This window comes from Hyperoodon ampullatus, assembly GCF_949752795.1.
Source record: "Hyperoodon ampullatus genome assembly, chromosome: 13".
Classification (NCBI taxonomy): Eukaryota; Metazoa; Chordata; class Mammalia; order Artiodactyla; family Ziphiidae; genus Hyperoodon; species Hyperoodon ampullatus.
This window is the reverse complement of record NC_136926.1, coordinates 22,949,537-23,213,441: the sequence shown is the minus strand read 5'-3', so window position 1 is coordinate 23,213,441 and position 263,905 is coordinate 22,949,537. Positions and strand designations below refer to the sequence as shown.

At 46.8% G+C, this 263,905-nt stretch overlaps 3 protein-coding genes and 1 pseudogene across 5 annotated transcripts; 2 read left to right on the top strand and 2 right to left on the bottom strand.

Annotated features, from left to right (window-relative positions):
• Positions 1 to 41,509: 41,509 nt before the first annotated feature.
• Positions 41,510 to 102,946, bottom strand: KREMEN1 (kringle containing transmembrane protein 1; the record flags this gene model as incomplete). 2 transcript variants are annotated; one of them, XM_079718224.1, is made up of 9 exons in its annotated part: positions 41,510 to 41,678; positions 43,312 to 43,443; positions 44,459 to 44,645; positions 45,481 to 45,813; positions 55,301 to 55,454; positions 62,091 to 62,215; positions 79,493 to 79,584; positions 84,470 to 84,632; positions 102,850 to 102,946. In XM_079718224.1, the coding sequence occupies 9 exons, from the start codon at positions 102,944 to 102,946 to the stop codon at positions 41,510 to 41,512; spliced, it is 1,452 nt and encodes a 483-aa protein (XP_079574350.1). The 2 variants fall into 2 exon arrangements, with proteins under 2 accessions (XP_079574350.1, XP_079574351.1); XM_079718225.1 differs by having other exon boundaries at positions 43,312 to 43,396; positions 44,487 to 44,645.
• A 3,920-nt stretch (positions 102,947 to 106,866) lies between these two features.
• On the top strand, positions 106,867 to 113,819 carry LOC307062413 (uncharacterized protein C22orf31; the record flags this gene model as incomplete). The annotated part of the gene is given in 6 exon segments (XM_079718145.1): positions 106,867 to 106,894; positions 112,061 to 112,086; positions 112,090 to 112,484; positions 112,486 to 112,488; positions 113,381 to 113,654; positions 113,658 to 113,819. Coding segments are annotated over 6 exon segments (888 nt in total).
• Positions 113,820 to 117,344: 3,525 nt separating this feature from the next.
• On the bottom strand, positions 117,345 to 263,686 carry ZNRF3 (zinc and ring finger 3; the record flags this gene model as incomplete). The annotated part of the gene is made up of 9 exons (XM_079717417.1): positions 117,345 to 117,942; positions 119,360 to 121,123; positions 121,794 to 121,896; positions 123,709 to 123,876; positions 124,810 to 124,920; positions 126,267 to 126,398; positions 126,810 to 126,884; positions 172,708 to 172,833; positions 263,387 to 263,686. 9 exons carry the CDS (start codon positions 263,684 to 263,686, stop codon positions 117,899 to 117,901), a joined length of 2,823 nt encoding a protein of 940 aa, XP_079573543.1. The 3' UTR covers positions 117,345 to 117,898.
• On the top strand, positions 214,815 to 216,113 carry LOC307062262 (origin recognition complex subunit 4-like; annotated as a pseudogene). Its single transcript has 2 exons — positions 214,815 to 215,390; positions 215,565 to 216,113. The product of its transcript is annotated as an origin recognition complex subunit 4-like (transcript).
• Positions 263,687 to 263,905: the final 219 nt, after the last annotated feature.

Here is a 263,905-nt window from a genome sequence, read left to right as displayed (position 1 = left end):
TTGTCACTCTCAAAGGGCCATCTCATGAGATGGTCCCAGGCCCATCTGAGGCCTGGTCAGGTGGCCACGATCAAAACCCAACACCCTGGGCTTCCCTGGTGGCGCAGTGGTTGAGAGTCCGCCTGCCGATGCAGGGGACATGGGTTCGTGCCCCGGTCCGGGAAGGTCCCACATGCCGCGGAGCGGCTGGGCCCGTGAGCCATGGCCGCTGAGCCTGCACGTCCGGAGCCTGTGCTCGGCAACGGGGAGAGGCCACAGCAGTGAGAGACCCGTGTACCGCAAAAAACAAAACAAAACAAAAAAAAACCCCAACACCCCAAAGGGCACTTTGGAGGGTATGCAGCTCTTTAGGAAGGGGAAGTGCTGGGCAGTGGCTTCTGTCCTGGGAAGGCCCAGGAAGGCCACAGAATGAGGAGGCACTACCACATCTGTTTGCAACATGTCTGAGATGCTCCTGTGATGAATGGCATACATGTTCCTTTATCACCAAACTCATGGGTGCTCCAGGCCACTGTGAATTTCTCCAGCAATGGATGCTTCCAGGAAAAGCTGTTATCAACATTTTGACATCAGAAAGGGTCCTATCCTTACTGAGGCTGGGGTCCCTTGGTCCAGGATATTTATTTAAAACTACAGCTAGACCCCCATGCCAGTGCAGCCTGGTGGTTACCACATAGGCTCAGTACCCCATAGGCCTAGGTGTCAATTCCAGAGCAACCACTGGACACTGTGTGACCCAGGACAAGTCACCTCCCCTCTTGGAGCCTCATTTCCTTGCCTGAAAAAACAAGGCAGTTTTAAGACATGGAAGCAACCTAAGTGTCCATCAACAGATGAATGGATAAAGAAGATGTGGTACATATATACCATGGAATATTACTCAACCATAAAAAAGAGTGAAATATTGCCATTTACAGAAACATGGATGGACCTAGAGATTATCATACTAAGAGAAGTCAGAGAGAGAAAGGCAAATACCATATGATATCACTTACATGTAGATTCTTTAAAAATGGTACAAATGAACTTATTTACACAACAGAAACAGACTCACAGATATAGAAAACAAACCTATGGTTACCAAAGGGGAAAGCAGGGGAGGGATAAATTAGGAGTTTGGGATTAACAGATACACACTACTTTATATAAGATAGATAAACAACAAGGTCCTACTGTATAGCATAGGGAACTATATTCAGTATCTTGTAATAAGCTATAATGGAAAATAATCTGAAAAACTGAATATATATATATATATATATATATATAACTGAATCACTTGCCTGTACACCAGAAACTAACACAACATTGTAAATCAACTATACTTCAATTAAACAAACAAAAAACAAGGCAGTTTTTAAAGCTTTGGGTCTCTGTGCAGTGGTCCTGGGGCACAGTACGAGGCCCCCTTTTAAGGGCGCACTCTCCTGGTGGATATCAGCTTATTTTCTGGTCCTCTTTCCCCCCTGAGCAGGAAGGGCAGGAAATGCTGCAGGGACCTGGGTTTGGTCATTTGAGGTTTCAGTGTTTGCTGAGATGGGGAGGAGAGGGGCCTGCTGGCTCAAGGCCCCTGTGGGTGGGGCCTCTTCCCTGGGGGGCTGATCTTCTCAGCTGCCAAGACCGAACCACAACCGCCAGTAACAACAGCAGCTTCCGGTTCGGTCTGAGCGCTGACCGTGTGCCAGGCGCCATGCTAAGCATTTTGCTTGCATTGTCTCCTGCCCTCTTCTCCCACACCCGGGAGGCCTCCATATTATCCCCAGGTGCGGGGCCCACGGCTGGTGAGTGATGGGTGCCGGCCTCTGCACTTACCCATTAGGCCACACTGCTGCCCTCTGACCCTGCAAGGGGGTTTCTTTGGGCAAAAAGAGAACTCAGCTCAGATTTAGACTCCCGTCGGGTGGCTGAGGAGGTGAGAGGGAGCACATGCATAAACACACACACACACACACACACACACAAAAACACACACACACACACACCGGGAGCAGGCCATGGGGTCTGGGAAACACAGCCCTTCTGCTGTGTATTCACTGACACATCCAGCCGGCCTAATCCAAACAGGAAATGCTGTTCTTCTAACAGCAAACGAACCTGGGTCGCAGCCTCCCTTCCCTGTGAACTGCCCCTGGAGCCTGTGCTAAAAACCTCGTCCCTCTGTCTATGTCCCAAGGACAGTCTCCCAGGCTCGGGGTGGGGAGGGCCCATAAAATTAGCCCTGCTTGCACACCAGCTTGTGTGAGCCGAGGTGCCCCAGTTGATCTGTACCCATGTCGTGCCCATTCTATAGGGGAGGGAGCAGCCCAAGAGGCCTGGGGGTACCAGAGCCTGTGGCGGCAGCCCCCAGGGGCCCAGTCAGCGCCAGCACCATCGAAGCCTCTGCCCAGACAAAGGGCAGGGCCAGTGGGCCGGCCTTCCAGGTTAGGGAACAATGCCCGCTTTCTGTGCCTTTGATCTGGAGGCCTGGCCCTGCGGCCCCTCGCTGGGCCAGGGCGGGGATGCTGGGGGACCCAGAGAGCCTGCAGCTGCCCAGCCAAGTTATTTATGCTCCATGGAGCTGCCCTTCTCACCCAGTTCATTCCTTCCTCATGAAGCTGGGACTGGAGCTGGAAGGAGTGATGGGAGGAAGGAAGCTGCCGGAAAATCATAAATTAGGGCTCCGAGAGAGGGCTTTCCTGCCCTCCTCAGGAATCCTCAGGGGGAGAGACCGGCACCTTGGGTCAGGGGAGGAGGACAGGGTGGCAGCCAGGGCACCTGTATTTGGAGTTTGGACACCTGGATGTCTGCATGATCTACAGTGAGTCCCTTCTCTCTGGGCCTCAGTGCCCCCATCTGGAAACCGGGGGAGGGAGGGATGGATACAAGACTTGGGGACTTTCCTGTGACTGTGCTTTGTTGACTGTGAAGAAATGGACAGATAAGAGGCCTTCTCCTTAACAATGTTTGTCCCACTTCCCTTCTTCTGGTTCCTTGCCCACAAATCCCCTCCTTTCTGCCCCCCATCTTTGCCCTATTTCCCTTCTTTGGGTATCCCTGGCTCTGCTTCTTTTTCCACATCTCTCCTCCTGCAAAAACAGACTAATGAGGTCTCCTTAGGCAACATCCACCTAGCTGGCAGGGTAGAGGTTGGCTCATTTACACTAGAGTGTTAATGACTGGTATATTGAATGTTGTTAAATATTGGGGCCCAGTTAACAGGGATTCTTCCTCATTTAAACCCTAAATCACTAGTAGTGGGCTAGTAATCACTTCTAGGCTAGTAAGGGGGATGCTTGGTGACCAAGGATCTAGGAACAAGGTCTGCCAAGTGAAAGGGCCTTCTGTGTGGGAAAATATCCTTTTCCCGGCCACAGTGAGGTGAAACCCACCCCCTGCTGGACGCATCTGGAATGGTGGCCACAAGTCTCTGTGGTTTAGATGGACCTGGCAGGCACAAAGGACAGGCAAGAGGAGCCACTCAGAGCGGAGACCCTGGAGCTGCCTGCCAGCCCTGCCAGTCCCAGGAGGTGCCTGCTGGGCCAGGAGCATGTGGGCCTGCCCCACCTGACACCCCCAGGATGAATGGGTTCCACTCTGAGGAAGTGATTCTGAGGAGGAAGAGGAGAGGGAGAGAGAAAGAGCCAGAGAGAGATATAGAGATATAGAGAGATACTCAGAAAGAGAGAAAGAGAGCCAGCAAGCTGGAGACAGAGGGAGAGATGTCAGCCAGAGAGATGCAGAGAGAGGCAGATGGAAAGACAGAGAGACAGAAAAAGAGACAGACAGACACAGAGAGAAGAGCACTTGGGGAAGAGGACCCCAGGTTGTCGGTCTCAGCTCCTGTGGGGACCAGGCAGAGGGGGCAGGACCAGGGTGCCAACCCAGCACCATCCTCTGCATGGCAGGCTCTGCCTCCCTCAGACCCACACTCCCACACCCCTAAGAGGCAGGAGCTAGTCCTTCTGCCATCTGCTGCCCTTGCCTGGCACTGGCTGACCAATGGGCTCTGGGCTGCCTGCATTGGTATAAATTGTGCCTGGGAAGCCCTGTTAGGCAGATGGAGCTGCTGGACCCAGAAGAGATGGATTTCTAGCCTGTGGCTTGGCCCAGGGAGTCATAAGTGGATGGACAGCATATGGGGGATGTGCACCCCTGGAGCGCCTGGACTCCAGGCTCTCCCTGCCCTGCCCTCCTGTCCAGCCCTGCGGGGCCAAGCCTGGATCCTCTCCATCTGCCCACTCCTCGGCTCTGTCCCTTCCAGCTTCCCCACCCTCTATGGGATGTGGCCTCAGTTTCCTTGGTGGCTTCTCACCTCCTCTCTGACCCTTCCAGTCTTTTGGGATCTTCCCAAAGGTGACTGGAGGTAGTTCCCTGTGAGGGAAATCTTCAGTGTCCCTGCTGCCCTCAGGGTGGGAACTGAATGTGGCCTGGCCTGCTCATCCTCCCTGTGTCCCAGACCCTGGGACACCAAAGCGAGTCTCCATCCTCCCAGCCAACCCTGTGCTCTCCAGCTGGACCGCAGGACATTTTGTGTGTGTGTGTGTGTGGTACATGGGCCTCTCACTGCTGTGGCCTCTCCTGCCGCGGAGCACAGGCTCTGGACCCGCAGGCCCAACGGCCATGGCCCACGGGCCCAGCCGCTCCGCGGCATGTGGGATACTCCCGGACCGGGGCACGAACCCGTGTCCCCTGCATCGGCAGGCGGACTCTCAACCACTGTGCCACCAGGGAAGCCCTGGACCGCAGGGCTTTCCCATCCCATCCCATCCCCTGTGCCTACCAATGCCCACTCCCCCTTCTGTCACAGCTCAGACATCACCCCCTCCCTGCCTCTGGGAAGGTGTCCCATACCAAGACTGGATCCAAGACTGGATCCAAGACTGGATCACATGTCCACTGGGCTTCTCCACTCACAGCGTTCTATGCAGGAGCCATCTGTTGATTTGTCTGATTCCCCTGATGGATCATAAATAGATGCTGGGCCCTTTCCGTAATCTTTCTAAGAGTACTAGGAAAACTACATACCCCAGAATCCATAAAGGATACACTGGGTACATAAAATTTTCTGCATTGAAAAAGAATAATATGATTAACTGTGGAAAAAATTTTCAACATATCAATCAGAAAAAAAGACAAATTTCCTCCACATATAAAGAGCTCTTACAAATCAATAACATCAATCAATGACCCAATAGAGAAATAGGCAAAAGTTATGAACAGGCAACTCAGAATGAAAAGGCATTCAATTTCACTCAAAAGAAAAAATTGCAGATGAAAACCACAGTGAGATAGCACCTTCCAAAACTGATGGTAAGGACTTAAAATCTTTGATAAAATGAGTTGGCAAGGATGTGGAGAAATTGTCACTTCACATATGCCCTCTTTGGAGCACAGTTGGTAATATGTAATAGAAGGTAAAATGTGTCTTCCTTTGACCTAGTAATTCCACAGTGAGGAACTTTCTTACATGTATATTTGCAAAGAACAGAAGGAAATTAACTGCAGTACTATACGTAGTATCAAAAGACTGGAAACAACCTAAATGCCCCTTGCAGGAGACTAGTATATTAAGGTACACCCATCAGTGGAATGCTGTATTGCCAGTAAAAAGAACAGAGATAAGTGAAATGTGGCATACATATACAGTGGAATATTAGTCAGCCATTGAAAGGAACACAGTACTGATACATGCTCCAGCACGGATGAACCTTGAAAACATCATGCTGAGTGAAAGAAGCCAGAAACAAAAGGCTACGTATTGTATTTATATGAAATGTCTAGAATAGGCAAATCCCTAGAGACAAAAAATAGATTAGTGGTTGCCTGACATGGAAAGAGGTGGGGCTCAGAGTAGACACAGGCAGACGATGTGGAGAGAGCAGAGAGACAGCAGGAGGACAGGATGGTGGACAGGAGCAGGGGGAGGGGGGTGGGCAGCAATGACCTGTCTTCTACTGAGTCAGCCCCAAGCCTTTATCTATGTGCCTGCAGATGGCATGCATTATCACAGCTTCCCATGCAAAGGTGTTCTGCCCAGGAAAGGGAGGCCAGGGAGGCTGATAAACTGCACAGCTAGTGACCACAGAGTGAGACTCAACGTCTTGCTGCACAACCTTGGAGCAGGTGGTCGGGACAGTCCAGGTCCCAAATTGGCCCTGGGACCCTGCGCTGTGCCCAGCCCCCTCCTGACAGGGCCCATTGGCCCATCTGGGCTGCTTGTGCACTGCCCCAGTGGGATGTTCCCAGGAGCACAGCTGACCTGCTTAGACTCCTCCAGCAAGAAGGGCAGCCTGCTGTCAGGAAGGGGCTGACATTGTGGGGTCTGCAGCCCCCGCTTGGCCAGGAGGATGTTTCAATCCTGCCTGTATCTTCCTCACTGTGTGACCTTGGCCAAGTTGCTTCCCCTCTCTGAGCCTCAGTGTATTTGCCTGGAAAATGAGGATAGCAGCATTTGTCTCAGGGTAGGTTGCTAAGAGGAGAATTCAGATGAGCTCCTTATGCAGGGCCTGGCATATTCTGCTCAAGAAAAGTACCCACGTGACTCTGAGGCATGGTGTATGTAGTCTGCAGAATGAGAAATCTGGGCAGCTTGGGAACCTGACAGACAGAAGAGTCAGTCTTTGGCAAAGAGAATATTGGGGAAGAATTTGGTGTTTTCTAAAGGCCCTTTGTTGCTACTAGTTGTTGCCTGACATTCTTCTATTGGCCAATCTCTTGGACTAAAGCAAGGAAAACCCATGTTGAAGTACAAAACTTTTCTCTAGGAGGGCTACTGTATTTGCTCAAGACTAGACTGAATAGTTTATCTACTGTCATCGTGACTGTGACTAGCTTTGCTGGCCCAGGGATCCGGTTCTTTCTAAAACTGGGGATAGTTTTATTTGTACTCTGCCTGCAATTAGGAAGCTCTGCCACTAGGTGGCGCCTTGGGTTTGTACTTGCACATTAACGAGTGTTTTTTGTTTTTTGGTTTTTTGCCCCCTGAGTCACTCCTAGAAGTTACCTTTTGAGAAGAATAGATAGGGATACAGAGACAGTCTTTAGTCTGGTGGAAAAGAGTGTTGTGATCACTTAGCAATGTCTACCCTGGATGAAGGAGTGGAAAGCAGCAGCTTCTGTGCCAGGCATCCAGCCACCTCTAGACTGTGCTTCTGAGTAGATAAGAATGTGTTTCTGTTTAATGATACTTTTTAGAATAAGTGGAAATCTTTAAAACACTTGATCGTGAATATTAGAATTACTAATCTCTGTTTAAGAAGGGATGCTTCTAAGAATTATTTTTGTAATAATGAACATGTAGTTTGGGAAAAGGTTTGCAGCAAGATATTTAAGAAAGCAAACATGAAGTTTCAGCCTTTCTTACCGGTCATGAATGGTTAAGAATTTCCAATTTTTCCCCACAACCATTTTAAAGAGAGACACCTTTAATGCCTTTTCTTACCTGCTTTTTCCTATGTGCTCACAGGCAACTCTCATTCTTGGAGTTGAGATGTTCACAGCTTCCCTCAAGTCTGCGGCTGTCTGCTCACTCGGCCTCTGTCTCAGTGAGCCCGTTCTTGGAAGAAACTATAAAAGAACAAAAAAGGCGTTTTTGGCCGCACTCTCCTTAAGAATTGCTGGGTTTTACAAAATCACTCTTTTTCATCAGTAATCCCTCAAAGCCTTCTTAGAATCTTTTTAGTGGTAAAACATTATAATAATATAATATCATTAAATTTTTTCAAAAAGAAAATAAATCACTTGTAATCCATCTATCTTGATGTAATGATTCCCTAGATTTTTGTTAGGGGTTTGGGCTTCCCTTCTTTTTAGTGATTTCTTTTTGGCCAAAGAATGAGAAGTTCCAGCCCCATTGAAAATCTTTCCCCCACCTCCAGACAGCTGAAAATCCTCCTTCTTTCTTAGCTGTTTGTCCTTTGAAGTTAAAGCTGGTTTCATTTCTAATCTGCGCTGAATGGTTCTTTATTGATAGTCACATGAGAGATCAGAGGAAGCTTAATGCAAGGGCCAGGAGTTGTCACAGTTTCTACATACACGGCCCCCCGTTCACGATCCATATAAGTAAACAAGAGCAAAGGGATGTTTCCAGGGAAGGACACCAGATACCTTTGTTTATAGGGATTATGGGTGAGTCTGTATTTTCTTGTTTCTAATTTGTGGCTTTGGTGATCTCTCTTGTTTTGCGTTTGTAATTTAAAATATAAATTATTTTTAATTAAGAAAAACACATTCACCACACTTAGGTATAGACCCAAGAGAAATGAAAACATATATCCACATAGAAACTTGCACACAAAGGTTCACAGCATCACTATTCATCATAGCCCCAAAGTGGAAACAACCCAAATGTCCATCAGCTGATGAATGGATAAATAGTGGTCTATCCATATAACAGAATATTATTCAGGCAATAAAAAGGAATGCAGTGCTGACACATGCTACAACGTGGCTGAATCTGGAAAACAATATGCTAAGTGAAAGAAGCCAGACACAAAAGGCCACGTACTGTAAGATTCTGTTGGTATGAAATGTCCAGAATAGGGAACTCCATGGAGACAGAGAGATTAGTGGTTGCCTGAGGCTGGGGCTGGGGAAGGGGTGCAGTCGGAGGGAAATGGGTCGTGACTGCTCATATGTATAGGATTTCTTTTTGGGATAATGAAAATGTTCTAAAGTTGATTGTAGTGATACTTGCACAATTCTGAATACACTGAACACTATTGACTTGTACAGTTTGGGTGAATTGTACGGTATGTAAATTATATCTCAATAAAGCTATTATATAGAAAACACACATACATACATTCAAACAGAACGTAAGATTTTAAAGGTGGGAAAAAAGTGTTTCCCTAGACTCTGAGGAAGGAAGATGGGCAGGGGTGGGAGGTGGGAGGAAAGGTCCAGCCATGTCTGATCCCCACGCTACCCCAGACACACTGCAGGACGCCAGCTGTGCCCTGCAGCGGGTGGTGGCCATTCTGCAGTGAGCAGGATGGATGTGGGTGAGGTGGGCCCTGCTCCAGCTGAGCTCATGGTCCGGAGAGCAAAGACAGGTGAACCCACCTTATAACCCCCTGGGACGACTTGTGACGGGGACAGGCTGTGGGAACTCAGGCCCCTGATTCAGTTGTCAAGGGGAGTACAGGAGAATCTCTCTAAACAGACTTGGTAGATGAGCAAAAGTCATCCAGGTGAAGCCCACGGGAAGAGTCCCAGGCAGAGGGAGCGGCGGTAACCGCACAGAGGATGCCTGAAGGCAAGAGCACGGGTGGACCCTTGCAGGAACCAAGGGCAGGTCAGTGTGGTGGGAACAGGGTGCGGGGAGGGGAGCAGGGAGACCCGAGGCCTAAGAGGTCAGCAGGGCCCAGCCGAGTGAGCTTCCTGAGGCTCTGGGAGCCTTGGAGGCTTTAAGTTGGAAGGGACTGGGGTCTGGTCTCTGCTTCTGAAAGATTCCTCTGGCTGTGTGCCCTGGAGGCTGGGAGACGGGGTAGTTGCAGTGGCCCAGCTTGGATGATGGCAGCTGGGACTATAAGAAGGGGTTGAATGGTGACCCCCAAAACATATGTCTACGTCCTGGAAGCTGTGAATGTGTCCTTATTTGGAAAAGACTCTCTGCAGATGTAATTAATGATTTTGAGGTGACATCATCCTGGATTACCTGGGTGAGCCCTAAATCCAAGTACAAATGTCCTTATAAAGGACACTGGAGGAGAGACAGAGAAGAGGAGGCCATGTGGAGACAGAGGCAGAGATCGGAGAAGGATGCAGCCACAAGCCAAGCAATGCCTGGAGCCACCAGAAGCTGCATGTGGCAGGGAAGGATGCCCCTCTAGAGGCTTCAGAGGGAGCCCTGCTGACATCTTGACTTCCGGCTTCCAGAAGTGTGAAAGAATAAACTTCTGTTGTTTTAAGCCACCAAGTCTATGGTCATTTGCTACAGCAGCCCCAGGACACAGACACAGGCAGGCACGTGGGGATGGAGAGAAGTCACCAGATCCGAAGATTTTTAGGAGGTAGAAATAACCTCCCCTCACACCTCCTCTCCTGCCCGAATTCCCAAGCATTGTCTTTTACTCCAACTGCAATGATCAAAGCTTCATTCCTTCAACTGAGGGCTGTGTCACCCACTTGTGAAATGGGATGGTAACAGCTGCCCTGCAGCTAAGGATGGGGGAATGTGTATGCCCAGTGCCTGGCACACGCGAGCATTCAGTACATGCGATGATGGTTATAAATTCACAAAACCTTAGAGAGTATGTGAAATACCCTTTCACTTTGGAAACGTCCCCAACCCTCAGAACCTTCCCCACTGGCCTCCGGGGAGGCTGAGAGGAGTAAGAGCGTAGTGGAACAGAGTTATGGGTTGGATGGTGTCCCCCTAAAAGATGTTGAAGTCCCACCCCTTGAAATGTGACATTATTTAGAAATAGAGTCTTTGTAGATGATCAAGTTAAGAAGAGGTCATTGGGGTGGGTCCTCATCCACTACAGCCGTGTCCTTACGAAAGGGGAAGTTTGGACACAGAGACAGATGGAGGGAAGATGATGTGAAGACACAGGAAGAAGGCCACCTATGAGCCAAGGAACGCCTGAGGCCACCAGAAGGTGGAGAGAGCAATGGAACAGATTCTCTCTCCCCACCCACAAAGGCACCTGCTGAGCCCTCAGCTGCAGACTCCCAGACTCCCAGCCTCCTGAGCTGTGACACAGTAAGTGTGTTGTTTATACCCTCCAGTTGTGATACTTTGTTACTGCAGCCCCAGGGCACGAGCTCAGGTGAGGATAAGATGAGTCTCACGGTCCGAGGAAACTGGGCATTCCAGGGCCTGTAGGGGTACCTTGGGTTGGTGCCAACCCCTGTCATCCACAACAGTCACCGTCCAGGCCAGTGGCCAGGCTCGGCTGTCTCTCTGCCCCCCACCCTCCCAGCAAGAGGGCACCAGGCGCTTCCAGGACAGAAGTCCGGGATGCATTTGGAAACCCTGGAGGAGGGGTTTTCCAATTCAGCCCTATCCTGGTCAGCAGGGGAACCACCATCTGGATCCTGTCTGCAGCCCCTGGCAGGGGAATCAGAGCAGAGCTGTAGCAAGTAATCAGGGAGGGGCAGCTCCCTTTGTGGCCAGGGCTCCTGGTGGGAGACAGCAGGTCCTGCAGTCTGGCCCTGGGTCAAGCCCTGGCTCTACACTTACTTGCTGGGTGAACTCAGGCCACTCATGTCACCTCCTTCGTTTTTGCTTTCTTACCTATTAAATGAGAATAATAGTAGAAGTTACTTCCAAATGTTGCTGCCAGCATTCAGTGGGAGAATGGGAGTAGCAGGATGCTTGATGAAGGGAAATTTTAGATATTTTTTTAACTTAAAAAAATTGTAGGGCTTCCCTGGTGGCGCAGTGGTTGAGAATCCGCCTGCCAGTGCAGGGGACACAGGTTCAATCCCTGGTCCAGGAAGATCCCACATGCCGTGGAGCAACTAAGCCTGTGCGCTACAACTACTGAGCCTGCACTAGAGCCCACGAGCCACAACTACTGAGCCCACGTGCCACAACTACTGAAGCCTGTGCGCCTAGAGCCTGTGCTCCGCAACAAGAGAAGCTACCGCAATGAGAAGCCCGGGAACTGCAACAAAGAGTAGCCCTCACTCACCTCAACCAGAGAAAAGCCCACGTGCAGCAACGAAGACCCAACGCAGCCAGAAACAATAAATAAATAAAATAAAATAATAAAATACATAAATTTACTTTAAAAATTGTGGTAAAATATACATCATTTAAATTTACCTTTTTAACCATTTTTAAGTGTATGGTTCAGTGGCATTAAGTACATTCATATTTGTTGTGCAACCGTCAGCACCATCCATCTCCAGAGCTCTTTTCATCTTGCAAAACTGAAACCCCATCCTCATTAAACACTAACTCCCCATCTCTCCTCCCATCCTGCCCCTGGCAACCACCACTCTACTTTCTGTCTCTATGAATTTGGCTGCTCTAGGGACCTCATATAAGTGGAATCATACAGTATTTGTCTTTTTGTGACTGGCTAATTTCACTCAGCATTATGTCCTCAAGGTTCATCCATGTTGCAGCACGTATCAGAATTTCCTTTAGATTTTATTTTTCACAAGAAGAATGTTGTGAGCGGCTTTGTGCGGTGGTGAGCTCCAGCCACCTTGGCAGGAGGTGCTGAGCAGCTCCTCTGCTCTAGGTAGGTGCCGTAGGCCCAGAGGAAGGAGGCCCTGGGATGGGTCTGCTCTCGGGGCTGCCTGTCTCCCGACCTCTCGTCTGGGGAGCTGGAAGGGGACATTTTATTAAGGGGGCTGGAGCTCCTGACCCACTCCCTTGTGAGTTTCTAAAGTTTCTAGGAGGAGACCCCAGGGTTCCAGGGACCTGCACTGGACCGAGGGGAGGTGGGCACTGGTTCCCAGCCTGCCGGGGGCTGGGGTGGGATGAGGAGATGGCTGGGTGCACACACATTATGTATATGAACCCGTGTGAACTAAAAACGAGGATTGACTAAAATACTGAGGGGACCCAGGTTAATGTGGGGTGGCTCAGCCAGCATCTGACCCAGGTCCTGGAAACCTCCCCTCAAGGGCTGCATCTGAGTTCAGTTTCTGCCATAAGTGCAGCCAGGCTGGACCCTGCCTGAAAGAATCCCGACGTTCCCAGACATGGGATGGAGACCCTGGCCTCTGGGTCACCGTCTGCCTCATGCACGGCTGCATCTCCATGGCTCCCTCCCAGCATGTAAATGGCCCTGGGTACCACTCCACAATGGAATGGTTCTTAGGTGTATGGTGGACTCAAAAGGCCTTGAGGTCATTCTTCTGCACAGAGATCTTCACTGTCCAGGTAGTAGGAGATGCAGTAGAAAATGGGACCAAGCATGGAGCCTGGAGGTTAGACAGACTTGGGCCACCACAGGCCTGAGCAAGGGTCCTCACCTCCCTTCACCAGCCACAGTCTCCTCATTTGTAAACTGGAGATAATAACAACTGTGTTCACCTGACAGGGCGGGCGAGGATTCGTGGGGTGAAGTACAATGTCCAGCCTGGGCCTGGTGCCTTATGAGGAAATGGCCCTGTTACCGTTAGGAGAGAGGACAGCTGCCCGGGCTGAATGTGCATTGGGACGCCCCCTTGGATGCTTTTTTTTTCTTTTTGGATGTGTCAGCTCACTTTCTAGCCACTGGCCTCTTCTAGAAGTTGCACACAGATAAAAGGTCCCAGTTAATGAGGATTCTAGCTAAAGTTTAAAAATTCACAGCAAGCCCACTCCGCATAATAATGTATTAGAAACACAACAATCCTTTAATCTAGAAGGAATTAATTGCTGGGCTCAGAAATTCAGGGCACGCTGACAGAATCCTTAATTTCTTGAGTTGATGGTTTCAAAAAGCGACTGATTTTAAACTGGCTTCTCTCTACGTGTAAGTAAGACTCCCACAGTTCTGACAAAGGGCGAGATTGTCTCAATGCCTCACTCAGTAAGAATCATGTATGTGGGGTCTGAATTAATGTCAGCTCTGAATTTTTCCTGCTGGGTGGAACGTGGCTGACTTGAATCCCCAGGAGATTCAATGCTGGCTCTGTGGCTTGAGCATCCCGGGCCTGTATAGGGAATGGCTTCATTCGTCCCACACACACGTTTGCTGAGTGGCCACTCGGAGCCCGAGTTCAGGTTCGGTGTTGGATATGCAGGAGCATATAAATAAAAAATCTTTGCCTAACCTAAGGTTGCAAAGATTTTCTTTTCCTATCTTTTCTTCTAGAAGTTTTATAGTTTTAGGTTTTACATTTAGGTTTATGATCTATTTTTGAGTTAATTTTTATATACAGTGCAAAGTGTGGATCAAAATTCTTTTTTAAAAAAATTGCATATGGATGTCTACATTAGTTTCTTGAGGTTGCCATGACAAATTACCACATACTTGGTGGCTTAAAACAACTCTCTAACAGTTCTGGAGTTCAGAAGTCTGAAAGCAAGATGTTGGCAGGGCCGTGCTCCCTCGGGGCCTCTATGAGAAAATCTCTTCCTCATATCTTGTAGCTTCTGGTGGCTGCCTGGCATTCCTTGGTCACATCACTCCCATCTCTGCCTCTGACTTCATACTACCTTCTCCTTGTATGTCTCTCCTCTGTGTGTCTCTTATAAACAAACTTGTCATTGGATTTAGGGCCCACTCAGATAATCCAGGATGACCTTCTCATTTCATGATCCTTAATGTAATTACATCTGCGAAGACCATCTTCCCAAATAAGGTAACATCCAGAGGTTCTAGGAATTAGGATGTGGACGTATCTTGGGGGTGGAGGTTCAGCACACTATCATTGTTTTAGCACCATTTGTTGAAAATATCAATACTACCCTTTCTCTATGAAATTGCCTTTGCACCTTTGTTGAAAGTCAATTGACCATATACATACATGAGTCTATTTCTGGATTCTTTGTTCTGTTCCATTAAATCACTTGTCTATTTTTATACCAATGCCACATTGTCTTCATTGCTGTATCTTTATAATATCTTGAAGGCATTTATTTAAGTCCTCCAACTTTGTTCTTTTTAAAAGTTGTTAAAGGACTATTCTAAGTCCTTTGCATTTCCATATAAATTTTAGAATCAGCGTGGCAATGTCTACCAAAAGCCCTACTGGGATTTCGATTAGGATTATGTTGAATCTGTAGATTGATTTAGGGAGAATTGACATGTTTGACAATATTAAGTCTTTCGATCTACAAACATGGCATACTTTTCCACTTATTTAGACTTTTTAAATTTCTCGGAACAACGTTCTGTACAATGCTTCATACTTTCTGTTGTATTTATCCCTAAGTATTTCATATTTTTGTACTATTGTAAATAAATTTTTTAAAATTTCCAATTGTTTGTTGCTAGTAATACTATTGATTTTTGTATGTTGATCTTGTATCTTTCATCCTTATTATACTCACTTACTTGTTCTCATAGCTTTTCTGTAAATTCCATCAGATTTTCAATGTAGACATACGTGTTATTTGCAAATAAAGGCGGTTTTCCCCCCTTCTCTCAAATACAGATGCCTTTTATTTCTTTTTCTTGCCAGATTATATTGGCTAGAACCTCTCGTACAATGCTGAATAGAAGTGGTGAGAGTAGACAGGCCTGTCTTGTTCATGATCTTGGGGGAAAATATTCAGTCTTCTGTCATTAAAGATGATGTTAGCTGTAGGATTTTTGTTGTTGTTGTTTGGTGTTTTTTGTGTAGATGTGTAGGAATTTCCCTTCTGTTCCTGGTTTGCTTGAAGTTTTTTTTTAACAGGAATGCATGTTTTTCTGCATTTACTGAGATGCTCTTACAGTTTTTATTTTTCAGTCTATTATTACAGTGAATCAAACTGATTGATTTTCCAATATTAAAGCAACTTTGCATTCTTTAGAGAAATCTCACTTGGTTGTGATGTATTACTCTTTTTACATGTCATATATTCAGAGATGGCTTATGGAATAGTGGTGTGAGGAACTCTGTGGCTCCCTCTCCCCAGATAAACAACTATAATTGATAACAATTATTTGTAAAATAAACAAACAAAAAACACACTTAAAGTCTCTGGAAATTGCCTTAAGGGCATACAGCAAACAAAGAAAGATTTATTCAAGAAAATCTAGTAAATCTCAGAACAGCAAGAGTCTGTAGCATTCGAGACATGGCACATTCCCTCCCTACCCCACCCATTTCAGATCAGAAAGAATCAGCAAACGAGGATAGACTGACAGAGATTATACAATCTGAAGAATGGAGAGAGAAAAGAATGCAGAAAAATGAACAGAGTTAGAGAAATGTGATACAGCATTACATGCACCAACAAATGTATAATGGGAGCACCAGAAGAGAGGAGAGAGAAAAGGGGGAAGAAAAACTATTTGAAAAAATAATGGCTGAAAACTCTCAAATTTGATGAAAATGTTAATTTACATATCCAAGAAGCTTAATGAACTCCAAGTAGGAAAAATGCAAACAGAGCCACATCCAAACACATCATAATAAAAAAAATGTTCAAGGACAAAAAGAAATTCTTGAAAGCATCAAAAGAAAAGTATATCATCACATACAAGAGGACTTCAATAAGACTAGTAGCTGACTTCTCATCAGAAACAATGGAGGCAGGGCTTCCCTGGTGGCACAGTGGTTAAGAATCCACCTGCCAATTCAGGGGACATGGGTTCGAGCCCTGGTCTGGGAAGATCCCACATGCTGCTGAGCTACTAAGCCCGTGTGCCACAACTACTGAGCCTGCGCTCTAGAGCCTGCGAGCCACACCTACTGAAGCCCACGCGCCACGACTCCTGAGCCTGTGCGCCACAAATACTGAAGCCCATGCGCCTAGAACCTGTGCTCTGCAACAAGAGAAGCCCCTGCAATGAGAAGCCCGTGCACCATACCAAAGAGTAGCCCTCGCTCACCACAGCTAGAGATAGTCTGCGCGCAGCAACGAAGACCCAACGCAGCCAAAAATAAATAAATAAAGTAAATAAATTTATTAAAAAAATAAAAGAATCCACCTGCCAGTGGAGGGGACACTGATTGAGCCCTGGTCCGGGAAGATCCCACATGCTGCGTAGCAACTAAGCCTGTGTACCACGACTACTGAGCCTGCACTCTAGAGCCTGTGAGCCACAACTACTGAACCCGTGTGCCACAACTACTGAAGCCTGCATGCCTAGAGCCTGTGCTCCGCAACAAGAGAAGCCACCGCAATGAGAAGCGTGAGCACCACAACGAAGAGTAGCCCCCTTTTGCCACAACTGGAGAAAGCCCGCACGCAGCAACAAAGACCCAACACAGCCAAAAATAAATAGATAAATAAATAAATTTATTTTAAAAAAGAGAAAGAAACAATGGAGGCAAAGTGCTGAAAGGAAAAATATGTCGGCCAAGAATCTTATATCCAGCAAAACTATCTTTCAAAGCTGAAGGTGAAATAAAGACATCCCCAGATAGACAAAAAAACGAGCATTTGCTGTATACTATTGGATTCAATTTTCCAAATTTTGGTAAGAATTTTTGTTTCTATGTTCATGAGTGATATTGTAATTTTTCTATTCTTAAAATACTACTGTCTGGTTTTGGTATCAGTTGAATTAATGGCCTCATAGAATGAATTGGGAAATATTTCTTCCTGTTCAATTTTCTGAAAGTTTGTATGGAATTGGTATTATTTCTTCCTTAAATATTGGGGGGGCATTTGCAGGCCCAGTGAAGCCATTTAGGCCTCAAGTTTTGTTTGTAGGAAGGTTTTTAACTATAAATTCAAAGTCTTTAATAGATAAAGAGGTATTCAGGGTATTTCTTGGTTCTTGAATGATCTTTGGTAAATCATGTCTTTTCAAGGAATTTGTCTATTTCATCTAAATTGCCAAAATTTTTGGCACAAGGTTGTTCAAAATATTCCCTTTTTGTTTTTTAAATATCTATAAAATCTATATGTCACCTCTGTAGTGTGTCTTCTTTCTTTTTTATTGGCCAATCTGGCTGGAGGTTAATCAATTTTATTGCTCTCAGAGAACCAGTTTTTTTTCCCAGTGATTTTCTGTTTTCCATTTGTTTGATTTCCATGTTGATTTTTATGCCTTTCTTCTACTTACTTGGGGTCTCACTAATCTCCTCCTCCTCCTCCCCCACCCCCCCCTTCTTCATCTCCTCCTTCTGCTCTTCTCCTTTTTCTTCTTGCCTTTTAGTTTCTTAAGGCAAAAGCTCACTCCAATCCTTTAAAATTCATTGAGGTCTGTTTTATAGCCCAGAATATAGTCTATCTTGGTAAACATTCCATGTGCATTCTGCTATTTTGGGGTAGGAAGTTGTATAAATGTCAATTAAGTTGAAAAGAATGTGGAAAAACCCTGAATGAGTCCAGGCAGTGAAGAGGTCAAGGGTTGTTGCAGAAACTGCAGGAATATTTCTCAGTCATAGCGAAGGCTGAGGCTGTACAGAGATGGTCTGTCCAGGGTCTGTGGGTAAACACCTGGTTCTGGCAAGGAGAGGTCTAGGAGGGAGGTGCAGGTTCAATGTCATCTTGGCCCTGGGCCTGTCTGCATTGTGGCCCTCATGGCTGCCTCCCTGGCTATCTCCTTCACAGGTCCCCTCTGCTGGGCTGGGCTGATACCCAAGTTCCAATTTCCACCCTCATCAAGGCCCCAGGCCTTGACGTGGCCACTGGGTCTACCAATGAAACTCTGGCCACAGAGAGATCCCCCACTGGATTCTGTGTCCACTCAGGTGGGGTACAGGCACTATATGTTTGGGTCCTGGCTCCTCTATTTCCCCAAAAGTTATCTGTGGCAGGCAGCCTACCCTGAGCCTCACTCTTCCTCCTCAGATCACGGGTCCTGTTCCCACACCCAGTTCTTTTATACTCCTCCCCACTGCCAGCAGCCCCTTGGCTCAGACAAAACTAAGCTCTCAGCACCTGTCAGGTGAACCGTGCCCACCCCCAAACTCATATGTTGATGTCCTAACTCCCAGTATCTCAAAAAGTAACCACATTTGGACCTAAGGTCTTTAAAGAGGAAATTAAGTTAAAAGAAGGTCATTCGGGTAGACCCGAATCTGATATGACTGGAGTCCTTTTGGGAAGAGGAAATTTGGATACACAAAGAGATACCAGGGATGCACATGCACACAGGGACAACTATGTGAAGAGGCAGAAAGAGGGTGGCCATCTGCAAGCCAAGGATAGGGGTCTCAGGAGAAACCAAACCTGCCAGCACTCTGATCTTGGACTTTCAGCCTTCAGGACTATGAGAAAATACATTTCTGTTATTTAAACCACCTAGTTTGTGGTATTTTGTTATGGTAGCCCTAGCAAATTAATCATCACCCCTCATCACACACACAACAAGCTTTTCTACCCATTGAGGGAGGTGGCCCAGCCATACCCTCAGCCAGTCTGCAGAGCTGGGTGCAGATCTTTTTGGTTCCTGGCAGGGCCAAGAGGCCACAGCCCGAGGATCTGAGGGCTGAAGAATCCAACCACCAACAAAGGTTGGAGCAGAACCTGTTTCCTCCACACCTAGATCCTCCAAATTCTGAGGAACTCTTTATTAGTTATCTGTTGCTCTTGTGGGTCAAGAGTTCCGGAGCAGCTTAGTTGAGCTGTTTTGGCTCAGGTCACTCATGAGACTGAGGTCAAGATATTGGCTAAGGCTACCATCACCTGAAGACTTGACTGGAGCTGAAAGACCCACTTCCAAGATGGCTTGCTCACATGGCTCTTGGCTGGAGGTCTCAGTTCCTCATCACACAGGCCTCCCATGGGGCTGCTTCAGTGTCCTCACAATATGGCGGCTGGCTTTCCCCAGAGCAAGTGATCCAAGAGAGAGGAAGGCAGGCACTGCAACGCCTTTTATGGCCAACCCTTGGAAACCAAGGGTAGTCTGACCCATCTCCCTTCTGACCTCCCCTTTTTAGTTCAGTAGAGATCCACGGGGCTGCCCTGGCTTCCCTGTCCACCTCCCTGTGCCAGGGGCAGAACTGCCCCTTCGGGCAAAACCACCATGCCTCAGAGACCGCCTCCTGCAAATCTGCAGCTGAGGGTGGCATTCCACCACCAGGGAAGGTTAGGGTTCTGTTCCCCTTAAGATGCAAAGGCTGGATAGAAGAAACCAGCACTCTGCCGATTGTCCCCAAAGTCTGCAGAAAGGGCAGAGGAGGCCCCATCCCCATATCTGTCTCCATCCCTCCCCTCTCCCCCGCATGCTTGGGAGGTTTCAAGGAGACTTCCCGCTTCTCCTCTGACTCAGCCTCTGACTCAGATGGGGTGGGGAGGGGTCTGCTAAGGAGGGAGGTGTGACATATGTGCCACTGGCTGCACATTCCCTTCCTAACTAGAGGCTCCTCCAGTCCTTTGCAGGAGGTCTTGAGACTGGGAAGGGTGAGGGGCTCACCTGGACCACCCAGCAGGACCCAGGCCCCTTGAGAGGCTCCCCGAGGGCAGCTCAGAGACCCCAGATCTGAGAGCAGGTTATAAGAGCTTGTTCGCAGGAAGGCAGGCTTGGGCAGGGGGAGCTGGCCGGCCACTGGGACTCTGCTGCTGGTATGGACCTTTGGACTTGTGCAAAGTGAGCCACTGAGACCAGGTCCCCCAAGGGAGGACAAGGAGGACATCCAGCCATGTGTTCCCGCTTCCTTGGACGGGCTGCTGGGATGAGCTCTGGGCTGCTGGGATGAGCTGTGGGCTACTGGGATGAGCTCTGGGTGCCCTGGCCTGGAAGGGGGATCTGGACAGTCCCCCTCAGAGTGTCCACCACAAGCTTCAGGTTTGTGGGACAAGTGTGCTGCCTCCTTGACCTGCTCCCCTCCTCCCCCTGGCCTCCCAGATCCTATCCTTCTGGAAGCAACTGCAGTGGTTCTGGGCTCTGTGGGAAGAGGAAATGGCAAAGTTGCTTGTGTTTGAGACATTTCCTTGTATTCCTCTGATGAAAGAAATGTTCACGTATTGAGGTCTGGGGAAGTCATTCTGGCTTATACATGAGTTAACTTGAATTTTATGCTAACTAGTACAGCCCGTTTGTGGCCTATTAAACATACATTGTACATCTGCTTTGATTCAAGAAAAGGGCGCTTTGACCAGAAGTAAAGAATGCCCATGTTAAAAATAAGGATTAAATGCCTCCCTTCCTGGGATGGCACTCCTGTGATCTAAGACTCCCTTCCCAGGTGCCAAGGCCATACTGACCTGATGTGTACACGCTGATCTGTTTTTTGTTTTTGTTTTTTTTAAATTTGAAGGAATATATCCCTGACTTGTTTGATGTTCTTTGTTCTGAAAAGACATAAAACTGTGCTGAAAACCATGCTTCTATGGAGCAGTTTCTCAGAGTTATCTGAGAGGCTGTCTTCCTGGCTATAGTCCTTAGTTTGGCTCAAATAAAACTCTTTGCTATTCCTATTATAGATTGTTGATTATTTTCATCAACACCTCCATCCCCAGCCCTGAGGCTTCCAGGGAAACCCCAGGCTATGGAGCTGTGGAGAGAGTGGACAGTTCAGCCGACTTCACTAAGCCCTGGGCACTGGCTGAAAGATCTGGGCTGCAGAAGCCAGTTGGAGGCACCTGGAAGGTCACTTGCATTCCTGCAATAATAACAGCAAACTTGAACTTGCACTCACCAGGCGCTGGCTAAAATGCCTCACAAGCCTCATCTCAGGGTCCTCACAACCCTGGTGGACAGGTGTTAAGATGCCTGCTGTACAGAGGAGGACACCAAGGGCCACAGGCCTGGTGCATAGCAGGACCTGCACTCATACTCAGCTTGTCTTAACTCCCAGCAGGCTGGATACCCAAGGGCCAGAGCAATTAGCAGAGATGGGCTTTGACAGACTTAGCCAGAATCTGACTAGAAGATAGTAGAAGATTTAGAAGGAAGCTATTTTATTTTATTTTATTTTATTTTATTTATTTTTTTTTGTGTGTGTGGTACGCGGGCCTCTCACTGTTGTGGCCTCTCCCGCCGCGGAGCACAGGCTCCGGACGCGCAGGCTCAGCAGCCATGGCTCACGGGCCCAGCCGCTCCGCGGCATGTGGGATCCTCCCGGACCGGGGCACGAACCCGTGTCTCCTGCATCGGCAGGCGGACTCTCAACCACTGCGCCACCAAGGAAGCCCAGGAAGCTATTTTAATTCCAACATGCACGAAGGTTTGGAGCTTATGGTTAGTTTTGTTTGAGTTGTAACTGGCTATGGGGAGGGGACGGGGCAGTGTCAGCTTGTCATTGGCAGCCTCTAAAGGTCTCAGCTGGCTGTGTCCAATGCCACTGTCCTGAACTGCTCTGTCACTTCCACCCCATTGTCACCTCTGTCCTTTCCCTGGCCCAGCTCCTACTAGGGCTGAGTTACCTTCAGCATTTTCCTGGGCTCCCCAGCAAGGGGACTGTCAGCTCCTCTGTGTAGCAAAGGGGCATCAAGGCCAGAATCATTCAAAGGCCGTCATAACAAAGACCATTGATATGGTTTCAGATTCCACACTGCAACTAACCTTTGAAAAACTGCCAATTTTGTGTTTTAGTTTATATCAAAGAATAGCCATTGTTGTCTGAAAAAGCTATTGAAATGCTCCTCTTTTTTTTTTCCACCTTCCTATCTGTATGAGGTTGAATTTTCTTCATATTTTCAACCAAAACAATACATCACAACAGACAGAATGCAAGAGCAGACACGGGAATCCAGCTATCATCTGTGGAGCCAGACATGAAAAGATTTACAAAAATATTTTTTAAAAAGCCATCTTCTCACTAATGTTTTTTAAAATATAGTTACTTTAAAAATATTTTTATGCTAAAAATATACTTACTGTTATTTTTAAACAAATTAATAGGTTTTTTAAGTTCTCAATTTAAATTTCTAATAGGAGTATTAGTTTTCTATGACTGCTGTAACAAATTACCACAAACTTTGTGTGGCTTAAAATAACACTAATTCATTCTTTTACCATTCTAAAGGTCAGAAGTTGGAAATGGGTCTCATTGAGCCAAAACCAAGGTGTCACCAGGGCAGTTTGGGGCATTTAAACAGTGCCTGGAGCTCAGTAGGTGCTAAGTGTTGGCAATCATCATCACCTTCTTTTTCTTCTTCTTATTAATGAGGTTAGAGAGGTCAGTTGAAGCCAGATCATAAAAGCCCAGGAAGCCCCGTTATCCTGGGAGCACTGGGGTTCTTAGGGCTGGTGTTCGGTTATGGAAGGGTTTAGGCAAGAAGCAGCTGGTCAGCCCTGGGTTCAGGAGGGCACCTCTGTGGGAGGGTGGAGAATGGATAGGAGGGGGAAGACCACCAAGGACACTACTGCTGTCACCCAGCAAGGGGTGGTTATGGCTTGACCTCGGCAGTGGCAGAGGGATAAAGGGCAGTAGATGGGATTGAGAGAAAGGTTGGGACAAGGCCCACGTTTCTGGGCCAACAAGAGTCCAAGGGCCGGATAGGTAAGAGTCACACCTGTCAAGTGAAGGAGCAGCTGCCTGCAGAGGTACAAGCTTCCTGCCGCAGGAAGGTGAACGCAGGGGTAAAGGGCCACCTGCTGAGGATGCTACAGGGGGTGCCTGCACTTGGACAGAGCACAACCTCCAGCTCTGACAGACAGACATTCCTGATTGTGACTTAAATTACTTGGTCCTGGCATATAGGAAAGCATCTGTAACCAGAGGTAAATTAGGCAGGCCTGGGCCACAGATGGGGTGGTTAGCCTCCCTCAAAGTCTCAACGTGCTGTCTGAGGGCCTCCAGGCTCTGCATGCATGGGCCTGCCCACCAGGTGCACACTCCACCTGTTATCACCCACTACCCTTGTCTTCTGCTGGGTGCCCAGGCTGCCCACTGGTGCCAAAAGCCTGTGGCTGAAGTCATGGTGGGACTGTGGTCCTCAGGGCTGGTGTCCAGACGGGAGGTCCGGGGTGCCCAAATCCTGCTTCCCGTGAGGTTGCCCAGTGAAATATACACACCAAGACATTGACAAACAGAAAAATGATATTCAACTTGGTTCTGAAACAGTCTCAGAGGAGCCCGCACTGGTCTTGGGGGCCTTTGATGTCACCGAGTGACAAGTCCTGCTTTGCCATTAAATGATTATGGCCATTGATCCTGAGCAAGCCACACAAGGCTTTATGTGCTTGTCCAGATGATAAAACATATTGCGACCAGGGCTGGATTCCTTTGGGGCATCCCTCCTTCTGTCTGCTCTGGCGTTTGTGGCTTGCTGTGTGCTGTTTCACTGAGAGAACACAGTGGGACCTCCGGGGGTCCCAGATGAGGGAAGAAAGTTGTGACCTGCCTCAAGCAAGTCAGATGGTTGTGGGACATCTGTTACAGTCGATGAACCTACACTGACATGTCATTATCACCCAAAGTCCAAAGTTCACACTACAGTTCACTCTTGGTGTTGTACATTCTATGGGCTTTGGCAAATGTATAATGACATGTATCCACCATCAAAGTACCATAGAGTATTTTCACCATCTTCTGTGCTCTGCCTACTCACCCCTCCCTCCCCACTAACCCCTGATGTCTTTTTGCTGTCTCCATAGTTTTGCCTTTTCCAGAATGTCATATAGTTGGCATCAAACAGTATGTAGCCTTTTCAGATTGGCTTCTTTCACGTAGTAAAACACTTTTAAGTTTCCTCCACATCTTTTCATGGCTTGATGGATTATTCCTTTTCAGTGCTGAATAATATTCTATTGCCTGGATGTAGCACAGTTTATTTATACATTCACCTCCTGAAGGACATTTTGGTTTCTTCCAAGTTTTAGCAATTATGAATAAAGCTGCCATACTCATTTGAGTGTGGGTTTTTATGTGGACATGTTTTAATTCCTTTCGGTAAATACCAAGGAGCATGACTGCAGGATCATATAGTAATAGTATGTTTAGTTTTGTAAGAAACCACCAAACTGTCTTCCAAAGTGGCTACACCATTTTGCATTCCCACCAGCAATGAGAGTTCCTACTGCTCCTCACCAGCATTTGGTGTTGTCAGTATTCTAGATTTGGTTCATTCTAATAGGTGTGTAGCGGTATCTAATTGTTGTTTTAATTTGCATTTCCCTGATGACATACGACATGGAGCATATTTTCACATGCTATTTGTCATCTGTATATCTTTTTTGGTGAGATGTATGTTAAGGTCTTTGGCCCATTTTAAAAATCAGGTCATTTATTTTCTTATTGGGTTTTTTGTTGTTGTTGCGGTACGCGGGCCTCTCACTGTTGTGGCCTCTCCTGTTGCGGAGCACAGGCTCCAGACGTGCAGGCTCAGCGGCCATGGCTCACAGGCCCAGCCGCTCCGTGGCATGTGGGATCTTCACGGACTGGGGCACGAACCCGTGTCCCCTGCATCGGCAGGAGGGCTCTCAACCACTGTGCCACCAGGGAAGCCCCTTATTGTTGTTTTAAGAGTTCTTTGTAAATATATTTTGGGTAACAGTCTTTGTCAGATGTGTCTTTTGCAAATATTTTCCCCCAGTATGTGGCTTGTCTTCTCATTCTCCTGATATGTCTTTGCAGAGCAGAAGTTTTACATTTTAATGAAGTCCGGCTTATCAACGATTTCTTTCATGGATCATGCCTTTGGTGTTGTATCTAAAAAAGTCATCACCATACACAAGGTCATCTAGGTTTTCTCCTTTATTATCTTTCAGAAGTTTTATAGTTTCACATTTTACATTTATGTCTGTGATTCATTTCAAGTTAAGTTTTGTTAGAGGTGTAAGGTCTGTGGTTAGATTTTTTTTTTTTTTTACATGTGGATGTCCAGTTGTTCCAATACCATTTGCTGAAAAGACTATCTTTGCTCCATTATATTGCCTTTGTTTCTTTGTTAAAGGTAAGTTGACTATATTTATGGGGATCTTTTTCTGGGTTCTCTATTCTGTTCCACTGATTGATTTGTCTGTTCTTTCACTGATACCACACTGTCTTGATTACCGTAACTTTATAGTAAGTTTTGACATCAGGTAGTGTCATTCCTCCAACTTTGTTCTTCTCCTTCAATATCATGTTGGCTATTCTGGGTCTTTTGCTTTCCATATAAACTTTAGAGTCAGTTTTTCAATATCCAAAAATAACTTGCTGAGACTTCAATTGGAATTGCATTGGATCTATAGATCAAGCTGGGAAGAACTGACATCTTGACAATATTGAGTCCTTCTATTCATGAACATGAAATATCTCTCCATTTATTTAGTTATACTTTGATATCTTTCATCAGAGTTTTCTGGTTTTCTTCATATAGATTTTGTACATATTTTGTTAGATTTATACCTAAGTATTCCATTTTGGGGGTACTCATGTAAACAGTTCTATTTCTCTAATTTCAAATTCCACTTGGGCATTGCTAGTATATAGGAAACTAATTAACTTTTGTATATTAATCTTGTATCCTGCAACTTTGCTATAATCACTAATTAGTTCTGGGAGGTTTTTTTTTTACTGATTCTTTCAGATTTTCTACATGGATGATCATGTCATCTGTGAACAAAGACAGTTTTATTTCTTCCTTCCCACTCTGTATACCTTTAATTTCCTTCTCTTATCTTATTGCATTAGCTAGGAGAGACCGCACCTATTTTTAATGCCACTGTATCCTTTGTACCCAGCACCATGCCAGGCATAAGTAGGTGCTCAATAAATATTTATGGAAAAAATGAACCATGTGGTCACTTAGAGGCAGAAAGCCTAAGAGAAGAGTGTGTGGTGTGTGTGCATGTGTGTGTCACATGTGCACCTGCATGATAAGCACATCTGTATGACAGTGTGGGCATGCTTGTGCACGTGTGGTTGTGTGCATGCATGTGGTATGTGTATGGAGAGACAGTGTGTGTGTGCATGTGTGTAGTGTATGTGTATGTGAAGGATCTTCTAACAGTGACTAGTAAACTCTACTCAGTCACTGTTCTGGAATCAGACTCATTTGAAGTAGCAGCCCCCTCTCTTGGGGAGAAGTGAGGAGGGATTGGAGAGATGCAGCCCCTTTCTCTACCTCTTATTCACTGGTGCCCTCCCGGGGCCAAAGCTCCCAATGGCCTGTGGGAGAGTCGGGGAGAAGATGCCATTCCCACTTGGGACTCTCCAAAGGAGAGAAATGCAACATCTTCCTGCTTGGAGTCCAGGGTCTAACAGGGTTTGTGAGCATTTCTGTCAGTCCTCGCTTACATCATCTCTGCTCACCATAGAGCTCAGACATATCCAAGGGACAGCTGGGTTCAAATCCCAGCTCTGCTATTAGTTCTTTGATATTGAACAAACTTTCTTCCTCCGAGTAGGGGAAAATATTATTACCAACTCTGTTGTCATGATTAAATGAGATAATGCAAGCAACATGCTGTAGTAGGCAGCCCCCACAGTGGCCACCAATGATCCTCACTTCCTGGTATTCACACCCTTGTGTAGTTGCCTCCCACACCGAATAGGTCTGATCTCTGTACCAGCAGGACACTGCAGAAATGACCAAGTGTGATTTCTGAGGCTACATCATAAAAGACATTGAGGCTTCCATCCTCCTCTCTCTTGCATCACATGCTTCAGTAGCCAGCTACCATATCTTGAGGATGCTTAAGAAGTACCATGCAGAGGTTTAAGAGGCAAGGAACTGAGGGGGCCAGGACCAACTTGCCAGCTGCATGAGTGCACCATCCTGGACATGGATCCTCCAGCCCCAGACAAGCCTTCAGACGACGGCCTCCCTGGCTGACATCTTGATTATAACCTTGTGGAAGACCCTAAACCAAAACCACTCAGCTGAACTGCTCCTGAATCCTGACCCAGAGAAACTGACAATAATACATTTTCATTGTTTTAAGCTGCTAAACTGTGGGGTACGTTACACAGCAGAGTATAACTCATACATGTGTGCAGCACAGTGTCTGGCACTGCGTGTACTCAACAAATGATAGGAAGGCACGGTTATTAGTCACTCTTCTCCTTTGGAATCAAGCTTTGTATCTAGGTTGAGCTCACTGTACTAGGTTCCTTCTTCCCTTAGGCTGTGGGCTGTTCTAGGTAATGCAATGGAGGGCTGGTCCCATCAGTTTGCCAGCTGTGTCTGAATCCCTCTTTGACTTGAAGAGGATCCCCACCACCACCATCCACAGCCATTTCCATTTTGGACTAGTTAACCTATTTCCTGATTTTGTGATGTCTCCAACATCAGGACTGGTTTTAAAAAACATACAGGCAGGCCTCCTTGAATGTCTCTTTGTCTATGAAGGTAGAGGCTCCTAAAGTTAGGATGAACCTCAAGTCTCCTAGTCTAACGCCCCTCCCTCTCACTTTAATCCAATGTCCCCATTTCCCCATTTGGGAACCTGGACTTCATCTATCATCTGTCATTCTTAACATCACATCTCTTACAGAGCTCATCATTCTCAATTTTTAAAAAAAATCTCTCACCGGGCTTCCCTGGTGGCACAATGGTTAAGAATCTGCCTGCCAATGCAGGGCACGTGGGTTTGAGCTCTGGTCTGGGAAGATCCCACATGCTGCGGAGCAGCTGGGCCCGTGAGCCACAACTACTGAGCCTGCGAGTCTGGAGCCTGTGCTCCGCAACAAGAGAGGCCGCAATAGTGAGAGGCCCACGCACGGCGATGAAGAGTGGCCCCCGCTCGCTGCAACTAGAGAAAGCCCTTGCACAGAAACGAAGGCCCAACACAGCCAAAAAAAAAAAAAAAAAAAAAAAATCTCTCACCGGCAAGCACCTGTTTCCTCCCAATCTGGCTCCCTGAGCAAGTGGAATCTGAAACCAGTCCCTCCTAAATATCTATACCTGAGAACACTAAGGAACAAGACACACCTGAGCTGACCAGCCCCCCACTCCCCATCTTCCTCTAGATCCGTCTCCTGTTGCCTTGCTACCCCATCAGGCTGGAAAGCAGCCTCTTTCAGTAGCACCCCTGCCCTGGAGGCAGGGTCATCATGCCGATACCGCTAGACATAGGGCTGGCTGCATAATTTGTGGGGCCCAATGCACAATGAAAACGTGGGGCCCCTTCTTTGACAATTATTAAGAATTTCAAGATGGTGACAGCAGAGCCGAGCACAGGACCCTTCTGAACGTGTGGCCCTGTGTCACCGCAGAGGTAGCCTTTGTGTGACGTGGGCCCTGCTGGCACCAGTCCCTGTTGTCTTAGAACTCCCCAATGCCCTGTGTTTACTTTTCTCCTCTGTTCTTTATTTTCATTTTCCAGCTCCCCCTTGCATCCTCTTCTTTTCTGGAAAGCTGGCCAGGACTCTTGGCTGGTGTGGCCTCCTCTAGACATCTTCAGGGCTATTGGGTTTCCCTTAACATTCATCTGCCTCTTGCTCTGGCACCATCTTTTTTTTTTTTTTTTTTTTAACATCTTTATTGGAGTATAATTGCTTTACAATGGTGTGTTATAACAAAGTGAATCAGCTATACATATACATATATCCCCATATCCCCTCTCTCTTGCATCTCCCTCCCAACCTCCCTATCCCACCCCTCTAGGTGGTCACAAAGCATCAAGCTGATCTCCCTGTGCTATGCAGCTGCTTCCCACTAGCTATTTTACATTTGGTAGTGTATATAAGTCCATGCTACTCTCTCACTTCGTCCCAGCTTACCCTTCCCCCTCCCCGTGTCCTCAAGTCCATTCTCTACGTCTGTGTCTTTATTCCTGTCCTGCCCCTAGTTTCTTCAGAACCACTTTTTTTTTCTTAGATTCCATATATATGTGTTAGCATACGGTATTTATTTTTCTCTTTCTGACTTACTTCACTCTGTATGACAGTCTCTAGGTCCATCCACCTCACTACATATAACTCAGTTTTGTTCCTTTTTATGGCTGAGTAATACTCCATTGTATATATGTGTCTGGCACCATCATGTCCCTCTCCTGCCGTGGCTGAATTGATGTCAGGGACTTGAGCCACGTGGGGCTTGGTTGCGAATCAGTACCCTCTCTCTCTGCTACTTTTCCACTGGTGCTTCTCAAGCTGGGCCAGCCCACTTCTCCAGCCTCACCCACTTGCTCCTCCTATACATGCTATACTGAACAGCACTCACACTGGACCTCCCTCAGATCTTGAGGCATTTCAGGCCCTGACACGACTGTGAGATTTTGAATAGTCATGGCAGAGACAGTGCTGTGGATTCACCCATTTCATTTCCCACACCGCCTCCCCCTCAGGAGGACTATATTTCCCAGAAGCCCTTGTATCCAGCCCAGCCCATGTGACTGGTTACAGCCAATGGGATGTGGGAGGAAGTGAAGTACAGTGAAGGAGTATACTCCTGGGTCCTGCCCCTAAAATCCCCTGGAGACCCTCTGCCCACTCACTCCCCACCCTGCCTGTTTGTGACATTAAGGGTGCCTTGAATCCACAAGATACTGGAGCTAAAGATGGAAGCAGTCCACAGCTGCCTTTGCATAAAGGAAGAAACAACCTTAGCAACGGGGTGATGCCTTCCATCTAAACCGAGGGCCCAGGGAACACGCCAGATCAGCTTTCTCCCCATCTTCCCAGTCCAGTGCTTGCCACCACCTTCAGTTTTTTTTTCAGGAAGCTCCATGCAGCCGTGGAAAGGGCACAGACTGTGGAGGCAAAGTCATAGTAGCAACTTGGGCGTGAATTCTGCCTTCTGGACCTCAGTTTCCCCATTGGAAAGATGGAGGAGGAGGATCCTTTGAGATCTCCCAGCCTCTCATGATGGGGGCTGACAGCTGCCCCTCTCACTCCCTCTGGGTACACCCAAGGGGCGAGCTTGTCTGTGCACTCAGCTCCCACAGGTAACTCCTTTGAGTTCGGCATTGCTTCTGGAAGTCTGAAAGGTTGATAACTGTCGTTTGTGTTAGTGAACACAAATGGACAGGGATGGCCGGAGGTGACTTTGAAGTTGCAAAGCCCTGGGTTTCAGTCCCAGCTCTGCCACCACTCACCAGGTCGATGACCTCGGGCAAGGGACACTTATCATCTGAAGAGGAGGACCTAACCAGCCAGGATTAAATGAGACTAAAAAAAAAATAAAGCAGACTTTACTTCTCTGAGACTCAATTTCCTCATCTGTGAAATGTGAATATAACCATACCCACCCTATTGGGTGGTTGGGAGGATCAAATGAAATAATATGAAGTGTGTCGAGTTTAGCAGGGAGTCTGGTCCTCGGGCATTTAATCAATGTCCACCATTGATATGACAAAGTACCTGCTCTTCAGCAAATGTTAGCCCCGTGGTGGGTGGGCCTTGCTCCCCTCCGACTCTGTGTACACACCCATCATCAGGGGGTCTTGCCCCAAGTGGTTTGAATGCTGTAGCTGCTCACAACCCTTCACCTGGAGCAGGTGCTGTGTTGTCGGGCGCTTTCTCAGGGTGAGTCTCTAGTGCCTAATTCAGAGTTTTAAAGATGTAGCCGGCGTCATTTCCAGAGAGCATTCCAAGGCCTCAAAAGCCCATCAATAGCAAAGTTATAGCAGAAGCCCAGATCAGCCACCCCCCTCAAACTGCTGCAGACCCGTTGGCCGAAGATCAGACACCCCGATTGCTAAGGGTTAATTACAGACTTGGCGCCCATCTGTTCCAGACCTCTCAAGAGTCTTTCTTTTTTCTCTTTCCAAAGGCATAAACATTTGTACTGCAAGTAGCCCGGGGGGCTGGAGTTGTTTATTTTCTAGTTAACAAAGAGAAGAACCTTTTGGCTTGTGGCCCAAGTGTTCTGCTGGCCCCAGGGAGAACCTTTTGGGAGGCCCCCCCTACACAAGCAGGTGCCTCTGGGGGTGGCTCAGGTTGGGGTGGGGCAGGCTAGCAGCTTCAGCCCGGCCCTGGGAGCCCAGGTGACTTCCCCAAGCAGGGGAAGTGCTGCTTCTCAGGCTTAGTCTGTCTTGGAAACACACACCCCAGCATTTTGACTCTTCGACAGAAGAAAGAACTGCTTTCTTCTGAGTGGTGTGCCAGTGAGAGGCAAATGTTGCTCTTTGTTTTTTACACTTTCCATTAAAAAAAAAAAATCAATGTGTTCCCCCCCAAAAAAATTGCACATGTAATTCAATAATATAAAAGATTCAAGCTACGTATAAACATCAAATAAAATGTGTTGAAGAGTGACTTAGAATTTCATAGTATGGAAGTAGAATAATTCATCTGCTCACGTACCTGCTGATGGGATGTGTTCCTTTTATAAGCAGACAAAAAGGATGCTCTTAAATAAAGATCTTCCTGTTGTTGGGTCCCGTGGGGTCAGGGCACAGAGGACTCGCCTTCTGGGCAGACAGTTTGAGAATCCGAGAGCTCCTAGGTGTCGTGGTGAGAGAGAGTGTCCTGGGTTAGTCGACAGGGTTAGAGCCCAGAGCAACGGAGGTGGCGGTTCAGGGCTGACGTTCTGCCGCAGCACTCTGATATTACCACTGAGCAGCGCTGGTGAGCAAGGCTGCGCAGGGGCGGCTCCTGCCATGAAAGCAAGGGCGCGGGAGGCAGGGCCGGGGCCCAGCGGAGAGACAGCTGGGCCTGGGGTTTTAGCCTGCCTGTTTGCCCACCTGGGGCCAGGAGGGAAATAAAAGGACATCAAAATTCTGCATTTGTTCCTGACCTGAAGCAACAGATGAAGAAATCCACTGCAGGCAGGAGGCCAGCAGAGAAGGGTATTTTCACCCAATAGATAACGTTACTGAGAAGGTAATGGTCAGTAGATATTTTTATAAAATAGGGCCATATATTGAACATATTGGGGGAAATTAGCTACTTAAAGGAACCGAGTCAGGAATTATTTTTCTAAGGAGCGAACTTGCCCTTTGTGCATTGTGTGCTTGGAATTTGATAAACAGAGTTTCAATCCCAAAGGCAGGGCGCATCTGAGGTCCCATGCTCTTGGTGGTCCCCGGGAGGTCTGGCTGCAGAACCGTGTGATTCCGCTCCCATTTGGGACTATGGACCAGGCCCTTGACATGCTGACCCTCTCCAGACCTGTGTGGTTAGAGTGTCACCACCCTTAGTTTACTGACGAAAATCATTAAAATGCCAGTGCCAGAGCCGAACATTTTACCTTTATTATGTTATTTAATCTTCACAACAACTCTATGAGAAAACTACTGTTAGACCTATTTTATAGATGAGTCAACTGAGGATAGAAAGGTAAAATAACTTGCCTGAGGTCTGGGAGCTGGTGACAGCAGAGCCTGCATTAAACCCAGTCCCCACAAGTTCAGAGCTCACGGTATTAATGCTCCTCTGATGAGGAATCAAGGCTTCCTCAGTGAAGCCAGGTGGCTTGGCTAGGGTTACCTACACAGGTATGTTGGCAAGCCCACCTCCTTCCCCCACCCCTCAGCAGCGGCTGCCTTCCTCAGCCCCAGCTTCCGGTCCCTGTCACCCCAAACAAGACAGAGGCAGAGCCCGGAGTGTTTCTGGGGTAGAGGGCTCCCAAGACTTGGGCCCAAGTTGCAAATGACTCAGTGGGAATGGAGAAAAGGCGAACAGCACCAAAGAGAAAGGCCACCCGTGCAGTCAGTCTCCTGCCCCGAGAGTCAGCCGGGGAGAAAAGGGGTTGGAGAAAGTTAAGCAGATTCTTTGCTAAGCCCCTTTGCTGAGAGATTTGATGGCAAATCTCAGCCAAGCAAGGCCACATGCAAAAGGGCCGCCCTGCCCACCTTGCGGCACTGAGAAGGTCAGTTTCTAAGAGACTGGGGCTCCCTACGTGGGAAAGGGAAGTGATTTTTGCCCAACATTTGGCTGGGAGTCTGGCTCATGGTTCCAACTCATGGGTATTAGCAAAGGAGAACAAGGCATTGTTTAGGGTGGCAAATTAGTTATAATTAAGAGAACCTGGGAGATGCAAAACAATGTGAGGGCCACCAGCTGTCCTGGATCTGGGGCCTCTGGAGGAAACCAGCCGCCACCCCTGCAGTGCAGCCCATTCAAGCAAAGAGCCTCCCCCATCCCCTCCCCGCCCTCCCTTGTGCTCCCAGGGGGCAAGCGCTGCTGTGCATTAGGGTCTCCCTTTCTGCCCCACCAGCACCTTTTCCTTCCCTTTCTCCACAATTTAAACTCACCCAGCTTGTCTCTCAGGAAAGCAAACAGGCTTGGGGGCGGGTTCAAGTCCCGATTGCTGTGCTTCTTGAGTGAGTTATTTAACCTCTCTGAGCCTCAGTGTCCTCATCTGACACATGGGGATAATAACGAGGCCTAACCCATCCAGCTGTTGTGAGCATTCAAAAGGAAGAAAAGCGGTTGGCATGGTGGAGGGGCTGGCCTGTGGGCTTGCCTGTTTTCCTACAGCCCGCGAGCTGAGAATGGTATTTACATGTTTTAATTATTGGGGGAAAGTCAAAAGAGGAAGAATACTTTGGTGACATGTGAAAGTTATACAAAATCCAGGTTTCAGTGTCCATAAATGAAGTTTTATTGGCATACAAGCTGCCATGTGTTTATATATTGTCTGTGGCTGTTTAGGGGTGGGCCTTGGTGCCCCACCCCCTCACAGTCACCCGAAGGCTTGAGGACTTGAGGTGATGGGAGTGTCCTTGGGGGTCCCTGGGAATAGGCTGTGGTTCGAGTGGATGCTGCCCCCAACCAGTGCAGTCAGAGTTGAGAGGTTGTGACAGAGACTGGAGACCATAGGACCCACAAAAGGTAAAATAGTTACTATTTAGCCCTTTGCAGAAAAAGTCTGCTAACTCCTGCTGTGAGCACCTGACACTGGGTAAGTGATCAGTAAAGTGTATGCATGGTTACTATTATGATTATTACTCTTTTGGTCTAGTTTTAACTTTCAGGTACCCCTGTTTTGCCTTAATGGAGAGATTCTGAACCTGAAGTCCATGGAAGGGTTTCTGGGGCTGGGTGGGGAGCGTCTCTGAATCTCCAGAATTTCTATGTAGCTTTTGCAGGTGAGGTCTTTTGGGGACAGGCTTCGTGACATTCCTCTGATACCCAAAGGAGTCTGGGTTGCCAAATAGGTAAAGAAGTGTAGGTTTGATGCCTTCCTCACCCTAGGCAAATTGATCTGTATTTTCCCTGGGCTGTCTGGAGGCAACAGGGATGATATTTGGGGGAGATATTTGGGAGCCACAGGGTTTCCCCTCAGAGCCCAACCCCCTGCCCAAGTGGGAGGGGCTTGCAGAGCAACAGGAACCAGGAGCCTTGGCTTTGGAGCCAGCAGACTTGGGCTCAGTCCTGGCCTTGCCCTCCACTGGCCGGACTGCTTCTCTGAGCCTTGGTTCCCAGGCTGGGTTGACCCAGGGATGACTTTGAGGGTTGAGCACAGTGTCTGGCACACAAAGGTACCGCAGAAATGGTAGCTATTATTATTATCAGCAGCAGCAGCACCCTTGCACATTCAGATTTCCTCAGCTCTCCTGAGACCTATAAAAAGCTGCCCCACATTTGGCTGAGGTTTGAATTCCCACTGAGTGCTCTTGATCCGATTTTATCTTTGGTACCAGCAACTAAGGCGAGTTCATTACACGCATTCTCACGATCAGTGTGCAAAACAGCAGGTCCCCAGTTAAGTTTCTAGAAGTTCAGTGGCTTCACTTGAACAGGGACAATGGTAAACGTTCCTGAGAGCTAAATAAGAGACCTGAAGCTTCTCTGTTGCAAGAACCTTGGCTGTTTCAGATCCCGCCATCTTTTTTCCCAAGGAATTACTCTGGACCTCAAGCTTGGATCTGTTTTCCCCCTAAAATGCTTCCCTGTGGAGCCTGGTTCCCCAGCCCAGTCATCCACAGTGGGCAGGTTCATTCCAGAGCCTGGTAACCACCACTGAGAGGGCTGAGGGCATCCCTGCCACCGGGCTGTCCTGGAGACGGGCCTCCCGGACACAGGCTGGTCCACGGCCAGCACAGCCCGGTGCTGTCTGCGCCCAGTTGCCAGGTGTAGTCCCATTCAGCAGGGATCTGGTGGCTCCAGACAACAGCTGGAGACCAGGAAGGGAGACTTCCAGCTACAAGCAAATGTTGCTGCTTCTTGAGGTTGAAATATTCTATCCCCAAAGTGTTCCTTTCAGCCAAGCAAAAACAATCCCCCATGGGGACCCGACCCCGCCAGAGGAACAAAAGCTTCCCAGTTCTCTGCGTCCCAGAGACCGTCTGCAGCTTCAGGCACGCACAGCCCAGCGGGGAGAGGGGATGATCACATGACCCCCAAGCTTGGAGACAAGGTCACCCTTGTCCAGCCCTTTCATCTCCATAGGAAGAAGGGTCTTGGTTGCCTGACAGAGGATGGTGCTGATGCTGCCCTGGTGCTGGCTCCCAGATGGGTGGGTTTTAGTGTCCCATCTTGCAGGTTCGGAACAAGGAGATGAGGTCAATGTCAGCGATCTCCAGAGTCCACTCAGATGGGTTTTGGGGGCTCCTCCTGGCGCTGCTTTAGGCAGGACAGTGGTGTGCATCCTGGCTGCGTGTATTTATTTTTCTGTTGCAGGCGGATCCACCTCTAAGAAGTTCACCAGCTAGGCTGCCCCATTTGTCTTCCACCGGCCATTAAAAATATTTTCCTTCAGGGAAGGAAAGCGCGTATGGGAGAGGAGAGCTCAGAGAAGACAAACACTCAAGTGAAGCTGGCCTGTGAGGTGCCATCATGTGGCAAAGGCCACAGCAGGTTAGGGCTGACTGCCTGGGCGCAGGCCGAGGTCAGGAAGGGAGGGGACAGCGGGAGGGGGGCACAAACCTCACGTCAAGGCAGCGCTTTCTGGAGAAGTGTCTGGAATGACTGCTGTGCTGCGCAGTGCTCCTCCCCTGCCCCTCTCTGTTCCACAGTGAACCTCTGGAGTGATACGGCCTTCAAAGTCGAGTAACCAATACACTGTGGATGGTGGAAGAAGCAGCCAGTGGAACTTAAGGCCACTGCCTATGAGTGGATGATTCGTTTTAGAGGAAAAGGTGACTACCAACCAAACGTCTCAAACAAGAGGGCTGTCACAGTTCAGTGAGCGTCGGCATCACTCAGAAGCTTCCCAGGGATTCTGGCGGGTCTGGGGTGGGGCCCAGGAACCTGCATTTCGAACAAGCACACCAGGGATTCTGAGGCAAGTGGTCCAGGCACTGCTCTGAGGAACACGTCTGCATCTGAGGCGGTGGTAACGTGCCCCCTTTTCTCCTTGCCATAACCGGCTAGAGCAGGGAGACCTCCCCCAGCAAACTGTCTCCTGAGAATTTGGACCCGGGGCTCCCAGAACCAGCAGTGGCTGTGTGACTGAACCAGGCGGGTCCAAAGCTTGGCTTCCGGGGCTGCCCCCTCTCCTTCCCCACGAGCCAGCTCCCCCCACCCCACTCCTGCCCAGGCTCCCCCTCATCTGCCTGAGTGTGTCCGTGACACTGTCCTCAGCAGCCTCCTGGGTGGCCCCAGACACACCACGGAGATGTCATCTGTGTCCCCATTTCCATGGGCTGTGGAACCCAGGCCTGACCCTCCCTGGGTCTCAGGCTGCCTGTCCGGGCCTGACAGCTCTGCCTCCATGTCCCACAGGACCTCACTCGACTCAGCCCAAACAGAACTCAGCGTGTCTTCTCTCTCTTCCGGTGCCTTTTACGTCCTTTATCGAAAAGACTGGCCTCTCTCTCCCCCCAGCACCCAAGTCAGGATACTTGGGCATCACCCTAGACACTCCCTTCTTCTTCACCCCCCAGCTCCATTCTAAAATAACAAGGAACAGCCACCACTTACTGAAAACATACCACAGGTAATAACTCATCACAACTCGATGAAGTAAATAAGTACTGTAATTGCCCTCACCTGACAGGTGAGAAAACAGGCACCTGGGGGGGGCCACGTGCCCGAGGTCATGTGGTGGTGGGGTTGGGGGATGAGCCAGGCCCCTGGCCTGCGGAGATGGCCAGCTCTCTCTCAGGCCCTCCCCTCCCTCCACGGCGCTGGTGTGGGGGCCTCGGCATCTCCCGACTGGCCTCCTCGCCCTCGGTCTTACCCCACTCCAACCTGTTTTCCAAATGCAAGTAGGAAATCCTTCTCACTGGGAATCTGGCGTCGCTCCTCCACTGAAACCCCTCAAAGGCTCCCTGTTTTACACCCCCGGCCTCACAGCGAACCAATGGTGGGCGCTGAGTCCTGCAGGTTGACTCAGCCGTACTCTTAGTTTACTGCCCCGCACTCCTATCTGAGCCTCAGCTTCCTCATCATCAAAACGGGGACCACAGGACCCACTGAAAGGGCCACTGGGGTGCATGGCTCCTCACGGGAGAGGGCAACTCACACCCAAGCTTCTTCCGTGTTATAAAAAGGAAGGGGTGGGGGGAAAGGGGAGAGGAAGAGTCGGCTGCTCTGAAAGGCAAGGAAACCCATGTGGACGATAATCATGCAGCATGCTAGCCTTCTTGACCTTCTGAGACGTAGATGCTGTGCATCTTACAAGAGGGGAAGCTGGACCGACCTGAGGCCACTTCGGGCCCAGGTTTTCTGAGTGCAGAGCCCTGTGCCCTCGCCCGTGGCCACCCTATGTCCACCGTGCACCATGTGAGTTTGGAATCCCAACTCTTCAGACCTTACCAGCGGGAGATTGGCTGTGGGTCAGAGACGCGATGAGAGCTGAGCGACTGGAAGACGCTGACCCAGGGAGAGCCTGAGGTCCTCCCAGCGACACCTTCCTGGCCTCGGGCTTGGGAGCCTCCCGTAAACACGACAACCTAGGGCCCGTAGCGATTTCTACAACAATGAGAATATTTATTTTCTCCCGACAGTAAAAATAACATTTTTCTCTTTTGTAAAAGTACCATTACATTCCATTTTCTTAAATAACAATCCTAAAAATATATATTAAATTGTATACAGTGCGTCACACTTCATCTTATATTTTAAAATACATGATGTTTCTATTTTATTCTCAAAGTTGTGTATTAAGAGCATATTTACAAATAAAACCTTGTCATCCAAAGTCAGGATCCCTGCGGGAAGGTGAGTCTGGATGTGGGCAGGTCCTGGCGCTGTGTGGACCCCTCGGCGGCAGCCCCCCAACCATGTGCTCCTGACGACATGTCCTTTCTGAAGCAGTAGATTGACCTCAGACTTTCCTCCACACCCCACTCCTGCCTCGTTAAATACTGTTCAACTTGGCAAGACGGGAACCTGGGAGATGGGCCCCCTGGGGTCTGCAAACAGAGGGTGAGGCCCCATCCCCTGGGGCCAGCCAGCCTGAGGGGAGGCAGCTGGGCTGGAAGGTCTGAAAAACACCCTGGGCCAGGGTAGCTAAGCTGAGAGCCCTGGCCAGGAGGTAGAACAGTGAGGAGGGTAAACAAAGACACCAGAGGAAAACAATCAAAAGGTTAAACATTCCCAAGGTGGTAGCAAAAGCAGACATCAAACAGCAAGGAGAAGACTGGAAACCCAAGAGGGCAGCAGTTGACCGGGCTACAGAGTGGGCCCCCCGCCCCCCCGCCAGGCTCCGCAGGAGGCCTGGGGTGCTCATCAGACAAGGGGATGGGACCTCGGCAGCCGTCCCCCTGTAAGTGCTAGGGAAGATGAAGTGCCAGGAAGCATGGGGGCTTGGTGACAGGCTGCATGCCCTGCTGGTGTCAGGACGACCTGGCCGGACACTGAGCAGGTCAGGCCACTCCTGCCGGGGGCTGATGATGGGCCATGCGGGTGGGGCCGTGCCCACCCATGGGTTCGGCCTAAGGGCCAGGACAGCTGTGCTTGCGAGTGCTTTGATCCTTGCGTTGTGGGTTTCTGGCCGACTGGAGTCTTGAGCCAGAGCCCACACTTCAGAAGTTACAGCAACCTGGTTACCTCGCTCATGCCCAGAAAGGGGGGCGCCTCACCCTTTTCTCAGGGTCACCCCTTTCCAGTCCCCTCCAACCCCCACTTTGCCTCTAAAGTGGTTTCTTAGCAGATCAAGTGCTTCCTCCTTCAGTGCTCCTGGGTGTACATCTCCTCTCTTCTGGGACAATTGATGGCTCCAGTGTTTACTTAGCTGCGGGGGGCCCTCTGAGGGATCACGCTTACAGAGGTCAGCCTGGGACAATTTATGGCCCTCTTCCCCCATGCTGTCCTGAGGCCGGTTTGGGATTCCCGGGGCTGCTCCCGGGATGGTAAGTGGGTCCCAGGGTGCTGGGCTGTGCCTGGGGTGGCAAGAAGGACAACACCGGGATCACAGCCCTTCCGGGATCTCTGAAAAAGGGCTGCTCCAGGTGCTCAGACACACCGTGACCTGAAGTCACGAAGTGTGAAGAGGGCAGGCGGGCCCACAGGATGCACCAAGGCCAGTGATCAGAGGGAGCCCACGGCTGCGAGCAACTGCCCCTGGCCGGGTGGACCCCTCCCGGGTGGGATTCCACAGTCCCTCTGCTGCGCGGACCTATTCACAGCACAGGGCCCTCTGTGACTGCACACACCTGACACTTGTGTCTGAGAGGAGATTCCATAAAGGCCAGGAATAGCTTGGAGGGGAGACTGCACACGTCAGTATATTCCAGTGGTCCTTGCACTCGGCAGGCCTGTCTCCAGACCCTGGGGCCGGCAGGCAGCTGCTCAGGGTAACCGCCCTTTCCAGATCAAAGCCTCACCCGGTGCCTGGGGCAGTGCCCCCGCTCTCCCGCGGACATGTGGCACTTCCCCCTCCAAACGCACCTCGCCAACCCCGCTAGCCCCCAGTGCCTCTCCTGGTTGCCAGTGTCGCCTCCCAGCTGGCCCCACGCGGCCCTCTGTCTTTCTGGGAGCTGGGCGCAGACGCCTGCCGGTGTGGCAGACCCCTAGGGAAGGCCACAGCAGGCAGCAGCTCAGGGGCTCGGCGAGGGGGGCAAAGTGCCCCAAACAAGGAACCTGTGAGGCCAGAGGCACAACGAGGCCCAAGGCTCGAGTGCCTGCAGGAGAGCCACACTCCGACAGAGGCCAGGCCCGGCCTTCGGGGTCCCAGGTGCTCCTCCCGGGTGCTGTGGACGAGGCTGCTCTCGGACGGACGGCGGGGCTTCTGGACGGGATGGCACTGACTCCCGCGGCCGCTGCAGCTCTCAATCTTCGGAGGCCTTTCCTCAGTGGGGCTGCCGTTCCCACACCCTCCCTCTCCACTCCGCATGCCACTCTCTGCGGCTCCCCTCCCCTTCTGGGGGGCAGAGGGTGTGGGAGTAGGGACAAGAGGCCTCTCCTTCCCCACTGAGCCATTCCGAAGCCCACCCTGTCCCCATAAGAAGAATCATGGAGGCCGTAGAGAGCACAGGCCATGGGAAATTTTTCACCCTCTTTCAAAATAAGGGACAATTAAAGGAGGGACTGCTGGCACCTTGTGTCACACGTTGCTTCCTGGATGCTCAACCACGTTTACACTCCCTGTTCTGAACTGAGAGTCAGCTTAGGAATCCCGAAATGGGGCCTGGCTCAGGCTCCACAGGACGAGCTGCTTGGGGGAGAGGTCACCAAATCCAGCCCAACAAGGAGCTACTGAGCACCTAGAAAAGCTTTTGGTAAAGTCTACTGCATGAATAAATGAATGGATGTTTCCTATGACCACCCCTCAAACTTGTCTGCTGGTCACCGAGCTGCAGAAGAAGCCATAGAAAGAAGCCCATGGGTGAAGGTGTCAGGTTTGACATGACAGGCCCTCCCAGGCTGGAGGCGGCCCATTCTCGCCCAGAGCCCACAGAGCAAAGTCCCAGAGTCAGCACAGAGCGTGGGCTTCCGTCATGCTTTGGGGGGCCAACCCCCAGGACAGCCTCAGAACTCTGCCTAGCCTGTTCCAAACCATAAAGACCAGGAGAAAGCGATCTGTGGACAAAACTGAGAAGAAGCACTACCTACCCACTACCTGACAGTTGTCTAGAATGTACCTGAGCCCAGTGCTAGACACAACCATCTCTGTCATCTCAGCCACTGTCCCGACACCCTGTTCCTAGATCAGAGAGAGAGAGATGCAGGAGGCACGGACCGTGGGACCGTGAGTCTCTCTCCTAAGTGCAGTGATGAAGCAGGTCGAATCCAGGCTATGCTGCCCCTGTGGCCGGTGCCCCAGAAGAGACCGAGGGAGAGGCAGGAAGAGTCAGTCAAAGGAAACCACGGGAGAAGTGGTCCCCAGGGGCCTCGAGCTCAGAGGGATCTCATGTCCTGGGCACGGAGCGGGGAGGTTTTAGTCACTCACAAGAGGATTACGGTCATCTTGTTGACTCTGACCCTTGAGCTTCTTCTTAAAGATGGAAATCGAAGTAGAAGGCTTATAAAAAATGCTCCAGATTTCCCCCGACGTCCCTGGTTGACGACAGCCCCTAAGGTCCCCTAAGGCAGGAACACGATGGGATCTGTCAAACAAAAATAACTTAATTTTTCAAGTAGAATAGAACAAAGCGTCCGAAACAACCTACCATCTCATGAGATACCTGCACCTATAAAATGGGACATTCGGTGAGGGGAAACCTCATAGCTGCCTTTAGAGACCCGAGGGACCGCCTCGTGGATGACCTGCGCCCTGTGGGATGGCAGTGCAGTGGGGCAGGTTCCAGCTCAGTGTAATGAAGAACCTTCTAGCTGGCAGGATTATTCAAATCTGGAAAAGGCTGGTCTGAGAGATTATGAGTTTTCAAAATACTTCTTTCTTTTTAAGCAGAAGAACTCTTTTCAAATGACACTTATTCGGAAACCCACCTAGATAAACAGGATGAAAGCAAGCCTGCTCTTCTTGGACTGGGACCTGCCTTTCTGCCCACACCTGCCCTGCCCCTGTGCCAGCCCCCGGCACTGCCTGACAGGGAAGCTGCAGAGGGGCTCAGTGTCAGATGGGAGTCAGACACAGGCTCTGGGGCCTCAGCATGCGGTGAAGTGCTGGGCCCTAGAGAGAGTGTCCTGCGCTCTCCCTGCTGTGGGGGACATGCAGACGGGACTGTGCCTGAGAGGCTTCCCCAGAACGTGTGAACTGGGACTTAAAAAAAAAAAAGAAAGAGAAACACAGATATAGAAGCTCAGTAGACAATAACAAGGACATTGTTTCCACTGAAAAATGTAAAGTGCAGGGTGCAGAGGCCTATGGGTGGTGCCAAAGAGGCCAAGGGCAGCCTTTACAGGGCAATGGAGGAGACGGCATTTAATGTACAAAGAAGTCTGTGGCAGAGAGCAAGCCAGAAGGTCAGGGAAAAGGTAGCTTTTACAGGACACCAATGCTCAGGAAAGCCCTGAAATGGAGAGAGCCCTTATGTCAATTATATCTCAGTAAAACTGAGAAAAAAAGGTTTACTGAGGAAAAGAAAAGAAATGGAGAGGAAAAGAAAAGAAATGGAGAGAGCCTAGACTGGGAACCACAGGAAAGACAGAGCAGAAGGCTAAGAAAATTAGCACCTCCCCTCTGTAGGCACACAAACATCAGTGCATGAACAATCACCCCTTTCCTGGAAGGCAGAACAGTTAAACCTGAACAGCGGAAGTAAGGGGAGGAAATATTTTTTTCCAAATTGGTTGGAACTGAAGGATGAAGCTTTTAAAAGCTTCTTAAATAATTGTTTTTAAATAATTATTAAGCAATAGTTAATAAAATATTGCAATTCTCTTCCTAAGAATGTCTCACAGTTTCTAGAAGGCATCAGGAAATATGCCTGGTATTGTCCTAGGAATCTTTGCTCTTATGTAAAGATCTCTTCAGGGGGCCAGCACAAGCCAAAAAATAGAAATTGTCCTGTTTTATGCCCAGACTATTTCAATCCTCCTTGAAATCGTATCCTTTAGACCCAGGAACACACACACAATCCCTCAAACCTAGTGAGATTTGTCCAGTTGTACATTTCACTCTACAGAGAATAAGGAATGTCTATGGCCTCACGCTGCCCAGCACTGAGGGCTCTGGAATCATGTTCCGATATTACAAGTGTTCTCAGACAACTGAAGCGTAGTAGAAGAGGAGCCCTGAGCCTTCCCCTCCTGGAGTCGGGTGGCTCTCATACTCACTTGAAAGTGATGTGCAGAAGCATCTTTGCTATGACGGCTGTGACCGTGAGGATAAGGAGCGTTGCCAGGCCATACACTGTCCATCCTGCAAGTGCAAAAGACAGGGGTGATCGGACTGTGTGTGTGAGCTCACTTTTCAGAAGGAGGTCTGAGTGAGCCCTGGTGGCTCAGAGAAGCAGGCCTGGCTGAGGAGCTCCCTGCAGGTGGGGGTAGCCACGCGGCGCAGCTCAAGCTGGGTTGGCCCGGAGTCCCAGACCTTCTGAGCACCTCACCTTGCTCTAGACTCCCTCCTGGAGAGAGGCAGGCAGTGTGGTCCAAAGCACACTCAACTTGGAGTTGAAAGGGGTGGTGCACATTCTGTCTCTACCACTGGAATCACTGTGCGGCCACAGGCGAATTACATAAACTCTCTGGGCCTCATTTCCTCATCTGAGGAATGGGATGTGTGACTTGTGAAATCCTACAGATACACAAACAATAGGATACACAGGAAGGGGCTCTCCTCCCTGACTTCCTACTGTGAGTCCTGCAGGGGAAAACCTCTAGTCCAGGGAATCACGAATGGTATCTGCAGCTCTACCAGCTTGTAAAGGCTCCAACTTCTTGGCAGAAAAGAGAGTCACAGTACGTACCCGAGCAAGTTAGCCAGCTTGAACCATAAGATCACCACCCTCTCTCCACCCATCTCCTACAGGACCTGCCTTCACAGCTCTGGTGACTATCTGACTTCTTTTGCTTTTTGTCTTTCTTCTTTCATGTGTCAGCCACAGGAGGGCAGGGATTTTGTGTGGTTCTCTGTACAATCCAGTGCCTAAGACAGAGCCTGACACCATTAAAGCACTTACACATCTTCCGAATGACTGAATAAACACAGCTCTGGCAACTGCCGATGCACTCAGAGAGCTACAACTTGGGGCCGAAGGAAACACTGGGTTAGCTGATTAATCACCATGTACTAAAGGCAGCCGTGTTGGATCCTGGAGGTAAGGACTAAGGAATCAAGGTAAAGAGAAAATGTCCCTCCAAGGCCAGGACAAACAGAGTCATGGAGCCAGGACCCCCAGCCTGCCTCGGAAACAGAAACACCTGAGAGAGCTCTGTTTCTGTAACCGCCAAGGGCACTACCCCCAAGCTCTGTGGCTCCCACCCCTTTGATGGTGTCTGGGAACTGCTACCTGGCACGGTCTGGGGTGGGTGGCTAGGGCTGGTGGTGATGACGTAGAGGACTTTGGAGGACCGGGCAGCGCTGACACTGAGGTTGGTCTGCTCCGTGATCACCTCAGCCAGCGTCTGGTTGGCAGTGGGCCTCTCCTGTGGCGGGTCTTCCTTGACAGCTGCAAGATCAAAAGGAATTAGCTGGGGGAAAGCTGGTGGAGATAACGAAGAGGAGGCGGCACTGGTCATGAAGAGAAGGCAGTTTTCTATGGGTCAGTGCTCTGGGCAATTCTTGGCCCCGCTGGCCCCAAAGCAGAACCTGCCAGGCTCTGGCTCCGAAGGAGCCATTTGACGTGTCTCTGCATGGACACCTGAACGTGCTTTAGCGTTTTCCTGCTCTTGTGCCTCTGCAGCTATGGTCCCTCTGCCCTGAAGGTGCTCTTCCTTCCTATCTGTCCGCCCCAATCCTACCTGTTCTTTCAGCCTGTCCCACCCGTGAGGAGGCCTCCTCCTCCCTCCTGTAGCCGCACACTGACTGAACTCTTCTTGAGGCCCTTGACGTCCAGGACAGAGACTAGGTTGTGGACACCTGCTGTGTTCTCATGTGCGGGCAAGGAGTTGTGCCTAGCACACATGTGTCCACATTCCAGGGACAGGAGTGCAGCTCCACGTTAGGAGGGTCTGAAGATGGTAAACCAGGCTTTGGGGATTGGCTAGGATGTTCAGAGGCAGGAGGATGGACCAAATGACCTCTCTGGAACCTTCCGATTCTGCCAACCTCAGCTCTTTCTTTTAGTTAGTCTTTTAACTCTCCCATGAAAACTGTCATGAGAATGACTAAGACAGCAGAACGTTTCTGTTATCATGAAGTGGGTACAAGTTATAAAATAGGAAGCGGGAAAACCTGCACGTTGAGTGGGGAGATCCTGACGCACAGTCCTTCCGGCAAGAAGCACCCGAGGTCCACACGTCACAATGAGGTTCAAGGGAAGCCCAAGGAGGCCGGGGTCTTACCTTGGTACAAGACAGCAAATCCCTGGGCCTGATTGATGCGATCAGAGAAGAAATACAAGATGACAAAGTCCAGAGAGATGTTAAAGGACAAAGGTGGACGGTTCCTCCCGTTGAAACGGACCAGGACACGGTGGGTGTAGCCGTCCAGCAGCTCCACCATGTCTGCGGAATCCCGGATGTCAAACAAGGCAAAGTTGAAGTAGATGTGGGAGGCTCCCGGGACCCGGATGGTCCAGTAGCAGACCCTTCCTGTGGCATATGCGTCGGGAAAGTCCGGGGAATAGACCACGGAAGTCATGGCCGAGTAATTCCCACCACAGGCACCAACCAGAGCTGCAGGAGACAAAAGGACACCAGCCCTCAGGCTGGGGCTCGGCCACAGGGCTCACTTTTCAACCTGTTACAAACAAAACTTCCTAGCTGATGGGATCCAGTTCGGGATGTTGTTTTTTGTCTGCAAAACCAGACTGTCTTATGTTTCAGGATTGAATCACAGAATGAATCGCTTAAACCCTGAACAAATGACTGGAGGCTTTTTTTTTTTCCCCTAGGAGACCTTAAAGTTAGCACACAGCACAGCAGTGCGGCCCCGGCGGGGGCCAGGCTGGAGTCAGAGAGTCTGGGTTCGGAACCAGCTGGGCCATTGATCCTAGGGGCCATACTTCACATCCAGGCCTCTAGCTTCTCGCAGCTTTGAGGGTGGAGAGACCACCACCTATCTGCTCTCGTATCACATAAATGTGTGAGGAGAGGTGAGACAAAGCACATGAAAACACAGGACCTCTCTGCAGGGGGCACTGATGAGGTAAGGTTGTAAAAAGCTGAGGGCATCCCAAGTACCTTAGGGGTGCGAGGTTCGTTTGAGGGGCCACACTTGTTTTTCAAGTGGGAAACTGTGGCACAAGGAATGACTTTCTGCAGAGGGGAAGCTCACTGATCACTCTGCAGCAGCACATTTGATGTCTCTGGACTCCCAGTTCTGAGTGGCAGATACACTTCACTGTATCTTATGTGCTGAAGTGCAAATAAGATCCTGGAAATGAAAGTCCTCAAGAGGGAGGGTAGGGCCAGGATTTAAAAAGCAGGCTTTGGGGGAGTTCTGCTTCCCTTTAGGATGTAGAAAGCTGCTTTCATCCTAACAATGAGAAAAAGCTCAGAACTTTTCTTCAATGCATTAGAAAGCTGAGGTCTCAAGACAACCAAGGCAATTTAATTCTAAAAAGTAAGAAGCTCCTCTGAGGAGAGTTAGGCCACACAAAGTGTTTCATCGTTGACGGAGCACAAGAGGAAGAGGGGGTCGCCATGAAAGTAAGTAAGAAGAAAGCAGCTAAAATTTTAACAAATTTCTAAAGGCTGAATGTGGGCTAGCCTCTCAGTCCAGGATGCCCGGGGACCCGAGACACAACAGGAGTCTGCACTCACTTGCAAGCAATTCTGTGCAGGCCTCCACCCAGGGCCCACGAGAATGACCAGGGTAGGGCAGGAGACCAAAGGGTCCCCATTGGTGGTACCAGTGAGCAGGAGGTGACGGGTAGGAGGTGATGAGCCACTGCTGGGGGACAGGCCTGAAACCATGCCCTCTTCCAGGACCCTCCTCTCAAAGGAAACAAAAGCCTTAAGCTGCAAGGGGGAGGGGCAGCAAACCCTCCTGCTCCCAGGGCCAGTGTAGAAGCCCCTGGGGAGGGAGCAGGAGACCCTCTCGTTCCTGTCAAAGTAACCAGGCAAAGACTCATTGCTTCTGGGGGAAGAGCAGAGGCAAAAGCCATCAGCCCCTGGTTGCCTTGAGCCCCAGGATCCTGTACCAATACAAAGCAGAGGTCTGCTACCCAATGGAGGGGCAGGAGACCCTCTTCTTCCCGGAAGCCCCCACAGATACAAGGCAGTGCTCGGCTGCCGGGAGAGGGGTATTTGGGGATGCTGGAAAGACCCCAGCCCAGAGGCCCAGTGACACGATGTGTCTGAGATGGAGGATGGGGCAGGAGAACCAAGAACCCCCAACCACACCACGAGCACAGCGCCAAGTAACAAGCAGCAGAAGTCTACCATCGAGGGAGGGGAAAGGTCACGGCAAGGAGGAACTGCTCAAAGCTGAGGGCGGAATGGGAACAATGAAAAAAACCCCACTGGAATCCCAGGCTCCACATCGAGCACGAGGTAACAGCAGCCATCATGGGAGGAATCTGAAGGCTGACATGCACTGCAGGTGATGATAGGAACAGGGAAACCCAAACCCAGCTTGACCACTGATAGAAAGGCTCAATCAATCCCCACACTGAGCAGGCCTGCCCATTTCCAGGTGTAAATACACTTCCTCAGCCTCTACTATCCTTCTACGTATAGTGTACGGTATTCAATACAATATTACAACACACAAAACATAAAAGCAAGCAAGCAAGAAAGAAAGGAAATAAAAGACACTGTCAGGACTTCCCTGGTGGTGCAATAGTTAAGAATCCACCTGCCAATGCAGGGGACACAGGTTCAATCCCTGGTCGGGGAAGATCCCACGTGCCGTGAAGCAACTAAGCCCGTGCGCCACAGCTACTGAGCCTGCACTCTAGAGCTTGCAAGCCACAACTACTGAGCCTGTGTGCCACAATCACTGAAGCCCGTGCGCCTAGAGCCCGTGCTCCACAACAAGAGAAGCCAGCGCAATGAGAAGCCCACGTGCCACAAAGAAGACCCAAAGCAGCCAAAAATAAATAAATTACTTTATATTAAAAAAAAAAGACACTGTCAAGAGATAAAACATCTGGTAATCATTTCACAATATATATACATATTGAATGATTATGTTGTACACCTAAAACTAATACAGTGTTATAAGTCAATTATATCTCAATTTTTAAAAGAGGAGATAAAACAATCCACAGAACCAGACTCAATAATGACCCAGACATTAGAACTACCGGACAGAAAATATCTAGGGGAAAAGATGGACAACATGCTTGAACAGATTGGAAATTTCAGCAGAGATATGGAAACTACAAAAAAGAGTCATGTAAATGCTAGAAATAAAACAAACAATATTAGAGATGAAGAATTCCTTTGATGGGCTTAGAAACAGATTCAACAGAATTCAACAGAAAAAGAATCAACACGTTTGAAAATAGGTCAGTAGAAATTATCCAAAATGAAACACAGAGAAAAAAATAAATGAAAAAAGCAGAACAGAGCATCCAACAACTGGGGCACAATATCAAACGGTCTAACAATGTATAATTGGAGTCCCAGAAAGAGAAGAAAAAGAGAATAAGATAGGAGAAATAGTTGAAGAGATAATGGCTAAGAATGCTCCAAAGTTGATAAAAGGTTATTTAAGAATCTCAGCAATCTTCAGGCAAATAAAACAAAAATTTAAAAAGCAAAGGGTGGGCTTCCCTGGTGGTGCAGTGGTTGAGGGTCTGCCTGCCGATGCAGGGGACACGGGTTCGTGCCCCGGTCCGGGAGGATCCCACATGCCATGGAGCGGCTGGGCCCGTGGGCCATGGCCGCTGAGCCTGCACGTCCGGAGCCTGTGCTCTGCAACGGGAGAGGCCACAGCAGTGAGAGGCCCGTGTACCACAAAAAAAAAAACCAAAGGGAATTCCCAGGCGGTCCAGTGGTTAGGACTCGACGCTTTCACTGTCGAGGGCCCAGGTTCGATCCCTGGTAGGGGAACTAAGATCCCACATGCTGTGTGGCATGGCCAAAAAAAAAAAAAAAAAGAAGGTGAAATAAGGCTTTCTCAAACAAAAGCTGAGAGAAGCCATTGACAGCAGACCTGCATTAGAGAAAATGCTAAAGGAACTTCTTTAGGCCGAAAGAATATGATACCAGATGGCAAATAAGAACATGAAAAGATGTTCAATATCATTAGAAATTATGGAAATGCAAAGTAAAACCATGAGTTACCACGACACACGATAGAATGGTTAACATTAAAAAAGACAATACAAAAGTACAGGTGAGGATGAGGAGCAACTGGAAATCTTATATCTTGTCAGCCAGAGTGCAAAATGGTATAACCACTTCAAAAAACAGCTGGCAGTGTCTTATAAATGCTGAATATGCACTTAGTGTACAGCCGAGAAATACTGTAACTCCTAGGTACTCACCCAAGAGAAATACAAACACATGCTCACACAAACACCTGTACATGTGTGTGTACAGTAGCTGTACAGCATCTTTATCATAGACTGATGTTTATCGATTGCTAAATGATGAATGAGTTGTGATACATTTGTACAAAGGCATGTTTCTTAGCAATAAAAAGGAACTACTGAAACAACACAAGTGAATCTCAAAAGTATTTTTCTAAGTGAAAGAAGCCAGATGCAAATGTTTAAGTACTGTATAATTCCATTTATATGACTTTGTTCAGAACACAAACCCATACAGATGGAACACAGGATCAGTGGCTGCTGAGGGCTGGGGGTGGTGACCACAAAGGGGCACAAGAGAGCTTTCTGAGGTGACAAAAATGTCCTATATTTCGACTGTGTACATATTTGTCGAATCTTACTGGACTATGCAACTAAAAGGGTGACTTTACTGTATGTAATTTCACCTCAATAAACCTAAATTAAAAAAATAAAGATTCCTGGCTTCTAATCTTGACTTTGTCATGTACTAACTATGAATTTGAGCAAGATACTTATCTTCTGTATACCTCAGTTTCCTTATCTATAAAATGAAATTAGTAATAGTTTCTCCCTCATGAGGTTATAAGAATCAAAATGAGTTGATGCATGTAAAGTGTTTAGTATGAGATCTGGCACAGAGTACAAGCTCAGTTACATGTTAGCTATTTTATTATTATTATTATTATTAGAAAAGAAAAAAGTGTCCAGGTTAAACTGATATTTCAACAGCAAAGGCAGACAAACTCAGAAATTTCGATTCCTAGATGCGTGCCGTGCTGACAGTACATCCAATTCAGCAATTTTGAGAATAAGCACATGACATCTATGATGGATTATTAAAGTTCAGTGATAATTCAGGAAAAAAGGAAACTTACATTTCAGATAATAAGGAAACTTAAAACTTATGAATATATTCAAGATCTTATTTTCTGAAGGGGACATTGACCTGACACACAACCTAGGATGTGTCTTTCAGTCCTTGCATGTCATTGTTTAATTGGAAGCATTTTTTTCCCTTCAGTGGCATATAAAATAATGTTGCATCTCACAACTGATGGCATCTTGGAATCTATGAAATACAATTACTAATATAGTCCCAGCTGTCAGATCCTACATGTCCTTAGGCCCTCAATCTTTTTCACCATTAATCTCCTCCCTTCCCACCAAAATGTAAGTTCCATGAGGGCAGGATCTCTATCTGTGGGACTCTGGGCAAGTTACTAAACTTTTATGAGCCTCAGTTTTCTTGTGGGGCAAGTAAAGATAACAGTACCTGCTTCACAGTATTATGAGAATTAAGGGAGAGAATGCCTGGGAAATGGATAGCACAGTGCCCTGTAAATATGTGCTCCACTAATGTTACCAAGTAAGACCCAACCTATATGACTCACTTCTCCCTTCAGTGCCTAGAAGCTGAAGGAGGCCAAGAGGGCTGCTTGGGCAGTCCCTGTGACCTGTTGCTGACGCCAGCCTATCTGATCTTCTGTTTGGTTCTGTTAATTCAATACATTTAACTCTGGGGTCAGCAGAGGCTCTGAAGCCTTCATCAGTGCCACATTTACACACAGAACACAACCTACTTCAGCAACCTCCCTAAGCTCATGAGAGCCTGCTGGAAAATCAGCCACAGAGCCTGTGACAAATCACTGGATGTGGCAACAACCACTGAGCAGACAGCTTCCTCCTGCTGCCTGAGTAGTCTCTCTCCCGAGGTTGTTGTTCTGGGACACAGAGATTGCAACCTGGTCCCTTTCTCACATCTAACTCTCCTCCAATCTCTTTGGAGAGGCATCTCTGCCCTCCCAAATTATGGGATAGTCTGCAGTCACCATCTCTGAAATGCTCAGCCTCATCCAGTGGATCATAAGGATCTCCATGAGGCAGTACTTAAGCTCTTTAAACTATTTTACTCCTAACAGATGAAACTTTACAGATTATTTCTACAGTGCTGCATTTTGTACCTTTCTTACAAAGCTGTGGGGTGTGAATTATGAGTTGGCTGCTGTCAGGGGCCCCTGCCAGTCAACACACATCGGGGCCTCTGAAGACTGGAATAGGCAGCCTCTCAGTGCCATTGTTTTTAGTCCTCAAGGGCACGGAAGCCAGAGGGGGCAGCTTCTAGACACCTGTTGAAGGGGCCAGTTTGATCATAATCTGAACAACCGGGCAAACTTTGTTCACATACTTTTTTTTTTTTTGCGGTACGCGGGCCTCTCACTGTTGTGACCTCTCCCGTTGCGGAGCACAGGCTCCAGACGCGCAGGCTCAACGGCCATGGCTCACGGGCCCAGCCGCTCCGCGGCATGTGGGATCTTCCCGGACCGGGGCAGGAACCCATGTCCCCTGCACCGGCAGGCGGACTCTCAACCACTGCGCCACCAGGGAAGCCCTGTTCACATACTCTTAAAGCATTAAACTGGATCTGGTATTATGATCTATTTTGTTATTGTTAATAAAAGGAATTTTTAGCTGCTGAAAATAGAAAAATTAAAAACTGTGGCAAACCTGAGTTTAAATCCTGGCTCTGGCACTTATTAGCTTGGACAAATTATTTAATCTTTTGATCCACAGCTTCCTTATCAACTAGGCTGTTGCAAGGATTAAATAACAAAATAAACAAGTGCCCCAGCATCAAGTCTAGCATGAAGCAAGCACTCAATAGAGAGCAATTATTTTCATCGTAATTAATGTCTTAAGGCACTTTTGTGTGAGGCCCAGTGCTATCTCCTAGATATATTTCTAGTACCAAAGATGATACTTGGTACAAAGATGACTGACTTTAAACCGAATTATTTCCATTTAACACTCCAGTAGAGGCACTGTGCAAATAAAACATAATTTACCTGCCACACTGAAGATACCCAATAAAAATGTGCTAAATGAATGAAAGAGAGTATCATATAAAAACTACACTTTTTTTTTTTTTTGCGGTACGCAGGCGTCTCACTGCTGCGGCCTCTCCCATTGCGGAGCACAGGCTCCGGACGCGCAGGCCATGGCTCACGGGCCCAGCTGCTCCGCGGCATGTGGGATCTTCCCAGACCGGGGCACGAACCCGTGTCCCCTGCACCGGCAGTCAGACTCTCAACCACTGCGCCACCAGGGAAGCCCTACGCTTATTTTTATTGATATGAAATTCACCATTTTAACCATTTAAAAGAGTACAATTCAGTGGTATTTAGTACTGTCACAATGTTGTGCATCCACCACTACTATCTAATTCCAGGATATTTTCATCACCCCAAAAAGAAAACCCATACTTCCTAAGCAATCACTTCTCATTCCTCCCCTTTCCCCAGCCCTTGGCAACCATTAATCTGTTTTCTGTCTGTATGGATTTGCCTATTCTGGACATTTCTTATCAATGGAATCATTAAATATGCGCCCCGTGTGTCTGGTTTCTTTCACCGAGCATCATGTTTTCAAGGTTCCTCATGTTGTGGCAGGGGTCGGCAATTCATTTCTTTTTGGGGCTAAATAATATTCCCTTGTATGGACACACCACATTTTGTTCATCCATTCGTCAGTTGATGGACATCTGGGTTGTTGCTACTTTTTGGCTGTTACGAATAATGCTGCTATGAACATTCATGTACAAGCTTTTGTGTGAACATATGTTTTCAGCTACCTCGGTTATATACTTAGGAGTGGAATTACTGGGTCACAAGATGATTCTGTTTCACGTTTTGAGGAACTGCCAGACTGCTTCAAAGGAGCTGCACCATTAACATTTATACCAACAACGTACAGCGTTTCAATTTCTCCATATTCCCACCATCACTTATTTTCCATTAAAAAAATTAACACTATATTCTGTTTAAAGTAGAAAAAGAGGTAGTGAACCCACACACCCTGCTTCTGTTTACTGTCTATGCCCACGGCTTGTTGGTGGTGTGAGTCCTGGCAAGTTATTTATCCTCTCCACAACCTAGGACTCTCTTCCGTAAAATGAAAGGGATAATAATAATGCCTTCCTCAGATGGCTGCCAGGAGGGCCCAACGTGACAATTCTTATGAAGCCTTACATACTAGGGACTCAGTGTTTTTCTTATTTTTTTTACTTAAGAGTATACCAGGCACTCTGTAAGGTCAGCCAACATACTCTCCTGGGTTGGGGTGTTGAGGCAGAGGATTTTATAACAGTGAACTCTGGAGATGAAAGGCTAAATGGACGTGCAGCACATATTATTTGCTAACTATTCTCCCTTAAACATTAGCTAAGGTGCAGCCTTTAACAGAGGTACTAACACTGAGCAAAACAGGATGTATAGGAAGCCACTGGCAGTCTCCAATGGGCACACAACTAAAAAGACCAACAATTAACCACGTGAGTTCTGCTCGCCAATCCTCCCGCTGTCCTCCCCCCACAAAAAACACATTTTTGACAGTGTCTAAGCTGTAACCTGTGAAAGCATCAGTTATAAATTTGGGCTGGGTTTTACAGACACTATATGTAGTGGCTGAATCATGTCCTCCAAAAAGATATGCTTAAGTCCTAATGCCTGGTGTCTGTGATGGTGACCTTATTTGAAAACAGGGTCTTTACAGATGTTATCAAGTTAACTGAGGCTGTACTAGATTAGGGTAGGCCTAATCCAATGACTAGTGTCCTTGTAAGGAGGCACAGAGGGAAGTCAGTCACGTAAAGGAGACAGAGACTGGAGTGATGCAGCTATAAGTCAAGGAATGCCGAAGACTGCCAGCAATGACCGGAAAGTAGGAAGAGGCAAAGGAAGATTCTTCCCTGGAGCCTTCATAGGGAACATGGCCCTGACAACCCCTTGATTTTGGACTTCTAGGCTCCCAAACTATGAGAGAAGAAAGTTCTGTTGTTTGAAGCCACCCAGTTGGTGATAATTTGCTATGGCAGCAGCCCCAGGACACTGATGCACCACATGACATTCTGGCTTAAAACTGAGTCACTCAGCCTAGTCAAGATGTCAGCATCTACTCTAGCCTGGGGACTAACAACACTGTAGACTCTACAGTGTATCTCAGTAAGCTCAAGCCTTTCCCTTTGTCTGCCTCATCTGTGACTGTCTCCTTTCTGCCATCTTAAAATCTGGCGCTGCACTGGTACAAGGGCACTTGCAAAGTCTCATTACCACCGCGTAGATGTGGCTGGATTACGGGGGATCAAGTGGGCCAGCGGTTGAAGAGGTCAAGGCCCCAGGCCATATCCCGTTTAGATGCTCTGCCCTGGCCAGCATCTCACGGCATGGCGGGTCAGGGAGGAGACAGGCGGGTCAGGGCACACTCAGTACCAGGCCTGGAAAGACAACTTGAAGCTTTGCATCTCTTCTCTGTTCTATCACAGTAAGATATAAATCTCAGATGCCTCAGAAAACACTAAAAGGGCTTGCAAATTACATTAAACAAGAGGATCTTAAAGCTGATACTGAACCATTACATCAGTGTCCCTATTACCTTTTCTAGCTTGTCTGAGCATCTCACAATAGGCCAGGGCACAACTGTAAGTAATTACTTGTTAAAGGTCTGTGCTCCCTTCTAGAGTCTTCTGGTTCAGTGCTATATCCCCAGGGTCTGGTCAGTGCCTGCCTGGCCTGCAGTAGGTGCTTAATAAGTATTGCCAAGTGAATGAATGGATAACGGGGAGGGAGGAAGCAGGGGCAGGCCGGTTCCCCTGGCCCAGGGTTCTTGTGCCTTGGACAGTGCCGGGCACAGGGCATACTCACTGTCAAAGATGATGATCCTGCCATCGCCCCCACAGGGCTGGGTGTGATCCCCGAAGCAGACGCTGTTGCACTCAGTACTGGCTGCCTCCCCGTACTTCCAGTAATCAGGACTGTTTCCACAGAAGCAAGCATAACCTGACTCCATCCCAGCAAACTGCCACGACAGAGAAGCAGCACTTGGTAAGTGTCAGCCAGGGGTGTCGGTGGCCTGAAGGAGCCTGGCAGGTTCGGCCCCTAGCAAGCAAGCACTTTGTCTTCCCAGCCCACGTTCCCCAGGGACCTCTGCCTCATCCCACCCTCACCACACTTCATTACATGCGGACCGGTAACTACACACCACCACGGTGCTTCCCCTTCAGTAAGCATCCCTCATTAATGTTTGCATTTCTACTGTATTTAAGTAAGTTAAAGGCAGGGGGGAATCTCATTAACTTGAAACGTTAATAATAATAACAGCTAAACACTTTATTGAATGTTTACTATGTGCCAGGTGGTAAATGCTTTAAAGTTAGTCCTCACAGGAAACTTACTGTAGGCCCCATGTAACATTTTTATTTTTTATATTACCATACAGTACAACTATTTATATGGTACACAGTCCTATGAATTTTCACCCATGTATAGATTTGTACACCCACCACTACAATCAGGATACAGGACAAATGCATCACCCCAGGAACCTTCCTTGTGCTATTGCTTTATATAATAATTCTCCCTCTAGAACCCCTGGCAACCACTAATTAGTTTTCTACACTATGCTTTTATCTTTTCGAGTATGTCATATGCTATAGACTGAATGCCCATGTCCCCCCCCCAACCCCCGAAATTTGTATGTTGAAAGCTAATTCCCAATGTGATGGTACTTAGTGGTGAGACCTTTGGGAAGTGAGGGCTTGCTCTCGTGAATGGGATTAGAGCCTTTATAGAAGAGACCTGCTTGCCCCTTCTGCCATGTGAGGACACAGTGAGAAGATGGCCGTCTATGAACCAGGAAATGGGCTATCAACAGACACCAAATCTGCCAAAGCCTTGATCTTGCACTTCTCAGCCTTTTAGAACCATGAGAAATGAATGCTTGGTTTAAGCCAACCATTTTGTGACAGCAGCCAGAATGGACTAAGACACTGTGTACTGTACATGGAATCATATAGTATCTTATGTTTTGAGACTGGCTTCTTTCACTCAGCATAATGTCTCTGAGGTTCATCCAAATTGATGCACGTATTTTATAATTTGCTGAGCAGTAGTCTGTTGTATGAATGTACCACAGTTTGTTAATCCATTGGGTTGTTTTTAGTTTTTCATAATTATAAAATAGAGCTGCTATAAACATTTCTGTAGATTTTTGTGTGAACATAAGTTTTCCTTTCTCTAGGGTAAATACCTAGAAATGGGATTTCTGGGTTGTAATTTCTCTGCAACCTCACTAACACTTGCTTTTGTCGTTTAAAAAAAATTACAGCTGTCCTAGGTTATTTATTGTATGAAGTGGTATCTCATTGGTTTTGATTTGCATTTCCCTAAAGACTAGTAATATTCAGCATCTTTTCATGTGCTTATTGGCCATTTGTACATCTTCTATGGAGAAACGTCTATTCAAATCCTTTGCTCATCAGGGCTTCCCTGGTGGCACAGTGGTTAAGAATCCGCCTGCCAATGCAGGGGACAAGGGTTTGAGCCTTGGTCTGGGAAGATCCCACATGCCTGGAGCAACTAAGCCGTGAGCCACAACTACTGAGCCTGCGCTCTACAGCCTGCAAGCCACAACTACTGAAGCCTGCGTGCCTAGAGCCCATGCTCCGCAACACGAGAAGCCACCACAATGAGAAGCCTGTGCACTGCAATGAAGAGTAGCCCCTGCTAGCCACAACTATGCCGTGGAGCAACTAAGCCCATGCACCACAACTACTGAGCCTGCACTCTACAGCCTGAGAGCCACAGCTACTGAGCCCGCATGCCACTACTGAAGCCCATGTGCCTACAGCCCGTGCTCCACAAGGGAAGCCACTGCAATGAGAAGCCTGTGCACCAGCAACGAAGAGTAGCCCCCACTAGCCGCAACTAGAGAAAGCACATGCGCAGCAACAAAGACCCAATGCAGCCAAAAATAAATAAATAAATAAATAAAATTAGGAAAAAATCTACAAATCGTTTGCGTATTTTTTAGTTGGGTTGCTTGCCTTTTTATTCTCATATTGTAAGAGTTCTTTATATATTCTGGGCATTAGATTTTTATTCAGATATATGTTTTGCAAATATTTTCTCTATTCTGTGAGTTGCTTTTTCACTTTCTTAATAGTGTCCCTGATACATAGAGGTTTTAAATTTTGATGAAGTCCAATTTACCTATTTTTTCTTTGATTGTTTGTGCTTTTGGTATCATAACTAAAAAAACCACTGCCTAATCCAAGGTCATGTATATTTGTACCCATACTTCTTTCTAAACTTTTATAGTTTTAGCTATTATATGTAGGCCTGTGATCCATTTTTAATTAATTTTCATATGTAGTATGACGTAGGGGTCCAAATTCATTCTTTTCCATGTGGATATACAGTTGTCCCAGCACTGTTTGTTGAAAAGACTATTCTCTCCCCATTGAATGATATGGCACCCTTGTCAAATATCAATTGGCCTTGGGACTTCCCTGGCGGCCCAGTGGTTAAGGCTTTGCCTTCCGGGCTTCCCTGGTGGCACGGTGGTTCAGAGTCCGCCTGCCAATGCAGGGGACACGGGTTGGTGCCCCGGTCCGGGAGGATCCCACATGCCGCGGGGTGGCTGGGCCCGTGAGCCATGGCTGCTGAGCCTGCGCGTCCAGAGCCTGTGCTCCGCAATGGGAGAGGCCACAGCGGTGAGAGGCCAGCGTACCGGAAAAAAAAAACAAAAAACAAAAAACTACTTTGCCTTCCAATGCAGGGGGTGTGGGTTCGATCCCTGTTTGGGGAGCTAAGATCCCACATGCCTCAGGGCCAAAAAACCAAAACATAAAACAGAAGCAATATTGTAACAAATTTAATAAAGACTTTAAAAAAATGGTCCACATAAAAAAAAACTTTAAAAAAATATCAATTGGCCTTAAAAAATGTATGGGTTTATCTCTGGACTCTAAATTCTATTCCATTGGCTTATATGTCGATCTTTATGTCAGTACTATAGCTATTTTTTCAGTAGTATAATTTGAAGTTATGATGTGATGTAAGGACAGGGGTTCATTTTTTTCATAAAGAGCTCCAGTTCTCCAGAATCATTTGTTGAAAGACTATTCTCTCTCCCACTGAATTACCTTGGCATCTCTGTTGAAAATCAATTGTCCATCTAAGTGCAGGTCTATTTCTGGACTCTCTATCCAGTTCCATTGATCTATAACAAAGGTTGGAAAACTCCTTCTATAAAAGGTCATACAGTAAACGTTTTCAGCTTTGTGGGTCACATGGTCTCTTCTCAACGACTCAACAAGAAAGCAGGCCTGGACAATACATACAGGAATGGGTGTGGCTGTGTGTCAACAAAACTTTTTTTTTTTTTTTTTTACAGAAATATGTGGGTGGTAGGATTTGGCCCACACGCCAAATCTGACTCATGATCTATGTGACTATTCGTATGCCAATACTACTGTCTTGATTACTGTAGCTTTACAGAAAGTCTTGAGATCATGCAGGGCAAGTCCTCCTAGGATGATCTCTTTAAAAATTATTTTGGTTATTCTAACTTCTTTGCCTTTCCATATAAATTCTAAGATTAGCTTGTCAATTAAAAAAATCTGCTATGATTTTGATTAGGATTGTATTGAATCTATAGATCAATTTGGGGAAAACTGACATTATAACAATATTGAGTCTTCTGATCTATGAACAATGTCTATGTCTCCATTCATTTAGATCGTCTTTAATTTTCCCTTGCCATGTAGTATTCAGTGTATAGGTCTTCAATATCTTTTGTTAAATTTATTTCTGTTATTTATGCTACTGTAAATGGCATTTAAATTTTTGTTTAAATTTTTAAAATAAAACTTTAATTAAAATTTATTTTTAAAATTAATTTTTAATTTTTAAATTGAAAATTTATATTTAATTGTTCACTTTTAGTATATAGAAATGCAACTAATTTTTGTATATGACCTTATAAACTGCAACCCTGCTAAATCTACTTATTAGTTCTAATAGCTTTTTCATAGATTCCTTATGTCTACATACATGATCATCTTGTCCATAAATAAAGAAAATTTTACTTCTCCCTTTCCAACCTACATGCCTTTTATTTACTTTTCTTTCCTTATTTTATTGGAAACGACCTCCAGTACAATGCTGATCAGAAGAGATGGCAGTGGGCCTCACTGTTTGTTCCTGATCGTACATGTAAAGCACTGAACCTTTCACCACTGAATATAAATTCAGCTTCAGGGTTTTTGGTAGATGCTCGTAATCAAATTGAGAAAGTTCCCTTCTCTTCCTAGTTTGCTTATGACTTTTCTCATTAATGGGTGTTGTGTTTTCTCAAATACTTATGCTGTATTTTCATTTTGAAATAATTCCAAGCCTACAGAAAAATTGCAAGAATAATACAAAGAACTGCCCTTTCCCTCTCACCTAGAGACCCACATTCAAGTTGGCAACTGCCTGCACAGTATCCTTTGTAGAAAAGGATCCAATCCAGCATCACAGACATACTTAGCTGTCGGGTCTCCTCAGTCTCCTTCAATCTGGAATAGCTGCAGGCCTTCCTTGACCTTTGTGACCTTAACATTTTTGAAGAATAAAGGCTATTTTGTAGAATGTCCCTTGTTTCAGATTTACCTAGTGTTTCATGCTTAGATTCATATTATGCATTTTTGGCAGACAATCACCAAAGTGATGTTATGCTCTTGACAGGTCAGGCGAGACACAATGTCTAGTGGTCCCATCACTGGTGATACTAACTTTGATCACCTGCGTACGGTAGTGTACGCCAGTTTTCTTCACTGTAGAATTACTTGTTTTCCCTTTATGGTAGTATTTTGTGGGGAGATCTCTGAAGCTATATAAATATCCTGTTCCTCACGCAACTGTCACTCACTAGTAAAACTTTTACTCACCATCCATGAGGATGTGGAATATTTACATAACTTGATATTTGTTCTCTGAATCAGTTATTACTATGATGGTGGCCAAATGGTGAATTTTCTAATTCCATCATTTCTTCTACATTTATTAGTTGGCATTCTCCTGTAAGGAAATGCTTTTCTTCTCCTCATTTATTTATTCACTTTTTTTTTTTAACATCTTTATTGGAGTATAATTGCTTTACCATGGTGTGTTAGTTTCGGCTCTAATAACAAACTGAATCAGCTATACATATACATATATCCCCATATCTCCTCCCTCTTGCGTCTCCTTCCCACCCTCCCTATCCCACCCCTTTAGGTGGTCACAAAGCACCGAGCTGATCTCCCTGTGCTATGTGGCTGCTTTCCACTAGCTATCTATTTTACATTTGGTAGTATTCAGTTATTTTTTTATATCAGTGTGAATTTGCGGATTCTTATTTTATTTAATGGAGTATATTTATTATTCTTATTATTTGTTTTGAAGCTCAAATTATGTTAGATTTAGCCAGTAGGAGTCCCTCCAAGCAGGTTCCTGTGTCCTTTTGACAAGTCCCTCACATTCCTTACTTTCTTGTACAAGATGTTTCAGGATCATCTTGTGCTTTCTCAGAAAAAAGAAACCAACAACCTTATCTTGCGATTTCTCTAGAATCAGGAATTTTCTCCAAGGAGCCCTAGTTCTTTTTAATGGAGAACAGTATTTATAAACCAAGATATGAGTGCTAAATGTGACCTTTACTACCAGTGTGGCACTGTTCCCAGGCCTTCTCAGTGGACAGACCTAGGAAATATACATGTATATACATACATACACATACACACACACTTTTATACTTAAATTTATTTCTATCTCTCTCTGTATGTGTCAGAAACCATGTACTATACTAATAACTTCAATCCCTGTCCAACACTATAGACTTCATTCCAGTTTTCCCTGGCTTTCTTCTCTAATTGTGAGAAACCTGGCTCCCATTATCCTCAATATAGTTACTTATATGCTCAATCTTTTGTAAGCAACCAATCACTTGATCACGTTGGGCTAACTGCCTTGCTCAGCTACCTGCCCCACAGAGGCCCTGAACCCTGCCAGTCTATTCTCCTCGCTTGGGCCTGATTAATGATCTTTTGACTGAAGAAGGAAGGAAGGAAGGAAGGAAAAAAGGAAGGAAGGAAGGAAGGAAGGAAGGGAGGGAGGGAGGGAGGGAAGGAGGGAAAGACTTTTCTTTCTTTTTTTTGATATAATAAACAAGAGCATTATTGAACCTTAATGGCCGACGAATGAGTTTCAGATAGAAGAATGGATAGGAAGGAAAGAAAATATTTTGGACTGGTGTCCAGGCTAGGGCCCCCTAATGTATCAAAGAAGTAACCACTACCTTGGCTTATTCCCAGATCCCCCATGGAGCCAGAGATGTCTCTGCTCATAACATGCAGGGGCTCAAGGACACATGTAACTGTGTTGGAGGTCAAACTGGGATGCAGATATTGGTGCTTTTCCTCCCCTTTTCTCGCAGTCTTTGGACAGAGTGCTGCCTCACGCCCCTGAATCCCAAGCCTCACTCTTCCTCCAACTTCTCCTTGGCAGAAAAGTATACAGTCATATAGCTTCACAGGTTGTTTTTTAAAATTTATATGTTTTAAAGGTATCTTAGCAGAATGCACTTACACCTTTATCTTTTTCTATAGATACATAGCCACAGGACCATTACCTTGAACCTTTGACTCCGACAAAAACTGATGCAGGTTTGTATGGTAAGTCTGTTAGACGTTTTACTGGTGCCAGTTAGAGGAGGTGGGTTTCCATGATCCTTGTAGCAGCCAAGGTTTCCAGGCACTGAAGAAAAAAGAAAAACAAAAGAACTTTACAACATCTGGCTGCGAACACCAAGAGGGAAAAGCGTGCTGTGTCAGGTACTCTCATCTCAGCCAACATTTCCACTCCTAAGGTGCAAATGAATAACAAGCAACAAGCTTTAAAAATGGAAGCCTTAGTGTCCTCTGCTAGCTGTTATGTTTTTGTTTTATTTTGACGAGTGAGGCCCATATAACTAAGCCTAAGAAATTTTTCACCTGTTCAATATTGATAGAATTTAGTATTGACAAGAACTAGGAATAACTTCCTAAAAACAGAGAAGCTACAATATGTAAGTTACATTTCAGAGTCACTGGATGGCAAAAAAAGCCCTTGGAAGCCCACCATCCTACGCCTTGTGCCTCCCCTTGTTTCTTAAAAAGCCCCGTAAGTTGGTTTAACCAGGTCCTTTGGTGAATGTATTAGTTTCCTATTGCTACTGGAATAAATGACCACAAATCTAGTGGCTTAAAGTAGCATAAATTCATTATCTTAACAGTTCTGGAGGTCAGATGTACTAAATGGGTCTTTTGGGGCTAAAATCAAGGTGTCAGCAGAGCTGTGTTCCTTCGCAGGCTCGAGGGGACAACCTGTTCCTTGTCTTTTCCGTCTCCTAGAAGCTGCCCCTATTCCTTGGCTTGTGGCTGCCCCATCCCAGCCTCTGCTTGTCCCCCTCTGCTTCTATCATCACATCACCTTCTCTGACTCTAATCCTCCTGCCTCTCTGTTACAAGGACCTGTGTGGTTACACTTGCCCACTTGGGTAATTCAGGACAATTCTCCCCATCTCAAAATTCTTAACTTGATCACATGTGCCATGTAAGGTAACATATTTAAAGATTTCTGGGGTTCCAAAATAGACATTTTGGGGAAGGAGATTATTCTGTTTACCACAGTGAATATTAGTGTTTCACAACCACACAATTAGATGGTCTGGTCTAGTAGAAAAACCTGCAACTGAGAATAAGGAAACCTAAATATAGATACCAACTGTGATAGACAGCTTTCAAAGACGGCCCTCCATGACCCCTGCCTCCTGGTGTTCGTGCCCTTGTGTGATCCCCTCCCCTCGAGTGTGGGCTGGAAGGGTGACTTGCTTTCGTCCGACAGAACGTGGCAAAGTTGATGGGATGCCACTTCTGTGATTGGGTTACAAGAGACTGTGACTTCGGTCTTGCTAGTAGACTCTCTCTATCATCCTCTCAGCTTATACACTTTGCTAAAGCAACATATCATGCCCGAGATGTCATATGGCAAGGAACTGAGAATGGCCTTCAGCCAACAGCCAGCAAGGAACTGAGACTTTCAGTTTCTGCAAAGGCTGAATCCCACCAACAACTATGTATGCTTGAAGTAGATCCTTCCCCAGGGGAACCTTCAGAGGAGATCCCGGCCCTGGCAGACACATGAGAGACCTTGAAGCAGAGGACCCAGCTAAGCCATGCCCAGATTTCCTGACCCACAGAAAGTGTGAGATAATAAATGTGTGTTGGGGCTTTCCCGGTGGTGCAGTGGTTAAGAATCTGCCTGCCGATGCAGGGGACACGGGTTCGTGCCCCGGTCCGGGAAGATCCCATATGCTGCGGAGCAGCTGGGCCCATGAGCCATGGCCGCTTGAGTCTGCGCGTCCGGAGCCTGTGCTCTGCAACGGGAGAGGCCACAACAGTGAGAGGCCCGTGTACCGCAAAAAAAAAAGAACCTGCCTGCCAATGCAGGGGACGTGGGTTCGAGCCCTGGTCCGGGAAGATCCCACATGCCACGGAGCAACTATGCCCATGCGCCACAGCTACGGAGACTGTGCTCTACAGCCCGCGAGCCACAACCACTGAAGCCCGTGCGCCTAGAGCCAGTGCTCCACAACAAGAGAAGCCACCACAATGAGAAGCCCATGCGCCGCAACGAAGAGTAGGCCCCGCTCGCCGCAACTACAGAAAGCCCACGTGCAGCAAAGACCCAACGCAGCCAAATAAAAATAATTTTTTAAAAAGTCATTAAAAATTGTGTTGTTTTAATTCATTAAATTTTAGAGTATTTGTCATATAGCAATAGACAACTAACACACCTATATAACACATACTAAATATATGCTCATTGAATGAAGGAATGAATTTATTGTGAGCCATGGACAAATCAACCTCTCTGCCCCTCAGTTTTCCATCTGTGTTATTAATTTATGAATCACTTCACCATCAGATGAAGCTCTTTCCCTACTTTCTCTGTTTGGCTCCTCACAGTTTACATATCTACAGCTATAATAAGACATGAATGAGGCCTGGTCCTAGAAGCACTTCTAGAAGGTCAGTCAAGAGTTATACATTATCCAATTCCAAAGTGAGACATATAGATTCTTAGGAAGCACTTTTCCTTTATATTTAAGACTGGAGAACAGCATGGTCCAGTTTAGTAAGCTTTATATCCAAACTAGTTTTTGGCATATAAAAATATACATATATATACATATATATGTAGATAGGTATATGTGTGCATAATATATATATGTACACATACACACTTTTTAATTTCTGTCACCATCTACATCTAACCAGCTCATTTTAAACTGGCAGGAAGTTAACCCAAAGAGTCACCCTTCCCCGCTAAGCCAAGTGGTTACCCTTCTCCTTTGCATCACACATGGTTCAAATATAACAAATGTGGCTCACCACACAAATGTTAAAATGCGTCTTTCGGAAACAAACCAAATCTCTATAGAAGCAAATGTAAACAGAAAAGCTCTAGGCAGTAGGAGCTCACAGTGTTCAGTGGGGGCCTAGCTTGGGAATGGCTGGATTTTAGAGTTTAAACAAACGCAGTGAGTTAAGTAAGCATCTCTAGTCGGAGGCATATCATATAAGCCAAGTTTGTTAAAGGGGCTTTACATATGGAAACCTGAGCCATGCGTTTAATGGTTTTTAATAAGAGCTATTTGATCGTGATCGTCTTGGTCATTTACTCTGATTTCTCTCTCATTTATTCCATTATGCTCACAAATAAGCATGATATTATGTATTCATTTATAGACAGCCCAAGGCACATAATCATAAATGTTAAGATTAGACATAAACAGGGTCGTAGTTTGCATTGATGCAGCTGGAACCTATAAGCTTTATTCACAATAATTCGGTGAGCAAATCCAGGCAGCTCATGTTCTAGTGGGGCAGTGAGGTCCCAAAACACACCGGGAGGTAGATCACTGGAAATCAGACCACACCATGCTGCTGCTGCTCCACCCCTCGGAATACCCATGGCCTTAGGTATCATCCTTGACACCCAAGTCAACCGCTTGCCAGACACTGTCAATTCTACCTCCTAAAACATTGCAGACACCTGTCCACGTCTCTATCTAGCCTGCCATTTCCCCGGTTTAGGCCACCATTCTCCCACTCAGACTATTCCATCGGTCTCCTATTCCATTTCCCTGCTCCTAGGCTCACCTTATTCTAATCTAGTTAGTACACTGCAAGCAGAGTAATCTTTACAGTACATTCCAGGCAGAGGAAGGCCAAGGGCAAAGGCCTACGGCAAGAACAACCCTGGCCTTTGCAGGAACACAAAGAAGTGAGTATGACCAGTGAAAGAGAGGGAAAAGCGGCAGGAGCTGCAGAGGTATGCAAGAGCCCCGCCTAAAACCCTCAAAGCTCCCAGGCTGCCCTTCAGGATAAAGTCCAAACTCTCTCACATGGTACACAAGGCCCTGCCTGATCTGTGCTGTTCCCCTACCCCACCCCCATCAGCATGACCCCTCTCTCTATCCCTCGGCTCACATTCTATATGAAAGTCAAGATAAATCATAGTGCATCTGCAAGTTTCCCACCTGCACACTGCTCTATGGCCTCTGGACTTTCTTACAAAAGTCTGTTTCTTCTGCTTAGAATGCTCTTCCCTGCTTAAGATTGCAGCCTGAGCATCATTTCCCTTGGGAAGCCCCATGGGCCTCCCATCATCCTCCCATCCCACAAAACAGGTTATATGCCACTGCTGTGTAGTCCTACAGCAGCCTATGCCAAGCTTGATTCTAAACACTTGTTTAGGTGTCTCTCTCCCCAGTTAACCATGAACAACTTAAGGGTAGGACTGTACCTTCTGCCCACTTGTATTCCCAGGGCCTGGCATGGTCCTAGCCATACAGCAGGTGCTCTAAAACTGTGTGCTGAATGAACAAATGTGTCCCACATTGCCAGCTGAACTCATGGAGAGAGAGAGGTACCTCTTAGGCAGCAGGGAGTCGAGAGAGCAGAGCAGAGTGAAAGGCAGAGCTGATCCGCATCACGACGTCCACTTACAGCCATTACCCACTGGTTTTGACTCCTCTCTGTCCTCTTTGACTATCTGGAAACACCATTCCAGATAACCAAGTTCTCCATTAAAGGTTAACTTTAAAATTAAAAATTCTATCTTTATCATTTTGGATGAAACTTTTCTAAAATGCATTAGCTATTTTTTTAAAAACTTAGTTTAACTTACGTACTTTAAGTTTTTCTTGGTGGCTTGAGGTCACCAGATGTACGTCACCAAATGGTCCCAGACTGGTGTGCTTTTCTGTGTTCCTGTGTCTGACTTTAATAGTGAATCTGTCTCCGTGGTGACTGTTGGGGCAGCTGAACCCTCAGAACATTAGAACTGGAAGAAGTCTTAGCGTCTACTTGCTACTGCTCGTGCCTGTGGTCTTTGCTTATCCTCTTCTTAATTTTCTGGTTCTTAGGCTTAGAAGAAAACTATCGAGCTTATTAGAACTGTGTGGAAAATAATAGTTTCTGAAAGAGGGAAGGCCTTTACCACTACCCACTTTCGGCCGTCCATACTGTAGCTCAGGGGTTGTTTTTTGCTTGCTCATTTCCCAGTTCTTGGCAACGTTCTGAAGAGCACTGGTGCTACCATCACCTGTCCAGAAGCAGCCAGCATTTTGCAGCATTCACAAATGTGGGCTTTCGAGTCAGAAGGACCCCAGGCTTAACTCTGGCCCCTCCACCATGGCCTTTCTAAGCTGAGGTTCGTCCACAGTGGAACAAGGGAACAATATGGGCCTCAAAGGGTTCTTGTGAGAATTAAAATTAGATAATGTAAATAAAGTAAACACCACAAGGCCTGGCAATATAGTATGTGCTGAATAAACAGTGTTTGTTATCATTATATACAACAAGGCTTTCATCATTTACCACACCAACAAGAATAACCTGCTCGGTTAACAGAAGAGTAAAATAGGACTTCCCTGGTGGCGCAGTGGTTAAGAACCTGCCTGCCAATGCAAGGGACACGAGTTCAAGCCCTGATCTGGGAAGATCCACATGCCGTGGAGCAACTAAGCCCAGGTGCCACAACTACTGAGCCTGTACCCTGGAGCCCGCAAGCCACAACTACTGAGGTTGCATACCACAACTACGGAAGCCGATGCGCCTAGAGCCCATGCTTCGCAACAAGAGAAGCCACGACAATGAAAAGCCCACGCACCGCAACGAAGAGTAGCCCCTGCTCGCCGCAACTAGAGAAAGCCCGCATGCAGCAACGAAGACCCAACACAGCCAAAAATAAATAAATTAATTTAAAAAAAGAAAAGTAAAATAGCATTGAATTAAAAGATAAAGTTAAAGGCAGCCACCTTGGAAAACTGGGTTTGATTCTAGATATTAAAATATTAACCTCTTACATCTGGCTAGGTACAGTGCACTGCCATGTGAGCCTTTCACATGAAACTCAGGTCCCTTTCAAGAAGGTGGGACAGGTAATGTGCTTCCTAGGTGACTGAGAAGCTGCAGTTCAGCAAGGTTAAGGGCCTTGCATAGGGACACACAAGATGGAACTAACTGGAGAGTAGAGGTCAGCTCTAGAGTGGCAGATTCTCACTCCACGGTGTTTTTCTTGGTGTCCCTGCCCCGCCTTTCCTCGTGGGGACAGTCTGGGAGCTAAATGAAAGTGACTTCCTGAGAATAAAGACTGAATCTGCAAACACGCAGTCCCTCAGCACCCTGTGTCCCACAAGGCCGGCCTCTGAGGGCTGTCACTGACTCTGACTCGCACTGGAAAGTGTGGCTCGAAGTCTCGCCAGAGAAGACACGTCATTGTCGTCTTCAAAAGCATGACTGGTCAACTGAGTGGATTTCCAGACTGTGTCCCACCCTTAGCTCTTCCCAGAAGCAGGGAGGAAAAGTCAATTTGAAAAAGGATATTTGTCCTCAGATTCCTTTTTACTTTCAAGACCACTTTAAAGTCCTGTTGCTTGGTCATGCATTTTTTTCTTACCAAAGAGGCTCCAACACATTCAATTTTTAAAAATCATCTTAAAATATAAATGGACCCCTTGTTTATCATACTTGATGCTTTAAAACGTGACAATTAATTACCAACCTCTTCAGATGTTCAGAGTTCCTGACAGAGATAAAAGTTTTAGAGGTGCTTGAGGGAAGATGGTTCTCTCTTCGGATTAATCCAGGAACTACTGTTCTTTTACTACCACAAGGAACTGTTGGGAAGCAACCAGGCAGGCTTCCTAAATAGCCATTACATTTGGATATAACTGTGGCCTCACTGTGAACGTGCTAAACACACCTCGATGGGGGCCTCCACAGCCAACAGCCCTTTTCTGAGAACCACTGTCTCAGAGGACCTGCTTGCTACCTGCTACCGTAACTGCTGCTAGGTGGGGACAGGCCAAAGAACCCCACCCATCCTCTGGCCACAGCTGACTCCCACTGGGGCCACCAGATCCTCTCTCCCAGGAAGGTGGAACTAGGATTCCAGTAAGTGAATTACAGGCACTGGACTTGTAGGGTTCAGTCAAGTAGGGATTAAGGCAACCAGCCACGTCTGGAGCACGTGAGTGGATGAGCAAGCTGATTCTATTGGTCCACAAAGAGGAAGAAGAATGGACACCATACTGAGAGAGAGGCAGAGATGGGAGGCCATGTGGTCCCAAAGAGAAAGGGCGAGAGTGGGTACTTCCTTCCCAGGTTCTTGGGACACAGGTATTGGCTTCTGCGATATACTCCCAGTGTCCTTCCAATAAATAAATCTCTTTTGCTCAAGTTAGCTTGAGTGAGTTCTATTCCTCGCAATCTAACAATTCCTGACAAACACAGAAAACATGGCTTTTACTGTAAAAGCTCAATCTGAATAAAAATCTTCAGATGGTAATTTGCTTAAGAAGTCCTGACCCATTACTGTGTTTTCTATTCCAGTGCTCTGACCAAATCTGAGATATTTGTTTAAGAAACCAGAAGCAAAGTTCTACATTTTAGAAAACTCTTCCCTGGCTCTACAGAACTCCTCTTACTTTTTCTTACAAATAAAAATCTGGTTCTTCAGAAACCATGCAGTGACTGCTTATTTTATTTTTTTATACTACAAGATTTTTATTAAGCATTGTAAGCTGCATTCACTAGCCTTCAGATACACCACACCATAACCCATCTACAATCAGTCAAACCCAACAGCAGTTCATTCTTGCACAATCCATGAGTTAAGGCAAAACTCCCTTCAACTTACAGTAAGATCCTACTCAGGTCTTGCAGGCAGGGATTGGGGAATTGCATCTTATTTCTGATCACTAATGTGTGATGAAGAGCATCAGGAGAATTATATAAAAATGAATAAGAAGTGATCTGATTTCAAAGTACATTGTTTGGAAACATTGACAAAAACATCAAAATGATATAAGTATACCTGCTTCTATTAAATTCTTGATGGGAAAGTTCTCAAGAACAAGCAATTTGTTTCCTGCTACAGAAGGGGGGGGTGGTGACTGCTTATTTTAAATGTCATTTAACCTTGTGTGGCAGAGACTATCTTCTGCCTCAGGGACTCCACATTGATGCCTCAGTAGCTGAATTCTCCCTTCCGTGGGAATAAGGGCTAAGTACACATGAGATGATACCACTGGTGTCCTATCAGAGGACCAGTCAATTCAAATACCTCCTTCAGAGCATCAATAGGTTAAGCGTGGATTATTCCACACACTCAGTCCATGACTATGAGCACACTGTACCCCATCCTGTCCATCTATAACTTCCGTTCCAAACCTGACGGCCACCAGTTTGGTCCAAGTCCTATCATAATATGGCCCCTTTCTACCTCTATAACTTTTTTTTAAAGTTTTTCTTCTTTTTTTGGCCATGCTGTGCAGCATGCGGGATCTTAGTTCCCCCACCAGGGACTGAACCTGTGCGCCCTGCAGTGGAAGCATGCAGTCTTAACCACTGGACCACCAGGGAATCCCTCTACCTCTATAACTTTATTTCTAAACATCAATTCTCGTTTTCAGTCACTCTGATTCTTCAAAGCAGCCCTACTTATGTCTCTGAGTCTCGTTATCGACTCACCCAAATAAATAAGTAAACACCGTTTTTTCTTCCCCTTTGAAATTTTACCTTTAGGGGAAGGTAGTAAGAGTTCCTAAGGATCCTGACCCCCATATAACCCTGATGTATCACAGAGATAGTTCTCCTCTGGCAGGAGTTCCTTCTTTGAAACTTAATTTCTGGTGATATAATGCGGTAGACAGTCTCCAAAGGAGGGTCTAATCATTTCTCCCCTCCCGACTTATGTCATACATGTGTGTGACTCCCCACTTTAAACTTGGAATCAATTTCTTCTCCTCTTGAATCTGGACTGACCTTGTGACTTGCTTTGATTAACAGAATATGGTGGACTTCTGAGTTCACTTTTTTTTTTGCGGTACGCAGGCCTCTCACTGTTGTGGCCTCTCCCGTCGTGGCGCACAGGCTCCGGATGCGCAGGCTCAGCGGCCATGGCTCACGGGCCCAGCCGCTCCGCGGCATGTGGGATCTTCCCAGACCGGGGCACGAACCCGTGTCCCCTGCATCGGCAGGTGGACTCTCAACCACTGCGCCACCAGGGAAGCCCTGAGTTCACTTCTTAAGGGGACTGGAAGCTTCTCTTGGAAGCCAGCCACCCTATAAGAGGTCTAAGTATGCTGTTGGAAAGAGAGGTTGCCCAGGTAGAGGCCTGAAGCTGTCCTGGATGCCCCAGCCCCAGGAGAGCCCCCAGGTGGATGCAGCCACCCGACTGAGCCCAGATAAGAGCAGCAGAAGCACGGCCGAGCTGAAACTCAGCCAACCCACAGAGTCAGGAGAAATGACAAGTTGCTGTTGTTTTAAGCCACTGGGGTTTGGGGTGGTTTCTGATGCAGTAACAGACAACTGAAACACCTTACTCGACAAAAGTTCAGTCCAAGTTCAAGAGGAATGATACAGCTGTGTCTCTGGGAAGAAGAGCTCAGTTTGACTTGAACTTTTTTTCTGGGACACCACAAATATCCCAGGCAAAGAACCACAGAGGCATCTTTTACTCTTCCTGCTGTTTCATCCCTTATATATTCCACTTGTCAAGTTCTGACTTCTTCCTAAACGCATCTTGGATTAACCCTTCCTGCACGATCTCACTGCTGCCACCACTGCCCAGGCCCTCATCCCCTGCGTTTAGAAATCTACACCCATTCTCTCCTCCCCAAACGTCCCTCCCCAGATCTATCCTCTAAGGGACACTGGGCTCATCTTCCTGAAGGAGGGCTTTCAGCGTGTCAGCTGCCAACTAATCAGCCCTGGCTTTCAAGGTTCTGACCCGGTTCCTCTCTGTCCGCTCCTTTCCTCAGGCATCTTGGCTCCCACCAGCGTGCATGGCAATCCCGTGTCCTTCCTCCAAGTCTCTGTCCAGCTGTTCCCTGACCTGCTGTGCCCTGACCCGTCCAGCCCCACCAGCCTTACTCCATAATGATGCCTCCAGCTCCCCAACCCTCACGGAGACCTCTCATCTTCAAAAACTCACAGCTCTCTACCTCATAATTCAATCTTATTTATATAATTGGTGGGCTGGTCTCCAATTTTCTCCTGTGTTTATAACTCAGATTCCTAATTACATCATAAGATTGAGGGTAGGGACTATTACTTATGTTTATGTATACTCCTTACAGGCAAGTGCTGGTGTAAAGATTTTCAGTAAAATTGTCCTTATTGATCTGAATGATTTTCCCTTTTTAAGTTATTAGTAAGCTTTACACAACTTTGCTTTAGAACATTTTGGAAATGTGATATACATAACTGTCACTGAGGAAAATGTCCATTTGGTTCAGAAAGTCTGTATTTTTTTAGTGAAAAATTAAATAATATCCACTGCCAAAAACAATGAGTAATCGAGTATATGCCAGATCTGAAACCATAAAACTGCACTGTCAGAACGAATGCGGGGCCTCCTGTGCTCCCTGAGTGCAGTGTCACATCAGGCCCCCGGGGAACGGCCTCCAAGCAGCTGAGGCACAGCTCCGGGGCCCTGGGGCCAATCATATAAAACAGGAACAGACAGCAATAAAATGCAGGTTAGGAATAACCTGTTTAGGAATTATATGACAGGAGCATGCCAATGGTGGTTTATGCCTTGGAGAAAGCACAGGCCACCACAATCCACGCTGTTACTTTCATGCCTTCCCTCTGCTAGGTCCTGGACTCAGAGACATGTGTATTTTACTCATCTAATCTTCAAAATAACCCTGAAAGGTAGAGATGTGGAAACCAAGGCCCAGAGGAGAGTCATTTGGCCGTGAGCTATTAAGCGAGTAATGATTACAACCTAAGCCGGTATGACTCTGGAGGCCACATTCTTTCCACTAGATTGTGTTGTCTCTCTTGTTGGGAGAGATATGACATCACATCAGCAAGAATATTTGGTGAGCACCTGTTACAGCCTCCACAGTGCTAGATGTTGTGGAAGATTGTTAAAATATATGGCTCGAGGAGGGAAAGCCCCAATAAGTTCCATCAGTACCCCTCTGTAAATAAACATACAGTCCAAGTAAAATGAGGGGGCCGGCTGAGCAAACACAGCTTTCAGAGAAACCCTCGAGTACCCCTCCACCTTAAGCCTCTCCTTCACAGAGATTCCAGAGTTACCCCTGTGCCGATATTTGAACGCTTAGTCCAGTTGGGAAAACAAAACTGCTCACCTCACGCAAGAATAAACAATCAAAAACAGGATTCTAATTTCCCATGCTAATTTGGGTAGTCCAAAAGGGTTCAATTAGACAAAAACATTAAATAATTGTAGTGGAAAGAGAGAAGAGGTAAAAAATGAGTCGGCATAATTCATAATAGTAATGTTCATCTTTTCTTTGGCTACCAGCTCAAGTTTAAGGTTTCATTTTAGCTGTAAAGTGTTAGTGACGTGCTGAGATGTGTCTTTTTCAAGGTGAGGTTCAGCCAGTGCGATGGAAACACGGTGCTGGGAGAGACCCTGAGGCCTGGACAAGGCTGCTGATGCAGGGTTTCAAACAAAAGGTCCACTTCTGGGGAGCCCCTTCCCAGCTGAGAACAGCTGGGCCGGGAACACCCGCGGAGATGGGCCCAACAGTCTCCAGAGCTGGCTCTGCCTGCAACAAATGCTTCCTGGATACCATCGCAGCCTGCTTACTCCCAGGGCTTGGGATTTCCCAAACTCAAAGAAGAAAAGAAAATGACTTGGAGCTAACAGCTTGAACTGCAGACCCTCTGTCGCCACTGAGTTAATCCTTTGGTTTCTACAATGTCAAAAAGGCAATCCTAATAATTCAGCATACTATCAGAATTTCAAACTCTAATTCCCAAACAATCCACAAAGAAAAATTCTCAAGAATGACCTCAACAGTAGCCTGGATCCATCTCAAGGCTCCCGCTTTTAAGGAAATAAAGGAAATGGGGCTGTTCTCCAGTACTGGACAGAAAGGGCACTGGTCTTGCCATTAGGAGTCCTAGATTCAAATCCTATTTGGCTCAGAGGGTAATCCTCATCAAATCACTTAACCACTCCAGCTTCATTTTCTCATCTGACCAAGGGGAGCAGGCGGGAGAGGACATACCACCTGCTTCATAGAATTGTTGAAAAGGTTAATAAGATAACGTGAATATAAGTGCTGTACACGTACTAGGTACTCAATTATAACTGAAATAAAAGCTAAAATGTTTTTTTTTGTTTTTTTGTTTTTTTTTTTTTGCGTTACGCGGGCCTCTCACTGTTGTGGCCTCTCCCCTTGCGGAGCGCAGGCTCCGGACGCACAGGCTCAGCGGCCATGGCTCACGGGCCTAGCCGCTCCGCGGCATGTGGGATCCTCCCGGACCGGGGCACGAACCCGTGTCCCCTGCATATGCAGGCGGACTCTCAACCACTGCGCCACCAGGGAAGCCCAAAGCTAAAATGTTTAAAAATCAGTGCTGACATTAAAGTGCAGAAAGTGCTGACAAAACCAAAACATTTTCTATAATTGAGAGACTGCTTTGACCACCACTGCCAAAGTGCCCTTGGCTTTTTACTCAAAGTCTGAACTTGATTAGGGATCACAATCGGAAGGTTTTAAGTCCTGTTTTGGGGGTTGCACTTTTGTAAGGAACAACAAATCTGTTTTAACAAAGTCAGGGTATCATTTAAATAAAAGGAAATTGAGCCAGTGAGGTCACTGGCTGAGACTGACCGAAGTTCCCATATGGCAGAGGTGCTATTGCTGGCATCCTCTTAGGGCTGGTCTGGGAGAATATGATACAATCACTAGAGAACTTCTCACGGATTAGGAGGGAGAAACCTCACCCCATAACCCTAATACAGAGGCTGAAGAAGTTATAGAGAAATGTTTCCTTCTGACCCTCCACACTCCCCTCAGCCTCATCACTATCTTCTTGGGTCAAGTCTGTACCCAGAACATTATCTGGCACCATCTAATTCTTCTCAGACCTCATCTCCTGTCCTTCCTTCTTAAAACTGATACCTCAGCAACACTGATTTTGCTTGGGAATTCGTGTGTGTGTGTGTGTGTGTGTGTGTGTGTGTGTGTGTGTGTGTGTATACGCATGTAAACTGTTCCCTTTGCCCAACCCTAACATCTAGAACCTGGCTGCTTAAAGTGTGGTCCTGCAGTGCCAGCATCCCAGGGGTGTGTTAGAAATGCAGAGTTCCAGGTCTATCCCAGAACTACTGAATCAGAATCTGCACTTTAATAAGATCCTTGGTGATGGTATGTACCTTACAGTGGGAGAAGCCCTGAACTAAGACCCCACTTCTTCCAGAAGCCCTCTGACAAAGAGCAGCCCTGCCACCCACCGTGCCAGGGCAGATGCCCCCCTTCAATGCTCCCATCCTTTTGCTCATCTCACTTATTACAGAGTATCTCACATTTGCTGATCTGTTTATATGTTGGCCTTCAGTCCTAAACTAGGGGCTCCCCACAGGTTGCAGACCATGCTACCCTGTGTCCTCTACTTTGTACAAGGTCTAGTATATGGTTAGAGCTTAAATAATGTCATTTGTCACAGCTAATGACTTCTAAAGTCCTTGTGATTTTAAACTCTAATAACTAATTTTAAATAACTAACTCTAATAACTAATAGTTTTAATAACTTTAAATAACTAATAGTTTTAATAAGTTTAATAACTAAAACTTTAATAACTAACCTTAATAAATAACTCAAATACCTGTGAGCTATATTTAAAAAGTACTACAATTTAGCTTAGTCATGTTACACATTTGAATCCAGATACTTTGAATGTATTTACACATTCACTTTAAAATTTTTTAAATGTTATAAAATTTTTTAATATTACAAAAATTATTTTTATAATTGAAACTTTCAAGTATACACAAAAGTAGGAAAGAATATGAGGCCCTTACCCAGCATCAACAAATAGCCACTTTTAAAAAACCATTCTTGGGCTTCCCTGGTGGCACAGTGGTTGAGAGTCCGCCTGCCGATGCAGGGGACACAGGTTCATGCCCCGGTCCGGGAAGATCCCACATGCCGCGGAGCGGCTGGGCCCGTGAGCCATGGCCGCTGAGCCTGCGCGTCCGGAGCCTGTGCTCCGCAATGGGAGAGGCCACAACAGTGAGAGGCCCGTGTACCGCCAAAAAAAAAAAAAAAAAAAAAAAAAAAAAAAGGACTCTATATATGTAAATGACCATGCCATTATTGTACCTAATAAAATTAAGAGTGATTTCTTAATATAATCTAATACTCAGCCTGTATTCAAAGTTCCCTATTTCAAAGATGAATTTTTATAGTTGAGTTTGTAGAAATCAGGTGAATATTTAACAGCAAACGAAAAATAGCTCTCGGAGCCAACATGATAAATATCTCATGCCTGTGGCCTCAGGCCCTAATCAGGTATGTGAAAAAAATTATATTTGTCTTTAAGTGCCATTTGCATGTTCTGCTCCCCCTCAACTAGATTACTTACTTTAAAAAACTGTACAGGGCTTCCCTGGTGGCGCAGTGGTTGAGAGTCCGCCTGCCGATGCAGGGGACACAGGTTCGTGCCCCGGTCCGGGAAGATCCCACGTGCCGCGGAGCGGCTAGGCCCGTGAGCCATGGCGGCTGAGCCTGTGCGTCCGGAGCCTGTGCTCCGCAACGGGAGAGGCCACAACAGTGAGAGGCCCACATACTGCATAAAAAAAAAAACAAAAAAAAAACAAAAAAAAACTGTACAAAACTTTTAGAAGAATCTATAGGTAAAAGAGAACAAAACAAAAGCCATGCTGAGTATTACACAGCATGTCCCTCAAAAGCAATAAAATAAAGAGGAATTGGACTGGTAAGGATGATTATTTAACAACAGACAGATGCAGAAGGGGTGGACATTAAGCCAAATGATTTCTCCCTCAGTAGCCAAACCAATAGGACTGAGAGATTTAGAAGGCGGGACACAGAGGAGTGGTAAACTTGATGCTGTTGGAATTTCCTTTTAAAAATCTGTATTTCTTCTCTCTGCAATAAGAACGAGGTTTCTGAGAAACATACGGCAGAAGCAGTTTAAACAGCAAATCCAATTACCTCGGAGTTGTTCTCCTTTTAAGAGTAAGTTCTGATCCGTGTTCCGTGGGTCAAGAGCACAGTTCAAATCTCTCTTTGCCCCCTTCTGAATCACGCTTGTCTCTGCCTCCCTGCTCCTTTTAGCTCTCTACGTAACAGAGATTCCGGTCTCCACACAATGGCCCACCATTCAACCACACTCAGCTTTGTCCCTAAACATTCACTCCCCCTGGCTCCTGCTGGGTCTGTTATATTCAGATATGAACTTTCCAGGAATCTGATCATGTCACAGGCCTTTTCCTGTATGACAAGTTCAGTGCTAATCATGAATAGCAGGCTTCACACACAGGGTTAGCATTATTCATGAAAATGATGACTCCACATCCAGAAATAGGGCAAAACTGGCCTAAAATAGGGAGGCTGGGTCTCAGTTGAGTCCACCAGGCAATTACCAAGGTCTCTTGCTGCAAACAGCACAGGAGTTTTTCTCAACTTTGTTAATCTGACACATTAGAAGCACAATGTCCTTCCAGACTCAAGGTCTGAGGCTCAGCTTCATGGGAAGCGCTGGTGCCCACAGGGCGAACAGAAGGGCTTTCCAAAGAACCAAAGCCAGACACTGCTCATTCCTCCCACACCCCCAAACCAGGGGCTCCCCAGTTCTCATTCCCAACTTCTGTATGTCTCCCTACCCTGACCATTTCAAGGCTGGCTTTAGAAGCTTTGAGAGGGTTACCAAAGGGCCTTAAGAAAAATGATATTTAATTTTTCTTTTTTGGGACAGTGAGGCACATTTGACAAATATTACAAATTAGAGGGGGATTAGGTGGTTCACACTGTTTTGCTATAATTCTCTCCTCTGGAACTTAGTCTCAGTGACCACACGAGTCCACTCCCATTGGCCCAAATTATATTTTATAAATGTGAGGTGAGGATTATCTTTCCAAATAAAAGCGACCGGATTGAAATCCCCTCTTCGCCATTCCTGAGAGAATGACATAGGCTGGTACTAAAAGACTATCTTTGTGTAGAACAAATGGACCGAGGAAAATCTGCTTTCCTCTCCCCTTGCCCCTTCCTTTTTTACATAACTAGAGCCAAATGAGATGTTTTTCACTTTAAAAATTTGACTAAGCAGCCTGGGCAAAAGCCTAGTCTTCTGGTCTTTACTGTTTTCTCAATTTGGGGGACTGAATCAAGGTATATCAGGTTGGAAGGACAGCAAAGTGAGGGTCTGACTGCCAGACAGTGGTGACATGTGGAAGTTTAGTTCGTGAAAGGTGAGCACTGGTCCCCTTGAGGCAGAATTCAGACTGCTGTGGTGGGCAGGAGGGAGAGGGTCGCGGGTCCCACATGGACCTCCATACCCTCTCCACACATACCCTCCTGCCCTGAGGAGTGGGAGAGGAGGCAGGGCAAGGGGTAGGTTTAAATCATAAGGAAAAAGAAAAAAAAAAACAGGTAGAATTATTATGAATGAGCTGTCCTTTTCTTCAGCTCTAGGAACTGAAAAACCTTGTTCCTTTGGCATATTTAAGAAGATATTATGAACACTGCATTAGTAAACGCCTTACAGTACCATGTTTGATTTTGGTTCCTGTACTCTAAATCTTCCCACAACAGTTTCCACCTTGTTTTAAAGTATCTTTCTAAGATCCCCTGCCACATCACATATTCCCTGAGGGTCAGGGTATCTTTCTGCCTTTGTACCTTACAGATAATAAACACTGAATGCGGGAATGAATGAATGAACCAGTTAGAAAACAGGTCTTGTGCTAAAAGACAGAAGAAAGTGGGTTTTCCAGTAGTAGAGAGTGACAAGTTGTGAGTTACCATAAAATAACAATAGAACATATTTATGCTAATGTGAGGAAAGGGACTATCACATTGGCTTTGGAGGGTATCTAATTTACTGAACACCATTTTTCAGGAGACATATCACATCAAATCTAAACAGTAAGCAGTATCATAACTTAGTTTTACTGTCTATAAAGGGCTATTCATTCATTCTTAAAAAAAAAAATTTTGTTTTTGGCGGCACCATGTGGCCTGAGAGATCTTAGTTCCCCGACTAGGGACTGAACCTGGGCCCCAGCAGTGAGAGTGCTGAGCCCTAACCACTGGACCGCCAGGGAATTCCCTCATTCTAAAAAATTAATTCCCCAAAGTGCAAGGTACTTTTTTTTTTCTGGACTGCTACTGAGCTGGTGCCATCTCTATCCATGAAAGAATCAGCATGAGGAAATCAAGCAGAAGCAGAAATTGTGGTTGGGCTTATCCATCAAGGGAATGGGGTCCTGAGAGAACCTGAGAGTCCCGTTTCTGAAAAGCCTCCATAAGAGAAGTGAAAATCCTCAGCCCAGGTGGCTCCTCCTTTCACCTGCTTCAGGAAATCCACCTGCCTGCACTACCTGCCCCCGGTAGTGGCCTCCACCCTGCACGCCTAGTGCTCAGGGTCCCGAAACCTGCCATGGGTGCATTAGAGCCTTACTCTGGCAGGCGGGAATCTCACAGTACTTCCAGTAGACACCGTCCTCGTGCTCCGCCACGTAGCACCAGGGGCTCACATCGCCGTCTGGGTTTCTGTGGAGGGAAAAGGACACACCTGGTAACACTCTCATTGTTTTAAGTCAACTGACTCATTGCTTTTCAGTTTTACCAAACGCCCCTCACCAAAAACAAAACAAAACAACAACAACAAAAAAACACTTCAGCTTCTGTGTTGTTTCTAATAATTCATATATATTTTAATGTCATCTCTTATGAAGAAGAAAAAAGTGGTAATACTACAAGAACAAAGCTATCCACTCCAACAGAAACTTCAGAGTTTGAGGGTGGGGGTAGGGAGTGAGCAAAGGTGAAATATGTTTACACAAATTCACTGCAGTGTAACCGGGACAACTAACCACTGAACAGATGATGCCAAACAGCACTGGCACCTTAACCATGAACACGGTGGTCCCATGGCTGGGAGAACACAGGTGCTCGCAAAACTACAGATAAAAATGCGAATGGAGCAGGGACTTCCCTGGTGGCACAGTGGTTAAGAATCCACCTGCCGTGGAGAAAACGGAACCCTCCTGCAATGTTGGTGGGAATGTAAATTGATACAACCACTATGGAGAACAGTATGGAGGTTCCTTAAAAAAACTAAAAATAGAATTACCATATGACCCAGCAATCCCACTACTGGGCATATACCCAGAGAAAACAATAATTCAGAAAGACACAGGCACCCCAAGGTTCACTGCAGCACTATTTACAATAGCCAGGTCATGGAAACAACCTAAATGCCCACTGACAGATGAATAGATAAAGAAGGTGTGGTACATATATACAATGGAATATTACTCAGCCATTAAAAGGAATGAAACTGGGTCATTTGTAGAGAAGTGGATGGACCTAGAGACTGTCATACAGAGTGAAATTAATTCAGAAAGAGAAAAACAAATATCGTATATTAATGCATATATGTGGAATCTAGAAAAATGGTACAGATGAACTGGTTTGCAAGGCAGAAATTGAGACACAGATTTAGAGAACAAACGTATGGACACCAAGGGGGGCAAGTTGGGGGGGCCGTGGTGGTGGTGGGATGAATTGGGAGATTGGGGTTGATATATATACACTAATATGTATAAAATAGATAACTAATAAGAACCTGCTGTATAAAATAAATAAATTAAATTAAATTAAATTAAATTAAAAAAAAATTCACCTGCCAATGCAGGGGACACAGGTTTGAGCCCTGGTCTGGGAAGATTCCACGTGCCATGCAGCAAGTAAGCCTGTGCGCCACAACTACTGACCTTGTGCTCTAGACCCCGTGAGCCACAACTACTGAGTCACATGCCACAACTACTGAAGCCCGCGCACCTAGAACCCGTGCTCTGCAACAAGAGAAGCCACTGCAATGAGAAGCCCGTGCACCACAATGAAGAGCAGCCCCTGCTCCACCACAACTAGAGAAAGCCTGCGCCCAGCAACGAAGACCCAACGCAGCCAAAATAAATAAATAAATTTAAAAAATAATAATAATAATGTGAATGGAGCAAACGGTCAGGATGGAAACTTGGTGATTAGAGTCAAAGGCCCTGAAGATACGCAAACCCCCTTTACTTGGCAATTTCTCCTTTAGTGCTATATTCTAAGGAAATCTTTACTTACAAAGATGTTCACCACAGCATTTTCATAATGCAAAAAAGTTAGAAACAACAATTAAGGATTGGTTAAACAAATATGTCCATATAAGGGAATGCTAGGCAGCTGGTAAAAATGTGGTGTAGAGACACATTTATTAATATGGAAAGATATTCACAATGTCTTGTTAGGTATTTTTTTAAAAGGCAGCTCTAAAACATGATGGATGACAACAATCCCATTTTTGAAAAGATATATTTAGGGAAGGATACGCACCAGACTCTTGAAAGTATTTATCACTGGATGATGGGACTACTGGTAGTTTTAATTTTTTTCTTTTCCAATTCTCTTTATTTTCTCATTTCTTCTACAATGAACACTGTCTAATTTTTAAGCAATAAAGTAAAATTCACATCATGTAGACTGCACTGACAAGCTTTCACCAGGATCAGGCCAGTCAACTCATGTTTGATAGAAATGGGTCCTATTTCCACGTCAAAACACTAACTTCTCAGAGAATTCTGAAAAAAACTATGCCGAAGAGTTTCACTCAGAACATACAGTCCTATAATCCTGGTACCAACTTCTGATATGGCAATAATAATTGCAAAAGACTTATTCCACATTTCTAAATGAGTGGCTTGGAATAAATGCCTTTAAGGTCTTTTCAACTCAGAGATGCCACGACAATAATGGGCAGCGCTGCTGAAACAGAGCAAAAGATGGCAGGGGTTACTGGACACACAGAAAAGCCTCGCCTCTCTCCGCTGCTTTTCAAGCTCCTTTTATTTGGACTCAGAACACTGGAAACCTGACACTCCGGTTAGGCCGGAAATGGGCATAAAGACCCTGCAGCCGGAGCTCTGGAGCAGCCCCTATCAAGCCTGGGAGGGATCAGCCTATTGTGTGGCCCAGAAGATAAGCTGCCCTGAAGCACAAAGGGTCCTTTTATTTTTTGTGCCCAAAGGCAGGTACCAGTGCCAACCCTGCTGTCCCGGCCTCTCTGCCTCCCCCCAGTCCAGATACGTGGAGCCAGAGAAGTGCGTTCCCATCACTCTCCATCTCGCGGACATCTCAACTGGGATGGGTCTGGAAACATCGCATAAGACAAACATGGTGTCGGATGTCAGCTGAGAAATCAAAGTCGGAGAATTTGTACAAAGCCCTTCTTTAAACAGTTTCACTGTCATTTTCCTCCCTCTATTCAGTGTTCAGCTTTGATGTAGTATTTGGTAAAGGCTTTCGAAAACAACTGTTTGTTATCAACGTCAAAACCATTTTGAAAAGCATCGGAATAGGTTAAAAAAAGAACAAGCTAATTCATCTTTGACTCTGCTGCAGTGCTAAAACGAAAGGCCCCAGCTCTCTGATGTGATAATAATCGACAATTTCAGTATCCCTTTTTTTGAAGGATAAATTGTTAGTTCAGGTCTGGTACATTCCATCAAATCAAAGGAGAGGACCGCAGCCAGCCAAGGCTCAGGAGGAAGGTGGTCCCCTGGCTCTCAGTGTTTTCTTAATGGATATTTACTGGTGCATTTCTGAGAGCCTAGTGGTAGAACTGGGTACTAATCTATAAGAAAAGATTTTCTTGTCAGATAAATTAAACCTCATTGGAAATTTAAAATTTACCTTAAAGTCAGGAGCACGTCTGAGAAGCCTTGCTTGATAGAAGGCAACAGAATAATATAATAGAATAAACCAACAGCCTAATACCAGAGACACTTTAGACACTTCTAAAGAGACACTTTAGAACAATAAGATAAGTAACTATGTAAAAATAAAAAACAAACACTGGTTTCTCTTCCTAAATACTCTTCCCAACCCAAGCCAACTATTCCCATGAATAGGAAAACTAGGGGAAGGAAATAAGCCAGAAGTGGAGTGGGGTTAATTTTTTTAATTATGCAAGAAAAAAATTAATGAACATGTATAACTTTGAAAATAAAACATCAAAGAATTCTTTAATAAGCATGTGTAATGTTAACAATAAAATACAAATGATAGCGAAATGTGAAATAGCATATATACAAATTGTTACCTCTGGGAAGTAGGCCTTGTTGGAGAGGATTTGGGAGGAAAGAGGTAAAATGGGGACTTTTATTTAAACAATATATATATCTGTTGTGTTTGAGAATTTTTTTGGAAAAACTTTTAATACTTTTATAACAAACAAATAATACAATGTAACATATAAAATATAGCAATCAAATAACAGACTAAAAAATAGTGCAACAGCAATGATGGGGGAATGGCCAGTTGGTACACATTAGAACCAAGGTGAAGCAAAGAGCTGAAGGCACAGGGATAAAGATAACATGGACTACAGGCCTTGAGACTTCAAGATAAGCAGAAGGGTCCTAGGGTGTTAGCAAAGGTACCTGGAGAGGGCAGTAGGTAAACACTGTGGCCCATGCAATGCAGATATAAATATGTTGTCTCAGCTGGGTCAACAGTGCCATGGTTGAGATTCCAACATTCTGGTAGCACTGGGGGCACAGTGTGTAGCTCAAAGAGTAGCTCGGTGATCATTTTTCCCTGTCCCAATGGCTCAAGAGGCTGCCTTTGCACCTGTCCTATTAATAATTAAATTCAACACATGGCTGACCCATGAGTCATGTTACCAGGATCCTGGGTATAAATAGCTAAAACACAGCTATAACCAAGGGTGCTCTGGTCCCTACTGACCAGTGATTCTCAACTTGTTTTGGATCACTGACAACTTTGAGAATCTGATCAAAGCCATGGATCATCTCCCCAATCACAAGTACATGCTTGAAGCACCATGGGTCTCGGCCCCTGCGAGGGCCAGACAGGAGGTGAAAGAGCAAAGGAACACCTTAGTCTGTTGAAAAGAAGGAAACAGCACAAATCTGATGGCTACGGCTGCTCCCAGAGCAAGGTGGTCCTGGGCTGGCAGGAGGTGGTACAACGCAGGGCAGCTTCCTTTGCTCAGAAGCAGAGAGAGGTTTGGGTCACAGATGGTGCTCTGCTTGCCCATGACATTCACAGCAGCTTAAGAAGCTGCGCTGTTTGTGTACTGTCTTCTGGGACAACTAAGAAAACCCTCCCAAAGAGACATGGAAGCTATCAGACAGGAAAGCAGAGCTCTGAAAACCAGTATCAAAGCAACCCAAGTTGAAAAGAGCGGGTAGATTGTGTGTGTGCACGTGCAGTTTTGGGAGAAAGATTTTTAAAACAGTAACAAGAAAGGCCTTGTGAGTTGGGCAAAAGAAGACAAAGAAGCTTTCCCTGTTGTGAGCAAGGCCAGAAGAAATGGGAAGAGGAGACCAGAGATTTTTTTAAGTACTGTGCAACCCCATCTTACCTGCAGTAGTTATGCTCGCCCAGGCCCCCCTCCCCGTTGGGGTATTTCAGAGTGTTGTATGGATGCTGGAAAGTCTCGTTCCAGAACAGACATGGCTTCCCGCCTTGCAGTGCTGTCCAGTTCTGCGTTCCCCTATAATCTGCACCGTTGGCTGTGAAACATTCTAGGAGAAAGAAAAGACAGAGCAAACTAATTTTCTGGCAACATCTATAGCTTCCTCCCTCTCTGCTTGATGTTTTATTTGTTTTGTTTGGACCAAGCTAGAAATGGATAGTGTCTTACTAGATCCTGGACACAGTGGATTTAACATTGGTAGGGCTGAGGAAATCTGAAACGAGGTACCCTCCACATGCTAGGCTCATCTTGGCACTCTCTTGTCTACAGACACTAGGACATTTTCCCCTGAAGTATACAGATCCCAACTAGGATATAAACAGGGAGCTGAACTGTAATGAAGCCTATGGAGTGAACCGGGAAACCCCCAACTCTGGGAAGAGTTGGTAACAGCCATCCGTGAGGAACTCTGGGTGCTCGGAGGGGGTCACTGCTCTCGCCAGCATCTCTGTGTGGTAACTAGAACCAGGTCACCAGCTGTAACTGAGCTCTCCCCTACAGTCTGAAAGGCTGCACTGACACTTGGATTTAATAAGACCATCAGATACAGCAAACGTTTTGGAATCCCAATCACACGAGTCTGGGAATGACTCACATTCCCTGGTAATGAAGAACAGTCCTCCCCACGCTGTTTGAGATAGAGGTGCCACAAAACAGACAGTCAACAGGAGGGAGCAGGGGCTGAGTTGGCATTTTCTCTCACCTCTTTCTGAAATTCGTTCCTACAGGACACATTCAACATGGTCTGAGGTCCGTTTAATAAAATGACAAAATCCTTGCAGGTGCAGCAATGTGCTTCTAAAATCTGCCTCTCAGGGACTTCCCTGGTGGTGCAGTGGTTAAGAATCTGCCTGCCAATGCAGGGGGCACGGGTTCAAGCCCTGGTCCGGGAAGATCCCACATGCCACGGAGCAACTAAGGCCGTGCGCCACAACTACTGAGCCTGCGCTCTAGAGCCCGCGCGCTGCAACTACTGAGTCCACATGCTGCAACTACTGAAGCCCGCATGCCTAAAGCCCGTGCTCCGCAACAAGAGAAGCCATCGCAATGAGAAGCCCGCGCACCGCAACGAAGAGCAGCCCCTGCTCGCCACAACTAGAGAAAGCCCACGCATAGCAATGAAGACCCAATGCAGCCAAATCAAATCAAATCAAATATGCCTCTCAGACTTTGGGGGGATGGGAATTTTAGCTGAGAGGATTTCCCCCCACATGTTGCATGCATTAAATTCACAGAGGTTCATGAGAAAGGCACAGTACAAAGAGCAATTTTTTAAAATTAGCTTAGTTGAAACTGACAGATAGAAGCACTTCAAACACGTTTTAAAGATGTATCACTAGGAACCTGACAATCTGGGGGAGTTACACTAACATTCTGAGCTTTATTTCTTTCCCTCTCCTGGCATGTGCTGACCCACGACTTCCGGTATGAAGGACTCTCACTGCCGGCTCCTGCTGCAGTGCATGTGCCTCCTCTGGCCTAAGCATGTGCACCACACAAGCACATCTATATTCTGAAAGATATTCCTTTTACTATTTGAAATCTACCTGCTAACCATCTCTCTTCCTGTACCCCCTTCCTCTCCCTATCTGGGCCCTGCGTTTTGTCTGGAACAGCCCGGTTTTATGGACAGCCAAAATAACTTGGACTCCCAGGCTGCAAAGGACACCCTAGCACTTTATCGTGCCTCGTGTGACATTTACATGTTACAAGAAGTGCAATTCATCATGTTCCAAGACAACCAAGCCCTCCACCAAGAGTCTGCATAAATAAAAAAGTTCAAAGGTAATTGAAGGAGGCAGCTCGGTGTAGCAGAAAATACACTGAACCAAGAGTCTAAGCCCTGGCTTCTTGTCCTGGACCTGCTGCTGATCAGTTGTGCAACCTTGGACGAATCACCACAGTCTGCATCACTGCTGATGCTTACAGAGTGTTCTACCGTGTGCCAAGCTCTGTGCTAAGTGCTTTACATCAACTCACCACCAACCCAGTGGGGAGGTCCCTTAATACTCCCATTTCACAGATGAGGCACCTGGGGCACTCGATCACACCCTATACTGCCTCCGATAGAACCCTTTGGCATCATCCTTGCTTTCCCCATGCTCTTCCTCACCCCCTTTCTGCTCATCAGCAAGTCCTATTGACTTTCTTCGAATATGTTCCCTGAAACCCCCCTCTCCTCTCCATCTTGGGTGCTGCCACCTTCTTCCTGTTCACCATCAGAGGACAATACGGTCCTGCTCAGGTCTCACAGCTTTGACTTTCGTGCTCCCGCAACGCATTCTCTGCACAGGGCTCAAAGTTCCCAGGAAAACGTGAGCACTGGGAACAAAACCCAAAGCCGTCATCCTTGTCTGTGAAGCCCCCTCGATGTGGCCCCAGGCCCTCCCTCCACCGGGCCCGAGCTCTTCCCCTCATCACGTGCTGTGCTCCAGCCACACTCGCCTGCTTTTAATTCTGTAAACACACCACGCTATTTCCTGCCCGAAACGTTCTTTCCCTAATACTTCCCATCACAGACTAAATATTACCTCCTCAGAAAACCCTTCCCCACCATCTCCACTTCTGTTTTTCTGCCCTTCATTTGCTTGCTTCATAGCATTTATTATCACTAGGAATGTATATGATCTGCTAGAGAGAAAGAAAGAGGGAGAGAGAGACTCGCCGTGTGTGCGTGTACCACACCAGAGCCCTACCCAATCCCAAGGTTAGAGTGGGACCTGGGAACCTATATTTCTAGAAAGCTGCCCGGGTGATGATTCTAAGAACATCAAGCCAATCTTTGCCAATTGCTAGAATTTTAATTGCTATGTGTTAATACATCTTTTTCTCCTATCAAAAGTGGTCGAGGAGTGGCTTGGGAGCCAGAAATGCTGGCCGACCACTGGAAAGCATTGGAAAGCCTTAGCAATAGACAGCAACCTGCAGGGCAGTGGGGTCGGTGTTCCCCGAGACTCAGATGACTTGATTTGTAACACAAAAGAATGTGGTAGCCATCCACACAAGTGTCAGCCCTCAGGAATGGAATGAGGTGGCATCTGAGAGAGGGAATGGGTAAGAGCAGGCCTGTTTGCTTTAGTCTATTCCGCCTAGACCCAGTCTTGTTCTTAGCTATGCTAGGGAAATGGAGGCAGTGTTACCAGATTTGACAATTATTTTTTTTAACAGACTTGTCCAGTGCATGTCAATTTGGGGCGGGGGGGAACCAAACTTGAACGTTCTGGATTAAAGTTATGTGTGCGTCTTGATTTCATCAGAATACTGGGGTGTGCACTAGGTAATGAGGACCCTGCCTCCCTTGTTTCCTACCACTATGAAACTGGCCTAAGCTTTGGCTAGACAAGCAAGGAGTGGCTTAAACCATTAAAAAATAAAATATCACATGGCTGGTTGTAATATTTATGCATTCAGTGAAAGAGAACAAGCAAAGGTGATAAATCTAATGTCTACGATATTATTCATTAATTCAACAAATATTTACTCAACACTTACTATGTGTCTGGCACTGTTCACAGCACTGGGACAGCAGTGGTGAACACTCTGTGTTCTTAGAGCTCACATGCTCACAGGGCTTCACGCTCATAATACACCAATCAAAATTAACACTAGCCAGTGAGAAGTGCTACAAGGGAAAATGGAGTTAGGGGACGGAGATGGAAGGGTGGGGGTTCTCTTTTAGAAGAGGTGGGTCAGGAACGGCCTGGAGAGGAGATGAGGGGAGATGTGGACAAGGGGAGGAAGCGAACAATGGAAAGGACGCGGAAAGGGCATTCCAGGCAGAGGGCACAGCCAGTGCAAACCGCCCCCCGGCAAGCAGCAATGTGCTGGGGAAGGCTTGGGGAACTGTGAGGCAGCTCCTCTGATCCGACCAGGTAGGGTGAGTGCAGGGGAGGGTGGTGGGAAATGAAGAGGAGGAGGAGGCAGGCAAGGCCAGGACATGTAAAGTCTTGACGGTCGTATAAATTAGATTTTGGCTTTTGATCTAAGAGTGACAGGACGTCATTGGAGGGCTTTGAGCAGAGAAATGACACGATCTGACTTATCTTTTAGTAGAACTGTAGCTGCTGGGTGGAGGAAGAGCTGTGTAGAGACAGCTAAGCACTCAGCAGGGAGACCAGTTAGGTGCCTACTGCAGAAGGATGAGCTGGAAAGAAGGATGGCTTGGGCCAGGCTGGTAGCTGAAGGATAGGAAGAAGTGGCCGGATTCCGGATGTATTTTGAAGGTAGAACCAAAAGTATTTGCTGGGGTCCCAGAGAAAGAGGAGTTAGGTACAACACCGAGCAGCTGGATGAGCGGTGCTGCCATTTACTACGATGGGGAGGACCCAAGAGGCACAGAATATCTTGGGGTGGAATCAAGGCTTTGGTTTTGGATAGGAAAATTCGATGGAGATACAGAGTAAGCAGACAGCTAGATGAGCCTAGAGTTGAGGAAAGAAGCCAAGGCTAGATCCAGAGTGTGGAGGTAACAGCACTTGTGTGGAGAGAGAAGACATCTGGGGCTGAGCCCTGGGGCCCTGCAATGTTTCAGGCCTGGAAAGAGAAGGGCCCAGCAGTGATGTGCAGCCTGGGAGGTGGGAGAAAAGCTAAGGAAGCATGTGGGTCTCAGAAGGTAAGGGAGAAGGTGTTTTGAGAAGAGAGGAATAAGAAGCTGTGAAAGCACTTTTATTTCCTCCCTGTCTTCTCCAGTTGGAACCCATTCCATTCATCTCTGCTGGACCTTCCTCTCCATCAGAAAACTGCAAATCTTTTGCTTTGGGGATTGAATGAAAACAGCCATTAAGTTAGACACAAGCCTGACAAAAACTTAGTAAATACAGAAGAAAACTCCTTAATAAAAACTTCCAAGGCTGACATCAAAGCACTCGGGATTAATTCTTCTTTTCTAAGTTGGCAATTCCTTATCTTTTTCTCCAGCACCAAAACCCTCCAAAATATGGCATATGGCATTTATTTTTAAAAACTGGAGATGCAGGCTTCCCTGGTGGTGCAGTGGTTAAGAATCTGCATGCCACAGAGTAAATAAGCCCGTGCGCCACAACTACTGAGTCTGTGCTCTAGAACCCATGAGCCGCAACTACTGAGCCCACGCGTCTAGAGCCCATTCTCCGCAACAAGAGAAGCCACCGCAATGAGAAGCACAGCAACAAAGAGTAGCCCCCGCTCACCGCAACTAAAGAAAGCCTGCGCCCAGCAATGAAGACCCAATGCAGCCAAAAATAAATAAATAAAATAAATTTATTTTAAAAAAAGCTGGAGATGCTAATTTCATTGAAATTCTCTTGAGATATATGGAATCACATTAGGGCATACAAATCTTGGGTGAGAATCTCTGAGCAAATGGTTTTGTGCAGACCAACTGTTTTCTGCAGGACCTGCTGCTGCATGAAGGCCTGGAGGTCATCCCCATGGTAGGAAGATCTGAGGACAAAGACCATGTCTGGGTGAAAGTTCAATACTCCCCATTGCTAATAAAAGCAAGCTTGAGTTTTTGCTCATAAAACTATTATTGTTTATTATGTTTGGAATTTAGAAGGGTTGGTATAAAGACTGATTGACTTGATGGCATATATATTCAAAACTTTGATATTTATTCCTCAAATTCCATAGGCTCTCATACTCGCATGCTGTATGTAACATTATTTGAAGATTTCAGTTGATCTAGAGGCATGACCTGTAGAGGACCTAGAAATATTCCCAGATACATTTTCCACAATACAATTCCCAAAGTCTGTCTACCTAGTGATTAAATGGGCAGTTATCAGGCTACCATCAGGATAGGAAAAATATATATGGTTTGAACCCTATGTCGAATCCCAGCATTCACTGGATAAAAAGTAAGGAAAAAAAGGTACATGTTTTTCTTAATCAAAATTTGAACTGTGGGATGAAACAAATCTTTGTTTATATATGCTACTGAAATCACATAATTCAATATCTGTACTTATTATAAGTGAGGAAAATGCCAAGTTAAGAGAACCAGGCAATTTAACTCCTGACAGGTTGCACGTGCACTGTGTTTTTAAAGTTCATGTTTAAAACTATAACGATGTGTTTTAAAATAATTAAAACTTGACATATATGAGATGGTGGTAGGAAAGCAAAAGACATTCTATTCCTTGATAACATTTAATAAAGTTGAAGAATAAGTTCTCAATGAAGCTCTATAACTAGGTCATTCCTAACTACACTGTTTGCCTGAAACCACATTATTGAGGTTCTTCTCATATTGAGTCTTGAATTTTCCTGGTTTTCTGGTAGCTAATTACTAGTTAGATCTCTATTATACGATGTTTGTGAGAGTCACTTTTTAATCCATCAAAGCTGACTTTCTGTTCCATGTAGGACCACTCAGCATCTCTACTGATCCTATGTTGGAAGAATCTGGCTGGTTTTAGCCTAGTTTGAAATTAACATGAATCAATAAGCATTAAATTGAATTATGGCATCTTAAAATAAGAAGGCAGAAACATTTTCCAGTGGGAACATCTGTTCTTTTAAAGACATCTATAAAATTTGGTAGGTGGGTAGATTATAGAAATACAAGCCTTAGGTGGAAAAAGCTCCTTTTAATATTTAGAGGGCAACACAAGAGTGTCGTCAGATGTTCGCACAACACATCTGCTGCTCTGTTGGGTTTCCAGTACAGACTGGTGTCCAGTGGGAACTCATGGGTAGGTCTTCAAAGCCTATGGTCCCTGGCAAAATCACCTTTTGCCCTCAGACACTCAAAAGCACTTCAGGAATGCTTATTTCAGTTATGTGGAACCCCATGGTAAAGAGGCACATGGCCTTGGGAAGGCAGGGGTTCCCAGACCTTCCCATCCTAACACAGCTGAGCCTGTGAAAAGACACTGTGTCTTTAACGCCAATGGCTCCCCAAGGGAAGAGATTCCCATGATTACATGGAGGCAGGCGATCAGGTCTAGATCACCTAGACTACTTAGAGAGAGGGTAGGAGGGAGGGGCCTTCTAAACACATGGTACATACTGAGAATCACTGGAAGAAAGGGGAAATGACACCAGACAAGTAGCTGACACTGCGGGGTTTGAAGAAATCACCTGGATTTGGGGCTCCATTTCTTCACTGGTGAAACAAGGGGATTTGAGATAGGTGGTCTCAATATCCCTTCACTCTAAACTCTAATTTCAAGATTCTAACAAAATAGAACTGAGGCTCAAAAGTCTGAGGGAGTGTGACAGGAAAGGATTGATGGCTAAAATCTCTCCTAGGCTTAAAATTCTCTAATTCTACCCATTTCTCTAATGGAAGTGAGAATTCTATGGAAAAAAATAACTCACCTTCCATGTGGGCCCTCCTTCTGAAGAGGCATTTAAGCACTCTTTTTGTTTAGAAGAAACTACATCTTCAACAAATAAATTTCAGGAAAAAAAAAGAAAAAGAGGAGAAACCTCTAGGTTAATAGAGACTCAAAAGTCACATCACCTAACTGTACCTGGCTTAGGTCCTGGTTTGAATGGTAAAAACACCGATGAGACAACCAGGGATACCTGAAAACTGATTACTGACTGGATATTTGATGATATTAAGAAATTACTGTTAAAATTTCAGTTGTGATAATGGTAGTGGTACTGCTACTATGTTTGTTTGTTTTTAATATTTATTCATTTATTTAGGTTGCACCGGATCTTAGTTGTGGCACGTGGGATCTTCGTTGCAGCATGTGGGATCCTTTTTTTTTTTTTTTTTAGCTGCGGTGTGTGGACTTCTTAGTTGTGGCACACGGACTCTTACTTGCAGCATGCATGCTGGATCTAGTTCCCCGAGCAGGGATCAAACCCAGGCCCCCCCACCCCCCCGCCCCGCGTTGGGAGCATGGAGTCTTACCCAGTGGACCACCAGGGAAGTCTCTGTTGCTATGTTTTTGAAAAGAGTTCTTATCCTTTAGGGATACATAGTGAAATATTTACAGATAAGATGATATGATATCTGAGATTTGTTATGAAATAATCTACTTGGGGGGATGAAAGAGGTAGAGATGAAATACTTTGGCCTTGGTTTACGATTGTGGAAGCTGGGAGATGGATACACATGACTTCCTTACACTTTTATTTTTGAATATGTTCTAAATCTCCCAAAGCAAAATTTTTTGAAAGGACATCTTGAAAATACTTACTAACATGCTGTTTTACAATTAATCTACCTTAGTTTCTTTTCAAGAACAATAAACAAACTCAATCAGCCATAAATTCAGTCATCTAAAATCAAGACAGACATTCACCTACCATGTTCTTGGACTATGTATTCAAATGACCAGAGGACAAAGTACTTTTGTACTTTTGCCCAAAGTAGAATTACCACAAAAATAATCACTGCAATTATTTATCAGTAGCTTTTCCATTAAAATATCTTTTAGATCTTCCTTTTCATTCATGGGAACAATGTCAGAAGAAAAGGCCATACCTCTCAAAGTTATTTTAACTAAAGAATTCATACTTTTGGAAGGAGACCTGAAGTCTTCTATTTGAATCTCCAGTTTATTCATCTCTATTAACAGATACCTAATTAAAAGACTATTTTAAGAAAAACTGAACATATCGTAAGCAATAGACAACAGGTTTAAATTCAGAAGACCCACGAAAACACTTCAGAGAGGGGTCCTTATTATTTGTTATATAAAAATTGGAAAAATAGATAACTCTTGAGGCAGAACAGGCCCAGAATGCAGTGCTGCTTGGGTACCACTCCTCCCATCTGGCTCTCATCTTGAATATGCTCCACTCTTACCCAGGCAGGACCCACTGGAAAGCATGCCGTGGCTGTCACTGTGAAGGACATGTGTTTTTGCCAGGAAGAGTCACCATGAACATGCAGTAGTGCTTGAGGACCTTACATTCATCATTTAGGATATTATATACAAGTACACTCATCAAATTGAAGACCAGGAGATAGTTCTTAAGAAAGAATGACCATTAACCTATCAACATCTAGCTCTGTAACATATACAGAGAGATTAGGCCAAGCCTCAGTGAAAGCATGGACTCACTAAGTTAGAAGTCACTAGCTCAGCAGAACTCTACGAAAAACATTTCATTAATTAACCATGGACTTTACTGCCAATACCAACAGAACATATTCTATCATGGTGTGGTGATGGCACCTCTCTCAGTGTAATGTTTGAGCATAAATGGATCTACTTTAGATGTTTATTTATAAATATCCTCTTCAATCTTGAAATAAAATTTCACACTAGAGTTTTCACATAAGGAAACAGGAAGTACAATAAGATGTTTTAAAGCTCAAAGTCCAGTTCTCTGATGGACAATAACTTAGTACATTATAAATCAACTTTAAAGGAAACAAAAAAGACAAAAGATGGAGAACTATTTGAAAGCTCAGGGTCTAGAGGAGATAGCACTATACTCCTATGGAACCCAGAGGCTCTAAAACAAGTCCCACAGCACCTGCTGCCCCAGCTCTTCTAAGACTTGATCAGCTTGACCTATAATTGCTCAAGAAGCACCTGGCCCTGCTTCCACTAGACCGTAAGTTTCTTCACTCATCTTTGTATTCTCAGCAACTACAGACCACACAGAACGTGCCTGGCAAACTTTTGTTGAATGAGGGAATCAGGTGTATGGAGGGCTAGGGGGGAAAACCCATGACAGACATGTTCAGAGTGCCCTGATTTCCTCACCAATTTGTGCCTCCAGGCTAGCTATCATGCCCTGCCTAGCAATGACCTGGGAGAAGTTCCAGGAAAGCTTATATAAATCAAGTATTCGAAAATCAAATGCTATTTAAACCAGGGGAGTCTGCTATTTAAATGGAATCCACAGTAGAGCTATTTGTAATAGGGAATAAGCAACCCTCTTTGTAATGAATACTCATGTTGATATTGAGTTTGCTTTCAATGGGATACACCTGGCTCAAATCTACACCTTGCCTCACCATCACTTGAGCAACATTATTTCACGCTGTCTGAAGCTCTGTCAGACTAAAAAGGAGATAAAATAAACTGATGTAATCCAGCTTTTGGACAACTTTCATCAGTATTGCCTGTACCCTATTTTTAATTTCAGATGGCAAGAAAGTTCCCCAATAATGGAGCCCTGGAGGGCAGCCAACGCTCCATGGAAGCCAGGCTCTGGGCTATTCAGCTTCCCTTGGTTGATGTGGGATGGGCAAATAATACAACAGTCCTTGAATGGGGAGCTAGCTGACTGCCAGGTAGACAGCGTATCTCTAGAGCACATCTTTAAAGTAAAACCCGAAGCAACAAAGTTGTCGTCTTCTAAGAACTGGTACAGGGACTAGTCCTAGTCGGAGATGCTGGGCATACAGTAGGCATTTGATAAGCATTTGTTAGCTGGTCCCAAGATAAAAATATGACTCAAGTGACAAGTTTCAGAAGTTCTGGCCATGGAGACAGCTTGAGGCAGAAGGAAAGTCTCAGTGTAGCACTGACTTACAAACAAGAACAGGCATTGCTGTCACCTCTAGTCACCCAGAACAATAAGGGCAGATGGTGGCCAACAGACTGATTTGCTAGTCAAAGGTTTAAAGTTTCATGTAATGTTTCATGGATCTAGAGTAGGGTTGTCAGATTTAGCAAATGGCAGTACAGAATGCCCAGTTAAATTTGAATTTCAGATAAACAACGAATGATTTTTAAAGTATTCCCAAATATTGCATGAGACAAACACAAAAAATTACTGTTTATCTGAAATTCAAATTTAATTGAGTGTCCTGTATTTAATCTGGCACTCTTACTCTAGAGAAAGTGGAAACATACGGTGACCCACAGACCTTACTCCATTAAGATTTCTGAAACACTGTTCACGGAAATGCTTAAGGAGTTTAGATATGGACAATGAAGAATCTATTTTCTTAAGAGTGAAAAAAGATGTTGATCAGAGTTGCCTACTCCGAGGCCACAGTGAAGGGAAGGATAAAAGAATAATATAATTAGGACACGGTTTCTCAACCTCAGCACTACTGACGTTTCAGGTTGGATAATTCTGGGGGGGGGAAGGGGGCCGCTGTCCTGTGCATTCCAGGATCGTAAGCAGCATCCCTGGCCTCTCTACCTGCTAGATGCCAGTAGCACACCCCTCCCCACCACACAGTGAGTTGTGACAAGCAAAAATGTCTCCAGATATTGCCAAGTGTCCCTTGGGGGCAAAAAATCTCCTCTAGTTGAAACCACTGAATTAGAAGAAATGGTCAAATAAACAGAAAGTGTCATATCCATTAACCAACTGGTGGTCATACAACAAAAGATTCTTCTCAAGGGAGAAATTTTCAGCTCGCCCCGGGGCTGCCTCGGGATGAGAGGGCTAGTCATTTCAGCTAAGACAATCAGAAACCCTTCATCTGCCAGAAGCACTAGAGAAGAATCTTTGGTGAGCCAAGCCGATGAAGCTCTGCATGGCAGTGCACACATCACAGCAAGCAGGGCATCGAACCCAGCCTTTGAAGATGTTCCTTTTAAGTTAACCTCCCTTCCAACTAAACTTTTTCCAAATCTCTTCCTGCCATTTGGAAGTTGAGTGATTCTCAGCTGAAAAGGCCTGTATATACGAGGTGCAGATGGCAGCAGTTACGGCCCTCACCAGATGCTGCAGTCTCTAATTTGATTGAAAGGATATAATTAGACAACAGAAACACTTTAATGAAAGAGCAAAACATGGAGGGAGGGAAGGATTGAAGGCCCTTAACTGATGCCAAAACACCCACCAGTAATAGAGGCTTTGAGTCTGGGGAAAAGGAAGGGGAAAGCCCCTTAAAAGGACAGTCCCCATCCTGTTTATTTCCCCATAGACATAGGAATAGGGATTTTATTATTGTAGATTTCCACTGTATTTTATGTGGGAACAATCTGATTAAAACCAGAAGAAGTCTTTGGAAGAACATCAAAGAAAAAGAAATATGGCTTCTGTGGTCATTATTAAAAATATTTTTACCAGCCCAATAATTTTCTTTGAAGATGAATTTTTATAGATTGAACAGCAGCAAGTAATTTACATACTGTGATGACATTGGTTAACAATCCCTACTGTTCTAGAACTACTTGGTCGCCATGTTTTCATCCAACTTTAGGACACCAAGGAACATGGACAGCCATTTAACATTTCTGTTTAAAAGATATAAACTCTAACTCTGTTTAGAGTTAGTCCTATAAGTCAATGCCACAACTGTTTTGTATCATCTTTAAAAGTTGCCTATGCTGTTTTTATCGTTTCCGAGCTTTCAAACTTTGAGTGTGAATATACTGCTCTGGTTCTAACCAAGAATCTAACCAAACTGAAAGAAATCCAGCCCTCAAAGTCTGAAGTTGCTAATGTGGTATGACACTGGGGTTTGGAAGCCTCCTCAGCCCACTAGAAGCAGGGCCCCGCCCTCGCGGTAAATTGAACAATAAAAGTTTAATGCTTTGGCTACTTGCCAGGAATTAAATCAGTGGCAAGAAAACTAGAAGCTGGGCCCAGCAGAGGGGCAGCCCCGAGAGGGTACTGTTATTAAGTACCCTCTCATAACTGCAGGAGGGAGAGGCAGCCTTGCGTGTGAGGTGGCCTCAAATCTTTTGTCTGTAAAGTACTTCCTAGCCCCAACCTCATTCCTCTTCGAACTGTTGCAAGTCCAGAAGAGGGAGGTGTTTACCTAGAAAGAGGATTAAAAGGGGGATGGAAGGAATTTCCTTAGAGGACGAGAAGGCAGGTTTCTGTGGAGTGGCTATTTTTGAGAAGTATGGACACCCTTCTAATGTTTCTACAACGGCCTCTATCCTTTCCCTGTTTCATCCGAATGCAGGATAATGTCCCAGAGGTGACGTCTGGGGAAGAAGCACTGCCGTCTTGAGAGAATGACACTGAAGACAACAGAGAGGGGGAAAAAACAGAGTGACCTCAGGCTCCTCTCCTAGACTAATGCTTCCGGGTTCCACCTGGATACTCAAGGTCAAAATGAATGTGGAAGAATGTCAGTCACCGTTCTCACTCATTCACTGTGAGCCAGCCAGAAACTAACCTGCCAGGTGACAAAAGGGGGCTTGAGGAGACCTCACCTCAAAACCTGCACAGGTAGTTTGCTAAGGAACACACTCACTTCCTCCTCTGTTATCCTTATTCAGGAGGGAAAAACTAAGAAAAAACTACAGATCCAAACTTACGGCCTCTCCCAAGTGTTTTGCATTAACTGTTCCACAGTACAAACACAATCAATTTGGTATGTTTGAGTGTTTCATTTTGTTTTTTCGAAAATGTTTTAATTAAAACAAAATAATCATCCATGCTAAGCACACTGTTGTTTTTTAAAGGCCACTTTAAAAATGACAATAGAACCATTCAACTGTTTAGGAAAGTGATAGAAGTTTATTTTCTTTTTTTTTCTTTTTTTTTCTTTTTTTTAAATGTCTCAGGGCTGGTGCCACCTGCTGCCTGGGCTTTCCGCTGAGAAACAAATCTCTCAACAGTTTGATCCAAGCAACATCTGCATAGCTGAACAAACAATGGGCTGGTTCCGAAGAAGGCTCTATTTTCTTTATGTAGTGCACACTGAACCATACTGAATTACCTTTTTTTTTTTTTTTTTGCGGTACGCGGGCCTCTCACTGTTGTGGCCTCTCCCATTGTGGAGCACAGGCTCCAGACGCGCAGGCTCAGCGGCCATGGCTCACGGGCCCAGCCACTCCGCGGCATGTGGGATCTTCCCAGACCAGGGCACGAACCCGTGTCCCCTGCACCGGCAGGCGGACTCTCAACCACTGCGCCACCAGGGAAGCCCCTGAGTTACTTTTTAAAGTATTTTTTAAAGTCTTATTAAAGATCCAAATGTATGTGTATGAAATTTCCCTCCCTCGATATGTTTTTTTTTTTGTTTGTTTGTTTTTATTAGTTTCTGCTTTATAACAAAGTGAATCAGTTATACATATACATCTGTTCCCACATCCCTTCCCTCTTGCGTCTCCCTCCCTCCCACCCTCCCTATCCCACCCCTCCAGGCGGTCACAAAGCACCAAGCCGATCTCCCTGTGATAATTGTGGTAAAATATACATAACACAAAATTTACCTTTTTAACCATTTCTCCCATGCGTCTTAAAGTTAGTTTATAGTAAAAGGTAAAAGGTTCATTCAGCAAGCCTCCCTGTCACTTTTCCAGACCAGTGAACACTGCAAAAAATCAACACATATGGACCTAGAGCAGGACTTGGTCAAGTCCAGCCTGCAGGCCAACTCTGGCCCACTGCCTGTTTTTGTATGGCCCATGAGCTAAAAATGCTTTTTAAACTTTTAAATGGTTGAAAACAACCAAAAGAACAGTATTTTGTTGACATATAAAAATCACATTCGACTTCCCTGGTGGTTAAGAATCCACCTGCCAATGCAGGGGACACGGGTTCGAGCCCTGGTCCGGGAAGATCCCACATGCCGCGGAGCAACTAAGCCCATGTGCCACAACTACTGAGTCTGCACTCTAGAGCCTGCAAGCCACAACTACTGAGCCCACATGCCACAACTACTGAAGCCCGCACGCCTACAGCCCGTGCTCCACAATTAGAGAAGCCACCCCAATGAGAAGCCTGTGCACCACAACAAAGAGTTGCCCCCAGTCACTGCAACTAGAGAACGCCCGCATGTACAACAGTGAAGACCCAACACAGCCAAAAATAAATAAAAATTTTAAAAAACTTTAAAAAAAATCACATGAAATTCAAATATCGGTGTCCATGTAAGTTTTCTTGGAAGAGAGCCACACCTATCCATTCACAGTCTGTCTATGGCTGCTTTGCTCTACAAACATGACCTCCCTTCTCTTCATTCTTTGAGATTCTGCAGCTGTTGTACTGCAACAGACAGTACATGGCCCACAAAGCCCAAATTATTTACTGTCTAGCCCTTTACAAAAAATGTTTGCTGACACCTACCTGACCTAGAGCCTAAGATGGCATTATAGGCTCAAAAATTCTAAACTAAAGATGGTATATTGCCCATCACCCAAAATTCCTAATCTGTATATTGTGAAGCAATTTAAAGCAATATATTTTACCTTCATCATTTATTGCTTTTGATCCAAATATGCTAAATCATAAGTAAGTATATCAATAATATCTATATTAAGTGTACCAACTTGCTGTTTATTAGCAGTGAGCCTAAATTGAACTTCATTTTGCTCTAAGATTTATAAAAGGTCTCACTGCATATCTCAAACACTTAAACAGCTTTGTCGAGGGGCCAAAAATTTTCACAAAAAGATCAGAGTTCTTTGATGCCAGGTCAGTTTTGACAGTTTCCTGTTTCTTAAAATACATAAAAGTAACTGGTATGCACGTTAGTCCCCTTCACTCCTCTCAGCCCCTGGGTTGTATACAGGTAATTCCATACAACATTAATGGAGTCCCCAGGAGGGATAAGGCCCTGTACAGCATGAAGCTCTCACTGTTAACTGAACTCATAGGTTTTATGGCAAGACACACTGCTGTCTAATGGGACAAATTCTACATGAGAAGCTGGAGGAGGATGAGCATAAAAGGCAGTTCACAGCAAACATAACCAGAGTTGATACACTCTGTTGACGCACACCTGAAAGCCCCTAAATGTGGTGAAACACCCAAGCAGGTATATGCCTTAGGCGGAAAACTCAGAGCTGAAGTCCACTCAGCCTTCTCTGCTCTTCCTACCTCTCGGTTGTCCCCTGCAGGTCAGTAAATTCCAGATGGGAGTTCACTTCAGAGAGCCCATCAGCCCACGGCCCTGGCTGCCTTCCTCCTTGAAAAGGGAGTCTAGATTCCACCACTAACCTCTACCTTCCTCCTTATCAGTTGTGAAGGAACGGAGAGAATCTCAAAGAATGAAGAGAAGGGAGGTCATCTGGGGTTGGCTACACACTGTAATTAGAAGTAGCACTGATAGGGAATGAGCTAACTTTTTATAAAGTCAGCATTCAAAAATGCAAACCACCAGTAATTTAAATATTACAAAATTATGCAGAATATAAGTATTGAAATAATTTTTTCCATCCACAAAATTTTAGAGAAAATTACAGTATCAAAAATATGAAATGTCAAGTTTGTCATATCCTCAGAGTAAAACGTGTTTTTTATTGGAAAGGATTTTTAAAAACTAGTGGGTAGGCTCTAGACAGGATGTGATGCTGAAGACCATGTGGTATCTCCCTAAAACTGCCTCTGGAACTAAAGAGGAGAAGTCACAAAGGCACTGATGTACTAAGGATGGGAGGGAAAAAAGCTGGTGAGGCTCACTCAATTGGGAACATAGGCCACTTATCATAAATCATTTCACAATGGTTATTTATTTGTCCCTACCCCAGACTCCAATAAAAGCACACACCAAGGTTTGAAGTTCAAACTACGTAAGAGCTGTTGCATTTGACCCTTCCGAGCAAAGCAAAGGTGCCTGAGGAGAGGGTGCCACCTTCCACAAGCATAAGCACACAGCTGGCTCACTGAACACTTTTCAGAGCTATTACTCTGCCCTTTCCAGGAGAGGAAACAGTTTATTTCCACCCATACCTCTCTCTCCATAGAGGACATTAAATCCTGACCACACATATGGCAAAGTGGAGCTAAGGGGTTACTAGGTTACAGTTATGTTGACATATCCTGGCTCTCAGAAAGTCCCTCCTTCATTCCCCACATACAGCAAACAGTAGAAGTGATCAAACTTCTGCACAAGTTTTTGTAGTTGTCCCCTAGAAGGCCACTGTTCACTCAGAAACCACTTCCTGAGCCTAAGGTTTATAGCACTTGGAGAGCCCCCTTCTACCATTCTAAAGCCAAGCTTTGCCTTTAACAGGGATTAATCAGACTGGAAGCTCATAGCATTCCCACGGCAAAGGAGGTGTCCAGCACTTGGTGAACTGTAAAGCACTATAAAAAGAAGTATTAAATATGTTTAGTGACTGCCTGCTATATGTGGGTGTGTAACCTGCAGTACATCATTTAATCTTCACAACACCCTGCAAGGGAGTTATCATCATCCCTTCTTTACAGATGAGGAAACTGAGGCTCAGAGAGCTGAAGGCACAACCCAAAGTCACATAGTAAGTGACAACACTAAATCCTTATCTTTATCACAAATCCAAGCTGTTAAGTAAACAAAGCAACTTGGAGTTTTCTTTCATCAGCAAAATCCTGTCTCTCCAACATCACAGCCTGCGACTTTGGGTGGAGAACCCAGAGGCCGGTTTTCTTACTTCAGCAAACCTGAAATGCATTTTTCCCGTCCCTTCCATTAATGCCGAAGTCTCAACACCTGAACAACTTGCGGACAAATGTACCTGGGCCAGACAACGCCCCCTTGCCTGCTCTTCAACTTGGAGAGTTCTGTTGCAAGGAAAGGTGTGCGGGCGAGCTAAGCAAAGTCCCAGCTTCCATCCTGGTCTAGGGCCCCACTTGGGGAAGACCTGGCCTTGACCTTGGCCTGGGGAGCGCGTTACCCTATTTAAAGTGTGGGCCTACTGGGGAGACGAGTGCTCGGCACTGCCCTCCCAGGATAAGCACCCTAAGCTCTACAGGGGAGAAGTTTCCCATCACCCCTTACTTTCTTCCCCTCTCCACGCTGGACCTGCACCGAGTCACGGGGAAGTTCAAAGCGGCCCCGGTGGGGCGGGGGATGGCTAGGGAGGGAACGTTCTGGCTGGGTAGAGCCGGTCTTCTCCGGACCCAGGTCTACCTCTAGCAGGGCGGGCAGGTCAACCTTACTCTTCTCGACTTGTACTCAGAAATTAGTGTTGGGCAAGCGGGTGCAGCCGGGACCGGGCAGAGGGGCCGGGCGCCCGCTCCCGTCGCCTCCGCACCCGCTCGTGAGCGGGTAGACACAGGGTTCGCGGGCGTGGGTGGGAGGGGGGACTGGGGGCGTCGTTGTGGGGCTTGCGGAGGGGATCTTGGCCCGAGGTGTCGCTGAGGGGCTTGGGGAGGGGGGGCAGCGTCTTGAGGCGGGGTGGGGGAGCGTCCCGGCCCGGGGGGAGTCGCTGAGGGACTTGAGCTGGGGGTGCCGGGTCCTGAGACAGAGGAGACATCCCGGCCGGGGGGACGTCGCTGAGCAGCCTGACCAAAGGGTCTGGGAGGTACTGAGGCAGACAGAGCGCCGGCCGAGGGCGGCTGAAGGGGTCTGGGGGTCTGGGGGGAGTCCCAAGTCCTGAGGAGAGGGGCTGCCCCGTCTGAGGGGCGTCGCTGAGGGGCTGGAGAAGGAGTCCCAGAAGGCAGGGGAGAGGGAGTTGGGCCCCCCGGGCGGGCTCCGCGCAGGACGGGCGGAGCGGGGGGTGGGGGGGTAGCTCACTCACCGGGTCCGGGGCCGAGGCCGGGGCTGGGCGCGGGCCGGGCGGCCAGCGTGAGCGCAGCGGCGGAGAGCAGGGCGAGGCGGGCGGCGGGCGGCGCCATGGGCCGTCAGTGCGGGGCCCCGGGGCGCGGCCCGGGGGAGAAGGGGCAACGCAGGGAGCCGGGGGCGGCCATGGGAGCGGGACGCTAGGCTCGAGCGTGGCCCCGCCCCGGCCGCCCGGCGGCCCCGCCCCGGCCCGCCCTCCCCAGCGCCGCCACCGCCCCTGCCGCCAGCGGCCCGCCAGGCTCCGCCGCGAGGCCCGAGGGGCGGAGCCGAGTGCGCACGCCCGCCTCGCCCCGCCCGCGCCTGCCACTCACGCTCCAGGCCCCGCCCACATCCCCTGCACCTGGGCCCGCCCACCCGCGGACCACTTTTTTGGTTGGTTCGAGGGGCGGGGCCCGCAGGTGAGGAGCGGGGCCTGGGGCACAGCCTCCGAGTCCACAAGCGGAGGTTTGACCCGGCTGGACCGGGCCGGGCGCTCAGTGACCCCTTCTCCACCCTCACTCGGGTCGTGACCCACACGCGGGCTCAGCCGTAGCCGTAATAGTCAGAACAGCAGTCTGCAAACCGCTTTTCCCTGCTTGGCTCCTCACAGCGGTTTAAAAAAAGGTGCTCTGGAGTCAGCCTGTCCGGGTTCATATCCCACTTGATCACCTGTAAAATCTTGGGCGGATTTAAAAGAAAAATAGCTCTCTTACTTCAATTTCCTTATCTGTTAAATGGGGACGTTGATAGCAATTACTCCCAAAGAGGTTGTACTAAATGAGACAATGCGTGGAAACTTTTACACACACACAGTAGGAACTTAGAAAATGTTGAGTTCCTTTCACCATCCCAATTTTTGTAGCCACAAATGAGGCAGCATACTGAGCCCCGGTTCCGAATCCTATCGCACATTTTTTGTCAGCTGGGGCAAGTTTCCTGCTCTTTGTCATCTGCAAAATAGGAATATTAAAAGGTCTTCACAAGATGAGATTAGATTAGATTAGATAGATTCAAGTGAAGCGCCCGAAACCAAGAAAAGCCAGAAGTGGGTGGGGCAATGGTGCTTTCTTAGACACTGCGATCCCGGGACGCAGAGAGCGCGTGGCTCGCTTAAACTCTCGGCCCCGCGTGGCCTCACTCCCCCACAAGGTCTTCCCCGCCCGCCCCCGGGGTCTGTGGTGGGCCTCTCTCCTCCCCCGCACTCCCCCAGGCAGAGATTTTCCTTCGGCTCCAGCCTAAACCGCCGCGGTGACGCCCCGCGGGGCAGGTCCGGGCGGTGCGCCGGGCGCTTTTAAGTCCCTGGTCCCAGACTTGCAAGTGCGGGCCTGTGCCCGGCGCGGCGGCGGGAACCTCAGCCCTCCTGTGCTGACTCGCCGCGCCCTGAGCGGGGCTGGGCTGTCCCCGGCCCGCCTTAGGTGCACCGGCCTCTTCGCTCCCTAGCCCTCCCCCTCGCCCGGTCCAAAGACCCGCCACCTCGCCCCCAACCATCCCCCCATCCCAGCTGCTCCCAGAGCTGGGCCCCAAAGGCGCAACTACTCCCACGAGGCTTCTTGGCTCCGTCACACCACCCACACGACCCAGTGCCACGGCAAGAGTATGCTTGTTGAATCACTGTTTTCCCTGGGTCATTACCAAGGTCGAGAATCCTCTGGCTCCTTATTGGAGCAGGGGGATGCCCTCCACATCCCACCTGGTGTCTCCCACTCTTGCTTACCTTCTTCTGCACCATTTTGGGCCCTTCCCCACCTCCAAAATCACCTCCTCCAACATAACCTGGGAATGCTTCAACTCTTAACTTGCACCCTCCCAGGCAGGAGGCCCTAGAAGGAGAATAAAGTGGGGAGATGCAGGTAAAACCATCAGCACAAAGCAAGTACTCAGTAAGCGTGATCCCTCCTCCATTCAACAAATATTCAGTGAGGAGCCTGTCAAGAGCACCAGCAAGACAAGAACTTACACTCCTAGAACTGACACTCAAACGGAGGGGAGAGGCCAGTCAACCAACAGGAAAATAATGTGAATTTCAGAGAGCAAAATGTACTACAAAAACAAGAAAATGATGATATTGACAGAGGGTGCTCTGTGGACTGTTTTAAATAGAGTGCCGGGGAAAGGTTTTAGCAAAGTGGGACACAGCTGTCTACAGTTTACAAGGTCCTTTCATATCTCATCCTAGTTTCAGAGGAGGAAATAAGAAGAGGCAGATGGCGGGGGGTTCGAAATCAGGTTTATTTGGCCAAGTCTGGGGATTTATGCCTCATGGTAGTGGCTCCCATCTGTCTTACTGCCCTGCAGAAAGGCACCCCTGTTGACTGGGTTCCAGCCCCTTTCCTTTATTCTGCTCTCTTGGCCTTGTGTAAACAGAATGGGCTACAGTGAAAAATGAAAATGAAAATGTGGGGCCCCTTGTTCAAAATTTTTAAGAATTTCAAGATGGTGACAACAGAGCATTAAACCAAGCCTGAGGTCCTTCTAAGCTCGGGGGCCTGTGTCATTAACTACACACACCCCTGAAATGTTGCAAGCCCATGAAAGCTGGCTTGTACCACAGAGCTCAGAAATAGTGTGCAAGCTCCTGCCCCCACTGGCTGCCATGAGGAACATCTCTCTAGCTGTCCCCAGCCCTCCCTCCCCTCTTTTCCAGCGTAAAGCCCAGCACAGGTGATGGAAACAGCACACAGAGGCTAAAAATACAACCGAGCAGGTCTAGGTCAGGGCACGTAATGGCTCAAGGTCTTTGCTCAGTTATGTGGTCCCTGGCCCTGGCAAGGAGCTGCCTGAGATATTCATTTCAATACTTCACATGCCTCAGTCCTTAAGCAGCTTTATTTCATGGAAAGAGTGAGGGCATTGACTGTAGCCCCTGGGCCTCCAGGAAGATATTGGTGTCTGTCTGTCTGCCGGCTCTGCAGTCAGGCCCTTGGATTCCTCCCAGGGGCAGCAGGATTTGCCAAGAAGCTGAGAGATCTCAGCTGGTGGAGTTTGGGCGATCCTGGTATCTTTGAAACTCCAGCTGGGGTGATTTCTGCTCAAAGGGCAGTCATGTTGTGGAGAGAGCACTGGATGAGGAGTCTGATTATAATAACAAGAATAACAAACCTTTACTGAGGATTTTACTAAGCTTTCAGCAGTGTGCAATATTTGTCATCACATTTCTCATATGAAGGTAGCCCTGTGAGGGAGGTACTCTTACGAGCCCCCTCATACAGAGAGGTTAAATGGCTTGCTCAAAGGTTGCCTAGTGGTGGAGCTGGACTATGACCCCAGGCAGTGGGACTTCAGGACCCTACTCCTCATCACCGTGGTGAATTGCCTTCTTTTCTTTATGGGGTTCTAGCAACCAATCCTACTGAGCGGTCCAGGGCTGGGATTAGGGTGAGGCAAGTGAGGCATTGGCCTCAGGCACAAGATTTAAGGGGGCCCCCCAAAACTCAGTAATCAAGACAAATATTTAATCAAATTTTAAATATAGTAAATATATTTAATGGACAGTGTTTTAATGCAATATCTTTAAAAACTCTAAATGAATGTCAAAAAATTAATGATGAACAGGGCTTCCCTGGTGGCGCAGTGGTTGAGAGTCCGCCTGCCAATGCAGGGGACACGGGTTCGTGCCCCAGTCCGGGAAGATCCCACATGCTGCGGAGCGGCTGGGCCTGTGAGCCCTGGCCGCTGAGCCTGCGCGTCCGGAGCCTGTGCTCCGCAACGGGAGAGGCCACAACAGTGAGAGGCCTGCGTACCGCAAAAAAAAAAAAAAAAAAAAAATTAATGATGAACAGAATCTCAAAACTTTAAATAAAAACAGGACCTAGATTCCTGATTTTCCTTTAGCCTCAGGCTCATCTCAGCACTGATCCTGTCTCCCAGGTTCTGGGTCAGGCAACTAGTGATGGAAAATTCAAGAGAAGCAGTAGTTAGTCTGTTCTGATGGGGGTGAAGGGAGAAAAAGAATTTGGTTTTGAACATAACGAGTTAGCAGTGTCTGTGGGGCATCCAGATGGCCACACCTGAGAGCTCAGAGCCAGGTGAGAAGGGGCGGCAGGATGGGCAGGGCACCCTCATTTCACATACTTGGCCCGTGATAGGTGTGTATTCAGCACATGTGGTCTAAATCACTGGTCCTCCGAGTTTGCATCATGGTTCAGGAATCTTTTCAAGTTCTCTCATCCAAAGTTTTTCTCTTCTCTCCTAAAACTGCTACATCACAAACCTCAGATGTGTTCCCATATGGGTGTGGAAGTTTACTTGCTTGGGTGTTAAAATAAAAACATCTTCTGAGGAAATTAAAAACAACTAAATTCCACTAGAATTTGGGGGTGGGGCATGAAAGAGGAAGATGAGAATTCATATAAATTGGCTCAATTTCCTCTTTTTTTTAAAACTTTGTTGTTGTTGTTTTTAATTTTTGGCTGCATTGGGTCTTCATTGCTGCACACAGGCTTTCTCTAGTTGCGGAGAGCGGGACTGCTCTTCGGTGAGTGTGTGGGATTCTCATTACAGTGGCTTCTCTCCTTGCAGAGCACGGGCTCCAGGCGTGCAGACTTCAGTAGCTGCGGCACGTGGACTCGGTAGTTGTGGCTCGCCGGCTCTAGAGCACAGGCTCAGTAGTTGTGGTGCACGGGCTTAGTTGCTTTGCGGCATGAGGGATCTTCCCTGACCAGGGCTCGAACCCGTGTTCCTTGCATTAGCAGGTGGATTCTTAACCACTGCTCCACCAGGAAAGCCCAGCTCAATTTCCTCTTTATTCACTGACCCTCCGGAAAGAGAACAGGAGCTCAGAGAAATTAAAGAGAAGAGTGGTAGTAGAGGAGAGAAAGAAAGAAGAAAGATTATTGGAGCTAAAAATACATTGAGCAGAGACTGGCTAAGCATCAGAGAAGGGCAGATGTGTTTCCAGACAGAAGCGGTGGTTTAGATATGTCAGGAAGAACAGTTCCAAAGGATGGGTGGAAAATAAAGGTTATTCAGACTGATCTCAGCAGAGTGAAAAAGGTTCATTGGCGAACCAAACTCAGAAACAGGACTTTCAGCAACATGGAAGCCCCACAGCCTCAGCCCCAAGGTCTCTGGATCGAGTGTTGGCACCAACAATGGAAACTCTTGCCATGGTTTCAGGACCCTGGATCAAATAGAGTCTTTCCATCCTGACTTTATACTTCTGGACAACCTTCAATAGAACAACCTCTGTTAAAGACTAGTTACTTTCCTTAGTGTATCCTCAGGTACCCGCTTCCCTTTCCATCTAACAAAGCAGGGATATTCGGGACAACTTCTAAAACCAGGGGGAAATGTAGCTCCTGTAGATACATCACCTCCATAAGGTTGATGAATCTGACAAATGTTTAGTGAAGATGGATCGTGGGAATAGAAATGTCATGATACCCAAGTCAGATCAGAATCATCCCTCGTTTCAAGAGGCTGATTGCTTGACAACAAGGATTTACTGTGTGGCACAGGGAACTATATTCAATATCTTGTAATAACCTATAATAGAAAAGAATCTGAAAAACTGTACCTCAATTAGAAAAAAAAAAGAGGCTCATTGCTTGGCCTCATAAACCAGATGGGCACACAACTAAGGACCTGGGATGAAGTTCCTATAAAATGTTGGGTTAAGTCACTCAGACCATGAGCAACAGGGGCTCAAGAAGGGGTCAGATGAGTGAATGGGCCATAATATTAATAACATTAGGGACTTCCCTGGTGGTCCAGTGGTTAAGACTCCGTGCTTCCACCACAGGGGGCGTGGGTTCAATCTTTGGTTCGGGAACTAAGGTCCCGCATGCCTCACAGCACAGCAAAAAAAAAAAAAAACACCAACATTAATTAGAACTTTATTTACTGAGCACTTACTCTCTGCCAGGAGCCATGCCAAGTGCTTCACATGTGTTGTCCCATTTCCTCCTCATAGTGATCCTGGGGTAGGCACTCCTACTATCCACATTTCACAGATGAGGAAAGTAAGGCCCAGAGATGTGAATTCACTTGCCCATTGAGAAATGGATCTGGGATCCATCAATAGGACTTGATGTGGTCCATGCCCAGGTGTGGTACGTGGATGGGCCAACCAGATGCAAGGCAAAATGTCACAGCATAGCTCTGAGTGGATAAGAGCATAGGTGGTATAGACCCTGGTTGGGTTGAGTCCAGCCTTTTTTGGTTACTAGCTTTTGGGCCTGAGGCATGGTCCTTGAGCAACTGGACCTTCAGTTTCTTTTCTTTTTTAAAATTTTTAATTAATTAATTAATGTATTTATTTATGACTGTGTCAGGTCTTACTTGCAGCACGCAGGCTCTTCGTTGCAGTATGGGTTTCTCTCTAGTTGTGGTGTGTAGGTTTCTCTCTCTAGTTGTGGCACATGGGCTCCAGAGCATGTGGGCTCTGTAGTTTGCGGCATTCGGGCTCTCTAGTTGAGGCACAAGAGCTCAGTAGTTGTGGCATGCGGGCTTAGTTGCCCCGCAGCATGTGGGACCTTAGTTCCCCAACCAGGGATTGAACCCACGTCCCCTGCATTGGAAGGCAGATTCTTTACCACTGGACCACCAGGGAAGTCCCTGACCTTCAGTTTCTTCATCTATAAAGTAGGGATGGCAGCAGCACCCAAACTCATGCAGAAGACTGTTGGTAGCATTCAGTGAGATGATGTTGGTAAAGTGTTGTCTAGAACCATGTTTGGACTACAGTGAGCATTCAATCAACACAGATTTTACTGAAATAGGAGAAATAGCACAGGCCAAATTACCCTGAGTTATTTCTAAGGAACGTGAGGCTTACTACTAGGGCAGGGTCAATTGAAGGGAATTACACAGAAGGGAGAGAAGAATTTGATAGAACTTGAAGAGTCTGTATCAGCTGCCATCTGTGAGAACAGCTCTGTGCTAGAAGGAGATACTGAGTGCTCCTTGAGTCAAAGGCCTAGGAAAGTAAATACATTGGAGTATCTGGAAAGAGGTGGTGTGGGAAAGCCAACCTCAGGATGGGGAAGGAGAGAAGGAAAGCAGAAGAGCAGCTCCATGTGCCATTCTTGCCCTTCTGTCCCTGCCGTGCAGAGTAAAGGAAGACCGTAGCCCCAGAGCCTGGTGGCACTTCTCCAGGGTTCACTGGCTTTGAAAGGATGCCTGCCTGCCCGGTCTCCAGACGTTTGCAGACCCTTCCCAAAGACAAACCCTTTCCAACGCCCAGCTCGAAAACTGACCCACCTCTCGAGAGGTGAGGCCAGAGCTTGCCACTGAATGGACCCCATCGTCCTCCCCAGCATCTGTGGGTCCAGATGCCGGTGGCCTGGTGGTGGTTCCACGGCAGCCTGTGGTGCGGTCTGCCTGCGACTTTGATTCACTCCAGGGACAAAAAAATCAAACAGGCAATGCATGTGATTCCATGGAACTCCTGCCAGACTCATACTCTGTTTTTCCACCATTTCGCTCTCCTCCCCCCGGAGAGGGAGCCTCCTTTGGCACTCTGTACATGAAAAATCAAAACCACCAACAGGGCAGGCACCTGATAAGGAGATAGGCATTGCCCAAGAGTTCCCAGGAAGAGGCGTCTTTGTTCTTGTTTCAAGCCCTTGACACTGCTAACAGCTCTAATTACTGCATTTGCCATGGGATGTAAAATAAAACCACATTCCAGAAACCATGTATTCTCCCCGGGAGAGACATGTGGGCAGAGGTGCCCAGGGCTGCAGGAACGTGTTCTTTCATTTCTGGTCCCTAACCTTGGCAGCTATTCTGAGAACTTAACAGTACCTTCTTTATGTGCACGGAGAAGGGCCCTTTCGCACCTGTAAGGATGCATCTGCTACCTGTATCCACAAATCTGGTCTGCATATTTGACTACATTGTGTGCAAAGTGTGCTTCTTAAGAATGTCAGAACCTTCAAAATTCACCCGCGCCATACTGGGGAAAATGAGGGCTTGAGAAGTTCCTGAGGCTGTAAGCACAAGATAATAGAACTTCTTCCAACATAATTTAACTATAAAAATCTGATGATGTAACACCCACTCACACTCACATCACAAACCAAAGTGACATCACAAATACCAGAGATAATGGTTCAAAACTGCATGAGAGGGCTTCCCTGGTGGCACAGTGGTTGAGAGTCCGCCTGCCGATGCAGGGGACACAGGTTCATGCCCCGGTCCGGGAAGATCCCACATGCCATGGAGCGGCTGGGCCCATGAGCCATGGCCACTGAGCCTGTGTGTCCAGAGCCTGTGCTCCACAATGGGAGAGGCCACAACAGTGAGAGGCCCGCGTACCACACACACAAAAAAAAAACAACAAAAAAACAAAACTGCATGAGAGGCAAAATCTAAACAAACAGCAATTTGCCCATACATGACTGAGGCAGAGAAAGACAGGTGATAGAAATATTAAAACAAAACAAAACAAAAAAAACAAAGAGAAAAAGGGAAAAGAAAATACATATTTCTTCCCCCTACTAAGCTAACTAAAATAAAATTTAAGGCAACCGAAATATGGTAAGATGATTTTATTTTATTATAGATGACATTTCTTAGAAAGCCAGGTCTCTTTAAGTGTGTGATTCTAATCTATCCAAATTGTTCTCTTGTTCTTGGCTGGTCCCGAGAAATGGAGGCCAGCATCATTTACATTGTGCTTTTGCCTTTTTAGACCCCAGAGTATATTTCCCTGCTTAGCAGCTTTTCTTGGCTCATGGCAGTCTGGTTAGAAAGTGATTTCAGGGCTTGGCACGATTTTACCTGCTGTCATTTCTGGGTTGCAGCATAGTTGAGGAGTGGCTACAGCTCCTATAGGAAGCTTGAGTGATCCCATCTCCCATTCCTTTCCTGCCATGGGTTCCCTTAGCTTTCCAGGGGACAGAAGTGGTCTTTAATTCCTTATAAACGCTCCCTGACCCTCCCTCCGCTTCCAGCCCAAGCATGCTATGTTCTTTGAGAACCTGACCATCACTGTGACCTTGTGAAGTTCTACTGCTTCCCTACTTGGTACAAAAGGTTTTGGTGAGCAGGTGAGCAGGAGAGAGGTTGTGTAGAAAGATTTCTAAGAGCTGTGTGGAAGGAACGGTCTATAAGAAGATGTTAATACTTTACCTCCAAAGTAGACCTTCTAGTCTCTGCTTGAGAATTGGCCTTTTTTATTCCTTTTCTCCCCCTTATAATTCTAGCATATAATTCTAGCATATAATTCTCATCTCTCGTGAGATGAGATCCCAGCAACCCCACCTATGGACTCTGACAGTCTATCTTACTGAACACCAGGCTTCAGGACTGTTATGTGGACTTGCCAGCTCTCACCAACATCTGGACAACCAGAAAGTGTGCAAAGCAGAACATCAATGCTCCCGTACCAGGTACCACCTCTTCTTGGGAAGTTGTAAAGAACCCATTAATTGCCAGTTCCTTCTCCCTGGTTAAACTGTTGCTCAGGCGACAACTGAAGGAGAAATGCTGCCCAGTACCATGCAGGTTTGGAGATGCGAAACCCTCAAAGAGATTAAAGCCCAAGGACGATTCAGCAACGAAAGCCGCCCAGCGGGGCGGGATAAGAAATTCCATCAGTTCCAAGAGCAAGTGGCCAGTGGGGCAGTGGCCAGGCTCACCCAGGCACAGGAGGCCTGTAGGAGGCGTCAACTAGGTAGGTGATGGATGGTGGTGGAGAAAATGTGATGGGGTGGGGAAAGGGAAAGGTAAGCTAGGGCTTCATGCCAAGAGAAGGAAATCCTGAACTTAAAGACAGGATTGTGGGGGGTCAGGATGGGGGCGGGGGCGTGATTTAGTAGAGAGAGGACAGATCTGGGGTCATGCATATTTCTCCTTTGCTCAGTTTGAGAGGAGGATAAAGTAGCTTTCAGAAGTGGAGACAAAAGAAACTTGACATGAAGCAAAAATGAGGATGGGAAAGGCTCAGATGCACATGCTTGAACCCCAGAGCTGAGCCACAGACCTGGTCATGAACTTCCACATGGAGAACTTGGCATCCAGAGGCCTGATCTGAGTCCAGCTCCGTTAGTCCATGGTGGCCAGCAGAGCTCAGAATGCACCCTGGAGCTAGGTGGTCAGTGTTCAAATCCCAGCTCTGACCGTAATTGAGGGGGACCATGGGCTCAGTCTCTTTCTACCTTGGTTTTCGTCATCTATAAGATGCGGAGAAACAGCCCTTCCCTCACAGGGTTTCATGAGGATGAAATGAATTAATGCATGCAAAGGGCTTTTGAGCAGAGCCTGGCACAGAGTAGATGTTTAGGGTCCTGGGTGCACTCAGTAGGCGACAGCCGTGGTCCACCTTCTGGCTGTGTGGCCTTGGGCAAACTCATTCCAATTTCCTTGCCTTTAAAGCTGTCTCCTGCTGACCTTACAGGGCTGTGGGGAAACGCTCACTCCCTGAAGGAATTTGGTAAACTAGAACATGCTAGGCAAATGTTGGTTGTGGCTGTAACCAAGACTTGGGGACACAAATCCCAGATAATTATCCTGAGCTCCCTTCTCAAGTTTTAGCTTTGACTTCTCTGCTTTCTTCCTGGCTACAGTAAAGAAAGTTCAAAGGAGAAAAAAGTAACACTCTGCCAAGATCTTGAGAGCAGATATGCTGAACATGTGGCTGCCACCCAAGTGCTACCCCGGGACATTGGGACAGTGTCCTGGAAGGGCCGAGCCTCACTTCCGGAAACCAGGAAGAGACAGCAGTTGTTGGAGGCTGCATTAACCGTCCATGGCCTCTGCACAGAGGGCCACCGGGCTCTGCACCACACGGTGGTGGAGCCAATGCTGTGGAATCCTTTGGGGAACCTCGAGAGGTACAGTTAGGAGCTGGGCAAGGCCATCAAAAAAAAGCCCTGGGAGGCTCTTTGCAGCCAGGCTGCCACCCCTGAAGGTGCTCATAAGGACCCACTGCCAGGCAGGAAGAGGCCAGAGGTCCGCGAGGAGCCTGCTCCCAAGAAATGGCACAAGTTAAAGAGCGAGAAATAGGGACAGGAGCTCACAGGATTAGGGTATTCTCTGCTAGATGTCCGAAGAATAAACACCACTTTGCACCTTCCACGCGATCTCAGAGCACTTTACAGATCAGTGACTACCCTCCCCGGGAAACAAGACAGATGGGTATGAGATTCACTTTAGACTCAGGGCCCCTCTCCACCTTCATGATTTGGTCATTTCCAGGCTGGATGCTTAAGCTTTTTTCCTACAAGTCCCTTTTCCTTAAAGAGGGGCTGGAGGGCCTCAGTCTTCCAGATAGGAAAAGGCTTAGCAGATGAAGTCGATGGTTATACCCAGTTTACGGTCCCTATGTTCGAAAAGTGGACTGCTGGGATTGACCACCATTCCCCCCATAGGGCTGAGCAGAAAACCTATCACCACCTCAGGGACATAATCTCAAACGCTGTCTCTCAGATGCTTGCCCAGACACCACCTGGATCCCCAATAACCTGAACTCTGTGTTAACAGAAGAGGAAATTACACAGATGCTCCCATGAGCGAGCTGACGTTATTGGGCACTGCTTCACGCAGACCTCTGCTTTGTGGAATCTGTAGACCTTTACCAAATAGAGCAATGACAATATATAACATGTACTTGATAAAATTGTATTTTTTTTTACAGTCATTTGTACAATTTGTTACAAAACCATAGAAGACTACAACTTGTTTTAAATCATTTTTGGTCGGCAAATATGTAAAATCTGTGTGCAATTATCATGTATTTACAGGGCCTCATGTTAGTCATTTTCAATGATTATTCCAACGTCACACTCTCAACATAAGACATGGCTTAAGATAAATATATTAGTAAATAAATATTCTGAGAACATATTTCCATAAATGAAATGTGCTGCTATACATATACAGAATATACATAAGTTGTTTTCTAGCCTTTAAAACATTTTTTTTAATGGTAATGTTGGAGAAGGAGCCCTTAGACCACTTTATTACAAAATCTTTACAGCAAAGTCTTTACAAAATATCTTTTAAGTGCTATGGAAGAAATTTTTATAAAAACATTTTAAAATAGTGCCTTGTTAGACCAACACAATAGAGTTTATATAAAGAATAGAAAAAGGCAGTTCTGTTTAAAAAATAATACTCTTGATTAGTAATTATTTTTTAGACCTCATTTTAAAAGCATTAGTCCTGCATGAGCTTTGAGTAGGAACTAGCAGCACATAAGGGAGGGTGTGAGTGGTGGACAGTAGAGAGGTGGACATGTCATAAAACGGCATGGGTTAGGGTTAGGGTTAGGGAGAGGCAAAGAGACGGAGAGTTAAGGCCAGCATCCTGGGGCTGTGTCTACTACAAAGAGGTACCTGGTGGACCAGAACTCCCAAACCCCCATTTTTAACTGGTTCTAGCACTCTTCAGTCTACATGGCTGTCCTACACCCGAGGTTGGGCCACGGGACCACGCCCAACAGTCACATTCCTGCATGTGTGTGTGTGCGTGTGTGTGTGTGCATGTGTGTGTGTGTGTCTCTCAATGGAAGACGTGATGCTCCCAGTTTCCATAGCTATATAACTCCCACATGCCACTGAGAGGCCACCAAAAAAAGGTACTTGTCATCATTATTGGAGTCTTACGACTTCAAAGACATTTCTTTTGATTTGAATGGTGAGGCGATATAGTTGGTCACCATACTCTGGTGACCCAACACAAATTTAAGACAACGACTGAGGTTTAAAGCCTGAAAGTTTCACTTTTCTGTTTCTACCACCCTATAAACTATGAAAATTAAATGTGGGTTTTTTGGCCATCTGTAGTTACTGCTCTTTCAAATGAAAATCGGACTCATTTATTTTAATAAGCCCAGTTGAAGCCACATGCTCTCCTCATCTATTTATTGCTTAAGGCTGCTGAGGAGTGGTTTTCCAGCCAGGGCTAAAGAAAGCCACTTTGGGGGTATGATTTCAGACAAAGAAGATAATATGCACTCAAAGGCATTAAAAACAAACAAACAAACACAAAGCCACAAACGAACAAACAAAATCTCAACAATGAGAAGCTGCTTTTTGTAGTTCATGTTAGAAGCCATACCCCCCACCCCTTCCTTAAAACCACAAGATGCAAGCTGCTGTCCTCAGCAGCTGCTACTCCTGGCCCGAGGAATAAAGGCGGCCCAGATCACGTGGGGCTCAGGCATTTCGCACACCCTCGCCAACAGGTGTGCTGGGCACAGGCGGTGCTGGTGGTGGGGACGGCCCCCAAGGGACTGCACCTCAGAGGCTGGACGACAAATCTCACCACAGTGAGCTCCTTAAAGGCAAACGGCTCAATCGTTTGATGCTGGAATTTCTTTCTGACAAATCCTGGCTGGAAGTAAGTAAATTTCCTCATCACAGGCTGGGGTTTTTAAGAAAAAGGGATTCAGTAAGATTCTCATTCAAAACGTTGTGATGTGGACCCTGGGCTGACCTTCCCTGGGCCTGACTGGAGAAGAGCCGTCACAGTCCCCTGGCAGCCCAGGGCGGGTCTCTGCTTCCCCACCTACAGGGGGCCAGGACTCAAGGTTCCTATTCAGCAAATGAGCATTTCAGATGACAACAAACACCTGCTGAATAAATGAATAAACAGAAGTGACCAGAAGAGTTAGCGAACACAAGGGCTAATGTAATTAGTTTCTTCTAAAAAATTTTTTAATAACAAGAAATACATCGGACAAAAAGGATAACGATCCCTGATCTGAAATAGCTTTAAATAGATTCTCCCTTTTAAAATGGAAACTTTTAAAAAATGGTTTGGGTTTTTAAACTCTTCTTCCCTCTTAAAACAACAACAGCAACAACAAACAACAAAAGGTTGGAACAATATACAAAAACCTACCCTTTGGGTCTAAACTATCTGATAGTCTCTTTCACTGTCTCATGGAGAATCAATACAGAATAGTGCATTAGGTAGAAAGGATAGTAGACATTTGCAGGCGAGATGAGCAATTTCAGCCACGAGGCAGAGGGCTGAACAACCCTGAAGCAATGGGATGGGAAACGTTGTCATTCAAAGGGAGCTCAGACCCTATCGGGTCCCAGCGACGCGCACCCAGGAAGGCAGCCCAACGCCAGAAGCAGCCGGGGGTGTGTGGCCGGGCACACAGGGACGCATGCACACAGGCCCGCTCCGGGGCGCCCTCCATCCCACCTCTCCCCCAGCTGGGGCAGACACCAAGGCTGCAAAACCACGTACATTCCTCCTGGGTGTCTCTCCCCACACACCCCGTCGAGCCATCTCTGCAGCCAGTGGCAGGAAGCCCAAAATCAGGACTGTAAACTCTGTCCTTCTAGTTAGGACGATGACCAGAGGGGACAGACTGAGGACACTACGCAGAATCGTCCCTGTCATCCCGGGGCTTACGTAGCAATGGCTTGTCCCGGCTCCGCAGTGCTGCAGACCTTCCACCCAACCCCAGGCTGTTTCCATCAGCTGCCTGAAGGTGCGGGCTGGAGAGGCATGGCTTCCGAGAAGGCCTGACATTTTGTACGTTGGGATTTGCCACGAGAAAGTAAGAGGCAGCATTGCATTGTTCCTCAGAGTTTGTACCCATATCAACTAGCTTTACTTCAAGTTTCTGGTTCATTTTCTAAGGCAGGTGTAGCCCTGAGCTTTTCAAAGGCCTGAGCTCCCTCCAGGGAGACAACAGTATCTACACATGATGTGGTTCAATTACTGCAGCAGTGATTTTTTTTTTCAGCAAAAGTTGGCGGTTAGGGTTCTTTAAAATATATATTTAAATAACTTTTTACATTTACATATAATATCTTAAAAAACAAAGCAGAGAAGTCAATCCCACACACCTCGAACCCCAAGCACACACACTTTACAAAACAGAAGAGTAACATGTTATCAAGAGGCAAAAGACTAAGAGAATTTTGTCTGTTGGTTTGTTAATTGGGAGGAGGGGCTGCCACACGTGGCTCACATTTTGGGTTGAGGAGGGCTCTCTTTATTACCACTTTTGTGTTTGTCAAAGCTAAAAAAATCTTTTTTTTTTCTTTTTTTTTCTGTAGGAAGTCAGAGTTTGGAGTCTCCGTACAGTTCCCATTTCCACGGAAGAGTTCCTTCTGAGCTCAGGCTCCAGGGCCGCCACTGTCGGCCGGGCGAGATCTCGGTCCTGGGAGAGAGAGAACAATCGTCAGGGGAGGGGGCCGGGCCCGCAGGCTTTGGGCACCACATGCAGGGACGAGGCAAGGGACCTGGGGGCCCATCCCAGCGTGTGGTGGGCTCTCAGAAGTGACAGCTCTGGATGCTGGATGGACTGTGTATATGGTAAAGGGCTGAAGCGGAGCCCCCTTTCTGAGGGCATGGGGGCCTTCTAGGGAGCCGGCCTCCCTCATCGGGCTGTGCAGAGCCTTCTGGAAACCCTTAGGCAGCATGAAAACACAATGTACAAAAGATGTGCCTCGGGCCCTGTTGCAGGCACCGGGATGACCCCCATCATGGAGCTCCCACACCTCACAACAAAGTAATTTCAGATCCTGAAAACCTGGGAAGTAAACAGAGGGTGTGAGAGTGAGCTTGGAGGGGGCTGGAGGCCGGCTCTTGACCCAAGATCTGCAGGAGAGAAGCGGTAGAGAGGCCTGGAGGCTGGAATGAGCCTGGCATGTTGGAGGAACAGGACAGGAGCAAGGCGGCTGACATCATGAACAAGGAGGGATGCGGGAGGAGGTTGGGGGTGGTGGTGGCAGGGCCTGATCATACAGACCTGGGTGAGGGGTTTACATTTCTAAAATTTGGAAGGTAATGGCAAGTCAGTGAAGAGTTTTCTGGTATAAAGACACAGACTTATGTTTTAAAAAAGACGACTGGCACCCACGTGGAACAGAAGGCAAGACCAGCCACAGGAGACCAGTCAGAAGGCTACTGCCCTCGCCCTGGAGAGAGAAAACAGGCCCGGCTGCGGACAGCAGGCGGGGAGCAGAGCAGATCCATGTGGGGTTTCCTTTGGAGTTGGAATTGTCCCAGTGCCACTCAAAGGTGCTAGACTGCACACTGCTCACTACTGAAGACAAAAGGTTTGGCAACTTTAGCACAATTTGATGATGTCTGCTGAATCTAATAATAAAAAATCTGGACTTGGGTTTTGCATGTCTTTTGCTAAGTTTCATTTTTCTGGGGATTCAATTTTCTGGACCAGGGGAAAACCAGCACATATGGTTCTCACAGACAGGCTGAGAAGCCCAGGACCCTGGAGCGTGAGGGGCAGGGCAGGCTCAGGGCTGGGGCCTGGGCTTTTGGCCTGAGCATCTGGGTAGGGAGCCTCGGAGAAGGGGGTGCAGAGGGAGGAACTCGAGACACTGCTGTGGCAGGATCAAGCGGGATGCTTCTGCAGCATCTGGGGGAGAGAGCTCGTGGAAGCAGAGGGCCCAGCAGGTGTGGAGCCCAGAGGAAGGGCTGGATTGGGGAGTAACACTTGGAAATCATCAGGTACGGATGGTGTTGAAAGCCAAGGGCACCAAGAAAGTCACTCAGAAAGTGACTGTGTGGAGAGAAGACCCAGATCCTGGCCTACTGTCACCGCCCGCTCTCACCTGCAGCCTCGGTGGCTGTGGCACTGGAGTCCTGAGTGTCCTGGGGGGCACTGGAGGAGCTGGCCCCAGGGGCCCCCACATCCTCTGGAGGGCAGGGAGGTGACAGCGGTGCCCTGGCCGGGCAGCACGGAACCCACTCTTCTTGCTGGGCTGCTCCCAGGCCCCTGTGGGGCCACAGGGCATCCGGACCTGGCAGCGTCCCACCCCAGGGGCTGAGGCCCCGGGTCCCTTGGCATTCGGAAGGCAAGCCCAAGTCACAGTCCACATCCTCCGGAATGATGGGGATGCGCTGGCTCAGGTCCCGGACCCCGGGGTGGCAGCTGGGCGGGAGCTCCTGGGCCAGCGTGTACTGCACACGTACCGAGCAGTCCTCGGTGTAGCGGCCGCCACCCCCGCCCCCGCCCCCGCCATGGGCCACCTGCTTCTCTTCATAGAAGCAGCAGGGCAGGCCCTCGTACTTCACCCCATCTGTCCTGGGCAAGTGGTCCGGGTGAAGGCCATAGGGGCCCTGGGAGCTCCCCGGCTGTGACTCCCCACCCTGGGGGCCGCAGCCCTCACAGGGCGGGGGGCCCAGGAACAAGATGCTGCCCCCGGCCGCTCCCGCTCCGGGGTCTGGGGCGGGGGTCTGGGGCTCACAGCAGCAGGCACACGTCGGCCCCTCCCGGGCCCCCTTCCAGGTCCTCCTGAGGTCCGGGGCGGCCCCGGGAGAGGCCTCGAGCCCCCCTTCTGAGGTAGAGCTGTTGGGCCCCCGGGGCTCCAGGGAGGAGCTACTGCTGTAGTTCATCTCCAGGCTGCAGGTGGACAGCTGGTCCCCCGAGGGAGAGGCGGGCCCGGGCCAGGGCTCTCCCCGCCCCGCACCTGGGCCTCGGGCGGCAGCCAGGAGCTCCTCGGGGGGCGGGGAGCCCTCGAGGCGCACCACGGGCCCCCGGCCTGAGCCCCCCATGTCTCCGGCGCGACAGGGGCTGCGGCTGCGGTAGACGAAGGGGTCGTAGTCGCTGCTGAGAGAGCTGCGGAAGGTGGAGCAGCTCCCGTACACTCCCTGGTTGCTGACCTCCGTGCAGTCCACCACCGAGTCGCTGGAGGAGCAGCGGCACTGGCCCGAGCTGCCGCTGCTGCTGCTGCTGTCGCTGCCCGGGCCGTCGGCCAGGTAGCCGCTGCACACCGAGCGGTGGCCGTGGTAGCAGCTGAAGCTAGACGCGCTGCCGCTCTCCAGGTGCGAGGCCGGGGCCGCGTGCACCACGGGGGCGAAGAGCAGGCCGCTGCCGCCGCCGCCGCTGGTGGGAAAGGCCCGAGCCGGGACCCCGGGGGCGAGGCCAGGAGGGGGCTGCCCCTCCTGCTCGGGGTAGCTGAGGCCCCGGAAGTAGTAGTGCTGGTACATGGTCTCGTACTGGGAGAAGCAAGCTGCCTTGGAGAAGCTGCGGCCGCCGAACTTGGGCCTGCGGAATGGGGGGGCCGGCGAGTAGGGCCGGTGCTCCAGGCCGCAGCGGTGAGGGGCCAGGCTGTGGTCCACATGGAGGGGCGGGTAGCCACGGATGTAGGCGGGGGTCTGCGGGGGGAAAAGGCCCTGCTCCCCGCGCCGGTCCACGGTCAGCAGCGTGACAGGGTTCCCGTGGGCGTCCATGCTCGTCCTCGTGGGGTAGGCGGGGATGGCGCTGGCCCTGTGTACGCGGCCGGGGTAGTGCACCGGCAAGATCACCCTCTGCTGCCGGCCGCGCGCCAGACTGCCGGTCTCCAAGCACACGGCGCTCGGGTTTCCCTTTTGTTCTGGGGAGAGGCGGAGGAAACGCGGTCAGGGGGGTGAGCACGCTGGGGCCAAGGGCTCGAGGGGCGGATGCGGGCACAGACTGAGGCGGCCGGTGCCAAGGTGCCCAGTCTCACGACCATGGCCCATTCTACGCTGCCGCCAAACCCGGCCACGCGGGTAGAGGCCTCCTGCTTCTCCACTCGAAAGGTGGTCACTCCTGTCAGGGTCCATCTCCCACCTCCCAGGTGCTCTGCACGGCATAAGGCTCGAGAGAGAGCAACAGGGACACGGAGGGGAAAAGCATTTTCCCTCTTGGGAGAACAGCTACCTGGAGGGCACCCTGCCTTCCGGGCCCTCATCCACCACCACAGGGAGGCAGCAGCAGCATCACAACCCCGAGGTACCAGGCACAGCAAGCGTCACCACTGTCATCCCGCTGAAGAGATTGTGGGCCCAGGGCCTGGAGAGGCCGGGTGCCTGGCCCAAGGTCAGGAAGCCAGTTCATGTCAAAGCCAGAACCCAAACTCAGGGTGATTCTTCAGAGGCCTCCAAACCCCAAGACCCCACGCCTCCAAGTCCAGATGGCAATGCTGCGGTGGTTTGCTCGGTCCCCAGCACGTGTCCTGCTCCTGCTAGGTACTTGGTAAAGACAGTGACACTCCAGCAACAAGAGAGGCAGCGGAGAATTACCTATGATGTTGTGTCGACAGTGGGGGCAGGTGTGGTGCTGCAGCAGCCACGGGTCCACGCACTTCCTGTGAAAGCGGTGAGTACAGGGGATGACCCGCAGCTCCTGGGAGGGAGAGAGGACACACAGCCTGAAGGGAGGGCACAGGCAGAGGGCGGTGCTGTCTTCAGCCCTGCAGTGCTTCTTCCCATGGAGCCCGGAGTGGACCAAGGAGCCCAGTTCACTGTGGCAGTGCCCAGAGGCTCCCCCTCCCCATCTCTAGCTACGAGTGGACTCCGTTCTCTGGAGTCAGGGCCCACACATGGGTTCTAGGGAGAAAGACACGGACCATCAGCCAGCTCCAACCACGGTGCTTGGTGTTGAGGGAGGAAGCTAGCTCCTTTCTTGTGAGGAGGGCACTCACACCCACGCCACACACAAGGGACCGCCAGAGCTGTATGCTAGTGCAAATGGTGAGCCTGGGGGTATGGAAGGGTGGCTAGATACACCCCAAAACCTTCCACACTTCTGGGATGGTGGCTGGCTCCAGATACCCAAAATGGGGCGGGTAGAAAGGAAGATGCCCAGGACTCATGATTGACAGGTGGGGCAGCAAGGGGGCAAAGTTCTCCCGTCCTCCCCTTCACTGGACCCTCAGCACTCACCTGGGGGCACACAGTTAATAACAAAGCACCCGACGTGGAGAGGAGGTAATGGGGTTCTGAGGCAGGCAGAACCACCTCTAAAGTTGCTGAGCCCAAAGCACCCTCCAAACTTGCTAATTTTACTTTGATTTTCCATTCTCTGACCAGCTCAATGCAGTAACATTCAAGCTAACACCTAAGGCTGTGCCTGACCGTGGCAAGAGTCCTACCTGGATTTTCTCGTGTAACCTTTGTGATCACCTAGAGTACAGGTCAGTCTCGGGCCCATGTCACAAGCATAGGCACAGAGAATAAAGTCACTTGCCCAAGATCACAAAGCTTGAACCCTCCTGGGCCCAGATGAGAACTCAGGCAGTCTGCAGGTAGAGACCATGTGAGACTATTCATCTGAAGCCCTCTGCAAAACCTCTTTTTTCATCCAACAGTCTACACAGCGGCGGGACACTTTCATCAAAGGGGCATCAAATGCCTGCAACTAATTCTGAAGTGGTTTGCTCCCTACTCCCCAAAATGTGTGTGTATATGCACGCCTCTGTCCAGAAGGAGATGAAGCAAATGTGGCAAAATGTTAACAATGGGTGATTCTAGGTGAGTGATGCAGCATTCATTGTCTGATTCTTGCAACTTTTCTGAAAGTTTTAAATTTTCAGAAAAAAGCTAGAAGGAAAAAGGGGACATCACATCCCTTGTCTCTTTTTTTTTTTTTTTTTGCAGTACACGGGCCTCTCACTGTTGTGGCCTCTCCTGTTGCGGAGCACAGGCTCCGGACGCACAGGCTCAGCGGCCCGGCCACTCCGCGGCATGTGGGATCTTCCCGGACCGGGGCACAAACCCGCGACCCCTGCATCGGCAGGCGGACTCTCAACCACTGCGCCACCAGGGAAGCCCCCCTTGTCTCTTTATAAGTAAAAACGTAAACATCCCATACAGCTTTGTAAGAGAGGTTTGTATCAAGTCAAGCACCAGAGTTTTCAGAAGAGCAATTCTAAAATTAAGTGTAAACATTCTTACAACTAGACGTTTTCTGGCCCATTATATATTTCTGATCAACTTCCGAAATCACCTATGTTCAGCTCGGTCCGCTGGAGAGAGTGTCTGTGTATGTGGCCACCCACTTCCGGGGGGCGGGGGGGAAGAGCAGTTTGAAGGTCTCAGGACGTCCCCTGGAGACCTAGGCGGCTCGGCCCTTCCCCTGTGGGAAAAGCCCTTCCCCTTCCACCTGCGGGCCTGTCTACCTCATCCCCACCAGGACTGGCCCCGCCTCTGCCGTTACCTCTCCATCGATGTACTTCTCCAGGCAGATGGCACAGTCGGACGTGGAGCTGCTGCTGAGCGTGTCCAGGGCCCCGCAGCTCCCCTCCCGGCGCCCCTTGCTCTTGGAGTTGAACTTCCTGGTTTCCATCTTCTCCAGGGCCTGCACGGCCAGTCTGTTCATGGAATTCTGCACAGCAGAACATGGTCCATGTTAGGGTCTGGGACATGTTAACAGCACTAGTCACCCCTGGGGCCATGGTCGGCCAAACACTAGTCTCCATCAGGCCAGGACAGACTTCTGAAAAATCACTAAAGATTCAGAGGCCACAGCACAAGAGCACAGATCTTCTAGACTCCCAAGTGTCCACCACATCAGTCTAAGCAGCAGTACCAGCAGAGGTCTACTCTAATTATTTGGCCAACTCTGCTCTGTGCCTCCCTTCATTGGAGAACGTTCTGAGGGCAAATGAGACCATGCATGGGGGTGCCCAGCACTTGGCAAACCAGACACGCTAGACAAACATCAGCTGCTGCTCCGTTGGTGATGGCCACCCATCCTCGAGAGAACTCAGCGCCCAGGTCCACCGTCTCTCGCTGTGGACATCACACTGCTACACCTCTGAGAGTCTAGATTCCCGAGTATCCTCCCATTGCTCTCTACCCCCAAATCCTTCCTTCCTACAAGCACACAGTGGTGTGCCAGCTAGGGCACTAGAGTGGCTACTCTGTTTATTGAGAATCGCCTGGAGAGCTTGGTAGATGCAGAGTCGGATGAAGCAGGTCTGAGGTGGGGCCTGAGATTCTGCGTTTCTGCCAAGCTCCCAGGTGATGCTGATGCTGCTGGTCCCCAGATCATATTTGAGGAGCAGGGCTCTAGGGGTCCAGGTTGACATTTAAACATTTCTTTGGAAAAACCCCTGGCTGGAAACGGCCCCAGGGCTCGGCCTTTGTAGGACTGGCCCTTTCGGAACAGAGATGACACAGTGCTATAAGCTTTGCTCTGGTTTTCCTCCATGTTTGTTGGTTCTAGGCCACTGGGAACAGGCTGCAGGGCTCAGGACCGGGTTTGCACCAGCAAAGGGGCAGCAGGGATGAACACTCACAGGCTGCTCTGAGTTACCTGACTGCGTCGTTGCTTTAGCTTGATTTTGACAAGGAGGATGAGGCAGACCAAAGAGACCACGACAAAGAAGGCCAGGAAGATCCCCATATCAAAGTATTCCGTGGGTTGCTGGAACAGAACACAGACACAGTGAGTCACAGCTCTCTTCAGCCTGGGGATTGGCACACGGGCTGGGTCAGCCCTGGTTGGGAGAAGGATGGGGCCACTGGGCTGCATTTCCCCTCCTTTGCAGGGCACATGTGGGGTTCTGCTAACACACACACAGTGTGGTATCCAGGCCCAGGTAGTGCCCTGCAGTGTGGCCCGGGGAGGCCGCGGCGGTCTCAGCCAGGCCTCCTAACAGCCAAGAGAACTCTGTTCACAGAGCCTTGCTCCCTGAAGAACAGCGCAGAGTTCGCCGTAACCGGTAGGAGAGGCCCTTCCAAATAAACACAAATATCACATTTATGGGACAAAAGAGTGAGTGTCATGTTTTGAGGGAACAGTGATTACTAACCATATAATTAATGGTTTACAACAACTCAGAAAATTGTATGCTGCTTCCACAAATATCAGCTTCCACTACAATGAGTCATATTTACCAAAGCGCTCTTTTTTCCTTTAAAAAGCAGCCAGCAAGTCAGTTCTTTTGCAAACTCTCTCTAGTTTTAGTTCTTACCTTTTCCTCATGGCACACTGCCTCCTAAAACCTTAAAGTTACCTCATCTGGGACGTGTTTAGCCAACAGGAATGGAGTTTTGCTAACTGAATGCTATGGGCATCCGGATATTTTGTGCAAAAGACCCATCCTCTATGTGAATATTCCAATATTCGTGAGGAGGAAATAAGCCATCTGTGGGGCACCTGTCCCAGGTTCCTAGAATCTTCAGCCTGAGGTTGGGCAAAAGATGCCAGCAGTGTCCCTTTAATACACCTAAGAGAAGCCTAAAAAATGAAGCTATTCATTAACCACCTGGAAGTTGTGAGCCCCAATCCCTGCTGAAAGCTTACTTTTCCAGAATCAAATACAAGTTAGGGGGTTTCAGTAATGCATTTGCCCCATAGGAAGAAGGAAGCACAGGCCTTATCCTCTAGTCTAGGCCAGACGGAAGGAGGGAGATACAGGAAGCTGGGTGCAGGGTGTCCTTCCCTTCAATGCTCCTCAGTTAGCCTTTCACAGGGAGATAGGACAGAAGAGAAGAAAGGACAGGAGGTTACCCAGAGGGGATGCCAGGTGGAAGAGACATTTGGTCACAAATCACCTATCTCTGGAAGGACTTTTCAAATCCCCTCTAGAGGAGCCGGGTGAAATTTCTCCCTGGCCTCCAGCCTTAAGTCTGATCTAAACCTGCAGGAACCTGGGGCGCATCAGCATTGTAGACAGAAAGAAGGTAGGAGCAAAAGGCCAAAGCCCAAAGGGGATTAAGGCACAGGCGGCAGCAGGGAAGGTGGCGGCGTGGCCAGCGGAGGCTCACTCGAGGAGGGCGGTGCTGGATCCTTGCTCGAGCCACTTTCTGCTTGTTGACAATGTTCATCAGCTTGATGGCGTCTGCGCCCTTCACATACACCACTGGCCTCTTGAGTGGGTCTTCTGACCCCTGGTTTAGCTAAGGAAGGAGAGGAGGTCCTGGTTAGAAGACGTAATTACTTCAAGAAGCAGGAGAGAGAAAGGCTGGAGGAAAAGAACACGAAATACCCTTTTGGAAATCCTCAAACTCCTCAAGCATCATAGGCTTGGAGCTCCCAGAAGGACGAGGCTGAGGATGATGCCCCTTTTAGGATGGAGCAGGCACCCAGAAGGGTCTTTGAAAATGCCTCACCAACCCTCAACTTCTTGGCTCTTACCCCTCTTGATACACTTGCCTTGGAGTATGATGTGCAAACACGGATAACTAACAAGGGCAGACAAGCGCAAGGACCCTGAGGATGAGGGTGACACGACCGTGAGAAGCCAGGCTAAGTAAAGGAGGTGCTTCTCTCAGGGACACTGCAGCATTGGCCTGGCCCGAGGAGCTTACCTGGTCGATAGCTTCTGGGTTTTCAGACACATCGAAGATGACTGCAGTGGCTCCCCGCTGCACGGCTCGCTTGGCCTGGCAGAGCGAAAAAGAGCAGGTTGGCACCCTGGTCCTTACCTTTCCGAAGCTGGCCTTGGAAATCAGACCTGTATTTGAATGCAGAATCTGACAGTCACCAACTTATGTGACTGGGTGAGTTACTAACTTTCCTAAGCCTCAACTTGCCCATCTGCTTAAAAAAAGGGGTGGGGGGTGGGGGGTGGGCAATAGCACCTTGTACAGTTATCCCTGGAAACAAATGAGTTAGAAATGGTGAAAATAAATAGCTGGGTACTCAATTAACCTTTGTCTCCCTATCCAGCCTAAATCTTAAAGTCAAACTACAAATCAACAACCTGCCCAGTCAGCATAAAGGTACTGGTTTCAGTATTTTCTGCTATGAACACAGGGCCATTGGCAGCTAAAGCAAATGCCTTTGGTCCTTCTCTTGCGGTCCTGCTTCCTCCCCACATCATCCAGCACCGCAGTTAGAGGAACGTACTGAATATTTCCGAAGGAATCTCAAAACGGTCAATTTTAATAAGTGACATAAACTAAAGACCTTTGGACATGCTGTCAGCGGAAAAGCTACGAGAAATAATTGTAAATGGGGATTTAGAGCAGTTGGCTGCCAAACCTGGCTGCACATCAAAAACCACTTGGGAAGTTTGTAAAGCAGATTTCCTGGCTCAAACCACAGAGACTGATTCAGCAGGGCTGGAGTAAGGCCCAGGAAACTGAGTTCTGAAGCTTTTCTGAGGGATTCTGATGATTCAACCACTTGGGGAACTACTGATCAGAGATGAGATTAGAACATTTTAGGAACAAATGAGAAGGGGTGGGATTCTCTTTCGGAGGAAAGGATTCCTTTCCACCCCAGTGAACCTTCTAATTTCATGTCCAGCTAAGGGAACAACGGGTAGAAGCTGAGGAAGAACAAGACGTAAGACATAATCCTTGCTTAGAGGATCCTGAATCTCGTTAGGGAAGCGAGACACCTCTAACGGGTGGGGGGAGGGCTCAAAACAAAAACCAAACCCCCTATAAGATGGGCAAATGATGGCTAGTACTCAGAGGTCAAGAAAGTCTCTGTGAGCCAGAGTGCTTGAGAAAGAATAAAATCTGAATTCCTTCCGCACAGGAAAGCAACACTGAGCCTTAGACCAGAATGTGGCTAGAGCAATAGCTCCATCAGCCACCAGAGGGCGGTCTTACCTCACAGCTTCTACAACAAGACAGCTCCCTGTACTTGGTACTAAATAAGCAGGACGGTGGATTGTCAGGGATGCAGCCAAGTCCTCCGCACCTGAACAAGCTCAGACACCTGAGTGCTGTGCTGCAGAAGCTGTCCTTGTTCTGCTGGGGACCCTTTCCTGTTGAACTGAGATTCGATGTATTTAGTCTGCTCTGCCGCTTGCCCGTCCCACCCCGTTTCCCCGCCAGCACGCTGCATCAGGAGGGGCCCCTGGGCGCTGTCTCCAGCTCTGCCAGACAAGCTGCCAGTGGTGGGCGAGTCAGAGTCTCTTTCAGCCCCAGCCTCCGTTTCCCCATCTGTAAAAGGAGGAGGGAGACTGTGTCATGAGGACTAGGGTCCCTTCCAGTTTGCAGTCTTGGCCACTCAAGGAGGCAAGGGACTGTCCAGAGCGACGCAGAAAGAGCTGCAACAGCTGTCACTTGCCTCCCGCAAGAGAGGACATGATGGCCCAGTGAGAAAGTTCGGGGCCAGGTGGTGTCACTTTCCTCCATAAAGCTCTTTAGGGGCACAGCCCCCTTTGCCTGAGGTCAACAAGCCCTCGGGGGCTCCAGAGTTAACTAACAGCAAGTGGGTGCCAGTCTCAGGGGGTAGCTCAGCCATGTTCACAAATTCAAGGACGCAGAGGGCCCTGAGGGACAGCACCACAAACGAGGAAATAAACAGGACTTCTCATTCCTTTATTTGGCTTTTGTTCCCTGCTTGAGCACATCGAACGGCACCTGAGGGGACTGTGTGTGCAGCTCCCTCTTGCTTGGGAGCTTCAATGGGGTGCATCTGGAGAGCCTGGAGGCCAAGAGGCTGCGGGCCCCAGGGCAGTGCAAGCCTCCGCTGCCGCCTGCTCCCGCCTCCAGCCCCCCTGGCTTCACGAGGAGGCAGAAGTCACGGGGATCTGGAGGCCAGGCATGACCCCCATGGGCCAGGCACGTTTTAAAAGACATTTTAAACAAAATCTAGGCGGGAGGACTCATCTCCAGGTTTCTCGATTGAAAAGAGCAGGTCAAGAATAAGGTGCTTAATCCTGTTTACAGCTCAACTTTAGACACAACCAGGTTAATGCACAGGGTCCAAAGTACTAATATTTTGAGAAAATGATAATTCTCACAGTTGGCTTAGTTTGAAAGTTATGTTTAATGTAAGCTGCTGTTAAAGTAAGGTTGTATTTCGTGCACTCAGGACTGGACAGGAGGCAAGTCAGGACTACGTCAGGAACTCGCCTGTCAGGAGCAAGGCTTGGGATTGAAAATAGGCCATGAATAATCCACACTTAAGAAAATGACACGTTGATCATACTATTCCCCAAATAAATGAAAACATAGAACACTACTTGGCCATACTTTCCCCCTTGCCCCACATTTTCAGTTTAAAAATTGATGAGGCATCCTTGAACATGTCTTCATATGTTAGATCTTTCACTGTTTTCTCTAGTCAAGCTTTGGCTGGAATATTATTTCAAAACACTATCTTTATAAAGGCACACACCCAATGTCCAAATCTCTCAGAATAAGGCTGTTTCAACAAAAGGCTGAGAAAGATGCAGCCTGGTGCCTGTTGCTAGATGAAGGTCACTGGTCACTGGGCTTCAGTTGGAGAGGGCAGTTACCCTTGACCTGTGCACAGACTGGATTTGGAAGAAGAGCATGAGAAGGGTGTGAGCAGCAGAAAGCAGGTGGGATGTCCTGGCAAGGCCTCCCAGAAGCAGCTGAAGGCCTTGCCTACTGACCTCTGCTCGCCCTTCCCCTCACCCCACTCACACAGGTGTTCCCCACCCTTCATCACTGCTGCTGCTTCCATCAGGCCAGGACAGGTTGGCACCAGCCAGCAGGTGACCACAAGCCCCGCAGCAGAATGAGGAATAAAAGGTTGTCACGGTCTCTCATTTACCTTTCCAGGGCTGTGAGACCCGAGGCTAGACAGTTGCCACAGCCACTGAGACACGTAGCAAAAGCACAAACATCTGCACACTTACATCTTGCAAAGTACAAAAGGTCAAGCTCTAGAAGACAGGATCTTACGTGGCTGGCACTTATCACAATGCGAGACTCCTATGGTTATTCAATAAACGTTCATTCTAATTGAAAGCAAACCTGCCCGGACCGTACTCTTGGGTTACTGCTCCCTGAATGTGTATGTGGTTTTCCCCTAAGAAAGTGCTTCTATCAATATGTTTGAGTCTTGGGACTTCCCTGGCGGTCGAGTGGTTGAGACTCCACACTCTCAATGCAGGGGGCTCGCGAATTTCTGGATGCGTGGGGGGCATTCTGATAAGAATAGTCCCATTACCACCTTGTGGGTGAGAAAACCTACAGCCTAGAGTCTGCTTGGGTTTCAATTAAATTCAGGAATTCCAATCAGGAATGGACCCGGCGCTCTCCCCGGTGTGTGCAGTTACACCCAGACTTGGTTCGGGGCTTGGTCCCACCCCATAGCTACTCCACAGAGCCCCTGGGAACAGACTCCCTTTCCCCGTTTATCCGTTTCTTCGTCAAGCACTGGACGTGGCGTCCCCCGTGCCTAATCTTTATTGTAGGAAAACTTTCGATAGCATACAACCTTAATCGGAAATAACCCAAAAGATGGCCCCAAATCTCCTTTGTCCCAAACGCCTGACCAGAGGATAACCCAGGAAGCTGGACTGTTAGCACTGATATGAAGGCTTGTGTCTTCAACCTCTCACAGGAAGTTCTGACATATGGGGGCTTCAAGCAGACTTTTTTTTTTTTTTTTTTTTGCTTCTATTGAATATAATTTCCCATTCTGGTCTTTTTGTACTTATCATAAGCTTCCAACAAGTCATTTAAATTTTTTTGTTAATATGTTTAAGGCTGTGATATATCCCTTCAGATACGCTACTCATATCTTTTTGATATTCGGGCTATTCCAGTTTTTTCTTTATTCTTGTAATTAATGCCACGTTGAATGAAGCTTGGCTTACATTTCCAATTTTCTTAGGATGGAGGCCCAGGGCCAAAGAATATGAAGATTATTAAGAATCTTAATACAATCCACATAGGATTTTAATGCCCCTCCTTATAAACCCACTCAACTCTTAATTTATCTGCAGTAATGACAAGATAAGATGACACAGACAGTAAAAGACAAATCTGTCAACAGATTTAACTTCTGGATAAAGTGGCCCATTGGTGAGCTGGCTAGGAGGAGGCAGGCAGTCTCAGAGTAACTCTGTGTGATGCTTCACGTGCACAAAGATCTCCAGAGTGAACTATAATGAGTTGATCTTACCTAGCCTACTGATTCTTCAAGGTCAAGTTCATGTGCAAAGCCTGCCGCATAAGACCGGTAAGTGCTTCTCTTTAGTGAAAAGCAGCTCTTATCCCTCTCTTAGTTCTAATACCGGTCAAGATTCTCCTCTGCCACTTATCACCTTCTGGGATGCATTTTTCCCTGCAAGTGTGACCATCTTTAGTATTTTTGCTATTAATAAAAGTAATATGAGCTTGACATGAAAAATTTAAAATAATTGAGAAATTGAAAGCAAAAGATAATCTACCTATTACCTCCCTATATCCCAGCTTTATAATAGTGTGTTTTATATCTTTCCATTTTTTTAAAACTCATATATTAGCAGCAATAAAATGCTTATGTTTATATACACTCACATACCAAAATATACTTAAAAATAAATTGGATGTATATAATGTTCTCAACTCTGCTGTTTTCCCCCTTAACTCAACAATTTACTCAACAATATTATATGCAGTGATGAAGAAAAATGTCCATTCTGCTTACCAGCTACATATATTCTTCCATTATATGGAGCTTAAGACTGTCCCTCTGACAGGCATTCAGGGGATTTCTTCGTTTTCTCTATTATGAACAGTGCTGTATTTATCTTCTTGTACTAGCATTCTGGTGGAATCTATCCTTTAAATCGCTACAAGTGGCCCTGTGGAGTCGAATGGCACTAACATCTCACATGTAAATGTCTTGACTGGGTGGCAGGGTAAGCTGCCCCGGGGTCTATGGAACCAGGAGGTACATCTCTGACCGGTGTCTGTGCCCCGTAAAGCCTAACAGAGCAGACTGCCCTGGGCGCGGCCCATACTCCACAAATTAACATAGTAGGTGGCAGTAGAGTTTAATTCTATTTGAGGTGCCATTTATTACTTTATTTGTTCAACGGTAGTAATTAACCACTTACTACGTGCGCCAGGCCTGGAGGATACACACAGTGAGCAGAATGGTGGCCGCGCGTCCTCATGAGTGTCCATTCTGCCAGTCGTGCTGGCACAGGGCTCTCTGAAGAGGCTGGGGGAGTCATCAGGAAAGGTCTGAGCATTTGGTTCTGAGGGCCAATGAGTAAGAAACTACCAACCAGGAGTCACTTATCCCACATCCCTGTAGTAGGTGTCAGGGGGGGACAGACTGTCCGGGTCAGTGTCCTTTGAGAAATGCTGTGTGTGATAAGGCTCTTAACTACCCGGCATCCCCAGGTTTTTTGACACAGGACCCTTTTTGCAGCAACTCCTGTCCACACCCTATCCTCCCTTCCATGGGAGAAATTCTGGGACCCAAGGCTCCGTGCTCACGTGACAGGAATCTCACCCCCTAACCACTCCCTGGCTCTAACTCACGTAAGAGGGTGAGGGATGGGCCACAGATCGACGTTTTGATCTGGAAAATGATTACTAAGGAATACACACACTGCAGTTTAAATGAGATGGTTCCTGGTATATTCAATTACAGTTGACCCTTGAATGACGTGGGGGTTAGGGTGCTAACCCTCTGCGCAGCTGAAGGAAAATCTACGTGTAATGCAGTCACCCTCCGCAATCTCGGTTCCTCTGTCTCCAAGGTCCTCCGTACCCGCAGTTCTGCATCCACAGATTCAACCAACTGGGATGTGTAGCACTGTAATACTTACTACCGAAAAAAACCGTGTATAAGTGGGCTGCATGGTTCAAACCTGCGTTGTTCAAGGGTCAACTGTATACAGTTCAATTTGACAGCTACTTAAGAGGGCCAACTGTGTGCCAGGAGCCCCAAGAAAGATACAAGCCAGGACCTCCTAGAAGTGTCTGTCTCCACACACTTGCTGGTGTCCTGGGGGAAGAGATCTTGCTTAGCAAGGAGCAGGGTGAGGGCGCTGAGGTCTCTTCCTTTCTTACCCAAGAGAGTGTTCTCTTGCAGCTCTCCTCTGGCATATTGATACAGCAGTATGACCCAAGGTGGCAGAAACCATGATCATGGAGAATCCAAAATGGCACCAGAGTCCCAGGGCTTAGTTCCCACAACCTGGCATCAGCTTTCTGCTTCAGCAGGGTCCCCAAGCTCCTTCTGCCGCTGTTCCCGGGGCAGAGCTCACCGTTCTTGCTCAGGCTGATACAGGTGCATTGGCCTACCCTCCATGCAGTCCTCACATTCCTACAACCAGGGCTCCCTCCTTAGGGAGGTGCCCCGCTAGCGCCCCCCAGGGGGCCAAGCTAAACTACAACCCTTTGCCCTCACACCTACACTCAACTGCTTACTAAAAGTTTTGCTGATTCCATCTTCCAAATCCATCCACTGTTTTTCTATCTCCACTGCTGCCACCCTGTACAGGACACCAGACTTTCCACGTGAGTCACAACAACACTCCCCCCTGGGGGTTCCTTAGTCCACCCCGCCTGCCCCTGGTAGGGTCTCCACGCAGCACAAGAGGGACTTTTCTAGTCAATAAACCACAGATCTGACCTGCCCCACTCTCCCCGAACGACTCTGTGTCTGCTCTTAGAATAAGATGTGACTTCCCTGGCTTTTAGCAAACTCAACACTCCAGCCCCAGAGCCTGACTAGGAGGAGCCTCTATAGGTGAGCCTGCCCACCTGCTGGGGAAACACACCGCGTCTCACCAAAGCCCACCTTGCCTCCTCTAACTCTCCCTGCCTTGGGTGTCACTCCCTCCACACTGCCTGGCCTGCAGCCTGCCTCTGAGTCCCACGGGTGCACCTCTTGAGACATCACACTGTAACTGTTTACTTAAAGTGCCTCCCTCACTAGAGGGCAGCCAAGGCCTCAGACTTCTTTCCTGCTCAATGCCCAGAATCCCGCAGAGAGCCTGGCACATGGTAAATGGCCAAGAAATGTCTGTTGCTTAACCTAAAAAGGATGAGCTTTTGCCCTTGGGGTTAGCATCAAACACCCTGGGCCCTGCTACTCCAAACGCAGGCTGTAGCTCGCTCCAGGCCACCTGATCTCCTGTTTCCTTTGACTCCTGAATTGTGGAAGGTCCAATTCTCTACCATATCTTCTTGGAACTCAAGATTCTCCGCACTGCAGATGTTCGGGATTTGGTTTCTTATTAACCGCATGCACGTCTTCTGCTGTAGTGCTTGCTGATGGGTCTTTAATTGGTGGTTGGTTCTAATGTAGGAATTATTCTCCCTGGGCAACCTCGACCCCAGTCACTGAAAGTGGCTCTGCCTCGTGGTGGATCTTTATGGGGTCCCAGGCCTCTTGTGAACACATCTCCGATGTCAGAGCTCTCAGAAAACGAGCCTGTGCACTTGCAGAGTCTGCCCTTTCTACTCGAGGGAGGAATGCAAGCCTCCCTGAGAACTCTCTTCAAAGGAAAGCTGACCAAACGATCAGCTTTGGGCATATCCACAGGGACAAACAGCAGGAGATGTGGATTTTCACAGTTTTCTCCCGATATCACTTAGGGGAACTTTGCTTTTCTTCAGCCTAAAAGACTGATGGAAAAAGATGGCCTGCACCACACAGGGGAGAGTGTGTGGACAGTGGCCTGCCCTCCCCACCTGCTGTGAAGATCCTGGGAACTGGCCGCAGATTCCAAACTCTAAACTCAGTGGTGGCCTCAGGTGGAGCAATGAGTGACTAAAAGCACAGGCTTGCGAGGCTCATCCACCTGAGGCCTGAGCTTCAAGCACATCACTGCCAGGAACCCAGGGCCGGTAACAAGCCCTGCTTAGGCTGCCACTGCCACAGGGCCTGCTCCTGTAGCCAGGGAGGGGCAAGGGCCTGTCAACACGACAGAGACCCACCAGCCAGACCCAGAGACACCCCACCTGACGGCCACCAGTCTCTCTTGGCTGCTCCCACCCCAGTGCAAACAATCCAGAGCTCACCACGTCCCTTTATGCCCCTCCCTCTGGAGGCCACTAAGTGGATTTTAAAGCTGCCCTCCTCACTTTTTCCTTTCCTCCTCCCCCGTGTTCTTCACTGAGTAGTGACCACCCAGGCACCGGGCTCTTGAGCATTCTGGTCAGCTGCTGTGCCCTGAAGCATGAGTCACTGCACAACAGGGGACACTCTTGCCAGGCAAGGGGGCTTGCAAGGCCCGTCTCACCAAGAGCCCTGTTTTCCTACAGAAACCTTTCATTCCATAGGAAATGAGGTCACACACCAGCGCACATGGGTAACTGGTGAGAAAATCCTGGTGCCAAGAAGGGGGCGGGGCATCAGAAGTGGCCAGAAAAAACCGACCCTAACACCTTAACGTGCACAAACCGTCAGGGGAATCACCTGCAGCTCTGGGGGAATCTGTAGGGGGTAGGAAGGAAGGGGGGCACATAGCTTAAAAAATAACCTGGTTTCTTTTACAGTATGTACAACAAACACGATCTTTGCAAACCAAACGTGCGGGGCATTTGGCTAGTTTACTGTCACGACTTGGAGCCCCTAACCCAAGGCAGACCTAAGGCAGACCAACACAAAACAGCCCCCAACGGAGTGGAGGTCGGGGTGCCGGGCAGCCAGGCGGGCTCACTTTCCGCGGCGGGAGAAGGCGGGTGGGGGGTGCAGGTGGGTGGCGCAGCCCGGCCCGCTCCACCGGCTCCCGGCTCCGGGGCTTGGCTGCAGCCGGGCCTGACCTTCCAGGTTTCCCTGGCCAGAGATCAAAGCGCCAGAGCCACAAACACGGCTCAGAACTCCGAGGCCCCGCGGCCACCCCCGTCCCCGGTCCCTCCCCCTCGGCTTCCCCACACCCCCAGCCCCTCCCCCCACCCGGTGGGGCCGCCTTCGGGGGGGGGGCGGGGTCGGGCTCCCATCCGGCCTTCTCTGACCCTAGCTCGCCGGCCGGGCCCTTCCCACCCGGAGAAGGTACTCCTCGCCATAATTGAAGTCATTAAGCCTCCAAAGTCTCCTGTCGGCTGCAGGTTCTGAGCTCCGGAACGAAGGTGATGCATTTTAAGTCCTAGTGAAGATTACGCTTATCTATTTAGGAGACATGTAGCAGCGAGAACTCAGCGGTTAAGTTAGTGGTTAAGGCTGCCTAAGTTTAGCGTTATTTATTCTCAAAATATGTAGCAGCCCCACTTAATTTCTCCTAAATGAACCGGCAGAAGAGGCTGGAGGCCGCGGCCGTGTCACGGCGCCATTACCAGGTTGGTGCCCTTCACAATCAGAAAATACTGGGTCTCAAACGGAAATGCGTTTCCCTAGATCTTAATCTTAAACATAGACATTTAGGCCAGTTCCAAGAAACACAATGATCCTCTTTGTTTTAACACCTGACAAGGAGCACCAAAACCCAGGAAGCTGTCCACACCCTCCGCTCCGTCGCCACTGCCGGGTCAGGGGGTGTTATGGAAAAACATCGGCAGTTGGCTTGTTTAGTGAGATGTCTATGGCTGCAAGAGAAACTTCTGGAAGAACCTGTTAGCTGCTAGCTATCCCGGATTGAGTTTCCAGAAGTCCCACTTCAGGCCAAGCCTTACAAAGTCAGCAACTAGAAACTTCAAAAAGGACCACCCCCTTCTCTGCATATGGCAGCGAACACTTGTTTATAAACAAGTGTTAATTAGGTGGCGGAATGGGGCTTAATAAGGAACAACAGTGCCTGCAAAGTCTGAAGACCCTACAGTCTCCCTTCCATCAGGAGAGTGGAGGCGGGGCTCTTGTTGAGGCTGAGCTGGGTGGACTTGCTTCTCAACCTTGGCCCATTGGGGAGGCAACTGGGCCCCGCCCGCCCCTCGAGATGCCTATTTCATCTATGTGGAATGGAGCCCCACGGAAGTATTTTTCTCATAGTTTCCCAGTTAGTTTTAAAATTCAGGTAGGGCTGAGTACCACTGAGCCCCAAACTGCACGAAGCCTCTGGAATGCCTGTCAGATGCACATTCCAGACCCTCTCCTGGTTCAGCTGGACTCGTGGAGGTCCAGAAGCTGCCTACCCAGCACCCCAGGCAAAACTTGTGATGAGGCAAAGGAACATGGTAGAGAATTCCTGAATCAGGTGGCAAACTGAAAAAACAAAACAAAACAAAAACCCAAGATATTTTGATTATATGACTTTCTTATTTTTATTAAGAGGAAAGGAATCTGGATGAAAGAATTTCTGCATGCCCGAAGCAGGCTTGCTCCTAACATTTCTGGGGCTTGGGACAAAGCTAAAAAACCATTAAATAAAATCTATGCTACCCTCTATCTTAACATATACACCTTCATAAAGACCTGAAAGGTCAGGTTCCAACCGAGATTTCTCTAACTCCTTGTCAGAATGTGTCAGTGTGGAGAAAGCTCACCCCTGGCCCACTGTGCATTTTGAGGGGGGCTTACACACATGCGAGTGGACACCCCAGCCTTGAGGCCAAGGTCTGTCCACCCTCCTTGGGAAGATGGGTATGCTGCTAGGATAGTCTGCGCCCAGGAGGAGGGTCTTGGAGAAGAGGTCTGCAAGGTCCTGGAAGCCAGCACAGGGTCATCTTGGGGCAATGTGGGGATCCCGGAAATGATTTAGAAGGGGACTTCCTCTTGGACTCGTCACCAGGTGGCCAGAAGCTTTAGAAGCAGGGGCTCCCTTGCCTGGTCTTGGGACATTACTGCCCCAAAGCATCAGACTCCAAGAGGGAAAAGTAAGGAAAGTACTTATTCTGTATGGGGCAAGGCAATGAGCGCTTTCAAATAGCACTAAATCTGCACAGCATCTGCAGGTGAGGTGGGGCTGATTCCCATTTCACAGCTGGAGGCTCAGAAGTTACATCACACAGCCATGGAGTAGTAGAGAGCTGACAATTTGACATCAGCCTCTCTCCATAATCCCAGGCTACAGAAACACTCATGTTATCCTAGGGGCTTCCAAAAATCAAGCATGATGGAGGTATGTGCACAAGTATAAACATGAATGCTGAAACTCAGGTAGTCCATTGACAGCTTATGTAAGTATTGTATTTCCCAACCCCACAAGGAAATTCCAGATATCTCTTATCCTAACCCATCTGGACTCCCTCCATCTTTTTTTTTGGGCGTTGGTGGGGGGGCATGCCACACAGCATGTGGTATCTTTCTTCTCCAACCAGGGATCGAACCCATGCCCCCTGCATTGGAAACACAGAGTCTTAACCACTGGACCGCCAGGGAAGTCCCATGGACTCCATCTTTAAAGCTCCCTTTAGAAATGTCATGCAGCTCATATAGTCAACATAAGGAGGGATGGCAGGGTGGAAAGTTCTACTTTTGTACAAGGTTAGCTGCTTTGAAAGCTCATGCCTGTTTCATTAGAGGCTCTTTCATTCAGAGGAGTTATATCCATTGCTCTTTAGCCAATGCAAGTTCACAAACAGTACAACCTTCACCCTGTATACTTCTTAAGGATCTACGAAGCTTGTTTCCATATGGTCCTCGGCATACCCTATTGTATTGATTCCTTGTATCTGTGACTTGTATTAGAATTTAAGAATGATATAGTTTCATTATCTCAACTTCACACCAAAATCATTTGTAACAGCAACAGAACCAAATCTCTTCCCACACCTGCCTTGGGCAGTGTTACCAGCTGGGTCCCCCTCAGCCTAGCTATTCTTGTCTGGCCCCCAGCCACGGTGGCCCTGAGGAAGAACACAGCCTGAAGGTGACTTGTGAATGGGTGGGCCAACCCGGGTTCTTTTTAGCACTGCCATGGGGGAAGGGCAGGGGGTGGAGCTGTCACCTCACACTGCTTGCGTCCAAATTCGGGCTCATCTCCCCAGCTCTGGCTGTGAGTAGACGTGACCACCTTTCTCAGCTCCCATTTGTTCACCTGAACAATGGGGATAATGCTAACAGGCAAGATGAGAAGATGCCTGGCACACGGTAAGCACTTCGGCCGGATCTCCATCTCGACACAGCACATACACTGTGAGTGTTTCCTTGGGGTGCCCAGCCCTCCCCTTGACCATCTGCATACAGGGTTCCTCTCCTCTCCAGGAAGGAGAGCTGAGGCACCCTGTCTGAACCCTCCTGCAGGTCCAGTTCCCACCCAGAGTGGCAGGCACTTGGGACTCATGGTGACTGTACCTTCGGAAGGTTCTGGAAGTCGACCTGAGTGTATTGCATACCATATACACATAGGAACCTCACGGTTTAGGCACCAAAACAGGCAGAAGGTGGTCAGTGGCTGTCAGAGCCGCACATCGGAATGTTCTGGGGAGCTTTTTAACAATACAGAGGCAGGGACTTCCCTGGTGGTCCAGTGGCTAAGACTCCGTGCTCCCAATGCAGGGGGCCCAGGTTTGATCCCTGCTCAGGGAACTAAGATCCCACATGCTGCAACTAAGATCCGAGGCAGCCAAATAAATAAATAAATATTAAAAACAGGGGCAGACCCCTCCCTGGAGACTGGGGGGCACTAGGCTAGAAGTGGACCCGGCCTCTGTAGGCCTGAAAGCTCCCCGGGTTGATCCTTGGGCACAGCCAAGATAGGGACCCACCAGACAAAGACCTTAAGGAGGTCAGAGGACAGGGTGGTGGGAGTGTGTTTCTCAAGCCCAGCTCACCCATCCCTTGTTCCTCCCCTCCTGGAACTGCCAGATTCCTTTCTCAGTTAGACTATTTGGTTTCTAGAAACCCACTTGGGCTACTGTAACTCAGACTTAAGGAAAGCTCTCAGAAAAATGTGCTTCAAGGCAATAAGCAGTTGAGCTTCTTGGCATGTCTGGCTGTGGGAATGATACACCTCCCCCCTGCCCCAAGCAGAAGCCTGGGGCTCTCATAGTCAAAGGTCTGGGGGTGGGCAGCCACTATCCCAGGCATCCTCCGGTCACCAGGCCCCCAGCAGGCAGGGTACCTGGAACCCAGCAGGCAGCAAATGCCATGGGGCACAGATGCTGGGGGGAGGCACTGTGGCATAACAGCAACTATCTACTCCTTACAGGGCAGGCTTTGGGGTTCACAGCTTAGGACCTCCCTGAGTCCAGGGCCCTCCACCCCCTGACTGGACAGAGCAATAGAATGTAAGTTCCAAAGTCTTCTGTGATAATAGGATGATGAAAATTCAGAAAGACAAGAATTTCAAGAATGCTATTTTCAAGTTTAAGTCCCATTTTTCTTCACAAAACACATGCTTTTTTATTTTATTTATTTATTTATTTATTTGCGGTACGCGGGTCTCTCACTGTTGTAGCCTCTCCCGCCGCGGAGCACAGGCTCCGGACGCGCACGCCCAGCGGTCATGGCCCACGAGCCCAGCCGCTCCGCGGCATGTGGGATCCTCCCGGACCGGGGCACGAACCCCCGTCCCCTGCATCGGCAGGCGGACTCTCAACCACTGCGCCACCAGGGAAGCCCCAACACATGCTTTTTAAAAAAAAATAAATTTATTTATTTAATTTATTTATTTATCTATTTTTGGCTGTGTTGGGTCTTTGTTGCCGCGCGCGGGCTTTCTCTAGTTGCAGCGAAGCGGGGCTACTCTTCGTTGCGGTGCGCGGGCTTCTCATTGCCGTGGCTTCTCTTGTTGCGGAGCACGGGCTCTAGGCACGTGGGCTTCAGTAGTTGTGGCACACAGGCTCAGTAGTTGTGGCTCGTGGGCTCTAGAGCACAGGCTAGTAGTTGTGGTGCACGGGCTTAGTTGCTCCGTGGCATGTGGGATCTTTGCAGACCAGGGCTCGAACCCGTGTCCCCTGCATTGGCAGGTGGATTCTTAACCCCTGCGCCACCAGGGAAGTCCCTAAAACACATGCTTTCCTGAATGAAGTCTGCAAACACACACTGAGCTAACCAAGTCATAGAACTTGGATGCCAACTGCCCACCTAATCTCCACTTCCCTGCAGTAAGTCACGACTGCTTTGCCGTTAGGAGTGATTCTGGTGATGGGACTATGCGTGTGGAGGGGGCATACAGGCTGCAGCAGCTCAGATCACAGGTTAGGCTATAGAACACAATGTGAGTTAAACCCAGAAAGGACATATTTTAGTGTCTAATTCAAAGAACAAGCCTTAGAATCCCATTTCTATAGGCCAACAAGCTGAAGGCCACATTGAAAGTACACTCTTATTTTTTTCCGAATGCATTCCAGGCCTGGCGCTCAATAAACAGTCACAACAATGGTGGTGATGACGGAAGGGGAAGGAGAAAAGCTGAATAGGCACCAAGCAGGCCTTCCTCAGGCCTAGAAAGGACCTGAGCTGGAGGAAAAAGATGCTGTCGGGCATCCCTGCCCGGTGTCAGGCAATGGTACTTCCTGCTCCTGGGTTCACAGTCCCATCCTGCCCCACCACCTGGGCTGCAAAGCAGTTGGGAATGAGAGCTCACCTGTGCAGAGCTTGCAATCTCCTGACTTAGAGAGAGGGAGCTGGACCAACAGGGGAAGCAAATGGATCAAGAGCCCAACTGTGTGGGACCACCCTGAGGGAGGCTCCAAACAGGTCTGGAACAGATGAGCCTGGATGTGGGGGTGGTGTGTGCTATGGGCTGGCGTGGTCGGGAAGGGCTTCATGGAGACCAAGCTGCCCGGATGAAGAGGAAGGGAAGGCTGGCCAGGAGCTGGACACACAAGGCGCTGGCTGAGGCCACAGACCCTGCAAACACATCAAGTCCCACGAAGGGAAGAGGCGGTGCTCGGTTGCATGGTGATTACGCATTACAGTCCACTCCTAAGGCCATCATATAAACACTGCCTACTACTTACTGACTCTTTCTCTCAGTAGCAGGCAGCACACCCACAGGTTAGTTTGTGACACAGTGTCCAAGCAGCCCCTATAGTTTACTGACATTTTTGGATCACTAACTGGAATTTTATTTTCTCTGGAAAAGGGTTCTCTGACCCCTACACAAGCTCAGTCTGCTCACTATGTGCTTACAGGGAAACGTGTAATTCTAAGTGACCGTCTTCCCCAGGAGTTAATTTAACACATATTTCTTGAATGCCTACCATGATGGTACAATCGTATGCTGAACAGGCTCAGTCCTAGAAGATTTAGTCCCTCTTAACTTGGAGCTCCAGTAGTCACACTAGGGGCCCTGCGTGCACAGCAAGAAATACTTCCTTGAGTGAAGGGAAGGCGGGGGTGGCGGGGGGGGAAGAAAGGTGCCTGCTGACAGGGCTCACGTGTCTCCCCTTTACATCAGACCTCAACTCATCATCCTGTGCACGGAACCCTCACTCAGCAAATATTAAAACATCTCTCTTATCCAACAACAAATATACGGGCAATTATTGCTTCAAGAAGGCAGATTAATTTTAAAGTACAGTTTGATAGCCTTTAACTGTGCCGAAAATTGAAAAAAACAGTTAATAACTTTGAAAGTCATTATAATGAAACAGACTAAAGGGACTATGAACCGCAGAAAGGTGGAGTTGGGCTGGATCACTTCCTTTGGTCAATAATAGGTCGATGACTGTGTCATTAAGAAAAGGACTTCTTGCAAAGGAACAGTTTAATCCCAGGAAAAGGAAAGAGTAAGAAGGGTACATTAAGGGAATCAGGGATAATCTCTATCAATTACCCAGAGCCTTTCCTGTTGGGGAAGTTTCAAAAGAAGAACAGGAAAAGAGCTGGGTCATGATCCAGGTGCTTACCCTTTGTTTCACAATCTAGGAGCTTGGCAGTCTGGTTTGTGGTAAGTGGAGAGAGCTGAAACTACAAAGTGCCATGGGACTCCCCCCCGCAAACAAGCAGACAATTGTAGAATATGCCAAGGTTGGTTCAAGAGGCACCCAACTATCAGGCAGGCGGGGGGTGGGGGTGGGGGGCTGGCTGGCAAATTGTGTACCCTGCAGGAGGCTGGACATTTGGAAGGACCAGTGAGCCAAATCCAGAGGAGAGACCGAGCCTGCTTTCCCTAGCCCCGAGCACCAGCATGGCCCAGTTGAAGAGTCACTGCAGTCCTCATGCAGAGGGACAAAGGGGGCCTCTTAGGCAACAATGACCTTGACTACGGTCCATCTGAATCGATTAAGTGCCTCTCAGTCCTGGAATGGGATTAAAGAGCACCTAGTCCCACGTCCCAGATTTGCAAAGGATGCGGTGACTTCCCGAGGTCAGAGCCGCTGGCAGCAGGGGAGGGTGTTCAACTCAGAGCTGACTGCATCCTGTCAGCCCTGCCCCCCAACTTCTTTATAGTCCCTTACGTTTTGTCATGTCTAAGTTTTCCCTTTTGGAGAAAATCAAAACTTAGGGAAATCCAATGTTAGTTTTCCACAAATAACTGAAAGATATATTTAACCAGCACCTATTAGTAAGAATATAAGTATTTTGCATATTATTTAAAGCAATCGTTTACTAGAACATTCCTATACTAAGAGGTCTGAAACCAAGCATTTAAGGAAAGAGTTTATTAAAAACTGATTTGTGAAAGGAAGAAGGTTGACTGTAATGAACTTGCTAGCAGACAAGTGTATGTTAGCCTTAAAAGGGGATGGAGTCTTGAAAAGAAGTGCAAATTAAAATAATTTCAAATATACCAATTGAGTTCACTATAAAAAAATAAATCCTAAAGTGAGTACTTTTGAAACAATACAGAAGTCCCCTAATTTCTGCCCATATACTGAGTTTGCTTCTACTGGGTATTTGCATAGCTCAGGTATATAAATAAAAGAGAGTTGACTGAAGCCCAGGCTTTACACTGAGCACCCAGCTCCTCCTATTCTGCTGGTCACACCACCATAAAGCCCAAAGTCCCACTGTCATGAGCGCATGAAGATGTGCTACATTCAGATACGATGCTGGGCAGGGACCGGCCAAGACTCACAAGTACTGGGTTCCCCAAGCCCCACAGCCCGACTTCAGTTTTAGCCCCGAGAGAAAGGGTGCCCAGGATCAGGGTCTGACAGTCAAGAGGAGGTTAGGTTTGGGGGTCACGTTAACAGCTAACAGATGAAGTTATAGATTAACTCATCACTGGCATTAGTTAGTTAATGTACAATTTTGTAGGTAACTTCAATAGTCCTGGGCCAAGTTCAGTTAAAAAAAGCAGTGTTCCCTTTCCTCGTTTAAAATTTAAAAAGGAATAAAAAGGAATAAACTGCTGATACAATCAACATGGATGAATCTCACAGTAATTATGCTGAGTGAAAGAAGTCGGATTAAAGAGTACATATTGTATGATTTCATTCATATAAAGTCAAACTAATCTAGAGAGAAGAAAGCAGATAATGGTTGTGTGGAGATTGGCAAGGGACAGAGAGAGAAGGGGGAGGAAGGGCTTCAAAGGGGCATGAAGGAACTTTCTGGAGCGATGGGAAGTTCATTATTTTGATTGTGGTCATGGTTTCATGGACGTGTGTGTGTGTGTGTGTAGGTCAAAACTTATCAAATTGTACACTTTAAATACATACTGTTTATTATGTCTACTATACTTCAATTAAGAACTTTAAAAAATTAGGGGTGGGGACAGAATGTACGAACATTCTTTTCCCATTATTGCTTATTGCTTAAAGCGAAATTTTTATGACACAAATAGCTTTCATCATGTGAATGCTGTTAATTCTAGTTAATATAGGAAAATTCTAAAGCTGGTTTTAAAAATTATCCAGACTGAGCAAGGTGAGACCTCCTTCTGATATGTAAAAGTGTCCCAGCATCCTAAAACAAATCCACTCTCAATGAATCTGGGTGAATGGTAAAGCTGGACCAGCAGTAGGGAGCCCACGGGGACTCCCAGGTCACGCAGGAGATCACATCAACGTGAGGATGGTCAGGACTGGAGGGGGCAGCGAGGGGGGTGCATGTCCCTGTGCACATGCTCCTGCTGCCCGTAGTCCTGGGAGCCCAGTGGCCTGAGGGATTTTTTTAAATTCCTGATTCTATTACTTCCTAAATAGGTGCCCACTGTCGAGTCACTTCTGATCCTCAGGCGCCTCATCTGTAGAAACGGGCCAGTGACAGGACTCCGTAAGGTTGTTCAGGGGATCACACAGTTCATGGGCGTAAAGTGCTTGCCACGGTTTGGGCACACTGAAGGCACCAATTAATGGCAGCTATGATCTAGTCTTAAATGAGTCACAGCGCTAAGAAGTGTTGATTGCTGCAAATTGGACAATGTGCTTTGAGAGAAAGGAACTTGGGTTTGAGTTCTGAACAAGGTATATAAATGTCTTTAGTAATCTCTTTAGCTTGCTCTCATGAATACGAGTGGCATTGTTTTCCCCTACACCACCTTCAGTTTTCATTTGGAGCAGAACTGAAACAATCTCCACAATTAGATGAGTCTTCAGAATTTAAATTGCTCCACTGTGATCTTCAATCCTTCCTGGCTCAATTGAGAATTACACAATTGACCCAAAGCATCAAATAGCTCCTTTGGCCAACTGTTACGAGAAATTCACACCTGTCAGGGTAGATGGGGAAAAAATGGCCACAATACTTTGTGGCTCCTCCCATCAAGAGGTGGAGTTTATTTCTACAGCCCTTGAACTTGAGCTTGGTCATGTTACTTGCTTTGGCCAGTGGTTCATTAGCACATATGATGCCTGCAGAGGCTTGGGAAGTGCCTGTGCACTGGGCTTGCCCTTTTCTACTGCTGGGAACCCTGAGACGACCACATGAAGAAGCCTGGGCCAGCCTCCTGGATGATGAGAGCACGGACCGAGAAGGTACCACTGTTCCGATCAAGGCCCCAAAGAACCGCCAGCAGACCACAGGGATCAGCCAAGCTGGCCCAGACCAAAACTGCTCAGCTGACCCTTAGAATCATGAACAAATGAGAACAACTGCTGTTTTTTAAGATACTACGTTTCAGGGTAGTTTGTTATGCAGCAAAAACTAATGGACAGGGGCTTCCCTGGTGGCGCAGTGGTTGAGAGTCCGCCTGCCGATGCAGGGGACGTGGGTTCGTGCCCTGGTCCGGGAGGAGCCCACATGCCGCGGAGCGGCTGGGCCCGTGGGCCATGGCCGCTGAGCCTGTGCGTCCGGAGCCTGTTGCTCTGCAGCGGGAGAGGCCACAGCAGTGAGAGGCCTGCGTACCGCAAAAAAAAACAAAAAAAAAAACTAATGGACACACATGTGTTAACTGAATGCATGACAAGGTCATGCTCCCTTGCCTGGGTTGTCCTCTGTGCTGGTCCACAACCCTGTGAACATTGCTCTGTGCTCACGGGCTGGCCTCTCTCCTCTCTCACACATTCAGGTTCCCCTTGATGACCCTTACGTGGTCCCACTCACTGCCTGCTTGCCTCTGGAAATTTCCAAACACTAATCTCCTCTTGACATACCGCTCTCCTCAACTACTCCTCAATCTCTTTTATTGGCTTTCCCCTCTTGTCATCCCTTATTCCAAGTTTTCCTTGGAATCCTGTGCTGGCCCCTTTTCTCTTCCTGGTCTATATTTTCTTCCTGGACAAGCTCATTCAGACTCTTGGTTTGAAAACACACTCCCCCCCTAATGACTTCCCAACCCCCAGCCCCCACCCCTTTCTTGGATTCCAGGGCCCCTATTCAATACAGCCAAAATCAGCCACCAAGTTTCTCTCAAACCTACATTACTTGTCTCAGATTAATGGAACCACCATCACGTGAATCCAGAAACCCTCTCCCGCTGTCTGCCTCCAAAGCACTGTGTGCTCCTGACATATGGTCGCCCCAATTCTGAAAAATTAAGACACACAAACACCTTCTTGCTTAGGCTATTCCTTTTCCCTGAATGGCTCTCCTGGATCCTTCTCTACCTCTCAAAGCCCTCCTCATGCTCAAGGACCTACCCAAAAGCCTCCTTTCTCTGCAAAGTCTTGCCCATTTTTTCCAGAACCATCTCTATACCACTGTAGCCTCCGTGTGAGCCCCTCTTATGAACCTTTACTTCACTCACCCTGGTTGATGGAATGTAAGCTTCATGTTTTCATGTCGTATAGGCCTAGCACGGTCATATGTCCTGTCCCCAGCATGCCTGGGACAGCCGTGATTTACACTTGTCTTCCCACCATAATGAATAGTGACAGCATCCCCTTCCATTCTCAAAAGTGTTCTAGCATGGATGACAAATGACGTGGTCACCCTACATTGGTCTTATAGTGCTTGAAACAAATCAGAGGCATAAAAGAATTTGGCAAATCCAACCCATCTTGGATTCTTCTTCATACTCACTGTTGAGTATGATCAGAAAATAGTGGTGTGTTCACACTTGATTCACTAAACCTTCCGCAGACAACCTTGATGGTATTTCCCTAGCAGTTTAAAAATCACGCAATGGAGATCACAAACTCAGCTGCCCACAGGGCCAGGTAGAAGGCTGACGGCAGCACATATGCTGCCACGGTGAGAGGAAAGCAGCTGAGTGGTGGGGACAGTGGCAGACTGGTTGGGGCACGTCTGTCTGATGGGGGCAGGATCCATGGAGCTCAGGTGATCCTAATCAGCAGGGATGGGGCACCAGCACTGCCGGAACTTCTCATTTTTCAAGAGAAGGTAGAAATGCAGGTTTTTATATTAAAATCTTCCAACTGAATTGTTGACACCTAATTTATACTTAAAACACTGTGCAGGTGCACGCTGAGTGGCCAGTGCCTTACATCTTTGGCCTTCAACAAACCCTCAGATTTCTGCCTGGAAAACGCCCCACTTCAGGAATGGAAATAAATGAGTAGGCTCCTGAGCTGGGCCGAGTCCGTCTCTGCCGCTCACCAGCTCTGCCCCCAAAGACCATTTGTGGGGGCGGAGCACCTCTGTCTCAGTTCATCTAGAATACAGGGACTAGACCACCTTTCTCTCTAGGCAAGCGTTACGTTTCTCTCCCATTTCAAGTCTCCTGGATGAAAATGAGTTTCACAGGTGGCTTTGTGCACTGCTGTGCACACTCCCGAGGACATGGGGGAGCCTCACCCAGAAGGGGAGGGATGTTTCTCCGGCTGAAGTCACGTTTCTGTGAGGTACAGCAGCCCCCCTACTGCCCCCAGCCCACCCCAACATAAGCCAGCTCTCTCTCAGCCGGGGTAAGTACTTTAAATCAGAATATGAAAAGTCTTATTTGAAACTCCTTGGTTAATCAGTAATCACTTAAATACTAAGAGGTCACTCACGTATTAAGGAACAAATACACTTCTGTTTCCACTGCCTCTAACAGGTAATTTGCAAAAATCCCTAAATTCAAGCTTTACCTCAAGTCTCATTAAATTAACTCTTGAATTTAAGTTCCTTAAATTAACCTTCATTGAACAAGTGAAAGGATGGCCTCATTCAGGCTTTTCCTACTATAATTATTCAGTGTTAGCAAGACTTTACTTAGTAGAACAAACAAAGGAAGTGGGTTCTAGTATAACCTTTTATTTGCTAGAGCTCACACCCCTTGCCCTGGCAAAGCCTTGCTTCCCATTCACTTTTTTCTAAAGAGAAAGTTCTCTAGCTCATTGCAACCTGTCTCCACACTTGCGTCTTCCGTAGGTGGTCAGACACCACTTCACCTTCCCAAATGCACTGATCGCGGGCTGAGAGGGCGCTTGGGTGGTCTGGTCTCTAGATTCTAAAGCGAAGGCAAAGTCAACGCACCGGGAAGCTCTGCGTGAACTGTGACTGCGACCTTTACCAGGACCACAGACATAGGGATGATCAGCTGACCTCTTGCAACATTATTTAATTCAGAGTAGAAGATACAAGTCTCATCAGCCAAGCCAGTCTGCATGTTAATCAGTTTTGGGTTGTTTTTTTCCCCTTTCCTTCCTTCCCTTCTTAAAGCCACTGGGAGAGGGCAAGAAGTCTGGAAGGAAGGATGTTAACTCGAAGCAATACACCAAAACCCGACTAAGTTTCAATTAAACTTTGGGTTTCTTAGGCTACAACTTAGCATTAAAAAAAAAAAAAAACCCACATGGTAAGTTTTTGGCAATTATTAGAATAAAGATTTTGCATATAGTACATCCTTTTACATCACATAGCACATTATATAACTTTTAGAGGGTTTGAAAGCAGTTGTCACCAAATAGTCAAGTAGATAATATTTAACAAGATACCTAAAATAAGCCGTTAACCTTCTGCAAGACTTGAGTGCTCTTGTTTTACTACTTGGCAGATAGGATATATATGGTAGCAAAGTGCCATTTGATGGTTAGAAAGTGACAGGAATCACAGGAATCAAGAGCTCACACCTCATGCGGCAGATGTGCTGAAGAGCAGGTGCCGGAGCGGGTAGGTGCGGAGGCAGGGACACTGTGACGTGGTGAGGGGTGTGGGAATATTTCCCTCTTTTTTTCCAGGAACCTTGACCCTGGGCTCTCAGCTCAAAGCAGCCTATTTGGAGAGACACCCCACTCACCCTCCCACCCCTGTTTATTGGTCTTGCGATGCACGTCACAGGCTGCACTCAGCCTGTTGTGTGTGTGTGTACTTGCTGGTGTCCTCTGCATCCCCTCACTGCCTGTGAGCCCTCTGTGGGCAGGGGACTTGTCTATCTGAGTCACCACTGTATCAGCAGCGTTTAGCAGAAGACCTGGGATATAGGAGGTACTTAATAAACAGACGAATGAAATCTAAAGATGCAGTCGGTTCTTCTACATTGAGCTACAAAAGGGAGCTGCTTAGAGTCAAGCTTGTTGCATCCTTTCACCACTGCTGGGAGCCTCGGGTGTCTTTGCTTCTGGTCACATGAAGGGGTTGCAGGAAAATGGTCCACAAGCTTTTGTCCCCACCCTGGCTTCTGTGCAGTGCGCTGCTGAGCTGCCCTGGCTCAGGGATCCCACAGACATGAGAAATCACAGCACCCAAGCCTGCCCGACAGCTCAAGCAGCCCACGGGGCTACTGCTCCTGGGGGAAAGGGCTGAGGGCATGTAGGGCATTAACAAATGACTTCAGATGACTGAGTGACACCAAAGATGCCAGTACTATTAAACTGCCTTGTTAAACAAACAAACAAACAAAAACAATTTTTAAAAGTGGCAGGGAGGGGGAAGCACAAAGCAAGAAAAACAACAGTGGTAATTCGAGTGACACTTCTCAGCTCTTCCTAGGGGCAAGATTTGGGCGAGGATCCTCACTGTTGTTTCAGCCCTCGCACGTCTGTGTGACTTTCTGGCAACATGGAAATAACCAGGGCAAGAGGAAAAATACAGGGAAAGATATTTAGGGAACAATATTAAGACTATGAAGACTTTTGCACTGTTTTGTTTTTTTCTCTTCTGAGCATGGAGATATTTTAACATTATTAACAATGCTAGGCTGTTCTGGGAAAGACCACCACCAATATTCTGTGACGCCTGTGGTGGCTTATGTTAGAGAATGGTACCCACTCCAACCCAGGCCCACCCCACCAGTTCCTCATGCTAACGGAGTGAAGCATCATTGCCGTAAATCCACTATTGTTCAATTTTCTCCGTGTCATAGCTACACCAGCAATTGAAAATCTGTGATAGAATTCGGTTCCTGACACGTGAGTCCCTTTCCAAGCCCACTGTCATCACAAGTTTAGCAGGCAACGGTTTAAGCTGATCATTAGGTACAAGTTGACATGCAAATGATCATATACCTTCCTTTCGGTCTGATACAGCTTTAAATTAGCTGTGAGTGTATAACATGGCCAAGATTTTCTATAACAACAAGGGTCAAGTTGCTACCACATTCTGTCACCTAAGCACCACACTCCCCAAAGAGCGACAGGATAAATTGAGGCCATGGTGGGAAGGTTTTCTTTTGTCTTATCTCTTTAAAAGGATCAATGTGGCCTCTAAAAACTTAGTTGTCTTTTTATTTCTGGATCTACTCATTTCCCAATGACTTTAAGTAGTTTCTACAAGCCCCAGTGAAAATTGAAGCACGAATGCGAGGTTGGAACAGGGCCAGTTGCTGGCACTGACAGGATACTCTCCACCGGCATCATCTTGCCAGGCAGCGGCCGAGCTACAGCGGCCTAACCACAGGCGTGGCGCGGGAAGACAGACGTCCTGGGATTCCCTGAAACCTCACTTCAGACAGTTTGAGCAAGCTGAGGGCTTGTGGGAAACAGACACAGTGGACACGTCCCTCTGGCACACGACAACCAGGAATGGGTGGCAGCGCTGGGCTCCCCCCCAGTGGGGGGCATGGACTGTTGGTCAGGAATCTGTCTGTCCTGTTACACATGCACAAGTGGAAGAAGAACTGCCGTCTGTAGGCTCAGCTTCTAATTCAAAGGACAGAACTAACGGGCAAAGAGGAGCTGGCGTGGCCTAGAAAGAGCAGGTCTGAAGTTACCTCAGGACCTGGACAGAGCCAGGAGGTGGCTGTGGGTAAGTCTCCTCCCCAAGACTCAGTGTATTCGTCTTAAAGGCGGGTATCAACTGGCTGCCGGAGCTGTGAACACCAGAGGACACTCTATCTGGACAGAGTGCGGCCCAGGGCTCAGCACGGAACTCAGGAGAAGTGTGCTTCACACATTTGACTCCAAAAAGTGTAATTTCCCCTTATGAACTTTTAAAGTCAATTAGGCACAAGCACCCAGTGAACTTAACGATGAATAAGGTAACAGCCCTCAATTGTGCATAAAATGCTCAGGCACACAAAGTTCTCACATGCCCTTCCCACACTTACCAACGTGAAGGACGAATGTGCCTCAAAGATCAGCTAGGAAAAGGCACATCACTCGTGCTCACGGTAATTATCTAGAATTGTCTAAAATTGATTCTATCATTTACCAACAGCTTTACACTTTGGGCCCAGAGAACACTACTCATTTGTCTTTTTAGGACAAAAGAGTAAAAATGAGAGAGATCATCTATTTTAGCCCCTGAGGGTCCCTGGGCAAGTCAATGATGTACCCACAACAAAACAAAACGGGTGTATGTGGATTCTCTACACACGCGATACTTCCGGATAATCTAGAACTAAGAGGTGATCAGTCTGAAAGGAGCACAGCCCCTCCGCTTCATGGCCAAGATCGAGAAGCATAGACTCATATGCAAGGCTGAAGACATAAGAGGATCCCACCACCCAGTGCCAATTCGACCTTGGCCTTGGCACCTCAGAGCTGCAGTTCCCCCTCACTGCTTTGCATTTTGTTCTCACTGTTCTCCTTCGGGACTTAAGAAACTTCACTTGCAATCTAAGCATGGATTTGAGCATCTCATGGGGCAGGGGGACAGCCCGGGATCCAACTTGGCCAACATCTTCAAACGACCAGCCAATCCAGGTGACCCAGCTCTTGGCCCAGACCGAGCTCTTTGTTTTGGGTTAGGCTGGTGGTGGGGTCCCCCGGCTGTGGTGGGCCCACATTGTCAGCTTGTTGCTTCTTTCCCAAAAGAGGATCTCGTTACAAAGAGAAGCTGGAAATTTCTTTGCACACAAGCAGAGACATGGCAGCCCTGCAAAGGCCCCAGGGTAAGGATTAAAGAAAAACAAAATAGAAACCCTTCCATCTCTAATTAGGGTCTTCATTTGCCAAAGTGCCATTCCCCAGCAGGAGAATTTACATTCAGGCCGTTGCTTGGAGTTACTTGGAAAACGTCTCCCAGCAGGTTGGTTCCTCGGTTCAGGGTCCTTTGAGCCAACAGTTTCTGGTTACTTGGAGGAGAGCTGCCTGCATATTGTTTTAACTGGCCTGGCTTCTGCAGCCAGCTTAGCTGTGTGAACAATCTCCCATTCAGAATCCAAAGATAAAAGCACAGTTTGGTTGAAAAATCTTTTTTTCTTTTTTAAACTTGGGAATTATAGGTTTTGGAACTGGCACTACTTCTCTCATACACAAGAGTGTTTTCCCTCTCCACCTTGGTTCTCCGCCAGCAAAGGCTGCATCCTGGAGCCCGGCCAGCTGCCAGCCCCCACTTCCTCGCCATTCACACCATGGGGCTGGTGGCAGCTGGCCACGGAGGCGGACAGGAGCTCCCCATTTGCAAGGGGTCAACCACAGAATAGTGCAGCCAGCTTGCTGGACCCCTGTGGCCAGCCTAGGAACAGCCTTGGAACCTTCTGTGCAGTTCCGTATCATTCTTTGTATCCACAACAGCGCATCTTCCAACATGTCGAGTCCCTGAGAGCCTGGCCCAGGAAGCAAAATTTCTCTTCCTTTCTGGAATTCTCAGGACAACAGTAAATTCTGAACCAAGACCAAGTAGTAAGATATGCTTGTATAACTTTCTATGTGTAAGAAAATATTAGCTGATGATGAATTAAGGAGCAAGTGCAAAAGAGAGAGAAGAGACACCAAAAGCGCAGGCCACAAAAGGAAAAAAAAAACTGGAGAATCTGGATTTCAACTCAATTAAAAAATGGGCAAAGGACTTGAATAGTCTTTCTCCAAAGCAGATATACAAATAGCCAATAAACACATGAAAAGATGCTCAGCATCATTAATCATTAGGAAAATGCAAGTCAAAATCATAGTGAAAAACCACCTCACACCTCTTAAGATGACTATTCTACAAAACAAAACAGAAAACAAGCAGTGTTGATAGGATGTGGAGAAATTGAACCCGTGTACATTACTGGTGGGAATGCAAAATGGTGCAACTGTTGTAGAAAATGGAATTACCGTATGACCCAGCAATTCCACTTCTGGGAATATACCCAAAAGAACCAAAAGTAGGGTCTTAAAGAGACATTTGTATATCTGTGTTCATAGTAGCATTATTCACAATACCCCAAAGATGGAAACAACCCAAATGTCCATCGAGGGATGAACGCGTAAACAAACCTGGTGTATACATACAGTGGGATATTACTCAACCATAAACAGGAAGGAAATTCTGATACGTGCTACAGCATGGATGAACCTTAAAGACATTATGCAAAGTCAAAAGCATATAAAAGGACAAATATTATATGATTCCACTTACATGAGGCACCTGGAGTAGTCAAATTCATAGAGACAAAAAGTAGAATGGTGGCTGCCAGGGGCTGGGGAGAGGGATGAATGCGGAGTTAGTATTTAACGGGTACCGAGTTTCAACTGTAGAAAATGAGAACGTTCTGGAGATGGATGGTGGTGATGGTGGCACAAAATGTGAATGCACTTAATGCCACAGAATTGCACACTTGAAAATGCCTAAAATGCTAACTTTATGTTATGTATATATTGAACCACAATTTAGAGAGAGAGAGAGAGAAGATTCAGGGTAAAAAGAATTAGCGCCACAGGGAAGGGAAATTAGAGCTCTGTTTGTGTTTTACGTTGGCCGGGCAGGTTCTACCAAGTACCACTTTAGTTCAATCATGTAAAACTTCTCTGGGATTTTACATTTTAAGGCCTCTGATACGTTAAGTTTTATTCCTCTCTTTTACTTAAATTGCCACAGAATAGCAATTTACAGCAACATCATAGAAATGTCCAAACTGGGAATTTGTTTCTAGGCCTAATCACATCCTGGTTCCCTCTGCTGGGACCACGTGCCCCTCCCCTCCACTGTGTGTTCCTCTTTTGCACACCTCTTGACACACTCCCTGGAAATGCCTTCCCTACCAAGGGGATCTCCTGTCTACTAAAACCACAGGGCCGGGTCAAGTCGCTCTTTCTGACCCACCCTGGGACACACCAACTACACACCAGCAGGCTACTCCTGCTGGCCCCACTCCTGGCGTTTCTTCCTGCATCCCTTTCTTACCCCTAACCCACCCATTCTTGAAGGTTCAGTTTCACCTCTTCTGTGAAGCCCTCCCTTGCTAACACACCACAGACCCAGAAAGACTTTTAACAGAAAGCAATGTATAAGCAAAGACCTGAAGGAGTCCGTCCTGATTTTCTCCCCATGACGGCCTTGCAGTGCCCAGAGGGTGGTTGCAGCTCTGTGGACACCCCGAAGCTACCTCTGTAGATCAAGGGACCATGGCAACCAGGGCAAAGGAGTATGTGGGAAGCTGTAGTTCTGAGCCATCAGGTAAATTTAACATCCTGTACACATCTGCACCTTAAATGACAAACACTGGCCCAATAACTGAATAAACCTTCTTGGTAACAAAAAAAGATTAATTGGCTCCCTATACTATCACAGCCACAGAAATTGGACAAACAATAGAACTGAACTGGAGAATCAATTTCGAGTGGTGAGAGACATCCAATTCTCCTAATCCTTCTATTAAAGCTGCCAACAAGGATAGTCGTTAGCATAACTGGTGAAAATCCAATAACCTTCTTCTGAAGAACTGCTAAATTCAAGTCAAGAGCCATCACCAATGCACTCTCCACCTGCCATCCCACGCCCGTCCCATTTAGTTCTGTCCTGAGAACACACAGAAAGAAAATGGTGCTCATTGATTCAGCCTTGAAGTACTATGCCCAAGTTAGGCCTGACACTGGGGAGAAAGGAAAGACAGAAAACCCAAAAAGTTCAAGTGAATCGAGAACCCTATAACCTCTCTTTCCTAGTTTCTTCAAAACACATGCCTGACACCTAAAAGGGCCAAAGTAAATCACACCACCATTAATTTCTGCATGTCGAGGTAGATAAAGAATCTCGAGAGAGTTGGCTCAGAACCTGGAATGAGGGAAGCCATCACCTCCAGGAGCATGCACTTGGGTGAACAGCTATCCCTGGACCCCATGGCCACGGCCAGACTCTGAACAGCTCAAGGTCTCCAACTCCCACTAGTAAGAATACAATTTGGAGCATGTAGTCTGCCCACCAAACAGGACATGGTGATGATGGCATTTTTTAATACACAGAACTTGTGCCATCCTTGCATGTCCTTCCTCATCATCTGAGTGTGCAAATGAGAGAAGTACCATTTCAGATAGTTTTGTAAAAAGGAAAGAGATACAGTTTTTATAGAAGGGGCAAATCAGCAAGAGAAAAAGAGGAGGTACCATCAAAATATTACAAAAGGTAAAGATAGGTACCAAATTAACAGCTGGAGAAACATCCAATTTCCCACACATGCTCCAGTTCAGGAAGCTCAAGGCAGAAATTAACATCTTAGGCCCCAAGCGAGGGGGGCAGGCTTGACATTTGAAAGGTGAGCTTGCAGAGGACATTCACCTTTTACTTCCAGCATCACTGTACAGCAGCCCTCCCAGATGGTTAACACTGATTCTGTCTCTCCAAACAATGTGAGAGGCTCCACTCCTCTGCATTATTCAACAAACAAGCAAAGATGAAAGTCAAACCTGGAGGTGAGGGGCAGGGTGACTGCTCGGGCATCCGTGGTCCTGGAGGAGTGAGCAGATACCCGCCTCACCCTGGCTCTGGGGACAGGAAGCCAGGGCCACCTGCCTTGACTCCATTCTCTGCTGACCCCAAAGGCTAACGGAGAAAGTCTCACATGGCCTGCCAGTCCCATGACCTTCCTCAGTCCAAGCCTCCTCTTCCTTCCCCTCTCCTACCCCCAACGAGGCCACCTCTCTTCCAGTTATAAGGGGCTTAGGCTTTGTTTTTTCCTTCAACTTCAGAAAGGCTCCCAGAGGCTCACCACCTGTAATCTCTACATCCCATCCAAATCTAGCAGGGGCACGCGAGACGGGCGTGCACGTGCACTCGCCTGCCCTGTGCACATCCACACGCTCTGCTGAGGGTATTTCTGCAAGGCTGCACAGCCTCACTCGGCAGAGGCAAGGTTTTCCTCCTGGCAAGCGAGGGTCAGAGGCCTGGCTCGGAGGAGCTGCTTATTGTGTGGCCGCCTGGGGCGGGCAGCTCAAGCGCTGGGAGGGGAAAGGTTCCCTTTGAAGCACATGGCGCTGAGAGCTTCCCAGTGACCATGGAAACAGGCGCAGTGGGTTCCCAGCCTGAGAACCAGGGAGAGCAGCCATGATTCAAACACAAAACACACACTGGGTCTGAAAAGCAGAGACAGGAGGGGCTGGGGTGAGGGGCAGGCGGCTGAGCTGGCAGGAACTGAGCGGCTCCCTGGTAGGAAAATCTGGCCAGTGAAGCCAAGCAGGTTCACAGGGTTTCCTTTTCATTCCCTAGGCTTTCTTCTCGCTCCCGTCACTGCCCCTCGGGTCCTATTCAGCACCTCATCAGATCAGTAGAGCCGGGCCTTTGGCTGGCCTGCTGGCGGCGGGGCCTGGAACCGGGAGGGAGGTGATCAAAGGGGCCGCTGGTGCAGCCACCACCCTCCTCCCGCCAGCCCTCCCGCCCTCCTCGGATGAGGCCCTGCCAAGGTGATCCAGTGGAAGCCACTGGGGGAGGGCAAGGAAGAGAGGGAGTTTTCACGTCTGCCGTTCTGTTAGAAGAGACACAAAGCACAGCTTGAATGGAGGAGACATGCCACTAGCAGGTGAGAGCAACCTCCTTCTGGGATGTCTCTGCTCTTAAACCAGGAGACCCAGAAGCCACCTAGACTGATGCACTTGGGGTGCGCCTGGATGCCCAGCCCCCCTGAGACATGCTACTTCCGGGTCTTCTTTCATAGCTGTCCACCTCCTAACCCTCGAGATGGATGAAGTTACACTGAAAAAGTTATCTGAGATGCTATGCCCCGTCTCTTCAGCATTCCAATTTAAAAGAGGGAGAAAAAGCTATTGGGGATTTTTTCAGCAAGGAAGAGGAAGCTATGTGATTAGAATCTGTTAAGGAGGAAAGATCTCTCCCTTACTGATAAGTATCTTTCCCCTCGGGTCGGAAGGTCGGAAGGATCAAAGGCCAACAGCGTCCTACTGGGCACAGGGCCAGGGTCAGTGAGAGAAGCGAGCCCACTTCTCGGCCAGGCCTTGTCGGCCTTGTCGCCACCGCCGAGCAGGGTAGGCTTTGGCCCTGACCAGCAGCTCTTGAGGAAGGCAGTGTTTGGACAGGCCTGTAATTTGAAAAGCCGATGAGGTGCGTTCTCCCTTGCTTACCTTTGTTGGGCTGCCAAAATATTTACTTGACTTCTTAACTCTAAATCTCTGAAACACACCTGCATTGCCTAAAACAGGCAATTTTCTTATTTTCTCTCATTCATAGAAGAGAGTCCAAACTAAGCAGAGATGACAATAGCACAGAGGGATAAAGAGGGTGAGGGCCTGGTAAGAGATGCAGCTTTATAGAGTACCACCTTCTTAACATAATACAATGCTTAAGAGATGGGTGTATACTGCATTTGTCTTTTTTTTTGGTGGTGGGGGGCGTTCGTTTGCAGGGCAGTGTGGATAGCTGAAAGCAATTCTACAAGTAATCCTTTTGCAAAACAAACTGATTCTACTTTGACCTTTAGGGAAGAGTCCATTTCCATGTCAAGTAAACATTCTGTGTGGTAGCCAATTGCATCTAGTCTCCTATCTATCGATCAATGGATGGATCGATCTATCCATCTTAACATAATCATGATATAAAAGCTAACAGCACTGTAATATGAGCAGAGGAACTCAAGACTATATAACAGGAAAAATGGGGTGCTTGAACAACAAACAGTATTTGCAGGGTCTTAGATGAATTTCAGATGCTATAAATGACACAGAAATAACTACAAAAACTTTTTTCCCTTTTCTCGGTGCTTCTGGCCCCCTGAGAAAGAACTTGGGGAAAGTCTCAGGTCTAGCAGGCATGAAGTCACTGCACCACCAGCTCCTCTGCCATGTGTGCCCGTCTATCAGCTCCCACTTCTGCCGGGCGCTTTCTGATTGCCAAGGCTGAGTGAAGTCAGGCCTTCCAGACAGGCTGTGGGTTACGGCTAGAACTCAGTGGAAGGTCCCTGCACTGCCTGTTGGTGCTGCTCTTAGGAGCACAGCATCCTGGTTGATGACCCTCAACCCCGAAGACTGTACCTACACCCTCTTCTGAGAACAGGGGCGTGGCCATCAGTTAGGGGGAATTATTTTCACAGTCTGGTGCTCATCAGGAACCCTTTGAGAGAAAAATTATTTTCGAAACATTTCAAGATCTTGAGTGTTCTAAAATGGGACCTTTGAGCTATTGTCTTTTCAAAGGCACTAATAGCACAGCGGAGGTGGGAGCCTTACTGACAGCTGTCACTCGCCTACATCCTTTCTGTAGCATTTCGAAATTGGCTCTTCTTTTCCCTTTATTTTGATAGACTGTCTTGTCTTCCCTACTTAAACCTGATAGAATATAACCTTAAACCCTAAAGAAATCGGGTCCCTAAGTCTGGTCAGCGGTAGTACCCATATTCATGGGCATTTGCTGGGATTCTAGGAAGTGGCAGGCCAGTATCTTCCAGAACCATCATTAGCTAAAAAAAAGGAGAAGGCTGGGCAGTAGCTCTGCTGCCTTTCCATATATTTAACCCAGTCATTCAGCTACTGAGCTGGAACTGAAGGAGTCCTCACCACTCCTTGCCCCATGCTGGACCAGCCACCTGCCATAGGATACGTGGAGACTGTAGTGGCTCAGATGACCCCAGTGAAATCAAGGGATCTGGAGAGCAGCTCAAGACAAGGACTGGCGATGAAGAGAGACCAGTGCTTCCTGGCCCTCTGTTAGCTTTAAGCTTCTGGAAGGAAAGAGAATAAATTCTTTATTACAAATCCCAGAAGGGCCTTAAATATACGACCATGTAAAATACCACACTAAAGATGACTAGTGGGTCTCAGTGAAAGAATAAGCTTTCCATCCTGTGATAAACCACAATGGAAAAGAATATGAAAAAGAATATATATATATATATATATATATATGTATAACTCAATCACTTTGCTGTACAACAGAAATTGACACAACATTGTAAATCAACTATACTTCAATAAAATTAAAAAAAAAAGAATGAGTTTTCCAATGGTTTCTTAGGCATGAAACCAAAAGAAAATAGATCAACTGAACTTTGCTGAAATTTAAACTTTTATGTTTCAAAGGACACTATCAGCAAAGTGAAAGAAACCCCACAGAATAGGAGAAAATATTTGCAAATCATGTGTTTGATAAGGGACATGTATCTAGGATACATAAAGAACACTTACAACTCAATAATAAAGAGATAAATTATCAATTAAAAAGTGGGCAAAGGATCTGAAGAGATATTTCGCCAAAGATATACAACCCTTCAATAAGCTCATGGAAAAGATGTTCAACATCATTAGCCATCAGGGAAATGCAAATCAAAACCACAATGAGATACCACTTCATACCCACTAGGATGGCTGTAATCAAAAAGACAGATAATAACAAGTGCTGGCTAGGATGTGGAGAAATCATACTCTGCTGGCGGTAATGCAGAATGTGTGGCCACTTTGGAAAACAGTCTGGCAGTTCCTCAGAGGTTAAACAGTCACCATATGACCCAGCAATTCCACTCTTAGTTATTTATCCAAGAGAAGTGAAGACCTATACCTACACAAAATCATGTACACATGGACTTCCCTGGTGGTCCGGTGGTAAAGAATCTGCCTTACAATGCAGGGGACACGGGTTCGATCCCTGGTCAGGGAACTAAGATTCCACATGCCGCGGGGCAACTAAGCCTGCATACCACAACTACTGAGCTCGTGCGCCTCAACTAGAGAGCCCACGCACCACAACTACAGAGCCCATGTGCCCTGGAGCCTGCGCACCACAACTAGAGAAGAGAAAACCCACATGCCACAACTAGAGAGAAGCCCGTGTGCCACAATGAAGAGCCCGCGCACCTCAACGAATGTCCCGCATGCTGCCACAAATGTCCCGCATGCTGCAACTAAGACCTGATGCAGCCAAAAATAAATAAAATAAATAAATAATAAATAAATCTTTAAAAAGAAATCACGTACACAAATGTTCACAGATCATTCTTAGTAACCAAAATGTCCATCAACTGATAAACAAGCAATAAACACACAATGAACTATTATTTGGCAATAAGAAGAAATAATGTACTGTTGCTTGCTGCAACATGGATGAACCCTGAAAACATAATGGTAAACAAAAAGAAACAGATACAAAAAACCACGTTCTGCATGATTCCATTTATACGGAATGTCCAGGATGGAAAGGAGATGATGGCTCGTAAGGGGTTTCTTTTTGGGTTGATGGAAATGTTCAGACATCTGATAAGGGACTTGTATCTATAATATATAAAGAACATGAAAATACTAAAATTGATTGTGGGTAGTAGTTGCACAATTCTATGAATATACTAAAAACCACTGGACACTTAGAAAAAAAGAAGCCTTCATGTGGGAACAATCTGGTCAGTCATTTCTGTTCTATTTCTGTATAGAGTCCAATCATCTATTTCTTGAATAGAAATGGGTAGAAAAGTTTTGGTGGTGAAACAATCTTGGGTAACCGAAAGTTGAAATAGGCTTAGTAGTTGGTTTTAACCACAGTATACATTTCCTAATAAAAATTTTGTGTGCGTGCTGGAATGGAGTGAAACTTGAATATGGCAATTACAATAATGAACAGATTCTGAAAGCAGCTCCCCATGCTGACAGAGTTGGGGCAGGGTTATGATATACTCACTTAGTGGGAGAGGATGAGGATTAACTAGGATTCCCTGCTCTAAAGAATACCACAAACAGGCATTTGCTTTGTTGATTTACCGATGGATTAATTCTTTTAAATGTGTTCGTAAGCATATTTCACTTAACTCTGGGACTGTGTTCTAAAACAACAAAAATTAAAACAGTGTGGTATTGGCCCAAAAAGGGATACAGAATTTGACAGTAGATAACACAGGATGTGATTCTGTTACAGAATTCAGTAGAACAGAATATATTATTTTTTAAAAGGAGGAAGATACATAAAATGAAGGCAATGACAACTTTGAGAAAGAAAGAGACTCTACTTAGCCACTCCCTGATATTACACATCAAAATAAATTTTGAGTGATTTAAAGGTGTAATATATTAAAACCAGTGATCACAGAAAATGTAGAAAAGGCAAAAATGATTCTAAGCTTGCAAGGGAGGGAAGAAAATAATTAAGTTTAAAAGCAATAGAAGAAATCATGATGGAGTGATGACTATGTAAAAATTTTAAACTTCTGCATGCCAAGAGAGCTAAAACAAAAAAAAAATTAGTAAACAAAAGGGCCAGTTTAAAAATATTCCAAGGGCTTCCCTGGTGGTGCAGTGGTTGAGAGTCCGCCTGCCGATGCAGGGGACACGGGTTCGTGCCCCGGTCCGGGAAGATCCCACATGCCGCAAAGCGGCTAGGCCCGTGAGCCATGGCCACTGAGCCTGTGCTCCGGAGCCTGTGCTCCGCAAGGGGAGAGGCCACAACAGTGAGAGGCCCGCCTACAGCAAAAAAAAAAAAAAATTCCAAAATGACAAGGAATTAATACATTGCTATTTAAAAAAAACCCGGGCTTCCCTGGTGGCGCAGTGGTTGGGAGTCTGCCTGCCAATGCAGGGGACACGGCTTCGAGCCCTGGTCTGGGAGGATCCCACATGCTGCGGAGCAACTAGGCCCGTGAGCCACAACTACTGAGCCTGCGCGTCTGGAGCCTGTGCTCCGCAACAAGAGAGGCCGCGACAGTGAGAGGCCCGCGCACCGCGATGAGGAGTGGCCCCCACTTGCCGCAACTAGAGAAAGCCCTCGCACAGAAACGAAGAGCCAACACAGCCATCCATAAATAAATAAATAAATAAATAAATTAGTAAATAAGTAAATAAAATTAAAAAAAAAAAAAAAAACCCACATTAAGAACCACCCATAAATGAGCAAGGGACCAGAATAGACAATTCACAAGAGAGGAAATTTAATTAGTAGATGGAAAAATGCTTGGCGCTTAATACTTGCTAATAATCAAAGAAATGCAAATGAAAACAATGAAGTACTATTTTTATCTTTCAAACTAGTAAAGAAACATTAATGATAACAGTCAATGTTAGCATTGTTTCTGTGGAAAATGGTTCACTCTTGCTTCACTAGTGGCAAGGTAAACTGAGGGAACTTTCCTGAAAAGCAATTTGTAACTGTTTGCACCAAGAATCATTTAAAAAATGTTCATATCCTTTCATCTATAATCTCCTCCTGGAATATTACCATGAGAGAGTAATTCAAAGAGGAAAAAAAACCCCAAAAGCCCATCTTACATAAAGAAAGCTTTCAGTTGGGTTTCTTTATAAGGATTAAAAATAAAACAGAAGCAATCTAATTACTGAACGCTGGGGGTATGGTCAACTACATCACGGTATGTTCTATTGTCATGTTATGCAACCAATAAAATGACAGGTTACGAAGATAATAGCAAACTGGTAAAATGACTAGCATATGTTATTAAGTTTGAAAAGGCAGAACAGATGTTCATACCTTCATAATAATTACGTTAAAAATCAGACTTGGGTTCCCTGGAAGACTGGAAGGGAATAAACCAAGATTGACAGTACATGTGTTAAAGGAGCAAAATTAAAGTTGGGTTTTTTCCTTCTATTCTTAAATTCTCCATAATTAATTGTTTCATGCAACAAATATCTACCGAGTGCCCACTATATGTACCAGGCACTGTTCCTGGCACTAGGAATATGAGAATTACACACTTAAAAAAAAAAAAAGACAAAGGGACCAGAAAATTTGTTAGTTACAAAAACAGTAAAATAAGTTAATGCTATAAATTTTGGGTATACCTTTAAAATTAGGGGTTATAAAAATGTTAAGATTCTAGAAACTGAAACTCTAAAAAAAGGAAAAACACTAAGAAAATAACTCACTTAAAAAACCAATCTACTATGCTTACAAATAGATGAAAAGGAAAGCTTTTGAAGCTAAACCCTTTAAAATTTGATTAAGAGCAAGCCAAGGTAACAAAAGTTCCTTGCATATTCCACATTCTTTTCTCTGAGGTTCAGTTAAGAGTTGATACATTTGTGAACATCTATCAGCAACTGGGTAAGGTGTAATAGTGAAGGCCGAGGGCTTTATACATGCCAAGAAACAGCCAAAGTTCTTCAGGCTGACTAGAATTTTATTGCATCCAGCAGTACATAGAACTACTGGAATGTGTTGATACTCTTTTATTATTTTTATAACTAGCAAAAATGATGCAGAATTTAAAGGATTTCAGTATCCCAACTGTTTAGACTGCCTCAAACTTAAAACAGCACAGAAAGTATTAGAACACACAGCCCAAGGTCTGATTTGGAAAATCAGATCACCAGAGCTGAATGCTACCTTTTATCAAATGAAATATGGTGCTTTCTGTAAGGGGAACAAACACGAAACACAGAGGACGAGGCAAAGAAGTGGCTTTTGTCCGCAGTCTGAGAAGGTCTTATGACCAAGGTTAGCAGACAAGATCTGGCCAGTATTCCCGTTCCTCCACGTCTTCACCCAATGGGTCTCTCCGCCCAGCTTGGGCACCCAGGCGCCCTCCTGCACAGGTGCAGCTCAAGTGCCCTAGACTGTGAGCTGGTCAAACCTCGTGCACAGGTTCTCCACGTAGATCGTTAACCAGTTACATGCAGTCACTGTCAAGACAGCCCCCCGCCAAATCTGAAATGCCCCTGGATGTGGCCAGAAACGCACTCGAGGGGCAGCCCGCTGCTGCTTATTTGGGTTAATTCATGCACACAGCCAGGTGTGTGCAAGACCCCTCTCTCTGAGAACAGTGACCAGATGGAACTTTAGGGCTTATCTCCAGGTATGAGAGATTCAGGTCACCTGACTTAGGAGGTACTATACATATTATCATGACTTAATATGTTAGGTTTTAACTTCGTTTATTATTCTAAATGGCCTCTCAAAAGTCGACAAGGTCATCAGCTGGTTTTGATGGTCTTTCTGCTGGCTCGTCACACCAGTCCTAGTCTCCTAGGACAGCCTCATTTGTGGCCCCTGCTCTATTGAGAGCCTGGCTCAATCAGAGGGGACAATGACCAGAAGGAGTGTTGTGAGCCAGGCTTCCCCCAGGCTGGGGAGATGGCCATCAGCCTGTGCTCCTTGGGTTGGCAGAAACATTATTTGTTCTGTTCACTCACTCTATCTTCAAAACTCCCTTAAGTCTTTCAGAGGATTTCAAATAATGGTTTCAGTTAGCCTTTTATAGCTGAAAATGTCTCAGACCTAGTTTAAGAAAAAAAAAAAAAGTCTTGTGCTTAATATAGCCTTTTAACCAAGAGGTTCCTGGAAGATTTAGGCATAGAAGAAAAGCATCAGATTAAAAGTTTGTGACTTTCAAATCAGACACATGACCTTAGAAGAAAAGTGGCAGCCCCCGAGTTTTTCCTTTTTCCATTCATATCATGTCAATCTTTTCCTCCTGATCTGATTTCTTTCACTAAGTTCCTTTCTTGCTTTCCTTTTTAACCAAATATGGAAGGTATTTACCCAAGTACTCCTTAAAATAAATCTGAAGAGCCTTCCAAACTTCCTCTCCAACCAGAAACCCACCTCACCTCAGGAGTATGTTTAGAGAAGGGAGGAAATTGATATTTGTTGAGTATTCACACACTCCCAGAACTTGACACACATCATTTTTTTAACTGTCACAGCTATCTTTACAGAGGGCAATATGGAGAAACGAAGACCAAGAGAGGTTAACTGGCCTAACTTGAGGGGCGCAGAGGACCGCAGGGAGCCCAGATCGTGAAGCCACGCGGCATAGTTGCAAACCGTGCTCCCTGCACTCCTCACGTGGAAATGCAAACGTGCTCTAACACTGCTCGTGCACTTCAACGAACACCCCACAGGACACCATGAACCTGTCTCTGTACTGGAGGCCAGCAGGGCAGAGAAGCAAAGGATGAAGGAAGAAGTGGAATTTAAGGTCTTCTTAGGGAGAGAAAACGTGTCACAGAAAGACAGGGATTCTCAATGGTGACACTGCTGACATTGGGGCCAGAATGTTCTTTGTTGTAGGGGGGCTGGCCTGTGCTTTGTAGGGTGTTGAGCAGCAGCCCCACCCCCATACTTGCCTGGATATTTTTGTCTGAAAACCAAAAATGTCTCCAGATATTGCCAAATGTCCCCTGGGGCAGTGTGTGTGTGTGTGTGTGTGTGTGTGTGTGTGTGTGTGCGCGCGCGCGCGCACGTGCGCACACACTGTGTACGTCCCCAGTTGAGAACCGCTGCAATAAGACACCTCAGGTAATATGCTCTGGGAAGGTGTGACACAGGTAAGTGTCCCAAGCACAGGCGCTCCCAAGGATACCACGGCAATGAGCTGTGGGTAGTCACAGCATCCTGAGCTCAGGTCTGTGGCAAATATCACACTCACTTCCCTGCCTCAAGAGGCCAATGCCTGTGATGGAGGCAGCTGCTCTGAGACCCTGCTCCAGTCAGCCACCACCTTCCTTTCAAGTCAGACCCTAAGATTTTAGTCCCACCATTGCTCTTGAGACAGAGCGGGGAATCTCATTCTCAGGAGCGCTAGGCTGCGCTCGGCCTAAGGGCCGGGGCACCTAATACTGCAGGAAACACCCATCTGTGACCAAACTCTGAACGAGAAGGGCACGATGAGCCCCCCGCCCCCTCCACCGCCCATCTCCAGAACTTTTCCACCTCCTCCTGAAACTCCGGCCCCGTTAAACTCTAATTCCTCATTCTCCCCTTCCCGCAGCCCTGGCAACCACCACTCTATTTTCTGTCTCTAAGGATCTGACTATTTAAGTAACAGCACTGTGAGTGCTGAAAGAAACTGAAGGATAATAAGGGAGGGAAGGAGGGAGGGAGGGAGGGAGAGAGGATGTGCACCAGGAGCTGCTAATTTGTGTTTCCAGCCACGCGTGAACCTGACACACACTCTCTCCCTGAGGTGCCTCGAGGTTCCTGTCTCCAGAGGTAGAAATGGGCAGAGGGGCTCAGGGACCATCCCAGGTCACATGGATTAAAGGGTTGGAACTGGGGATTAAATTCAGGTTAGTTTGATGACTAAATCCCAGTCTTAACCATTATGTGTTCCCTCTCCTCCCAACCATCCTGAAAAAATTAAATTCCTTTGATTCTGCTTTCTGCCTTGCGGTCACTTTGGTCACTAAGGTCTTCTCTTTGGGGAAGTTACCTAGACACTCCGAGGGCTGGATGTGGGTCGGTGGAGTGAACTCAAGGGTTCAGTTCTCCACCGACCACCCCCCCACCCGCCACCGGGTTTCACGCTGCTCATCAGAAGAGCCAGGACCGCCAAGCCGCTCCCCTGCCTCACAGGCACGGTGGTTCCCGGCAGTGTCCACCTGCCGTGCGCTCGGCCAGGCTGCTGCTGCAGGTGGAAACAGGAGAGGTGAGATGAAGAGCCGGGAAATCTGAAGGCGAAGCAACGTCACTGGCTAGAGCCTCACCAAAGTGCTCAAGAGACTTGACGTCTGGGCCCATTCAGCTCCAGAAGCACCCACCAGCAGAGTAACCTGACCCTCTCCTCTCCCACCAGCCTAGACACACTGCCAAATGAACATCCCCACAACCTTCAGTGGCTCCCAGCTTCCTGGGGGATGAAGAGGAAACTCCTTCATCCGAAACCCTCTTCCTGCCCCAGCGACTTTCAATGCCCCCTGAGGAACTTGCTCCCGTTCTTCCCGCCCTCTTCCTGGAGGTTACACGCCCGCCTCAGAGCCCCAACCCCTCCCGCCCCGGGGACGTGCTTCTCCTCACTCACAACTACCGTCTGTGCCAGGGACTGGCCCTCGGTTCAGGGCAAGAGGAGGTGACTCTTGCCAGCACACAGGAACCAGAGCAGGGCCTTCTAACTGGCGCCTCTCTGACCGACCTGGGATAAACTGAGGCCATCGCCCAGCGGCTTGTGAGTGCACACGTGATTGGGTGACTGAGGGGGCTGCTTGGGGACGGTAGCCCAGCACTGCCCCCACCAGCTTCCTTCTGGAAGGCACACCTTCCACCCACGCCACACACACGGCTGGGCAGTCGCAGTGTGCTCCCAGCCCCGGATCACAGCTGACCAGACTACAGGTGAGCACCTGATCCAAGATGGGCCACTAAATCCCTTTTCTGGAATCCTTTAGACTTGAAACCAAGAGCGACAGGCCAAGGGATATTGGGGCGCTGTCCCCGACCAAGGAGGTGGCGGGGTGGGGAATAACGCAGATTCCCAGAAGACCTAAGCCCTGCGGTCGGCAGTTCCAGAGGAGCAGCAGCACCCCCATCACGGGCTCCCTGACGACACTCAGGAGCTTCCAGAGCAGATTCCCCTTTTGGCTCAACACAGCTCAAGCACGGTTTCTATTCAATGCAACCAACAGTCCTTGCCCAGCCAGCGACTACTGAAACGCATCCGATTTTTATCTAGAAAAACCTGCAAAGGCAAAAGGAGGAAGGAGGAAGAAACCAGCGCTCATGCGGCGGCGTGACAGTCCTGATCTCAGATCTCGGCTCAGCAATTGGAAGCCGTTGGATCTCAGGTTAGGTTGAGATCTCCTCATCGTAAGATGGGAATCTGGACACGGTCCCAGAGTTGGCCTGACAACGAGAGGAGACGCTGCTCGGAAAGCTCTCGGCATTCGGCGAGCACCCACCACACGAGGGCTGCTCTTACACTCTTGCCGGGCGTCCCCCGAGAGCCAGGCTCTGTGTTCAGGGCCCCTCGCAGTACCCCCAACACAGTGACAAGGGCAGCATAAGCCCCAAGAACTGAAGTGACCTTCTCGAGGTCTCTCAGCCAAAGCTGCATCTCTTTGACCTAAATCCCTTGTTTTTCTTGTCTTTCTACTAACTTTCTGCTCTCCTCCCAAGGACTGGCAAGAGCCAATTTCATGCCTGTTGTCCCTCCTGCCCTTCAAAACCATCCCTATGAGTCCACTCTAGCGTGGGGTGTGAGGGAGGGAGGCTGGTTTTCTTCCACGTTTGGTGAATCTGGGCCAGGCGGGCTGTGTTAGCTCTGAGCACGTCTTGTGTGTTCCCTGCCACGAGGCTCTCCATGAGGTGGAAGAGTCATAAGAAAACCACAGCTATTAAAGTCGACCTTCCAATGTCTTACCAATCCCGTAAGATGCTTAAATAATAAACACTGTTTGAACTGAAGGGTTAAAATGCCTGGGGCATAAACACAGACTCCTGCACTTTGGGGATGGTTTAAGACCCTTACTTTTAATAGCAAGCTGCTCAGTAACGTCTATTTTTTTCTGTTTCAATTTCCAAGGACGTAAACTGTTGCAGGTTAACAGAGCCTTTCGAGGCTGCACCTAGAAACCCCCGAAAACTAGAATGTCAAGGGGAGATTTTTAATATGATACAGAAGTTCAAAATGTTAGACAGTCAAGGAGCCCAGAGCAGCCTCTTCACATGAAGTGGAAAAGAAAGGCCCAGAAAGCAGAAGGGATTTGCCCAGGGCTTGGCCTGGTGCCCTGGCCTGCTACGTTCTGGGGGAGCTCACCCCCACCCCAACTCTGCCCCCCTAGCTGATCCGACTGTCTGCCCTGCCTCCTCCAGAATCAAAAAGATTATAAGGAGGGGATCATAAATCATTTTCCTCTCATGAGTTTATAGTGTTCCTTTTCTGAGGAGTTCAAAAGCACTCAGTAATAAACCAAGGTGATGAGTTTATGTCTTTCCCTTTTAAAATGAAACTTTATTTGAACTCCTGGAGAGGCATTTACGTTTTCTTAATTTAGGACATTCCTCTGTTATTTTCAACATTTCACCCCATGGCACTTTCTGTGGGCAGGTGGGTAATGGGGGTAGGTGATGGCGGAGGGAGAGGGGTCTGCGTCTGGCCCTCCCCCTTCTCCCCCAGGCTCCTCCAAACGCCCGACAGCATCCTCCCCGCCGTCTATGGTTTTTTTTTTTTTTTTTTTTTTTTTTTTGCATTACACGGGCTTCTCACTGCTGTGGCCTCTCCCGTTGCGGAGCACAGGCTGTGGACGCGCAGGCCCAGCAGCCATGGCTCACGGGCCTAGCCGCTCCGCGGCATGTGGGATCTTCCCAGACCGGGGCACGAACCCGTGTCCCCTGCATTGGCAGGCGGACTCTCAACCACTGCGCCACCAGGGAAGCCCCGTCTATGGTTTTCAGCAAGTCTCAACATCTACACGGAGGAGTCCCTCCCCCACCCCCCACGGGGACCTGGCTATAGCGTCTTCCTTTCGTGCTTCTCTTAGCTGCCCGCCTCCTTCTTGCCTTCACCACTAAGGGCAAAGAAAGGGTAGAAAACCATGCTGTGTGTCTGCAGGTGAGCAGGCCACACATGAGGACCACTTTGCTCTTCCTACCCTAGCCTCTTGCCACTGCACTTGGGGGCTCAGAAAGAAAGAAAACACAGCGAAGTTAATAAAATTGAAGCTGAAAACAACTACACTTAAGAACAAGGTGAGAGAGCAGAAGAGAGGGAGGGAGAAAGAGGAAGAGGAAGGGGAGGGAGAGGGAGACATGCCTGACTCTTTGTACCTCCTGTACCAACCCAGGTTTTAAGCAAAAGCTAAATCGTCTTGCTTTGTCTGGCCCAAGCGGGTTGGCTAATGATTTTATTCAGGTGTTAAGCCAAATTTCAGTAATTAACCACGTGCAAATACGGCCTGGCCACCACCACAGCCTCTCCAAACAGAAACATGTTTCTCCAAACACAGAGAAACATGGAGCAGGGTGCTGCTTGTTAGCAGGTACAACCATGAGCTTAGCTCCTGGGCTCCTGCATTCAATAAATACTTGGTGAATGAATAAACTCAAGAAATACTTAATGAGGCAATATATGTCGAGGGTTTTTATTCCCTGTGGCTTCACAGGCCGGCAGGCCAACCATACAAAACTCTTCAAGTCAAACCACTACATGGTTGTCCCAGGCGGAGGAGGAGCAGTTGGGTTCTCTGAGGGACTTCAACACCACTAGGCCATGGGAGAACATGGGGTGTCCCCGAGGGGCCCTGTTCCAACCCATTTACAGACATGACAGATGCGTAAGGTGGAGACCCACTAGACTGGGGCACACAAAATTAAGCCGAGCTGCTGAGCCCTGCGTAGCAGCAGCTTAAGTACAGGAGAAAATATTCTATTAGGAGAGTGCTACCTACAAGGAAAGCACTGTGCCTAATCTTTGGATGGAGCTGGCATTTCTCCTAGGAAAACACTAATGTATCCTCAAGAGGGTCACTGCTCTCTGAGCATCATTAGGCAGCTCTGGCCAACTGTTTAAACGATGAAGTATTGGGGCCTGGGCTGCCTAAAACACGTTGATTCAACTTCGGGAATTATAAACCAAACAGGTAATAGTCCCTGTGTTTTTTTGTTGTTGTTTTTTCTTCTCCTTCTATAAAAGGGCAGGGGAACTTGACAAGTGGTCGGAAGCTACTCAGAAGACAAGTGGGACACAAACATCACAGATTAGATCCATGAGGATCTCCTGGGCCAAAAGTCTTTCAGGAGACACTGGCTGGGACAGCTTTGACTGTGGGAAAGGCTCCCTACATCAAAACCACCTCTTCTCTGGCCTGAATCTCCTCAAGAGGTCAGAACCAGGACTGTTTTCCCCCCAGCTGTCTCCCCATGATACTTAGAACAGCAGCTTCTGAGAATATAAAAAATACCCAAGCAATAACACTACCCTTAGGGTATACTACCTTTCCTCCAACCAAAATTCTAACAACTTTCTCCAAACCTTTCCCTTTAACAAAATGATCCAGTTTAAAACAGGTTGTTGGGACTTCCCTGGTGGCACAGTGGTTAAGAATCCACCTGCCAATGCAGGGGCCACGGGTTCAAGCCCTGGTCCAGGAAGATCCCACATGTTGCGGAGCAACTAAGCCCGTGTGCCACAACTACTGAGCCCGCGTGCTGCAACTACTGAAGCTCGCGCCTAGAGCCGGTGCTCCGCAACAAAATAAGCAACCACAGTGAGAAGCCCGCGCACCATAATGAAGAGCAGCTCCCGCTCACTGCAACTAGAGAAAGCCTGCGCGTGGCAACGAAGACCCAATGCAGCCAAAAATAAATAATTAAAAAAAAAACCCAAAACAGGGTGTTATCTGTCATATTTTAAGATCATTGACAGCTGGTTTTCCAAAGTAAATGTATTTCTGTCTTTTATCTTATACTGCAGCCAGAGGTAATGCTGACCCTCGAGGCTAAGAAAGTTTTTTTTTTTTTTAGTACTTCTAAACGGAATAACAATAGCCAATGGCAGTGAACATTTCTGGAGAGCTTTCTCTGCTAGACGTTTGTATCTCATCTCACCTGCAAACCATCCTATGAGGTAAGGTCTAATACAGGACCATAATTGCTGTCTGCCATTCTGAAACCAAAAAAGCTCTACAACCCCAAAGTCTTTTCAGAACTTACTTGGCAGCGAAACTTAATGGTCCTGAACTCATTTGGAGGCACAGCTGCCCTGAACTAACACGGGCTATTTAGATTTTAGTTGTCCCACTTAATGTGAATATCCATGTAGTTTGCTACACAAATATGCATGTGTTTGGTTCCTGAGGATGGCCCCACATCTCCTGGGAGTTCCTAAATACAAAATATGTGCATCTTAATACCTTTCTAAATGCCCCAAATCTCAGAATTCTGAAATATCTGGCCCCAAGGGTGTAAGATAGGGATTGTGAATCTCTATTATCAACCCAGTTCACAGAGAAGAAACTGAGACTCCTTGAGGGGAAGTGACCTGCCCAAGGCCACACAGTGGGCAGGGTGGAGCCCACTCTGAGGCTGGCAGCTGCCATCAGAGCCCGAGCTTCTGGGTACCATGAGGGGCTGCTCCAAGACATGACTTCAGCCAGGAAAGAGTGCTGTGCCAGCAAGGCTCTTCTCTGTAACCGGCTATTTGAGGAATTGGGGAAATGTGGGTGTGGAGAACACCAATCAAAACGGGAGCAATTCGGAGGGCCTGGTGCTTACCTTGCCGAGGACAGTTAGGCATGGTTTCGGGTCCAGTTCTGGTTGTTCCAGCTTCACCACTCCTACCCAGCCATATTCATACAAGTCCTCTTCGTCATTGTTATTACACAGGCCCAGTGGGTGCATCTAGGAAACAAATGGAAAGAAAACTTCAGTAGGCAGGCTGCAGACCTGCTTGACTCCCGGTGTGCACGTCTCAGACTCAACAGTCAAAAACAACCTCAAAACTTAAAGTCATATCGGTGGGATGCATTTTTCAACCCATTGAGTGGATCCTATTTCAGTACAATGAGCTGAGCCCTGGGGAGAACACAATAGAGCCATTACAAATAGACTTCACAGATACTTTCTCACTGCTTTGTAAGCAGTGGTCACCCAAGGTGGACACCACCCAATGGGATGTAGGAAAAGAGAGACAGCGTAACTCCCACATAAATCCCGGTCTAGATGGCTGTGAAATACCATAACATTCAGTGGCAGCTACAGAGGAGACGAGCTAGGTTAGCATCCAAAACTATTTGGCTTCCAGACCTTAACAACACATCTACTTCAACTGATGCAAGAGGACCTCGAAACACATTCAGGAATTTATGGAGAGACCACTAGACATACGGCAGAATCACCAGGATAATTAACAGGCTGTTTAAAGGCTACCCCTGGTTACTGGAAAACAGGTGAAATTCTTTGAGGTTTCTTCAAAATTTGCAAAACACAAAATCAAAGATAGGTAGGAGAGCACTGTCAAATTTTTACTAGTAAAAGTGCATTTAGTGGAAGCCTGAACACAGAATGGTACTACGGCTTGTGCTCACAGTTCTAGTATTGAGTTTTATCAGACCCCAGAATCCCTAATAACCATCTGAGAAGAGGAAGTCCTTGTGGATAAACCTAACTTACCAAGACATGAAGGAGTCTAGCACAGTGTTAAGCTCTTTAAATAACTGGAAGAAATATGTCTTTAGAGTCATGGCATGTTAGAGATACAAGAGACTAAAGAATCCACTGTGTTAGCCAGAATAATGGCCCATGAGACATCTATGTCCTAATCCCAAGAACCTGTGAATACATTACCTTACAAGGCACCAGAAACTTTATAGACGTGATTAAGTTTGATATCCTGGATTACCTGGGTAAGCCCAATGTAATCGCAAAGGTCCTTACAAGGAAAAAAGGGAATCGTGGAAACAGAAGAGATGTGACCAGGGAAGCAGGGGTTGGAGTGATGTGCTCAGCAGATGGAGGTGGGAGCCATGAGCCAAGGAATGCAGGCGGCCCACCTCCAGAAGCTGGAAAAGACAAGGAAAAGGATTCTCTCTAGACCCTCCACAAGGAACGCAGCCCTGCTGACCCATTTTTGACTTCTGACCTTCAGAACTATGAGAGATTAAGTTTGTGTTGCTTTAAGCCACTAAGTTTGTAGTAACTTGTTATAGTAGCAAATAGGAAACTAATACACCCTCCTTATCCCCCACTCATTTTAGGATGAGAAGTTCAAGATAAATAGCTTTTCCAAGACAACACAGCAAGCAAGTGGCTGCCCCAGGGGTGGCCTGGCCCTTGAATTCACAGTCCAGTACCTTCCAACTCCACTTGCTTAACTTTATTGTCCCTTCCTCTGAGAGCTGGTCACCTGACTGGAGAGAAAAGATTAAGAGGTAAAAATCTCTGTAAAGAAAGGCTGCCTGCCAGCTCCGAACTGGGTGGTGTGAGTTTGGTGCAGGTGGACAGAGGTGCAGCTGAGCCTTGAGCTGAGCTTCAAAGGGAGAGCTGGACGGGTCCGGGGCAGGGGAGAGGACGGGCGGCCATCCATGCCCGGGGACGAGGAGCTGAGGGATTCAGGGGGAGAGGAGAGGCTACCTGAGCAGCATGGGGGGCCACAGTCGACACCAAGAAGAGAGAGACAGGCTCAAAAATCAGGAAGGCATGTGGACACCAGGACAGCACCACAGGTTCTTCGGAAAAGCGGCGCACCAAGAACAGTAATTTGAGGCAGGCGGGTTGCACCTTCTGGCAATGGTGGCCCTGGACTGGAGAGGATGAGTGAGCGGAGGAGGGGAGGGAGCAGCCCAGAGGGCAGAGATCCTTGGCAAGTTTATGGACCCACAAGGAACGGTGAGCACCGCAAGCTAAAGGGGTGGCCGGCAGCTGTCTTCGTAGCGGGCACAGGATAACCCTGCCCTGGGAATTGCAGGACCTGAGATGGGGAAGCCTGCGACATATGATTTTTGCACCAGCCCTCAGGCTCGAAGAGTCTGCCCAAAGGACCAAGGAGGGTCCTGCAGTGCAGTGGATGGCACAGCTTCCCTCCAGCTGCCCCTGAAAAACTCAGCCCACTCTAGGATGTTCGATGGTTACTAAATGATGAGCGGCTTGAAATGCAGATCTCCAACTGGAGAGGATGGGCAAGGGCAATAAGCCAGTCGTGCCAAGAGCCAGGCACTTCTGACCCTCCAGGAAGTGGCTCCCAGCCGGGCTCAAGTCAGCTTCCTGACATCCCAGGTCAAGTCACGTCAATGGCAGCCCCACTACTGACACTTTTCTACAGTGTTCCATGATTTTTTTTTTTTTTTTTTTGCGGTACGCGGGCCTCTCACTGTTGTGGCCTCTCCCGTTACGGAGCACAGGCTCCGGACGCACAGGCCCAGCGGCCATGGCTCACGGGCCCAGCTGCTTCACGGCATGTGGGATCTTCCTGGACCAGGGCACGAACCCGTGTCCCCTGCATCGGCAGGCGGACTCTCAACCACTGCGCCACCAGGGAGGCCCTCCATGATATTTTTAACCTGGCCATGTGCCTTGGAGGTTTCCAGAGGGAAAGGTGCTTTTTGTTACTTACACCTGTATAGGGTTTGGTCAGTGATAGAGAACTGCGTTGAGGGAAGCAGAGGAATCATGCAGGTTTAAGACTTTGTATTAAAACTTTACTGAAGAAAGAAGCCAGATATAAAAAGCCATGTATTATATAATTCCACTGATATGAAATATCCAGAACAGGCAAATCCATAGAAACAGAAAGCAGCAGATTAGTGGATGCCTGCCTGGGGGAGGGGGAAATGGAGAGTGACTGCTTAATAGGTACAGGAGTCTTTTTACGGTGATAAAAATGTTCTGGCATCAGATGATAGTAACGGATGGGTGACCATTGTGAATGTACTAAATGCCTCTGAATTGTATACTTTAAAATGGCTTAAGTGGTAAATTCTGTATCAATTTTACCACAATAAATAAGTTTTTTTAAAAAGTCCCAAGAATCAGGGACTTCCCTGGTGGTCCAGTGGGTAAGACTCCACGCTCCCAGCGCAGGGGGCCCAGGTTCAATCCCTGGTTGGGGAACTAGATCCCGCACGCACGCTGCAACTAAAAGATCCCACGTGCCACAACTAAGAGCCAGTGCAGCCAAAATAAATTACAAAAAAAAAAAAAAAAAAAGTCCTAAGAGTTTACTCAGAAATGACTGTCCTCAGCCAACATGGGAATCCACAGTGTAGGACGATGTGGTTTCCACCCTTCCTGAGCCTAAGCCAACCACCAGAGCCCTTCGGGAAACTGTGTCCTGCAGAATACTAGCCCTGCACGATGATAAATGGGTTCCTGCACATGCAACTAATGCTGAGGAACAGGACACAGGGATTCGGGATCTACATTTGGAAATTAAAGCTCTGCAGAGGCCTAAGGTTTAAATAACTTACAAGGGTTTTAACCTTTGCTAAAACCAGCATTTCCTACCTGTTGATGATCAACCCATTTTGTGTTTAATTATGCTCACACTGTTTCATGGGACACACTCCGAGAAATGCCAAGTTAGGGAGAGCACAGGTACATGTGTGAGAAGAAATGAACCTAAAGTAGATGTGATCCAAGCCAAACGCTGACACGCATGATGCGAAGAGCAAAGGCTGCAGCGGGAGGAGATGGAGGGACGGTGGGGGGTGGCTGGAGAGAAGGGGGGGCCTGGGAGGGCGGGAGGAGGAGGAGGGCGGGACTGTGAACCCAGAGCAACAGAAGCAGGAGTAGAAGCTAAGGCCCTTAGCAGACCAGGCTGAGGCTCGAGCTGTGGAGCAGGACACGTGGCCATGGGAGGCATGGCAAGAGGGCGTCTGGCGCACTCGGAAATCCCAACTGTGTGAGCCTCACACATGCTGAGGTCCCCCTGGCACCCTGGGCCGTACCCCATGTGGGGCCCTCCCCCTCCTTGGCCCCAAGACTCCTTTTCAAAGCATCCACTGTCACTGGGGTACCTGTGAGCAGCTCAAAGTGTCAGCCCTGTCAAGGGTGTTGACTTCTGCACGGGGATCAAAGATTTAAAAACCAAAAGGAATTTTTTCCCAAGTGTTGGTGGGTGTAATCGGTTGGCGTGGGTGGTTTATTTTCCCAGAGAGGGTAAAGGGCCACCAAAATCACATCTCAGAGCAACCAAAACCGACCTCACCATCCTCCCTCTTCCCAGCTCCACTCCGGAGTTTCTTCTCTTCTGAGTTCCTTATTCCAGTCTGTATCTCCAGAGGCCCAAACTACTGGGGTTGTGAATTCAAACTCAGCTACGTCTCAAGTGTAACTGGCCTCTTTGACTCACCTGCCAATCTTGTACAATTCAGTTCTCTTTCAGCTCGCCCCTGATGACAGCATCAGCTTCCAGAAATGCCCGCCACCCTAGGTCTCCAAACATTTATGCCCTGGGGTTCTCTTTTCCCAAGGGCGCCAAGTTATGAGCTCAGCAGAATGTTTTATAAGGAAGCCATAACATGAAAATATTCACTCATAAACTGATGTGTGTCAAAGGATGGAATACCCTAGGCAAAGGCATAAAATGCAAACGAATATGCCACATCTGGGCAAAGTGAAGGAGAGGGCTTTCTTGTTAATTGAGCATCAACTACATTACTCTGTTTATGTATTTTATCTTGTTTAATCCTTACAGCAACCTCTTGCTAATTGGTCTATCAGATGATAGAGTGACTAGACTATGTCGATAAACTGCAAGCTGGAACCACAAATCAGCCAATGATGCAAATATAACAGAGTCCACCAAAGTCATATTAGTCAACAACAGGATCCACTCAAAGCAAATGGCAAACAATCTAGCTAAGGATTAAAGAAGAAATCCACATGGGGGCTTCCATGGAGAATGATCAAAGGATTAAGACAGAACTTCGGGAAAAGAGAGAGTTCTCTAACATTTTTGGAAAAATGACTTTGGGTGATCCTGCTGCTGGAGTCAAACGTAAGAGAAGGATGTCACATCCACATTCTCAGACAGTTTTGCTGGAAATATCCCAACACTGCCAACAGGGTATTCACTCTTTGTTTTCAGAAATCAGAACAAAGTTGCAATTATAATTTAACTTGTTAAATTCAAATACAAACTTATTTTCTGTTCCACGTTTCAAGATAAAGCCCCAACCAAATCTTTCTACTGTCTACTGAGAAACAGTAGCCCTTAACTTAAAAAGATCCCAAAGTCCTTTTCTGGATCACAGTCATCTATGGAGAATGAAGACCTCCAACATATGAAACACATATATTCTAAATATTCAGTGAGACATTGCTGCCAGTCATCACATGAAAACCACGCTTGTGAATTCGTACATGCTGACAGCCAGTGACATACAGGCAGTGACTACACATAAGACCTGTGTGTGCAAAATTAATCTTAGGAGATTTCAATGAATGATGTTCAAGCATGTTAACTTTGAACTTAATGCGGCACATAAGCATTTAACAATTATAGGAATTTCTGAGTTTATTTTCTTAAAATGTTTGGGTGTGTGGGGTTTACCTGATCAGATGTTTGAAATTTAAGAAGTTTTTGCCTTCATATTTTTAAGAAGGTTAAAAATGGCTGAATTGGGGGTGGGGAGAACTGGATGAAGGTAGTCAGAAGGTACAAATTTCCAGGACATAAGATAAATAAGTACCAGGGATGTAATGTACATCATGATAAATATAATGAACACTGCTGTATGTTACATATGAAATGGTTAAGAGAGTAAATCCTGAGTTCTCATCACAAGGAAAAAATATATTTTTCTCTCTTTAATGTTGTATCTGTATGAGATGATGGATGTTCACTAGACTTCTTGTGATAATCATTTCATGATGTATATAAGTCAAATCATTATGCTCTACATCCTAAACTTATACAGTGCTGTATGTCAAAACTGGAAGAAAAAAAATGGCTAAATTGTGTATAAGAACTCAGGGTTGTCAGAAAGAACTACTAATGAAAACATAAAGGAAAAACCAAATAAACTCAGAAACCGAGAATGGAACTTGACGAAAACTCACTGGACAGAGAATACTGGAGGAGGAGAAGGACAGCCTGAAATGAGAAGATAAGCAAAACTCCTGGGGCGGGTCCGGAGAAGAAAAATGCCAATAATTAACAAGCCACACTAAAGTGTGAGGATTTAACAGAAGATATGTCCTGAGTTATAACTTTGGTCTTGTGCTCTCAGAATAACTTCAGGATGTCAACACCCTGGCTTAAGTCAATTGAAGGCAAATTCCCAATTAGTCCTCTATCGGGAGGTTTGACATTAAGAAGCGGTGCCTCTGGCTGTCTTACTCCTGATTTTGTTCTGAGGGGTGTTTGGGGGATGGAGAGGATGAGAGCTTTGGAATCATGTAACCATGTTTTGAAAACTGCCTCTTATGAGGCATACTTCCTTGAGCAGATGACTCGATTTCTATAAACCTCTATTTTCTCATCTGTAAAAATGGGGACAGTACCATCCACTTCAACAGGGTGCTGTGCAGATTAAATGAGATAAAATATATAATCTTAGTTGCATGGTAGACGCTCAATCAGTGGGAAAGCCCTCTCCTTCTTCACTTCCTCTTGACATGTCACGTTTGCTTGCCCTTCATGCATTTGCCTAGAATTCTGTCCTTCAAGACCAGTTTAAATGTCAGCCCTTCCATGGAGCTTTCTTGAATGCACCAGTATAGCTAGTTGCTTCCACCTCTACATTCCCAAATGCTTTACATGGTGCTTAGCACAGTTCCTTCAGCCTCTCCTCTGGGATGGGTACCTGCTTCTACAAGGAGTCTTTCTCAGAGGTCCCCTTTCACCCCACCCAGAGCCTTGTGCCCAATAGGTGCTCAATAAATGACTGCTGGGTGTCTCCGGCCCTCAGCCTGGAGACAGGCCTGCTGCCGCATCTCAGCTCTGTTTGGGGAAGCCATTTGTGTCTCTGTTCGGTTAAGTGAGGGAACAGGACAAAGAGGTCAGGATTTCAACAAATTGCTGCCGGAACTTTAAAAGATCTGGCTCTTAGAGTCATTGATCCACAGGTCACCAAACACATCCCCAGGACTTTACCGGCAATCTCAAGATTTACTGGGAATGGCACAGGAGCAAAGGCTGTTCCTTCTTGGTCTCGGCCGCTGGGCTTGCAGAGGCAGGTAACACTCTCCACGTGCAGAAAACACAAGGCTACTGCCCTTCACTCAGGCAGGCCCATGACAGTGCTTTATGAGGGTGATGGAGGGGGAAGAGGAATAGAGGACTCCTCCCCTAAAAAGCAAAACCTCAAAATTTCCGGCCCCTGTCTGATCTCAGAAGCTGCTGTCAGCTCCAAGAAAACAAGGGAATAAACCGAGGAAGAGGCAGGCATGGGATCCAGGGCACAGAGAATCCAACAGAGAAGAGAAATAGAGGGAAATCCCAGGAGGACAGCTATGCCACCAGCCTGCCAGGCGACCCGCCCAGATGGGGTCAGAAGGATGAGGGCTGCAGGAGAGCTCCCAAAATAAGCAACCAAACAACAATAACCTGAGTCATCACCCAGTGGGACTGACAGTATTGAGAAGAGTGTTACAGTCCCGAACAGGAGAAGGAAATGTGATAATCAGATTGCAAACTAAAGTAATGGGGTGGGGGGGACAGTTATTAACTCCAGAAAAAAAACAAAAAGTCACACCAGAATTGTAAACCATAAGCAGGGTATGGCATGCATGGCCTGGCTGGGAACAGTGACAGCCATAATAACGTAAATCCTGATCTAAACATTGATTGTGATATAACCACATTGGGAAAATGCAGAGATGGGAAATGTGTGTATGGGGGTGGGGAGGTGGAAAGGCAGGACAGGGGAAGGGATGAGGGGGGTAAGAGAACAAAATCACCATCTTCCAGAGTAGGAAGTTGAAAAATGTATAAATGGGCTAAAAATATGAGGCAGTATAAGCAGGTTTAGAAATTATTGACAGAAATTTAGAAATATTCCCAGAGGTGAACGGCAGAAGAAACCACTAAATAATTGAAAGTAGTTGCCTCTGAGAAGAGCAATCAGGGATGGCAAAGGGTACACCAGAGGAACGCTCTTTTAATTAAAAGCCATGAAGTACTCTTTCCCTTCTTTAAATGTATACGTGCTTTATTTTGGTTAAGATCTTCATAGGCACTGCTGGACAGATGTCCCCTTCCTCCAGGTGTTCCAGCAGATTCTCTGGGTCCTGCAGGGAAGCATTCCATCAGGCCAAAGAGAGACCCCAACAGGCAACCTGCACAGGACTATGGACTTGGAGGACTGCCTGGGACGACGCTCGGGAGCCCCCAGGCCCTGGGCTGGGGACGGCTGGAACACAGCACACGGATGATTCAGGGAGAATGGTGCAGAAGGAACCAGCAGCCCTCACCACCCCCATAAGCCAAATAACTTCCAGGGGGCACCAGAGTGTGATGTGGATTTGGGTGTTATAGAGGTGGCAGACACAACAACCAGGGTGGTTGTTCTAGGGAGCCCCAGTTTTCTCCCAGACACAGACAGATCCTATAACCTCTACAAGGGGTGCTGAACATCCTACTTGCATTTCCAAACAAGGAGCTGCTCGGGCAAAATGGCTAACAATAAGCAGGGCAGAGTCCTGGCCACCATCAGTGCCAGGTATTGAGCATCTGGTTTTACGCTGAAACATGAAAATGGACCTTCTTCAAATTTCTCGGAGCCCAATGAGGTTGGCTATCATGATTTCACTGTTTTGTTAATGGACAAAGACTCTACGGGAACTTCAAAGCCAAAAGACTATGTCAGACAAGGTTAAGTATGTGGAGAAACAGAACTACGTTCCCTTGGGTACAGGACATCAAGCCAAGCTTTGAAACCAAGACCAGCTCTTTAAGAAGCTTTCAGTACAAAATCCTGGAGATATACTGGGGCACTTTCCACACGTCTGAAAGGGCAAAACTGAAACCGGGGCTGGTGGTGCTCTTATCCATGGCTACAATATCTCCACACTCTGCTGGAAGTTTAAAATAACTTCAAAAGGGCCGCCTGCTTCTAAGTGGGTTACTGTTACACTGGAGCCAAACACGGAACGAATAGGAGGAGAGACATTTCACTCTGTAATATTATCTCATCAAAAAATTCCTGGGGATTTAAAAGGGAAACTTCCTTCCTTTTGTCCTTTTGCCGCCGCAGACCAGGGTAGGGTGTCACTGTGGTACAGAGTTTCACATGAAACGACAGCCCTGGACCTTTTCTTAAAAGGTGTGGTGGCTGGAATCAAGACTTATAATTTATGTGAAAGAATGGAAAAGGACAGCTCCACCCATTTTTCTCTTGAATCATAAGGATTATTTTTTCTCTTCTATGTACAAGGAAACAGACAACTCTCTTTTGCTCTTTGAACAAACAGCCTGAACCTTTTTCTGGATCTAGAATCCAGAGGTACCCGAACACAGTTTTTCCCCCCCGTTGTCATAGCAATGGGAACGGAAAGGACCCCAGACACAGAAAAGGAGCTGGCTGTTGCTGCTGTTTGTTGGAAACTTCCAAATGGGAATTGCCTGAGGATTAAAACCGGCATTTCTTCGCTGAGGGGTCTGGTCTTCCGAACACTGTCTTCCGCAGTGGGTGTCACTTTTTAGAGAAAAACCAAGAACAGCCTCTACCCTGTTTGGTTCCTCTTGTTCTTGGTACCAAAAGAACAAATGAGAAGCTGCCTGTTGGAATCTGGGCAAAGCAGCAAGTATTTCAAATCTACCTTCTCACCTGAATATCTCCCATCCCCTGAATTGCATTTTGTCAGATAATCATGTTGAAACTTAGATACGGCCCTGTGTATATCGCATGTCTGACTTTACAGACCTTCACTTAGAACTTCCAATTCCAAGTAGGTAAGGAGATGTTTCATAGGTTAAATTTTGTAAAAAAAAAAAAAAAAAAAAAAAAAAGTATTCAATAGCCGATAGGAAACCATCTGAAAATGTTAAGCAAAATTTAATTCTAAATCTATTCTTTAAATGACTCAAAGTGACACATACAGCTACCAGATGACAAGTATTGAGCTCTACATAGAAATTCACATAGTCTTATTTTAAATTACAAGGCAACATCATAAAGGACACTTGATTGTTCTTATTATAAAAAGGTAAGGATTTGGTGCTTGTACACACAAAACAGTTATTAAATCAAGAAGAAATATGTTGGAGGGGAAATGGTAAAGAAGGCTTCTCATTCTTCCAGACTTAAAAAGAATACTATAAAACCACAAAATCAATAAAACTACATGATGCCAGTCTGAAACTAGAAAAATAGAACAAGTGGAAAAGAAATTCCAAAAACATATTTAAATTTTAAAAAGATCTTATGATGCAAACCAGGACAACATAAGGATGCAGAAAGGACTCACTTAATAAATTCTGTTGGGACAGGTGGATAGCAATGCAGAGAAAAGCTCAGTTTGGCCGTCCATAAGTTATTCTGAGAATCAGTGAGGCAACTTGAGTTAAGGGAAGTCCTTTAGGACAATTAACAAGCTAGACAGTGACAAAGGAGGCTGAAAGAGCAATATATTCTTAAAACTTCTCCATATTATCAGTAACAGAAAGGAATGACGTGACAGTTATGGGATATATATAAATAGTTTATAGTAAGAAAACCGAAAGACCATCAACCTTGTTGCTGATGAATGCACAGTAAAATCACCAACGTAACTCAATGCTACTCGGTGTATGGGCTGCTGGGTGTATGTGGACACACCTGGTTGGCCACGCTGCAAATCGGCTCAGTTTGGGGTAATCTGTCTATCAATATGCAACAAACTCAAGATCCTATGACTTTCTTTCCCCCATAATTCCATTTTTAGAGCAGATCCTGAGGAAGTAACCTAAAACTAAGTCAAAAACAAATGAAATAAATAAATAAAACAAGTAACTTTCCATGATAAAATCTTCAAGCAGTCCTTCTCCAAATTATGAAAATGTAGAAAGAAAAAAAAAAGTCTTCCCAAAGACTATATAATCAAACAAAACAATGTGCATAATTTATGGGATATTATATAATTATAAGAGGATAATGATGAAGATAACATGGTATAAAAAGTACCATGTATGAATTTTAAGAAAAGCATATGTGCAAAACAACACCTATTTAAAAATACCATCTGCAGATGGGCAAAAACCACAAGGGAACAAAGAATTTTAAAAGTTGATGGGTTTAGAGAGTAAGGGTAGCTGGAGACTTTCCTTTTTTGGATTCTAGTATTCATCCAAACCAGCACAGTATTTGCTGTGCCGGACACTGGACAAGAAAAGGTAATTAAGACCCACTGTTGTTTGATCAGTAATTTGAAAAAAAAAAATCTAAAATGTATGTGCATTTGCTGACACAACAGGTGACGGAAATTTAAAGCTCACCAGGGCTTTTTTCACATAAATCAGCTCTATGTACAACACAGTTTAAAAGTAACAAACGGCATTACTAGGTAGTGACACGCATCCGCAAACAGATGTGCTCCTCCCCACAGCAACACGCCACCACAGAATGGTCCAGCAGCTGAACGCACCCTGGAGAGAGCGTTCCGTGGGTGCTGGACAGGACAGCCAGGCACTGGGAGCCTGTGCTGGCCAAGCAGCACAGGCTGCCTGCAAGGGCTCAGCAAGAAAACATGAGAGGAAAGTATGATAAACCGGCAAGCAGTGTGAACCAACAATAAACACCATCCTAACGGATGATGACAGCAGTTTAGCATCGGTCATCCCGACACGATGAGCTTGTGCCAGAGGCCACCTGATCAAAGAAATACTTTATGAAGTTACACCATGGTTTTGGTTCCTTCCTTTGACACACGCAAAACAGATGGAGAAAGACACTCAAAACAGAAACAAAGCTAAAAATCCTTTCACCATCTGTAGAAAATACACTCCCTCCCCCCCCACAAAAACTTGTACCTGAAAGTTTATGGTAACATTATTCATAGCAGCCAAAAAAGTGGAAATAACCCAAATGTCCATCAACGGGTGAATCGGTAAACAAAATGTGGTATACTCAAACAATGGAATATCATTTGGCTACACAAAGGAACAATATTGATACATGCTACAACATGGATGAGCCTGGAAAATATTAAGCTGAGTGAAAGAAGCCAGTCAAAAGTCCACATCTTCTATTCTCTATTCATATGAAAGTCCGGCATAGGGAAATCTATAAAGACAGAAAATAGATTAGTGGTTCCATAAGGCTGGAGGGTTGAGGAATAAAAGGATAGGGAAGTAGGAGCTAAAAGGTACAGGGTTTGTTTTTTGATATGACTTATATGTTCTAAAATTGATTGTGGTGATGGTCTACAACTCAGTGATATACTAAAACCCACTAAACTGTACACTTCATATAGGTGAATTGTATGGTGTATGAATTACATCTCAACAAAGCTGTTAGTGAAAGAGTTAATGCAAATAAAGGGCAAGTTAGAAAAGAAAAAAAAAATAGTAGGGCAAGACTCTAATTATGAGCAACGGTATGGCGTGTTGAAAAGAACACAGCCCCAAGGTCCAGTTTCCTCGTGTGTAAAATAGGGACAGCACCTGCATCACCCAAGTTAGATGGCACAAGCCAATGCACTCGGTAATTAGGATTCCAAGGTTGGGGGTGAGGGGACTGTATATTAGAGCACAGTGCCTAAGAGGGAAAGGGCTCTAGCCAGGGCAGTGTCACCATGAAAAGAGTGACAACAGGAGATCGGTGAGAGCAGAGTGAGGTGGAAATAGAACTACTCCTATTCACCATGCCCAAGACCACGGACCCAAGCAAGAAACCTATCACAAGAAACCTATCGCAAGAATGCAGGAAAGCAGAACACCAGTGATAGATCCAGAATGGGGGCAAGAGCCCGCGGGGAGGGGAAGGGCACCTCAAGTTCCTCGAGGACTCACTAGCTACACCCACCCACAGGCTACAGATTCACCCCCATCCCATCCTCACGTCTCTGTAATTGCACTGGTGAGTTTCCAAACCAGAGCACTTCAGAAAGGGTCACTTGATGAAAATCGCCTGATTAAAATAGTCCCGTGTAGTCTGTTAATAACAGGGCAGGGGGCTAGGGAGGAGAGGAAACCACAGTGTTAAAAGCAATAAATTATATGCTGCGCTTTGCCACCCTCACCCGACCATGGGTGAGTCATATAAGGGCCCCATTCTCTCTGATCCTGAGAGCAAGGGGAATGCCTGCCACCTGCCTACCCCATGGGGGTTTTGGGAGGATTAATGAGATAATGTCTGAGCTGTGGTTCGGGCTCCCTGGAGACAACACTAGGTCTCAGGCACTATTGGCACAAGCTAGGACAGTTTCTTGCCCATTCCTCACCTCATTATGACACCTGTGCTTTGTTACGTCTGCTATTAAAGTTCTCTCTCAAAGAGTGGACCAGGGAGGTCATAACCCAGGCTGGGTCTGCTCTGCCTGGCCAACCTTGTTAACGCCACTCCCCACACCCTGCTCATCAGCAATAGGGTACCTTGAACGTTCAGCACAGCACCCAGCATTTGATGCCAGAGACGGATGGTTAAAAAGGCTCTCTGGACTTTGGGGTTTTAATTGAGACCCTTTGCTTCGTGTTACTGCCCTCACACCCCAACATTTAGGGCCCTAGGGGAGTGACTGCCAGGCTGGGGAGGGGAGCAGGAACAAGCTCCTGGAGTACTGAACTACTCTGTTCCTGGGTGTCAGGCTCACGGACAGGTTTTTGTAAGTTTTAAGTTCAAGGCTACCAACTAACGAAACCAGGTGGACTCTGAGTTCACATACAAAGAAACCTGTATTTACGGTGTTTCAAAGCGAGGGCAAGGCCATGTGTAAAATTGTGTGTGTGTGTAAAATTGATACAAAAAACTATACTTGATGTGAGTCTCTGTCTTCAAGGGTCTCTATCCAGTTCGGTGAACTGATATTATAAGGGTGTCATGAAGATTAGAGATAACATATGTTAAACTTCCAGAGCGGTGATTGTAATAGCCGCTAACACTTATTGTGTGCTTGCCATGTTCTGGGCACTGGTTTTCTAGTTTTATAGGTGTCAACTCATTTGATCCTAACAGCCTTGAGGTAGGTATTCTTAGTATTCTCTTTTTATAGATGAGGAAAGCAAGACAGAGGTTCAGTGATTTGCTCAAGGTCACACCCAAGTCAGTGGCAGAGCTGGGATTTAAACCTAAGTAGCCTTTACCACCCTGCCATAGTAGACATGAAATATATTCCCATTACCTTCTTGGTGCTGAAAAGAAAGTAACATGTTTTATCTAATCCAAGTGCTTAGAATGGTGCCTGACCCGATACCCTCTTAGTTATTTGATTAACCTTGAGTTTAAACAAACAAACAAACAATGAGAAAAAGAGAAGGCTTGGCAGGGATGTAGATAACAAGAGACTGTAGAAGTGATACATGATGGGGGTGGGGGGAGCAGAGCAGAATCAAACAGGTTCCCAGTTAAGAAGAACAAACTGTGAGCTTCATGACCCTCTGCCTCCACAAACCAAAGGTCCAAATCTAGGAATATGCAAGCATTCAGAATAATTCAGCCAAACACTGGACCCGTGTAAGATAGATGTAGCAATGGAAGTAAAAATACCAAATTCAAGATGGTGGTCACATTTTATAGGAAAGGAGAGGGAAATACTATTTCTTGGGCTTGTTCATAAATACCCAAGTATCTGATATATTGTTTCACATCTCAGTCCCTTGATTTCTTAAGAAAGCATAAACCGGATGACATTATTACATAAGAAATCCACCCGTAGCACCCCCATCTCAAGCACACTCTACCCACTCCATAAATCACTGATCTCCCTAGCATGTCTCCTGTCTACTTTCAGATATTTTTCCCAAAGCCCTGAATGGCAAAAACCTAATTCCTACCTCTGCAAAGCTCTTAGGTCATTGTCTAAATGAAGGGGAAAGGTGTAAAAAAATTAAACGTCTGAAATTCAACAGGGTACAAAAAATACCTTGGCAGGAAGAAAACTATCAATCTATGTCAACTTTCCTAACCTGAAGAAAAAAGTAACACATAATAGCAAATCGTAAGTATACCAACTTGGTCCAGCAACAAGTTAATAAAGGAAATAGGTCATTAAAAAACAAAACAAAACTGGGAGGTGGCCAAAGAAGCAGGGACTACACCAGGTATTTAGTCTGTGTGTCGGCACAGGAGGGTAACCAGCCAGTCTTACCTTCTCCTTCATCAGGATGCGGACACACAGCCAGAAGCCCTGGCGAGAAACATCATCTGCCACAATAGGAGCCCAGCAAGAGAACTTTAACTTACACCTTAGCCTGGAGAACTAAATAATTCCAGATCGCCCAGGACGTCTGCTTAGCTGATTTACCACGCTGAAGAGAGGTGGACAGAGCACAGACTCTGGGTCACAGCCTCAACTCGGTCTCTTACAGCCATGGCCTTGAATATGTCATTGTCATTTAGCCCCTCTGGGCCTCGAGGTTCTGTGTCTACAAAATATGGCAAGAAACACCCCAGCTCGTACATCTTCGGATACAGTGTGTAGCAGAGGGTGGCCACTTGAACACAGGTCCCGTTCCCGCTCAACGAGGCAATCTGTGGCTGCTTAAGGGCAAAAACAATAACCTACTGCCTTAGCATTTAGGATCGAGGCTTGTGATGAAGTAGGATGTGGTCAGAAAAAAAGACTACCTTAAAACTGCCGCTCCTTGGTAGATTACCTGCCTTCTCTCTTTCGGTGGTTTGGGAGATTTTGGCTTTATCCCTACATTGGGCTATTTCACTGCAACATGTCTAGGGGTGGACTTGTGGGTTTATTTTAATTCACCTTGTTAAACAAAGCACTGTATGTGTTTTCAATCTGAAAACTCATGTCTTATTCTGCTTCTGGAAAATTCTCAGCCTTCATCTTTCTGAATAGTGCTTGTCTGCCACTGCCCCATCTCTCTTCCTCTAGAACATCTATCAGACCAGGGTTTGAGGCTTAGGTCTGCCCTCCACGTGGCCCAACTACTCTGTCAAAACATTTCTACTCCTCCTCCTGCATTCTGCATATCTTCCAATTCACTAATCCTATCTGTATCTTTGGCCAGCGTGGAGCTTCATTTATTAAGATTTAAATTTCGATGCTTATTTTTCATTTCCAGCAGTTACAGGTTTTTTGTTCATATCTACCTATTAATATTTACTTTCTGCCTGTTGTGTTTCATATTTTCTTTTAGCTGTAATGCCTTTCATCTCTGATAATTCTAAACATGCATTTTACACTTGGTATCAGATGGCTCTATTTTCATTTAATCCTGAACAAATTAATCTCTCACTGTTGATTTTGTTGGCTATCTTTAGTAGTTTAGGTGTTCCGGAATTTTGGTTTGCAAATTCATACGGTCAGAGTTGGTCAGGAGGAGGTGGAGTGGGGTGAGGTAGGGTGGGGGAAGGGGAGGTCTTCTCCATACCACCCCTCCCCGACAGTTTTGTGGTCACTACTCCCAGGATCTGCAAGCCTAGAACAAGTCTCATGTTGACAGACCAGGACCCCTGGCACACAGTGACACTTAAACTTCAGTCATGCCTCCAGGTGATGTTGGCCCATGAGTGGGCTGCAAGCTTGTGTCTGTTTCTTCCCGCCGCCCTAGACTTCACCCTGAGCAGTAATTGTCTTGGATGTTTTTAGCCTCCTTCCATAGCTGGAGCAGCCCAGCCCAGACCTTGTTTTCAGCAGTGAGTCTGGCTCATGGGCTACTTTTAGTTCCCTCTGCCCCAGCAGAGCGGAGCTCCCAGCTCCACGGCCTATTTCCAGACTCACAGCAGAGCGGGGCTGTGGCTTCAGCATCAATCTTTGCTTTGTATTTGTTTTTTACAGATATGTTTATCTTGTTTTTGAGCATAATTACATCTTTAATTTTGTTTGGTGTTTGGAACTGGGGGGCAAATGGAAGTGATCCAAAATTAAACATATACACTGAACAGAAGGTGATATTTAAACAGTGATGTAAAGGGAAGTAAGGGAGAGAGTCACGCCTGGAGGAAGAAAATTATTCCAGACAGAGGGAACAACAGCAAGTGCAAAAAGCCTGAGGCAGGTCTGGAATGTTTGAAGAACAGAGTGAGCACGGGGGATGGAGCGCAGCAGGAGAAAAGGGGGAGAGGGGACAGGAGGCCAAACCGCGGAGGGTTACGAGCCTTCGTAAGTCAATAGGAAATTCTCAACAGAGTAGCAAGAGGGTTGGACTTAGGTTTTAACAGGATTGTTCTGGCTGCTACACTTGAGAAAAGATGGGGTGGGGGAGAGTGGCAGGAAGTGGGAGGTTAGATGAAGGGAGACCAGTTAGGAGGCTCCTGCAAGAACCCAGAGGATAAATGAGGGTCGGTGAGAACAGGGTAGAGGTGGTGAAAGTGGTTGGATTCTGAATATAATTTGAAGGTAGAGCAGCAGAAATTGTTGATGGGCTGGATGTGGGCGGGGGAGAAAGACAGGAGTCAAGAATGACTCCAAGGATAGAAATGCTATTAGCTGAGATGAGGAAGAATGACAGAATAGGTTTGTTTTGGAAGGAGATCAGTTTTAAACACTAAAATGAAAGTTGGGCCTCGTCTTACTACAAAGACACCAAAATTACTGTGAGACTCAAAAGAAGACTGAGGACTACTATCTGGAATATATAAAGAACTCTTAAAACTCAATAATAGAAGCACAAAACAATCCAATTAAAAACGGGCAAAGGGGCTTCCCTGGTGGCGCAGTGGTTGAGAATCTGCCTGCCAATGCAAGGGACACGGGTTCGAGCCCTGGTCTGGGAAGATCCCACATGCCGCAGAGCAACTAGGCCCGTGAGCCACAATTACTGAGCCTGCGCGTCTGGAGCCTGTGCTCCGCAACGAGAGAGGCCACGATAGTGAGAGGCCCGCGCACCGCGATGAAGAGTGGCCCCCACTTGCCACAGCTAGAGAAAGCCCTCGCACAGAAACGAAGACCCAACACAGCCATAAATAAATGAATAAATAAATATTAAAAAAAAAAAAAAAACGGGGCCTCCCTGGTGGCGCAGTGGTTGAGAGTCCGCCTGCCGATGCAGGGGATACGGGTTCGTGCCCCGGTCTGGGAGGATCCCATATGCCGCGGAGCGGCTGGGCCCGTGAGCCATGGCTGCTGAGCCTGCGCATCCGGAGCCTGTGCTCCGCAACGGGAGAGGCCACAACAGTGAGAGGCCCGCGTACCACAAAAAAAAAAAAAAAAAAAAAAAAAAAAAAAAAAAAAAAAAAAAAAAAAAAACGGGCAAAGGATTTGAAAAAAGACTTCACAAAGGAGAGATAGGGATGACAAACAAGCACACGAAAAGATGCTTAACATCATTAGTCATCAGAGAAATGCAAAGTAAACACAAGATACTGCTACATACCCACTAGAATGGCTGAAATTAAAAGACTGATAATACGAAGTGTCGGTGACGGGAACTCTCATGAACTGCTTTCCGGAATGCAAAGTGCCACAGTCACTCTGGAAAACAGTTTGGCAGTTTCTTATAAAGTAAAACATACACCTACCAGGTGACCCAGCCATTCTGCTCCTAGGTATTTATACAAGAGAAATGAAAACATTTTTCCACACAAATCTTGTACTCAAATAGCCATAGCAGCTTTGTTTGTAATAGCCAAAAAGTGGAAACAACCCAACGTCCATCAACAAAGTAAATGGATAAATAAAATCTGGTACATGCATACAATGGAATACTACCTGGCCATAAAAGGCAACAAAACATTGATGCATGCTACAACATAGATGAACCCCAAAATCAACACACTGAATAAAATAACCCAGACTTACTCCCCTCCCCCAAAAAAGGGTACATAATGCATGTTTCCATTAATATAAAATTCTAGAAAATAAAAGGTTATCTACAGTGACAGAATGCAGTGATTGTCTTGGGCTGGGGCAGAGGAAGGGATGCACTGCCAAGGGACAAGAAACATTCAGGGGTGATGAAAATGTTGGTTGTAGTGTTGGTTTCACAGGTGTATACATCTATCAAAACTCCCTAATGGGGGCTTCCCTGGTGGTGCAGTGGTTAAGAATCAGCCTGCCGATGCAGGAGACACGGGTTCGAGGCCTGATCCGGGAAGATCCCACATGCCGTGGAGTAACTAAGCCCGTGCACCACAACTACTGAGCCTGCGCTCTAGAGCCCGTGAGCCACAACTACTGAAGCCTGCATGCCTAGAGCCCGTGCTCCGCAACAAGAGAATCCACCGCAATGAGAAGCCCACGCACCGCAACAAAGAGTAGCCCCCTGCTCGCTGCAACTAGAGAAAGACCACGCACAGCAACAAAGACCCAATGCAGCCACAAATAAATAATTAATTTTTTAAAAAAACCTACATTGCATCTTTAAATGGTTAGTTTATGGTAAATAAATACTTCAGTTAAAAGGGTTTTTGTTTGTTTTTTTTAAAGGAAATTGTTGAATTCGGTGCAAAAACAAAGACAGCATTCTAAAAAGAGAGTCAACAACTCTACCATGGAGCTCTTCAACCCAACCCAAAGTAACAAGTATCCCAGCGTCAACACTCAGTTATGTAAGTGGGCTTTAATTCATAAACACATGATGACCCAGGGGAGAAAAAAGAAAACTTTCCATTTCTGATTCAGGTCTAGCTCAGAATTGGGCCATGAAAACCAATACGAGACAACGTCTTTTTTAGGCAGCTAGTATGGCTTGGGCTCTTCATGCTTCGTAAACCCTAATCTTGGTAGAATAAAGACTAAAACCTAGAGCAGGGCCCTTGGGATATCTAACCATCCCGTCAGAGGCAGTGTACATGCTGAGACACACAAGAGCCCTCTTTGCCTCCCTCTTCCAAAAGGACACTCCCAGTGTAAGCCACTGTGTGTAAAACGACTCACCTCGATGCACTTGAACTAAGACCAGCCCCTTACCTGTAACTCTGCATTCAGGTTTTTATTCTTGCAAACCCAAAGTATGTACAAACCAAATTCCAGTCGGAGACAGGCAACAAAGAACATTCTTAAGGGTGGAGGCGGCAACATGGCAGCTCGTTCCTCTGCACAGGAGCTTTTCTGGCTACAGCTGTTCTCCCCACCATACCTCTCCCAACACAGGCAGATATCTTCACACGTATGCATTCATCCACCCACACACAACCGTGTAAATACGCACCACTACCAGCACATGTAATATGGCCACATATAAACATAGGACAAACGATAATACAGTTGTCCCTCAGTCTCCACGGGTGACTGGTTCTACAACCCCTGAGGATACCAAAATCCGAGGATGCTCAAGTCCCTTACACGAAATGGTGCAGTATTTGCATATAACCTACACACATCCTCCCGTATACTTTAAATCACCTCTAGATTACTTATAATACTCAGTACAATGTAAACAGTTGTAAATACAATGTAAATGCTAAATAGTCACCATGATGAGGCAAATTCACTTTTTGCTTTCTGGAACTTTCTGGAATTTTGTTTCCCAACTGAACATTTTCAATCTACAGTTGGTTGAACCCATGGATGTGGAACCTGTGGTTACACTGGGCCAACGGACACTGGTTCTAGATTCTATCGTGGGATGCTGCCCAACCACAGGGGCACTTGTACCAGAGTCAGTACAACTCAGGTCAGAGGTCTTCCCTCTCTGTGAAAAAGAAGCGACTGCTTGTGTCTTTTAGGAAGCTGAACCAGAGACTGCTAGAACATGGCCTGAACACGTGTCAGTGCCACAGACAGCTTTATCACACCTTCTGTGCTCCGAGCCTTCCTTGTAAGGTCAGAGGTCATGGGAAGTCACTCAGTGGGGGCTGTGGCTGTGGACCAGGGCCGGCAAACAACAGCACCTTCTGCGGCGATGGGCAAGCTCTGTTCCTGCACTGACAATGCAGGAGCTGTGAGCCACGTGTGGCTGTTGGAGGCAGGGAACTGGACTTTAAGTTTTACTTAATTTTAATTAATTCAAATTTAAGAAGCCACATCTGGCTAGTGACTGCTATGTTAACTTTAGACTCCGAAATCTAATACTCCTCTACAATCTCAAGAAAGAAAGGAAATCAAAAGTCCAAACATATTCTTACCCTGTCCACCTACAGTTATCTTAAAAGTATCAAATTAAAGTCAGGACTGGCTCAAATCTAGAAGATAAAGAAATGTGTTTGCTGCTACAGGTTAACAGTGGAAATGCTGTTTTAAAAAGATTTTGTTTTGGCAGCACCGGGCAATGCAAAATAAAACAAAACACCACAGGAAATGAGCAATGAAGGTGTTCTGGGGTCAGAGACCAGTGGGAGGTCAGGTGACACAGGAAACTTAAGACAGCAAGAGGGAAAGCTCAGGCTGCCAGTGATCTCACTGGGTAGTCTTAAGCAAATCAATTCTTCTCTCTGGACCTCAGTTTCTCAGCAATACATAGGATTCACATACATACATCTAATTCACAGAGCTGTTAGAAAGGAGAAGAAAAAGTAATGAGTAACGAAGAGTACCAAATGCTACCTAAAAAAGCAAGATGTCACCATAAATTCAAGTAACTTGGAGGTCCTTGTGCCCCATTCCTTGGCTCCATCCACTCTTCATGGTCCAGCTCTAACCCCACTGCCTCTGCTTGATCTTTCCAGAACCCCTCCACTCACTATTACTGCTCCCACTTCTGAACGCCTACCCTGTTTGGATTCTTCTAAGCTTAACTATTGCACGTGTATTCTCTCCCCATGGAGAGGGGAGGGGGTTGTCAATCACTGGCTCTGGATCAAATGACAAACCTTGATATTATGAAAAATAAACAGCAACATCATAAAGGAAAGGGAGCTGATGCACTCAAGTGAGTCACCAAGAAGAAGCCAAGAATGGCATTGGTCTTCTACACTTAGGATGACTGGGAACAGCCGCAGAAGAACTAGTAGCTGGGAAACCCTAACCATGGAATTGCAGGGGACGCCGCCAAGAAGGGGTTGGAGCCTGCAAGAGCCTGACAGGCGATGGGCTCTGCTATGGTCTGAACGCTTGTCTCCCCACGGAATTCCTATGTTGCAATCCTAACCCCCAAAGGTGATGGTATTAAGTAGGTGGGGCCTCTGGGAGGTGCTTAAAGTTACGTATGGGATCAGTGCCTCATGAAAGAGGCTCCACAGAGCTCCCTGGACTCCTCTGCCACACAAGGATACGAGAAGTCTGCAACCCAGGAGAGGGCCCTCACTCGACCATGCTGGCAACCACATCTCAGACTTCCAGCCTCCAGGATGGTGAATGATAAATTTCGGTTGTTTATAAGCTACCCAGTCCGTGGTATTTTGTTAAAACAGCCCAAAGGAGTTAAAAGTCCAAGCAACAATGTAGACGCCACATCTGGAACTGAAAACACCCTGATTTTGGAAGGGAGAAGCAAGGCAGGCCCAGAGGTTGCCTGCAACTCCTAAGCAAGTTGCCAAAATATGTCTTTTTAAAATATAGTCCCTATCAATAGGATCCAAGATCTACAGAAGAACCTTGAATTCAGAGGGTAACTCCAATCCCCAACCCTTCCTGCTAGATCAAACTTCCAATGCTGTGCTGTAGTTCATTAATTACCAGTGGCTCTCTGGCCTCAGCCACTATTAACAAGAAGCTCTGGGGCACTGCTAGATGCACAGTCCAGTGGGGACTGACTGGGAAGGGGCACGAGGGAATCTTCTGAACTGATGGTCATATTGTTCTTTATCTTGACAAAAAAGATAAAGGTTGAGTTACATAAGGGGACACATTTGTCAAAACCCACAGGGTAGAATACTTAAGATTTGTACATTTCATTCCATGCAAATTTTAACCTCGAAGAAAGAACTGTAAAGAAACAAAAAATGCACGGTCCAGCCATACACAGAACCCCAGGCAGAATCTCTAGGGCTGGGACACAGACCTAGGGATTTGAACATGATTCTGATGAAGGTGAACTTCTGAGAACACTTTGAAAATTACTTGCCTAGGCCAAAGAAAATAGGTCAAGTGTAGACAAGGAAGATAATTCAAATTAGGCTTCCCACTTTCTACCTGAAACTGACTACATGACAGAAATCATAACTCAATGTTTCCAAGTAGTGGAAAGAATGATATGAAATGACCACTGTTTGCCAAGTTCTTTATTTACAAAAATTGCACTTGCATATGGTAATAAGGTACTATTACTTCTAGATGCAAGCATGCACCTTGGCAAATGGGCATCTTCTTATCCATAGAAGAGGATAACCTTAATTTGTCAATATAAGAGGTCCACTCAGGCCAGAGGTTTGTCTCCATTGTGAACTGCACTGCTCCCCTAGGAGAGGGGAGGTGGCACTAGCCAGGGTGTGTGGCAGTCTGCGGGCATGGCGTCCCTCCAACTGCCTGGTTCCACAGCTAAGGGATCACTTCCCATGTGGGAGCCACAGAGCTGCTGGGCCAGAGCCTTGTGTAAACTGAATCTCCTTCGTCCTCCAAAAAGACCAGCTTGTATCTTCCTGTTTCTGGGGTCTAGTTTTTCAACTAAACTGGGATTCTCATCCCTGTGGTTGTAAGACATACTTGAGAAGCTACTCAGCTTCCCTTGGGAAGGATGGGAGAGTGAGTATCAAAAGGTAATTTTCATGAGCACTTGTGACTGGTGAGAAATTCCAGACCAGAAAGGGCACTCTCCTCCAGGGCCTCGCCTTCCCACGTGACTGCGTTCTTCTCTGCTGATGAAGTCGGCACTCACTCTGCCAAGCTCCCAGGGTACCATTTAGCTCTTGCTATAAGATGTGAGGACAAAATGTACCAGGTGCAAGTCATTCAGTTTTGAACACGGTAACTTGTTTACCTAGAGCTAAGAGAGAAGCCAAACTGGGAAATGGGCCAAATGAAGGAAACTGGATGAGTCGGTACCCACCAAATGCAGCCCGTCACAAGCCTGAGGCTCCTGGAGTCGCTGTGCCCCACAAGGGCCACTCTTTCATCCTCTCCCCCAGTGAGGGGCAACCACTTTGGGGTACCCAGTCTTTACAACCCTTAATGAAGGTCATATCCACTCCTTCACTGCAGGTGTGCATGACAGAGATTACTGTTCCTGTGTGTTGAGGAAGAGCCTGCGCTCAGGAGGCGACACATCCAAAGAGACACGGAGGCAGCTGGACCCACGTTCAAACCAGCCACTCTGATCCCCTCTGCCAACTAGGCCCCCGAGTCACTGGGTCATACACCTTCCCCAACAGGAAAAATAAATGACTTTTTAGTCATTCTTTGGATTTGAGGGAGACAAAAGTAAAACCAAATTTTACCCATCGCCAAATCAATCAGTTACTGATTTATTGCCTGCATAGTAGGCACTCAAATAGTTGTTGGTAGATCAACTGGTTTCAGCAAAGACCAAACTGATTCTTATTAACAACTAGACAGAAGAGTCACTTGCTTTTCAAAGCATCCTTCTCCACTCCGCTCCCCCACCCCATATCCCAAAGTTCTTCACACTGCCAGACCGAGAATAAACATTGGTTACCGCCTCTAAACGTGGTGCAACCTGGGGGAGGCAGTATACGATCTTGCTGGATGCAGCGCAATGGACGAGGTCTCAGAAAGCAATATGTAAGTTTATAAACCCGTTCAGGGCTTCCCTGGTGGCGCAATGGTTAAGAATCGCCTGCCAATGCAGGGGACACGGGTTCAAGCCCTGGTCCAGGAAGATCCCACATGCCACGGAGCAACTAAGCCCGTGCACCACAACTACTGAGCCTGCGCTCTAGAGCCCACAAGCTACAACTACTGAGCCCATGTGCCACAACTACTGAAGCCCATGTGCCTAGAGCCCGTGCTCCGCAACAAGAGAAGCCACCGCAATGAGAAGCCCACGCACCACAACGAAGAGTAGCCCCGCTCACCACAACTGGAGAAAGCCCGTGCTCAGCAACGAAGACCCAATGCAACCAAAAATAAATAAATAAATTTATTAAAAATATATAAATAAACCCGTTCACTAAATTTACTGAGCACCCTCTGGGTGTCATGCACTGTGACAGGTGCTGTGAGTGACACAGTGAAGAGTCAGACCAAGGATCCCACGCTGGAGGGGCTCCAGATGATAATCAGCTTGGAATTCTTTGACTGTCAGTCTTATCTTGTAACCGGTGCCAACAGAGCAGAATCTCAGAACTGCAAAGCCCTTCGACAAAGACAGAATTTGGAAAGCACTGTCCTGGCTCCAAAGATGGAATTTGGAAAGCACTGTCCTGGCTCCAAACCATAACACTGTAATAAACCAAAAACTGTCATAAACCAAAGACACTACACACAAATCTACACTGCTCTACAATTCTCTTCCAAATGCAGAGAGCCTTGAACAAAAAGCCCTGTGGTCTGCCCAATATGCATATTACCTTTCTAGACCTAATTCAAATCTTCCTTCTTAACAAATCAAGATGTGCTGGGAGGGGGAAGTGCCACTCGGGACTCGTGGCGCCCCTGGACCCCACTTGGCTGCTGAGACCCTCAGGGCTAAATACACTTTGGGGTAAGAAGCAGTCATGGCTGTTAGGCCCTATTTTTCCTCCAGAACGGACCCAGCATGATTCCAAAGCCTTCTGGGACTATTCATCCCCCAGACCTGAAGGCATGGAGAACCCCCTCTACAGGAGGTCTGTGATGCCCAGAGGTCTAAGAAGCAGGAGTGCCCTACTCGGTTCTCAGCTCTCTGGCAGATAAAGTTAAAGCAGGAATGCATGAAGCCCTCTGCACGCACCTCACGTACTGCTTTGGGGGCGATTAAGTAACTTTTTGCTCAGCTCAAGGTTCAAGAAGCTAGTGGGGAAATGGTCTCAGTCAGAGCAGATGACTTCAAAGGACTGAAAGGCCCCATGCTTTGTAGACATGTCTCTCCTCCTGGAGGAGAAAAGGCAAAATCAGCTTCCCCAAATTCTCCATGCTACACACTCGGTCATGAAGAAAACCCCAGCCCAGAAAAGGGAAGGAAAGAAGAGTCAGGAGGTCTCTTTGTTTCTAGGGAGCTCGGGATTTCATCCAATACAAGAAGCTGCTGCTAAAAAAAGAAAAAAAAATCAAGGAAACAGAAATCAAAGGCCGCTCAGAAAATCTAAAATATGTCATCAGACACTTCCGGCTAACAGGAAGATCTACAGGTATTAGCAGGAACTATCTCTCACCCCTCCCCACCTTATCTGCACTACACACCTGTCCAGTCCCTTGTATTTCAGGGTTGGCCTCCCACATCACTTTACCAGCCAATTTCCATCCCAGAAAGCAGCCTGCAGAGAACACACCCCCTACTTGAAGGCACTATTGGCCAAGGCGGACATCCCTGTCTCTGACCATCTCTGTGGTACTTGATATGCTCCAACAATGAACAGAGCCACCAGCCATCAGCCAGGTGGGCCAACGTGCTTTTCCTGTCCCAGGGATGAAGAGAACTCTTTGCACCCCATCCTGCCCAGCCTTTAGGACCGCAGCAGGCGGTCCGTGGGGCAAATGGAAGGATGGCTTATTGCTGGTTTCCAAGCCATGTTTAGTACAGGAAGTCCTTTCATTTTCTTTTTTTAAATTAATTAATTTATTTATTTATTTTTGGCTGCGTTGGGTCTTCGTTGCTGCGCGTGGGCTTTCTCTAGTTGCGGCGAGCAGGGGCTACTTACTCTTCATTGCGGTACGTGGGCTTCTCATTGCGGTGGTTTCTCTTGTTGAGAAGCATGGGCTGTAGGCACATGGGCTTCAGTAGTTGTGGCATGCAGCCTCAGTAGTTGTGGCTCACGGGCTCTAGAGAGCAGGCTCAGTAGTTGTGGCGCACGGGCTTAGTTGCTCCGTGGCCTGTGGGATCTTCCCGGACCAGGGCTTGAACCTGTGTCCCCTGCATTAGCAGGCGGATTCTTAACCACTGCACCACCAGGGAGGCCCCAGGAAGTCCTTTCTATCAACCCACCCTTAAGTAAATCCACAGAGGATTCTAGGTGGTGGACAGGTGGACTTTTTAAAACATATGTTTTATGTTCAAGTACATAAATATACATATGTTCACTTTACCATGAATTAGAAGAGATAAGTACAAATTCTTGATAAAATCTCCTTTTTCACCAAAGCTAAGACACCATCAACCAAACATCTTTGAGTGGCAAGGAAAAAATTAAACAAGGACACACAATGGATTTTAAGACATTTCAATGTCAGAAATGATAAGACATAAAAAAAGCAAAGCATCTAAGAATCAACAAAAAATCAACAAAATAAGTTATTTCAGTTTTTAGAATTATAGTCACTTTAAAGAGAAATATTAAATGAGTGTGGCACACAGATATGGGAGGAACTGTGAAGGTGTTATAAGAATGACTACATTATATAACAAGAGCACACAGAGCAAGCCGTGTGCCGGGCCCTGCCCTAAGTGCTTTATAGAACTGAAAATATTTAATCTTTAAAACAACCCCACGATGAGGGGGGGTTGAAGACATGCCTGTCTTCAGAGCAGCGAACTGCAGAACGATGGGGGCAGTGACCTGCCCAATGTCACACACACACAGGTGGTGCCGAGGTGAGAAGCCCAGCCCAGCACCAGGCATGTGGGTCCCAGCTCCCTGCTGTTCTGAGCCTCTCCAGAGAACTCCGGGTAGGACCATGGGAAACTGCCAATATTTAACTATTTCTGACTTACAAAAATGGCAAGTTCAAAGGATTCAATCTAATAGCTGCACCAGCCATTTGTTAAATGTCTGATTAACGGCTGAAACGTGACTGACTAGAGAGAATTCCTTTCAGGGCAGAGTGGAACCTCGGTCGTGGGCGGCGCATCCCTAACCTCAATCCAAAACCCTGAAACTTTTGAAATATTCTAGAATGTTTACCTAAAGCCCCTTTCATTTTCTTCACTTGGATTCCAGTCTCCAGAATCAATTGAAGGACAGGAAGGAATACTTGCAGGAGAAAGGTATAAAAGGAGAAATGCAAGTACGTTCTGTTCCTAAACTTCAGGGCTGGCCTGCAAGCAATTTCAGGACAACCTTAAGAGACAACTGATAATTCTCTGGATTGATCTTTCACAAGCTGTGGCCTCACCCCTGTCAAGCTGTGGCTAAGCAAGTGGCTGGAGGGCAAAAGCCATAAGCCAGGGTTGGCCAAATACTTCTTGAGATGAATGATTTGGTTCATCAAGGGCACAGAATATCAAAGGTTATGCCCAGGGTCTGTTTCTAAAAGTAATTATGTAATAAATGACCCCAAAAGCAGGGGCCCCCACCCACCATGCCTTTCCTGTCGGCACCTGCACTCAGGGCTGCACGCAGCCGGCTCCAGCCGGCACCCTTCACACCCTGGTCTCATCTACTCAGATGAATGGGGCCCCTAGAGTTGTGCAACATGCTGGCCCTTCCTGCACATATGTAGAGAAGGAGCTCAGGTTTCTAATAACTCTGGGCAAATGCCCAGAGAAGATCTGAAGTTAAGCAGAAACCTGATACACAAAACTGGGATCATCACGGAGGAAGGCAAGAAAAAACCTGGATCTTATTTTAGGAAAATACGTTATTCTGACATTTAACTCAAAATACCTTAATAGTCAAGGACTCTGAGCTGGTTAATACTCCTGGTTCTAAAAGCAGCACAGACCCCAACATAGGAACCTCTTTCATTTTTATTTCTTTGTAACTTGCAAAGCTCATTCGCATTACTGATATGCCTCCATTAACTCCTAATTCCAGAGAAGTTTAAAATACACACATTCTCAAACATGTTCTTTTTTTTTTTTAATCGTCAAAGCTCAGCACCAGAAAAAATTAACTCAAGCCAGAGAAGATTATCTTCATAAACATTATGTTCTTAATAGAAGTAAACTGCTCTTTTCCCTTAAGCAAAATAGAACATTATGCAGTGCCTTTTGTACTCAGCTTTCAAAATGTGAATGGGAACACTTTACCAAAGTCACGAATATACAAAAGGACCAAACAAAATCGTAAAAAAAACATGGAAATGAAAAACTTCTCTCTGCCGAAAGGAACTGTTCTTTGTTGATAAAGGGAGGTTCAAACATATTTTAAATATTTTTAAACAAAGGCCTAGCTGATGCCCCTTAATCCATCCATCCAGCTCAACTTTCTGCGCAGGCAGCTGCCACAGCGCAGCGCCCGTCCAGAAGGGAGGGCCGGAGGCATTTCCTCAGTGGCCCACATTCCTGGGGGACACGGGACTTAGCAAAGTTAACAGCAATTTTCAACCTCCAATGCAAGTACAACAACATCTTCATAAAAGTTTTACAAGGACATCCTGGCAAGAACCAAACTACCACGAAGAGCAATGTTTCGGGGCCCCGAGCATTCCAGCAGCTCGCTTTTCTTGGCCACCTCTCCTTGCAGTGTGGTGCAAACAGGCGGTCAGCTGGGAACCCGCAGGAGGGTCCCAGGGAGAAAGCACTTGGAGGAAATAAAGCCAAATGTACCCATTCTGGCTCAACACTCCTTGCTCCGCAGGAAAGGGGAGCAAGAGGAGGCCAGGCAGATTTCAACATCTCTCATCAGTGCCGGGGAAAGGATGGGTGCAGATGCGTGAAGCTGCCTGCCCCGGGGTCCAATACCGTCTCTCTCCATCCTTCCAGAGGATGCCATCCTCAACCTTGCATTCCTCATCAGTGTGAGCACTAAGGGAGCATTGCTCTGAGCAGGACCCTCACACGGGGGGCGGCACAGGTCGCCCTGGGAGACCATCCATGGTGTGACCTATGGAACAAAGGTCCAAGGTGAATAACAGAACCACAGGGCCACGAGGGAGAGCAGTCAGCCTTGAAACCAGCATCAGTGTCCTAGGGCTCTCCTAACAAACGCCACAGACTGGGTGGTTTCAACACCAATGCACTGTCTCACAGTGCAGGAGGCCAGAAGTCAGAGATCAAGGTGTCTGAGGGCTGTGGGAGAATCTGTTCCCGCCTCTCCCTTCACTGCTGGGCGGGCTGCTGGCAATCTTTGGCGTTCCATAGTTTGTAGAATCATCACCCCATCACTGCTTCCCGTCTTCACATGGTTCTCCCTGTGTTCGTGTCTGTGTCCAGATTTCCCCATTTTATAAGGACACCAGCCATATTTGATCAGGACCCACCCTAATGATCTCATTTTAACTTGATTACCTCTGTAAAGAATCTATCTCCAAAAATGGTCACATTCTGAGGTACTGGGGGTTAAAGCTTCAACACATGAATTTGGGGGAAGGGACATAATTCAACCCCGTAAGAAGGCCCTTGGAGAATCACTGGTAGTTGAGAAAGAAAGGGTCCTGTAAGAAATTAGCATTTTCATTCTTTAGCATCTCTTGCACAATAAGTAACCGCAGAAGCCAAAAGTCTGTATCACTATGCAGGAATAAGTTAAATGAATAATTTTTTTAAGTGGGCAGAAAGATGTGGGAGAGAAACACAGGCAAGGTGCCATTACAAGGGAAAACAGGAAAAATGAGGTGTAAAATGATATATTCATAAACAGTTTTGGCAGAGGCCTGTTGCCAGGAGCTATACAGTAGACTCTCCAAGTTTGGCAAGATATAAAAGAGAACAAGGCCCAAAATACATTAATGGCCCAGCTATGGCTTTAGATCGGGTCATAATTGGCTGGGAAACGGGGCTCACCTTACAATTCTGTGAACTGCTAACTTTGAGTCTCATGCCATTCAGTGAGGATTTACATGGCAAGGATCAGGTCATTGCCAGCCACTGGCCTGGGCTTGAGCTAGACACCCATCTAAGGTTTTCAGAGTAAGGAGTGTCCTGAGAAACAGACATATGCAGGAAGGCCCTAAAGGGCCCCTGCTTTCTCAAACTCAAAACCTGAAATAAGGAAACATCACATCTGGCAAAGGTGGGTGATGAAGAGAGGCCTTTTCTTGGAAGAAAAAAAAAGAAAAGAAAACGGGAAGGCATTTTATTTTCAAAGGAGCCTCAGTGGTAATAGCTTTGTGATTCTGAATACTGCTGGAGACTAGGAAGAATGTCCAACTACAAGGTGCATAATACATGCTCGCACACACACACACAAACACGGTCACTATCATCATGCAAATGTGTGCTAACATCTGAGATAACAGAGAGGCAAGTGCCTTCAAAACAATTTCACCCCAATTTCCATTAAATGCCATCTAGCCCATGGTTCTCAAAGTCCACTCTATAAGCTCCTGGTGGGGCGCCAGTGGGGGTGGTCCTTAAACCTTTTAAGAGAACCTGCAAGGGCAATACCATATTTGTAATAATACTAAGACAACAACTGCCTTTTACATTGTGCCGACATTTGCACTGATTGTGTAAGTGTAACAGTGGGATAATACTGTTGAGTGAATCAAGGCAGTGGCGCCAGATTGCACTCCTGACTACTGTATACTTGCAATCAGAAAAAGGAGTTTCCTTAAGAATGTTGACAAAGCAATACTGATGAAGAACATTGATGACTAAAAACTATTTTTTTATTATTTTTTATTTTATTAGCTCCCAACTCCTGAGCACATACTTTTTAATATTCTGTGTGACAGAGGAAGTATGCGTGGAGCACTTCTGCTGCAGACCAAAGCACATGGTTGCTTCATGATAAAGTACTTGTGCAATTGTGAGTTGCAAACTGAACTAGCCACTTTTTTATGGGACACCATTTTTACTTAAAAGAATAACTGACAAAGTATGGTTATACAGATAAGTATAGGGCAGACATTTTCTCACAAATGAATGAAGTGAGCCTGCCACTTCAAGGAAAACAATTGACAATATTTGCTGCCAACAATAAAATTTGAGCTTCCAAGCAAAATTAGCATTTTGGGAAATTTGTATCTACCACCATGTGCTTGACAGAATCCCAATACTACTTAAAGACTTTCCTATTGAGGATGATGAGGATTATTAACAAATGTGATTTTTTTAATACTGTATAATGAAATGTGTCAGCATTTGAAAGAGCCGTATGACTCAGTGAATCAGTATTTTCTAAATAACCAATGCACGATAATACAAAATCATTCATTAGTAACAGACCCATTCAAAGTGCAAGCAAGACCAATGGATTTCAACATAAAAGAGTATGAAGAGTTCATCTATATGGCTTCAGGTTCCACATTACAATTAACCTTCAAGAAACTACCTCTTGCTGAGTATTAAAGATATCCACAATTATCTTAAGAAACTAATAAAATACTTCTCCCTTTTCCAACTACACATCTGTGTAAGGCCAGATTTTTTTCATATACTTCAACCAAAGCATATCAAAACAAACTGGGTACAGAAGTAGATGTGAGAATCCAACTATCTTCTATTAAGCCAGATATTAAAGAGATAAAAATATTAAAAAGACCACTCTTCACTATATTTTCCAAAGCATAATATTGTTTCATAAAAAATGTTAGTTAACATGTAATGGGTTTATTATTATTTTAAAGCATATTTTAAAATTAAATATTTTTAAAGTTTTTGTTTTAATTTCTCACCTGGCAAATATCAGTAGATACAACCCACATAAAGAAAATCTCTTTGTGCACCTTAATACTTCATGAGGGACTTCCCTCGTGATCCAGTGGGTAAGACTCTGCGCTCCCAACGCAGGGGGCCCAGGTTCGTTCCTGGCTGGGGAATTAGATCCCACATGCATGCCACAACTAAGAGTCCGCATGCCGCAACCAGTAAGTCCACATGTCACAACTAAGGAGCATGCGTGCTGCAACTAAGACCCAGTGCAAATAAATAAATATTTAAAAAAAAAAACTTTATAAGCGTCAAGAACTCTTACAATAAAAAAAAAATTACCCAATTTAAGTGGACAAAGGATCTGAGTAGACATTTTTCCAAATAAGATATACAAATGACCAATAAGCATACGGAAAGATGCTTAACATCATTAGCCCCAGAGAAATGCAATCAGAACACGAGGTACTACTTCACATCTACTAGGATGACTATAATCAAAAAAACAGACAACAAGTGTTGATGAGGACAGAGAGAAATTGGAACCCTCATGCACTGCTGATAAGAATGTGAAATGGTGCAACCACTGGAAAATAGTCTAGTAGTTCTTGAAAATACGAAACATAGAGTTACCATATGACCTAGCAATTCTACTGATACGTTTACACCCAAGAGAAATGAAAACATGTCCACACAAGGACGTGAACATGAACGTTCACAGCAGCACTGTTTATAATAACCAAAGAGTGGAAACAACCCAAATGATCATCAACTGATGAATGGATAAACAAAATGTGGTGTCCATACAATGTAACGTTATTCAGTAATCTATGGTTAGTAACAGGATACCAGTTAAAAGAAAACTCCATCTAGACACCTGTAGATTCCCACATGTATCTATTTAAAGGATTCAAAATAGAAGAGAGTATTAAAAAACTAAACCCTCTCAGGAGAGCCAACCCTAACTTCACCAGTCCCTCCCACAAGATGAACCCAACAGAAGCTAGTTTTACCCATATTCCAGCATTCTAGACTTGCCTCTCAATGTCTTCCCAAGAAATGACTGCTATATTTCTCTTCCTCCCAGCTTTATGAGCTTCCCAAGTAATTGGTGACAGTGAGGGTTGAAGAAGCATAAGGCTTGTAGCATAGCTGAGTAACTCAACCAACCTCATAGTCAAGTTCACCTTAACAGACAGTGCAGACCTTCCTACCATCAGCTGCCATCGGCTACTGTCAAACACAAATGAAACCCCCCCTCCAGTCCCCAAAATGCTTTCCCACCACCCTGATGCCCCTAGATAACCTGCTCATAGAACCATCACCTGTGAATACTTCTCATTCTTCTCCCAAATCACAAATATTTCCAAATAAAGGTAACGTCCATAACTAGTGATTTCAACCACTAACAAACAGAAGGGCTTCCAAAGCCCACTGCCATGCATCCACCTTTAACAAATGGACATTCCAGCTGGACTTTGCCAAAAACAACCAATCCAAACACCAATGCCCATAAACTAGTAAGTTACTTTGAAGTCAGGCATCATTGCATGATTACAAAAGATGATATATTATTTTATTGAATTCCTGCTAAGGGATAGAACTTCCTCTTGGATAAAACTGCAACTTCTTAAAGCTGCAAAGCCATTTCTCTAACACAAAGAATGATGGTGGCATCAATTAAAAAAAAAAAAACACAAGCACATTCTAATGACAAAAAAACAAAGAAGAGATGCATTATCTTGGTTCACCTATTTAAAAAATACTTAGCTTTGAAAGAAAATATTATCAATGTACGTTGTGGGTTAATCGGTAGGGAATCAATTTTTTAAATTTCTCAGCTTATAAAAGTAATTATCTGATCATTGAAGAACTCGGAATATGAAGAAAATTAACACACCCCAAAATCTCATTACCGGAGAAAAAACTGAGAGGTAGTATTTCATTATAGTCTTTTTCTATGTATGCCATACAATTTTTCTTATTTTTTAATTTAAAAAAAGTAGGATCATATGATATACTACACTTTTTTTGCTGCACCTCGAAGCATGCAGGATCTTAGTTCTGCAACCAGGGATCGAACCCATACCCCCTGCAGTGGAAGCACAGAGCCCTAACTACTGGACCGCCATGGAATTCCCTATACTACATTATTATATTCTGCTTTTTTTCCACTTATGAGCATTCTCCCTTGACATTAAATACTCTCAAACAATTTTAATGTCTGTAAAGCACTCTACTATATGAACAAAAGTACTATCACTTTGCAGCCAGATATTCTCATTGTTGGCAATTTTTATCATAAATAACATATTAGTGAACATCCTCACAGAAAAATCTTGATATGCACCTCTGATTTTGTTTTTTATTTTTTGTTTTTTAGGATAAATTCCCAGAAGAAAAACTGTTGAGTCAAGGAGTATGAATATTTTTACGGCTCTTGATACATACGCTGCTACAAACAACCCTCCTACCAGCAGTGCATAAAAATGTCTATTTTCTTGTACCTTTTTACTAAAATGGGCGCTACTATTATTTTAGCCATTGTCACTTTGATAGGTTAAAAAAAAAAAAAAGGCTAGTTTTTGTTTTAATCCAGGGTTCCTTTGGAATCCTTGCTGTTCCACAATGTCCTCATTCTGTCCAAGGCAAGTTCACAGAGCTGAACAGAAATCCACGCACTAGCTGTGCACAGCACATCAGGGGCTGTCCAAGCAAGACAGGGGCCACATGTGAGGGGATTCTGCTGCTGTAAAGAGGAAACTTGATGCTTTGGGGGAAAACACGGGTGTTCAAGTGTGTGGAGATTTAGGTACTTCAGCAATTCCCAGTACTCAAATTATATGGGGAAGCAAGTTTCGTGCCAACATACCAACACCTGGGGGGAGTGGGGGGCCAAAGAGTGCCCTCCCCTCCTAATGAGTGTTAATCACATTATAATAAAAATGAAAAGTAAACCAAATAGCTTCAGTAAGGAATCACTGCAGCAACTATTTCCACATTATCTCACAACTAGGGCAATCCTACACACTCAAAACTGTGTTTGATTCAGCACAAATATCCTCTCCACACCCCCACCCCTGCCAAACCTCATATTCTGGAAAGAGAAAGCACAGGCTGAGGGACGCTGGGAACCCTAAAAGAAATGTGCTAACAGCAGGCTCCTACCCCCAGCCTGGTAAATCTCTCATCTATAATCCAACACAAGAGACAACAGGCAAACAGCAAGAGGTCATCTTCAAAGAGCCGGTTGCTACGGGAAGCAAGTGTAGAGGCAGCAAGCATGTCCCCATCAAAGTCCGGCAGCTGCAGAAGAACCACAAAGGTACAGCTCCCCTCGGAGCAGAGCACGGATGCGGGAGGGGCGTCTCCGGGGGAGGGGGCACAGGAGGAGGAGGAAGGGGAGAGAAAAACATCAGACCAGCAGCAACTGCCCAGTGGAACATAAAACCTGGCAGTTTTGTGCTGCTCAACAAGAGGGAAAGTAGGGAAAGAAGAAACAGAAAATAGCATTTCCTGAACTTGCCTTTTTAAGCGCTAGTCAAAATTGTCAACGTACCTGAGAGATGGCCAGATAAAACCCACGGCTATGGAAAGAGAAATACAGCCATTAGTGATAAAACGGCAAGTACCAGCTTTAAGCACCATCTCAGTACAAATGTGATCATCTCCCAGCAGAAAAATCTCTAAATCCTTGGTCCAAATGCCCCCTTCCCAATACAGCAACAGCAGCCACAAAGAAGAGTAGACCTACCACTTGCCCACAGAATCTAAATAGGGGAATCTCAGGGCGGCCTTTACTTTGGGTAGAAGCTGCCCTCATTTTTCCAGGTGAAAAGCACAAGAGTCGACAGGCTTCACAGCCCCTAAGTGGACATCTCAAATAGTCCCTTTTGCATTTGAGTTCTCCAATCCCAGATGTAGCACTGGTGCACAGAAATCACACAGGACTCAGGGGGAAGAGAACACTAGAGAATCAAGTCCCATTCCTTCACTCCGAATGAAGACAGACCTTGGGACATTCCCCCAGCTCACCTGGAAGCCAGGTCTCCCAAATCCCAAGCTGAAGTTCTTGGTTGTCATGGGCGACAGCCATAAAGGTCTAGGGACAAGGAGAGGGGCAACAGCTTCGTCTTCGTTTCTGGCTGCTACTAAATGGCTTGATGTGCTATATGAAAGTTCTGAAACAAAGTGCTCCCAAAAAACGGTCCATCTGTTGGTTTTGGTGGGTTTTCACAGAAGTCAGGCCCACAGGCAGGTGGACACATCTGTATGTCCTCACCCTGCTCTGTCTGTATCACATGGCTCTGCTGAGAAAGTGCTCAGACTCTCAAAGAAGTATCATTTTGCTCAAAATGATTTCCTGAAACAGGTGAGAGGTTCATGGGGCTAGATGTACACACACAAAGGGTTCAGGCCTGAAACTCAATCACAGAACCATATCCCATGTGAAAGGGCAAGGCTAAAATGGCACGGGTGATTTCTTCCAGGGTAAACATTCAGAAGTCACAGACTTGTGCAATCTGTTTTTATGAATGGCTCTGTCTTCACCACATTTTGTGGATATAAAATGTGCTGTGTTAAAAAAAAAAAAATCAAACAAATTTAAATGGCTCTTTCAATAGGCCAAGACTTTATCTGTATTTGTCCTCAGCCAAGTGGAAAAGAGTAAACATGAAATTAAAAAAATAAAAATGAAATAAACTCTGAATTCAAATCAACAAAAATAAATCTGCAGTACTCCAGACACCTTTTATTGCCACCCAGCTAGTGAACAAGCGAGTGCTCCTAATCAGCACACCAGGGTCTCATCACTTTCTTCCTCAGCTGCCAATGCTGCCACCAACACAGGACTTCTCAGAACCCTACTTCCAATCTTGTGGGTTTTTTGTTTTGTTTTTTAGTGTCAAGAAAAGAAAGTACAGTACTCTGTAATGGCCTATATGGGAAAAGAATCTAAAAAAGAGTAGATATATGTATAACTGATTCACTTTGCTATATAGCAGAAACTAACACAACATTGTGAATCAACTATACTCCAATAAAAATTAAAAAAAAAAGAGAAGTATGAGGAGAGATGTAGGCACTTATTTATATGAAGAAAGACTTCTCGAGTACCTTCCACTGTCACTGAACATGTTAGAGAACTGAAGACAGAAAACGAGGAGGGAAAAAAAAAAAAGGAATTCATGAGGGTGATTCAAGTGCCTGAAAAGGAACAACTGTCCATAAAATGAACAACCTCAGTTAAACACATTTTTGTTATATTGGGTCATTTTCATAAATATTTTTGGCTGAAACCATTAGAAGCTTCTGGCTGCAATGGTAAATGATAAAGGGGAGTTGGTCTCTGAGGGTTGGTCTCCCTTACAGTTCACAACTGGAGATTAAGTTTAAGAGACCCAACCCAACCCCCTAACCCAAAGAATCAAACTTGCTCCTGCCCTCTCAGCCTTCCAAAGGCCCAGAGGAAGACCTCTGTGGCCCCAGGTCAGGTGCCAGCAGCCTCTGAAGGGGAGGGAAAGGGCCTCTGAATGACCAGATTAAGTCTGAATGGAGCAAGAACCTGTGGTTAAGTTTTCTGAATAGTCGGCTCTCTTAGGGGGAGCAAACTCCTTAAAAAAAAACACAAAAAACGGCAGAAACCTCGCCTGGCTCTCTGTTACTACCCTTCAGAAATGGGAGTCCTGCTCTTTGGATCTAGGAAAGTGGATTTTCACATACTCAAGTCAAGCCCACTTTCCAACCAACGTGTGGGGTTCAGCCAATTTTCAAGGGAAAGGAGAAAAAAAATAACACTGCCTTATTTCTTCTCAAGATTACTATTTAGACAGTTCAGGTTGACATGGACCATGTTTTAACCGCCAATCCCCCAGGACAAACTTAGAAACTTCTCCAAGCCACTACACAGCAAAGAAGCTACTCTTTCCCTCAACTCACTTAGCTTCATCTCCAACCAAAACTTCTTTACACTATTATTCCAGCTTTGCTGGTGCAGAGTCTTTGCCGGAAGGTTCTTTACCCCAAGCATAAGTAGGAAAGGAAAACGGCAAAAGGCATTTTATCTAACCTGTGGCAGTCTGGTCGGAATTGTCCTGGCTACAACAAGACGCAGGCCTGCTGAGGTTTTGTTCTGCTTTTCTAAGTTGGGGACGGGGAATATCAACATAAATCTTTCTTCCCAGTGAAAGATCTGAGGATTAAGTTAACTCATAACACAGACTACTCATATATTAAGATACAGTTCATTAAAAATCTTGAACAAAATGTTGAGTGACCCATCCATGTTAAAAACTCAAGTTTGGGTGTAAAAGGCCAACGCCTGAAAAACCCGGGGGGGAAGAATGGTTGGGAGAGATGAGAAAACTCTTCCAAGACCATCCTGTTTAAGCTCGACCACCTTGGCAAGGAGAGCGTGCGCCTCCCCTCCTAAAGCACCTGGTTCTGCAACTGATGTTCAACGTGTTTCCATTTAACTGCAGGGGACACAAGAATGAAAGGCAGAGATCCTGCCCTTCAAAGAGACTGCAGTTACACAGAGGAGAGAAGGCACGAAAAGAATAAAATGCACGTGGGCGTGAGGGGTAAGTGCCAAGAGCAAGGCCCATCAAGAGAAGGCAAGATGGGGGCATGAGGCGTCCCGGGAGGCCTTCAGGATTTGGTCTCGAGAGATAAAAGACTGTGAGATTTGGCTCCTTACTTATTTCTGTCTAGAACTTTCCAAGGATTTTTTTTTTCTTTTAATTTAGGCCGCGCCGCATAGCATGCATGATCCTAGTTCCCCAACCAGGGATCAAACCCATGCCCCCTGAAGTGGAAGCGCTGAGTCCCAACCACTGGACCGCCAGGGAAGTCCTCCAAGTTTCCACTCAGCAATTGATGTGGCACAGATTACACATTTATATTTATTAAGCCCACTAAATATATAAAATACTTAATATATATTTGTGTATTTATTAAGCATAACTATAGCTAGCTCTTACTATGTATCTAATCTTACAACCATAAGAAGTATTTTTTAAGATACTCATAACAAAAACTCAGAGAGGTTCAGTGCCTTACCTAGGGTCACTCAGTTGAAAAGTAACACTAGACTTCGAACTCAGGTCAGGTTGCCAAGTCTGTTGCTGCATTTCCCTCTGCACCTCTGCAATGCAACAGTTCCAAGCACACATCCCCTCCTCCAGTGGATTTTTTTTTAAGGTGTCAAAACCCCACCAGTAATTTTAAACCTCCGGTGTAATTCTTAGCCTATAATTATTTGTTTACATGCATGTCCTCCCAACTAGCCCAAGTTCCTTAACGACATCCTTCACCTTCATATTCTAGCACTGGGTGTGGCACACAGGAAAGCTGAACAAACACGCCATGGTCACACTAAACTGAGTGGCTCATGACACTCAAAACGCCAGAGAGCCTGCTTCAGCTAGAAAGTCGTCAAAAGGGTTTTGCTCGCTTAACCTCCCTGACCCTGTTTCCTCATCTGTTAATAAGGACAATAATGATACCTGTTTCATAAGGTTGTTTTGATAAGTGTGTTAGATAATGCATGCTAAAGGCTTGGCAGTGCCTGGAACATGCTAAGTACTCCACAGAGGCGGGCAAATAATGTCTAACCTCCAATGCAAGATAAAAGGGAGGTATGCCCTACCTCACCTTTCATCCACTAGACTTAAATTCTGGAAACTGATATTAAGTTTTAAAAGAGTTCCAAGCAATGTGTGCTATCCATTGAAACACAATGGGACAGATCTAGATATACTGATAAAGAAAAACTTTCAAGACACATTAAATGAAAAGAAAAGGGGTGTGTGTGTGTGTGTGTGATTACATGGGTATACAAGTGCACAGAAAAATACTCTGAAATATATAGGTAATGAGATGGGAGGAGTAAAGAGGTCTTTTCCTTCTGTCACTATTCAGTTCTGATATTTGAATATTATGAAAAAACATTAAAAGTAATATTTTCATTAAAAGCAAAACTAGTGTGGAGTTAACAGTAATGTACCACTGTTGGTTCCTTAGTTGTGACTAATGTACCACAATAATGTAAGACATTAACAATAAGAGAAACTGGGTGAATGGTATATGGGAACTCTCTATCTTTGCAGCTTATCTGTAAGTCTAAAACGATTCTAAAATTTAAAGTTTGTTTTGGACTTCCCTGGTGGTCCAGTGCTTAAGATTACGTGTTTCCACTGCAGGGGGTGCAGGTTCAATCCCTGGTGGGGGAAGTTCCACATGCTGCACGGTACAGCCAAAAAAAAAAAAGTTTTTTTTTTTTAAAAAAGCAATAATATGTATAGCACAGAACCATCTTTGCTTTTAAAACTCTGTCCATATACATAAATATATATTTACTACATTTCAAATGTTAACAATGGTTCTGAGTGGTAAGATTGAAGATGGTGCTCATTTCCTTGTACCTTCTAGATCAGTGGTTCTCAAAGGGTGGTTGCCAGATCAGCCATAGCAGCGATATCTGGAAACTTGTTAGAAATGCAAATTCTCAGGCCCCACCCACCCCAGGGCCATTCAATCAGACTCACTAGAGGTGGGGGCCAGATGATTTTGATGCACATAAAAGTTTGAGAACCCTGTTCCAGATCACAGAAACTGGTTTTATAAAAAGTGTCACTTCTATAGTCAAAACAACAGAACAATGAAACTTGAAAAGGGGGTCAGTATGTTGACGAATGAATAGCATTTTAAGCCCAGATGCAGGCCCTGACACAGCATGTGCACCGGGAGGCAAGCACAGGCCAGTCCCAACTCACACTGACCTGCTCTGTCCCTTCCCTCGTCTCCCCACCATCCCAGGCCAGCTTCCATGGGAGCCCCTGGGATACCAACAGGGACAAGTTTCAGACAAACAAATCTGGCATGGGGGGAGGGTTTCTTTTTTTAAAAATTTTTTATTGTAAGAGGAAAGTTTGTTGGCAACAGCTCCTCATCTTCAAATTTATGGCCTCCAGTCTCAGTTGTGTATTAACAGCACCAGCCAGGGCATGACAACTAACAGTTTAAGAGGTAGAGATTCATCTTCATAATTAAAAAAAAAAAAAAAATTCCTAAACATGAATGTAGTAGCAGCTCAAATGAACAAGGTGTGAGCCTATCAGCCCTGCCTTTGGAATGGCCCCGGATGTCCTCTGCCATCCTGCTCCGAGGCCCGGGAGTATTTATAATGCCCAGCTGGCTTCCTCCCCTCCAGGTACATCCGAGACTCCTTCCACCTCGTGCAGAAGACCCCTGGAGTCTGTACTTCAGCTCTGCTTTCAGAGGCCCTCAAGGGGCTGCTCTGCCTGCTGGCTCGGCTCCATGAGAGCCATGGGAAAGGGAGTATGGGTGTATCGCTGGCAGCAGGTGAGGCAGAGCAGAGGACGCGGCAAGGGGAGCCTGTGAAGGGACTCCCGCGGTCCCCAGAATCCTGCTCTGCCCTGGATTTCAATTTGTTTAAATGAGCAGTCGTAAATCAAAGAGTAACAATTTAATACAAGCAGAATACCTTTCGCGGGTACAAAGAATTTTACGTGAAAGATTTTGTCATCAGAGTCCACATAGTAACCTATTCGGAGTACAAGTACAATATAAACACTTAATTGAGCTGCTGAAAAGAACTGCTATCCATGGAGAAAGTAACTCTGCTCTCATTATTGGACCCCAAGGATCAGGAAAGACTATGTTAATAAACCATGCTTTGAAAGAACTAATAGAAGTAGAAGAGGGAGTGAAAATGTATTACAAGTTCACTTAAATGGACTGCTGCAGATCGATGATAAAATTGCCCTAAAGGCAGTTAAATCTGGAAACTGTAGTTGGAGATAAAGTTTTTGGAAGCTTTGCTGAAAACCTTTCATTTCTTCCGGAAGCTTTAAAAAAAGGTGACTGGACTAGTAGTTGCCCAGCGATCTTCGTATTAGATGAATTTGATCTTTTTGCTCATCATAAAAACCAAACACTCCTCTATAATCTTTTTGACATTTCTCAGTTTGCACAGACTCCAGTAGCAGTTATCGGTCTTACACGTAGATTGGATATTATGGAACTCTTAGAAAAAAGAGTGAAGTCACGATTTTCCCACTGGCAGATACACTTAATGAATTCATTTGGTTTTCCACAGGATCTTAAAATATTTAAAGAACAATTATCTCTATCTGCAGTATTTCCAGACAAGATTTTCGCTGAGAAGTGGAATGAGAAGGTTCAGAGTCTCTCAGAAAACAGAAGTGTGCAAGAAGTGCTGCAGAAGCATTTCAATGTCAGCAAAAACCTGCGGTCATTACACATGCTATTGAGGCTTGCTTTAAATCGCGTAACACCATCACAACCATTTATGACTGCAGCAGATCTGATGGAGGCAAACCAGCTGTGTAGCGTGGGCTCTAAAGCAAATATTGTACGTGGTCTGTCGGTCTTGGAAATCTGTCTTATCATAGCAATGAAACATTTAAATGACATCTATGAAGAGGAGCCCTTTAATTTTAAAATGGTTTATAATGAGTTTCAGAAGTTTGTTCAAAGGAGGGCCCATTCTGTTTATAATTTTGAGAAACCTGTTGTCATGAAGGCTTTTGAACACTTACAACAATTAGAATTAATAAGGCCCCTGGAAAGAACATCAGTAAATGCACAGAGGGAGTACCAGCTGATGAAACTACTTCTGGATAATACACAAATTATGAATGCTTTGCAGAAATACCCTAACTGTCCTACAGATGTTAGGCAGTGGGCAACATCCTCCCTAAACTGGTTATAAATATAACCATGGCTTCAGTTATGGAGTCTCAGGCATACTTCTCTAAAGAACTAAAAGCTATTGTCCTTTAACAAGATATGTTACTATGTTTTCCTATATTTATAAAGATGTATTTTTGTAGTTATGGGAGACTCTTACATATGCAATATCATGGCTGTGCCTTGCCTTTGAATCACGAGCAGTTACATGATTTATAATTCCAGTGATTTAGATTATTTATAAGTAGCTGTTCAAAAAAATAAGTATGACTCTTTTAGGGATTGAACCACGTGCTTATTTAACACTTGTGAAGTATGTATGTGGTACATTTGAAGAGTTCATTTCAACCCAGCAGCCAGATGTTTTAACAATCCTTAAAACAGTAAAGAAACAATGGTAAGAGTTGAGGTGTAATGAGTAATCTTTCGGTCCATTGGGAGGTGCTGCAGTTTTTCTGTATTCATGGAAATTTGGGTTTCTGTCCCAGACCAAGGTCTTCTAGTTCAGGAGACTGATCAGTTTGGCTAGAAGATGGTTCACATGGAAGAAAAAAGCCAAAAGTTTGAACATTTTCTTCCAGACTTCTTAAAATATGGTACTCATACCATCTACAGAAGAATCTCTTGTAGGAGGCTTTTAAATACAGATTTTTGGGCCTCTTCTAGGGACTAGCATTTGTCTTTCTAACAGGCACTTTAGGAAATTCCTGTAAAACTACTCCCACAAATAATGGAAAGTGTATGACAGTGTTAACTAAATCTATTTGTAACAAAAAGTAGACCCCTATGAGGAATGTGGAAATGTCAAAGCATCACCTTATAAATTCAGGAATCCATGAACTAATACTGGTATATGTTTGTTTGTTTGTTTATTTTTATTTTGGCAGCAATGGATCTTCATTGCAGGCGAGCACGCAGGTTCAGTAGTTGCGGCGTGTGGGCTTAGTTGCCCTGAGGCGTGTGGGATCTTAGTTATCCGACCAGGCACTGAACCCACGTCCCCTGCACTGGAAGGCGGATTCTTAACCACTGGACCACCAGGGAAGTCCCTGGTGTATGTTTAAAGTGAAATTTAATAAGCATTCATTAAGTGTTGTGACTTCATTTATTCAAGAATATTTGATTGCCTATTATTTTCATGGAAGGTTTACAAAAGAGAGAGTCCCTATCCTTGTGCAGTTTGTAATCCTTTTAACTGTCAAAGACCCTATGATATTTAGTTACTGTTGTTTACAGGTGAGAAAACTAACACAGTAGTGGCCCTGTCCAGAGGATTGACAGACCCTGGAATTCAACTCATTTCGTTGACACCAAAGCTCAGTAACGTGTTCCTTACCATGTATTTTTAAAAGTGTACTCGAAGAAATTATTTACTTGGTTTTTAAGAAGTATTGCGTTTAGAATGGAATATGAGATTTCTGGGCATAAAAATAGCTCTTCAGTAGTTGCAACCTATTCTAGGCATTCTAAGTTTTCAGATCACTGTCAATTACTTTTCAGCAGTGTCTCATGAAAGCTAAGACTTGCATCCTGGTTCTATGCAACAGTCTATAGATTTTTAGGGGACAGTTTGCCAAAATACTTACCATCGTAGATTCACTATTACTAGAAGCAAGGATTTTGCACTTGAGCTAAAATTGTCCCTTTAAAAAATTTTCTGAACTGTTTTAGGGAAGTACCCTCTGCTTTAAAGGCACTGACCACAAAAGTACCTAAAGAACTGGCTTGAAGACTGCAAATTTTTATCAGCTTAAGATTCCACTAAAAGGTTAAGAGCACTCATCTGCCTCCCTGGCTCCATAAGAGCTACAGAAAATCCATCAACATCAGTGAAAGAGCTATAAAACAAACTAGAAAAAATAGGTTAGCAAAAGTCATACAAATGAAGCACGTGCCTACATTTCAAAGGCATTTTTTCAGAGAAGGAATGTTGATATTCCCCTTTCCATATTCCCTAATACAGAGAAGCTAAAATATACTTTAAATTTTTTAAACTAACTTCATCTCTTAAATTGTTTAAACCATCATCAATAAAATAAAACCAAATCTGAAAAAGCCCTAGTAAAAAACTTTTGAGAATAATGTAAACAAATATGGCTTAAAGATATTTTCATTTACTAGAGGAGGAATGTAGCCTGTTAACAGCACAATCAAAAGATTGAAAAACAGGTGAGGAGGAATGTTAGCGGCACTGGTGCAGTTTTCACGCATGTGTTCCCTCCAAGTGCCCTACCAAAAACAGGATCTTATTAAGAAAAAAAAAACAAAAAGTCTTTCCAATTTTGTGGACATGCATGTGAATGGCTCTGAGGAATTAAGAGCTGTTGGTTCAAATTTACCACATCATAATGCTATATATGATGATTATATACAATTAACTTCCTGAAGAATCTGTTTTGCAGAGCAGCGCTGTGGAAACAGTTTTGGTCTTTCTGCAGAGATTCCTTGCAGATTCCACTGTGGTTTGCATTTTCATTTGGTTTTAGAAGACAACGCAGGTTCTTTCAAACCACCATAACCTAAGTGTTGCCCTTTCCTTCACCTTTACCCTAAAAAAACTGAGAATCCATTGGTGTGAACAATGACACTCAATGTGACTAGGTGGGGCTCTTCACCCCCATTTTCTTTGAAAGTCATGGGATAAACGAAAGAATGTGCAACACTAAAAATGTAAATGAAAGCTAGCTTCCTTGGTGATCACCCTAAGTGAAAATACCAGAATTCTTCCGTTCAATTGTTCAAGTGTAGTTTATATCTTTGATATCTACTTCCTAAGCCACTTTTTAAAAATCTCTGTATGAAAAGACAAGATAACGAATGCCATTTAGCCTCTTTTAAAATTGACAGGACCAACATATGTACTTTTGTGGGAATACAATCTGCTTACACAACAAAGGAGGGAAATGCCACAATTGACAAACCTCCCTTTCACCTATCCCCATTCTTGCAAATCTCAAGGTGTAAGCCTCACTATAAATTATAAAGCTACTGTTCCTCTCTTTAAGAACATATAACTGAAGAAAAACTTCATATGCGAATCATACAATTTTTTTTAACTTGGGAATGGGATGGGGATAGCACACATTTTATTTGTACAATACTTAATCACTTACCCAAGGTGGGGTTTTATAGGACTTGTTTTCTTTTTTTAACTTTTTGTTAAATACTTGCAGAAAAAAAGAGCAAGTAAAATTTGACGGTAGCACAACAACCTGTGCCCAAAACACTGACACGAAATACAGAGTAAAGCTAAAATAATAGTTTACCAATATTTTGAGAGGTAACAAATAGGATATGGGTTAAGATTCCATAAAAAATGTACTGCTGGTTGAATATCTGAGGTAAATGATGCTCAATCAAGATGCTACTTGTGGCTTCCCTGGTGGTGCAGTGGTTAGGAATCCGCCTGCCAATGCAGGGGACACAGGTTCGAGCCCTGGTCCAGGAAGATCTCACATGCTGCAGAGCAACTAAGCCCGTGCGCCACAGCTACTGAGCCTGTGCTCTAGAGCCCGCGAGCCACAACTACTGAAGCCCACGTGCCACAACTACTGAAGCCCGTGCGCCTAGAGCCTGTGCTCTGCAACAAGAGAAGCCACCGTAATGAGAAGCCCACGCACCGCAATGAAGAGCAGCCCCCACCTGCCACAACTAGAGAAAGCCCACGCGCAGCAAGAAAGACCCAACGCAGCCAAAGATAAATAATAAATTAATTAATTAAAAAAAATTACTACCTCCTAGAGCCAAGGGGGAGGAGGAATGGGAGATGAGCAAGACCACAGCCATCAGAAGTGAGCCACCCACGACCCAGCAGCCACTCAGGGCACTTCACAGGCCCAGGAACCGAGGGCCACACTCCCAGGCACTGAGCCTGCTGCTCTGCCAGGGCCCCGGGAGCCCAAGAGAGGTGCTGAGGCACTGGGACCTGAAAGGTGTCGGACCTGCCGCTGACGGATTCCAGGGCTCGGGGACAGCACGTCCTCAAGGCAAGAGACTGCACAGGTGTGGCGTGCGGGGCGGGCATGACAGCCACAAAACCCAGGTTGCACAAGTAGAGATGGAAGGTCGACCAAGCTAGAAAGGCCACCTAGGGTCCGAGTCTGGGTCATGGCTGGGTCAGGTCAGGACTTTCAGCCAGAGGATAAGGAGAGTGACACTGGAGAGCCAATAGGAGACTGTCCTCCCCATTAGGGACCTACAGCTGAAAGACCTTCACATGAGTCTGGGAGCAGCAGGCCAGCCAGTGAGCAGAAACCAGCAATAAAGGTGCCGGGTGAATCAAAACAGCTCTTGGGAGAGCCTGACAGATGCAGAGAAACCTATGCCAGAGAAGTGAGGGTCTGGCTTCCTAAATCACCTCGACTGGGCCTTTGGTCTGCACCCCTGGAGTCTCCTGCACCGAGGAGGGGACCAGGAAAGGCCTGGTGGGGTTCAGTGCACGGTGGGGAAGGGCAAAAGTACAAGCAGTGCTTCTTCTAATAAAAAGATCATCTACTCACCTGCCCAGACTCCTGGGGTTGGTGAGGTGGCTGGGAATCCAGGTGGGGAGCCTCTTTGGAGGCCCTCAGGGAATACTCTGTTGCTGGTGGAAGGGACCCCATATCCGGGTTAGGAAAATGGATTCTCTCATAAACCACTGTGATGGAATTGTAGAAAATCATTTTCTGCAGCCACTGGAGGACGGAACCCAACAAACCTTGGAGGAGGCAGCAGGCTGACCTGGGGCAGCTGGCCAGATGTGTGGGGTGTCAGGGGATCAACAGTGGATAGGTCAGCCTCCGAGGTGCAAAGACAGCAGCCTTGCCCTCAGGGAGCGGAGCCTGGTGAATGCATGCCAAGCAAAGAACCCAGAATAAAGACAGATGAACCGAGGGCACCGGCAGGGCACGCGAAATCCAAGCCACAGAGAAGCAATACCGAGGTCGGGGCCGAGTGACCAGAAACCTGAAAACAACGGGGCTTTATCACCTGTGACACCAAGATGGGCTGCGGCTGAAGGGCTCCCACAGAGATGCCTCTAGGGACAAAGGACGGGTACAGGGACAGGGTCTGTGTGCTCGTATCTGAGATGGAAGGAATTGAGATATTTATTCAGAAATTCCATTCTGGAAGTGCCCTATTAGGAGAACACCACCAGAAGAATCAAGAATCGTTGACAGCCATACCCAGAAACTGGGGCAACATTTGAAGCATACAGAAGAGACATGAAACCCAGGGGCGTAAGGTAAGCACCACTGCCCCACAAATGCCTGCGAGTGTGTCCTGTTTCACGCGACCCACACTGCATGCCACGCTGAGGCTTGGTTATGGTGCTCCGGTGCCCCTGCTCCATTCGGAGAAGCCCTGGGTCAGCAAGTCTAGGAACAGGGCACACAGATAACTGCCAAAAAGAAAAACCAGGCACCCAGGTGGTCATGGCAGCATCTACAGGTGGGAAGGCTTCTCCTTTCTTAATCTATATACTTTTTCACTGATTAGACTTTAATGCTTGCTTGAATTTTAGGAGTTATGCCCTAAAACAATTTTTTAAAACAAAATTTAAGGCCAAAAATACAGGAGCACTGAGTGGTGGTGATCAATGAATGGCCTTTGATGCCAACTCTCAATGCACCTCATCAGCTCTTTTTCCAGAGGGTATTTGAGAGTAAATAAGAGGCAGAGAGAAATGGCCACTCCAAAGCACTCTATACAGAAACAGGCTAAAATTTTATGGGGCCCTCTAGGCTGAGAAGCTATTAGAAGCCACAGCTCCAAAGCAGCTAGGTGGCAGAGAAAGCACTCCAGAGGGGCTATTCAGGAACCTCCAACATTGTCCCATTTGTGAGTTTGAAAGTACTTTTGTTCTTCTCCGGGTTTAAGTTTCTGGGTCACCCCAGCCTTTTGTTAATAACCAAATGAACACATCTGCAATAGAGCAGTACCCCCTTTATGTGTCCCCCCAAATATTAGTGGCCTCAGAGCATTAATACCTCAGAGAGGACTCGACTGTGTCTCATTGTACCTTGCCATCACTGTCTCCACAAAGCAATTTTAATGAGTATCCCTAATAGGAAAAAAGGTACCATTCATTTTTATACAATAAAATAATTACTACAGCCCTCTCCCCCGGATCCAGATAACTCGTGTGTGTGTGTGTGTGTGTGTGTGTGTGTGTGTGTGTGTGTGTGTGTGTGTGTGTGTGTGTGTGTGTGTGTGTGTGTATGTATTGGGGGGCAGGGGGTGCTGAGAGGAGGTTACAAAATGTTAAGAAGGCAAACTCTATGTATCCACAAAGCCAGTTGTTTCTCTGGATATAATCAAGAATCTTCCTTTGTTGAGGCCTAATGTCTATTCTCATCCTGTTCTAGCATCTCCTCGGAGGAAAAACAAAGCTCGACTGCCAGAAAATGTTCCAAATAATTGTTGATAACAGATAACGGCAGAGGAAGCCCTCTGGTTAATGTTTAAACACGGCAGGGGTAACACTAACTCCTTAACAGTTATGATGCCCGCCAGAAGACTCCAACGTTTGCTTCACGGGCCCATGGCTCATCAGGAACACTGACGGCTTCAATCAAGTTCAGGAATGTTCCTTTAAAAAAGAGAATCAGAATAACACCTAAAACTCCTTTTAACTACCATACTGCTCAGACTTGAACTGATTCATTTTTGAACACTTATAATGTACAATCCCCCAGTAGATTCCAATAATTTCTAGAGACATTAAGGAGAAGAAAGGGAAGATCATGGTAGAATCAGGGTATAATTGAGAAGAATGCATTTGTTCGTGAGTTTAGATGATATTTTAAAAAACCACAAGCTATTAAAATACAGCTTTGCCATGAGAAAAAGGTCTATATTCTAAAATGTCAGATGATGTACTTTGGAAGATTTGGCCGTTATTATAGGTGGAACACACACACACACACACACACACACACACAAAACACTTCATTCTAATAAACCTTGGCATCTTTGTTCCCATATAATTAGAAGTTTTGCTTTCTGTCTTTCAGGCAGAGGGAGGGAGAGGCAAGGGGCAAGGGGCCGAGGGGCGAGAGGGAACAGCACGTCTGAGAGGGGATGCAGCTGAAGACCCACCACTGCTGGTAAAGAGGAGAACAATGGGCACACTGCCTCCAGGCAGGGTCTTCAGGGGAGCCAACCACAGCCAGAGACACCCAAGACAAGGACTGAAGTAAATAGGGATCAGCCCTGCACCAGCTTTCAGGGCTCTAGTTGCAGAAACCACTTCTCTGCTCAGTCTTGCCTCTCAGCTCAAGTCACTGCCGGGCAGAGCGGCCCGGGGAAAGACCACGAGTACATGCACACAATGACCCTGTGTTGCTGTGTGGCTCCTGCACTCTCACACTGCCTGAGCTTCTGTACATGACAACAGGGGCCTGGCCATCTACAAACAGACGTTTTGCATTCACTCCAAAGGTAGCTCGAGCCGGGAAAAGCCAGGTCCCCTCCACTCACCTGGATCACTGATCAAAGATCAAAGAGGCAAGCGGTTACATTCTTACTCAACAATGTTAAGTTTTTTGTTTTTTTTTTTTAATCAAACCAGGAGAGACCTTTGAGATGTAGGCCTCGTTTTACAGGTGAGGAAACCAAGCTCAGAGAGGGCCAGGCCCCTCCCCAGCTAAGATAAGCATCAGCTCCTCCACACCCTACTGCCCCAGGCAGACCTCCCTGTTCTAGGCTCTCACCCTTGATTTCAAATAGGTGCTCAGGGATGATTGTGTGCGTGGCTCAACTCGTCCTCTCCGAGCTTGAGCAGGGTAAGGTCATCACCTGAGCCTCAGCTATAGGTACCACACACACCCCTGTCCCTTCCACAGCCTCTGTTCCAAGTTGGCCCCATGCCTGGCTGACAGCCTACACTTGTCACCGAGTTCGGGTCTCCCAGGCTCTCCACACCAATGCATCACCAAGCTCGGCATGTCCCCATCACGCCTTCTCTGACCACGGGAGCCTCACCTGTATTTTGCCATGTGACCAAAGCTTAGCTGTTTCTCGATCACACATGTACTACACATACAGCCCCGTGGAACTGGACAGAAAGAGTCCCTCTGTTTCCAGAATGACTGTACTGGGACACAGGTTCCCCAGTGCGATGTTGGATCCATGTCTTTTCCATTGCAGTGTTCCTAGTGCCTGACCTAGTGCCTGGCAAGGATGGACGGGCTCCCTAACCAATAGTAGCCTCCTGGATTGATTCCTCTTTTGTCACTTCCCATGTCAAAAGACTAGTGCTAGCTTCAGGGCAGAATTTGTGCTGTATTAATAACAATTTGCACCAATAATTCCAGGGTTTCCCTAATGCTAACTGCGACACAATTTCGTTATTCTTCAAGCTACAAACATACTTACAAAGTAACGTCTTCACTTACTGGGAAGATTCTAGCTTCCCTTGATGGGAGACGGAGGAAGGTTACAAAAAAAGCAATTGGATGGGCTCAGTTTCCCTAACTGGTGACACTCCACAACAAACGGTCCTTCAAGGTCTGAACATCAGTGTGAGATTTATCTAACCATTCATTCAACAGCACAAGACTCTGCTGACCTATCCAACGTTGGTCAGCCTGATGATGAAAGAATGAAAGAGGCATCCTGGCAAAAATAAATAAATTTTACTGTCCAGAAGACCGTAGAATGTTGCACTGCAACGATGACTTCTTTTCCTCCGGGGTGGTGCAGTCTCCACAAGTCACTTGCTTTGCATGCACATCAAAGCACGGGTACAGGACCCGTGATGAGAACCCTGCCAGTCTCCGACACCCCAGCCGAGCCCCTGTCCTCCCACCTCCTGCCTCCTCACTCCCGCCTGCTCTCTGGGTTCATCACTGAGAAGCCAGTAATCTCCACTCAAGCAAGACCTGCAACGAAGACTCAGTCATGCCATGTGGGTTTGCCATCAGCATGGTAGGAGCCCAGAGCGATTTCCTCAGGGATGGGTATGAACATACACTGAGCAAAGCCGCTTGTTTCCTACTCTGGCCCAAAGCTCTCAGTGTGAGGGTTCAAGTATCCTCTGGTCAGAGAGCAAGAAGCAGCCAACACATCCTCAGAAGAGCAATCCATTCTCAGACTCAGCAAAAGCTGACTCATCAGTAACACCCCAGGGGCCCACAGCACATTTGCAAAGGCACATCCTGCGTGTCCGTTAGGTGACCTGCGTGGAACCTGCAGGATAACCTGCTTGATAGTTAAGCATAACTGTCACTTCCACCTGACAGATGAGCAACGAGGAGCTCGGGGCCTCTAAGGCAGATCTTTCCCCCAGATCTTCCAACTCCTGAGGAGGCCCACACTTAGAAAGGGCACCGCCTTTGTCTGGAGCCTCTCCACTACTTCAGAATAGAGCAGGGGCTATTGACAGACCAGCCCAATATGCCGTGAGCCGGTACCTGCTCCCACTGCAGATGCCTGGTCAGGAAACCATCACCAGGACCACCACACGCCACTGCTCCCACCAGCCAGGCTGTATGTGTAGATCTGTTTATGCTAACTTTATCTGATATAAATTTATAACAAAACTAAATCTTAAATGTTGCAAAAAGTTGAGTTTTACCCTAGGAAAACTAAGTCAAATAATTTGGAAAGAAAGATTAAACAAAGACAAATAACTAAAAATGGCTGAGAACTAAGTGCAACTTTTGAAGACTAGACAAAAAGGGGAAAAACGGCAAATTTCTAGAAGGCTCCTGATAGTCTGCAAGTGCTTGTAAGTTTTCCCTTCACTTTGAAAAAAAGCCCAGAACTGTGAATTTTAAGTGCTAAATCAAGAGGAGGGCTAAAGTAAGACTCTAAGGAATACAGATCAGTGGTCCCATTCACAAAAGCCTGGGTTTGACTGTCTGCTCACAGACTTTAATTAAAATATGATTTTAAACTTTTAAAATCATTCCCAGCTTCAACTGAACTGACCTTTTTCAATCATCCAACTATCCACAGGTCCCAATAATATCAGGTAACAAGCTCCGGCTAAAGTGTGAAAATCACAAAAGGCACACATTGTGTTGTCATCTGCCAAGTGATTTCAATCCCTTCTAGATGCCAGTGACATCTAGAAATTTCTGGGTTCTCAGACAGGGATAGGGCTTAACACAGTTTAATTCTCACTGTAATAGGAAATGTCTCTCCACAGAAATTCATCAGTAGCATAGTTAACCCCAACTCAATAATTAACCCTAAAGAGTTTCTAGAACAATGGTTCTTAACTACGGGCAGTTTTGTGCTGTGCCCCCGCCCCCCAACACACACACACATATCTGGAGACGTTTCTAGCTGTCATAACTGAGAGGGAAGCTTGTTACCAGCTTCTAGTGGGTAGGGGCCTGGGATGCTGCTCGACATCCTCTGATGCGTGGGACAGTGCCCCCACCACAAAGAATGATCCAGCTTGAAGTGCCAAGAGTAGAGAAGCCACCCTGGAAAAAGGAGATCCAAGACCTACAGACACTGTTACATCATCAGAAAAAAAAAGCCTTCTGAACAAACCAAAGGAAGAGCTGATTTCTTCCCTCTTGATTCAAACAGTACTCAAAGGCCACCGGCCTCTTGGCATTCTTAGTAAAACTCCCAATCTCTCAGCTAGAATTTTCAAAGACCACAATTTTTGGTTATGTGGTGAAACTGCGCAAGAGTCTTGGTCAGTTTTCCTTTTTCTTTTTCTTTTATATTCCACAATACCTCCAATTATCTCATGGATGACGATAAAAATGAACTAAAAAATTTGTCCAGAGCTTCGTTTTTAAATATAAAAAGATGGAAAAGTGAAATTGGTTTGGTTTATTGCGATAGTAGGATTGTGGAAGAAGCTTTTCCTTTTATTTTGTTTCCCATTAGCATTACAGTATCTGTGCATCAACACAATATAACTACTTAAAAGTCGAATACTATGAGAGAAGCCTGAATGCATCGTGAATTTTTTAAGTCCAGCTATTTCAGACATGTCTGAGACACTTAGAGAAATCTAAACATGTCAGTTTCACAGGTGTGATGATGACACAGTGGTTAGGAGCATGTCCTTAATCTTAGCTGGATGTATGCTGGAGTATTAAGGGGTAAAAGGTCATGGTATTGGCATCTTTCAAATGGTCTAGCCAAAACAGAAAAAAATACACACACACTCACACACACACACAGAGCATATGTTAGAGTATAAAGTGAGCCACTGTTAACATTTTGCCACACTCGACTATTCATTCAACTTTTCTAAATGCTTAAAAACTTCAAAATACAAGAGCTAGGCAAAAATTAAACACAGACCAAGACGGGGGTTAGAGAGACAATCAAATCACAAGTACCCCTGGATCATGAATCTAGACCGAACAAAAAAAAGGTCTCCAAACAGAATCAAACTGGAGATGGTGTTCTTAGCTTCATTATTAAAAGGCTGCATAGCTGCCTTCTACCGCTACAGCAAAATAAAATAGGTATAACCCTGGAGTAAAAATAAGGCACAACCAGCAGATTCACAACACAACCCATGTCACACACCACTTGGCACCCTGGAGACCATGGCAAAGTCAGGTCGATCTTCTGAACACACACACACACACACACACCCCTAAAACTGAAACCTCTCTGAACCCAAACCCTTAAGCAAGGAAACCACAGGCTGGAATGAAAATATGCTCACCACGCGCCAGTTGAAGAGCTTACCCATCCTATAAAGAGAAAGAACCTGGTAAGCTTGCAGACCTGGTCCATTTCCTGCTTATAACAGTGAAAGAAAGGGTTTCTGCTCTAGAAGACTTTGCACACACCCGCAATCCCACCGGCTTGTTCCGGAGGAGACACAAAGCTGAGCAAAGCAAAGAAAAAGGAAAGCTCACGGGAAGCCAGTTTAAGTGCAACAAGCTGTGGTTCATCTAAACTTTGCAAAGCTTGGGGCTTCCCTGGTGGCGCAGTGGTTGAGAGTCCGCCTGCCGATGCAGGGGACACAGGTTCGTGCCCCGGTCCGGGAGGATCCCACATGCCGCGGAGCGGCTGGGCCCATGAGCCATGGCCGCTGAGCCTGCGCGTCCAGAGCCTGTGCTCTGCAACGGGAGAGGCCACAACAATGAGAGGCCCGTGTACCGCAAAAAAAAAAAAAAAAAACCTACCAGAAGTTCCACCCAGCTGGCTAACCGTTCACTCTACAGTAGCACCCTTGTTGTACGAAAACCTACAGTCTCTGAGCCCTGTAACCAACAGGCAGCAAAGGGTGGGACAAGACCGAGGAAGAGCAATGGGCTCCATTCCAGGAAGCATGAGGAGGCAAGCCACTCAAACACAACAGGTCTCCAAGGCAAACTCCATGCCCCAGGTTGTCCTCTGGCCACTGCAAGCTTCTGGGTTCTCCCTTGAGTGTCCAAATCAAGAAGCAAAATCCCTGGGGCTGCTCCAACTTGAGGAGAGAGAGAGAGAGAGAGAGAGAGAAAGGCAGATATTTGGATCTAAAAGTTGTAAAACCAGAATAAAAAGGGAACCTCAAAAAACCCTGTCATATCCATTAAAACATCTGAGCACCTACCATATACATGTACCCAGGTTTCAAATATTAAAGACACATCACATGAACAGATGGACAGATACGTGATACAGCAAGTATAGTAAAATGTTAATGGTAGAATATAGACAATGAGTATATAGGTGTTCACTATAAAATTCTTTTCCTTTTCCTTTATGTCTGAAATTTTTCATGATAAAATACTGGGGGGGAGGGGTGTAGAAGATGGGGGAAATCTGATTTATAGTTTAAAAAAGGATAAAAAAACCCTCCCAGTCTTGCTGTCAAGGAGCTTACAGACAATTTGACATGCGTGGACAGAGGCATCTTTGGGGCCAGAAGAGAGAAGACAATCTAGACAGACAGCAGAATTTGAGCTTGAGTTACAGGCAAGAACCCAAGAGAAAAGGATTTGGGGACAGAAGAGAAATCTGGTTTTACAGGTGCTGGTTTGCTTGGCGTGCCCATAAGATGCCGAGGTGGACGTTAGTCACCACGACTTAGCCTGGTTGAGTGCCTCAGACCCCACTGACCCCACTGATCCCGACTTCTGATGTGAGAAAGATCTTGGAAAGGAGCTCAAGATCTTGAAAAGCTGGCTCAATTTGGAAGACTGCTTTGTCTGTGCAACTATTTGTCTGTAAGACAATGGAGCATGGCTATCATGGAGGTATGCATGGCACAGGGTTTCGCCAATGTGTGTACTGAACAAACGGCTAAAGGCAGACACACCAGCTTAAGCTGGGAACACCTAGAAAATCAGCCACCCGTCTGTGATTCTTATAAAGACTTGGAAAATATTCAGGCTGGGGTGGTGGAGATCCTGGCATTCTGCCATATTGTTGGGGACCACCCCCCTCAACAGAAAGCCCTACTCACCAGCCTCGGGCAAGCCTCTCACACCCACTGGGAAGCGACAGATGAGCGGGAACGACCCCAGGCAGCCCACACACGCCCCTGCCTACTCCTGGTTTGTCTCCCACCTGGTTCATCAGGTGTGTTCCAAAGCCTGACTCACCCCCAGAGGAGGATGCTTTCAAAATCTCAGGAGGGTCACTTGGGAACAAACCCGACCACCCTAAGAAAGGGACAAAAATCAGCTGCTCTTAACAGAAAGTTTGTCTTTTACGGAAAAATCTGGAAGTCCATCTAAGAAAACTCCCTCCGCTTGGGGCATTCCTGCCCGACAGCCCCCGCTCCCGCCCCCGCGCCCACCCCAGCCCGGCTTAGAGCCTCCAGATGCCGCCTGCCCTCCGCGGCACACGCTTCACCTCTCTAAACAAACAAGGGGTGTCTTTGTTTAAATTAAAAAAAAAAAAAAAAAAAAAGAACCTGTCTCACAGGCTATGATTACATCAGCAGAGCGCTCTCATTCTCTGCATCAGTCCAGGCTGCTCCGGCGGCTTTGAAGCGCTGAGCGCGCGGCGCCCTTTGATCTTGAGGTTCCAGCCCCGGGGCCAAGCTGATACCATCGCGCGCCCACGCAGGGACCCACCGTCCACGCTGGGACCGTCCGGCCCGCGCCCGCCTCTGTCCCCACCAGCTCTCTGTCCCCGCCAGCGCCCGCCCGATCAGGGCGCCAGTGCCAGGGACACTTGACGGCTTACGAAGTGGGGGGAAGGGGCACTGTCCCTTTGGGGGGACACCACTAACTTAGCGTTAACCTGTTGTGGGAACAGCACTGAGATTACGTTTAAAAAAAACTCAGATATTTACAGATTTATAAATATTTACAGATTAAAAAATGATAATGCTGGCTTTGCTTCAAAAGAACATGAGAGGTTGGGGTGCAGATGAAACAAGAGGGGCCAGGAGTTGACAACTTCTAAAGCAGGTGATGGTGACTGGGTGGGGCGTGACAGCAGAGGTACACTGTGTACAGGACACCTACTGTCTACTTGTGAATACATGTAACACTTTCTATAATAAGAACTTGAAAAAGAAACCAACCTCTAACTCTTTGCTATTTTAAAAGGTTATTCCTCACAGACTTTTATTTTAGGAAAGAAAACAGCAGTTTGACACTGGATGGGGTGAGGGTGGATCACATCAGACTTTCCAACTGTGCCCCCAGGGCAGTCCCTGGAGTTACCAGGGCACAGCAGGCCCACAGGGCCAGCTTCCCCAGTGCAATCCCTGCAGGGGGAGGGGCACAAATGGCACCCCCCCCCCTTGGGGGCTCTTCACTGGTTGAAGGATCTCAGCCCTCTTTAACAGAAAGATCAATGTTGTGAAACTCATCTCTCCAGAAAAACACCCATAAACACAGGAGAACCTGGAGGAAATACCAAATCCACCCTCAAAATCCATTATGTATAGAAATCTGAATAGAAATGGCCCTTGGACTAAGCACTCAAGGTTGCTCCATTTGGACAACTCCCTCCCTCAAAGGGCTACAGGTACCCAACCAGTCAATGGCCTCCCAATGCCACCACACAGGGCCGTCGTGGGGCATGGCACATCTCTGAGTTGCCTCACAAGGCCAATTCTGCTCCTTACTAGCCCTGTGGCCTTGGGTAAGTCGTGAACCACTCCCAGCCGGTCCCTGCATTTTGTAAATGGAGAGCTATTAATGACGACCTGTGTTGCCACCACCTCTTCTACTACACACTTAACTGGGGAGTAAGAAGTGGAAAAAATGCCAAGAAGGAAAAGGTATATGGGGATGCAAACACAATTCTATCCACTGCTGCAGCTGAACAAGCCACACGGAGACCAGGCACAAAAGAGTTAACTCAGAAGCAGGAAAGGTCTAGGACTGTTAGGTGTGTTCAAAGCCAGAATTTCATACACACAGGCCAGAAGGCAGAGGGAAGGAATGGGAGGGGGCGGAGAAGGGAAAATATACCCTTCCCATACAGGTGGATCCACCTTTGGGAGGTCAAACTAAGAATCCAGTGAAGACCACCAACTTACCTGCACCCCTCAGAGTCTAGGGCAAAACCACAAACTACGGAAAGTGTCAAGGAAACAAAACACAGTATCATAATAGGTAAGAAGATTAGGGGGACTTCTAATCTAACCACTGGTGGTTCAGTGGTTAAGACCCCGTGCTTCCACTGCAGGGGGCAAGGGTTTGATCCCCGGTCGGGGAACTAAGATTCCCCATGCCATGCAGCAAAAAAAAAAGAAAAGATTAGGGATATTTTTAAGAGAAGAACACAACTATAACAGTGTGAGAAGAGATCCAAGAAATGAGTTTGGGGGAGAAGTTACCAGAACACTGAAGTAAAAGCCTAAAAATAAAAGGGCAACTAACTGGGGAGCAAAACATCAAGAGCAGATTAAAACTGCACGTATTTGTTAGCTTTCATCCTGAAGGGGTCTAGGTCCAAAATCCCCACTATAGACCATTTCCCAGTAAAACCACACATATTAAAAAATGTACACAAACTCCCCGATTCATTTAAGGACTCCTGATTTAAAAGCATACTGATTCTGGCATAGCAAGATCTCAAGATCTTTCTGGCATAAAAATCTCTCTGCTAATTATTTTATTTTGGAAACTCATTTATCAAGTCTTTCGTTCCTATTAACAGAAAAAAGTTAACATTACAGTCCCAGATCCTTATGTAGCATCCAGCCTAGGCCCAATGGAGTGCTGGTGTGATGTAAAGCAGTTCAGAAGGCCTGCCTCTGACCTCAGTAGGCCTGCAATCTAGTGAGAAGACAGACACACCCACAAATTAAACAACAAAAAATAACATATTATGAAGTGTCAAACGCATGACCAGACCAGGCTGTCTCAAGTTCAGAGGCAGCAGAGATGACTGGGTGCTGCAGTGGTCCAAGAGAGCTTCCTGGAGGTGGCAGCCTTGAAAGATGGGCAGAATGTGAGCAAAGAGGCAAATAAAGGCCAGAGCCTGCTTGGAGGAGGTGAGTGGTTCTACAGTAGGGTATCAAACTGCAAAGACACATGGGGAGCAAAATGCCAAGGGCTTTAACATTAGGGTTAAGACAGGGTTTAGACTCCATCCTACAAAGAGTAAAAAAGCTCTTAAAGATTTGTGAAGAGCAACGTGACATCTGGCAGCCAAGTAGCAGAATCGAAGAGGGGATGTGGGCCCTAACTGAAACAGACCACTGGAGGGTGGGGGGCTTCCTGCTAAAAGAAAAATGACTGTCCCTCAATGAACCAGAGAGAATCATGTGCTCAGGCTACTACCAGTGTGGCTTTTTTGGTGGATATGTGTGTGTGTGTGTGTGTGTGTGTATATAACAAGGGGGTGAAGATCAAAAGAAACTGTTTGCAAACGACAGCCCTCCTACTCCTCTGACTTGTCATTTCTATTCCTTTCATCTTCCCTCCTGTTTGAAATTCAGGTGAAAAGGAGAAGCATGTGGCCAGTGGCCTGCTGGCCAGCCCTGGGTCTGGCCCCACGTGCAATAGGGGGCAAATCACTCAAGCTTTCCCAGCTCGCTCCCCCTCTCCCTCCTTAACTGAGGAAGGTCAGGATGGGATCTCAAGTCCCTTGTAGTAAGTGCCAAGTCTGGATCTAGGTTGGGGAAAAGACCAAAAGCCTACAGCTAAGATTCCTAGAGGTACAGACTACCCATCAATCCCTTACACCAAGAACTTCAACTGTAGGAAAGCCACGACTACAGAGCCCTACAACCATCGTCCCTCCTTCCCAATGAGAAAGAAAACAGCATTTATGTTATAAAGACAACACAGAGAGTTAGAAATTAGAAAAGTTCCTTTTCAGAAATGACAAGGGGAAAAAGCATTTATGTTTATTCAAATACAACTGATCAGCAAGAGTCAACAGATGAACGTAACCATCTGAAGAGTTCAACGTTCTGCTTCTTTCCCTAAAAGCAGTTTCTGACCGGGCTTGGGGCACTGAATTAAATTTCATCCTTCAACACTTACTGTAATTTAGAGCTATGAAGAGTAATGGGTCTAAAATCAGCTTGACTGGGCCTGTATTTCCATACTTGTATCAGTAGGTAGTAAGACCTTGGGTAAGTCATTTCACTTCTTTAAGCCTCAGTTTCTTCATCTATAAAACGGGGACAAGTGCTTTACAACACAAGACTGCTATGAGGAGTAAATATGATCGTTTGTGTTGGGTGCTTAACGTCATGCCTGGCACAAGTCAGCGATAAATGTTAGCCCTGTGATATTTTAACTCTGTGGCCCTCACGCCTTGTCTAAGAGAGACAGGAAGTAGTGTCATGAGAAGTAAGAAATCCATATGATAAGGGCATCTCCCAAGGAAGAAAGGACTGCAAACCCCAGCTCAGAAAGAACTTGTGTGGCCCCATCTGTGGGGAGAAACAGGTTGGCATTCTTCTCTAGAATATAACAGCTGCCTCTCCTCCCATCTCACCCTGACCCCTCCTCGGCTGCAAATACTCAAGGATTAAGAAGACATTCAAGCTTTGTTCCGTCTCATTTCTGCTCTGGCATTCTTCTCTTCGGCCCCTTTTTCCTAAATGCCATTTCTGCTCAACAGCAGGCCCTGCACTGGAAAAGTGTCTTGTACTTTCTCAGGGTGCCCCCAACCCTTTATTTCCACAGATCCTTACAACATCCTGGTGGCAGGAGCTGCCAGCCCCACTTTACAGAATGGGAACCCAAGGTTAAGAGGAGCCAGAGCATCGTGCTGGGTCTCAGCAAGTAGTCCCAAGCGTCAGAACCAGAACTTCCCTGCTCTGAGCCCACGGGTCTTCTGGGCTGAGCAGCTCTGATGTGAATCAGTGGCGGCTGTCCTACACCGGTGTGGGGGGCAAGGAGCCAGGCTCACCGCTTGAGGACCAAGTAGAGATACCAGGGCTTCCCATGAACCAGGATGCCAGCCGGCCACCCCCACTGGAGCAGCCCCAGGGAGCCCTGTGGTCAAAGGGATTCCTGCCGTGGCCAGGAGCTGCAGTCTAACCATCTCTCTCGTGGAGAAACACTCCTTTCGCAGAGACTTTAAACACAAATACATACATACACACAGAGGAAGCCAGCTGCGACCCGGCTGTGAGCTGTGAAATGTGTGGGGAGACCCTACCGGCCGGTGGGTCACCAGGAAGCCTGGGGGCTCGGTCCCCCGGCAAACTTCCTGGGAGAGACATGCGCGCAGGCCCCGCTCCAGGTTGGGTTCGCCACCAGGTTTTACCCTTCACCGCTTCTCCCCACACTTCAAAGGAAGTATTTTTGTACAGCCCAGGGAGGAGTGTAAACTGGCCAGCTGCTTCCAAAGCAGAGCCCTTAACCCTGAGAGGGCCGTGGGGGTCTGGTGGGGTCGCAGGGAGCGGAGCCACGCCTGCTCAGCCTGCTCACCCCCTAGAGCCAGGCCGCCCCGCTTCCTCCGAGCACGCAAACAGCCCATGATAAATCCCCTCCTGCTGGAGGTTCAGAGGCTCCGGCAGCCAGCGCTTCAGTGGAAACTCCAACTAACAGAACAGGCCTCTCTCTCACACCCAGTCCCTCCCTGAGCCACGCGAGGGGATGAAGGGCTCAAAAGCCAGCACCATGAAGCCTGCCCCCCAAAGTCCGACCCCTTCAGGCCTGGAGGCCAGGGGAGAGCTCGCCCTCAGCAGCATCCTAGCAGCTGAGCCCTTTCTGAACGTTCAAAGCAGCGCCCTGAGGGGGGCTGCCCCTTCCCCTGGACTCTCAAGGGCGGCCTGCAAAGTTTTCCACAGGGGCAGGTGAGGGAAGATTAAGACCCGAGACCCTATCAGGCCTTCTCGAGAGCTTTCACATTCTCTCCAGATTCTTCACCCTCCGGAGATTGTACCAACCCAAATCCAAAGCCAGCATCTTCAGTTCCTGGGTTGAAATCTGAGGGATCCTTCCAGGGACGATTACACAGACACTGCACTGCACACTGATCTAAACTAACAAGCTTCTCTGCACAGACCACTGAAGACACAGCTACCTGGGGGCTGGCAGTTAGAGCAGCGTGGGCTTCTCTCAAGAGTCCACATACCTCGGCACCCTTTGTTCTTTTACCCCCAACCACACCATCTCCAAGGACCTGGGCTCTACTAGAGCAGTGCTAACCATAAGTCTTCTTCTGCCTCAGGCATTGATGTTTAGAGTGCTCAGGGTCCAAGTTTATTCACCAGTCTTGTCCTTCCTTATACTTCTGTTTTAGGAAAGCCAGTGGGGATACTTATTTCAAAAGAACAAATAAATGTAGAGATGTGTTTATTCTTTTGAAGTGTAATTGGCATCCCAGCAGGCCTCAGCCCAGGGAGGCCCCTGCAGCACTCAGGTGGGACTCAGCTCCTGCCACCTGGCTGCAAGCTTCTGGGCAGCAGTGTAGTGGCGGGCAGGTGGGTGTTTGCCCTGTCCCACTGGCAAGAGCATCCTGTAATTTCCTGACACTGAAAAGTATGCTATAAATAGTTGGTGTTTTTGATGTTGTCGGGCCTAACAGCTGTGTGGGGCCAGGGCTCTGGGCATCTCAGAGCTACAATTTGGAAACCCTGGGTGGTGTAGTCAAAGCATCTTCAAAGAAAGGAACTCCAAGAGTGTCGCACTCCATCTGAACAGACTACAGTGGAGGGAGAAAGTCTGTCAGAACTATCCATCAGGATTTACAAACCACTACTTAGCAGAAAAGTGAATGGCGCTGAGGGTCTCTTCGTGGAAAGATCCACAATTCAACAGCAAAAGGAGAAGCAACCAGAATAACCCCCAAACCCCAAGCTGATATTTCTGCCGCATTTAGGCCTCTGAGACACAACAGGACACTCCTGATTAAATAAGCAAAGATGATTCAGAGGCTTCATTCAGTCATTCAACAAACTTTTTTTTTTAAACTTCGCTCTGCCAAGTGCTGAAAATACGAAGAACAAAACAGATAAGCCTTTTGACACTTAATTTCTGGTGGAGGAGATGTGGGCAACAAGAAGTAAAACAATCTCCAAAAGTGAAGAGGATACCTTATAATTTTAAATCTAATTACACTAGAACTTGGCATAAGAGTCTGTACCTAAAAGGAGTTATATTCAAGTAACTGAGTTACTTCTAGACTCTCCAGACAGCAATTACACTTCAAAAGAACAAACACATCTCTACATTTATTTGTTCTTTTGAAATAACTACCTGCATTGGCTTTCCTAAAACTGAAGTATAAGGAAGGACAAGAGTGGTGAATAAACTTGGACCCTGAGCACTTAACTCTAAACATCAATGCCTGACTCAGAAGAAGACTTATGGTTAGCACTGCTTTCATGAGAGAGAGACAGTATGTGTGTGTGTGTGTGTGTGTGTATACACACGTGTGCATGTGTCAATGGTCAGACCTATTCAGGCACAATTAAAGATGAATATATAAAACTTGCCACTGAAACTCAGGTCCATTTTTAGCCTTTTAAATTTTTCAAAAAAATCATCAAAACCATTTGCTGGAGCAGATACTGGGATGAATTCCATCTAGAATACAGCAAGCAGTCCAGGGTGCTCGACTTTGTCTCTTAACTGAAAGCAAGTCTAGAAGACTCCAAGACGGTCAGGAACCTCAAAACCATCTCACGTGAAGAATAATGAAAAGAACTGGGGTGCTCAGCAAGGAGAAAACAAATGTTATTGGTTTCATTGGTGGTGGTGGTGGGTAGGGGGTGACAGGATCCGAAGGACCATCGTGTCTTAGTGGCTCTACGTTATGGGTTGAATTGTGTCTCCCCAAATCTCTATATTGAAGGTCAAACCCCCAAGACCTCAGTGTGACTATTTGGAGACAGGGTCTTTAAAGAGGTAATTAAGTTAAAGATGAGCTCTAATCCAATATGACTGGTGTCATTTTTAAGAGGAGGAAATTTGGACACAGACAGTTACAGAGGGAAGACCATGTGAAGACATAGGAAGAAGACAGTTGGCCGTCTACAAGCCAAAGGGAAAGGCCTCCAAATAAATCAACCCTGCCATCACCTTGATCTTGGACTTGTAGCCTCCAGAACTGTGAGAAAACTAATTTCTGTTGTTTAAGACACCTACTCTTTGGTGCTTTGTTCTGGCAGCCCTAGGACACTAATATACTCTAGAAAGCAGAAACAGAACCAAGGCACAGAAGTCTGATTCAGTATAAGGAAGAACTTTCTGACAATCAGCACCCTGCAAGAAGAGGATGCTTCCTTAAGGGGTGTGTGTGTGTTGAGGGGGGAAGCTGAGGAGGGGCTGAGCCCCACCCTTAGTGCAGTAGCAGAGCCTGGGGCCTCATCAAAAGCCACTGAGGCAAAGGGCTGGATGCCCAAGGCTATGGAGAGAACTTTGCTGCTGATAATATCCATCAGGTAGGTCAACCCAACTTTAAAAAGTTAAAAAAAAAAAAAAAGCCCTATGTCAACACTCTATGAAATGTGACACGCTGTTGGAGAAGAATTTAAATTCATCTGGAGTCTCCTCTTAGCACCTCACAGGGGGAGGAGCATCTCAGCCCTGCTCACATCATATTCTTCCTAAAGGCAACTAGAGCCAGAAGAGCATATTTAATCTTTTTGTGCATTAACCAAGGTAGACAAAGTTGAAGAATGCACATCCATTCACCTCAGCCCAGCGCCTCCAAGGCAGCTGGCCCCCAAAACCCGGCAGCCAAACTAACAGCTTAAGAGTCAGAGTTGGGGAGGGTGGCCAACCCCAAATCCAGCAGAGCAGCCAGAGACAGCTCCCTTCCAGAGAGCTCTCAGAGCTGCATTTCATCCAACTCTTAACACGCCAACCTTGGGGGAGTCTAAGGGATTGTTCCACATGAACATGTGCTAAACACAGCGCCAAGTCTAACGACAAGTCATTTAGGACGTCCCAGCTGCCAGGGTGCTCCTCTATCTTATCTCCCCACAGCTCGCTCAGTTGCAACATACGCACTCCTTCCCACCCCTGACAAGCGCCCAGAGGACAGGCTGCTTGGACCCGGTGCTAAGCTTGCTTTGGTATCACTTCCTATCCACTTGGAAGGTATTTCTGTTTAACTCTTTCATGAATCTTCCCATCCTAGTAGAAATTAAATTCTTCAAAGAGAGGTGCTGTTTCTTGGTTCTTTTATACTCCGACCCCTACCCCATCCATCACCCAAGTACAGAGAAGACCACAAACCTGCTAAGCCCAAATGGGAGAAAAGGTCCCATCACAGCTGAAAGGCATTCTGACCACTCTTGGTGGGCACAACTGTATCCCAGGGCCCTGTGGGAAGTTGGAAATCAACACAGTCTTGGGCTTCTGCGCTCATAATCCAGTGGGACACCAACTGGACAAGCGCGGCCCCTAAACCAACCTAACACAAGCTATTTGAGAGTGGAATTTCCCCAGCACCTTGGGGCCTCTGAAAAAGGAGTTCTGGGATCAAGGATATTTGCAAAATGCCAGCTTGAACAGAGTTCATTTAAATTCCTTTTCAGCAGCATTTCTCAGAGCCATTATTACTGTGCAATCTAAATCTCCAAAAGGCAATGATGATAAACAGCATTCTCAATGTTAGCTCACCAAGGAACCCTTTCCAGAGTATTCTGTAGGACTGGTATCCTTCAGAAGGCGCCTTGAAAAAGCTCATTTTGAGGCATAATCCAGAGAAATCTGCATCTGGGATTAGAAACTGTACCTCTATTTTAATACAGGTGTGCCTGAGGCCCTAAAAATTCACAGCATTCCCAAACCAAAATAAATCAAGCCAGCTGGTAAAGACCCAAATCAGTAAGAGCTGGGAAACTCTGTCCCTGAGCCTGATGGTCTTTGCCTATCCCCAGAAGCACATCTTATGGGACAACAACAAAGGCAAGGCAGCCTCTGTCTCCCTCCCCTGGAGTGTTTGCTCTGCACCTGACATCTTTCCTAGGGACAGAGAAGAAATAATTAAGTGCTTTGGTTAGGAGGAGGGTTCCTTGATCCCCAGATGTAATCCAGCATAGCTAAGAGATAAGGATCAAGCTAAAAAAAAAAAAAAAAAGTTACTTAAGCAGAAAGGAATAAAGGTCATAAAGAGCTGAAATTATGAGAAGCAGGGAAAGATGAAAATAGAAAATTAAACATCCTAGAGAAAATTCCGCCTGGACTGGCCCAGATCATTCTGCACCTCCTGCCCTAAATTAAAAAGCTAACACGTGCTTTGGTCCTGGCTAGAGCAAGCAACACTTCTGGAACAACTTCACCTTGGTTACATATTTCTATTTTAAACATTCCAAAGTTGCTAAAGGCCTCCCAGGAGCATCTGCTCCTGTTTCTCAGGAGGGAGTTAGTTCCTGTGGAAAGTGTTTGTTTAGTTTGATTACAACTTTGAAGAGGGGTAGGAATTCTGGCCCAGAAGAATTTAATGGTCAGGCCCTGCTCTTACATAATTTGTAAACAAACAGAGTTTATCCTAGTGTGGCTCATTTGGCTCAGTGGCTGGATTTAGAAAAATATATTCCTCATTCATTTGGGAGAAGCCACAGTAAGGCCTGTCAATAACCAGAAAAATGTCCAAACCAGCCTGTTACTCTATTGCCTAATCCTAACGGACCTCGAAATCTCTCCTCTGAAACCCAGGAGTGTCAACAGGTGGAGCCCCAACTGATGGGTTATGGGCAGAACCTGAATGGCAGCTGATGAATCGCCCTCCCAAAGTTTCTACGCACTCATGGTATATTAAAAAAAACTCTCGGAAAAAAGAGCCACAACAGCAAATTTCCCCAGGGTGTCATGAATGGTTGAGAGTATGGGTGGAGAGCAATTTGTTAGTAATAACAGTTAAAGGCCAAAGCTGGCATGTAACTTATTTATCTTTAATAAAGCAAATTCAAGGTTTTCACTTGAATGCCACTTACTCCCTTACATTCCAGGCTGTTCTCGGGAGAGGAGAGCACAGCTCCCAACTGAGCCTCCAGGCTGGTGTGATTACAAACCGTGCTGCTGGGGAACACAGACCGGGGGAGGTGGTATTATCAAAAATCTGGCCGTGCACATAGACCTCATCTACCGCACATGGCTGTGGGACCCATCAGTCTCTACAAAAAAAGTCAAACACCTTCCCTGGCATTGAAAGCCCCTCCTGTCCATCCCCTACTCGCCCTCTGAAGTTCATTTCCCTCCCTGGTTCTCCAGTTTGGGTGATTCTCCCCCTTCCTGCTCCTGCCGCCCCCCCACGGGCACACAGATCTAAGCCCCCAGGCTTCTCACCCAGTTTACGGATGTGTGGGCTGAGGCTCAGGGAGGCTGGCTCCCCTCGGGTCTCACTTAAGTGACAGATCGGGGAGCAGATCGGGGAGCAGATCGGGTGTCTTGTCTCCTAGCCATGCCTCATTCTGCCACAAGCACGTTCCACGCCAGGTGGCCTCCGGTCTACTTGTTACCCCCACAAGCTAGGAAAAGCCCCATCGGATGCCAAGCCAGCCTGGGTCTCAGCAAGGAATGCCCCCCACCTACCCACCCACCCACCCACGAGCTGGCAGGGCTAAGATCCAAGCAGCAGCCCTCTTTAAGAACCCAGCTGGGGCTTCCCTGGTGGCGCAGTGGTTGAGAGTCCGCCTGCCGATGCAGGGGACACGGGTTCGTGCCCCGGTCTGGGAGGATCCCACATGCCGCGGAGCGGTTGGGCCCGTGAGCCATGGCCGTTGGGCCTGCGCGTCCGGAGCCTGTGCTCCGCAATGGGAGAGGCCACAACAGTGAGAGGCCCACGTACAGCAAAAAAAAAAAAAAAAAAAAAAAAAGAACCCAGCTGGAGGTCCGCCCCCAGGAGCTTCTCAGCAATTCTAGGCACTTTCCCGCAACCCCAGGCACGTGGTACTCAGTCCAGCCATGTCACCATCTCAGGGACACATGCTGGCTTTCCCACTGGCCCATAAGCCCTCCCCCCGGCCCCCAGACACTCAGAAGGAGGCCGGCAGTGATTCTGTGAACACTATCCAGAAGATGTCAAGCCCATATCCATCAAACCGCTCCAGGAAAGAGGGCACTAAGCACGGCCAGACACACCTTTATACACCCGAGGCTTCCTTACCGCTGTACCCAAGAACACAGGAACAGGGGAGACCTTGGTGAAGGCACTGGGGCTGCTCCAATCCACAGAAGACGGCACTGCATTACCTCACCTTTCCCCTTACTACCTTTCAGACCCAAAGTCTACCAGAGAAACTGAGGTTCCCGGGCACAAACCAGATTTCATCAAATTCATTGCGTAAATGAGGAAAGTACATGAGCCAGAGGAAGGCCTTTTCTTCTTTTTGCTGAACATTTCCAGGAACATAAGCATATGGACCTGATTTGCATAATCATCCTATACCGGCAAGAGCAAATTTTAGTTTGATTATTTTCTGAGAAAATCAGTACAAGTGAAAACCGTCCTGGTCTAGAGGTAGAGTCCACAGCAGGGCAGTGAACAAGGCCAACAGGAAGGCCACAGGATGGTCGAGGCTAAGAGGCTGTCGGCTCCTAGGTGCTGCCCAACCGCAAAGGGCAAGTTTCCACAGACTTAAGACCAGGAAGGGCTTCAGAGTTTGGGAAAGTGGTTCAAAACCATAAAAGCTTCTGCAGGCAAGGGTGCCTAAAAAGCCCAACTGAGACATGAGGGCTGGCCTGGTAACCCATGGTCTCTACTCAACCATTACCTTCATCTTTGCTCCCTGCCCAGACAGCTCTAATCCCCAATTACAAACACCCAAACTGCAAGCACAGGTCCTATCACTGTATCATCAGTGCGGGCTTTCCCCTCCTTGAGCAAAACCACACTGCGTCCAACTGACTGTGCAAGCGGCAGTCCAACTGAGCCGGAGGAAGGGGTGCAATGTGGAATGGCTTTTGCTCCTAGTTTTGACAACCAGAGTCGGGGCAGACACACCCCATAGGACATGGGGCAAGTGAATGGTCCATAAGCATTGTTAGAAAACATAAACATCGCACGTTCAGGCCCCAAGGGGACTAATTCAACCCTCTTGGACTTCTTTCTGTCCAAATTTGTTAGTGACGCCCACTTCTCCCCTCCAAAACAGCCTTGCACACTACCCAACACTGCTTGGAGATGTGCTTCCAGACACTACTGCCTTATCCTTATCCATGGCTAGAGTGTACTGGGGACCAAGGACAAAAGGACGCCACCAAGATGCCCAAGAGAAGGTAAGTAAACATCGAGGGTTGTTGGGGGTTCTTTGGAAAGAAATCGGCTTTGCTCAATTCTCATGGACACTACGGAGCTGACCTGCAGCAAATTTCAGTCGCATGCTGCCTTCCCTCTCTCACTCACCCTTCTTCCAAACCCTCCTCCTAAATCAATCAGTGCTTGATTTAGCTGAATATAAGCTACTTTAATGTGAAGTTAAGCATGCTATTTATTTATTTATTTTTAAAATAGATTTATTTATTAATTTATTTATTTTTGGCTGCGTTGGGTCTTCGTTGCTGCCCGCGGGCTTTCTCTAGTTGCAGCCAGCGGGGCCTGCTGTTCGTTGCAATGCGTGGGCTTCTCATTGCGGTGGCCTCTCTTGTTGCGAAGCACGGGCTCTAGGCGCGCGGGCTTCAATAGTGGTGGTGTGTGGGCTCAGTAGTTGTGGCTCGTGGGCCCTAGAGTGCAGGCTAAGTAGTTGTGGCACACGGGCTTAGTTGCTCCACGGCATGTGGGATCTTCCTGGACCAGGGCTCGAACCCGTGTCCCCTGCATTGGCAGGCGGATTCTTAACCACTGCGCCATCAGGGAAGCCCAAGCATGCTATTTAAAGAAAGCACGGGTACCAATGCTGAAGAGATTGACCCACCCTGGTGGTACCTTCAAACAGAGCCAGGTAAAAAATTAACATTATGTTCATGGTCCAAAAGTAGTTAAGAGCATCATCTTAGCTTCAAATCAACAGGGTATTTAGAAAACATCCACCTCCCACTGAAAGCTCACTAACTCTATGAGAAAGGCACAGAAATTACCTTAAATCTATTTTAGAAAAAAGGCTTATTTGGTTTCTTAAAGTATATAGAAGACAATAGCAACTGCCTTTCAACTGTATCTTTTGTTCAATTGTACTACTTGTTAAAAATATTTAACATATTTGGTTAAATATGTTATCAATCAACTCAACAAATGAAAGTTATGAACATCCACTTTGTACCACGCACACGGTGGTTAGTTAAAAAGTTCTCCTGCACAACCATCCCCGCAGCTTGTGAAGGGGTAGGGAGGTGAAGAATGGGACCTATGTTTCCAGACAGCCAATGACAGAGACAATGAAACTAAGCAGAGAAACAAGCTACAGTGCCGGTAATCAAATCCGAATATGGCACTGGGTTGGAAAACCAAATCAAAGCAAAATCTTATCAACAAAATCCCCACGGAACCAGACCACGAGAAGGCACGGACACCATCTGGGCACTGTGAGGAACAAAAGGGATCACCACCTGCTCCCTCGGCAAGTCGCTTGAACATTCTCAAGGACAGTACCGTTTTCATCTATGAGAGACCAGGAAAATTAGATAAGGTTAAAATAACAGTTGAAGGATAACACAAAGCCATAAGAGATAAACTGTCAAATGCCCATTTGGCACCTTAGGATTTCATGTGAAAATGACTTCTGGAAATTTTTCTCCAGGTGGTGGCAATTAACATTTTAACTCAAATTCCCCCAAGGGAAAGGGAAATTTCGGGGGGGGGGGAGTGTGACTCTAAAGCTCTGCCTCGCACAGGGCAAGCACTCAATCCGCATCTGCTGAATGAAAGAAGACAGAAAACCAAGCCGGTGGCTCTGTCCTGGGCCCGTGCTAAGCACTAGCACATCTCTGCTGCAGCTACCACGTTCACCTGCTTTACCTGTCTGTCCTTCCAGCAGGACTGTGAATTCCTTGAGGGTGATGATTCTATAGCAGCAAAGCCACGGGTACTACACGTATTAAGCACTTACTGGATGCCTTACATATATTATCTCATTTAATCCTCACAATCCTTTGGAGATACAAATTATACTGTCCCATGTTAAAGATGAGGAAACAGTAGTTCAGGGAGGTTGGGTGACCTGGCCAAGGTCACAGAGCTGGCAGTGGCAGAGCCGGGATGCAAATGCTGGCCTGACTCCAGGACCCTGCTCTCCACTACTGTGCCCCTTACGTGGCAAAAGTCTGGTCAACTCTGAACTCTCAGAATGCAACTCACAGCTGATGTTAGATGTAAAAGGTTTTTAGCTGTAAGAGATCAGCAGACCGCCATCGGATTTACCCACCTCAGACTACCTTATGGTAAGGCTGGAAACACAGTCCTGTGCTCCAGGCCAGCTTCTCCACTCACTAGTTGTGTTAAACCTCTCTGCACCTTGGTGTCCTCATCTAGAAACACAGGGATGGAACCTCTTATCACTCAGAATGGTCCTGAGGATCTAGTGGGACCAACGATGTAAAGCTCCAAGGACAGTGTCTGACACAGTATTCATTCATTCAAATATTTCACCAACCACCTATGTGACCTTCAGCCCCAAAAGCCTTCCATGTAGGAGGAGGCAGCCAGCAGCGATGAAGGCAGCCACAGAAAGGTTCTAGGCCCGGGTAAGTGACAGCAGCTGAGAGGTAATAAAAAAAGCTTAGATTGTTTCACAAGCAGAATGTTTACCCAGAGTCCAGGCTGGGAAAACCACTGTCCTCTGTCCTGTCATTTGATTTGATTGGTACAAAGTTTCCTTTTCCTTTTCCTTAATGGTTTAACAAATCTACATCACAGCTCTGTTTTTCTCATTCCTGAGTCTGAAGTCGACGATCTCTATTACTTTCGGCCAGGAAGTCCAGCAAAGCCAAATGGAGCAAGCCTGCAATGATCAGAACAGAGTTCTGTCTATCTGTATTTCCTGCCCCAGCTACAACAGTCTCTGCCAAAGTTACATCATAAATCATAACTTGCTGAGGCCCGGTCAAGACGCACAGGCAGAGTAGGACAGCGCAGCCTGGTCATCCATAAAGAGGCACCTTCACACACATTGCCCAGGTCTCTGCATGGATCTAAAAGGTTTCAGTTCAGCCAGAAAGCAGATTCCTGAGCCAAATCAGAAAAAACCTCAGTCTCTAGAAAGTCAAGGGACAAAGAGAAGCGCCTTAAGCAATCTCAAGCAGGCAGATGATACACAGAGGTAGCCTTTACCAAAGAAGCAAAAGGAAGAGTCAATCCTGTGTGTGTGAATGCAGCCAAAGAGCCTTCGCCAAAGCTGCAAAGGAAACAAAAATAAACTAACAGGATAAAAGGAAGGCTGTTGCATGAGGAAGAACTTTTGCTCCAGTTTGAAAAAAAAAAAAAAGAGAGAGAGAGAGAAGAAAAGAAAAGAAAAAGAAAGCACACGCTGAAATGATCTAAAGCTGCCTATAAATATTTGGGAACATCAAAGGCGGTCCTGTTAAATTAAAAATGCTGTCACACAGATAGGAACTAGCCTCTAGCACTGCCAGCTTCAACATGTGAGCCTGTGATCTGAGGAGTGAGGGCTCAGCTCCTCGAGAAATCTGATTCACTAAAGAAAAAAGCGAACGAGCAGTTGAGTTTTAATAAGGGCATTAAATACCTTAGGAATGAGCTAATTAGAGTTTAACTCTTTCAAGACTGTCCGAGCTCTTAAGAATGCTGTAAAGTGAGCTCCCTCCAGAATCTAGCTAAATCGGTCTCGAAACCTGCAGTGTAAAAGAAAAGTATTAAAATAGCACCTTAGGACTTCAAAGCTGGTAAATCCCACCAGGTCTGCTCAGAGGCCGAGTGAAGAGAAGGGAGGAGGCTGGCCCAGAATCATTTTCAAGGTGAGGTTAGGTTGCTTGCTTATTTAGAGGCTTTTCTTTTTTCCAGTTTGGACTGGGTAAGAATGACCTCACTTCCTGATACCAGATGCATTCTACTTACACTGTGAGTGGGCCCTTCACCTAAGACACTGCGAGGGTGTCGAGTGTAAGCCCTGACCTCGCTCGAGTGCCTCACAAGAAATTATGGCTGAGCCCCACCAGGCACACTCAAGGTCACTGCAGGAAGTCACCGAGCAGTTTCCCTACACACATTCAGGATCAGGATCCTAAGGAAACCAGAAGAGTCCCCATTTAAGAAAGTTACATCAGGACGGCAGATCCTTTGAGGAGCAAGATTCTTTGGCCTTGAAGTAGAAAGAAGCGGTACCTCTTGGAGAAAGCAAGGAGAAAACACACCTGCACAGAAGAGGAAAGGGCATCTTTCTGTCACCCAGTCTCAGGAATGTGCGAGAAGGGGGTAGACAGAGATGGAAACTACCGTCTCCATTCAAGGAGAGGAATGCACTGCACGGTCTTGGCAGAGTGGGTCGGGGGAGTTATAAAAAAAAAAAACCCACAATGCACTCCTATCATTCCCATTTTTAGAAAAAGTCCATGTGCCTAACTTGGGGGGTTAAGATTAATACAGTATTTGCATTGGCATAATTGCACAGCGGATCAAATCAAGCATTGAAGTCACCTGTGCCTGCCACAGGTCCCACATAATTAGGCCCCCAGAGCACAGCCTTAGCACATCACAACATTCCACATGACCTGGCTGGATCCAGAGAAGCAAGCCACAACGCGGCTTCCCTTCAGAGCAGTCATGCCCATGTGCAGGCCAAGCGGCCTCAGGAACAACAGACAGGCTGGCCTAGAAACCCAGCCTCCTCTGCACCGGACTTGCAGTTCACACGCTTGTGTGTGTGTGTGTGTCTGTGTGTGTGTGCGCACGGGCCCAAGTGACAGAGCTCAGAGCCTGGACGGTGATCTAGCTGTAGCGTGCAGGGGTGAGCAGATGGAGCCGCAGCAAACACCCCCACACCCCCGGCCCAGGACACAGAGCTGAAAGAGGGAACCAGGGATCAGCAAGGTGTGAACACCCCGGCCCCTCGCAGAGCGCTTCCAGGGGAGAAAGGACACAGGTGCAAGTGGTCAGCACTGAGCATGCTGGAAATGATACCTACAATATGATCACTTCTCTTGTCAATGACTAGTATTTTTGGATTCTTTAACCTTGATAAACTACGACTTTTTTTTTTTTTTTTTTGCGGTACACGGGCCTCTCACTGTTGTGGCCTCTCCCGTTGCGGAGCACAGGCTCCGGACGCGCAGGCTCAGCGCCATGGCTCACGGGCCCAGCCTCTCCGCAGCACGTGGGATCTTCCCGGACCGGGGCACGAATCCGTGTCCCCTGCATCGGCAGGCAGACTCTCAACCACTGCGCCACCAGGAAAGCCCTAAACTACAACTTTAGAATAAAAATTTCCAGCCACTTGGGAACTACAACATAAGTGTTAGTATATGTGAGGAACATTACGTAACTCTGCATGTTATTTTCTTCATCATCATCGTTATCATCACTAGACACAAAGAGCATGGTGTAACTCAACTCCATTGTAGAGATGAAGAAACTAAGACCCAGAGAGGCAAAGTCACCTTTCCACAGCAGGTAACTGGCAGAGTCGGGTCCAAGGCAAGACAGGCTGGCTCCAGACCTGGTGCTCTGCTGCCTCTCCCATCAGCAAAGGAAATCCAGAACCACTTTGTTCTGCAAAACTTACAACACAATTTAAGGAACCCGACAAACCTTGGGTGTCTGCATAGCAAAGGTGCAGACTCCTGCTTCTAACAGCCACATCAGTGTCCCATGACACGGAAGTGCTGTCCCAACTCCTCCCAAATACAGCTGGTTCAAGGTTGTAACACAGAACTAAAGAGAACTTACACCCAAATCAGGTTACAGACAGAAAGTTAATTTTTTTTTTTTTTTTTTTTTTTGCTATATGCGGGCCTCTCAGTGTTGTGGCCTCTCCCGTTGTGGAGCACGGGCTCCGGACGCGCAGGCCCAGCGGCCATGGCTCACGGGCCCAGCCGCTCCACGGCACGTGGGATCCTCCCAGACCAGGGCACGAACCCGTGTCCCCTGCATCGGCAGGCGGACTCCCAACCACTGCGCCACCAGGGAAGCCCCAGAAAGTTAATTTTTAAGTTGGTTACTAGGAAGACATGTGTATCTTCTCCCATAAAATGGTGATGTCATTTCTGCTCCACAAAAAGCCTATCCATTTAATTGTAATGCACCCAAGGCCTGAGGACCCCACTCCGGTCAGCACAAAGCAAAAAAGCAGCCAAAGGAGATGTCAAGAATCCATGTACTAAACTCCTTACTCACCTTGGTATCTTGTTTTTTAATGTTACACTCAATTCTGGCAAACGTGGTTCCCTGGTGTTCTAGGAATAGACTACAGAAATTAGAAGCGGCAAATCACAACTGCTGAGAGAGAAGCGCTGGAGAGGAGGGAATGACTTGCAGACAGGTGCCTCAAGCCTGCACAACTCTAGTGGGTGCCGTCCACTTCTGGAGTCATCCTAGATTCACATTATGGCAAACAGAAGCCAGGTATCTTAAGGAAGGGACAGCTTTTCCTAATTCACGCACAGGGACCCTTTGTGTTGGAGTGGGGAAATGTTAAAAGGTTGAGACACCAGCCCTGTGCTGAAGATAAGACAATCTACTGGGGAGTCACACAGGCGACTCCAAGCCAGCAAGCAACGATTAGATGTGTGGTCAGCTTCCACTTCTGAAATAGTAAGTTTTCATTCAAAGGCAGGGACTTCTCTGGTGGCACAGTGGTTAAGAATCCGCCTGCCAATGCAGGGGGCGCAGGTTTGAGCCCTGGTCTGGGAGGATCCCACATGCCATGGAGCAACAAAGCCCATACACCACAACTACTGAGCCTGCGCTCTAGAGCCCACGGGCCACAACTACAGAAGCCTGCGTGCCTAGAGCCCGTGCTCCACGAGAGAAGTCACCACAGTGAGAAGCCCACGCACAACGAAGAGTAGCACGGGCAGCAACGAGGATCCAACGCAGCCATAAATAAATAAATAAATAAATTTACAAAGGGGTGGGGTGCTTTCTTTTCTGTGGGATGAGCCTTGAGGACAGGCCCTCTACATCATGGGACTGCCTGAGCTACTGAAGCTGCATAAGCCCAGTCTCCAGTGGCTTTGGTCTCCTTCTGTTGAGGGGCTCTAGGACAGAGGATGGTGCCCAAGCGTCCCATCCCATCCTGCCATCCGGGGCTCCCATCTGGCTTACCAGGCCTGATCATTTCCCTTCTGGACCTTCCACTGCACAACACCAAGCACCACAGAATTAATTATGCAGGATACCATATGTAAAGGGGCCGACAGAATTCCAGTGCTGGATGCCAAGACACATCACTCCTCTTCCTCCCCCAGCTCTTGAATGCCAAACCTTGAGAGCTGGGCATCCTAAGATCCCACTTATGGGTGATGGCACCTGCCACCATGGTCTTTGCTGAATATACACGATCAGGGAGGGGAGAGGATAAGCCTTCCTGAAATGGAAGTAGGGAGGAATGAGGATAAGGAGCTGGGGAGGGGGAGTCCCCCAACCATCCCACCTACTGTTCTTTCCCTTCCCCTCCCCCAATCAGCCATTACTGGATCAGAGTTACCAGAGGGCAAGGGATGTTGGCAGGAGGTGGGAGGAAGGGTTTGTAAATAGTAAGACACAGAAGATTCCTTATTTACCCTGCAGCAAGTAGGGAAGACATTCATACGTGAACTTAGACAAGTTTGCAAGAGGACAATTAAAACAGCCTTGCCTAAGTAAATTTTAAAAATTAATTATTAAGAAAATTAATGTCATCTGAGCATGTTGTAAGAATTCTAGAGTTTTCTATGTCTTCTTGTAGGAATACATATAGGGAATAATTTCACTTGGAATATTCAAAACTATTCTACCCCCATCCCACTGCTGTTTCAGAGCCTCCCCCTTCCAAAAACAAGGTTGGCATGGCAACCAGAGCACCAGTCACTGTGGTCCCTAACCACATCCGCCAGGGCCTGGCTTGCTAAGACGTGTGCCAGCTCTGTTGTCTGTAGGGCACTCCTGGCCACAGCACACAGCAAGCTATAATCAAGTCAGAAACCATCGCATTTGTATAGAACTCGGCTCAACATAAATATTCATTAAATGTGAAATCCTATGGTGATGCAATGTTGAGACTGCAAATTTAAACACAAGAGTCAGGAAATGCAAAAACTGCCTCTCGAACTTGAATCACTCATATGGCACATTTAATGCCAAGCAAGTTTATATGTGTCCTAGAGATTTACACCTAATAATTCCAAAGTTTCAAAACTACACATTAGCTGTTCATTTAACTCCCTGAGTGAGGGTGACATTTACTGATGGGCACTGGAACATTTCTGGAGTGGACATGTCGTGAAAAGGCATGACAACCCTCTAGTACAAGTGAACTATATAACACGTCATGGATAGACTCTGGAATATTCCTGGAGGCCCCAGCACCCATATAATAACCACTGTTCCACAACAAACAGCAACAATAACCAAAAAAAATTTCAACATGCCAACATGTACATAATGAAGCAATAACTTAATAATTCCCAAATGCTTATAGTGGGGCCCTTAAAGAGTAGAAAATCACATTCATTAAACTGAAATCTAAATTTCTTCCACTCGCAGTCTGCTGGTCTCTTTAGAAATACTACTGTAGTCCTTTAAAACTGCTTCCCATCCAGCACCTCAACACAGGCTCAGCCAGAACTTCCAAGGCTGGAGGGAGGGGGATCGAGGAAACAATATGGTATAAATTTAAGTAAGGATGGGTCATTCTGGAACTACATGTAACTTTTACTATTCCCCAAAATGCCAGTTTTCTAAGTGACACCAAAATATTGTTCATATTTAAATAAAACATACCCCCTAAAAGTCTACAGTCAGGCTGAGATGTCTCTTCTCCACCATGCTCTGAACACTGCACCCAGGCAGCCACACGCCAGCCTGGGAAGAGTCAAATGGTGCTACATCCTGATCCCACCTCCTTTTTCCAGGCCTGGAGAACAGAGGCAAGGTGAAATTATTTTCAGAGTCTGGTCCATTCCCAACTACTTGGAATAGCCCTAGGACACACCCATGTCTTGTGAATTGTTTCTACAATCACAGAAAGCTCTCCCTCAAAAAGCCAAGTCTTCTTCTGGCTACACTAACATCTCCATCACTACCCTATCCCAAAGTATCATGATCTAGAAGAATTTCAGCTCAGGAAATATTTAAGTTTTACTGCAGGGCAACAGGGGGATGAGTAAGACACAAGCCCGCTCTGCTGGGAGCTGTGATTTTGTGGGGAAGAGAAATCAAAGAATAAGGTATTGAAGACCAGCTGAGAAGTGAAAAATGAAGTGTTTCAGTCAAAGGAACCCACCAGTAGAACTTGGAAACACTTGATGGGAAGAGCTGGAAGTTTGACCACAGGTGAAAGCGTTGGGAGAGAGTATAGGAGGGTAGGGGGCAGAGGTGGGGGTCAGGAACATGGAGGCGTAGAAACATATTCCCGCAGAAGGGCCATCCAAAACGAAGGGCACAGAGGGAAGAAAGCCCAGGACCCACTCAGGAAATAAGGGCGGGAACACACAGGACCCAGGCCCGCATCCCAGGCCATCTCTGTGCTCAGCTCACTAGTGAACAACAGGATGGCACTGAAAAATTTTGATCAAGGGAATGACAAGATCAGAGGTTACTTTGGAAAGATGAATCTGGTGGGGAGGGGAAGAACTGCTGGGAGGAGTGAGACTGTGAGGCAGGGAGATGCTTAGGGAGCACATGGCACGGAGCGGCAAGGTCAGCAAGGAAAAAGCAAGTTCATTTCCTCTGACTTGGCCACAAGCTACCTTGATTTAAATTTTGAAATGGCTTTGCAAGTCAAGCTTGCAACATTCTTTACATGCCATTAGCTGCCTGCTTCCCACCTACTCCAAGACTGAGGCACTTTCTGAAAAGATGCCAAGTCGCCGAGTACCCATTGAAGGTTCCAAAAATCGCATAAAGGTGCTGAACACACAATGTCAAATGCATTTAAGTAAAAGCATACAATAGGTACAAAGAAAAGCATTCTACGTCAAGTGTGGGACAAGCCTTGGCAACCGGGACAACCTGAACAGCAGACGGCCTTCTGGGTAGAATCCAGGGAAGGTGCTCCTAGCTGGGAGGATGAAACAAGATAATACGGGTGAAAGTTCATGGGGGCCCCTAAAGCATGTGGAAGATTTGCTGGAACCTGAGCATCAGAGTGGGATGCCGCTCTAGAAAGACCAGCACCTGGGAACACCAAGACCCGAGTTCTAACCCCAGCTCCTCTAGTGACCAAAGGCTTGAGGAGCCTGCCCACAGCGCCCTCACTATAAAAGGAGAGCAGAGCTACAGCATTCCAGGGTGCCCTCCAGCTCAATGAAGGACTCTCGCAGTCAAAAGAAACCAAGGAGCAAAAAGAGAGAAGGGACAAAGATCACAATGAAGGCACAGGCCAAATGGCTCTAGAAAACGAAAGCACCTACATCAAAGTGAAGAGAACCCTCTGGTCACCCTAGGGCCGGTGCAGCCCTCCCTGGTAGGAGAACTTGAGGCTCACATGGTCCGGTGAAGTGTCATAAAGCCACTAATGGCCATCTGATACGCAGATGGCCGAGAAAGGAGAGAACAGAGACCTGCCAAGCGCAACTTAAAAGCTTTCAGCTCCAGAACTTCCAGCGATAGAATGGATGGCAAACATCAATGCCCACAGGGCCCAGGCACTGGTAGACACAGGATCGTTACAGTGCACACAGTAAGCCGCAGCAATGCAACAGAGGCTTATAAACTGGGGTCTGTGTCCCATCTGAAGAGGGCAGCTGTTATTCCACTGGGGCAGGCTGTCGCCATGTGGGAATGTGGGCCCAACGTTGCCAGATCTTTTCATTTTTCAAGAAGAGCCAAAGCTCCAGATTATTACGTAAAATTTCTAGATTTTTTTTAACAGGGATCAAACAAAATAGCAGGAAGCCATTTTCAGCCCATGGGCCTGCTGTTTGGAGGCACCCTGACGGTCTGGTGCTTGGCTCTAATGCATCTCTGCCCACCACAAACTTACGGCCTCACTCTGAATGAGAGGACGGGGAAAGAGACAGGGCCGAAAACATCAAGTGCAGCAGCACCCACCTGGGCCACAATCAGTTGCCACAGGGTGTGCCGACAGCACAGTGGTCCCTCCCGTGAGGTCGCCTCTAGGCCTCTGAGCATGGCCATCTGCCTGGCCGGACACTGCCCAGAACGCTAGGGTAGCAGCTCCTGGATTGTGCTCAGATACGCCTACAAGGGAGGGACCCAGGTACCACGCCAGGTACCTTCCCTTTGATGCAGACATTTGTCATAACTCGGATCCTCGTGGCAGAGGGAAAAAGCCAGTACTTTACCATTTACTAAGTGATAGGAATATATAGCCTTTCACTTTTATGAAATTGTTTTCTGATGTGGGTTTGTTTTTTTTTTTAAGAAACAGATACTACCCATTGTGAGTGGGGGTTTGTGGACCTGGTTGGGGAGTGTAAACTAGATCCACTCTTCTGCAAAGCAAACTGACAATACATAACAAGAGCATGAAAAATGTTTATACCTCTCGACCCAGTGGTCCCAATTCTAGAACTTGATTATTTGAAGACAATCAAGAGAGAGAGAAAAGATGTTCCTCACAGCATTACTTACAATAAAGAAAAACAAGACACTAAGAATGTTTCAGAATATTTATTAGTAAGAGGAAAATACTTAAGGTACATGAAGGGTTATAAACACTATGTAATGTTTTTTCCAATTTTCTTAAAAATCCCTCCAAGCTCATAGGAAAAAAAGAAAGGAAATCTATACCAAAACACAAAAGGCTAACAGGGGTACATGTAGGCAGCGGGATTGATTTTCTTTTTCATAGTTTTCTGTATTTTCCAAGTATTCTACAATAAATATATATTATTTTTATAATTAAAAAATAGGTTAGATGATTTTTTTTTTTTTTTTTTTTTTTGCGGTACGCGGGCCTCTCACTGCTGTGGCCTCTCCTGTTGCGGAGCACAGGCTCCAGACACGCAGGCTCAACGGCCATGGCTCACAGGCCTCGCCGCTCCGCGGCATGTGGGATCCTCCTGGACCGGGGCACGAACCCGTGTCCCCTGCATCGGCAGGCGGACTCTCAACCACTGCGCCACCAGGGAAGCCCAGATGATTTTTTCTTTTAAGGAAAATTTTGGCCCTGACAAGAAGTAATGTAAAATGAATCTATTCTAACATTTTTGCCCAAATTGTATCAAAATACACCCAGGTCCTTAAGCAAGAGGGTCAGTGAGCTTTGTCTTCAAGTGACCCAAGTTCAATCCCAGCTCTGTGGCCTTGAGAAGCTTACTTACACTCTCAGCCCTGGTTTCCTCTGTTAAGTGCAGCTAATTCAACTGCCCAAATATGTATGGGAGAAATCATGAAAATGACATCTGTAAATCACAAACTGTATTGTGGGTGTATATGTTTCTTCTCTAGGCTGTATTCATGGTAAGAATTCAATAAATGTCTGCTGACAAGTTAGAGTACTCAGTTTAAGTAGAAAATCAAGTTTTAATTAAATTCTTACAGCACTGAATGGCTTCCCGTACACACACCTAATCGAGCACCACCCCTACTCTCCTATTTTTAAAATGCAGCAGCTTCTGCACCAGGAGACCAGAAGTCCCCATTTCAACAAAAATTCCCCCATGAAACTTCTAGAATCATCAAAGTCTGTTTTCACCAAATCAGCTCTACACACTGAGTTTCTAAACAACCATAACAGACTGGCTGCTGGGGAAAGAAGGGGGTTAATATCAAGTCTTACAACACATCTTAAGGGTAATAAAAATAAAACGCTCTCCCTTGAACCACAATAGGCCAGCTGACCTCATTCTCTTCACACTATCATGAGTCAACAGAGCCGCTAAAAGTCAGATTTTAAAACATCTCATTCAAGCTGCAAATGGAACAAAGAACCTCTACTCTTTACGGCCTCCCCATCCTGTTTGACAGGTATAAAGGCACGTCTCCACGAAGGGGTTATCAGCTTTAACCTCAAAGGTAGGTCAAAGATGAGTCAGAAAGGGCCAGAAGGCGCAAATCCATGAACTGTGTCATTACAGACGTTTTTCTTCAGAATGGGCTGCCCAGGCCTACACGTAGCACCTGGGCCAGACGTACCCTCAGTATCCCATAGGCATGTTCCACCAGAGGACCTGTGGTTGGCACGCTGTCCACCCCCTCCACTCAGCTGCATGCAGGCAGGGCCAGTGTCTCACCCGTCCCCACCTGCTGCCTCACCCCACACAGGGTCTGGGGGACAGAAGGCAGCAGTGAATGCCTGTCCACTGCGGAAATGCAGACCTATGGGAAGGTTTAACAGCCAGGAGGATGGCATGAGCGGGGAGAAGCCACAGCTTTAGGTTCTTACAATCTTTTAAATCAAATTTCAAATCACAGGGAGCATGCAGACTGTGTAAAGTAAGAAAGGCGATGGACATAGGATGGGGCCTCTTTGGAGAAAGCCATGCAGGCTCCGAAATGGCTCTAAAAAGCTGGCCACAGGAAGGAGGTGTGTCTCACGTCAGAAATCCCTTTAAATGCCAGAGCGCCATGGCCATTCCAACTTTCCCAAAGCCAAAAAACAACGGACGTGCCACGGAGCGACAGTTGTGTACTCAAGTCACTGGTTCCTCTTCCCAACCTTGGCAGAATGGCTCTTTGTGGAAAAAACAAGGTAGAGTAAGACTGTGTGATTAAAAAAAGAAGAGAGAAAAGGGGAAGGCAGGAAGGAAGGAAGGAAGGAAGGAAGGGAGGGAGTCAGGGAGGGAAGAGATCTCTAAGAGTGGAGAGTTTTCTCAGTTGAAGTTACAGACTCTTGGTCCATCGGTCTGGATTACTGACTCTAAATTACACCATCAGCTGCCATAATCTCATCCCAAGCAGAAGAAAGTGCCAAGTGAAGCAGTCTTGTAAAACCAGAAATGGCTTAGAATCACACAGACCTGGGTTTGAATCTGATCCCTGCTACCGACCTGCTCAGTGACTTCACCTCTCTGAACTTAGTTTCTTCATCTGAAAACCTGGGGCATCCCATTTACCTCGTCCGTTAAGTGTAAGCACAGCACTGGCCCAAGGCCTGGCATGCAGAAGCATATGATCATTACTACCTATTTTTAAAAGCTCTGACAGAGGAAAACTGAGCGACTCAAAATCTAAATTAAAGGAGAAAAGCAACCACTTAAACCCAATGTGCAGATTTAGAAGGTCTGGCTTTCCCCAATTATACACCTGATCATAAAGCACGCTTCTCTATTGGCTCTCCCTGGCACACTCAGCCGAGGTGCAGCCGAGGATGACATGAAGGCCCAAGCCTGGAAGTCAGGAGACCCAGACAGTTCTCCAGGGACATCTATACCTCACCACGTGGCCCTGGCCCTTCACTTCTTTAGACCTTGGTCTTCCTATCGAACATATTAAAGGGCTGAGTCTGGTTCTTCAGATTATTAAGATGGATTTAAAAGTCATTTTTGTCATGAACTGCAAATCCGCATCGTCCAGACGTGGGAAACGCCATCAAGAAGCAAAGTTTTCACATGACATATATTCAGGTTAATGATGATTCTGAATACCAAACCTTTATAGTTATTCCCAGGGACACTAGGGCTTGGCTGTGAACTATTCTCCATGTGTCTGTCCATCCATAACAGCTGTCCACATTAGGGCTTTCTCAGTAATCAGTGTTTTACCACAAAAAGCACGTCTTCAGACCTTTATGTCAGGTACCCTGCCCCTGAACATGTGCACGCACACAGGTCACTTTCATACAACCTGGTATTATAATATCAGTGGGTCCACCAGAACCATTCTTTGCATCTAATCAAGCAAGTTTCTGTAAATAACAACCAAAAAGGAAAGCTAATCCCAGAATGTAGAGCCAAAGCAAATGACGTTGTTCTCATCAATTAATCCAAGCCCAATAAGACCCACTGCCTGCCTGGTGTCCACTCTGAATCCATCTTTCATTCACTAATAGTGAGTGTCTGATAAGCAGCAGGCACCGGGGACCCAGGGATGAACAAAAGCAAATAGGCCTGTGCCCACGTCCACAAGGAAGATGTAAGGAGTTGCTCTTAAGGCATTTCAACATCGACGGACATTCCGTTTCATTTTCCAGTGAATTACTGCAAAGGTACAAACATGTGCACTTCGCACTCTCACACCCTGCACTGAGCCTCACCTTCTTGCCCTTCACCAGCTAAATACAGAAAATTCTTTTTTTTTAACTTAAGTATAACTGACCTACAACATTATGTTAGTTCCAGGTACACAACATAGTGATTCGATATTAAATGCACAAAATTCTTGGAGTGACCATCTTCTCACTTCTCCCAAGGATGATGCATTTAACTACTATCAGACGCACAGGAGAGAAGTTAATCCATTAGAGACAATGGATGCCTTCAGGACCAAGGGCTTTATTGTGTAGGGAAACCCAGTTGGGAAGAATTATCATTTATCCACACACGTCTGGCTCTGTAAGGGACTGTGAACTCCAGAAGACAACAGCAATACAGTATCTGGTACAGAATAGGGCTTTGGTAGAAATCTATAAAATGAACATGCTCGATGGAGACACATAAACCTGTAGATCTCTCTACAACTCACGCCACTCAAATCCTCAGTGATGCATTACTTGATGACAGGTACTAGGTGAGTGCTTCTCTTTTTCCTCTTGGAGAGGAGGGGCATCACAGAACCCACCAAGGGGAGAAATTATGTATCTTCTCAGGGAAATGAAAGTGCACATACACAGGATTGTGTGTATAATTTCAGGGGTTCACAGGCCCTCTCTGGAAGTCTGTGTCCCTCGGGTTAAGAACCCCTGTGCTAGGCTGTTAAAAATTAGACTTGGGGGCTTCCCTGGTGGTGCAGCGGTTGAGAGTCCGCCTGCTGATGCAGGGGACACAGGTTCGTGCCCCGGTCTGGGAGTATCCCACATGCCGCGGAGCGGCTAGGCCCGTGAGCCATGGCCGCTGAGCCTGCGCGTCAGAGCCTGTGCTCCGCAACGGGAGAGGCCACAGCAGTGAGAGGCCCGCGTACCACCAAAAAAAAAAAAAAAATTAGACTTGGAACTTCCCTGGTGGTCCAGTGGTAAAGAATCCACCTTCCAATGCAGGGGACACGGGTTCAATCCCTAGTCGGGGAACTAAGATCCCACATGCCATGGGGCAACTAAGCCTGCACACCACAACTACAGAGCCCGTGCATCCTGGAGCCCCTGAGCCACAACTAGAGAGAAACCCGCACCACAGCTAGAGAGAAGCCCACGCACCACAACGAAGAGCCCGCAACGCAATGAAAGATCCCGCATGCCTCAACGAAGATCCCGCATGCTGCAACTAAGACCCAATGCAGCCAAAAAAAATAAAATTAAATAAATAAAATAAATAATTTTAAAAATTAAAAAAAAATTAGACTTGAATTAATGTCAAGACCTAGCCGGCCAAGTCCTATTTATGTGGCGATAATAGGAAGAAAGGGGCCAGAAAGACCTGGGTTTCAATCCAGGTTTTATCATGCGCTAGATGTGTGAGGTCGAATAAGTCAAATCGCCTTTCTCAGCCTCAATTTCCTCATCTGTGAAATGGGTTAACAACAGTTGTTGATTCCATGTGAAAGTAACGATTAGATGAGCAAACACATGACGTGCTTGGCACAGTGCCCGGGACAAAATAAACGCTCCTAAATGGAAGCCATCACCACCCTCTCTAGTCTCCAGACCCCACACTTACCTCCCACTCCCATCTTCATCTCCATACAGAGCTGTATTAGTAACCCCCAGGGCATCTCAGAGAACAAGACAGAAAATAAGAGCCCCTAAGAATTCACAAGGTCACAAAACACAGCCCTAATGTTTTCCCAAAATCAAATGCTTGGTTTTAACCTATGAAGGCCCTTCTGACAAGACAGTCAGCAGTCCCTTTTTGTGTAAATCCAGGTCAGCTGTCAGCACGCAATTGTTCTATTAGGCCAAGTCAATTTTTAGAGGCAGGCCTGTTAAGTTAACTTAAAATGGAGATGAAAAGAAAGTGTTTGATCAAACGCTAAACTGCAGAAACAAACTGACAGGGAAACAAGGCAGAGGAATTAGTTTCCTAAAATTATTCTCTCTGATACCCTTAGTTAACACTGGCTATTTAAGGACCTCACTCAGCCTTTCTAACCCACCACTCAGCTCTCCTCCCACCCCTCATGGCTTAAGGCACTGGCTTAGTTTTTTTTTTTTTTTAATAAATGTATTTATTTTTGGCTGCATTGGCTCTTCGTTGCTGTGCGCAGGCTTTCTCTAGTTGCAGCGAGCGGGGACTACTCTTCCTTGCAGTGCGCGGGTGTCTCATTGCAGTGGCTTCTCTTGTTGTGGAGCACGGGCTCTGGGCGCACGGGCTTCAGTAGTTGTAGCACGCAGGCTCAGTAGCTGTGGCTCGCGGGCTCTAGAGTGCAGGTTCAGTAGTTGTGGCGCACGGGCTTAGTTGCTCCGCGGCATGTGGGATCTTCACGAACCAGGAATCAAACCCACGTCCCCTGCATTGGCAGGTGGATTCTTAACCACTGCACCACCAGGGAAGTCCCACTGGCTTAGTTCCTAAATGTTCTCAGTAAGCTCTGCTTTCAAGACCATTCAACACTTAACCCAGAATCCAGAGAGGCCGATTTTAAAGTTACACAAAACCTACCATTCAGATTTCTTCTACAAATGAATTTCTCAAGCATTTCCAAATATCTGACTTCAAGAGGGGAAAAGATGCGTTTCCACTTTGAAACAATCTTCCACCTCTATGCAAATTTTCTTTGTTTGCTTAACCAATCCACATACCGCTAGCCAGTGTTTAATTGGGCCTTTATTTAACATCACTAACCATGTGAGTTGAACAACCAAGTCTGAAAGTTTCAGATAAGGATCTCATTAATAGCAACAAATTGGTTCAATGATGAAATATGTATCAATATGTCTAAGAACCCTTTAAAGTTCCACACTTCAGAACTATGGGAGAAGTGTAATTACTTCTGCCATCATTCACACTGTATGCTTGACACTTAAAAGCAAATGGGCTTTAATGCTGCATGAATAAATAAGATAATAAAAGTAATGAATAGCATTTCATAGCAACACATTGTTTTCACAACTTTCACAGATGAAGATGTCAAAAAAAATCTCTCTTTTTCCAGAGCACACTGATGACCTTGGGAAAGTTATTTAAGCCTAAAATGCACAAGGAGAGAACCAAGGCTCCTATGACTAATCCCAAGTTCGAATCTCTCTCTCTCTCTCTCTCTCTCTCACTGACACAGACACACACACACACACACACACACACACACAGACACACACACACACACACTTCTTAACCAGGCCTCCCCCTACTCCAACTCATGCAGATGAATGAACAGGTACTCTAATTAGGAGTATCTGGGCAAACCAGACTATGATAAGGTATCTACTCTATAAACATACACACACACATACTTCCATTGCATACAATAGGGAGGGAAAAAAATCAGTGATACAAACCAATTTCCTATCTTAGAATTCTTAAAGGAGAGAGTCTCCCAAAATGGTTCTTTTCTCCCCTAAAGCAAGAACAACAGGGCTGCGGAATCCCACGGGAAATAACAAAAGCAATCTTATAAGTGCTACTATTTAGGTTTCGTTAAAGGAAAATGAACTCTGCTCTGAAGACCATAAAATATTAAATAGCAAATTATGCAGAGATTTTTCCAAGATAGTAAATAGAAAGAGGCTTGAAAAGTTCAACAAGGGCACTTAGAAAACCTGATTAATCTGAAGCTGAACACCAATTTGTTTCTTGTACATTCTCATTTCTCACACAAAATGTGACATTCCTTCTCAGCAGTCCTAAAACATCAGCTTTCCTTACAAAAACCTTCTTCAGGGCTGACGGGCCACACCAGTTCCTTCACGCAAGCGTATTCGGAGAAATAATAAAAGCATGTCAGCCTCTGTACACACACAGCCCTAGAAGCCACGCTGAGCTCCTTCTGTGCACACGGAGAGGTTCGGCAAGTAGGCCTCACAATAAAGTTATCAAAGATATAGAGTGAGAACGCCAAGAAATGACTATTCAGACAGCTCAGATAAACTCACCAGCACTACTGCAGTTATAAGGGAATTAAGGACACCTATTAGTGACTGCTTAACAGGTAAACTTATTAAATACCATTTAAGTCATTTTTCTTTACTTAGCAATTGTTGACTTTTTTTTTTGGCGAGGCTAATGGACTACAAAGGAGTTAGATAAGCACTTCAAAAAGTTTTAAAAGAGAATAGATTCCTTCTGCCAAATTCACACATTATCTCTCCACTCACAAGGATAAAATAGTTACAAATGGTGTGTTTAAACTGCTAATTTTGTATTAAATGGCGAACCCCAGATTATCTCCAAAGCATAGCACTACTCATAACGGATAGCTCGCCAGACAAAGTACCAGGGAGAAAGAGTACAAGTTAAAAAACACTGCAGATAAAAATCGCAAACTTCAAAAGTCTCCTTCAAAAAGTGAAGTGCCACGTTAAAACATCTTTTCTCTTTCAAGGCTGTAAATCAAACATTTTCTGTAGGCATCAGGCCACAGTGAAAGCCTCAAAGAGAAACAAGGAGTCACAACGAGTAAGCTTTAAGATTCAAACTGTGCTTGAAGGTTGCGAATGAAATGTGTAGGAATCTTCAGCAGACCATGGTCTCTAAATCTTATAAAGACCGTAATTATAACATTATCAAAAAAAAAGTCCAAAATCCTTTAACATATATGTAGTCACAGAACTCAAACAACATGTGTTTTCCCTTCTATTCATCCTGCAGAAGTTTAAGATAGGGATGTAAGGACACACCTCTAAGGGCCAAGGTGCAAGGCTCCCTGTCCTAACCATGCAGGACTTTTGAGTCTGCACCAGGAGAGGGGAAAGGAAAGGCTGCTTGCAGTTATTCCACTCGGTCCCCCTCTCTTCATTCATAACTCATCCAAGAGTGAAGTGCAGAAGGCCCAAAGCTTAGAGCCCTGCAGCCAACCCTTCTCCCCCAAAAGGTTCAAAGACAAGCCAACCGTTTCAAATCGCCCCCATCCCAGGCACGCATATTAACCGCAGTAAGTGCGCTGGCTGTCTACTAACAAGTTGATAAAATCATAGCCCCGAAGCAGGAAGGCATCTACCCAGTTCACCATCTGCAGAGGCTTGGGCTCAGAGTTCCTCCTCGAAAGAGCGGGGTCAGCTTAAAGCTAGCTCTCCCTAGCCTTTGGAATGCACACCTCTTTCATCTGGAGCAAGGTGGAGGCCCTGTCAGTGAGCGACCCCGTCTCCCGATTTGCAGGCCCTCTGCAGAAGTCCTTGGCCGAGAAGCGGGCAGGCTGCCTCCCTCCCACACTCTGTAATCTGAAGCACGCAGCGAGAGCTGCCTGCTTCGTCCACTCCAGGGCACCCGCGATCCCCACTCCTCGGCGGGCTCCCGCTGCTCTCCTGCCGCTGCTTGTCCAGAGCCCCACAGGAGGGTCAGCGCCCAGGTGAGGTTGGCGGCAGGTTCCAGGGGAGAACCTGATATTGTGCAGCCCCTTAGACAAGGCTGGCTACTCCCCAAAAGAACATGCACGGGTGGTAAGGGCAGCCTGCGACCTGGAACAAGCCACCCCATCCTTCATCACTTATCTTTCCGAAGTTGGCATTCAACAGGTAGTTCCCGGGACTTCCACCTGAGGCAAACCGAAAGCCCCAACGGCCCGAGGCGGCTGCCCCAACGTGGGTGCCCGGACCCTGGGTCCCCCTCCCGCTCCCCGGACCCACAGGAGGCCGAGCCCCCACGTGCGCTCGCCCCCCGCGGCGGCGCCCTGGAGGCCGAGTCCCGCCCGCCAGCCAGGGAGGGATGCCGCTGGCCTCCTCGCCGCCCCTCCCGCCCGCCCGCCCGCCAGCCCGCGGCGGGGTCGGCGGGCGCAGCCCCCGGAGCCATCTTGTGGCGGCGGCGGCGCGGGGCCCGGGCGGCGGGCAGCTACCTGCACAATCTCGCCCTCCGCGCTGAGCGTGGCCCCGGCCCGCGAGAAGCGGCCCGTGAGGCCGGTGGTGTAGGTGGTGTAGTCGCCGCTCGGGCTCGACTCGAACAGCACCACCTCCACGAACGCCGTCTCCTTGGCCCGCGCCGCGCCGGGCCCCGCGGCCGCCAGCAACAGCCCGAGCAGCAGCGGCAGCGGCGGCGGCGGCGGCAGGCGGCGGCCGCGGGGGCAGCGGGGGCGGCGGCGGAGGCGGCGGCGGCGGCGGCCCGGGGCCCCTGGGCGCCCGCCCGAGCGCGGCCTCATGGTCCTGCGGCGGGAGGGCGCGGAGGGCGGGCGCGGCCGGGCATAGTCGCGGGCCGGCGGAGGACCGAGCGCGGGCGGACGCCTCACAGCCCCATCGCGGCGACGGCGGCGGCGGCGGCTTTGTGGGTCGCAGGCTCAGCTCGGCTCCCCCGGGCGTCGCGCCGCGGCCCTTTCATCTGCTCCACGTGAGGGGTTATCCCCGCCCCGGCAACGTCGTGA